The 288,358-nt window shown below is 38.9% G+C and overlaps 1 protein-coding gene, 1 long non-coding RNA gene, 1 other non-coding gene and 2 pseudogenes across 5 annotated transcripts; 3 read left to right on the top strand and 2 right to left on the bottom strand.

Moving 5' to 3' along the window:
• Positions 1-21: 21 nt before the first annotated feature.
• LOC128627265 (heterogeneous nuclear ribonucleoprotein A1-like) lies at positions 22-13,258 on the bottom strand (annotated as a pseudogene).
• A 6,644-nt stretch (positions 13,259-19,902) lies between these two features.
• On the top strand, positions 19,903-93,000 carry LOC119061117 (40S ribosomal protein S6-like; annotated as a pseudogene).
• Positions 93,001-158,079: 65,079 nt separating this feature from the next.
• On the bottom strand, positions 158,080-286,687 carry MIB1 (MIB E3 ubiquitin protein ligase 1). The gene is made up of 21 exons (XM_037161549.2): positions 285,674-286,687; positions 264,659-264,830; positions 262,519-262,648; positions 252,772-252,876; positions 250,351-250,417; positions 248,817-249,021; positions 243,682-243,865; positions 239,408-239,552; positions 237,040-237,173; positions 225,635-225,742; positions 215,538-215,735; positions 213,026-213,177; positions 187,598-187,730; positions 184,873-184,959; positions 182,728-182,889; positions 180,627-180,808; positions 178,667-178,859; positions 174,054-174,132; positions 172,430-172,543; positions 171,132-171,232; positions 158,080-164,328 (listed from the first exon to the last, which is right to left on the bottom strand). The coding sequence occupies exons 1-21, from the start codon at positions 285,900-285,902 to the stop codon at positions 164,188-164,190; spliced, it is 3,021 nt and encodes a 1,006-aa protein (XP_037017444.1). The 5' UTR covers positions 285,903-286,687; the 3' UTR covers positions 158,080-164,187.
• LOC119061112 (uncharacterized) lies at positions 200,135-215,598 on the top strand. 3 transcript variants are annotated; one of them, XR_008391401.1, is made up of 4 exons: positions 200,135-200,249; positions 200,735-200,862; positions 202,057-202,285; positions 215,531-215,598. It is a non-coding gene; the product is annotated as an uncharacterized LOC119061112 (long non-coding RNA). The 3 variants fall into 3 exon arrangements; XR_008391403.1 differs by lacking the exon at positions 202,057-202,285; XR_008391402.1 differs by lacking the exon at positions 200,135-200,249 and having other exon boundaries at positions 200,849-200,912.
• Positions 243,551-243,613, top strand: LOC119061119 (U7 small nuclear RNA). The gene has a single exon (XR_005084727.1). It is a non-coding gene; the product is annotated as a U7 small nuclear RNA (small nuclear RNA).
• Positions 286,688-288,358: the final 1,671 nt, after the last annotated feature.

Below are 288,358 nucleotides of genomic sequence, written 5' to 3'. Positions count from 1 at the left end.
GGCTTTGTCTCCTGGCAGTAATTAAATCCTTCTGCCACTGCCGCAGCCACCACTGCTGCTGGAGCCACCACAGCCATCTTTGTTTCGTGGTTTGGCAGAGTATTGGCCTCCACCACCATAGGGGCCAGAGCTTCTGCCTCCAAAGTTCCCTCCTCTCATAGGTCCAAAATGTGAAGATTGATTGTCGTAACTGCTAGAATCATTACAGCTTTTGTCACCTCCAATATTGCTTCTACCATTACCAAATCCATAGAGCCATCCCCACTGCCACCATATCCACCACCACCACAGCTGCCACTAAAACCACCTTCACCACTGAAGTTTTCTCCATGGCCAAAGTTGTCCTTCTCATCAAAACCACCTCCATGACCACCTCTGGAGTTCCCAGAAAGACTTCACCCTCTTTGGCTGGATGAAGCACTAGTCACCTCTTGCTTGGATAGGGCTTTCCTTACATCACAGATGTGACCACTCACAGTAGGGTATTTCTGAATGACAATCTTGTCTACAGAGTCAGGGTCATCAAAGGTTACCAAAGCAAAGCCTCTCTTTTTGCCACTGCCTCAGTCAGTCATGATTTCAACCACCTCAGGTTTCCCATACAAGGTAATCTCTTAGATGATGTTCTCCAGTGTCTTCCTTAATACCACCAACAAAAATTTTTTCACAGTGAAGTGGACACCAGATCTTTGAGAATCTTCTCTTGAGATAGGCCTCTTTGGTCACCCAAGAATCCTTTCCACACCATGTGGCCCTGCACTCGTGGCCACAACCACCTCCTTCACAGTGGCTGACACAACAAACCCAAAGCCTCTGGCACTTGGAGTTGGTATCTCTCAGCACCGCAGAGTCTGTGCACGCTCCTCATTGCTCAGAAAGGCTCCTCAGACTCTCATTGGTTGTTTCAAAACTCAAACCTCCAATAAAGAGCTTCCTCAGCTGTTCAGGCTCTTGGGGAGACTCTGAATTAGACAGGACGACTGCAGGAAGGGAGACTTCAGTGATGCTTACTCAGCAGTGTCCACCAGCAGAAAGGTTGTCCCATTGGTTCTTAATACTGAGAAACTGACCTGAGTGAGCTAAAATGTTTGTCAAGGTCAATGTTGAAAGAGGTGTCCTTTGGTGTTTCCTTTTGCTTGTTTCTTCTGGATGTGAACAGACATTTGAATTACAAAAAGCAGGGGGGAATGTGGACTAAGGACAGTTAGGGTGCGTAGAAAAATCTCAGCATTATTGAGAAGGTTGGGTTGAAAGTATTTGGGGTTTTTTTTTAGAACAATTACAACATAGTTTATTGTATGGTCAAACAGGACAACTTTTTTGTTATTCCCTGTAATCTCCAAATTTCCCAGTTGGTTTCTGGTAACTTCTAAAGATTTGACTAATTTATTTTTCCACCTTTGGAAAGTGGCATCACAGTGTAAACCAGCTTTACTCACAATTCATTGAGTGAGAAACATTTTTTTAAAGATTTCATTTATTGATTTTTAGAGAGAGGGTGAGGGAGGGAGAGAAAAGGTGGGAAAGAAGCACCAGTCGCCTCTCACCCAGCCCTCAATTGGGCACCTGGCCACAACTCACACTTGTGCCATGACAAGGAACCAAACCGATGACCTTTTGGTATACAGGACAAACGCCCATCCCACTCAACCACACCAGTCAGGACTGGCTGAGCAACTCCGTAAGTATCAGAACAGCCCTGAAATGTTGAAGGAACATTTGAATACATTTTATTCACATTCTAATTTGAACAGAGAGGCAGTGGGGTTCAGGAATGGATGGTTTTCTTCCTAACTAAGCCACAGACTCGGCAGTATGTCAGGCACAGTAATTCTTACCCACTCCCCACTTTATTCCCAGGATGCTGGAAATGACTAAGCCATCAGACAATAAACTATTATACCCAGGAAGTTAAACAGTGACTTATGTGTGAAGACTCTTACGAAAAATGAACAGGAGAACATGAGAGAATTTACTACAGCAAGGCCTCACCTTTTTATGGGTTTTTCATTGAGAAAGGTGTGGAATGAGGAGAGACATGGGGGTTTGGCTTTAAGCTGATGCCTGAATACTTTGAGCCTAGGCAATCAATGGGGACTTGAACAAGAAGGTGGGGAGAAAGAAGCTCAGATAACGGTGCACAATTTAATGAATATGAGGAGGAATAATACTCTGTGTGATACGAAGAATTGTGAAGGAAAAGATGAGCTTTGAATAGTATGTTCAAGACTATGATTGAGGTGTATTGTTTACAAAAATGGCTGAGATAATTCCTCCATCCTATTCATATACCCCTTTGTTAGTGGGACCTCGTCACCCCTCCCATTGACAGCGGAAGTGTATTTCCCTACCCCTGGAACCCAAGCCAGCCTTGTGACTTACTTTGAGCAACAGAACGCAGCAGAAGTGACACGGTGTGACTTCCAGGCCCAAGCCTTGAGATGCCTTTCAGCTTCTTCTCTTGCCCCCTTGTGAGGCTGCCTCTCTGGAAAAACCCAGGCTAGCCTCTCTGAGAATGAGGGACCACGTGGAGAGAGAGGTCCAGCTGCTAGCCAACACCAATCCCAGACATGTGAATGAGACTATAAGATGGCCAGTCCCAGCCCACCTGCCAACTGACTGCACTCATATGAGTAATCCAAGGTGAGACCAACAGAGGCACTGCCCGCTGAGCCCAGCCCATATTGCTGACTCACAGGATTGCAAACAGATAGATGATTATTTAAAGCCACCACATTTTGGGAAGGTTTGTGAGGCAGCAATAAACAACTGGTATAGAAGTTGGTGCTAGAAGTGGAGTGTTGCCATAAATAACCTAGAACAAGTGTCATTAGCCTTAGGACAAGGTAGAGGCAGAAGCTGGACAAGGGATAAGGAAGCTGTTAGTGGACTAACTGCACTAGAAATGCAGTGAGGAACTGCTCTGTGAGACTGGCAAGAAGGCAGTCTACTGGATGTAGTGACAGAACAGTTGGCAGAATGTTGCCTGCAGTAACTTGGGAGATAGAAATGCACCTGATGAACATTGGATCTGAGGATGGAGATTCTGTCTGAGGCAGAGAGCAGGAGCAAGAGAGTGAACAAGAGCCAGAGAGAGAAAGAGAGGAAGAAGATGAAAAAGAAACTACTCAGTTTGCAAGCAGAATTTAAAGGGAATATAGAATTTGGGATTTGGAGCATAGAATATAGAACTTAGAGGGAATTTAGAGGCCTGGTATTTGCTTGATTGAAACATAAAATCATATTTTATCTCCAAATCTTTTCAGTTGGCAAAAGATGCCTGGAGTAAGAAATAGCTTCAGGAAAAGATGAAACCAAAGGTGTGGCTTAAGAACCCTTTACCAACACCTCGAAAAACCTAGTAGACCCTCTCAGCAGGATAAGAGCTTTACACATTTTAAAGACATTTTTCTTACATCTGCTTAATTTGCTGCCCAAAGTAAAGAGAAGCCCCCCTGTTGGAGTGGCCTACAACCTGATACACCAGAAGTTCACATAGTTTTAAAGAAGCTGCACTGCCTTAGACTAGAAGGGACAGTGTCCATGCAAAATGAAAAGAGGCTTCTGGTTGTCCAACTTTCTATGGACAGGGAGCAAGATGAAAAAGGGGTTCAGTGGAAACCTAGGCAATTCTTAAAGAAAAGGAAATAACCATATCAGAGGATGGAGCCAAGAGACCAGAGGGCAGAACCACAAGTCGAGGAGAATGATGGACTAGGGAACTACCTTCAGGGAGCAAAACTGCATCTTAATCAAGAAATTTTCTGTCTTTGGAGGGGAGGGACCTGAAAATATAGTACAGTTAAGATTCAGAAATGTCATAAACCGGTGACTGCTGCATGTCTCCAATTCCTTCCCTTTTTGAATTTGAATGTCTGCATGGTTGTCTGGTTCCTTTCTTATCACAGTGTGTTTAGGGGCAGAATGGTGTAGAATTCTGTAAACTAAAAATGCAAGGTCTCTGCACCATTCTACCCTAAACATATACTATGATGCTTTCTGTGATGTAGCAGAGAAACCTCATCAGATCTGGACTGAATTTCAATGATGTGTTCCAAACTTCAAGCCTAATGCCCCCAAATGGGATGCACCTTTAGGAGATGAGCATTTGTTTATTTGTTCGTTTTTGTTTTATAGAGAAAGGATGTGACTGCTGATGGCAGAGGTAGACTTTGCAGATTATTTGCAAACATGGGCGCAATAATTTCTCCCATCAGGATATGCACATCCCTTTGCAGTCGCACTCAGCTGTTTTTCCCCCAACAGGAGGTAGAGCCTATCTAGCCCCATTCTGAATCTGAAGAGGACTTCAGCAGATGGTGGCAGAAGTGCAACATTCAAGTCTAGGCTTTTAAGAGGCCTTGAAGCTTCTGCTCTTGCCCTCTTGGAGCGCTGCCACCTTGGGAAGAGGCCAGGCTAGTGTCTCTGAGGGTGAGAAGGCACATGGAGAGAGAGACCCAGCCAACAGCATGCACCAACTGCCATACATGTGAATGAAGCCACCTGAGACCCTTGTCCCAGCTGACCCACCAGTGGACCAAGGCAAGATCAGCTGAAAGGTTCAACTGAGCCTAACACAAATTGCTGGTCTATGGAGTTGTGAGTAAATAAAAAATGCGTATTGCTTTTGGCCATTTGGGGTTGATTTGTGGCCCAGTAGTAGAAACTGATATAAGGAGAAAATGTCTATCACAATAGTAAAAGACCTTTTTTTGGCTTATTTTTTAAAAATATATTTTATTAATTATGCCATTACAGTTGTTCTATTCCCCCCTTCATTCCCCTCCATCCTGCACACCCCCTCCCCCACCATTCCCCTCTTCAGTTTATGACCACGTGTCTCAAGTTCTTTAGATTCTATATTTCCCATACTATTCTTGCCCTCCCCCCATCTATTTTCTACCTACCATCTATGCTATTTATTTTCTGTACCTTCTCCCCCCTTCTCCTTCTCCCACTCCTCTGTTGCTAACCCTTCATGTGATCTTCATTTCAATGGTTCTGCTCCTGATCTAGCTGTCCTCTTAGTTTGCTTTCATTTTAGGTGTGGTTCTTAATAACCGTGAGTTTGCTGTCCTTTCACTGTTCATCTTTTTTATCTTCTTTTTCTTAGGTAAGTCCCTTTAACATTTCATATAATAAGGGCTTGGTGATGATGAACTCCTTGAATTTGATCTTATCTGAGAAGCACTTTATCTGTCCTTCCATTCTAAATGAAAACTTTGCTGGGTAGAGTAATCTTGGTTGTAGGTCTTTGGATTTCATGGCTTGGAATACCTCTTTCCAGCCCCTTTTTGCCTGTAAGGTCTCTTTTGAGAAATCCACTAACAGTTTGATGGGAACTCCTTTGTAAGTGACTGTCCCCTTAGCTCTTGCTGCTTCTAGGATTCTCTCCTTCATTTTAATCTTGGGTAATGTAATGATGATGTGCCTTGGTGTGTTCCTTCTTGGGTCTAACTTCTTTGGTACTCTCTGAGCTTCCTGGATTTCCTGGAAGTCTATTTCCTTTGCCAGCTTGGGGAAATTCTCCTTTATTATTTGTTCAAATAAGTTTTTCACTGGTGGCTGTTCCTTTCCCCCTTCCGGTACCCCTATAATTCAAATGTTGGAGTGTTTAAAGATGTCCTGGAGGTTCCTAAGTCTCTTCTCATTTTTTTGAATTCTTGTTTCTTCATATTTTCCTGTTTGGCCATTATTTTCTTCCTTCTGGTTCACTCCCTTGATTTGAGTCCCAGTTTCCTCTTTATCACTGTTGGTTTCCTGTGCATTTCCCTTCATTTCAATTAGTTTAGCTTTCATATGTTCCTCTAATTTGTGACTAAAATCAACCAGTACTGTGAGCATCCTGATCACCAGTGTTTTGAACTGTGCATCTGAAAGTTTTGCTATTTCTTCATCGCTTAGATTTATGGGCTTTGGGGCTTTGAGATCTTCTTGAGCCATTTTTGGTCTGTTCGTGCCGTTAATTATGAGGAGCGGAGACTTAGGTGTTTACCAGGGCAGGGCCACCCAGGTCACTGGGTTGTGACGCTGTATGTGGGGGTGGGGTCAGAGTGGGGAAATGGCGGCCCCCTCTGCTGCCTCTCGCTGCTGGGGCCTGCTCCGACCCATGGTCTCATCACCCACTCCTTCGTTGGTCTATCTGCACACAAATGCGGGACCACAGTCAACCCGCCGCCCTGCACCCTCTCTGGGTCCGCCAGTCACTCACTGGGTCGCTCACTGAGTCGCTCACTGGGTCCGCCCGTTGCAATCCCATGCCTGGAATCCGTGCGCCTGAGTCCGTCTGACCGAGTTTTCCTGTGCAACCCTGCTCCGCCAGCTGCTGGCTTCACCCCTCTTACCAGTCAAGCTGAAGAATTTGTTCCAAAAAGCTCAATTTTCTGTGTTCTGGCTGTGTTTTCTGTTGCTAATATTTTGTTGTCTCTCAACTTTGTTGTGGGAGAAAGCACGGCATCTCCACCTATGCCTTTATCTTGGCGGAAGTCTCCGTAAAAGACTTTTCAAACCTTCCTTCAAAATAGTTCCGGGTTCACTATGAAGTGAGCAAAGTAGGGAGGGGCTCCAGCCTGGGTAGCAGGGAAATCACTGTGTGATGTGCATGTTGAGGTTCTCCAACTCAATAGTGAGTAGTGATAATAACAATGTGAGCACTTACTGGTGTCAGACACGGCACCAAGCATTTTCCTTGGATCATCTACTTCAACAACAGGCCCTATTGTACCTATTTTTGGTAGAAGTAGCTGATCCTTTGAAAGGTTATTTTGCTGGAATTCAAACCTGGTCTCCCTGCACTCTTAACCACCGTGCTGAAGCTTTGCTGGGACACTGACCCCCATGTACAGGCAGATAGGAAATGGTGATTGGAGTGGGGTGCAGAGCTGATGAAAGCTTAACATGGAAAAATGTGCAGACCGTTCTTAACTTAGGTCTCCCCTCTTCTCCAGTCCCCCATCCCCACAATCTGGCTGTTTTGCCAATTTTCTGTAGGAATGGCATCTTTTGCAAATTAGTTCTAAAATTTCCCTTCTCATTTAGAAACACTGAGGATCCCTATGGTGACCACGAAATAAAGAGAATTAAAGTCCACCTGAATTGTGTAAGAAAGACAACCACTCATTTATTTCTCTAACACAACCTGTACAACCTGAGCAATCGGTTCTTTTGCTCCTTGTCAACTTACCAACAAGTAGGACAGCCACCTCTCTTTGATTAGCAATCATTAAAATCACAGTGCGAATTCAGAACTCAGAACCCAGAACAAAAGCAGAGACTTGGGCACACATACTATGGTGAACGCTACAAGTCTCGTGCTGGCAGGCTTTGTTTTAAAAGAACGTGATGTGGAGTATGGCTGATGCTTCTGGCTGTGCTCTGGGTCAAGTTCAAATTCTCTGACTTACAGCTCCAGGAGAGAGTAGCAAGAGAAAAGTCAATCAGAGGGAGGAAGTTTAATACTAGAATTAGGAGAAATGGGAAAAAAATAAAAATCAGAAAACAAAGAAAAAGGAGATGATGGGAGAAATCAAATAAATGGGAGCAGAAAGTATTTATTTTAAAGTAAAAAAGTGAAGTAAAGAAATGAGCAAAAATGTGGAATACTAAAAGGTCAGGGAAATAATAATTGGGCTTTAGTAATGTAACAATATATTTTAAAAAACAAATCATGAGGATGTCCTGTAAACATGGTGATGATAATTAATGGTACTGTATTGTATATTTGAAAGTTGCTAAGAAAGTATATCTTAAAACTTCTTGTCACAAGAAAAAAGTTGTAATTACATGTGGTGATAGACATTAGTAGATTTATTGTGGTGATTATTTCACTAAATATAACTATCAAATCATTATGCTCTACACTAGAAACTAATACAATAAGTTAATTATATCTCAATTTTTAAAATATTTAAAAAAACTATCTCCACACTTCTTCCTCCCACAAGGCACAAGGCTAAGTGAAAATATACATCTCTGCAGAATATTCCACTACCAACACACACACACATCACGCCGTACCACATGCACCATACCACACTGTTCCACACAACACACACTACACAAACACACCACACCCACATCAACACACCACAAGTTGCACACGCCACAATGGCATACAACACAAATTGCCCATACCACATGATACCACACATGCATGCCTAACATATAACACACAACACACCACATGCATACCACACCACACACACTACACAGACCAAACACACACCATAAACACCAGACCACGCCACACACACATCACATACATATCACACACGCATGAATCATACACCCCTGCATATACCACACATACCATATCATACACACCACACACACCACGCCACAAAAAACACCATCTGACACTGCATATATACACCAAATACACACAACATACCCACACACCATACACACTATGCCACACACCACACAAACTGAACACAGACACTGTACACACCACCAGACCACACCATACCACACATACCATATATACTCCCAATACACACCACACACTCATAAATCATATACCTGCTACACATACCACACATCATACCATACACACCACACACAATATACACACATACCACACACATCACACACCATATATACCATATAACAGCACATATATACAGTAAACACACACCACACACACCACACTCACCACATGCCATGCCCACCACATACACACAAGACACACAGCACATGCATGCTATACTTGTCACATACCACACACATATCAACCACATGCAAGACACATGCCACATATCACACCATACGCACATGCCACACATACCCCATACACACCACACCACACACCATACAAGCATCACACATACCACACAAACCACACTCCACATACACAGCACACAAAACACACAAACAGTGATAACGAGCCAGAGAGCCTGGATTCTTAGCAAGCACATTTTGTGGTCTATAATTCCCTGGGGTTCCCTTCCCCTCCGAGAGCCCCGCAGCCTTTCAGGGCTCCTCAGCAAAGGGCAGGCATGCTCCTCTCTGCCGAGCCATCTGATGTTGTCATCTTCCAAACATTTTCATAAGATAGCGAGTTAGGGACCAGCGTGTTCAAAGGGAGGATTTAGTCTATTTACAGATTCGTATCAGTGGGTGGCCAACTTATTTTGAATCTCGACAGAGGACAGGAAAACAAGAAGGCTGGCTTGCTTAATCAAAGGAGTTTTGAGGAAAATCCCAAACATCTTCAGAGGAGTATGAGCCTCTATTCTAAGGTCCGTACGATCAACAATTAACATGGTGTGTACCTCAGATCTTTCATGAGGCTTCGAACAAATGAGAAAAGATTCTACAGTAGCTACAAAGAACCTTTTAGCAATTATTTTTTGGTAGTTTTAAAAAGCTATTTTTGTCTTCTCCTTAAAGAAAAATGATCTTCGCCAAAATAAATTAAAAAGAAATAACAGAGTTTATAAACTAAATCAGAGAGCTAAATACCAGTGACTTCATCTTCTGATTTTTTCATCAACTGTTTTTTTAAATATGGATTTTATTTATTTATTTTTAGAGAGATGGGAAGGGAGGGAGAAAGAGAGGGAGAGAAACATCAATGTGCCTCTCTTGTACCCGTCACTGGGGACCTGGCCCGCAACCCAGGCTTGTGCCTTGACTGGGACTCGAACCAGCAACCCTTTGGTTTGCAGGTCAGAGCTCAATCTGCTGAACCACACCAGCCAGGGCTCATCATCTAATTTTTAATGTTGACAAAGTTGATGTATTTTTTATCGAAGGAGGTTTTGAGATACCAAAGTTACATAAATTTGTAAACTAAAAAATTTTAAATATCTAGGGTACACAGAAAACAAAATAAGAAACACCTACACAAAGCAAGAAACAGTTTTGGCATCTCTGTTGCACCACCATCATCCCCCCAACTCCATCTCCAATCCTGGTTTCACTAAAGTAGACAAAGCCAGGGGTCTGAGGCTGAGGGAGCCTCTGCCTTTATAATCAGAGCAAATAAAGAAACACCAGCACCATCTGGGTTCTACCCGGAGTCATATAACCTGAGGTGCTTATGTAATGTCTAGGTTCCCATTGGCCTTCAACAAACACCGCCTTATTCATTACCGTGCTCCTGTGAACAAAGGGAAAAGAAAATTTAAGGTCCTACTTTGCACAGGTAGAAAAAGAAAATGGAGCCCTGGCTGGTGTGGCTCAGTAGACTGAGTGCTGGCCTTCAAACCAAAGGGCTACCAGTTCAATTCCCAGTCAGGGCCCTTGCCTGTGTTGTGCGCCAAGTCCCTAGTGGGGGGCACGTGAGAGGCAACCACACGTAGGTGTTTCTCTCCTTCTCTTTCTCCCTCCCTTCCCCTTTCTCTAAAAATAAACAAATAAAATCTTTAAAGGAAAAGAAAAAGGAGTGGTAAGGAGCTGTGTCAAAGGTCACACACATTACTGCGAGCCCAAACTAGTGGCATTGGTGGAGAGCACTATGGGTCCAGAACCACAGGGCACCTGGCACTGAAATGAACAGTTGCTAGAAGCATCAACGTTTCCTGTTACCTTACAAGTCTACACCTTGGGTCTCATCGACTGTTGCCTCTCCTCAATGATAAGGCAGTATGACTTCAGACTGTCCAATAACACAAAAGTACAAAAAAAAAAGCGGGGGGTGGGTGGGAAAAAGGAAGGGAGGAAAAGAGAGAGAAAGGGAGGGGGAGGAAAGACACTGGCCTTTTTCTGCAAGGCTTTTAAATTTTCCCATGCCATATGAAGCAAACGTTTTGTGTAATTTTCCAGTGGCCTTGATTAAAGAGGTTATGTAATTCAACATAACTATAGCTTGAGGAAATTAAAGGCCATACCAGGCGTATCCAATGTTCAGGTCCAGCTAGAGATACAAAAACATTAAGCACTCAAGACACAACCAGTTTATTTATGTGGCGTCTGTCTGTTCCTTCAAGGTCTCCCCTCCTTTCCCTGTTTTACAAGGCCTTTTATAATCTGCCCCCCAATCCCTCTTTCTCACTGTCCCAGCCACATTTGCTCCAGCCAGCCTGCTGGTTGCTAGCCCACCACGAAGTTTTGTGCAGCCTTCCCACCTCATTTCCAGCTCTCTCTCACATTCCCGGCTTATCTGAATCTGGTTGCTTCTTCAGAATCCAGGGGACATACTCCTTCTTGGGGAAGGCTCCCTCCAGGACCGCAGTCCTCTGCACTCTACACATTTGTCCGGGTCCAGGTCAGTCCCTTGATACAGGAACAGATTCGGGCAGTGCCTCACCCTCTAGTAAACTGGGTGTGTCCCTGACCTCCCTGAACCCTTCTTCAATAACCTTAAAGCTCGATGCCCTCCTCAGTGAAGCTTTGTGAAGATGAAATGAAGTGGTCCACATACTGTGCTAGCACAGCATCTGGCACAGTGGTGCCTTCCCGCCACACACACACTTTCTGACCCCTGTACCAGGCGGCAGGAGGGATGAGCTCCCAGTATGTGCCTGGCATTGTATGTGGGCAATGAGCGGACTCACGTGACTTTCAGCAAGATTTTCTCATTCTCCATCTTGAAACTGGGGAGTATCACTTGAAATATTCAGCGCATCTTATCTATAATGCAGATGTGGTGACCAAGACAGATGTGGTTTCTGTCTTCATGGTGTGAGCAGAAGTTAAGACATAAATGCATTTGTTCCACAATACAACTCACTTGGCATTTGACATGCTATCTTGGGTTGCTAGTTATCTATTCACAAGTATGCCTCGTCCTCTATCAAGATGGTAAATTTATTGAGGGAGGAGAACCTGGATTCAGGTCAGTCGCATCCCCTGCACTGCACAGAGTATTGTGTATAGGGCGGAACTTCAATACCATTTATTGGTAATTACCTAGAAGATTGATCTTTCTCCTGCAATAAAATTTTTTTGTGTAGATCCCATTCACCTATGAGGATCTGTGGCTCTTCTCGGTGGGTTCAAAGCAATGTGTGAATTAACACCTAACCTCAGTGCTTCAGAGCCCTCCTACCAAATGTGAGTTCATTGTCATTTGGTTCATACGCACTCTCTCAGACACCATCCACCTACAGCTAAAGTTGTCTTCCTGAATCACACTTTCCCGTCAAGCAACGATAACGATACATTATCGGATTTAACCCTGAAATGACTATTTATTTCATGTATATGAAATAACTATGTTACCACCCACATTTTATGGATGGGGAAATGAGGACGGAGAGAATCACAGTTACTTGCCCAAAGTCACGAGCGAGTGGTGGAGCTGAGATTTGAACCCAGAAAGTCTGGCACACAGCAGGGGGCACACACCCCTGTGCCAGACTGCCTGGCCTGGGGACAAAAAGACAGCTTGGCCTCTCTAACAAGAAAGTAGTGGCAAATCAGACCAGTAGCAGTGTCAATACATGTGTGCCTGTGTGTGTATAAGTTACATACAGTACAATTTTATGTATATAAATATGTTATGAAATGTATTCAATATATGCATATATTTATGAAGGCTGAAAATAAAAAAATCTAAATCTACAAACATGCATGCCAAAAATAAAGAAGGAACCAGTGACCGTGCACAGGCCCCCTGCAAGCCCCCAGGGGACGATCTCCACGGCGGGGACTTCTTGCCTCACATCTGTGATGAGAAAGACAGGCTGTGCCCACAGGTGGCCGTTTTCTCGTGCACTCACTGCAGCTGGGCTGCTTGTGCTTGTCTGGGGAACATTGGCTCAGCCTCCCGCCCTGCGTCCTCCCCAAGGGCTCCCAAACTAAGGTCTCTTATCCAGTGTCCTCCATCCAGGGCCCCCACCCAAGGCCTCTATCCAAGGCCCTTCACCCAGGGCCTTCACCCAGGGCCTCCACCCATGACCTTCACCGAGGGTCCCTACCCAGCGCCCCCCACCCAGGGCCTCTACCCAGGACCCTCACCCAGGGCCCTCTGGAGCAAAGACCCTGACCTACTTCTTCCCTCCTTCCCCTCGTTCTGTATCTTGTTGGCCTTTTTTTTTTTTTAATTTATGATTTTCAGCCCAGCCGGTTGTTAGCCTGCTGTGTTTGGAAATGGTAGATGATTAAACCTCCTGGCCAGGTGTAAATGCAACCTTTGTCATCTGGAAGCTGAGAGAATTACCTTGTTGGGCTGCAACTCCCTCTGCCTTCGAACTCTCTGCTCCAGCAGCCCCTCTGACAGGCCTGCAAGCTTTAGGCCTCTCAGCTGACCTCCCAGCTCTGAGCCCAGCCAGAAGCCAGAAGCCAGAGCCAGAAATTTCAGATGTATCCACATAGTCACAAAAACACTGAATGGACTCTAAAATTCAGAGGAAACATCTCTCTCTCCCTCCCTCTGTCTCTCCCTCCCTCCTTCCCTCTCTCTTTCTCTCTCCAAAAGGAATTTTTACCAGGTAAATAATAAAAATAGATAATCATTGACTAGGCTCTAAAACTGAACCAAAAATACATTTGAATTTCTGTTGCCAATAAATACCCCCCTAGTTTCTTACTTTGCCTCCTCCGTAGTCACCTCGTGGCCCTCCAAGTCCCCTGTCCACTCACCCACTCACACCTGGCTTGTGGTTTCCACCCCAGGGAGCCACAGTCAGGTCAAGGGGTGAGAATCAGCCCCAGAGCAGCAACTACAGGAGGCCACTTCTAGAAGTGGGCTTACAAGCTCCTTTCCCCAAGGAAGACCCTGCTGTTAGTACCAAGCCCTGACCAGATCACAGGCCTGTGAGAGGGAGAGGCAGTCACGGATTCCTGTGCTAGGAAATTGCCAAACCAGGGACAAGAAGCTCTGGACCAGCATTCAGGGCACCAGCAGTGCTCCTGGAGAAGCAGCCAGAAGCCCTCTGTTGACTTTTTCAGGCCGAGTTCTCACCAACAGGCATGTGCTTCAGGAAGGTTATTGCTGAACAAACAGCACAGCAAGTGTGTTTCCCGTGTATATTCCCAGCGTGCTGAGCTTGGCTACTGCTCAAGGTGAGCCAAAGGCAGCGAAACCTGTTCTCGGGCTGCTTGAGTTTGCCCAAGTCATCTCTCAGTGTTGGATGCCTTTCACTGAATTTCAGTGTTGTTTGGGCAGAGAAAGAGAAGCCTACTTGGGAGTTCTCTGTAGGCAGTAAATAAATGTTTGTCAAAGACAGAATGAATAAATCAATAAATCAATAAATGTATGTTTAGCGAGGGTCACCCTGAGCGCCCACCCCCACCCCCCACCAACAGCAACACTCTGTGGGAGACTGATGACCCGTCAGCAGCAACAGACAAATTAGAGAACAAAACCAACATCTGTGGGATCATTTGAAACCACCCCACCATCCCTGCACTTCGAAGTTTGCTTTAACTTTGTTCCATTTTGTTCTTCGCAATTCATGTTACAGGTCACATTCCTCTGTGAATTCGACCCAGCAGCAGGATGGTGATGTCCCACAGCAGTGACAGGCACGTTTGATATGCAAGCAAAGAAGGAGATAGGAGGATGGGTTGGATGGGGCTCATTAATGGATGGTAGGGTGCACATACCAGAAAGGAGAAAAAATGAGCCCAGGCAGGGAGGCAAGAGGGAAGCTACCTGAGCCTGGAGACGGCTTCATAAGCTGCAGCGAAGGGTTTCTTTCAGGGCGGAGTAAGATACAAGCATGTGAAGCAGGGAGGAAGTGCACTTGCAGGACTGTGAGGGTGCTAACATTTCTTTAACTAGGGGGGCACGCATCATTAAGATGTGAGTTTGGGGGACTGGACCTTGGCCATAGGCGGAACAAACTGTAGAGGAGATAGATCAGGGGCTTGTAAAGCGATGGAGTGGTTAAGAAAGGACCGACCTTAGAGGTATTTTGAAGACACGAAAGACAGAATGGTGATACAATGGGTGATAGGAAGACTGGCAAGGGGACAGGAGATGGCACAGTGATCTGTCCTGAGAGACAGGGTGGGGGTGAACAGAATCAGGAGAGATGGAAGGGGTGGAAGGGGGGTGACACTGAGCAGGGGTGGGGCCGTCACTCGGGATCTGTTGAGTCCTCGGTCCCTGGCGTCCCCTGAGCAGGCAGTAGGACTCCCCAGTCTCACTTTCCCCTATTTTGGGCCTCAGGGTCTCCTTTTCTCCTGGTTCTCAAAGGAGCTTCATTTTACCCCAGATTTCAGTTCTACTCAGTTTCTCCTCCTCTTCCAATACCTGTTTGTTTATTTTTAAGGGAGAAATGATATTGCTGGAAAAAAGAGACGGCCAGTGGGATCCGTTCTCAACAAGGAAACCATGGACACCACAGGCGGGTTCATCTCTAAGTGGTGCCGCGGTCCGTCTCCCACAGGCCACTCCTCAGAGCACACCAGATCTTTATACAGGAAAAGCCAAATGAAAGGTTAAACAAGAAGGAAAGAAGAAGGAGAAAACAACCCAAGGAGGTGTTCGAGAAGGGATGCGGAGGCATTGGTGGCAAGCAGGAGATGGGCTGAGACGGTACACTTGAAGTACCCTTGGGACAGCCCCCAGAAATGCTTCTTATAAAGTTCCTGTACTGGGGTGATGTAGATCAGGAAAAACAGATACCAGCCTGGTAGTGGCCGATCAAACGGATGGATGGATGGATGGATGGATGGATGGATGGATGGACACAATAAGGGAGGAAGTGGTTTTAACACTAACACTGACATGTTCATTCACTTACATTTGTGCCAAGCACTGTGCTAGGGTTGGGAGCACCTCTCAAGAAAAAGAAAAGACAGTTCTTGTCTTTTGCAGACTCCCAGATAATGCGAAGAAACACAAAGACAGGCAATCCCAACAATGTGAAATGTCCTGTAGAAGAGGTACAGTAAATAAGGGAGAGCTAATTCCTGAAGGAGATGAGAAAAATGCCGTAATTGAGGAAACATTTAAGCAGGGTCAAGGAGGATATATACATGCACGTGTTCACATGTACACACACACTGATACACACAAACACATGCACACACATAAACTGGCAAACACACAACAAAGATGCACACACATAGCACATGTGCACACAAAAACACAACAAAAAGGCAAAATGTGCCAATTATAGACATGCATTGCAGGCCATAGGCGTGGCACTACAAAAGAAGAAAAGCATGAGTGTCTGTGGCATTCTCAGAGGACTCAGAGAAGTCCTGAGAGGCCGGGACATTGGGTGTGATAAGAGGAAGGCAGGTGGGGGACTGGTGGTCCCCTGTTACATTAACTGATAATGGGTACACAGAAGAAGCAGCCTGGACGGGGCAGGGAGACGGGGGCACAATAATGAGTTCTGTTTGAAGCAGGCCTTCCCATCACCAAAACAGCCTGAAAGACGCCCCACCCCCAAAGCTTATAACTCAAAACTACCACATTTGTTTTAAATTATACTTTATTGATTATGCTATTACAGTTGTCCTGACTTTTCCCCCTGTGCCCGCCTCCACCCAGCACCACCTGCTCGCTCAGGCAAACCCTCCACCATTGTTCATGTCTGTGGGTCATGCCTACAAGTCCTTTGGCTACTCCATTTCCTACACTGTACATCCCCATGGTTATTCCGTAACTACCTATTTTTACTTCTTAATCCCTCCACCTCTCACTCATTCTCCCACACCCCCCTCCCATCTGGCCACCATCAAAACATTCTCCATGTCCATGATTCTGTCTCTGTTATTCTTGTTTGCTTTTAGTTTGTTTTTTAGATTCAATTGTTGAAAGATACGTACTTTTTGCAATTTTATTGTTCATAATTTTGATCTTCTACTTTTTCTTAAATAAGTCTCTTTAACATTTCATCTAATAATGATTTGGCGATGATGAAATTCTTCAGTTTTTTTCTTGTCTGGGAAGCTCTTTATCTGCCCTGTCTTTCTAAATGGTAGCTTTGCTGGGTAGAACAATCTTGGCTATAGGTCCCTGCTTTGCATGACTTTGAATATTTCTTGCCAATCCCTCTTAGCCTGCAAAATTTCTTTTGAGAAATCAGCTGACAACCTTATAGGAACTCCCCTGTAAGAAACTAGTTGCTTTTGCTCTTGCTGAGTTTAAGATCCTCTCTTTATCTTTAACCTTTGGCATTTTAATTATGATGTGTCTTGCAGTGGACCTCTTTGCATCATTCTTGATTGAGACTCTATGCTTCCTGGACTTGCATGTCTATTTCTTTTGCAAAATTAGAGAATTTTTCTTTCATTATTTTTTCAAATATTTTTCAAAAAATTTCCAATTTTTGCTCCTTCTCTTCTCCTTCTGGCACCCCTATGATGTAAATTTTGGACCTCTTGAAATTGTCCCAGAGGCTGCTTATATTATCCTCATGTTTTTGGATTCTTTTTTCTTCTTGTTGTTCTGATTAGTTGCTTTTTGCTTCCTTGTGTTCCAAGTTATTGATTTGATTCTCGGCTTCAATCATCCCACTGTTGTTCCCCTGTAAATTGTTCTTCATTTCAATTAGTGTGTCCTTTATTTCTGACTGGATCATTTTTATGCTGCTGTGGTCCTCACTAAGTTCCTTGAGCATCCTTATAACTAGTGTTTTGAACTCCACATCTGATTGTTTGCTTATCTGCACTTCAATTAGCTCTTTCTCTGGAGTTTTGTTTTGTTTTTTCTTTTGGGCTGTGTTTGTTTGTTTCCTCATTTTGGCAGCCTCCCTGTGTTTGTTTCTATGTATTATGTAGAGCTGCTTTGATTCTGTGTCTCAGAGTATGGCCTAATGTAGTAAGTGTCCTATAGGGTCCAGTGGCACAGCCTCCCCTATCACCCAAGCTGGGTGCTTGAGTTGCACACTTCATGTGAGATGAGTACCATCTCCTCTTATAGTGAACCTTGTTTGGCAGATGACTGGGAGGGATTTGCCCAGGCCAGTCAGCTGGAAGGATTGGCAGTGACCACTTACTACCAATCTCTGCCCTCCATGGAGGATCAGCTGTGCTGAATCAGGGTGGTGGTGCTCTGACACAGTCTGTAGCTGCCCCATGGGTGTGCTGGCCCTCGGGTTTCCTGGGTGATGCAGGCCGAGGTCAAACCCCACCTGTGTTTTTCCCAGAGACGCATTGTCTGGGCTATAAAGCAATCTGAGATGGCTACTACTTGTGCTGGGCTTGGAGATTCCCACGTGAAGTCAAACTGTGAATCTAGGCTGGCTGCTGCTATTGCTACCTCTGGGGCCCACTGAGGCCAGCTTGTTTGTTATGATTCAGGAAGTCGTGAAGTATGAGCCAAGATCAGCCATTCAAATGAAAAAGCAGCTTGGGTGGGCCTGTAAGTTGGATGGGGCAGAGTCCCTGTGGATCTCCAAGACAGGTCAAACATTAGTAGTAGAATCTCAGATATGCCACTAGACTGCTGGCTCCATGGCTCTGTGGAAGGAGGGCTCAGAAAATAGACAACGGTCTCTGCTTGTCCTGATGCCAGACATTTCAGCCTCTCCCACCAATGCCACTCTCAGTATGCCACTGGTGCCCTTCAGTGGCCACCCCAGTGCTGGAGCTCAGAGGAAGTGAGTCTGAGTATGTGAGACTGTGTATGGGTCCTTTAAAAGGAGCTACTTGGAGCGCCAGCAGGTTCTTCCACTGACTCATTCCCCACTGGGTCTTGCAGCCAGAAATTTTGGGAACTTATCTTCCTGACACTGGTACTCTGGGGGTGCTGATATGGGGCTGGGAATCCTTGTTCCCAAGATATCCCTCCCAAATTTTTATGCACCACATGTGGGTATGGGATCAGCCCATTCCGTGTCAGTGCCCCTCCTACCAGTCTGGATGCATGTGGTCTCTTTAGTTCCGTAGTTGTCAGACTTCCATTCAACTCAATTTCTGATAGTTCTGAGTGACAGTGCTTCTGTATTTTAGTTGTAACTTTGATGTGGTTGTGCTAAGAGGTGAGCCATGTCTGCCTGTGCCACCATCTTGACCAGAAATTGACCACATTTTGCAGTGAGCAAAATGGACAATTGAGCATGAAACAGCATTATTCTCACAGGAGAGTTTCAGTTGCCAGCATTTTAATTTACAACCATCCTTTACTTTTAGAAAATGACTCCAAACTGGTCAGCATTCCATACTGTCCTAATATGGCACTCCCAGTCTTCAGTTAAAATTATTACTAGACTCTGGCAAAGGGACAACATGACATTCTAATGTATGCTATAAATTCAACAAGTGATGGTATACATTAAACAAATGTTTGTCAAATGAATGACTGCAATTACTTCATGCCAGGCCCTGTGAGAGAGGCCACAACAAGCAAAATGCAGGCCCTGCCCTCCAACTTGTCGCAGTCTAGTGAGGAAGACAGGTGTGTAAACAAATTGTTACAGTGAGATTGCTGTCATAGAGAAAAGCAGACATATAATAAGACCTTTTTATTGCTAAAGTACAAGGAGCAAGGGGGCATGAGGCCCAGTCCACACAGAGACCAGGGTGTCAAGCTGAAGAGTTTGATCTTTATCAGGAAGGCAACACAGAGCCATGACAGAGTTTTAGGCTGAGGAGTCACATTATAAAGACTGCATTCTGGGAGGATCAGTTTGGCTGTGCAAGCAATAGCTTGGTTAAGGAAGATTGGGAGAATGTAGGCCAGCTGGGAGAACAATTCATGTTCAGATGATAGATGGTGACTTTCTGAACCAAGGGAGTAGCAGGAAGGGACAACAAGGAAGGTACATATGTAAGAGGTGTTTGGAAGGTACATGTGTGTGAGCTTAGTGACTGATCTGGTACAGGAGGTGAAGGGTAGGTATATGTCTAGGGGCTCCCCTGCTTTCTTGTTTCAGTAACAGGGTGCTTGGTGTCCTCTAACAAGAGAGGACACCCAAGTCGAAAAGTAGTTTGAAATGAGGAAAGAGAAGTAGGAATTGTGATTTGGACACGGTGAAGTCGAGGAGCTGAGAGGTAGCTGGATGTTCAAGGCAGCAGGAAACAAAATCAGGGGCAACAGGACTTGTCTGCTACATGACCTTGCGCAAGAGCCTCAGCCTCTGTCAGCCTCAAAGTCTTCATCTGAACAACGAAGGAGCAGATCTGTATGGGAGACTAGAGAGCGTGGAAGGTACCCCCTGGGATGCCAGTGGACCCTACAAACGAGGTTTCCTTCACACGAGAGGGAGGGAGAGTCCCAGACCCACCAAAACAATTCTTATGCTGTGCCACACAAAAGAGTGTTTGGGGCCACTCTTTCATCAGAAAGGGGCCCAAATGCCTGTTCCCAGGCCATTGAATCCAGACTGAAGATACACATCATTCAGGATGCCAAAGTATTTCTCACTTATACCTAACACTGTCACTGGCTCCCACCTGGCCCTCAGAACCCCAGACATTGCTTGCTCTTAGGTGCCATCTTTAAGGAGCCCCTGAAAGGTACTCTGGGAGCCCTCCCTCTCAGCAGCCGCAGGTAACACTGCTGGCAAGAGGAGCAGTGGTGGGCTCTGGATGACCTCTGTGAAGCTGGGTCTCAGCAGCCACCTGTAGCCCTCAGCACCTCCAGAACACAGCAGAAGTCATTCACATTCTTCACTGATTTATTATCAGAAGTCAGAAGACACTTTTATGTTTTAACAAATAGAGCTGAAACAATTGTATATCCATGAGCAAAAATAAAAGAACCAACCCGTACCTTGTATCATATATAACAATTAACTCCCAAAGGGTTATAAACCTAAGCATTAAACCTAACACTGCAAAATTCTGAAAGAAAACATAACAGAAAATATTTGCAACCTTGGGTTGGCAAAAAACAAACAAACAAACAAACAAACACTAAGGCAGATCAAAAAAAGCACAAACCATTTTTAAAATTTTCATAAGTTGGAATTTATCAAAGTGTAAAACATCTTACCTTCCAAAGGTATGGTTAAGGATATAAAAGATAAGCCATAGACTAGGAGAAAATATTGCAAAACACATAGGTAACAAAGGATTGGTGTCCAAAGGGTATAAAGAACTCTCTGAACTCAATAAGAAAACGAACAACATGATTTAAAAATGGGCAAAATACGGTGAAAACATATCTCACAAAAGTTGATATATTGACAGCAAATAAGAACATTAAAAGATGCTCAACACCAGCAGTCATTAGAGAAATGCAAATTAAAATCACAATATGATACCTCTACATACCTACTTTAATGGCTAATCTAAAGAGAAACAGGAGAGGAAAGGAAAGGGAAGGGAGGGGAGGGGAGGGAAGAAAATAGAAAAAGAAAACTGCCGATGTTAAGTGCTGGTGAGAACACAAAGCAACTGGGGCTCTCACTCACTGAAGATCTCACTCACTGGGATCCTCTCCTACTGAAGGTGAGAACTCAAAAAATGGCACAGCCGCTTTGAAAAACAGTCTGTAAGTCACATGGTAGGCGTACACTTAACATGTGATCTAGCAATTCTTCTAGGTGTACACTCAAAATTAATAAAAACACATGTTTACACAAAAACACATACAGGAATGTTTATAGTGACTTTTGTTCACAGTAGTAAAAAGCTGGAAAGAATCTATTCAACAAGTGAATGAACTTAAAACTTGTGACCATTTCTGCTTACTCCCATACCATTTATACCCATACTACTGAGCAATAAAGGGAGCAACCTCTGGATGCCTGCAGCAAGATGACCAACCTCAGATGCGTTGTGCTGAGTGAAGGAAACTGGACTCAAAGGGCCTGTTTCTAAGATTGTATTTATGAAGCCTCCTGGAAAATACAAAGCAATAGGACAGAACACAGATCAATAGTTGCCAGTAGGGGCTGGGGGTAGGAGCTTGATGGCTCAAGGGCACAAAGGAACTTCAAGACTGATAGAAATGGCCTACATCCTGATTGTGGTGGTGGTTACACACTATATGTATCTAAGTTCATAATACTACAAAACAGGTGAATTTCACTGTGTATACTGTATATCTCAAAAAACCTGACTTTAGGGGAAAACTACACCAAAAAGCACTTTTATGGGACTGTCCTTTTTGCTTCTAAGATAATGTGTTTATGTACATTGGTCACCAAACTGACCGTGTCATTTGAAAGTCAATTTTATACACTTCTTTGTACCAGAGGATGAACAGAGAATGGAGGTCTAAGAGACAAACTCCACATGGCTCATTTTCCTTAGTTTGTGCTTCCATTCTATGAAACCTTAGGTATGTGTGTGACTGTGCACGCATGCACACATGTACACACACAAGAATTTGGACCCAACAACCAGGAGCTGTCTTTACACCCCTCTCGTGCACTGCTATTGGAAATATACAGGCATTGTAGAGGGCAATTTGTATTAACAGCACTAAGCTGGCTCAAACACATTGACCATGAAATTTTATTCTAAAGAATCAGGCAAGTAAATATACAAAAATAGTAGTAAACATGGTAACCTACAAGGGTGATACTTTATAAGGGTATCAAAATGCCTGAAAGCACAGACTCAAGATAAAGCAGCTGGTCTGAATCAACTCTACCACTTCCTTACTAGCTGTGTGACCTTGAGGGGAGTTACTGAACCTCTCTGTTGCCACAGTTTCATTATCCGTGAAATGGGTATAATAATAGTACCTATGTGTTAGAGTGATTAGAGGATTAAGTCAGATGACATGGTAAAGCAATCAGCCCAGGTCCTGACCCATGATAAGCCTTCTAAAAATATTAGCTATCACTATGAGCTGAACTGTATACCTCAAAATTCAAATATTGAAGTCCTCACCCCCATTACCTCGGAATGTGACTATCTGGAGACAGGATCTTTAAAGAAGTAGGTAAATTAAAATGAGGTCATTAGGGTGGGCTCTAATCCAAGATGACCAGGGTCCTCATAAAGGAAATCCGGACACAGGCCCAAAGGAAAGCCACATGGACCCAGGGAGAAGGCAGCCATGTACAAGCCAAAGAGAGGCATCAGACAAAACCAACCCTGCAGACATCTTCACCTCAGACTTCTAGCCTTCGGAAATGTGAGGAAATAAATTCCTGTTGTTTAAGCCATCTGGTCTGTTGTGCTTTATTACAGCAGCCTAGCAAACAAATGCAGCTATTAAATCTCCAAACAGGGAAACTGGTCAAATACATTTTGTACAGTCATACCATGATGGCAGCCGTTAGAAACAACACTGTTGCCCTAGCCGGTGTAACTCGGTTGGTTGGCACATCCTCCCGTAAACTGAAAGTTGTCAGGTTCGACTCCTGGTCAGGGTACACGCCTGGGTTGCGTGTTCAGTCCCTGGTCTGGGCACATGGAAGACGCAACTGGATGGTGTTTCTCTCTCAGGTCATTGTTTCTCCCTCTCCTTCCCTTTCCCTCTCTCTGAAATCAAGGAGCATGTCTTCAGATGAGATTTATAGAAACATTCTTAGTATGTTTTGCTGATCTACCATAAAATATTATTAGAGTGAGAACAGGCCATAAAATCATACGTATAAAGTAACATTTTTATACATATGTACGCATAAGTAAATAAAATGTGGACAGAGTGTTTAACTTTGAGAGGGAAAGTCATGTAGCATTCCTTTCCTTTTTGCTTATTTGCATCTCTCAATTTTCTATCATGAAAAGAGATTACTTGCCCATTTAAAAAAAAAAAAAAGGAGAGAAAGAAAGAAAAAGAAATGTAGGTGCTTATGGAGCCAGTCACCGAGGTGGGTCAAAGGTGACTCTCTCAACAGGGACCCCCAGACGGGGGCTGGAGGAAGACAGAGTCGGTGTGTCCTCGCCTGACCTCTGTGCGGAAGGGTGTGGGGGGCAGTCTGTCCCCACTGGAAAAATACCAAATCAATCAGTTTGGGGGAATTCATTCTGACCAGAGATTCAAGTACATATTCAAAACAGAGCTATTTCTTATTTTCTCTTTCACTGCCACCAGCCTCTCCCTCCTCACGGTCCTGTCTTTCTGGAAAGCCCACAGGTTATAAACACAATGTGCCAGGCTCCAGGGGCCAGGAACTGCCTTCAAGACATTTAGATTTGCCCCTAGGATTAATGACTTCAAGAAGCCTTTGCCAGGAACTCTTCAAAGCTGGAAACAGAAGCCCTGAAGCATTAAATATAAATAAATACTTAGTCGATTGGTTTCTTCCTTGCTTTTCAAAGGGCAATTTACTTCCTGGATTATCATTACAGTAGTCTGCTCTCCGGAAACCAGGATTATTCAAGTGCCACGGCACAAGGTTGGGGCAAAAGGAAAAAAAAAAAAAAATCTAAAGATGCCTTGTTACACAGATTCACTTCCTGGTACTTAGCCTGCATCTGGAAGGGCAGAAGCAAAAGCCCGTATTGTTGTGTGTGCCCCTACGTGAGGCATGTTGTTTTCGAGTGCAGACCTGTATTTTTCTCCCTTTAAGGTATATTAATTCCATTTGAGAAAAAAGAAGCCTAGTTTCTCTGAAGTCAGAAAAACTAGTTAACAAGAAATCAACTGTCTCTATGGTGGGGTTTCAATTCAAATATTTAAGGAGCTTCTAGAATGTGCTAGAAACTGTGTGGAGGCTGTGGTGGGGGAAGGGCAGTGATACCAAGATAACTGGTGCTCACTGTCAAAAACTTTTCAGTCCCTTGCGGAAACATGAACAATATGAGGCAGAGGAAATAGTTGTCAAAACAGCACAGAGCCCCTGGGCTGTGACCTGTAGACTTTGCTGGCAAAGTTTGTGTGTGTAAGCCTGGAGATCTGCTTGGAAGAGAGGGCCCACATGGTCCTCAGTTCTCAAAGGGCGGTGGGACCCACGAGGTAAGTGACTATATGAATCATGGGTAGAAGACGCATTCTGAAACATCCCTTGCCTCTTACAGCATCTCGGTGGTAAAGTGAAGAATCACAAGGCAGGAGCATGGGGTGTGGAGTGTGGCTCTTCTATTCCATTCAATAGGAAGAGTTCTTCCACATTCTGGTATTTGTCTCTCACATTATCACCTCTCCACAGGTTGTCTCAGAGCTGGTAACATTAGGTTTTGCCCTCCAGTGTTAGTGTTGAAAGGCTCTGGGGAAGTTTTTAAAAGGTATTCCAGCTCTGGCTGGCATAGCTCAGTGGATTGAGTGTGGGCTGCAAACCAAAGGGTTGCCAGTTCGATTCCCAGTCAGGGCATATGCCTAGATTGCAGGCCAGGTTGCCAGTATGGTGTGCAGGAGAGGCAACCAAGGCAATCGCACATTGATATTTCTCTCCTTCTCTTCCCCTCTCTCTAAAAATGAATAAATAAAATCTTTTAAAAAAAAAGGTATTCCAGACCCCCATGGTAACCTCACTGGTAAGAGGCTAAGACCTTGAGACGCTGAGACCCTGCAGACCCAGGTAGAGAACTCTCCATTTGTTTGAATTCTGTTCAGTACAGTTGGAGTGTGTCTTTGCCATTATGTGCCATGCTTTAAAGCACAAAAGTGTGTTATGAAACTTAGAGAACTATGGGGTCATTCCCAGACCCAGAATTCTACATTCCCTCTTACCCTGCTCTACCTTTTTCCACATTTCCCACAGTACTTAACTCTATCTGGCATACTATGTAATTTTCTTATTTATTATATAGTTACTGTCTGTGTTCCCCTGCTAGCTTATCACCTCCATGAAGGAAAGAACCTTGGTTGGTTTATTCACTCATGGACGCCAAGTGTCTGCAATAATATCTGGCACATAGTAGGTACTCAATATATAAATGATAGCTATAACAAATGTATGTTATATATGGTAATCTAGGGAACACAGACATGGGATTCTGCCCACCAATAGTACTAGTTCTCCCTTTTAGCAAAATTGAAAATGTGCCTTCTATATGTCCACTCAAATTGCTAATTAAGGTGTTGGAGACAGTAGGGCTACAGGTGTACTGACGCATGTGCTCCAAGGAGAATGCACGAGGATGTGCGTGGTCACAAGGTTGGCCACAGCAGAAGATTACACACACCTGTCAATCAATAGTGGCCTGATACACTCATGTGATAGACTACTTTGCAGTCATTCTTTAAAAGAATTGAGGCAGATCTATAGGTAATTATACAACCTGATCACCAAGATGTGTCATTGCATTAAAGAATGGATTTCCCATGAAAAAGAACAAAATCTTAGATTTATAACAGCATGGATGGGCCTAGAGGATATTGTGCTAAGTGAAATAAGCCAGTAAGAGAAAGACAAGTACCATATGATTTCGCTCATATGTGGAATCTAAGTAATATAAATGAGCACACAAAACAGAAACAGAGTCATAAATACAGAGAACAGACTCATGGTAGGGGAGGAGGTGTTGGGGCTGGGAGGAAACGGCGAAGGGATTGAGAAGTAGACGGGTAGTTAGAAAATGGTCCTGGGAAACCGAGTCAAGAATATTGTGATGACTGTGTATGGTGGCAGGTGGGTACTGCAAATATCAGAGGAAACACTTCATGAAGTATACGATTGTCTAACCACTATGCTCTACACCTGAAGCCAGTGCAAAATAATATTGAAAAAATAATCATATATATTTTATATGATATATCTTATGTTACCTACACACACACACACATATCATTAAATTCTGCCCTTTGCAACAACATGGGTGGACCTTGAGAGCATTATGCTAAGTAAAATAAGGCAGACTAAAACAAATACAGGATGATCTCTCTTATCTGTGGAATCTAAGAGCAGGACTCACAGAAACACAGTAAAGAGATGGTCACCACCAGCTGGCGGCAGGAGAGCGGAGGAAGCAGGAAGGGGCCTATCAAAGGGTACAAACATCCAGTCACAAGACAAGTTCTCAGACCTAATGTACGGCAAGATGACTGCAGTTAACAATAGTGTATCATATGCTTTAAAGTTGTTAAGAGAGCAGACTTTAAATGTTCTCAAAACAAAATAAAGAAGCAGAGGTAATTATGGCAACTGAAGGAGGTGTTAACTAGCCTTACTGTGGCGACCATTTCACGACACACACGTATCAAATCATTATGTCGTACACCTTAAACCTACAGTAAACTACAGAAGGTTACATGTCAGTTAAATCTTAATAGAGCAGGAATGAGAATGGTAAGTGCATAACAACATTTATCATGCTTCCATCTTCTTTTTAATTCTGAAGGAATTTCTGTATCAGCCTTCCCCCTGCTTTTACTTTTGCTTTGGTTTTTTGTGGTGGAAACAATATTTATATAATGGGTTTATTTAGGGATAATTGAACAAATAAACATTAACTAAACACCACAATAAACCAAAGAGGTGCTAGAACCTTTCAATACACTATTTCCCTTAATCCTCGGACATAGTCATCACTATTCCTATTTCACGGCTGAAGAAGTTGAGACTTGGAGACTTGCCCAGCATCACACAGCTCCTGGATTCTACCAGAACTTACCCTCCATCCCAGCCCCTCTTGTGAAGAGCAGAGTTTGCCCCCGCACTTCTCCATGTCTCTGCTGGTACACAGACCATGCCAAGGGCACCGTGAACTGAAGCACCATGGACTTCAAGGTGTTCTGGCTTCCTGGCTTTGAGGCACCTGGTCAGCTCATCCTTTGTCCCCTGCAGAGGTGTGGAATGACAAGATATTGTCACAGACTTGTCAGAGAGCTGGAGTCTGTCTGTCACCTGCCCAGGAAATAGAGCCTCACAGACATGAACATCTATCTGCTCAGGTGACAAAACTGCCACCAGCCTTGAGATGGCACGCAGGAGACCTGGTGCCGGCTGTCCCACTGACCTCCCACCAGCAGTTGGATTTCCTCTCATACTGCAGGCTTGTAGAGAGGAGATATGCCCTGTCCCATCAGGGCAGCCCCAACATCAAGGGCGAGCTCTGTTATGTCTAAGACAGAAGGCTGGAATGAAGTTAATTTTATCATTTTAAGTGATTCAACTGTTTTAATAGAAAGAGGTGACCTTGGGTTGGTGGCGTCACAGATAGGGAATGCGGACAGCGACAGCAGATGGGTGACCTTGTTCTGCTTATTAACTCCTTTCCTTCCTCTCTGCCCCTCAACACCCCCTCCCTTGATTTCATTTTCAAGTCCAAGGTTTTAACACCGGCAGGGGAAGGAATAATTAGCACGGCCAAACCTTTGGAAAATGCTGCTTCAGGGCAATCCACATGTGCTCAGCTGATCACTGGCCTTCAAGCAGGGCCCGGCCAAACACCTCCCAATGCCAGGCTGGGCGGTGACCCCTCCAGGGGTGGAGGAGCAGGCCATCTCTGGGTGCAGGCTTGCTGTCTCGCTAAGGCTAAGGCGCTCCAGGCCATATGAACCCAGGTGGCTCAGGAAGTGAGGAAGTGCTAAGTCTCAGCCTACACTAATCCAATCCCATTCGACAAACATTTACTGAGTGTCTGTTAAGTACCAAATTCTATGCTAGGAGCTGGTGATGGGAATTTGAGTGAGACCCGTCCCTACCTCCCACCAAAGAAACAACCTGTGAATGCTTGAGTTGACAGAGCCCAATGGGTGATCTGCTAAGGGACCAGAAGGAAATTATTGGGACAAATTAAGAACAAGAAACGAACTCAAGCAGCCAAATTGAAGGGACCACTTGGCCCTGGGAAACCCAGGGTCTGTTTGCTCAGATAATAGGGAAAGAACTGTACAGGTGAGAACTTGGGAGTCTTGGAGGGTTTAAGTTCTATATTGTAAGTATTCTATTCCCTATCCCCTTAGGGACGTCTATATTTCTCATCTGGTAGGTACTAATTTGTGGTTTGGAAACACATTTTCCTGAGATAAATGTCCTGTGACTGGGCATATGTATGTGTGTGTGCATGAACACGTATGTTGTTCATATGCTCGAAAACATACTATCTCTAGCCAGTTTCATCTCTGACTTACACCACAAGAAGATTATTCACTTCATACTCCCATTAATTCTAGCCATTGTGTAAAGTTTTGAGGGTTTTGTACCTGACATTTTAAAAACACGAGATGACTTCAGTGGCTTATATGTGAGGAGATTATGATGTACTCTAAATGTATTTTTCTAGAAATGATCATGTCCCACGGGTAAATGTAATAATTTTTTAAGTTGTCATTGGGGTAAACCCCTGCAACCTTGCAAAGAATGGAATTTTATTTATTTGGCATTATTAGTTTACAACCCATTGCACACAGTACCTGCACAAAAACGTTTAAAACTTTGTTTTAGTTACACTGTGCCTTCTAAAACAGAGAATGGAAAACAGAGTGTGCTGAACATCCCCCGATGACTCAGGGCAGTATGAAGTGCATGATGATTGCACCTGAAGCTGTGCAACATGGTGTCTCCACGTGCTATTCAAGTGCATCAAACAGCTTTTCTTCACACTGACACTGGATTTATTATTTTTAAGTGTATGCTTACATTCTTTATCATTTTTTCCCTCCTTCCCTCAATGCTAGGCTATAACTTTTAAAAATGGCTTTTAGAATTCTAATTTATAGCATCTATTTTGCTGCTGATATTATAATAACAACATTTCTAATATTAACTGCTATTTAACTGGCAGTTACCACACACCCGGCACTGTGCTAAGCATTTCAGAAATATTTCTTTGATTAGTCCTTGGAAGTCCCCTGTGAAGCAGGTACTGTTGTTATCCTCCATGTACAGACGAGGGCTTGGAGTTTCAGAGAGAGAACCAACCGGCCCTTCTTCACACAGTGGGAGGCAAGAGGAGAAGCCACGTGTCCACAGTCAGAGCTCATGCTGCTGACGACTCTGCTGTGCTGGTTTCTGCTCCGGCCTGGTCCACTAGACAATCAAACTCAGTTTCAAAGGTCTGTAAAAGGAGAGTTCCTAGGCTCCAAGTGAGAATCTATGAAGCTCTCCAATTTATAAAGTCCCTGAGCTTTAGCTGATTTTTTTTTCTTCTCTGACTTCTTTGTCTTCATGCATAGTTCAAATAGCTAAGATTGCTGGGAAAGGGAAGCTGGTTAATAAAGTCATTTTTTTTCTGTAATAATACCTTGCTTTTATATAGCACCTATTCTAGAATTTGTTCAGAAATCCACATATTAAGGGCCTTATTTATCTTTACAACATGTCTGTGATAAGCGCTTGTTAGTAGGCATTATTATCAAAGTTGAATAACTTTTTAAATGAAGTTAGAGAGACCCAGATGCCAGTGAGAATGCACATGGTGCTCAGGCTGACCCCAGTATCTGCTGACCCCAGCATCTCCCGACTCATTGTCTTGTCCCACACTTGGCCCGCACAAGCCTGAGATCTGCTCGGATACCATTAGACAAATATTTGCTCTCCTTTTCTGTTCATTTTCACTTTTTTCCCATTGCTTCCACATGGCCTGTTGACAACGTGTGAGGCCCCCTGCCAGGTACCAAAGGCAGGGTTCCTGCCTTCCACTCCATGAGCGCAGCTGCAGTAAAGCCAGAAGGCGGTGCATGCAAACTTGGTGCATGTGCTGATCATACATACGTATGATCGTTGCCTTTTCAGCAAAAGACTATTCCATCCTTCCAGTTTCTCAGACCAAGTCCTTTGAAGTCCTGTCTTACTCTCATAAGCCACATCTATTCCATCAGAAAATTCTGTCAATCCTATCCTTCAAAATATATCCAGAATCTAAGGCCTTCTTATGATGTCCATGGTCACCACCTGGTCCAAGCTATCATCACCCCCCTGTGTTATGGCAACAGGCTCCCCTGCGCCACTCACACCCACCTCCAGAGTGTTCTTCAATAGCCAGAGCAGTTCTCTTAAGAGTTAAGTCAGACCATGTTACTCCTCCATGCCAAACCTTCCCATGGCCCCAGTTTATGTGGAACAAAAGACAAAGGCCTTCTGAAGACCTGCCCCCCCCCACATTTTTGTGGGTTTTTTTTCTTTCTTTCTTTCTTTCTTTCTTTTTTTAATACCAAACTTCTGACCTGAAAATGAACACTGGAAACTGTGAAGAGCTGCCCAGAGGCCCTCAGAGGCCTCGGCAGTGCTGGGCTCTTCTCTGACACCCAGCAAGGTGGCCAGACTGGCCCCCACCCTGGCCATTGGAGGGCTCCCTTCCCTTGAGCTGGTGTGCTTTCCCAGCCGGTACCCCCCTGCCTCCTGTCCCCTGCGGGCCACAGCAAACACTGATGGCTATAGTAAGGACACACTTTTCTATTTGCTATAGGTGGCAGAATGCCCAGGGTCAGCCCAGCACTGGCATTTTGGGGAGAAATTTTGAACTGGAGAGACACCTAGAGAAAAGGGGGACATGGAAATCCCTGTGAGCTTTACCACTTATCCTTTGAAGCAGGCTGGAAATAGGCATCGTTAACAGGAGGGCCGAGGGCTGGCTCAGGCAGAAACAAAGCCAAATCAGAGAAACAGAGCCAGTCATCTCGCTGGGGGCTCCTTCATAGGACAGCCCCCACCAGGGGTCAACATCTGGGTGCCCGGGCAGCTTTCTGCCTGCCAAGGCCAAGTTCCTTCTCCTGCCTCAACAGTCTCAGTGTCCAGGGTTAGGAAGGGGTTGGTCAGCCAGCAGACCAGGTGTTCTCCAGTTTTATTAACTGGCCATGTCCACAGTGCCTGGCATACTGTGGGAGCTCTGTGCATGCCTGCTTGTGGAAGGAGTGACGTAAAGCTGGCTCCACTTCCTGCCTCCCTGATTTGACCCCCTTTCCTTTTGATTAGGGGCCCAGGGGCCCCACACCCTCTGTGTTCTCCAGGCCCATTCCTCTGGCTGTGCAAACGACCATTTCCCTTTCTTGCCTTCCTGTCCTTTTGGAGGGACAAAGAGGCTTGCTCCCAGAAACACTGTCTCCTGGAGTCAGGAGAATTCCTGGAATGGGCAGGGCCTCTGGCTGAAAGAGAAAGGAGGACTCTAGGTAAAGGCAGAGGGGAGCAGGAGCAGATCAAAGAGAGCCTGGACAGGGTCAGGAGTAGGGAGTGCTGGCAGGGAGACAAATGAGGCTCCCAGAGGGGTCAGCCCAGGGACAGGCGTGCCTACACTCAGATGCATGGTGACAGGCAGGAGCACCACTGATCATTGCGAAGAGACAATAGATGGAAAAGATAAGGGAAGGTGTAAATTAATGGAGAAAAGGAGCACCAGAGATAAGCATGTCTCCCTGTAATTAAAAACGTATAGCCTTGCCATCTCCAAGGTTGATGGTGTCCCAGACTGTCCGGTGTCTGAGCTGGGGTGGGAGCTTAGGCCCAGTAGGCGCAGAAATTGAGCTAGTTAATGATTAGCTCCCAGCTGAAGGTTTAAAAGCTGACTCATCTTCGCCCCAGCCCCTGGCAGGAGGCGCGCAGAGCCAAAGTTCCGAGAGACTAGAGGAGTGACTTGCCCAACTCAGGAAGAGCCAGTGGAAACCGCGGGCTTCTGAAAAGGTTCCTCACTTCTGAGGCGAGGCAGCCAGGGTAGGGCCCTCTCACTCTTCAGGTTCTTGTTTGGTCATTGATGGTGTTAGCAGTGGTGCTTGTCTTTCATTTTGGTTCTGAAATTCTAAGCTCTATCTCAAATACTGATTGCTTTTGAACTTGCTCTTACCAATCACACAACCAAAAAGGGTGCTTGATGGAACTTCTGGCACAATTTATCTGCCGACAGTCAGAGCTAATTAAATAGCAGAATGGGAGAAACAATACATTCTAGAGTCGGGCTGGCTGGGGTCATGTCCTGCCTTGTCCACTTGCTACCCGTGTGACTTGGGACATGACACTTGACCTTTCATAGGGTGTTGGGTGTACCTGGCCATAGTAAGTAGTGGACAAATGTTAGCTATTATCATCATCATTATTGTCATCGCTGTCGTCATTTTAATTATTATTATCTCTTCCCCACAACCTGGGAGCAACGCTCTGAAATAAATGTGGACCTCTTTTCAAAAGTCCCATTTCACATCTGAGCACTTTGGAGCACTCCCACCCCTCAGCACAGATGCCTGGTCTCCTAGGACGGCCACGTCAGAGGACAATACAAAGAAACCAATAACTTGGAAGTAAGATGTGAGGGCTGGGGGAGGTGATTCCAGGCTCCCCCGCATCCCGTCTATGAATTCCTGTACCCTCCTACTCACTCCTCACATTCAGTCCTTCTCACACCCTGTCTAGTCCACCTCCGAACAAACCCTGACTCCTCTTACTTCTCACCATCCCCCCGCTGCCCCCGCACCAGTCAAAGCCACCACCACCCCCAACCTGACTATTGCAACAGCCCCCCAGCTATCTCCCATACTTTCACTCCTACCAGCACCCCCAATCTCTTTTACACACAGTATATACACAGTGATGTTTAAAAGTTATTACTATAGAAACTATGAAATTCTTCTACATAAAATTCCTCCCTTCCCTCCTGCCACCAATGGCTTTCCATTGCACTTCAGATGAAATGCCAAGTTCTCGGCTGGCTTAAAAAACCCTGTATGACTGGCCCAGGCCCATCTCTACAGGCTCCTCAGGAGCCACGCTCCTCCTTGTCTGCAGTACTTCAGCTTCGCTGGCCCCTTTCGGTTCTTCAAACCCTTTGGCATCTTCAAAGGACTGACTCCTTTTCAAGTCTTAGTGTCAATGGCATTTCTTTAGGAAAGCCTTTCTGGCCACCCACAACTACCCCTTTTTACAGCATTGTAAATGCTCTCTTTCAAAGCATTGTATTAATTTTCTCCATTGTGTTTATTTCAATAATTAGATATTTACTTGTTTGTTAACCTTTTTTTTGTCTCTGTTACCATGCTGCACCCAATGGGAAGACAGAAGCCTTGCACAGATGACAAAGTGCTAAAGAATATGAATAATTTGATCTCCAGTACTTTGGGATCCTGGGCCCAGGTGAGGGGCCAGGCAGGGGAGGAAGGGAGGAAATGAAGAGAAGGAGGAGAGTGAGAAATACAATTTCAAAAATTTGATTCCAAGATGACAGAAGAAAGACATTTCTGTTCTCTTCTTCTCTCAAAATATTTCTTTAAAAATTCTGAAACAATAAAAACCAAAAACTAACACAAAATTCAAATTCAGTGAAACTAAAAGATTGTTAACCTCAAACAGGAATATAGAAAGAGCAAAAGTTGATGAGAAAATGGCAAGTGACTTGGCATGAAGGAGGAAGGTCAAACCCAAATACGCTGCAGGGTATGGTGTATGAGATATGCAGTGATCCCATTAATTTTGTAAAACCCTGCAAATGCTCAAGCACTAATACAGTTAAGGCAGCAGTTAACGCAGAAGACAGGGCTAACAGAGTGGTGCTGAGCACAGAGGGATTTCTTGGAAGTCTGTGTAAGAAGCAGGCAGTACCCTACCTTGACACTGCACAGCCAGGCAAATACTCCTCACCATCACCATTCCTCTACCCGATACTTCCCCGTGATCAAACGAAAAAGGTGTTCTTTGGAGAGGTCAAACTAGAGAGGCCCCATCTAGGAAGTTCTACTTACACATACAAGGTCTAAGGAATTCCAGAAATATATTAAAAAATACAGTGGAAGTGTTATGAACAGAATTGTATCTCCTCAATATTCATATGTTGCAGTCCCAACCACAGTATTTCAGAATGTAATTATGTTCAGAGATGAGATCTTTAAAGAGGTGATTAAATGAGGTAACTATGTTAGAGATCCTAATATAATCCAATACGATTGGTGTACTTATAAGAGGAAGAGACACCAGGGATGCGCATGCACTGAGGGAGGGAGGGAGCGGGAAAAGGAGGAAGGAAGGAAAAGAGAGAGAGAAAGTAAGAAAGAAAGAAAATTGGTGAATCAAGTGGACCCACATTATTTAGAACTATAAAAATAGAAGACAAGCTTCCAGTTTGATCACAATTGAATAATACATTTTATACTTTATAACCTTAAGCAACTATAAAACTAAACTAAATATACGAAGCAACTCTTTTAGGCATTGAAAAATAGCATAAAGATGTGGCCCTTGAAGAAGGAAAATCCACAAAGTGAGCCCCACACTCGTCCCAGCTTTCTACTTGGAGTACCTTCCAAGGAAAGGGAAGCAGAGCCAAATAGAAAACAACAATCTCTTCTGGGTGAAGAAAACAAACTGGAATATGGGGCTGCTGAAGCAACTAGAATTTGAATGGATGTGTTATGGAGATAACTGCAGAGAGGAATTGCCATAAATCTGCAAAGGGATCTCTTTGAGTCTTCAGCTAAATACTAAGTAGTACATGCACAGAGTGAGATTGTGCAACATATAGCAGTTTTATTTGGGGGGAGAGGTATGTCAAGTGATCAAAGAGATTCTAGAGATTAGACTGTGCTGAGAAAACTGGAGTTCTTTCTTTTTTGTTGAGTTTATTGGGGTGACATTGGTTAACAAAATTATATAGGTTTCCGTTGGGAAAACTGGAGCTCTAACCAGCCAGAGAGATGTTATTGAATATCCTAAGAATTCAGCTGAGACTCCAGAAAGAGCACACAGTTGGAAAAATGGCTACTCTCTCCTAAGAGTAGAGGCTTGGCTTAGACCTACCCTAACAAAAATTTAAACTAAGACTTAATATGATCCAACTAATCCACAAAGAAACTAATCGCTTTCCAGAACAAAATTCAATAGATTTAAAAATAAAATAAATATAGACTATCGTAAATAGAGTCCATAGGGTTCAGTAAACCATCAAAAATGAGTTCCTATGTAAAAAGGCATGAAAGTGTGGCAGATTCCCTGGGGGCGGGGAGGGATGTCTATATAAACAGATTAAGAGATGACACATGTCGGAACTGGCAGACAAACACTTTAAAACAGCTATGGCACATATAAGTGATTTTCAGCTGGTGTGCCGCAAGAGTTTAAAACGCACAATACCTGACTATTCAGTCAAAGCACTGACCTCTTTTCCCCTAGAGTGCCAAATTTTAAAGAATGACAATAGGCAACACAACAATGCCTGACCAGTGTAAATTAATCAAAACTATAGGTATTTTACATCAGCTAGGCAAAATCTATATTTTGGGGTGTGCTGCAGAATTTTAGTAATCAGCTTATGTGTGCCATGAGTTAAAAAGGATGAAAATCACCTATATATATTAAACATTATAAAAAAAAAGATGGACATGATGAATGAACAGATAAGTGGTAGAAATCACAGCATAAAAATTAAAACTAGCCCTGGCTGTTGTGTCTCAGTGGGTTGGTGTCTGTGAAATGAAAGGTCATGGATTTGATTCTCAGTCAGGGCATATGCCTAGGTTGCTACTATGGTCCTGGGTTGGGACAAATACAAGAGACAATAGATAGATATTTTTTCCCCACATTGATGTTTCTCCCTCTCTCTTTCTTCCTCCCTTCCCTTCTCTCTAAAAATAAAGAAAATCTTTTTTGTTCAGCCAAAAATGCTATACTCTAAAAAAATTAGTATCAGTTATGAAATGGAAAGTTCAATGAATGAGCTAATAGCATATTGGAAACTATGAAATAAAACATTAGTGAATTTGAAGACAGCCCAATATAAACTTTCATTTCAAAACAGAGAAAAAAACACCTAACAAGCATAAAAAAAAAAAACTTCAATGACTTGTGGAACAATCTCAAATGATCCAACCTATAGGTAATTGGAGACTCAGCTATAACAGATATATCAGGAGAGAAAAGAAATTTAAATCTAGAATGGCCAAAAATTTTCTAAATTTGATGAAAAAGTCAGCCTACATATTCAAGAATCTCTAAAACCCCAACCAGGATACAAACAAAGAAAATTATACTTAGGTACATTGTGAACTTGCTGCAAACTCAAGATAAAGAGAAAAATCTTCAAAGCAGCTAAACAGAGGGAGAATATACACAAAGGAATGAAAATTCTTGTAAGCAAGTGAGCCCAGAGACAATGCAATGGCATAAAGTGCTGAATAGCAAAACCTGACAATGCATAATTTTATATCCAGTGAAATGTATTTAAAAATATATGCAAATAAAGACATTTTCAAACAATTGCTGAGACAATTTATGATCAGCAGAGTTATACTACAAGAAATATAAAAAGTTCTTGAGGTGAAGAGAAATGATACAGATGGAAACAGGTCTAGACTGAGGAATGAAAAGCTCTGAAACTGGTGACTCTGAAAAACTTATGTGTGGATAAATATAAAATACCTACCCTTAATTTTTTGAGATACCACATCCAACTAATTTTTATTAGTTTATTGTTATAATTGTCCTATTTTGTAATTAATTATTATTATTAATAATATCTTACTGTGCCAAATTTATAAATTAAATTTCATCATAGGCATATACATATAAGAAAAGGAACATAGTGTATGCAGGGTTGCACACCATCCATGGTTTCAGGCACCCACTGATGGTTTTGCAACATATTCCATGTGGATACATGGGGACTACCGTATTTTCCTATTATTGCTCCTGCCGCATTTCAGCTAGGTTATAGAATAGTCATTTGTGCACTCATTGGAATCCTTGTGGTCTTTTGTGTCTGGCTTCCTTCACTTAACATAATGCTTTCGAGGTTCATCTACGTTGTACTTCATGGAGCAATATTTCATTCCTTTATATGGCTGAATAATATTCCAATGTATGGATATACCTCATTTAATTTATCCATTCCTCATTTGATGGGTAATTGGGTTGCTTCTAATTTTGGACTACTATACTTACATGAACATTTGTGTACAAGTGTAGTATGAATGTGTACAAATTTATTTTTCAGTTTTCTTGGACAAATACCTAGCAGCGAAATTGCTGGGTTATATTGTTACTCTATATTTTGATTTGTAAGGGACAGCAAATTTTCCAATTGAACTATTTTATATTTTTACCAGCAACATATGAAGACTCCAGTTTCTCCATATCCTTATCAACATTTGTTATTGTCCTTCTGTTTTTGCTATAACCATTCCAGTAGGTATGAGATTGTATGCTACTGAGGTTTTCATTTGCATTTCCCTGATGGTAAGTGATGTCGAGCATTTTTTCATGGCATTCACTTTTAAATGTGTAGTAACAGTTGAGCATCATAGAGCAAATGGGAACCTATTTGGTTCAAGGATAGAGTTCTGTGTCCATACTTTGGATAAAACTGTTGATCACTTGCTTTTCATTTCCGCTGATATATCTAGAACGTGGAGTTTCTGTCATATAATTACTGTGTGGCTCCATTCCCACTTGAATTAGTGTTTTCTGGAATGGAGAGGGTATAACCCTCCGGAGGTGATAGTTCTGCTAGGACCTCGGTGAGCCACGGCGCTAATACCAGAGGCATAACTGGTGCCTGAACACTGTGGTCGTGGTAAGGCTTTACACATACTTCATTATTTAAAGCATATTAGCAATTTTCATTTGCTTTAAGTTCATGATGACTATGAAGATCAAGCCAGCACCATAATCAGCAATCTACAATGTGTGGCGGTCCTTTTCTATGAAATACCTGAAGACGACCGCCAAGAGATCTGGTTTACAGAGAAGCTGTCAAGGCCTATTGTGTCCCACTGCTCTGTCATATTTAGTGTACTCAGTCCCCAGATTTCAGAGCAAGTGTTGGTATGGTGGCACATTAAATATTACAATTTTAAGTGGTGATGGCTTTCTTGAACTCATCTAATCGTCCTGTTTTCTTTAGCTTCTTCACCAAACTTTTCATTGCTTTCTCATACCACTCTTCATCCTGTCCACTCTCCTCTCCTTCACCTGCTCCTCCAGATTCACCAGCTGATCTCTTCCATCCCAGCAGTCTCTTCCCAACTGGTGGAGTGAATGGCAAGATGAAGGACATGGTCTTACGAAAGGCAGCAATCCACACTAAGACAGCATCCTCCTTTATCTAACCTGGACTGAGGCTCCAGGTCCCACTCTTTCAGAACTGGGGGTCTGGGACCTTCCAAATGGGTTGAGGGACTGGGAGGGAAGTGGGGAATGGGCAACTGGAGGCAGCACTGAAAATATTCTTGGAGACTTTTCCTCACTTTTATATTTATGTAAAAGACAATTAGCATTTAATATAAAAATAGTGACAATGTGTTGTGAGTTTATAGCATATGTAGAAGTCAAATATATGCCATTATGTGCAGTAAATGTCATATATTTAGAAGGAGGGTAATAAAGGGAAGTTTACTACTATTGTAAAATTCTTACATTTTACATAAAGTAGTATAATGTTAACTTAAGACAGACATAAATTAATGTTGCCTAACAACCACCAAAAATAAAACAAAGACTTTGAAGTAAAACTCTTATAGAGGAGACAAAGTGGAATTTTAAAAAATATACTGGATTACTCCGGAAGAAGTCAGAAAAGAAGGATAAGAATAACAAAGAATAAATGGGGCAATTGAAAACAAACAGTGGATATTGGTCTTAATCTAAACAAATCAAATAATTACATCAAATATAAATAAACTAAACATTTTAATTAAAATGCAGAGATTAACAAACTAAATTGAAAACATAAGACTAATTGTTTGTTAGGGAATATTACTCAGCCATAAATGAAAGAAATCTTATTACTTGCGACAACATGGATGAAGCTAGGAAGGGATTAGGATAAGTGAAATAAGTCAGACAGAGAAAGACAAATACCATAGGATTTCACTTATCTGTGGAATCTAAACAGCACAATAAATGAACAGACAAAATAGGAACAGACTGATAGATACAAAGATAAACTGATGGTTTTCAGAGGGGAGGAGGGTTGGGATACTGGGTGAAAAAGGTAAGGGAATTAAGAATTACAAATTAAGCCCTGGCTGGTGTAGCTCAGTGGATTGAGCATGGGCCTGTGAACCAGAGGATCGCGGTTCGATTCCCAGTCAGGGCACAAGCCTGGGTTGCAGGTGGATTCCCTGCAGGCCAGTTCCCTGCAGGGGATGCACTAGAGGCAACCATACATTGATGTTTCTCTCCCTCTCTCCTTCCCATCTAAAGATAAATAAATAAATTAAAAAAAAAAAGAATTACAAATTAGCAGTCAGAGAATAGTCATGTAAAATACAGTAAAGTACAGTTTAGGGACATAGTCAATTGATACTGTAACAACTATGTACAGTGCCAGGTGGGTACTCGAAATATTGGGAGACCACTTTGTAAAGTATACGATTGTCTAACCTCTATGCTGCACACCTGAAACTAACACAAAATAATGTTGAATGTAAAACATAATTTAAGAATTTTATAAAGACTCATTATATGCTGTTTACAAAATAGATATAAAATACAGAAATAAGATATAATCACCAGAATAAAGAGCAGAAAGAACAGAAAGTGATATGAGGAAGAAAAAGAAACTTTTGGTTCTTAATATAAACCTTTTTTTAAATATTATTTGTGCTCTTAAACCACTTTCTTTTTTTTTAATTTTTATTTACTTATTTTTCAAGTACAGTTTTCTGTCTATTTGTCCCATCCCAGCCCACCCCACCCCATGCTCCCCACCTCCCTCCCATTTCCACCCCCCTTAGTTCTTGTCCTTGTGTCCTTCATACTTGTTCCTCCAAATCCCTCCCCTTTTTTCCTCTTAAATTCCATTCCCTCTCCCCTCTGGTCACTGTCCCCTTGTTCTCTATTTCAGTGTCTTTGTTTTTATCCTGCTTGCTTGTTTGTTTTGTTGTTTAGCTTCCTGTTAAAGGTGAGATCATATGGTATTTGTCTTTCAACACCTGGCCTATTTCACTCAGCATAATGCTTTCCAGTTCCATCCATGCTGTTGCAAAGGGTAGTAGTTCCTTCTTTCTCTCTGCTGCATAGAATTTCATTGTGTATATGTACCACAGTTTTTTGATCAATTCATTTACTGATGGGCACCTAGGTTGCTTCCAACTCTTGGCTATTGTAAATTGTGCTGCTATGAACATTGTGGTCCATAGGTTCTTTGAAATTGATGTTTTAGGATTCTTAGGATATAATCCCAGCAGTGGAATTGCTGGGTCAAAATGCAGGTCAATTTTTATTTTTCTGAGAAAATTCCATACTGTTTTCCATAATGGTTGCACCAGTCTGCAATCCCACCAACAGTGAACTAGGGTCCCCTTTTCCCCACACCCTCTCCAACATTTGTTGTTTGTTGCTTTATGATAGCCATCCTGACTGGTGTAAAGTGGTATCTCATTGTGGTTTTAATTTGCATCTCTCTGATGGCTAGCGATATTGAGCATCTTTTCATGTGTCCTTTTCATGTGTCTCTGGATCCTCCGTATGTCCTCCTTGGTGAAGTGTCTGTTCAAGTCCTTTGCCCATTTTTAATTGGGTTGGTCGTCTTCTTAAAGTGTGTCGTGTAAGTTCTTTGTATATTTTGGAGATTAAACCTTTGTCTGTGGTATCATTGGCAAATATATTCTCCCATACAGTTGGTTGTCTTGCTAATTTAATACTGTTTTCTTTAGCCATGCAGAAGCTTTTTATTTTGATGAGATCCCATTTGTTTATTCTTTCCTTTATATTCCTTGCTCTAGGGGACATATCAGTAAATATGCTGCTGCTTGAAATATCTGAGATTTTCCTGCCAATGTTCTCCTCTAGGACTTTAATGGTGTCATGGCTTACATTTAAGTCTTTTATCCACCTTGAATTTATTTTGGTGTATGGTGTAAGTCGGTGCTCAAGTTTCATTTTTTTGCATGTAGCTGTCCAGTTCTCCCAACACCATTTGTTAAAGAGGCTATCTTTACTCCATTTTATGTTACTGCCCCCTTTGTCGAATGTTAATTGACTGTAGAGGGTTGGGTTGATTTCTGGGCTCTCTGTTCTATTCCATGGGTCTATGTGCCTGTTTTTATGCCAGTACCAGGCTGTTTTGATTACAGTGGCCTTGTAATACAATTTGATATCAGGTATTGTGATCCCTCCTACTTTTAAAACCACTTTCTTATAATGCTGTAAAAATACTTTTAGCAACTGAAGATTTTTTTTCTGGGAACACTTTAAAAGTTGAATCTCACTCATAATAATTTTTTGAGGTGTTTAAAAATTGTAATGGGATACAAAAGCAAAGGAATAAAATTATTCTACCCAGAAAGGTAGGTGGATTATAATCATATTATTTGCTCACAATTTTTAGGTAGAAAAGTTGAAATACAAGCTAATAGAATGACCTCACCAGAAGTACATAAACCCCAAAACAGAAATCAAGAATGTTTCTTCTCCAGGTCCTCAAGCCAGCCAGAATCCAGTGGGGTTCAGGCTATAGTCAAAGGTGTTCTTAACTAAGCCCCCAGCTCCTCTAGTGATGGTGATGTCTTACAGACTTTAGAGCATCAAACAGTTTTTGAATACCCATTGTATACACAAGACTCTAAGCTAGGCATTCCCTGGGGACACAAAGTACAAGACACACATTAGAGAGGGTTTTTATCAGTGTCATTCATCTATCTTTTACCTCAGTGACACAAACTATGGTAAATTCTTTTGATATAGTAAATTGCTCCATTAACGTCCCCTAAACAATCCTGCACCCCTGTGTCTGAATCCTCATATGAGCTCCTTCTACATTGACTCTATGCTTGGACAAGGGCTCTGCTATGGCCAAGGGTACATTGACAAACAAAATGTAAGCAGAGGCTTGAAATGTGCTTGAGCACTGAGACTTGCACCCTCTCTTTTGGAACACAGTAGCATATGAATAATCCCAGAATAACTTGCTGGAGATACAGGACTCAATCCCCAACCAGCCCTAACCCTGTGATATGTGAGTGCGGCTATCTCAGACAATATAGCTCCAGCCAAGCTGGTGAGTCAGCCTAGGGGAGATCAGCAGAAGAACTTCCCTACTGATCCGGCAAAAATCATTGATGCCCAGAATTGTGAGTAAATAAAATGATGGCTGTGACCTGGCCAGTGTGGCTCACTTGGTTGGAGTGTCATCCTATAAACTGAAAGGTCACGGGCTCAATTCCCAGTCAGGGCACCTGCCTAGATTGCAGGTTTGGTCTCCAGTTGGGGTGCATATAAGAGTCAACTGATCAGTATTTCTCTCTCCCATTGATGTCTCTCTCCCTCTCTCTCTCTCCCTCTTTTTCCCCTTCTCTAAAAATCACTAAGCATTGTCCTTGGGTGAGGAAAAAAAAATGAAGGCATTTTAGGCCAATAAATTTGGCTGGTTGGCTCTGCCACGAGAGTTAACTGATACAAGTAGGGTGTCCTGCCCGTCACTGCAATCTAACAGCATTCTTCAGAGTCTCATCTTTTCTCTTAGAAGATTCTTCATAAAACAAAGACACATGTGACTCCCACAGCAGTTTTGTAGCACCTTCAAACCTTCCTAACTTGGATGCAAACTGTCCTCCTACAGTGCCTAATGGGGTCTGAATAGTAGGACCCAGTTTCTGATTTTTAAATCTTTTTAAAGTTTCATTTAATTTTTGAATGGGTAATGTATGAACATGTTGAAAAACATGTTCAAAGGCAGAACCATTGAGCAATACATAAGCACACACATACAGGAATTTGTTATGTGCAATTGTGGGAGCTAGTCATGTAGTCTCTGTAGGACTGTCTGTAGGTCTACTCCAACCTGAACAGACAGGAAAGGGAATTCTGGGAAATTTAGTTCAGCCTACGCAAATTGATACATGACAAAGCTGCCACCCAATCATAAAGATTTTCCCTGGAAAATGTCTCCCTACTTTCCTATTCTCTCAATTTTCCTCCCCCAAACAACCAGTTATCAGTATCAGTTTCTTGTGTTTTCTCTCTGAAATATTCTATGCACACATAGTTTATACAACATCTAGTACTCAGTGTATTTTACACAAAAGGTCACATACTACACTCATTGATCAACACCTTGCTTTTCTGTGTAACTAAACAATACATCTTAGAAATTTTTTCATATCAATATAGCAAAGTTTGCTTTTTTTGGTTTCACAACTGCATAATATTTTACTGTGTGAATGTACCATGATTTGTTTAACTAGACCCTTATCAATGAACATCTAGATTTTTTCTAAATACTCTGACAAAGAATAGCCTTGTACATTCATAAATGTTCTTATGATTAGTGCTTGTTGTCAATCTGGTGTGGTATCAACCACAACAACCCAGAATGAGAGACCAATGATGCCCATCAGGACACGTGGGCTGCAGTTGCAATGAAGTTTCTTTCAGAAACTCAATTCACTTTCGTGTCCACCATTTGTAAACTCATTTTATACCATCTGTACATTCATCTCTGTCCTTGATCATCGGCTGCATCTGAGACTTTGTTGTGTCAGGTCCCAGCAATTTAACCAACAATTTAATCCTTATGGGCTCACCATCTAAAATGTTCATCAATAAAAATGTAGTTAATGATATAGATGTAATTATCAGAAACAAGGTAATGTAGAAGTCTATTGACAGATAAAATAAGTGATTGACAAAGCTGAAAAACCATTTATTATCCTGCCATCTTTATGTTACATTTTCCTATGCGGACCTTGCAACTATCAGATGGAAGACCAGCTATTCAAGCAAAGAAATGTGACATCCACAAAGAAAGACAGGTTGGCCAGTTTCTTTTCCTAAGAATATTTTCACTGATTTTTTCATTACTGAGTGTTGGCTTAAAGGCCCCTGCACCCTTCATCCCCAAGGGTTTTATAATATCACATTTGCTTCATTCATACTTGAACGATCTGGCCTTCTCTGGAAAGGAAATATTTTTCTTGAAGAGTCATGGTTTTAACATAGAAGCACAGACTGTGTTGACTCATAGGACAATGGTGGGGAAAACAGGCATGTACACACAAAAAGAAAACACAGAGTTACTCATAATAGTACATTCCAAAGCAGTTTGTTGCATTGGCCTAAGAAAATCCCTCCCAGAGCAGTGAGAGGTCTGCCGAGGGCAACCTCGCTGTCCTGGCGTGTTCACCTCACCCCTGTGAGCCTTTGCTGATCCTTTAGGTTCCTCCTGTTTCCAACAGCCTGTGGCTCTACAAGACATTTACCAGACAGTATGTCAGAGGGTCCACATCCAGAGAGTCAAGAATTTGAGCCAAAAAGGAGAGAAGTCTCAAGAAATAGTGAGAAGTCCCTTTTGGCCAGAACAAAATATAGAAGCATGAACATAGAACTTGGCTGCGGTTGGATTGGAGAGACCCTGAAATGCCAGATTTGTGAGATGAGCGTAAAGTTACTCCACACACGCATAGATCCCAAAGGAATGGCTCAATAGGAAAATCCTCATTAGGGACCTTGGGAAGGAACTAATATTAATAACCATTTTATAAATGGTACACTCAAATCTGGATGAGGAATATTAGAATTAGTACTTGAGAGTGGCTTGATTCCAGGTTTGCGCTTAAGTGATCTAGTGAGCTGGGCTACTTACAGAGTTCAAAAGATTTACAAACACATTAGAAAGGCTCAGTAGAGCCAAAAGCCAGTGATGCTGCCCAGTCCCAGGCTCAAGCTCCTTCATGGAAAGGCTGCAGCAAAACTAAACCATTGGCCCCTGGCCACATTGTGAATCAACTAGAGTGAAAATGCTTCATGAGCAGAGCTCCCATCGGGGCCTACGTACCAGCTCCTAATTAATAGGCTCTTGGCCCACAAGTAAGAGTAAAACTGTTTGCAAAAGGAAGACAGTGATCACAATGGGGGAGAGGGATAACAAAGAAAGCAGAAGGGAAAATTATGATGGAAAGGTGGGACCAGGTCTGAAGTTAGCTAGCTGAGCAGTAACCCATGCCTTTATTTATTTGCTCAAGTCAGATGCAGACCACTACATAAATTTGATTCTGTTTCAAAATTCAGTCTACACAACAGAATATGAGGAAACAATGGTACTGATATGATTGAAAAATACCGACAAATCTCTGTGAGCTAGTATTCTGTGAAAGCCAGCTTGCCACACTACTAGTGCAGAGACTGGGAGAGTTCACCCAGAGACAAGGGACCACCCGTAGATCAAGAAGTGAGAAGTCGTGTCCCAACAAGATGGTTTCTGAACTCCTGGAACACTAAGATTTCTAAAGCACAGGACTTGCCAAAAGTCTCTCCCTCCTCTCCCCACTTCTAGAGGATGCGTGACCACAGAGCAGAGAGCAGAGGGGGCTTGGGGCTGGAGTGGAAGGTGCTGGCAGATTAGAAGGGAGTATACTGAGAACACAGACGGCGGGAAGCTAATTCAGACTAATAAGGAACAAGACTCCAGAAAGTTTAGAATCTTGCATTTGTTTTTACAATTGATGTATTTTCCTATTGCCTATCTTTTAATATAAATTTTAACTCCCTCCAGCCTGATAATGCCTTTGTGTACCAGAGAAATTTGTAATAAGAAACTGTAGTCTTCAGAGAAAGCAGGACAAGCAGTTCAGACATCAGTACAACCTTGTGTCCGTAATTGGTTGGTGTTCTTAAAATGTGTAACTTGGCTTTTTGGACCTATAACACCCCTTTAAAATTTTTTATTTAATTGATTTTAGAGAGATAGAGACATCAGCTTGTTGTTCCATCCTTTTATGCGCCCATTGTTTTTTGTGTGTGCCCTGACCAGGGAACAAAACCCACAGCCTTGGCGTATTGGGAGAATGCTCCGACCAACCGCACTGCCTGGCCAGGACCAAACACCTCTTGTAACAGAAACTGTTACAAGTGGAAATTAGGTCCCTGCACTAGCTCATAAATTCTACTTAATAATGTTCCTAAATATTATGTGTGCATTCGTGATGAAAAATATATAATATTGGAAATGACTTTTTGGCAAACAATGGGTTACACTTGAAGTGAAATTACAAAGGCTACCCTGGGAAATTAACTTGTGAAAGTGTTTTCAAGGCAGAAGGTGTTCTGAATTCCATCTTAGAACACAAAACTCAGGAGAAAGTTACACACAGAGACCATGTGCTGCAGCTGAACACACCCACTCAGGGAATACTGGGTTTTTTTGGTTTTTGAAGAGGAAAGGTTTGGAGACAAAAATTTTTAAATTGAATTTATTGAGCTGACTGACATTGGTTAACAAAATTATACAGGTTTCAGGTACACAAGTCTACAATACATCCTCTGTATATAATAATGTTGTAATTAAAATGATTTTTATTGAATTTATTGACATTACATTGGTTAATAAAATTATATAGGTTTAAGATGTACAATTCTGTGATATAGCCCCTGTACATTGTATTGTGTGTTCACCACCTGAAGTCAAGTCTCCTGCTATCACCATTTATCCCCCTTCACCTTCTGCCACCTCCGCCCCCCAGGGAATACTCTCTGTTCTGGGCAACCCCAGTGGGAGAATAAAGCTGATAGTTCTCACATGTAGAATTCTTCCACATCAGGGAATTTTAATTTGGAAAAAACAAACACCTATTTAATTTTAATGAAAGGGCAATGAAAAAATTTCATTCAAATGTATATCTTTCTTGCATTTCCTCCTAAATTTCATATGATTGCCACGCCATTCCAGCTGACTTGTTGGGAAGGATGTGGGGAACCGTGCCCCTCAGAGCGCCGGGGCCTACTCTCAGTTAGGTTGTGTGTCGGGCCCCCTCACTTCCCTGCGCCTTAATTTACTCCCATTAAAAATGAGGACAGCAGCATCTGTTATGTTATCCTCACAGGGGTGTGCTGAGCACAAATACAATGTTAATACTGCCTTCTTCTGGTGCAGTGCTTCGACTTTTTTATGTGCTCACACATTTTACTTTCTTGCCAACTCTGGAGGAAAACTAACTCAGACTTCAACATCCAGGATGAGGCCAAAACAGAAGAAAATACGTGGGTTTGAAGGTGCTTGGCACCTCACCCAGCCTACCACCACACCTCTGCCGGCTCCCACCGCTTGTTGCCCTAATACCAGCTGGTACCAGGAAAAGCGCTATTTTTTTACTTCTGCTTCATTCCTAGTGAAAGTTCATAAAGAAGCCCGAAGTTTTGGTTGTTGAGAGAGTTAAGCAGAGTATTATCCTCACTCAAACACTTTTATAGATAAGTTTCCCTACATCTCCAGCAATGCCCACAGGATCTAACCCAGTTATACCTATTCAAATATCTTGGGTGTTTAACTGGTCCCTGTCAAATCAAAGAGCCCCTCTCGCTTCACGCAGGGGCAATAGGCAGGGCTGCCGTAATGGCCATGCTTCGTTAACTGCTTGCTTGACATTGTCTGTGGTCCCTCTGCACCTCGATGGAGTCACACCAATGGCACAAAGGAACCGTGACTCAAACATGGGTCACTGAGACCAAATTCAACAGCGTAGCCACTTAGTTAATCATAAATCGTCTTTATTCTCCCCTACTCTTTAAGACCAAGAAAGAGTTCGCCCTTCCCAGAGTAAGTCCACGTCCTGCCTTTGAATAATGGGTTTGAAAACCCCAACTCAAACATGAGCCTGCCCCGGGCGCAGACTTATCAGGCTGCGTGGAAAGGACGGTGGAAGGAGCAGAGCAAGAGAACAATGGCACCCTGACGGCGGGGCGGGCGTTATCGGCTGCATCGGAACAGGGCTGGCGCTTGTTTTCCTTTCTGTTGAATGTGAAAGCCGGTTCCAGTGTACAGTACCAGGCGGTGTAAAAGGCTGCTGCTAGGCCCCTGTGTTTGTGAGGACTGTTGACACAAGGTGGAGTTCAGGTGATGTAGACTGACTCCCGCCCTATTTTTCTGATATCTACAAATGAGAGCAACTCTAAGGCAGGGTCGCTTGGCCCAGAACTTGGAAGTTCCATCTTCTGAGAGATGGAGGCTTTGTGCATCCTGGAAGAGCTGTAATTTCCCTTATAAAGTCACTGCAGAGAGCACCTTATGAAGAAAAGGTGTTTTAGTGGAGCAGCACATAAAACTGGTACCAAAGATAAAAGCAAGTAAGAGCTTAAGAATTACTACAGAACTTGAGGCCTATGGCTGGCTCTTGAACCAAACTCTCTTCTGTCATGAGACCCACCAGACAGACTAGGGTAGGGCCTGACCCACACCCTAGACTTTACCTTTCAGGCCAAAATATGTCTTGAAATAGACATAGTTCCTAGTTTCCTATAGTAATTCACATGACTCAAGGATTTGTGAGTAATCCCAGGAGAAGCTACTTGGATTTTCCTGCTGATAGTCCCTGTGGAAATAATAAAAACCCAGTTAAAGATGCTCTGTAGCCCACCCCACCAGAATCAGGGCCTTGTGGCATATATTTTAGCGACAATCCTTATTCCTAGCCTAAACTTCTTTTTCTGCTTCAATTTCTCACGTTCTGTTCAGTCCTGTATTTGTAATATGTCTGACATTCTTATTGGAAGGGGGTGAACCATAGTCAGAACTAAAATACCTTGAGAAAGAGAAAGGAGATGCATGTGCCCTTCCAGAGCTAAAGTAATGGTCAAGAGAATAATTTATGGAGCCAGCTGGTCTAGATTCAAATTCTAGTTCCATTACAGGTTCTGGGCTTTGAGCCAATTATTAATCTCTCTATACCTTAGTTTTTTAATCTATAAATTGGGGGTAGTACTATCAATATCATATTTTTTTTGAAGAATCAAATGAGATAATCTGAGTGAAGTGCTTTACTTAGTGTTTGACATATAATAAGCCAATTCGCATTTGTTATGGCTGATATTATATTATAATTATTATGGTTACTGTTGATATTGGTGGTATCAACAAGAAACTTATTCAACTCCTTGAATCTCAGACTTACTGCCTTAATAATTATTAATAGACTGGATAATGATTCTCCTCTCTCTACCTTCTGTGGGTCATTTGCTGTGATAAAAGTATGTTATTATTTAATTGGGACCAGGCTTGTGCTAGCTACTTCCATGCATTACCTCACTGAGTCCTCATAACTACCTATGAATGCAGGTACTTTGCTCTTGTCATTTCACTTTTGAGATAAAAAGGTTTAGTGAGAGGCGATTTAACTAGATCACACTGTAGGTGGCAGATATGAGAAGTCCTAAAACCAGCTGGGCTTCAGGAACCAAAAAAATTAGAACAATGACAATCCTAAAATTTTATTCCAGCTTCAGCATTAATTATTCTAAAACAATCACCATTTTGCTTACTACCATCTGCTGTGCATGAAACTATATTGGATCAAGTCTAATGTGTAGAGCTATTGCAGCTTTTATAAAAAAGAATTTACCAGATTCTATGTCAATAGACTCTTTTTCGTCTATGTCTCTCCTCTGTTTGCTCCCAGCCTTCAAAGAACTCTTCCTCCATCCCAGGTACCCCACCTGTTCTCATACCCTTCCCGCCTTTCCAACTTCTCCCTCCTGCCAGCAATCCACAGTTTCCCTTCCTCCCTCCACCATTCCCACTCCCAGACCCGTCTCACATTCCATCTGACTGCAAGTCCTAAAGACTATTGCTCTGAACATTATCAAGACCAAATTCCAACCAGTAACACCTCTCTGAGTGCAAAGTCACTTCTAAAAGGCTGAAAAGAACTCTACAAATACAAGCTGCTGCTCTTATCCTTTCCACCTAGATCCACGCACTGATTACAGTAGTTCCTCCCTTATCTGAAGAGGGAGTGACATCCCAAGACCCCCAGTGGATGCCTGAAACTGGGTAGTATCAAACCCTCCATTTCCATATATACACATACACACACACCTACAAAGTCTGATTAATAAATCAAGCAAAGTAAGGGATTATCAACAGTAACTAATAATAAAAATAGAACAATTAAACCAATTTACTGCAATAAAAGCTACTCTCTCTCTCTCTCTCTCTCTCTCACACACACACACACACACACACACACAATATCTCATTGTACTGTATGTACAGCGTGCCCACTCTGGGCAAAGGGATGATTCATGTCCCAGCTGGGAGAGAGGGGGACAGCATGAGATTTCATCACACTACTCAGAAGGGTATGCAATTTAAACATTATGAATTGTTATTTCTGGAATTTACCATTTAATATTTTCAGATCACCCTTGGCTATGGATAATTGAAACCAAGGAAATTGAAACTGCAGATAAGGGAGGACTATTGTATTCCTTCTTTGAGGACAGAGATTCTGAAATGTTAACACGCATGCAAATTATCTGGGAATCTTATTAAGTGCAGATCCTATTAAATGCAGATTCTGATTCCTAGCTCTAGGGCAGGATCTGAGATTCTGCATTTCTATAATCTCCTGGGGATGCTGCTGGTCCCTGCTGGTCCCTGCTGGTCCCTACCACACACCTTATTGTTCACATTTTATAGATGAGAAATAAGCTAAGAGAGGTTAAGAGACAGAGCCAAAGTCCCAGGTCAAGTGAGTAACAGGAGGAATCTGAAACTAGCTAGATCTTTCTGACTTCATACAACAAAAAAAAGAAAAAGAAAAAAAAATGTGTGTGTGCATATCTATGATATTAAAGATATTTAATTGTCGATCTTATTTCAATAACATAAGTGCTCACAAATGACAGGAGAAAACGTTCAGCCCTGCACGCTGTCAGCACTTAATAAACATTAAATCTGTAGGTGTGAGTAGGAATGTACAAGGACCTATTCCATGGGAGGCCTGTTCCTTTCATTATGAGCAGGCCGCATGGAGGCCTTTCCAGAAGTTTTTGCTTGGACCACCACACTTTTACTTATGTTACTGATTAAACTTATTGACTCTAACACCTTTCTTTTTTTCTCTAGCAACCCAGTCCCATGGGGAACCTCACAAAGACAGGCATTTCATAATTAGTTTGAATTATGAAAGTTAGAGTGTGAATAATAGGAATTATTAATGGTGAGTCGCTCCCATCTCACAACATAGAATAGGATGTCGTTAGGTGAGCGAGAAAGGGGACAGAGCCTTTGCTCCTCCAAGGGCAAAGACCTCTGCAGCAGCCATACGCCTGTCTGGTGACGCTAGATGCCTCTCAGGGACCTTATAATCTATTGGAATATGTGTGAAGAGTGGGAGGGAGGAACAAGAAGATACAAATTAAACAGAAAATGCAGAGAATAAAACAGCAAATACACAAATGATTATCAATGGGCAGCACTCCTGTGAGTGGAAACTAGAGGGTCATGAGAGCCCAAAGGAGCAGGTTCTGGGAGCGTAAGCGGATGGGAAAGTGTGGTGGGCAGGCAGGATCTGGCTGCACTGGAAGGAAGAATGAGATTTGCAGGAAACAGCATTCCAGACAAAGGTCCGGTGAACAGGGGAATGACCCAGGGTGTTCTAAGTAAGGCAGGAGAGGAGAGGAAGGAGGCATCCCTGCCAGGAGACAGAGCAGAGAAATGAGGGAGGGGGTGCCTGCAAGGTGGAAGGCTGATTAGCCTGGGGTCTTTGCAAGCCAGGCCAAAGAGTGTGGTCATCACAGAGTAGCAGTGACTTAGGAGAGTCAGCAGGCAGATGAATCAGTGGTAGACAGGCCATCTGCATTCAGAAAAGGTGGCTTGAAACTCTGGCTTTACCATTTTACCTGTGGCATTTACCAGAGGTAAAAAATGGAAGAAACACACCTGTTTGAGCATTAAATACCATCACTTGTAACTTGGGCATAATTATTTCTCATAGTATTCTTTCTGAAGGCCCTAGTTTAAAATAGTAATAAGTGAAACAACTAGGCGAAGTGGATGTGGATGGCACAGAAGACGGGTGGAGTGACAGGAGGCTGGGCACCTACTCGGCTCTGACACAGGTCATTTTCAATTTGGTGACTCACTTCCTGGTCTAAGAGCTGGTCAAAGGGACACTCAGTCAGCTGCCCCAGGGCCAATATTTCCCTAAGGGGTAGGGGCAGAGAGACGGGGTAGAATAGTCTAGCACTTTTCTAGGGGGTGGCAAGCTCCCTGGTGACAAGGTTGTCCCAGCACCTTCCTAGGGCCCTGCCTCGCTGTAGAGGGGAAGGAACCAAGGCCAAACAAGCCTGCAGAGGCAGACACACCAGGCCCTCTCCCCAGGCACCTGCCACCACTCCCTGCCCAGGGCCTTCCAGAGGACCTGAGAGGAACAAGGACAGGACAGGCAATCAGCCACTATAGGCAGGATACTTTTCTTTGTGGGTCAGGAGGCCAGGGTCCAAGTGAAGGGTATTCAGTTTGTCCTTTTGCTAATAGATTAGGTGAACAAATAGCACAAGGCCTCTCAGAACAATGGGCCTAAGAAGGGGCCAGAAAGCACATGAGTCTGGGGTTCCTGCTCCTAAAGCACAAGGACCAAAGGCCACCTGGGTGAAAGGTCTGTGGCCTGGCTGGGAGTGACCCGCCCCAGCTGAGGCCTGCTCCTTTGGAGTGGATTTCCAAAGCTGCTTCTGGCCTCCAGGTTCAGAGGACTGTATGCCTTCAATGACTCATTATTCAGCAAGAAGTCAGATTCTATTTAGAAAACAAACATTTCCTGCATAACCATCCAAGTAGGACATGTTTGCATAATTACACTGCTTATCACCACAACAACCCTGTCACTTAGGTATTTTTAATCCCTGTTTTACAAATGAAGACTTTTATGGATCAGAGAATTTACTCATAATTCCAGGATTCAACCCACAGTCTATCTCCTGCCCAGCCTGCCATTTCCCCCAAGGTACCACAATCAGAGCTCTTGCTTCTCCTTTTTCATAGCCATGAGCATAGTTTGGGAACTTATTCTAACGTGTGCCTCCAACTGTGTTTGCGCATCATGACATCCCTACCTACCATTACTTCTTAGACCATCTCCTCTGCTAGTCCCAAGGAGAAATAGTACAACCATTACTATTATCACCAATAAAAATGCCTTCCATTCAATGAGTATACTCAGCACATGAGTTTATATATACAGTTGACCCTTGAACAATGAATATAACTTTTGACTCCTCAAAACTTAACTGCTAGAGGTGTGGAGTTCCGGCCAAGATGGAGGCGTAGGTAGAAACCCTTACCTTCCTCACACAACCAAAAGGAGGCTACGACTAATCTAAAATCAATAAACAACCAAAAGTGCCAGAAAATAAACCTGCATGGAACTCTGACAACCAAGGAATTAAAAAAAGTCAACCAGAACAACCAGACTGGTCAGGTGGACCGTGCAGGCCGACTCAGAAAAACCGAGGCGAGGTGGCTGAGGGGCAGGGCTGACTGCAGAGCTCAGCAGTTTCTCAGGAGGGGCTGACTTAAGGGGAAAACTGAGACTCAGAGCTGACTCTGGGCTAAGGCTGGGGTTGCCCTGGTGGGAGATACTTCCAGTCTGACATGAGAGTCTGTTGGAAAGTGTGCTAGAGACAAGCAAGCAGCTGCATTGTTCCCTCTCTGTACCCTCTCCCCAGGCAGCACAGCAAAGAAGGTTGCTGGCCAGGTGAATACCTAAGGCTCCACTCTTACAATTTATCAGGTGCACCAAGACAAAGAAATATGGTCCAAATGAAAGAACACAGCAAAACCTCAGAAAGAGAGCTAAGCGATGAGGAGATCACCAACCCATCTGATGGGGAATTTAAAGCCCTGGTAATCAAAATGCTCACAGAACTGATTGAGCTTGGTTGAAAAAAATGAAAGATATCCAAAATGAAATAAAGCAAAATATTCAGGGAACCAACAGTGACAAGAATGAAACCAGTATTCAAAGCAACGATTTGAAATAAAAGGAAGAAATAAACATCCAATTCAATCAGAACAAAGAAACAAGAACCCAAAAATATGAAGAGAGGCTGAGGATTCTCTGGGACAACCTGAAATGTTCCAATATCCAAATTTTAGGGGTGCCAGAAGGAGAAGAACAACAGCAAGAAATTGAAAACTTATTTGAACACATAATGAAGAAAAACTTCCCCCTATCTGGCAAAGGAAATAGACTTCTAGGAAGTCCAGGAAGCCCAGAGAGTTCCAAAGAAGTTGGACCCAAAGAGGAACACACCAAGACACATCATCATTAAGTTATCCAAGATTAAAGATAAAGAGAAAATCCTAAAAGTAGCAAGAGATAAGAAGACAGTTACCTACAAAGGAGTTCCCATTAGGCTATCACCTAATTTCTCAAAAGAGACCTTACAGGCAAGAAGGGGTTGGAAAGAAGTATTCCAAGTCATGAAAAGCAAGGGCCTACATCCAAGATTGCTCTATCCAGCAAAGCTTTCATTTAGAATGGAAGGGCAGATAAAGTTCTTCTCAGATAAGGTCAAGTTAAAGGAGTTCATCATCACCAAGCCCTTATTACATGAAAGTTAGAGTGACTTATCTAAGAAAAAGAATATAAAAAAATATGAACAATAAAATGACAACAAACTCACAACTATCAACAAATGAACCTAAAAGAAGATCAAAACAATGAAAACAAAAATTAAGCAAACAACCAAAACAGGAACAGAATCAGAGAAATGGACATCACACAAACGGAGTTTGGTGGGGGAGGTAAGGGAGGAATAGAGGAGAAGAGGTACAGGGAAGAAGAAGCATAATTAGGCATAAAATACATGGGGAGAGATAAAAATGGTATAGGAAACAGAGGACTCATAGAACTTATATGTACAACCCATGGACATGAACTAAGGGGCGGGGGATGTTGGGAGGTTGGGAGGCAGGGTGGAGGGGGGATAAAGGAGGCAAAACTGGGAAAACTGTAATAGCATAATCAATAAAAAATACTTTAAAAAACTTAACTACTAATAGACTACAGTTGACCACAAGGCTTCCCAATAATTTGTATAGTCAATTGAAACATATTTTGTATATTAAAAGTATTACATGCTGTATTCTTACAATTCAGTAAGCTAGAGAAAATAAAACATTATTAAGAGAATCATAAGAAAGAGACTTCCGCCAAGATGGAGACGTAGGTGGAGGAGACACCTTGCCTCTGTGCACAACCAAATTTAAGAACAACTATTTTTAACAGCAGTCACAACCAAGCCATACGGAAAATCGACAATACGGAGTCCAAAGGACAACTAGATACTCAGCTGGACCGGTATGAGGAGCGAAGCCAGCAGCGGAACAGGTCAGCAAGAAAAAATTCCCAGGTGGTGCGCGGTGAGCGCGAGCAGCCGAAAGCGCTGATCGAGAGCGAGCGAGCTACGGGAGCGCACAAGGAAGAGGCGCAGCGGGCTGTCTGCGGTCAGTCGCGCACCTGCGTGCGGAAAAACCAGTGAGAAGGGAAGCCTGCTCGGGGCAGCAGGCTCCCACAATTCCGATCGGATAAACAAGCCCGAGGCGTATGGTGTGACTGGATGGGCTGGGCCGCCATTGCTCCCTCTCTGACCCCGCCCCCACACACAGCGTCACAAACCAGCGACCTGGGTCGCCCCATCCTGGTAAACAACTAAGGCTTCGCTCTGCTTACTTAACAGCATGAATAGACCAAAAATGGCTCTAGGACAACTCAGAGCCCCAGAACCGATAGATCTAAGCGATGAAGAAATAGCCAGTCTTTCAGATGCACAGTTCAAAACACTGGTTATCAGGATCCTTACAGAACTGGTTGATTTTAGTCACAAATTAGAGAAACATATGGAAGCTAAACTAATTGAATTGAAGGGAAATACACAGGAAACCAATAGTAATGGAAAGAAAATTGGGACTCAAACCAAGGGAGTGGACCAGAAGGAAGAAAAAAATGATCAAACAGAAAAGAATGAAGAAATAAGAATTCAGAAAAATGAAGAGAAGCTTAGGAACCTCCAGGACATCTTTAAACGTTCCAACATCCGAATTATAGGGGTACCAGAAGGGGGAAAGGCACAGCCACCAGTGGAAAACTTATTTGAACAAATAATAAAGGAGAATTTCCCCAAGCTGGCAAAGGAAATAGACTTCCAAGAAATCAAGGAAGCTCAGAGAGTCCCAAAAAAAGTTGGACCCAAGAAGGGACACACCAAGGCACATCATCATTACATTAGCCAAGATTAAAATGAAGGAGAGAATCCTAGAAGCAGCAAGAGCTAAGGGGACAGTCACCTACAAAGGAGTTCCCATCAGACTGTCAGCTGATTTCTCAAAAGAGACCTTACGGGCAAGAAGGGGCTGGAAAGAGGTATTCCAAGTCATGAAAACCAAAGATCTACAACCAAGATTGCTCTACCCAGCAAAGTTTTCATTTAGAATGGAAGGACAGATAAAGTGCTTCTCAGAGAAGGCCAAATTCAAGGAGTTCATCATCACCAAGCCCTTATTATATGAAATGTTAAAGGGACTTACCTAAGAAAAAGAAGATAAAAAAGATGAACAGTGAAAGGACAGCAAACTCACAGTTATTAAGAACCACACCTAAAACAAAAGCAAACTAAGAGGACAGCTAGATCAGGACCAGAACCATAGAAATGAAGATCTCATGGAGGGTTAGCAACAGGGGAGTGGGAGGAGGGGAAGGGGGGGAGAAGGTACAGAAAATAAGTAGCATAGACAGTAGATAGAAAATAGATAGGGGGAGGGTAAGAATAGCAGGGGAAATACAGAATCTAAAGAATTTGAGACACGTGTTCATGAACTAAAGGGGGAAATGGTGGGGGAGGGGTATGCAGGGTGGAGGGGAATGGAGGGGGGAATAGAGCAAATGTAATGGCATAATCAATAAAAAAAAGTTAAAAAAAAAAGAGAATCATAAGGAAGAGAAAATACATTTATAGCACTATACATATTATTGAAAAAAATCCACATGTAAGTGGACCCGTGCAGTCCAAACTCATGTTCAAGGATCAGCTGTATGTGATCTTACTTCATTTTATAATTACATGTATTTTATGTATGAGGGTATTGAAACACAGAAAGACAAACCCACTTGCACAAGTTTACACAGGTAGTAAGTGGTAAAGCTGGGATTTAAGCCCATGAACATTGAATACAGAAAATGCAGTTTTAGCCCTGGCTGGTGTAGCTCAGTGGATTGAGCATGGGCCTGCAAACAACACGATTGTGGTTCGATTCCCAGTCAGGGCACATGCCTGGGTTGCAGGTCGGTTCCCTGCAGGCCAGTTGCCAGCAGGGGACTCACGAAAGGCAACCATACATTGATGTTTCTCTCCCTCTCTCCTTCCCTTACCCTCTAAAGATAAATAAATAAAATGTTTTTAAAAATGTTTAGAAGAAAATGCAGTTTTAAGCGTGAGACTTACACACATAACACCCCAACATGTTTTCCCTCTTTTCAAAATGCTCAGAAATGACAGGAGAATGACATTTTGGAAATGATCAAAGCAGGGAAAAAACATGACAAATGAACTTGGTTCAGAGCCTTTCTGTGGAAAATGGCATCACCAACCAGCCAGTTGTCACAGCCGACACCTGAGTCATCTCCATTCGGTACATTTCCACATACTGGTAATTATGGGACAGGTAGAGTCTTATTTAAACTAAACCATGATTATTTTATGCAACAGAATTTGAACCCAGTAAAATGCTCATTATTCTTCCTGAGCTGTAGACATTAGTCTCTATTCAGTCTTTAGCCACAGAACACATCACACACCTTAATTAATCTAAATCTAATTCTCTGCCCATGTGCATTATCCCTCCTCCGAACAATGAGTGAGCTATCCAGCCTAAAATAAACATAAACTTTTATGACTAGCCATATTGTTTTCACTTCTAAACAAACCTGCAGGAAAGAACACCCATTACCAACATATTTGTCAATTGTAAATTGCCATCATTACAACAAACACAAGTTAAAAGTTTCAAGTGCTTGAGGTTTAGAATTTGGGGAGTTGGGATGAGGGTCGGAGGAGGAGGGAGCATCTTTAAAAAGAGTAGGGAAGAACATGTACGTAATCTAACCAAAATAGCCTAACTGTTAAGGATCCACGTATACCCCAGAGAGGAAACAGCAGGATGCAAAATATGTATATCTAGTACCCTAAAATTGATCAGTTTGACATTTTCACTGAGGGGTAGGGACGGGGGAGAGATGGAAACCCTGGTTCACCCATCCTGGGCTCAGATGCCCAGCGTGGCCAGTGGGAAGTATACCCCCCATGTCCATGTGACCCCGTGGCAGGGACAGAGGCTGTAGCGCCCACCCAACAGCAGCTCATTGCAGCTCCTCTTATGTCCGCTGTGAACTGCACAGATTGCTAAAAAGATACTGTGACTCTCCAGTACACTACCGCCAGCCTTGCAATGTTTACTTTTATCCATATTGTAAATATTCCCTTACTTAGCAGAAACCTTTCATTTTTAAATGTTTGGAGCCAGGCAGCCTTCTAGTGTCAAAGACCTTAAGTGCTAGAAGAAGCTACCAGCTCCCACGGAAACAGGCGTGGTCATGGTCTGGTTTTGAAAAGGTCCTTGGCACATAGCTTCAGAAGCCCTCAGAGACTGTGTGAATGGAGTTGCCAAATGGAATATAAAAACAGTGACCATTTTGTGCTGTCCTTGATACCACCGTGTGCTTGCTCTGTGGTGCACTGTGTCCATGAAATGATACCTGCCACCCTGACCATCAAAATAGTCAGCCTTCAAGTCTGCATAAAAACCAACTACTCGGGAAGTACATGAAGCTCTTTTTCTGACAGCAATGTGTTAAAGTAGTTATCAAAATACTCTTAGGAAGTTTTTAAACTGTGCAAAGCTATTTTCACATTACAAAGAAGTTCACATTAACAGCAAAAGAGCATTGTACCCTGTAAGCTGTTGCTTCATTAAATCTCTTACAAAATAGTTGACTAGAACTTTATTTTAAGGAAGTGTAAAGGGCAATCTCAAAGACCAATAGCCATCTTAAAATAAAGATGGCATGCACTCTATCCACTATCAGAAGATCAGTAGGTTTTACAGATAGTAACATTTCTATTCTTTCCTTAATGCTTGTTTACTTAGCCAAAGGCATATATGTGTGATGTTTCCTTAGCATATCAAAAGGGGATTGTTTGTTTTCTAAGTTGTGGATGATGAGTCCCGCCTTTGCATTTTGCATTATTTTGGGTGGGGATCCTTAGAGTGCGGTACAGTGGAAAGAGGAAGGGTGTTGGAAGCAGAAGGATCTCCATTCAAATTCAGATTTGACAATTTCACTTTGTGGTCTAAGCAACTTCCTTTCACCCCTTTGAGCCACAGTCTACTTTTCTACAAATAGCAGGTTTGCAGTGGCGATAAAGTTTGTTAGGACCTGGCACACAATGAGAGCCCCATACTTTTTCTAATTTTTTCTTGGGGTAAGCAGCCCTAACCAGCAGTCACCCCTGGTGTTGGAGCCTCCCCATCACCCAAAGGCCTCGGACCTGCAGTCTGGGTCATGTGAGGCCTAATCATTCCGGGCGGCACTGGCCAGGCCCAGCATTGCAGAGATTCCTCCTATTATTCCCAAATTCTTCCCATTTTTAAACACTCTCTGTCCTTTTCCCCAGGTCAAAGGAAAGGGAGTGATTTCTGCAATAAAAAACGCTTATTTTTGCCATCAGCCTGTTGAGTGTTTCCCAGCTGCCCCTCTGTGTCCTAAGAAATGATACGAACGCTTCCAAGGAATTTCTGGCTCAGCATTCTTACCTTCCCTTCCTGAAACCTGGGTTGCTCATTTCAACTATTTTTGTGGGATTTTAAATAATGAGAAACAAATATATGTGTTTTTGCTGTCTTTGGATTGTTATGGTTAAAAAGAGATCATTGGTTTTGAGTTGCATCCTACCCACTCTTTAAGTCTAGCTTTGATATTTTATAGGCCCCATGGTCTGACCTACTGACCAGGTCCTGATGTGCCCATGGTCAAGCCTGAAGGGCCACCCATCCCACTGGTTTGCTATCAGGAAGCTGACAACCACCTAGCCAGCCACCCATCAAAGTCCCTGCTGGTGACTCACTCCCCTACCAAGCTGTCTCCCTTCCCCCACTTTCCCAAACATCTTGGGCATCTCGAATAATCCCAATTACACTCAGGTTGTTTAAACAAACAGCAGCACAATTCCCCAGCCCTGAGCCCCAGCTGGGACATTCCCTTGGGCCCATTCTCACCAACTACGTCCCCCCACCTCCGCCCCCTGCACCACACACACACCTCAAGTCTTCTGGGCAAGAAGCGCAGCCCCAGCAGAGACAATGGTTCTGCATGCACAGTGGGCAGTTTTCTGTGTCTAAATGTTTGCAGACACTTGGTAAAGTCTCCCAGGCCAAGTTTCCAAAGGACAATACCTCCACGCTGCATTTGTTTAAGCAGGCAATCCCAGATAAGAGGGAGGTTGCCTCCCTTCTTCTAGAGCCAGGAATGCAAGGCAGAGGCTGGAGGCACTGCTGTGGGAGGATGGGGCAAATTCCACTGGAAAGGGAATACCTGAGTCCCTCTCTCCACACCCACCCTCCCTTCAAAGACTGAACTTACCTGAAGGAGAATGTGAAATCAGGAGTTGGCCAGGTTTCAGAAATATTTCCCAAATAAGGTAATAAGGACAGGAAAAGGTTCAGTGTTCAATTCCACAGCTGGACTGGACATAGGGGCTAAGACCCACAGCACCCTGCAGAAAGACTGACTACACCTTCCCCACTGGGCAGCCCATATCACCTGCAAAGAGCCTGTTATTTCGACATCCAGGTCCCTCCAGGCCATTTCTGCAAGGGCTGCCCCCAAATCTGTAAGGACCAACTGACAGTTTGATGGGTACTTTCTATAATTCACTTATTCACCCAACAAATATTTATAGATTATCTACTTAGACCAAATCCATAATAGTACAGAAATTAGGAACCATGGTGAAGTCAAGACTCTCACATATGATAGAAAGTGATAATTACCTTAAAAGAGGAGCAGAGCAAATATGCTAGGAGTTCAGAGAAGACATGATTCCTGGTGAGTGGAGGAAAGTTGATTGGAGAAAGTGTCTCAGAGGAGGAGCCATTTGAGTCAGTCCGTGACGGGCACAGCGACCACCAGTGTGGGAACAGGCTCTGCAGGCTATGGATGAGCTCTTCCCCACATATTTCTGGTTCTTGACACTTTTGTTTGATTCTTCATCCATTAAAACAGAAGATCTTTTATTTTCTGAGTCACAGACTTAGAGAATCTTTTGACGTTCTCTTTCCCCAGAAAATTGACCAAAATATGGTACACAACTTCAGAGGATGCCAAGATTTATTCAAGAACCTCAGTGAAGAATCCCTAGGTTGCCCTGACCTCGTGGCTCAGTTGATTGGACAACCATCCATACACTAAAAGTTTACAGGTTCAATCCCCAGTCAGGACACATACCTAGGTTGCATGTTCAATCCCCTGTCAGGGCATGTACGAGAGGAAGTGATCTATGTCTGTCTCTCTCTTTCTTTCTCTCTCTTTCTCTGAAATCAATAAACATATCCTCAGATGAGGATTTAGAAAAAAAGAATTCCCTAGGTTTAAAAAAAAAAAGAAGCCTTAGGTCTGAATATTGGTATTAGCAGACCCATTTTATTTTTTTAATCCCCACTCAAGGACATTTTTTTCATTGCTTTTACAGAGAGAAGAAGGGAGGGAGGAGGAGAGGGGGAGAGAGGGAGGGGAGAGAGAGAAAGAGAGAAACATCAATGTGAATCGCTTGCCTTCTTGTACATGTCCCAACCAGGGACTGATTTGAACCTGCAACCTAAGTATGTGCCCTCACCTGAAAAAATCTGTAACCTTTTGGTCTGTGGGATGACAGTCCAACCAACTGAGCCACACCAGCCAGGGCTGGCAGACCCATTTTTGATAGGATTGAGAGAAAAACAAAATCTCCATTTATCTATCCTTTACATTTTCATCCTTATTTTTTAGTAAATACTATAATATATGTGGTCTACAAAACCCTAAAGGAGAAAAGAAAGAGCTTCTTCAGTTTTCATGTAATCCGAAAAGCCCATTGACCTAAAGAGTGATACCTTGTAAATTGTGCTGCTATGAACATTGGGGTGCATGGGTTCTTTTGGATTGGTGTTTCAGGGTTCTTGGGATAAAGCCCAGCAGTGGAATAGCCAAGTGCTGGAAGCAACCTAAGTGCCCATCAGTGAATGAACGGATCAAAAACCTATGGTACAATTACACAATGGAATACTATGCAGCAGAAAGAAAGAAGGAGCTCCTATCCTTTGCCACAGCATGGATGGAACTGGAGAGCATTATATTAAGTGAAATAAGCCAGGTGGTGAGGGACAAATACCATATGATCTCACCTTTAAGTGGAACCTAATTAACAAAACAAACGAGCAAGGAAAATATAACCAGAGACATTGAAATTAAGAACAATCTGACGGTAACCAAAGGGAAGGTGGAAGGGGATAATGGGGATTAGAGGGTAAGGGTTTTCAGGAACAGCTATAAAGAACACATGGACAAAACTAAGGAGGGGCGGGTGGAAGCAGGGGAGGGAGGTGGGGGTGGCTGGGGCGTGTATGTGGAGGAGAGGTGGGGAGTAAATGTAGACAACTGTACTTGAACAACAATAAAATAATTTTTAAAAAAAGCAAATGAGGACAGAAACCACCATTGGGTCGGTGATGTTTCTTATGGTGTATTCTTATGTTTTCTAGATAGTGTGGTAACATTGATCCTTGTAGAGCTGTGAGAAGCTCAGAAATAAAGTTCTCTTCTGAAGTAAAAAAAATTAAAAATAAAGAGTGATACCTTGGATGAAACTAGAGAGCCACTTGGGTACAAGGCTGTCACATTTCACCAAAGCCTGTCTGACTCCTTGTACTGTGTTTGGGTTGTAATTTCTGAAACTGGTTTTCGAAAGCCCCGAAAGATATGCTCTGCTCATGTCTTTCACAAAGGAATCTAAACCAGACTTCAGCGTTTCTCTTTCACAACACCTGAGCTATGTGAACCCAGGTGGAGGGGTTCTGACTTAAGGGCATTCCACCAAGACGGAACTATGTGTGGTCCCAAGCTTTGCTCACATCTGCACACCATACATGTTGTGTAAATGAAAAAAAAAATGAATGATTGAGGGAATAAGTAAGAGGTTTTTTAATAGAACTAATGGGGCAGATTTCCATGGGTTTTGGTGAGAGCAAAAATTTAGGTCACTTTATACTGTAGTTCATTGCAGAACACTGTGTATAAATATAATAGATGTTTTCAAATTAATTTGATCAGCTACTAAAAAATATACATATAATGAGTTTTTCTGATATATACACATATACACATGTATATTTCCTGCTATATACATATTTCCTGGTGTCTCTGTGTGTGTATGTATATACTATATATACAAATCCTGATTACACAGAAAAATATTTCAATTAAACATTTAAGATCATTGTAAATTTACCAGCAGTTGTAAGAAAGAATACAAAGAGATCCTGTGTATCCTCTACCTAATTTCCCTGAATGATTACATCTTGCAAAACAACAGCACAGTATTTTGGGCTGGCCAAAAAGTTCATTTAGTTTTTTCATACGATGGCTCTACTATTGCTTAGTTATCTTTAATTTCATTTGAAATAATTTTGTTAGATTGTATTGTGACAGCTGTCATATCAGCATGCATTAAAAAATACAAAATTGGTGAATTTTTGTGCAGCCATTTTAATATTGAAGATGGAAGAAAATACACATTGTTGGCATATTATTCTTTATTATTTCAAAAAAGGTGAATAGCAACTGAAATGCAAAAAAAGATTTGTGCAGTTTATGGAGAAGGTGCTGTGACTGATTGAACATGTCAAAAGTGGTTTTTGAAGTTTCTTGGTACTATTTCAGCCAAATAATTCTTTGCTGTGGGGCTGTCTTATGCATTGGAAGATGTTTAGCAGCACCCCTAGCCTCTACCCACTAGAAGCCAATAGCAGGAGACAGCCGACATACTCAAAATAACCAAATCAACAAAGGTATTGGTAAAATCAAAAAATATGTCTTTTATTTTATGGAAAAAACTAAACAGACTTTTTGACCAACCCAATACAACCAGAATATTAACAGCATTACAGTGAAGATACGGAACAGATCTGTCACCACAAGGAGCAGTCCTTTTGCCTGTTTATTTACAGCCACGACCACTTGCCTTGTACCCCACCACCTCCTTCATGCCCAGTAAATACTACTCATCATTTCTATAAGCTTGTCATTTCAAGAATGTTATATAAATGGAATCATACAGTATATAACCTTTTGGACTTTTGGCTTTCTCGCCCCCACTAGCATAATGCCTTTGAGATCCATCCAAGTTATTGTGTGTATCAATCAACTGTTTTTGTTTTTTTTTTTGCTAGTAAGTAGTATTCCATGACATGGACATACCCCAGTTGTTTAACCACTTGCCTGTTAAAGGACATTTGAGGTGTGTCCATTTGGGACTATGAAGAGTAAAGCTGCTATAAACATCCATGTGCAGGCTTTTGTGTGAGCCTAAGTCTCCATTTCTCTAAGATAAAGGCCTGGGAATGTAATTGCTGGGTCACGTCACAGTTGTATGTGTAGTTCTTTTAAGAAACTGACAAGCTGTTTTTCATATTACATTCCTGCCAGCAATATATGCTGATCCAGCAGAGGTAGTGTTGCCAATACTTTGTTTATTTAGCCATTGTGACAGGTAGCTAATGAGATCTCATTGGGGTTTTAATTCACACATCCTTAATAGATAGTGATATTGAGCACTTTTTCATGTGCATGTGTGCCATATGTGCATCCTTTTTCAGTGAAATGTCTTTTCTTTTGCCCATTTTCTGATTGGATTGTTGGTCATTGTTACTGTGGGGTTTTGAGGGTTCTTTATATAGTCTAGACACCAGTCCTTTGTCAGACACATAGTTTGCAAATATTTGTTCCCATCTCTGACTTGTTTTTTATCTTCACATGGTCTTCTGTGTAATAAAAGTTTTTCATTTTAATGGAGTATAATTTATCTTTTTTTTTTAAATAGATTGTGGTTTTGGCATCAAGTCTAGGCACTCTTTGCCTAGTCCTAGATCTTGAAGAGTTTCTTTTTTTTCTTAAAATTTTTATATTTTGAAGTCAATGGTGAATTTTGACTTAATTTTTTAATAAAGTGAGGTTCATTTTTCTGCCTATGGATGTCCAATTGCTCCAGCATCACTTATATGTAAAGGTCATCTTTCCTTTATTGAACTGCTTTTTCATTACTATTAAAAATCAGTCGCGTGCATTTATGTCAGTCTATTTTTGGCTCTGTGTTCTATTTTATTCATCTATGTTCCTATCTTTGCCAAACCATGCAATTTTGATGACTATAGCTAGATAAGTATCAAAATCAGGTAGAACTTTTCTTCCCACTTTCTTCTTTTTTCAAAATTATTTTAGCTATTCTAGTTACTTTGTCTTTCCATTCAAATTTTAGAGTGATTAAATCTTACTCAATTTTTTCTTCAGTTTGGAGAGAATTGACATCTTTACTATATTGAGTCTTCTGATATGCGAGCATGGTACATCCCTCCATTTCTTTAGATATTGTCCGACCTTTTTCACCAGCACTCTGTAGCTATCACTATGTAAGTCCTATACTTGTAAGATCTGCACCTATGCTTTTTATTTTTTTAATGACTATAAGTGGTATTATATTTTTGTTTCCATGTATTAATTGCTAATATATGAAAATATAATTACTTGTATATGTTAATCTTGTATTCTTTGACCTTGCTGAATTCACTTACTAGATCTTGGAGAGTTTTTTCCCCAGATTCCTTGGGATTTTCTATGTAGGCAATTATACTATCTGGTAATAGGAACAGTTTTATTTCTATCTTTTTCATCTGTGTGCCTTTTATTTTATTTTCTTGCCTTATTACACTGGGTAGAACTCCCAGCACTATGTTGAATGAGAGGGGTCACCACAGACATCTTTATCTCGTTCTCAATCCTAGGGGGGGAAACATTGTCTTTCACTGGCCAGTCGGATGTCAACTGTAGGTACTTTATACATTTTCTTTATTAAGTTGAGGAAGTTTTGTATTCCTACTTTTCTGAGAGGTTTTTTTTTAAAAATCAAGAATGGATATAGAATTTTGTCAAATGTGTCTTGATATCATTGATTAAAATAATCACGTAATTTTTTCTTTTTTTTAGCCTATGAATATAGTAGATTACACTGATTGATTTTTGAAAAATTGAACCAGTCTCGCATCCCTCTAATACATACCTCTTGGTCATGGTGTATAATTATTTTTTATATATTGCTAAAGTCTATTTGTTGACACCTTACTAATTTTTTTTTAATTTGTCTTCTTTTTTGTACTGTCTCTGTTTGCTTTTGGTATCAGGGTAATATTGGCTTCATAAGATGAACTGGGAAGTGTTTCCTCTTCTATTTTCTGGAAAAAATTATGTAGAATTGGTGAGAATTCTTGTTTAGAATTTGATAGAATTCTCCAGTGGAACCCTATAAGCCTAAAGATTTCATTTTGTAGAAAGATTAATTATGAATTCAGTTCCCTTAATAAACATAGAGCTATTTAAATGATTTATTCCCTATTGGATGGGTTGTGATAATTTGTGTTTTTCAAAGAATTAGTCATTTCATCTTAGTTGTTGTAAATCTAAATTTATGGGTATATAGTTGATTATAGTATTCCTTTATTGTCCTTTTGATGTCTGTAGAGTATGTAGTGATAGGCCCTATTTACTCCTGATATTGAAAAATTGTGTCTTCTCTCTTCTTTGTCTCTCTTGTTATATGTTTGTCAATTTTATTGATTTTTTTAAACTTTTATTTATTTATTTTTAGGAAGATAGGAAGGGAGGGAGAAAGAGAGGGAGGGAAACATCCATGTGTGATTGTCTCTGGAGTGCCCCCTACTGGGGACCTTGGCCCAAAACCTAGGAGTGTGCCCTGACTGGGAATCAAACTAGTGACCCTTTGGTTCTCAGGCCAGTACTCAATTTATTGAACCATGCCAGCAGGGGCTTATCGATTATTTTAAAGAACAAGCTCCTTGTTTCATTGATTTCCTCTTTTTTTTTTTTTTCAGTTTAATTGTTTTCTGCTCTTTATTATTTCCTTCCTTCTGCTTATCATGGATTTATTTTCTCTTCCTGTTCTAGTTTCTTCTTCTTCTTTTTTTAATCCTCGCCCAAGGAAATTTTCTTTTTCTTTTTTTTTTATTTATCCTTTTTTTTTCTTTTTAGAGAAAGAGGAAGGGAGAGAGACAAAAATACCAGTGTGAGAGAGAAGCATCAATTGGCTAACTGGTTGCCCCCTATATGTGCCCAGTCAGGGGATCATAAATGCCCAGACCAGGAACTGAACCTACAACCTTTCTGTTACAGGAAGATGACCTGAGTAACTGAGCTACACCAGCAGGGCTTCTCCTAGTTTCTTGAGGTGGAGCTTAGATTATTCACTTGAGATTTTTCTTTCCTAATGTAAGCATTTAATGCTGCAATTTCCTTCTCAACACTGCTTAAGCTGTATCCCACAATTTTGATATATTTTCATTTTCATTTAGCTCAACATATATATATTATTTTTCTTGAGACTTCAGGAAAAAAAGAAAAGCATTTCTTTTTCTGTTTAGTTTTCAAATGTTTGGTTTGATTCCATTGTTGTCATAGACACTAGGTAGGATTTCAATTTTTTTTTTATCCTCACCCTAGGACATTACTTCCATTGCTTTCAGAGAGAGAGAGAAAGAAAGAGAGCAAAAAACATCCATGTGAGAAAGAAACATTGATTGGTTATCTTTCATACGTGTCTGGACCAGGAATCATATGCACTCAGACCAGGGATTGAACCTACTACAACCTAGGTATGTCCCGTGACTATGAATCAAACCCTCAACCTTTTGGCTACAGGCTGACACTCCAACCAACTGAGCCACACTGGCCAAGGCAAATTTCAGTTCCTTTAATCATATCTTATATTTCTTTTTATGTATCTATAAATGCATTTTTACATAAATCTTTGATCACATCTGTAATGTACTATATATTCTTGTAAATCGAGTTAGCTTAAAAGGGGTCTACTGATATCCCCAAGAGCTTATTTGTGAGTACTTCTAGCTTCCTGTTTACCTGAAGACACTAGTCCCTTTAGACTTTCTATTACATAAGACTATTTTTCAGAGCAAGTAACTGAATCTTGGATAAAAAGTCTTTTTTCATCAGCAATCTTGAAACAAAAACACCCTCAACTCTAAATGTCTGTTGTTTGGAATCATGTCTTCCTGAACCACACTGTCCTAATGAAAGAGATTTGGAAGGTGGCTAAACAGAAAGACACTTAGACAGGTGAAGGTCTTTATTTCTCTAAATACCAGCTAAAGAGGTCCATAACACATACCCCTACTTTTACCACTCTATCGGTCTTAAAGAGCCAAGTGTAAAATAAAAGAAAGTTTAAGATCATTCTCCCCAAGAAAGGCCCGTAGCTGATAAGAAATATAAAACTGAGGTAATCATTGGTAAGATCAAAAAAAGAGATAGGATAGGAAAAGTGTCCCATTCCTTCAATTGCCTTTTCTAATTTTGACTGCCACAATTTCATAATAATAATCTATTAAATCACTCTGGCCTCTGAAAACCCTTTGAATGATTCTATAGCCCAGGGGAACCAGTCCCTCACACCCTATAACCTGTATTTCCAAAAGAATTTGTTTATTATGCCAATAAAAAACATAAGCCTGCGCCCATACCCCTTACTGGATTACCCAGGATGGGATGAGTGCTGACTCACTTCCAAAGGCTCTGATGAGCAGGCCAGGAAGGTTTTCCCAGTAGAGACCCACCCCTCCGCGCCCAGCCCCTCCTTCCCAGGATAAACACAAAGCAGAGACTAAGCTCCCAGCAGGATGACCTATAAGTGACCTTTGGACTGACCTAACACTCTGGTCACTCTCACCGACAGATTTGTTTATCTTGGAACCTTGGAGCCTCTGCACCCAAAAGCTTTGGCTCTAGACTCCAAGTCCTCCCAAGTGAGCTGTCAGTCACAGCTTAAGTGCCTGTGGGACAGTTGCATGATAGCCTGCGTTTATTTACCGAAACTTGATGTTTATGCTGTCCAGCAACAATTAGGGGCCACGGGCTGCTGAATTTAGCAATAGGGGAGCCAACTAACTGTCTCTATCAGGCATTAGTCTTCACACTACAGAAATTATCAGTGGGCCCTTCCAGTGCATCTCTCCCTTAGAAATTAAACATCTTGGGTGATCTGAATTTGAAATCCCCAAAGGAGGGGTCTGTGGTTGGGCCATTTCTCTAGAGCATATTTTAATGAAATATAAGGGGCACAACCACAATTTAAGGCGAAGGGGAAGCCTGGCCTTCTAATCCAAGCCCGTCACATTGTGGCTTGTCCGACAGGACTACAGGCAGAGTTTACATGTGATGGTGATACCTTGATATTCACCAAAAGAAAAACATAGATGTTGCCAGTTTGGGCACTGGATAGAGTGATGCTCAAGAAATCCAAAAACAATGATGAATGTAAACAATTTACTGAAGTATTTTTTTAGTAGATTTTATTTTCTCAGACACAGTTACTCAAGGGACCTCAACTGCCATGTGGAATTCTGTACTTCTGCTCATATTTCAGTCATAATCCCAAGAGGATTAAACCAGTTCAAATGATTGAATTCATTCTTACTCAGCCACATCCCTACAGTTTCTTTAAGGATGCTGTTTTCCAATGGCTAAGTAAGGCAAACATGGACATGCAGATAAATGAGTCCAAACCAAGAAAGATGACAATGTTGATTACAGAAATGGGCTTTTCCCCTTCCTTGCAGAAGATTTCAAATAGATCTGAATCTTCAAGGAATGCTTTTATTTGGTAGCCCAGATGAGGAGAGTGAGAACTGTCCCTTCATAGGGCAGTGTAGAAAGAAGGCTGTTCTCCCCTTTCATCCGATTAAAGTCCTGCTGGTCAGTGACTGAGAAGGCCCCTCTATTATCAGCCACGGCTTAAATAAACCTTCTGCCTCCGCACCCGGCTGCCCCTCCAAGCTGCAAACTAATCCATCACTGTCACCTTTGCAGAGTGGCTGCCATGACAGTTCATGATCATTAACCAGCCCTGGTGTGCTTTGTGTTAAAGTTAAGACACATCAAACACAGAAACTGCGCAGTTCCTTAAAGTTACTGAAGACAGGGATGCGCTAAGAACAACGTTGGCCAAACTTGACACAGCTTTGACAAACAGTGAAAAATGAGCCCAGGGAAAGATGCCTCAGTACTCCTTCTATCCCATCATCCAACTCCACTCTCAGGGGTTAGAAACCAAGTGGAAAAGGAGCAGTGTCAGAACCGGGCCCCAGAGCCCTGACAAAGGGAATGTGAGCCCAGGACACAGCAACCCTGCTCCTTCAACCACGCTCCCCAGGGGCTGCCTGGTGAAATGTGGCGCTCCCTACCCACCCCAGCCAACCTGTAACTCTCCCAGCAAAAAAGGCCTGCTCCCCGAGAGAATGCTCACAGTAAAATATCTCCCTGCTCTCTTTGGCACTCTCATCTCCTGAGTCATTTCACAAACCTTCTTACTCATGGGCTCAAACCCCTAAAAGAAATGCAGGTTGAACAATATCTCTTTCACTTTCACAAAGGCTTATAATATAAGTAACAAAGTTCATGAAAGGCATTTGTGTATTGGGGTGATCCTGCTTACATCTCATGATTTCTTTCAGGGCCCACTGTTTAATTAAGACATTTACTTTTCTTATCACGCATGACTTTTCTGCAACAAGGCCCAGCTTAGGGAAATGACCTTGAGATGCAGTTTGAAAAAGAAAAGGGAGCTGGGTCTGCCAACTAGTATTTAAAAATTAAATAACAAAAGGAAAAAGAACAAGCAGGCCATAACCACCCTACTGTCAAGGAGGAGGAGTAAACATACAATTCCTCTATCTCTTTATTATTCAAAGAACATTTATTCACCCCCTCTCCTGCGCTTAGCATTGAGTTATGCCCCAGGGTTATAAAGAAAAACAAGTGTATTATTTCACTTGTAAACAAAAAAAAAAAAAAAAGAAAAGATTTCTATGAAAAGTAACCTCATAGGAATGATCCGATCATAAATTCTTAGCCGGGCAGGTCCTGGTGGGTAGTCACTTCCCAGGCATAGAACTTATCTTTGAAATACCCCCTTTCAGGCCCCTCCTTCTAAAGCATGACCACCCTCAAAAGAGCACATAATCTTAACTATCCTATGATTCAATCACCTCCTGGTCTTCTCCCACCTTCGAGTAATCTTTCCATTCCCTCCTTAATTTCTAATGTATGAAAGAAACTACAAAACTGGTAGCCTCCTAAACATTTGAGATCTCGCACCATGGCATATGTCATTAGTTCTGGCTCAGATAAACTCTCATAAACGTTCTCTACAGGCCTGATGTTTCCTATGTCAATACTGTTAAGAAGCTTAGAGGCTATGAATATAGACAAAAAAAATATCCACGATGGAGATGGGCTCTGGGGGAGCAAAAAGGGCGGGGGATTAGGACAGGACGTGCAAAAAAGAACTTCCAGGGATGGGGCCATTGGCTGGATCTGAAGTTACCAGCAACAGTTCAACAATGAAGTGAGAAGTGTAACAAATGTGCAAAGGTACAAAACTCATGATAGCTAGCACTTATGAAGCACGTCATAAAACCCAGGCAGTACGCCGTAGACCTGTGTGGCTGCCGTCAGCCCCAGGGGGCCATTGAGCCTTTAGCATGAGGCCCGTCTGAACTGAGTGAGATGAGCCACAAGAGTAAAATGCACAGAGGATTCCAGCAATCTAGCATGAAGAAAAGAGTAACATATCTTGGTCATCAGTTTTATTTTGATTATAATGTTGAAATGATAATATGTTGGACACAGTGGGTTAAATGAGGCATTATTAAAATTAATTTCACCCATTTCTCTTGTTTTTTAAAGTGGCCACTGAGAAAAAATGAAATTACATGTATGGCTCCCCTTATACTTCTATTGTTGTAGTCAGAATCTCTTTAACCTTCCCAACAGCCATATGAGTTTTGCATCTTTATTTTTCGGATGAGATGCAGTAAGGTTACTGCACCTACAGCGCACAGCCTGTAAGTGGCAGGAAAGAGGAAGCTTTTGAGGGTTCGGTGCACGCTGGCCACTCCCAGGCCTGGAGTGTGACATGGAGCTAGACGGGTAGGGAAGGGAGCAAGAAAGAAGAGAGCAAAGCAGCTTCACTTGGTATATTTATGTATGTTTTTTGTCTGAAAATTCAAACAAAATAAAGGAATAGAGTGACAGGATTTCTCCATCCAGACCATTCTGTCACCATTTTCTTGGTTTCCCTGAGAGGTACTCAAGGCATAACAAGTATATGTATAATATGTATGTATTAAACACATAACAACTACATGTAATAATATAATTTTATATAGTTTTATTATAATAAAATTATATTTTATAAATGCAATTTAGAAATTTTTATTTTATAATTATTTTATATTTTATATCTACAAAGTTTCCCATTGTGTACAAATGGCATGGCTCCTTTTTAAACTATTTTATATATGGGACTATTAAGATTTTGCTGAAAATAGGGATCCTCTGCTTTAAAAACACTTTTAAAGCTACAGATAGCCCTGGCTGGTATGGCTCAGTGGATTACACACCCTCCTGTGAACTGAAGGTCACCAGTTCAATTCCCGAGGCAACCGATCAATGTATCTCTTACACACCGATGTTTCTCTGTCTTTCTCCCTCCCTTTCCCCTCTCTCTAAAAGTAAATAAATGAAATCTTTAAAAAAAAAACCTCTTTGTACTCCCTGAGTCCCCTTTGAACTTAAAAATCCTTTGACTTTGGAATATAATTTTACTGTTTGGTCTCTTCTTCCACCATATTATTATTGGTCATCGGTTCAACTTATCTGCTGTGAAATTCTCAGCTAAGAACAAGGCCTTTCACTACGACATTGTTCCTGTGGGAAAATATCATTTGCCCCACAATAAGTCACATGAAGATGCACAGTAGCTCCTTTAAGCATAAAGTGTTCGGCTGCATAGTGTTTTTGCCTTATGTATTTAGGAATAAATTGAAATCAAAACAAAGTTACTTCTTTTTACTTAAAAAGAATTAGACTTTCTGCTCTTTAACTGCGAAGTTTTTTTGCTTTATTCTCTATGTTAATATGTTTCAAATCCCATCCCCAGGATTTCAAAGTGGCCTTAGGTATGTTATTTAACTTCTCTCCCAGTTTTCTCATCTAGAGCAGAGATAATAGTACCTGCCTCATAGGATTAGGAGGAATAAGTGAAATAATATGTGTAAAGGTGCTTAGTTAAGCTCCCTAAGTGTAATAAATACTAAATAAATGTAATTTACTTTAATCATTACTACTGTTATGACTGTACTTATATTTATGAAACTTTATTCTGTGCATTCCATGTCCAATGGGTAAATTTTATTAATGGGTTATTTTGTGGATTAAATGAAATTACATATATGAAACCCTTCCAGTACCAGGAGCATAGTAAGCGTTTTAGTCTTTAGTGTAAGTCCTTACAACTTACATATGGTAACCTAGAACCTTTAAACTCTAATGCATAATGATATGATGTTATTATATGCTTACAGTATTAAATGTAAAAATTAATTATATTATAAAGCTCCTATCCTAAATGTTATTCTAAATTATTGTTGCGCTATGGAATTATTCCAGCATCATCTTGGGCTTTGATGTTCATAAGGGTAATCTTTAATATCCAAAGAACAGCCCTGGCTGGTGTGTCTCAGTGGATTGAGCACCAACCTGCAAACCAAAGGGTCACTGGTTCAATTCCCAGTCAGGGCACATGCCTGGGTTGCAGGCCAGGTCCCCAAGTGTGGGGTGAGTGAGAGGCAACCACACATTGTTTCTCTCCCTCTTTCTCTCCTCTCCTCTCTCTCTAAAATATATATATATCCAAAGAATACATTGCTTTTCTATGCTCCTCAAAGTCCTCATGCAATAGCACCTTCTAAATTAAAACCCTCATTATACCTGAGACCAGATCAATTCTAGACACTGTTTTACAGCTAGAAAAATTGAGGGTATAGGTCACCAGTGGACACAATTTAAATCTCTTTCAGCAAGCCTCTTATCCCACACCTCCTCCATCTCTAGCCTCTAGGCTTAGAAAAGCAGTTTTCAAACCCTGGCTCTGGTTTGTAACTGGCCTCTCAAACAGCCTGTATGTGGCTCCTGGTGCGACAGGGCAGGAATTGGAGTCATCAGGAAGAGAGTGGTGGGCTGCAGCAAGCCCGAGTGGCCCTGAGAAGCCACCGCACAGCTCAGTTACCCTGTGTGTCAACCTTGCCAAGGGTGCTGTGGTGCAAAGTGGTTTACATAACTACTTGCTGACTTTGAGTATTATTATTTCATTTACCAATAGGAAGAAAATGCTGTACTATTTTCTATTTACTCTGTCTTGAAAGAACAAAATTAGAGCAAAGAATCAACTGCCCCAACTGTTGCCTCCAGAAGCAAAGGGGCAATGCTTTCAAACCCACAGGCCCTATGTTAGAAAATGGGGTCCAAGAAGAGTTAGGACTTCCCCAAAGTCCAGGTGGAGTCAGTCAGGTGAGGCCACTGGACAGGGATTAGACAACATTGAGGATATTTGCCCCCAAATCTTAATAAAATATAATGCTAAGAGAAACATAACTCCATGGTAAATATAATATATGAACCTCGATAAAACTGGCAAAATGTGGAACAAAAAGAAATATCCCTTTCTTCTTCTTTTTCTTTTTTTCTTTTTTTGGTTATACTGTAAATAAACACAGCCAAACAAATGAATGTGAGCTTCAGGTGGAAAGACTTTAAAAACCAAACCCTGGAAAGTCTGAATCCGAAAGGAGAGCTGTCAAGTTCCTGAGTGAGCAACAAAGCTTTTATTGACATTGTGACATTCTATTTTGTGTGCCATTATTGATGGAGTTGTACTTTTAAGTGTAGACCTGTGTATGTTTGCACCTTTTATTCCACACGGGGATTTTCACAAATCCTAAGAGCATCCCCCTGAGGCAGTGAGGAGAAGTGCTAACACCCTTTCCCAGCATTAAGGCACTCAGGGCTCTCAGAGGCAGCAGGAAGCCACAGGGGAGACAGTGCCCCTAGTGGTGCCAAAGGGAAGCACGGAGCCTCTGCTTCTTAACAACCAGGACACAGAGGTGAGAGGTTAACCTTGAGAAGGTGAGCATTTTACCCCAGCCCCTGGTCATAGAACCATTCCTCCTACCAGGCTAGCTCAGGGCAAATGAAGGAAGCCATGAAAACGTGGCTTCCTAATGTAGTTAATCACACCCACTAGGACACACTTTTTGTGCCTCTGAAAACAGGTATAACCATTTTGGAAGCAATTTGGCAGTGACTACCAAAATGCACATACAGATGCTCCTCAGCTTAAGATGGGGTTATGTCCTGATAAGCCCATCATCAGCTGAAGATGTCACAAGTTAAAAATGCATTTAAGACACCTAAACTACAGAACATCATAGCTTAAATGTGCTCAGAACACTTACGTGAGCCCTCAGTTGGGAAAAATTATTTAATACAAAGCCTGTTTTATAATCAAGTGTTGAATATCTAATATAATTTATTGAATACAGTATCCAAAAAACACTGGCAACACAGTGTACTGGCTAGCATCAGTGCTGGGTGATTGTTTGCCCTGGTGATCACGTGGCTGGCTGGGAGCTGTGGCTCACTGCCGCTGCCCGGCATCACGCGAGGGTATCTTAACACTTATCACTAGCTGGAAAAAGATTAAAATGCAAAGTACAGTTTCTACTAAATGCACCACTGTGAAGTTGAAAAATCATAAGTTGAACCATCGTTTAAGTTGGAGACCATCTGTATGTATTTTTGACTCAGCATTTTTTCTAGAAATTCTCTCTTCCAGTATACTCACCCAAGTGTTTAAGACTATTGCCTTCAGCATTTTTATTTACTGAGCATCTTTCTCTGAAAGCAAAAACTAGACACAATCTAAATGTCTATCAATAAAAGAATAAAGTTAAATAAATATGGTGCAGATAAATCTACAGCTGTGTGACAAGGAATAAGATAAATCTACACAGAAAGACATGGAAAGATAATGGAGATTTTTCTAAAATCACATTCCAGACTCATAAATCATATTCTGCTACTCCTGAGTTACATTATTTGGATGTTAATAGGGGTAAGGATTCATGAAGCAAAATTAAACTGACCTGTTTTTTAAAAAAAAATAGATTTTACTTATTTATTTTTAGAGAGAAGGGAAGGGAGGAAGAACGTAAAGGAGAAAAACATCAATAAGTTGCTTCCGAGGCCGCAGCCCAGGCCTGCGCCCCGGGCAGGTAATCAAACCAGCGACCTTTCAGTGTGCAGGACAATACCCAAACCATTGAGCCACATCAGTCAGGGATAAGAAAAGCTGCTCTCGATGCTTGAAATTTGCAGATATCCTCAGGCAACAGGAGAGGCTTTAGTATAAGTAAGACACTCCCATGGGAGGCAGAAACCACCTAGTGGAGGGAGCCCCCGTACTGCTGACCCCGAAATTAGGCTTCCAGGTTTCCTTAGAAGTGGGGGTCAGGGGACCTCAGGGGCATAGCATCAGATTATGTATGAAGTATAATAACGCTGGTTCATAACACCCTCTCTTCATCAGCTCATGCCCCTGCTGTTATCTGGTTATTTTTAACAATGTAATAAACACCCTCCACCCCACCACCCAAAACAAAAACCAACGGACAATACCCCTCATTTAACCACCTGAGCCCATCCTGGCCCTGTTCTCACCCACCTGGAGGCCTGTTCACCATGCTCTCACTCTCCTTTACAAATAGTTGTATTGACCCTGTATGTATATTAAAGGATACATTTATTTTAGTTATTTTTTATTGTAAAAAGGATATTACGCAGACTGTAATCTTTTAGAACTTATTTCTACTCCATATACATTAAGAATCATTCACATTGCTACAGTTTAGTTTTGTTGGTTTAGTTTATAGTTTATAGTTATATATTATCAGTATAGTTTAGTTTATAGTTCATATTATAGCTCATATATTTGACTGCTGTATTTATTTGTTTAATAATCCCTATTCATTCACTCTCCTGGGGTTTCCAGGTTCTTGCTATTGTGAACAGTACTATTTGATTATACTTGGGCATGCCTTTATTGTATCATCATCATGATCATCATGATCATCATCATTATGCAAGGATTGCTCTTTGGAATATACCATGCAGTGGAACTGCTCGGTCATAAAGTTTGTAAATGTTCTACATGAGGAATTAATGTCAGTCAACTTTCCAAAGTGGTTGTCCCAACTGATACTCCCAATAGCCACATATTAGAGATACTTTCTTTAGCTCTGTATTGCTTTCAACATTTGGTATTGCCAGACTGTTTTATTTTTGCCAATTGAAAAGGATGTAAAGTGTGGGTTTCTTTTGCATTTCACTGACCACTGAGATCACTGGATACCTCTTTATTTGGAAAATGGCCACAGGGATTTTCTTTTCTGTGAAATGCCTGCTTGTGTCTTGTGTATACTCTTCTCTCCTATTGTTTGTGGTCTAAGTAAGTCTTGTTGGTGCCTGAAATGAAGATTCCAAGGAGACATTTTTAAATGCAAGTCAGCTTCACCTGCCAGGAGATGGGGCTGGAGGGATACAAAATCTTAAGAGATTGGCTTTGATAGAGTCCAACAAAAGTGGATGAAAAGAGCATGAAATCCTTCCTAAGCAGCCAGAGATACCGGGAGGTTGGGAGGCTGGAAGGTTAGACCAGCTATGTCAAATTCTTCCCCTCTCCTGCCTGGCCACCTATAGTGGCAGCAGCAAATTCCCAGTGCCCTGTGCCAGGTGCTTCCCTGCACTTTCCACAGCACCCTGCCAGGAGCCCTCAGCACCTAAATGTTTGATGCTGCTTCCGCTGAAAACAGAACAGCAAGTTTAGATTTCTACCCTTCATTTGGCAATCAAACAATAACTTTAGCTCTGTTCTCAAGCCATTAGGAAACAAATTTCCAGAGGTTTCTGAGCAGTGAAGGAAGAGGAGCATACACAGACACAAATTTTCCAGTTCATACATAGGAAACCGCAGGCTCAGTAAATTGAAATTTAAAAGGAGATAAATAAAATGCGAAGCATGGAGCACACTGCTCCCAGGAATGGCCACTTCCAGCTCTGCTCTAGACCAAACCATTTAAGCACCACAAATCACCCCTTGCCCCATTCTGAGGTTGCAACTCATCTGTGCTTCCCAGAGGCCTACAAAACCAGCCCAGGGCAGCCCTCATTCACCTCCTGTCCTTCCCAGGACTTCCTGCACAGTCATGTCTACCAGCTGTCATCTTTCTTTAACTGTCAATTAATTTCTTTTTTATGACCATATAGGTTTTTCTCCCCATCCAAGTCCCACACATTCTCACCCTCATTCCTCCCCATTTTGCCAACACCTGACATCAGCTTGCTTTCTCTGGCCACAGGCAAGGTGAGGTCAGGATGACCTGCCCTTGGTTTCTGTGCTCTGGGTCAAAGACAGCCCAGGAGAGACAGGAGCCCCTGAGAAGCAAAGGGAAGGTGACGCTAGAATTGACAATGAAGTCTTTGGTTTTCCTAACTTTAAATGGGAATCATAAAAGAAAATGCTTTGAGTAGTGGTGTGTGTGCATACACATTTTTGTTATGGTAAAATATGCAAACATATAGTTTAACATTTTAACCATTTTTAAGTTTACAGTTCAGTGGTATAAAGTATATTGTCACAATTATCACCATGATCCATCTCCAGAAATTTTCATTATCCCAAAGTGAAATTCTGTTTCCACCTTTTGGTTACTGCGCATCATGCTGTTATGGATGTGGTTGTACAAGTGTCTGTCTGGTGAGTAGTTTGTGTTTTTTCCAATTGCGATCACACTCTTTATCATTGCCGTTTTTTCCCCACATTTTTTATTGTTGTTCAGGTATACTTGTCTCCATTTTCCCCGCATCACTCCCCCACCCCAAGTTTTTTAACCACTTAAAATTATGTTTTCTTCCAATGCACAAACTACCTTGTGCCTATCTGAAAAGCTAGTGAAAACTGATCAGCAGGCTAGGTCACCCCACTATGATGAGATCAGTTTTAAGATAGGAGCCAGGGACTGCATTTTCTGGGTTTTGCACAGTACTCATTGTGCTCAGCATCTGGGTCATGTTTAAAAAATATGGACTGTTGGCGACACAGGCAGCATCTCTCACATGGGTGCCTGTCAAGGCTTGACCTCCCACAGGGCCAGTGGGGCCCAGGTTATCAGTTCTTGCCATGGCCCAGCCTTATCAAAGGGTTATTTAGCTCTCATTTTGATTAGCCAAGTACTTTATAATCATTAACTAATAGATCTTTTCCATCATCAGCAGCCATCACCCCATATGTGGAAATGGAGTATTTGGGTAGGGAGGGAGCCAATATCATGTGGGGTGTATATGCAAATATGGATGCAGTCCTGCAGACCAAACTTGCTGTGCTCTTTGGAAATAATGTTTCAATTCAGCTGAGCAAAAATGCTACATTTGATGTTCTCTCAGTATAACCACAGCCCTGAGGGTGGCATGGGGCCCACCGTAACTGACTATGTTAACAAGAACCCATTGTCCAAAAGGACGGCTTTAAGAGCCATGCTCTGCACTGACTTCTCCCCACGCCCTCCCCAGGCCTCCTGATTGCTTAGTGGTAAGAGGACAGTGCAGTGAGGATAGGACCACAGCGGCCGATCTCCAACAAGCTGACAGGTGATATAACTGTTGAGCAACTTGCCACAATCACCTCATAATTTTACCATTATTCAATAATGCCAACGTATGGGGCTTTCAAATCCCATTCCAAACGGCAATTTTTACAGCTTCTTAGTGATCCTTGGCATGTGGGATTCTGCAGACTTTTAAATTCCATTTTGGAAACTGAGGTTATATTATGTTTGGAACGAAACAAATGCAATACATTTTCTTTTAATCATTTTTAACATATCAAAACCCTTTTCATTGGTAGTCATATTAATTTTTTTTGCCACACATATTACATTATGTATTTTATTTTATTTTTTAAAGATTTTATTTATTTACCTTTAGAGAGAGGGAAAAGGAGGGAGAGAAACAGCAATGTGCCAGAGATACATCAATCACTTGTCCCCAGCTGGGGACCTGGCCCACAAGCCAGGTATGTGCCATGACTGAGAATTGAACTGACAACTCCTCAGCTTGCAGGCTGGCACTCAATCCACTGAGCCACATCAGCCAGGGCTACATTATGTACTTATAGCGTAAAATATTTCACAAACTTAAGAATTAGTTTCATGCATTAGCTGTACTTGTACTATTATTTTGCCATTTTTTTGGCCACAATATTTCCATTGCATATTACCATGTCATACACTAAACTAGTGAATTATCTTAGGAATTCTATACTTTCACATCACTGGCCTAAGAAAGAGGACACCAGAAGATAGCAAGCCAGAAAGTTCACTTATATAAAAATTATGACACATTCCTGTTTGACGACCTGGAACAGAAACTCAAAAAACAATGAAACAGTACCCTGACCAGTGTGGCTCAGTCATTTGGGCATCATCCCACAAAGTGAAAAGTCACTGGTTTGATTCCTAGTCAGGGTACATGCCTGCGTTGCTAGTTCAGTCCCTGGTTGGAGCTTGTGCAAAAGGCAACCAATCCATGTTTATCTCTCACACTGATGTTTTTTCTCCCTCTCTTTTTTCCTCTGCCACCTCTAAAAAATTAATAATTTAAAAAAAAACAATAAAAGATAGTTTTCTGGTAACAGGATATCTGCATTTTTCAGAGTATACGAAGCCAAATCTCATTCAATACATTCATTTTTTTTTATTAAGCATCTAATCAATGGCTTTTATGCACAAAGTCCTGAGGCTGCCAGAAAGAATGAGAATCCTACCCCCCAAGGACCTTCACTGTCGTGATTCTACATACTAGCAGTTGGCAAACTTTGGCCCATGGGCCAAATCCAGCACACATCTTGTTTTTGTAAATAAAGTTTTATTGGAACATAGTCATGCTCATTACTTATTTATTTTCTGTGGTTGCTTTCATGCTACAATGACAGGGCAGAGTAGCTGCAACCAAGATGATATGGCCTATAAGCCTAAAATAGTTGCTATCTAGCCTTTTGCAGAAAATGTTTCCCCTTTGCTCTTGAGGAAGAAACTAACTATGGACTCCTTAAATTTTAGAAAGTTCTGAGAAGATTTGATACCACTCCTAAATGTGCTGAGAATTCAAAGAAGTTGCTCTTGCTACTCAAAGTGTCCTCCACAGACCCCCAGCATTGGCACCATTGGGAAACTTAGAAATGTGTGCAGATAAACCAGGAGGAAAAACTGGGGAGCAGGCAGACTGGGCAACCCAGGGTTCCAGCATGGAGAAATAAAGCCTCAAAATCTCTAACTGAAAACACCTGTGGGGGTTTCAGCAGCAGGAGAAACTCCCAGCCTCACAGGAGAGTTCCTTGGAGAGACCCACAAGGTCCTAGAATGAACACAAACCCACCCACCCAGGAATCAGCACCAGAAGGGCCTGATTTGCTTGTGGGTAGTGGGGGAAGTGACTGAAAGCCTGCCGAGAGCTGAGCAGGTGGCATTGTTCCCTCTCTGACTCTTCCCACATAGACAATGCTACAAGGCGGCAAACTTGGGTTGCCCTCCCCTGGTGAATACCTCAGGCTCTGACCCTTACTATGTAACAGGTATGCGCAGACCAAAATAAAAATGTGGCCCAAATGAAAGAACAGATCGAAGCTCCAAAAAATAGAACTAAGAAATGAAGAGATAGCTAACCTATGAGATGTAGAGTTCAAAATGCTGGTAATCAAGATGCTTACAAAAATGGTTGAGTATGGCTGCAAAATAGAGGAAGAAGTGAAGGCTATACAAAGTGAAATAAAGAAAAATATACAGGGAACCAACAGTGACGGGAAGGAAACTGGGACTCAAATAAAAGATTTAAAACAAAAGGAAGAAATAAACATTGAACCAAAACAGAATGAAGAAACAAGAATTCAAAAAAATGAGGAGAGGCTTAGGAACCTCTGAGACAACTTTAAACATTCCAATGTCCAAATCATAGGAGTGCCAGAAGGAGAAGAGGAAGAGCAAGAAGTTGAAAACTTATTTGAAAAAATAATGAAAAAGAACTTCCCTAATCTAGCAAAAGAAATAGACTTCCAGGAAGTCCAGGAAGCTCAGAGAGTCCCAAAGAAGTTAGACCCAAGGAAGCACACACAAAGCGCATCATAATTATATTACCCAGGATTAAAGATAAGGAGAGAATCTTAAAAGCAACAAGAGAAAAGGAGACAGTTACCTACAAAGGAGTACCCATAAGACTGTCAGCTGATTTTTCAAAAGAAACTTCTCTGGAAAGAAGTATTCAAAGTCATGAGATGCAGGTCCCTATACCCAAGATTACTCTATCCTGCAAAGCTAGTATTCAGAATGGAAGGACAGATAAAGTGCTTCCCAGATAAGGTCAAGTTAAAGGAGTTCATCATTACCAAGCCCTTACTATATGAAATGTTAAAGGAACTTATCTAAGAAAAAGAAGATGGTCAAAAATATGAACAGTAAACTGACAACAAACTCACAATTGTCAACAACTGAACCTAAAACAAAAGCAAAAATGAACTAAGCAAACAACTAGAACGGGAACAGAATCAGACAAATGGAGATCATATGCAGGATTATCAGAGAATAATGGGGGAGGGCAAGGGGTGAGAATGGGGGAAAATATACAGAGAATTAAGTAGCATAGATGGTAGGTACAAAATAGTCAGGGAGAGGTTAAGAATTGTATAGGAAATGGAGAAGCCAAAGAACTTATACATATGACTCATGGGCATGAACTAAGGTGGAGGAATGGTGTTGGGGGGTGAGGGGTGGTGCAGTGCAGAGGGGAATAAAGGGGAGAGAAAAAGAGTACGACTGTAATTGCATAATCAATAAAATATATTTTTAAAAAATCTGTGTTCATGTGGAGTCACACAGTCCAAACCTATGTTGTTTAAGGATCAATTGTATATATACGGAGAGATTTATTTTAAGGAATTGGCTCATGTGATGTTGGGGGTTGGCAAGTCTGAAATCTGCAGGGTCAGCAGGCAAGCTGAAAATTGCAGCAAGAGTGATGTTGCAGTCTTGAGTTTAGGCAGTCTGTAGATAGGATTCTCTGTTTTTCTGGGATCTCAATCTTTTCTCTTCAAGTCTTCAATTAATTGGATGAGGTGCACCCACATTATGAAGGATAATCTGCTTTACTCAAAGTCTACTGATTCGAATATCAGTCATATCTAAAGAATAGTTTCACAGCAACATCTAGGCTGGTGTTTAACCAAACAATTGGGCATCATAACCTAAACAAATTGACACACAAATTTAATTACTACACTTTTCAGGTGGAAAAGTTCAGAAAATTTGAACCATTTTCTAAGTGGAAAACTTAGAAGTCAGGGAGAAATAGGGATAGACCCATGACCAATATGTGAAGTTGGTGAAAGTGAGTCTTTTGTAATTGCCCCCTTTTAAAAGGGGGTCAAATACATGGTGACAGAAGGAGAATTGACTTTGGGTGGTGAACACACAATGTAATATACATATGAGGTATTAGAAAATTTCATCCTTGAAACTTATATAATTTTATTAATTAATGCCACCCCAATACATTTAATAAAATTAAAAATATATATATTCTTTCTTAGAATCTACCTGAGGCATATATGCCTCCTCCTAGGGCCCATTGCAGGTACCTCATGAGGTAGAAAGAGATTAACTCTAGAAGTACACTGTCCAATGCCATAGCCACCAACCACATGTGGCTATCATGTGCTGAATATGTGACTAGTCCTAACAGAGGTGAAATACACACTGGATTTAAAAGATTTAGTATTTACTTATTTACTTATTTATTTAAATGTGGCAATTTTTGAAAAGATTATATCTATTTATTTTTTAGGGAGAGGGCAAGAGAGGAAGAGAAATACCAATGGGTGAGAAAGACATAGATAGGTCAGTTGCCCCTTGCACACCCCCAGCAGGGGACCTGGCCTGCAGCAGAGGCATGTGCCCTGACTGGGAATCAACCCAACAGCTTTTCGGATTGCAGGCTAGCATTTAATCCACTGAGCCACTCCAGCCAGGGCCAAAGATTTAGTCTTTAAAACTCAATAATCATCTACCTTGGCTGGTATGGCTCAGTAGATTGAGTCCCAGCCTGAGAACCAAAGGATCACTGGCTTGATTCCCATGCCTGGGTTGTGGTCCAGGTCCCCAGTTGGGGGAGCTTGAAAGGCAACCTCCCACTAATGTTTCTCTCTCTTTCTCCCTCCTTCCTCTCTCGAAAAATAAATAAATAAAATCTTTTAAAAATATGTAAAAAAACTCAATAATTTTTATATAGATTATATGATGAAGTGATAATATCTTAAGTATATTGGGTTAAATAGATTATTGAAATTAATTTTACCTATTTATTTTTTATATTTTAAAATGTGGTTACTTGGGAATTCTTAAAGTATATATGTGACTTTCACGATATTGCTATGGCCAGAGATGCTCTAGACCTTTGCTATTTGTTTTAGATTCAGTTGTGTTCTCCCCAAAATGTATATGTTGAAGCCCTAAGCCCCTAGTGACTGTATTTGGAGATGGGGCCTTAAAGAAGTAATTACAGTTAAATGAGATTATGTAGCTGGTTCCCTGACTTGACACTGGGGATGCGGCACACAGAGAAAAGGCCATGTGAGGACACAGTGAGAAGACAGCCATCTAGAAGCCAAGGGAAGTGTTCTCACCAGAACCCAAACCCTGCTGAGAACTAGATCTTTCCATGCCCAGAACTGTGAGAAAACAAATTCCTGTTGTCTAAGCCAGCATTTTGCTATGGCAGCCCTGGGACTTATTAACACATTACCCAGAGTGCGGTCCACAGACCAGCACCCATCACCACCTGTGGGCTTGTTAGAAATGTAGAACCTCAGGCCCCACCCCACACCAATGGAACCAGAATCTGCATTCTTCACAAGATCCCTGGGTGACTTAAGAGGCCCTGTGCTGGAGCACAGGCCAGCTTTGGTCAGGGACTTCTAAGTAGAGTGGCCGAGGGGATGTGGAGAGTGTACTGTGGGGTGGAGAAGTCAGAGGCTTTGCCTGGTGGCCTCTGGCTCCTCAGGGAGATCAGTATCATTAGCTAACATTGAGGAAGAGCCCTGGAACTCAAATACCCAACCCAGGGAGATTTTTCTGCTCCTGATGATTAGAGTGACTGCTTTTCGGAGCTGGTGGTGATCCTTCAGGAAATATCTAGTTCACATCCTTGAGGAGGGATGCTACAGCGGACCCAAGACCACTCAGTGGGGATGAGAATCTGGCCTCCTTACTCCCAGTCTAAAGTAGGCATGTTGCTACCTTTTATTTAATTCAACATAAAAATTTTAACAAATAGGTACAGTCGAGGTTTTTTGTTGTTGTTGTTATTTTAAATGTGGAGAAGCCTATCTTAGCTGTTGTTGGGAAAGGAGAGAAAACGGGCCCAAGTCTCATGGACCTGATGGGTGAGTGAACACTCTAATATCAACCACATGTTCTCTGCACGTTTGATAGGGATCCCACACTTCTCACTGCAACTTTTCTACTAAAAGTTACCAAATGCCATAGGAATGTTTCACCACATGAACTGGCCATATAAGCTGAGAGGTTTAAATTACCAGGAAGAGTGAGTTAATCTATGCCTTGAATATCCATGTGTCTGATTATCTAAAGACGTTCCTGGCATGGAGTTGTAACTCATGACTGACTTGCTAATTGGAAATATAGATAAGTACCTCCCTTTCTTTCCCCTCCTTGTGCACACACTTAGATGCTGATTACAGTGGAGTCTGCAACTGGGTTGAATGTATTCTCGAGTCTGTCTTGCATTAATTCCTATGGACATATTGCTTTCTGGGAGTTGGAGAATCACCATGCAGTTGAAAGTCTAGTTGAAAGTCATAGAGTGGGAGCTTGTACATGGGGAAAGGGGGAGGAGAACATGTTGCTGAGGAGTTAATGAGAAGTAGGTGAAGATTAAGCAGCCACTGCTTCAGTTGGAACCTACTGCTCCCTGGGAGCTGGACTGAAAGTGGGTTTTCAATTAAGATGCAAATCTCAGCTTTGTCTCTTGATGGGTGAGTGAACCTGGACAAGTTGTTTAATCTGAGCCTCAGTTTACTCACCTATAAGAATGAGAATAACAAAACTTCTTCTGGAATTTTCTTGAAATATAAATGGGAAGATATAGAAAACGCACACAATAGGGTCTCAGTCCATGTTGATTTTCTGTCTTTCCTTCCATTCTTCTTCCTCCTCCTGTTGAAACTGAGATGTTTTCTACACTTGATGCTGGCAAAATGAGGTTCATTTTCACCTGCCCAGTAAGAGAAGAGATTAGGGACAGATATAATGAGATCATCTTTGGGGACATTGATGGTTTTGCTTTATTTTATTGAGATATTCAGTATTTTTCAGTTATCAGAGAACAAAATTACTACATATGGCAAACAGTGGAGATCTATTAATAAAAACATAGTAGAAAGAACAACATTAATAATTTCATCATTGTTGTATACTAAACAGGTAAGCAAGTGATCTTGGTAGTTGACTGTTTGATATACTTTCAACAGGCCAACTCAAGGTCTGGCTATTTCTGTTAACATAAATCTATTTATTTATTTTTGTTTTGTTTGTATGTGGTAGGGAAGGAAGAGGAGGTCCCCAAAATACAGCTTAAATTCTTGATATCCTTAAGGTTCTACACAAGAGTAACCCATAACCAAATAAAAGGCCTTCAAATGCATTGTGCCTCCTGCTGTGTACACAGCAGCTACTGAAGAACACAGGAACTTTTCCAAATAAAAACACTGTGACAGAGCAGTAAATCTCAGGAAGCAACCAACAAGATACTTTCTCTATGTATTTAGCACCCCATAGAACTATGACACACCAGGTGCTTTCTCAGAACACCATTCATTTCAAGAATAGAGAGAATCCCATCCTACATGTGGGCTCTCTTTCTCATTCTTATATTGGAAGTTTATGAGTCTAGTGTATTCAAAAAGAAAGCCACAGAACTAGTGGCAAAATTAAAATGCAGAAATAATATTTTCTGTGTCCAACAACACTAAAAAAATCTTTCTTTTTTTCCTTTTTATTGGATTTATTGGAGTGACACTGGTTAACAAAATTACACAGGTTCCAGGTGCCTTTCTACAATTCTACAACACATCATCTGTACATTGTATCATGTGTTCACCAACCCAAATCAAGTCTCTGTTCTTCTCCATTTATCCTCGCATACCATCTTCCACCTCTATGACCTTCACTGTTGACACAAATTTAAATGGCAAGACTTGCAGAGACCTTTAAAATCAGCAGATCTTTGTTATATCCCAATGGTATATTTTTAGAAGGTCCTTGGCAAAAGGGCTCATCCAGGTATAGCATGTTAAAATATTGCTCTATTATTTCGATTGTCAAGGACACTTAGATGAGAAATAAAGTTCCTCCCTGCATAAAGGGATAGTGCTGGTTTGGGGTCATTTTTTGGCTCTCCATGTGGAGTCAGCCAACTAGACAGGGAGCCATGGCCCAAGCCAGAGGAGAAACACCAATCCGTCAGCCCGCCCTCGGCTTTCAGGACTTGGGAATCCAGAGGCTCTCTCTCTAGGGAGCTGGAGACAGTAAAGAGCCAAATGAAATACACACATGCCTCTTTCCATCTACTTCTGTGGACTCACACCCTGAGTCACCAGAAAAACAAAAATAATACTTACTATTTATTGAGTGGTTAACTACCTGCCAGAAAAGGTTAGCTCATTCCGTCCTCAAAACAATCCTCTGAGGTAAGAAATATTGTGTCCATTATACAGAAAATCGAGACCCAGAGAGGTTAATTAGCTAGCCCAAGTTCACCCAGCAAACGGTGAGCTGGTCATTGAATTCAAGTTTTCGAGATGATGCTGCCTCTTAGATCAGAGGCATTACCACAGCAGCCTATAGTTTTAGTTTATCTCTGTTTTGCAACATATATTTATAATGTAATATTATACACTTATTACATTACCCTGGTATCTCCTTTTCCTTCAGTTAAGAAAACATCTAGCATGGTTTTCAAAATAGAATCAACGTCTTCACCTGAATCAGAAATGACTACTCTCTTTTAGTTAAAAAATTTGGTGATCTCATTTCATTTTGTAAGCATTCTTGCATTTTGTAAATACCTACATTGTATCCTCTTTCACATCTTTAGCCTCACAAAACTGCCAATTTGGCCACCAGCTGCAATATATGCATTCATTTGGAAGTCCAGAGCCAGTCTGCTCTGAGTCAGGCTCTGTGATCTTCCATGCAACACAACTATTAACATGATCCCACTTTCAAGGTGCTCCCAGTCTAGTGGGGACAACAGTCATGCAAACAGACAATTTCAGTGGAGTTTGTGACCACTTTTATACACTTACACACTTACAGGCAAAGCTGGAGAAACAGAGGATCAGCAATGACATCAGCTTAGAAGCACTGACCAGTAGTTGACATTCAGTGGGTTGTAGAGGCTGGACAGTGGAGGTTAGGCATCAGGGTAGGGAGCGTATACCAGTAGGAGCAACAGGGAGAAGGCATGACTGGGCCTGGAATACTTCAGGACTCATCTGTGTGCCTTTGCGAGGTGAGGAGCAGAGAAGCACAGGAGATGGGAGAGAAGTCAGGAGAAGCCCGGGCCAGGAAAGGCAGGCCTCATGCCTCTTGCTCAGGAGTTTAGATTCTATCCTGTGGGCAAGGGGGTCCCATGGAGGTTTTACAAGGGAAGTAACACAATGAGATTCTTCTTTTAAGAAAAGCCTCTGGCAGATGTGAGAACTATTGCCAAAAAGAGAGAGACCAATGACATGGCCATGCAGTAATCCAGATGCAAGACAGGCTTGTTGAAAGGGAATGGAGATGGGGCCACATAGAAAGACATTTCTGAGTTAGCATTAACAGGGTGGAGAGTAGCCTGCATGTGAAGGACCTGGGAGCTGAGTTCAAGCCAACTTTCACATGTCTGACTTGGTGACAGTATTAAGTAAAATAAGGCATCAGAAGAACATGTTCGGAATGTTGGGGAATGAAGTTAGAGTGTGAAATATAAAAAAAAAAAAATAGGTGCTTTTGCTTGGGTCCTACTCCCATAGATTCCTGTTTAATTTGTCTGGGTTTATAGCCTAGACACTGGGATATTTTATTTAATACTTCCAGGTGATTATAATGAAAAGCCAAATTGAGAAGATATAAAAGATAAGAGAAGACTGATCATAGAATTCTCAGAATCAGAATTTACAGGCAAGAAGAATAGCCCAAGTGTTTATTAATAGGCTATTGATCAAATTTACTATGTGATTCAAAACTCAGCCCCAGTTCCCAAGTAAAGCATACCCCACCCTGTCCCTCCCACTGAATGCAGCTATAAACCTGGGCAGAATGCATGGAGCAGCAATTTGAGAACTCTGTAAAGTAAATAGTAGCAGATGGATTGGGAAGAAAGACCAGAGTTCAAAGTACCTCCGAACCAATGGTGCGTTTACCATATTGTTAACTTCAGTGGTGCACAGTCTAGACATAAGGTAGCCTGAAACTGCAAGTGGGCTCCAAGGAAAACCCTCTGGTTCTGGCTCAAGAAACAGAAAACAGATCTCCTAATGCTCAGAGAGAATGAGAGAAACCCCATTTTTTTTTTAGTAATTCTTTTGGCTAGAGGATGGAAAAGGGAACCCCAGGAACAAGAAAGTACTAGGGACATTATAAAGAGGGAAGAATTTGGGCAAGTGGCCTGGTAATGTTGTTTAAAAATCCCTGGGCTCACCCTAAGCCGTGCACACGTGAATTCAGCCCTGAACAGTACACCGAAAGCTTTGAGATGGAACTATAAACGGAGGTAGAGCACCACCCACACCCCACTCTGGCCACCAGGTAGCACACAGCATGACAGATCAGGAGAACACTGCAAAGACTTTGAAGTGAAACTGACAGCACCCCACTGCCCACAAAAAGTTGGTTGAAACTTGTAGCGTGCACCCAACTGGGTCAGTTGCTTGCTAAAGTGGAAAAAAATCAACATTTTCCATAGGATTTAAAATATACCCAGAGACTCACGTTATTAAAAATAATGTACAATATGCAATATTCAAATAATGTTCAGCATGCAATACAAATTTATTCATCATGGGAAAACCAGAAAAATCTCAACTTACATGCTGAGAGAATACAGATGTGGGAATCACCTGACAAAGACTTCAAAGCAGCCATTATAAAAATGATCCAACAAGTAAGGACAAACCTTCTTTAAATGAAGGGAATATAGACAGTTCCAGCATAAATAAATGAAAGAAAGAAAAAAAGAAAGAAAGAAAGAAAGAAAGAAAGAAAGAAAGAAAGAAAGAAAGAAAGAAAGAAAATAAAAAACAACTGGAAGTATTAGACCTAAAAAATACAATAACTATAATTTTAAAACTCATTGATAGGCTTAATGGCAGAAAGGAGGCAACAGGAGGAAGAGTCAGTGACTGTAAAGAGGGATGGACAGAAATTCTCCAATCCTGATGACAGAAAGAACAAAGATTGGGGGCAAAAATGGACAAGTCTTGAGAACCTGTGAAACAATACCAAAAGCCTAACATTTATGTTATCAGAGTCCCAGAAGTAGAGGAAAAAGTGCAGTGTGAAGAAAGATCAAAGAAAGAAAGAAAGAAAGAAAGAAAGAAAGAAAGAAAGAAAGAAAGAAAGAAAGAAAGAAAGACTGAAAAATTCCAAAATTTGCAAAACACACAAAACCTACAGATTTGAAAAGCTCATCAAATTATAAACAGGACAAACAAAAAATTAAAATTCATGCCCCAAAATATTATAATCAAGCTACTGAGAATTAAACTAACAATGAAATCTCACGAGCAACCAGAGAAAAGTGGCATGTTAATTATAGAGGACAATGACCCAAATAACTGCAGACATCTCATCAGAAGTCAAAAAGCCAGATGGAAGCAGAACAACATTTAAAAAATACTGAAAGAAAAGAACTGTCATCCCAGAATTCTATACCCAGCAAAAATATACCTCAGGAATGCAGCTGAAATAAAAATCTTCTCAGAACAAAGAGTAAAATTTGTTGCCAGCAGACCGGCTCTAATAGTAGATTTTTCAAACAGAGAGCAATTGTACCAGACGAAACATGGAACACCAGGAATGAAGGAAGAGTAACAGGAATGGTGACTGTATGGGTCAATGTAATAGACTTCATTCTCTCAAATTCTTTAAACTCTGCTTTACAGTTGGAAACAATACGTGTAACACTGTTTGATACAATGTTTGTAAATGTAATACCTAAGGTAGCTACAAAATGAAGCAGGGAATGTAAAGTCCCTGTATGGTGATAAGGTTTCTACATTCCTCTCAAAGTCGTAAAATATCGTCAAAAGGTAAACATGTATTCTGTAATTTCTAAAGCAAAAGTATTGTGCAAAACGATGTAATAAAACATGCACACAATACACATACAATAAATAGAATAGAACACTAAAAAGATTCAGATAACTGCCAAAATAGCATGAAGTGGGAAACAAAGAAAAAAACAGAGGGAACAAACAAAAACATTAGGCTTAAATTCAAACATAAACAATTACATTAAATGCAAATAGTCTAAACAAATCAATTGAAAGAGACTGGCAGGCCTCTTCTCGTGCCTGGCCTCATGGAGGTAGTCAGCTGTTTCAGGATGAAGCTGAGCATCTTTCCCAGCCACCGACTGCCAAGACCTCATTGTAGTGAACCATGAATGCAAACTTTGTACCTTTTATGAGAAGCGTATGGCCCCAGAAGTTGCTTCTCACATTCTGGGTGAAGAATGAAAGGGTTATGTGGTTCGAATCAATGGTGGGAATGACAAACAAGGTTTCCCCATGGAGTGGCATGTCTTGATCCATGGCGTGCCCTCCTGCCACTGAGTAAGAGGCACTCCTGTTACAGACCAAGGAGGACCGCAGAAAGCACAAATCTGTTCAGGGTTGCCTTGTGGATGCTAATCTCAGTGTTCTCAATTTTGTCATTGTTAAAAACAGGGAGGAAGATATTCCTGGACTCACTAATACTACTGCACCTTGTCACCTGGGGCCTGAAAGAGTTAGCAGAATCCATGACCTTTTCAATCTCTGTAAAGAAGATAATGTCTGCCAATACACTGTGAGAAAGCACCTAAACAAAGGCAAGAAACCTAGGATCGAAGCACCCAAGATTCAGCATCTTGTTACTCCATGTGTCCTGCAACACAAATGTTGGTGCATTGCTCTGAACTAGCAATGTACCAGGAAAAATGAAGAAGAGGTCACAGAATATGCTAAATTTTTGGCTAAGAGAATGATGGAGGCCAAAGAAAAATACCAGGAACAGGCTGCCCAGAGACACAGGCTGCCCTCCCTAAGAGCTTCTACCTCTAGGTCTGAGTTCAGTCAAACATGAGATTTTCTAAGAGTAACAAATAAAAAGTAGACATAAAAAAAAAAGACTTCTGCCGAGATGGAGGCGTAGATGGAAGCACTGTGCCTTCTCACACAACCAAGTTTAAAAACAACAAAGTTTTAGTAACAAAAACGCAGCCAAACCACAGAAAATTGAACTATACAGAAGTCTGACAGACAACAGACCCTTCAGCCAGACCAGTAAGAGGGGCGGAGCCAGCAGCAGAGCGTGGGGTCGGGCAGGAAAGATCCACTGGACAGACTGGGGTGTGCAACTCAGGCATGCCGGCAGCCGTGGGGGGATCCCAGGTGTGGAGTAGCAGGCGGACCCACTAAGGCACAAGGCAGTGGACTCACTGAGAGCTGACCACAGTCACACATTCTCGAGCAGATAAACCAGGGAAGGAGCGAGCGGTGAGTCAGACCATGCAGGCCCCAGTGGCAGGAAGCGGCAGAGGGGACAGTCATTGTCCCTCTCTGACCCCGCCCCCACATACAGTGTCATAAATCAGCAACCTGGGTGGCCTCTCTCTGACCCGCCCCCACATACAGCATCATAAAACAGTGACCTAGGTGGCCCCACCCTGGTAAACAACGAAGGCTCCACTCCTCATACATAACAGGCATGAACAGATCAAAACATGGCTCAAGAACAACTCAGAGCCCCAGAGCCGATAAATCTAAGCAGTGAAGAAATAGCCAAACTTTCAGATGCACAGTTCAAAACACTGGTGATCAGGATCCTCACAGAACTGGTTGATTTTAGTCACAAACTAGAGGAACATATGAAGGCTAAACTAATTGAAATGAAGGGAAATGCACAGGAAACCAATAGTAATGGAAAGGAAACTGGGACTCAAATCAAAGGAGTGGACCAGAAAGAGGGAAAAAATGACCAAACAGAAAAGGATGAAGAAACAAGAATTCAAAAAAATGAGGAGAGCCTTAGGAAACTCCGGGACATCTTTAAACATTCCAACATCCAAATTATAGGGGTACCAGAAGGAGAAGAGGGATAGCCACAAGTGAAAAACTTATTTGAACAAATAATAAAGGAGAACTTCCTCAATCTGGCAAAGGCAATAGACTTCCAGGAAATCCAGGAAGCTCAGAGAGTCCCAAAGAAGGTGGACTCAAGAAGGAACACACCAAGGCACATCATCATTACATTACCCAAGATTAAAATGAAGGAGAGAATCCTAGAAGCAGCAAGAGATAAGGGGACAGTCACCTACAAAGGACTTCCCATCAGACTGTCAGTGGATTTCTCAAAAGAGACCTTATAGGCAAGAAGGGGCTGGAAAGAAGTATTCCAAGTCATGAAAGCCAAAGACCTACATCCAAGATTGATGTATCCAGCAAAGCTTTCATTTAGAATGGAAGGACAGATAAAGTGCTTCTCAGATAAGATCAAATTCAAGGAGTTCATCATCACCAAGCCCTTATTATATGAAATATTAAAGGGACTTACCCAAGAAAAAGAAGATAAAAAAGATGAACAGTGAAAGGACAGCAAACTCACAGTTATTAACAACCATACCTAACACAAAAACAAACTAAGAGGACAGCTAGATTAGGAGCAGAACCATAGAAATGAAGATCACATGAAGGGTTAGCAACAGGGGAGTGGGAGAAGGAGAAGGGGGGAGAAAGTACAGAAAATAAGTAGCATAGACAGTAGGTAGAAAATAGATAGGGGGGAGGGCAAGAATAGCATGGGAAATATAGAACTAAAGAACTTGAGACACGTGGTCATAAACTAAAGGGGGGAATGGTGGGGGAGGGGGTGTGCAGGGTGGAAGGGAATGAAGGGGGGAATAGAACAACTGTAATGGCATAATCAATGAAATATATTTTTAAAAAAAAAGAGAAAAGAAAGGAAGAGATTGGCAGAATGGATTTTTAAAATGCCTAGATTATGTGGTGTTTTATAAAAACTCAGGCCCTGGCCAGTGTGGCTCAGCTGGTTGGAGAATCATCCCATAGACCAAAGGGTTGCAGATTTGAATCCCAGTCAGAGCATATTCCCAGGTTGTGGGTTCCATCCCCCGTCTGGATGGTTACAGGAAGGCAACTAATCAATGTTTCTCTCTCTCTCTCTCTCTCTCTCTCTCTCTCTCTGCTCCCCTCCTGCACTTCTCTTCTCTGTGAAAACGATAAAAAAAAATGTCCTCAGGTGAGGATAAAAATTTTTTAATTCACTTAAAACAAAAGGTATAAGAAAATTGAAACTAAAAGTATGTATCATATACCCCAGAAAAAATGTGGAAACTTATGTCCACAAAAAAAAACCCCTGTATATAACATGTTATAAAAGCATTATTCATGATAGCTCAAAACCGAAAACAAACCAAATGTCCTTCAATTAATGAATTGCTTAACTATAGTACATCTACACCTTGAAATACTGCTCAGCAAATAAAACAAATTAACTGCTGATATACACAATTTAGATAGGTTTCAATGGAATTATGCCATGTGAAAAAGGCCATTTATATATTGAGATTGAAATGATGAAATTATGGAGATGGGGACAGATCAGTAGTAGCCAAAAATCAGGGAGAGGGAGGGGGTGGAGGTGGCTGTGGCTATAAAAGAACAGCACAAGGTTTTTGTGATAGAGCAGTTTTGTGTCCTGATTGTTGCAGTGGTCACATGAATCTACATATGATAAAATTTCACAGCACTTAATATGAACACATGCACACAAACTCGAGTGCATGTAAAACTAATAGAATCTGAATAAGGTATATGGGTTACATCAATGTCAACTTTTCTGTTGTGATTGCACTATTGTTATGCAAGGTTTCAAGATGTTACCATTAAGTGGAACTGAGTTAAGTTAGTAGTTTGCTAGGCTGCCATAACAAGAACCACAGATGGGTGGCCTAAATAATGAAAATTAATTTTATCCTAATTCTGGAGGCTAGAAGTCAAAAATCAAGTTGTTGACAGGGTTGGTTCCTTCTGAGAACTGGGAGGGAGAATCTGTTCCAGGTCTCTCTCTTTGGCTTGTTGATGGTTATCTTCTCTGTGTCTTCACATCATTTTCCCTCTCTGTGTGTCTCTGTGTGTCCAAATTTCCCTGGTCTTCTTTTAAGATTTCATATATTTAATTTTAGAGAGAGGGGAAGGAAGGGCGAAAGAAGGAAACATCATTGTGTGGTTGCCCCTTGTGTGCCCTCTACTGGGACCTGGCCCACAACCCCCAGCATGTGCTCTAACTGGGAATTGAACAGGTGACCCTTTGGTTCTCAGGCTGGCACTCAATCCATTGAGCCACACCAGCCAGGGCAAAATATCCCTGTTTTATAAGGACACCAGTCGGACTGGATTCAGAGCCACTTTAATGGTCTTAGTGTAACTTGATTACTTCTACAAAGACCCTATCTCCAAATCTCCCATTCCGAGGTATTGGGGGTTAGGACTTCCACATATGAATTTGAAAGGGATACAATTCAATCCACAATAGGTATATGGATCTTTCTGTAGTATTTCTTACAACTGCATGACAGTCTATAATTATTTCAAAATGAAAATATTTTAAAGAAGTAAAAAGGAAAAATATGGAAAGAATTCAAGTGATACAAAGTTTTCTCTGATTATAATGAAATAAAGACTAGAAATCAGTAACAGAATAAAAACTTTAAATACTTGGAAATTAAGCAATATACTTTCCTATAACCCTCGATCAAAAAGAGAATCTTAGGAAAAGTAAAAAATACATATTGAACTACATCATAATAAAGATACAGCAGATCAAAATTCATGGAATGCAACTAAAGCAGTGCTTAGATGGAAACGTATAGCATTAAATGCTGATAGTAAATAAACTGTTATATCTAAACTGTGGAGTATCATCCAGTGTGAACATATTGAAGTTATAGAAAGAACTCTAAGATGTATATGTAAAACAGTAAAAAATATTATATATGGTAAGCTGCTTTTGGTGAAAAAGAAGGAGATAGTCAGAAAAACTTACATCTGCTTGTTTGTCCATGAAGAAACACAGGTAGGATGCACAGTGAACTAATTTAAGTGGTTATCTATGTGGGTGGCGGATAGTAGGGCAGATAAGGAAGAAGTAGGAGTAAGATTTTTCAATGTATACTTTGTATATTACTTACTTTTTTTAATTGAGGAGAACTTGGCATAACATAAAATTAATCATTTTTAAGTGTACAACTCAGTGGCATTTTGTAAATTTACAATATTGTGAAACCACCTACTTTTATCAAATTCCAAAACATTTTATCAATCCAAAGAAAACCCCGTCCCCATGAAGCAGTCACTCCCCATTCCCCTTGGCCCCAGACCCTGGTAACCACCAATCTGCTTCTGTTTCTATGGATTTACCTGTTCTGGATATTTCATATAAATGAAAGCATACAATGTTTGTTTTTTTGTGTCTAGCTTCTTTCACTTAGCATAGTATTTCCAAGGCTCATCCACACTGAAGCATGTATCAGCACTTTGTTCTTTTTTTTTAATACATTTTATTGATTATGCCATTACAGTTGTTCTGTTTCCCCCTTCATTCCCCTCCACCCTGAACACCCCCTCCCCCACCATTCTCCCCTTTAGTTTATGACCACGTGTCTCAAGTTCTTTAGTTCTATATTTTCCATACTATTCTTGCCCTCCCCCCAGCTATTTTCTACCTACTGTTTATGCTACTTATTTTCTGTACTTTCTCCCCCCTTCTTCTTCTCCCACTCCCCTGTTGCTAACCCTTCATGTGATCTTCATTTCTATGGTTCTGCTCCTGATCTAGCTGTCCTCTTAGTTTGTTTTTGTTTTAGGTGTGATTGTTAATAACTGTGAGTTTGCTGTCCTTTCACTGTTCATCTTTTTTATCTTCTTTTTCTTAGGTAAGTACCTTTAACATTTCATATAATAAGGGCTTGGTAATGATGAACTCCTTGAACTTGATGTTATCTGAGAAGCACTTTATCTGTCCTTCCATTCTAAATGAAAGCTTTGCTGGATACATCAATCTTGGATGTAGGTCTTTGGATTTCATGACTTGGAATACTTCTTTCCAGCCCCTTCTTGCCTATAAGGTCTCTTTTGAGAAATCTGCTGACAGTCTGATGGGAAGTCCTTTGTAGGTGACTGTCCCCTTATCTCTTGCTGCTTCTAGGATTCTCTCCTTCATTTTAATCTTGGGTAATGTAATGATGATGTGCCTTGGTGTGTTCCTTCTTGAGTCCACCTTCTTTGGGACTCTCTGAGCTTCCTGGATTTCCTGGAAGTCTATTGTCTTTGCCAGATTGAGGAAGTTCTCCTTTATTATTTGTTCAAATAAGTTTTTCACTTGTGGCTGTCCCTCTTCCCCTTCTGGTACCCCTACAATTCGGATGTTGGAACATTTAAAGATGTCCTAGAGGTTCCTAAGGCTCTCCTCATTTTTTTGAATTCTTGTTTCTTCATCCTTTTCTGTTTGGTCACTTTTTCCCTCTTTCTGGTCCACTCCTTTGATTTGAGTCCCAGTTTCCTTTCCATTACTATTGGTTTCCTGTGCATTTCCCTTCATTTCAATTAGTTTAGCCTTCATATGTTCCTCTAGTTTGTGACTAAAATCAACCAGTTCTGTGAGGATCCTGATCACCAGTGTTTTGAACTGTGCATCTGAAAGTTTGGCTATTTCTTCATTGCTTAGATTTATCAGCTCTGGGGCTCTGAGTTGTTCTTGAGCCATGTTTTGATCTGTTCATGCCTGTTATGTATGAGGAGCGGAGCCTTAGTTGTTGCTGTTCTTTTTTTTAACTGAATTGATATTAAATTTTATGAATAAACCACACTTTGCTCATCCATTCATCTGCTGATTGACCATCTGGCTATTATGAATAATGCTGCTATGAACATTCTTCTACATCAAACATTTGTTTCAGTACCTGGTCTCAATTCTTTTGGGTGTATGAAGTCTGTCCAGAAAGTATCCAGCCATGTGCTATGTGAAACAGAGATATTTATTGCAGAAGATACAAGATACAAAGAAACATTGTACATGGGACAATGATGCCTCAGTCCCCTTCAAAGTGGGTACCTTGGGACCTCACACAGTTCTCCCAACTGCAGCATAATGTTCCTTCTGATCTGGTAGCAGAAGCCATAGCCACGACACATTTCATGCCAAGGTCCCGTGTCAAAATCTTGGACACAGTAGTTTTTGGAGTCCCAAGAGAGCCTCTAGCTCTTGCACTGTCCTGTCTGTCACTGATCTTTGTTGATTGCAACCTGTACATGGTCAACATTCTCAGGTGTTCTGCTTGTTGCAGGCCTTCCAGAACATGGGTCACTTTCAACAGATTCTCATTCCTCTTTGAAGCATTTGTGCCACACTTTTATTTGTGCTGAACTCATTGAATTGTTCCCAAAAGGCTCCTAAATCATCCAAATAATTTCCACAGAGGAATGTTCAAGCTTAATGCAAAATTTGATGCAGATTTATTGCTCTACTTGCTCAGTCATTTCGACTGTGCTGGCCACACAGTACACATGCTCACTCAACGGTGTCTACTGCCCCATTGACTAGTACAGGGAAGTCATCATTGTTCACACATGCACAGTCCAGTCTCCTTGGCTGCCAGGTTACATCAATGTCACACAGACTGTTCTCATTATATTTACAAGGGCTGGACTTTTTCCAGACAGACCTTGTATATCTGGGAGTGGCATTGTGGGGTCAGATGGCAGTTCTATGTTAAACTTCTTCAGGAGTCACCACACTGCTGTTTTCCACAGGGGCTGTACCATCTTCATTTCCACACCTATGTACCAGGATTCTGATTTCTTCACATCCCCACTAATGCTTGTTGCTTTCCATATATTTTTCATTATAGCCATTCTAGTGGGTATAAAGTGGTATCTTGTGTTTTAAATTCGCATTTCCCTAATGACTAATAATGTTGAGCATCTTTTCATGTGCTTCTTGGTCATCTGCATAACTTTTTTTTGGTATTGTTTTTTGCGTGTGTGTGAAACCTGGAATATATTATTACCTATCTGAAACAAAAAATAAAACAACTTTAAAAAGAAAAAAGTAAAGATCAGACAAGAGAAGAAGAAACTAGACCACTGTGGCAAATGGAATAACAGCCCCCAAGGATGTCCATATGCTAATGCCTGGAAACTGTGATATGTTACCTCACCTGGAAAAAAGGGGCTTTACTGATGTGATTTGGTTAAGGGTCCTAAAATGGGGATATTATTTTGTATTATCAAGGTGGGCCTGATGGAATCATATGAGAATGAGGTAGGAGGTTAGAGTAAGAAAAGGAGATTTGGTGATGGGAGCAGAGATCAGAGAAGGACAGACACAGAGAGACTTGAAGGTGCTGCACTGTGGGCCTTGAAGATGGAAGGAGGAGGCCATGAGCCAAGGAATGCAAGCAGTTTCTAGAAGTGGAAAAGGTAAGGAAACACATTCTCTCCTAGAGCCTCCAGAAGAAATGGAGCCTCACCCACAGATCAGTTTTAAGACTTTTAACTTCCAGAATGATAAGATTAAAAATTTATAAGATTATAAACTTATGTTTTAAGCCACTAAGTTTGTGGTAATTTGTTATAGCACCAGTAGGAAACTAATATGACTATGAATATCCTGCTCTCTCCAGAACAAAGTACTACCTAGTAACCCTCTCATCAATACCCCATTCTCAGGAAACACAAGTAAGTCTCACAATCCCTGGTGGGAAAACAATGAAACACAGAAGGCAAAGTTGCCTTGTCTTGTGAGGTGTGAAAGATGTCAGCCAAGCAACCCAAGAGCCATCTCCTATACACGTCTCCAGAGGGAATACTGAGCTAAGTCTTGGGTAAATGTTCATGACAGGAAGGACTTGAAAGTATTGTAAAAAAAAAAAAAAAAATGTAAGAGCTCATTACCCTTCACAGAGATTGAGCGAGAAGCCAATGGGCTTCTTTTTCATCCTCACTGGCAGTGTTACTACCTCCAGGTGGCAGCTGTGAGGCCAAGAAGTTTAAAAGCTGCCCTCCCTACCCCTTTCCCAGAACTCAGCTGGAACTGGAAGCACCTCTCCATCCACAGGCCATTCATCAGCTGAAATGTCTGCATATGGTTTGCTTCATGCCCATCCCCTTCTGTAGCCCCAAATATGCTTCCCATCTAATGAGTGTAACGTTTTCATTTCACAGAATTAGCTTACAGAGGATAACTCCATGTGACAGAAAGCTCACTTGCAGGTTAGGTGGCAGGTCCAGATAATGGCCTATAAACTGTTTCTAGCTCTTTCTACTCAGATGGATAAGGATACCACAATCACTATCAGCACCTTCATAGAAATGACAGCTGCGGAAGTACGACCCAGCTATGACCTAAAAATCTACTTAAAACTTACTGCAGAAGCACTTAAAGAATATAGATCTATGACTAGAGGATCCTGAATAAAACAGTGTAATATTTTTCTTATATCTCAAAAGATAATGGTTAGTATTTAAAGGGGGAACTACTCAATATCAGCTGTAAGGAAATGTAATCTCTAGAATGTGGAAATTCACTATTGTTAAGAACAATAACAGTATTATTTGGTACCTGCTGCAGTAATCCTGTGGTTATTTTGTTAACATGAATTTCACCCCCTTTCAGGCACAATGTGGGTATAGGTTTACCCACCACCAGCTCAAGATGTGAACCTTCATTGGTCAAAGCCAATCCTTCCTGCCACAGTAATTGGTTTGAAGATAAGCACCCAATGTAGACCTAAGCCAATCAGCACTTTGTATGTCACAGCCAACTCATCCAGAGTGTGACAGCACATGACTAAATATAGCTTCACTAGAAGGAAGCCCAGGATTTTGGGACCATGGTGGAGAGAGAGGCATTCTCCCCTTTTGACTATGAGGAGGAAGCATGCAGTCCTGTACAGTGGGGGTATCCATCTTGCGAGAGGGAAGGAGGCAGTCTGGGATGAAGGCAGCATCCTGAAGGAGCTAAGTGACATGATTGGGCAACTGGATGGAAACACCCCTGAAGCCTGCCCTCTGGGTATTCAGTGACATGAAGCAATAAACTCCTTGTTAGTTAGCCCAGGATGTGTTTGGTTTTTTCCTGCTTACAACAGACTGAATCTTAACTGATGCACCCCCTGTACTTCAGGCAGTATGTGAGGGCTTTCACACACTCTGTCTCAATCTTCACCACAGCCCAGGAATGGATATCTTATTAGCCCTTTTTCACAAAGGTCAGCTGTTCCATCTAACTTCAAAATGCTGCTAGTGGTAGAGCCAGAATGCAGTCTCAGGTACATCCATCCCTCAGACCTCTGCTTGCTACCATGTTCTGTTGGGGGAGACTCCCCACACCACCCTCTGTGAAAATTCAACAGAGAAGCCCCAGGAGAGAGTGTCCTTCTAGTCACACGAACTGCTGTATTTCACATCTGGAATCCTGTTCCAGCAGTTTGCTATTTCTTACAAGTTCAATGAATCACTATAAAAAATAGCAATTAATAAATTCCTCATTACAAAGACACTGCAGAAAGATCTTAAAGACATCTCATTGATATTTTAGGCAGAATTAACTCCAAGATCCCAACAGTAACCTAAGTCAGAATGTATGTAACCTTAAATATAAACCTATATAAGAAGTCACTAAAAATTGTTTTACCATTTTAAAATTGGGAGTTATTGATATGAATCTACTTCAAACTCAGAAGGGTTTGTGAGTAGGAGCAAATTTTGAGAAAAATCACTAGAATAGAAGCTAAGGACTCTGTTCCTTGCAAAACCAGACTCTGAAATAATATCACTTTCATGATGAGATAGATCAGTGCTTCTCCCAATGGGGCTGATCCTGTCCCTGGATTGTTTAGCCAGAGTTCCCAATGGCAGAACAAATTAAAAAACAAAACTAAACCTCCCACTGTAAGATGCACACCTGTATGTATGATTCCTTGAACAATATCCATGGGGTTTTTCACCCTGTGTGGAAAGGAAAGGGCTTCAGAGGACGTCAGTCAAACCTAAGGCCCACTGCTGAAGAACTGTACCACAGCCCCGCTCCCACTTTCTGCTTATCCACCGCCACAGGTAGGAGATGCTCCACGTTTCGTGATGTCCAACCTGATTTCAGACATTTTTATCTGGCCCAAAGTGCCCCGTATGTTGAACTTAAACCTGTTTCTCCACAACAAATAGGCTTTGAAGTGAGACAGACCCTGAGTTCAAATGACTGTTCTACTGATTCCTCCTGGGTGACCCTGGGCAGTTGCTCAACCCTGCAAGCCCCAGGCTTCCACAGCTGTAAATATGGAAGTGCTGATTCCTACCTCTGACCATGATTATAAAGTAGATATATTGTGTATAAAGTGAATGGCAGCTCCTCCTGGCACCATGTAAGCCTCAAAAAGTGATAACTGCTTTTAAACATCAGGAAGACCACTCCTGAGGCTGAGTAGGGTTGCCAGATGTAGCAAATAAAAACACGGGAAACCCTATGAAATTTGAATTTGAGATAAATAACCAATAATGTGTTACTATAAGTGTGTTCCATGTAATATTTGGGACATACACGAAAAGATTATTCATTGTGTATCTGAAATTCAAATGTCACAGGGTGTCTGGTAATTTATCTGGCAACCCTACTGTGGAGCCAGTGGGATCATCAAGGTTGAAGTAGGGATGGGACAACGGGGGAACAAATCATAAGGTCAGAGCAGGGAAGATGTGGCAGAAAACCCACAGCCACGTGCAAAGACACCTGGGGGTGCCTGTTGCCTCATATGGGACTAGCCCCATTTGCTTGAATAGACACCTAGTCACATGGATAAGTTCCATAATTTACAATGGTTCATTTCCTCTGCCTTTGAAGATTTTTATTCTTGTAAAACATGAACCTGAATAGCCACTACTTACGTTGTATTGCTGCATAATTTACTATTTACAACTCATATTAAGGAAACTCCAGCACAAAAACCTATCAACTATCTACTTTTTCTTTTTTATATGTATTTTATTGATTATACTATTACAGTTGCCCCAGTTTTTACCCCTTTGCCCCACTCTGCCCAGTACCCCCTTCCTTCCAGCAATCTCCCTTTGGGTTCATGTCCGTGGGTTGTGCACATAAATTCTTTGGTTTCTCCATTTCTTCTACTGTTCTTAACACACCTGTGTCTATATTGTGCCTACCAATTATGCTTCTTAATCCCCACACCTTTCCCCCCATTCTCTCCCTTCCCCCTCCCAGCTGATAACCCTCCAAATGATCTCTATATCTATGATTCTGTTTCTGTTCTGCTTGTTTGCTTGGTTTGTGTTTTTTTTTAGATTCAGTTGTTAATAGTTGTGTATTTTTTGTCTTTTTAATGTTCATAGCTTTGATCTTCTTTTTCTTAAATAAGCCCCTTTATTTAAAGGGACTTATGAAATTACATTTCATTTCATGTAATGGTGGCTTGGTGATGATAAAGTCCTTTACCTTTACCTTGTCTGGGAAGCGCTTTATCTGGCTTTCCATTCTAAATGACAGCTTTGCTGGATAGAGTAATTTTGGCTATAGGTCCTTGCTTTGCATCTCTTTGAATACTTCTTGCCAGTCCCTTCTTGCCTGCAAAGTTTCCTTTGAGAAATCAGCTGATAGTCTTATGGTCCTTTGCAGGTAACTCTCTTTTTTTCTCTTGCTGCTTTTAAGATTCTCTCTTTATCTTTAACTCTTTGCATTTTAATTATGATGTGTCTTGGTGTGGTCCTCTTGGGTCCAACTTGTTTGGGACTCCCTGTTCTTCCTGGACTTATATGACTATTTTCTTTGCCAAATTAGGGACATTTTCTTTCATTGTTTTTTCAAATAAGTTTTCAATTTCTTACTCTTTCTCTTCTTCTTTTGGTATCCCTATGATGCAGATGTTGGTACTTTTGGAGATATCCCAGTGGCTTGTTATACTATCCTCAATTTTTTTTTGAATTCTTATTTCTTCTTTCTGTTCTGGTTGAATACTATTTCTTCCTTGTGTTCCAAATCATTGATTTGAATCCATGCTTTCTCCCCTTCATTGTTGGTTCCTGTAGACTTTTCTTTATTTCACTTAGTGTAGCCTTCATTTCTTCCTTTATGTTGTTGCCATACTTAATGAGTTTTTTGAACATCCTGATCACCAGTGTTTTGAACTCTGCATCTGATAGGTTGGTTATTTCCATTTCATTTCATTCTTTTTCTGGGGATTTATTCTGTTCTTTCATTTGGACCATATTTCTTTGACTCCTCAATTTGGCAGCCTCCCTGTGTTTGTTTCTGTGTATTAGGTAGAGCTGCTTTGACTCCTTGTCTTAGTAGTGTGGCCTGTTATAGAAAAAGCACAATTTTGTAAATTGTGTGGGGCAGAGCCTTAGGTAATCACCAGGGTAGGGCAACCCACTTCACCAGTTTGTGGCTCTGTTGGTGGGGAAGGCTCAGAGAGGGGACAATGCTGCTGTCTGGCTCCTGGAGGTTTGCCTGCCATTTGCCCCATTTCCAGTCACTTTACCCACTCCCTGTATGCAACTGGCATCCTCCCAGTTGTTTCCCTGGGGCTGAATCCCAGAGTGGGTGGGTTTGAGTATGTTTTGAGACTGGAGGGCCTTTTAAGCAGAGTCTCCTGAAAATTTGGCAGTTTCTTCTGCTGCTCCAATTCCCACTGGTTTTTATAAGCAGAAGTTATGGGGATTTATCTTTCCAGCACTGGAACCCTGGGCTGTGCAGTCTGTCCGGGGGGCTGGGATCATTTACTCCCAAGGTGTCCCGCCAATTTTTATCCACCAAACATGAATGTGGGTTCACGCGTTCCATGGCTGCTGCAGTCTCTCCATGCCACACCGCATCTCCTCACCCCTCCGTGCATCCCTGCATCTCTGCCCCTCCTACCCGTCTGGATGAATGTGGCTTCTTTAAATCCTTAATTGTCAGACTTTCATGCAGTTTGTTTTTTTTATAGTTCTGGGTGTTATTTGTTTTAAGGTTCACTTATAATTCTCTCTGTGGTGCGAGGAGGTAAAGTATGTCTACCTATGCCTCAACTAACTACTTCTTCTAAACCCTTTTATTCAGCCTTTCAAATATTTATCATGCACATATCTTGTCTCAGTGATAGCGATAGTGGTGGAGAATGTAACTTGAGGCTAAAACAAAGCCCTATTGTCAAGGACTCCACTCATTGGTGAAATTGCAACATTTAAAAAAATCATTTGCCCCATTAGTTTTAAAAAACTGAGTAGACACCCTGAGGTTCTATAAATTTATTTTTTAGTCACAGTCACATCCTATCTTGTATGACAGTGATCTGTTATGTATGTGTGGACATGTGTAAATATACATGCATATATAATAAAACATATTTAAATACTTAAATAATATATACTTATATAAATAAAACATGGCAATAAACAATATAAGTAGAAATTATAACATTTTTTGCCTCTCCCCACTATGAATCCTCTTACTGACCCTCTGGATGCTTAAAATTCAATGTGGAAGCCATTGGGCTAGTGGATAAGAAGTCTTGTTAGGAAACAATTTGGATCCAATGTGATAAGTACCATAACTGGGATGTTAAAAGATTACAGAAGAGGAATGGGGAGCATTGTGGGGAGAAGAACGTGGGAGCTATATGAAGGTCGGACCTCTGGGTGAGACTTAAAGGGTGAGCAGGACGTTGCCAGTAGACTTGAAGATGAAGGATGCTTTTCAGGCAAAGAAAACAGCTTTTTTAAAAGCACATTAGAAAATAAATAAACAAACAGCACATTAGCGTGGGAAAGGATGACCTATCCAAAGAACCAAGAACACCTGGGTATGGTTTAAGCATACAGCATAGTTGTTAAAAGAGAGTTAAAGGAAGTGAGAAGGGTCATTTCACAGCACTCAGCTTCAATGAAGTCCAGGAAAAAAATGCAGAAGTAAACTCTGAAACAACTTGCTCACATTTACTTATTAGAAAGATCACTCTAATAGAGATGAGAAAATTCTAAATGAAATTAGACAGATGAATTAAGGCAATGTATTACATAATAGATTATTATACCCAAAGAGCATTCACTTTAGGATAACCCATATGGTTTAATATTAGAAAACATATTAACATGGACTTAGATTATATTTTAGTAAAAAAAAATACTTATCCCCATAGATATAAAGAATCTATTCAATAGATTTCCCACTTGGAAAACTAGGACACTCTTCAATCATAAAGAATATCCATCTTACATAGCCAACATCATATTAAAAATATTTTAATTAGACTTCCGCCAAGATGGAGGCATAGGTGGGGATGCCTTGCTTTCTCACACAACCAAATTTAGAGTCAACTAAATATTAGCAACAGAAAACACAGCCAGAACACAGAAAATTGAACTTTTTGGAAGTCTGATAACGATAAATTCTTCAGCCTGACCTGTAAGAGGGGTGAAACCAGCAGCTGGCAGAGTGGGGTTGCACAGGAAAACTTGGTCAGACAGACTCAGGTGCGTGGAACCCAGGCGCAGGGTTGCAACGGGTGGACCTAGAGAGTGACCCAGCAAGCAACCACGGGGAACCAGCGAGGGAGCAGGGCCGAGATTTGACTGTGGTCTCGCATTCCTGCGCAGATAGACCAGCAAGGGAGTGGGCGGTTAGACGGAACCCAGCAGGCCCCAGCGGCTAGCAGCAGCAGAGGGCGCCGCCATTTCCCCTCTCTGACCCTGCCTCCACCTACAGCGTCATAACCCAGCGACCTGAGTGGCCCTGCCCTGGGGAACCACCTAAGGCTCTGCTCCTCACCCAGTGGTGCGAAACAGCAGAGGGGGTCGCCATTTCCCCGCTCTGACCCTGTCCCCACATACAGCATCACAAAACAGTGACCTGGGAGTCCAGGGCTCCACTCCTCATACTTAATGGGCTCAAACAGACCAAAAATGGCTCAAGAAGATCTCAAAACCCCAGAGCCTATAAATCGTGATGAAGAAATAGCAAAACTCTCAGACGTACAGTTTAAAACACTGGTGATCAGAATGCTCACAGAACTGGTTGATTTTAGTCACAAATTAGAGGAACATATGAAGGTGTAACTAATTGAAATGAAGGGAAATACACAGGAAACCAATAGTGATGGAAAGAAAACTGGGACTCAAATCAAAGGAGTGGACCAGAAAGAGGAAAAAAAGGACCAAACAGGAAAGGATGAAGAAACAAGAATTCAAAAAAATGAGGAGAGCCTTAGGAACCTCCAGGACATCTTTAAACACTCCAAAATCCAAATTATAGGGGTACCAGAAGGGGGAAAGGAATAGCCACCAGTGGAAAACTTATTTGAACAAATAATAAAAGAGAATTTCCCCAATCTGGCAAAGGAAATAGACTTCCAGGAAATCCAGGAAGCTCAGAGAGTCCCAAAGAAGGTGGACCCAAGAAGGAACACACCAAGGCACATCATCATTACATTAGCCAAGATTAAAATGAAGGAGAGAATCCTAGAAGCAGCAAGAGCTAAGGGGACAGTCACCTACAAAGGAGTCCCCATCAGACTGTCAGCAGATTTCTCAAAAGAGACCTTACAGGTAAAAAGGGGCTGGAAAGAGGTATTCCAAGCCATGAAATCCAAAGACCTACAACCAAGATTACTCTATCCAGCAAAACTTTCATTTAGAATGGAAGGGCAGATAAAGTGCTTCTCAGATAAAATCAAATTCAAGGAGTTCATCATCACCAAGCCCTTATTACATGAAATGTTAAAGGGACTTACCTAAGAAAAAGAAGATAAAAAAACATGAACAGTGAAAGGACAGCAAACTCACAGTTATTAAGAACCACACTAAAACAAAAGCAAACTAAGAGGACAGCTAGATCAGGAGTGGAACCATAGAAATGAAGATCTCAAGGAGGGTTAGCAACAGGGGAGTGGGAGAAGGAGAAGGAGGGAGAAGGTACAGAAAATAAGTAGCATAGATGGTAGATAGAAAATAGATGGGGGGACAAGAATAGTATGGGAAATATAGAATCTAAACAACTTGAAACACATGGTCATAAACTAAAGGGGGGGTAATGGTGGGGACGGGGGGTAGGGTGGAGGGGAATGAAGGGGGGAATAGAACAACTGTAATGGCATAATCAATTAAAAAATAAAATTAAAAAAATATTTTAATTAAAGTCAGATATAAAACAAAAATACCAAATATTAACATTATCATGTCATATTGTGCTAAACACTCTAGTCAATGCAAAAGACATTAAACAAAAACAAGATTACACAGATAGTAAGCAGAAAGCTGGGCTGTAAACTCAGAGCCTTCTCTCCTAACCACCACGACAGGCTGCCTCATAAGCAGACCTGTGCGAGAAGTTCTGAGCATGTTGAGAAGCTTAAGGCCATAGCCTCAAAATTTTAGAATACGAACACACAAACGGGTAAAAAAAAAAAAAGCATAGTTCAGTAAATGCCACTGGGTGCTTAGCATCATACCTAGTACCTTGTAAGCATGTATTGATTCATCCATTCACTCTTTCAGCAAATACTTATTGAGCACCTACTGTGTGCCAAGTAGAGCACACACAAACATGGTCTCCACCATGGAGTTGAATCTGGAAAGGGGAATCAGACAGTAAACCTCTATGAAGAGAAGCTAATTACAAACTGAAGTGATACAGAGGGAGATAACAGGGTGTGATGAGAGAATGAGAGAGGGAACAAATTGTGGGTCCGAGGCAGACACAGAGGTGCCAGGAGGCTATTCTCTGATGCTCCATTTGAGAAGTGGGCCCCGAAGGTTATGTGGCAGCCAGCTCCAGGGAGAAGCAGGAGACAGCAGAGGGGCCTAAGAGGGGGGAGAACCAGAAGAGTGCCAGGTCCAGAAAGCAAGGGAGGCAGGGTCAAAGGGTGAGCCATCAGCCTGCCAAATTCTGCCACTCAGATGGAGACCAGAAAGTGCCCCTGGATTTGGCCCCTCAATGTCCAAGAGACCTGTATTAGAGCAGTTTCAGGGCATGGCACATAGAACCAGGATTCCCATCCATCTGAAAAGGTAGTAGAGGGCTTAGTTGGAGGAAGTGGACACTCCAAAACATATAGCAGAATCAAGAGGGACAACCCTCGCAGAGGGGAGAGGTCTTTGTGAGCTACGCCTCAGTCCAACCCAAGTAAGATGACATCATCTCAGCCCCAGTCAGTAAGGCCTCACCCTCCACCCTGGGAGACTGTCCCCTGTAACCAAGTCTCAGGCTATAGCCTTTGAGTTGGGGCCTTCAAATAGGCATCTGAGTCTCCAGAGACAGAAAATTCTTCACACATCCTAACACATCAGTCAGAGGGTTCAGAACAAAGCCTATGCCCTGTCGATGAGGATGTGGCATTGGGATTGCACTCCCTCCCTTTTTAAAACCAGTTCCAGCATCTGGCACAGTGTGTGTGTGGGCAGGGGCTCTGAACCCACCTCAGCCCCTTAAAAGGCCCCATCTGGGCTACGTACGCCCCAGTCATTCATTCCTGGTTAATTCTGAGCCTGACCCTAAATGTGTATTTGAAATTACCTCTTTGCTGTGGGTGTGGCTTGAGGCTTTGGCAGCACTCTTTGGAAATGATCTGTGTTCTCTCCTGGTCCTCAGTTGGGGGGTGTGAAGACCTGTGGGGTTCTAATAGATACAGCCTGTGTACCCTTGAGCAAGATTTCTGCATGTTAACAGCAGCAGGATGTGTCTTAAGAGAGGCACTTACCCCAGAAAAATAGCCATCTCTTCCTCTTGGGACCTGCGCTTCAGACCACCAGAAGAACATCTTGACATTTGAGGTGGAGGGAGTGGGATGACAGGAGGCAGAGTGACAAGCTGGTAAAAGAGGCCTGAGGGTGCCGGAGACTGGGATTTATCTGTGATTCTCTCCAGGAGATTAGGTTTGGGCCAGCTGTGTCTGTGGGGGTGTCAGGATCTCAGCGCCAGACTCTCCTCTGAAGGTCAGTTGGAATAATGAATGAGCTGACACCTTGAGCCTGGGTGACAGGCCCGCAGGGGAGATTGGGGGAAGCAGGCTGACTCCCGTAGGAAACAGCCTGGGTGACAGACACCTTTTCAGAGAATTACCATCAACAAGTGTTGACAACCACCTTTCCCAGAGAAGGCTTCGAACCCTAGGATTAGGAGGCTGGAGAGAGGCAGGGAAACCCAAGGCCTCTCATGAATTATGAGCTGAAAAGGCTTGCCACTCCCCAGCCCTTTCCCCTTCAGACACTGGCTCCATTGTTGACAAGCAATTTGGCAGTTACACGAAAGTGGCTAAAATTTGGCACATCCTCCAAGGCCTTTCCTAGTCATATCAGGTGACCAGTTCCCTGAGACTGTAGAGAAAGAAAGGATTACCTGCCACCTCCCCTCCCCTCAGAGGCAGGTGAGAGTAAATTCACTAACTGACCAGCGCTGTCAGTTTACAAATAAAACATAAACTATAAAAGCCGCCTTTGTTCCACTGGGACAACCATCCTGGCAGGGAAGTTAGATTAGCAATTTGTCCTTTGTTGGAGGATTAGCAGAGCCTCATTGTTTTGATGTTGATTTATCAATTTGCATCTTCCAACAGTTTAAGCCAATTTGAGGCCCCAACTCATTTTACTTCCCCTGTCAAGGAGCTAACAAAGCTGGATTAGAGAAAACCTATCATGAAACTCATGGAAACCCCTCTCCCTTTTCTTCCACTCAGGTTCAAAGTCCCTGGCCTTTGCTGGCCACCGAGCGGAAATTACAGCCCTGGCAGAGGAGAGAAAAAATGGTTTATCCAGACAAAGGGACCCTTCTCTGCACCTGAACAGGTGCCGTCTCTAACAGAGAACTTCATACTCCATCAATATTGTAGAATAACTAGAACCCTAAATTTGATATTAGTCCATCTTCAGGTGGGGGGCCGGTCTCACTGCACTTGGGGGTTTCCTTTCAATTTTGCCATGGTTATGAAGAATCTGAATGGGGTGGAGGTGACCTGCTCAAACTGGGAAATAGGCTGGACAATGTTGTCTAGAGGAGCTGACCAATTTTTTATCACATTCTTCCCAAAAGAAGACAACGTATTAAGCGCCTAATTTTACACTATTTCCTATAAGGAGAACTATACCATCCCAGTACCTTCGCACTGAGGATATTTTGACCTAAGGCTTTAGCTTACTCCTTTGCTTTAAAAAATAAAATAAAATAATTTTTAAAAGCTCTACTATTTTTCAAAGCTGCAAAATTATGTTTCCAAATGAAAGCTTTTGCAGGGCTAAATTGCATGAAATAAAATAAGCACCCTGTTCTCTCACAGTGCCCCCCTATCCCATATTACCACCCCCACCCCCTGCACTATCCCCCCATCCCCACCCCCACCTCAGGCATCTCAGAGGGGTGCTCTGGCTCTGCAGGATACCATCTGAAACTTCTAGATTCCATAATAGTGCTCTACATACTTTCCTCCAGCTCTCAGGAGTCAGGCTATTTCTTCCCCTGTCCATTATTTTCAGATTGGCCATGTGGCCCACCAGACACCAAGCCTGGTCTTCCATTCAAACTCCTTCTTTGCGTTTTCTAAGCATCACCAGACATTCTGGAAAGACCTTGTTCGAAATCTTCATCATGTCACTTCTCTATCTTTGATAAGACATTCAAAGTCCTTCACAATTTGGCCTTCATTTAATAATTCAGTTTTGTCCTTCACTGACCCCTAAATAAAAATTTCACTTCCTGCTAGTCTTAACCATTCACCATCCCTATGCACAACTTGGCAAGACCTACCTCCTTGTCTTTGTGAAGGGTGGTCTTCATGCTGAGGACGTTGTCCACTTATAACCAGTCCCGCATCACTTCAGTTGGAAGGCACCTACCTACCAACAAATTATATCTATGCTCCAAAAATAGGGGAAACAGCTCCAAGCTTCAGAGGCCAGCAGAGCAGTCCTCAATTATTTGTTAACAAATATATGTATTGGGTATTATGTTAAGCATTATGTGAGGTTTCCAAAGATATTTAACAGGAGTTTAAACCATTAGAGGGGAAACATGTCATCACCATGATAAGTCGATGCTTAGAGTTCTGACTGGTGTGGCTCAGTTGGTTGGGCAACTTTCTGCAAAGCAAAAGGTCGCCGATTTGATTCTGGGGCCAGGGCATGTGCTGGGTTGGGGGTTTGGTGCCCTGTTTGGACGTGTACCAGAGGAAACCAATCGATGTTTCTCTCCTCCCTTTCTCCCTCCCTTACTCTCTCTCTAAAAATAAACAAATAGAGAGATGCTGGTATACCTCTTCCTGTTGGGGTCAGTAGGATGCACCGAGTGACATCTCTAGGTTACCCACAAGTTTGCTTCATTGCTCCACTTCAGGTGCACCACTCATGCTGCACTCCATGTGGCTGGAGCCTCCTGGAGTTGTTCTGTGCTCAACCTTGTGACCTTACATAGCAGTCCCATGAGCCCAAGGTGGAGGCATAGGTAGAAATGCTTCACTTCCATGCACAACCAAAAGAAAGATAACTGCCAGTTTAAAAAGCAATCAATATACAGAAATGCCATAAAATCAAACAACATGAAACTCCGATGACCCAGGAGTTAAAGAAACATTCATCCAGGCTGGTAGGAGGGGCAGAGATGAACAGCCAAGCAGAGGATGCATGGCAAGGTGGCAGACCAATGGAGCAAGGTGGGGCTAACTGAAGGGAAATGAAAGACTCAAAAACTCCAGCTGTAAAATACTGTGGGGGTTGTGATAGTGGAAGAAACTCCCAGTCTCACAGGAGAGTTCATTGGAAAGTGGGCCTACAGCAGAGCAAGTGAATGGCATTGTTCCCCCTCTGACTTCTCTTCCACAGACACCACCACAACACATCAAAGAGGGTTGCTGAGTCCTGGTGAATACCTAAGGCTCCAGCCCTTTACAGCACAACAGATGCACCAAGACAAAGAAATATGGCCCAAATGAAAGAACAGATCAAAGCTCCAGAAAACAAGCTAAGCAATGAGGAGATAGACAAGTTATCTGATGTAGAGATCAAAATACTGGTAATCAGGATGCTCACAGAATTGATTGTGCTTGATTGTAAAATGAAAGAAAAAATGAAAGCTATACAAACTGAAATAAAGCAAAATATAGAGGGAATTAACAGTGAAGAAAATGAAACCAGTACTCAAATCAAAGATCTGGAACAAAAAGAAGAAACAAACATCCAACCAGAACAGAGAATTACCTTTGACCTCTGCTGGGTCAGAAAAGTCACCTGGTATGAAACAAACCAAGTTTCTAACTTCCTTAAGAACATCACTTATGGGGAAAGTTTGATTTGGAAATAGCTAGTGCATCAGGGTCAGTTGTGGAATTGTGAAAGAATGCTGACCTTCATTGTAGGAAGGGAAAGCACTCAAAGGTGGCCTCAGTGAGGGCTTGGGGCTCCAGGAAACTCTGCATCTCATCCTTGCCACACCCCCTTCCAGTGTGTCATTAAACCAGGAGCAGGTGGTAAGGAGGCCCATCTGCTTTCTTCTTCAGTACTTCCCTGGACAGTGAATACTCTTGCTTACTCTTCCAGAGAAATCTTGGTCACATTTTAGTGCAGAAAGAATTAAGATTAGAAATATTTTGTTTGAGAACTGAGTCAAGATGCATATTGGGAAATCTTAAAATTCAGCTTGGAGAAAATAGATTAGAATTAGATTTAATTAAAGTAAGAAAATTAAGAGGGACTTCAAGCCAAGATGGAGGCATAGGTGGAAATATCGTGCCTCCTTGCTCAACCAAATTAAGGACAACAAAGATTTAGAAAGAAAAAACACAACCAGAACAGACAGAAAATTGAATTGTACAGAAGTGCGACAACCATTCAACCAAACCAGTAAGGGAGGGGGAGTCAGTGGCCAGTGGAGAGGGGTTACAGTGGGAAAAGGCAGTGGCTGCCAGATCCAGGAGTGCAGGGAGGAAACGATCAGACCCAGTGAGGCATGCAAAGCAGTTAGCTGACTGTGGTCACACATTCACGCACAGATAAACTACCCCAAAACAGACAGCCAGACAGACTGCGCAACCCAGAGCCCCAGCAACAGGAAATAAAGCCTAAAAGCATCAATTGAAAAGGTGCCAGGAGAGACTTCCAGCCTCACAGGAGAGTTCATTGCAGAGATCCACAGGGTCCTACAATGTACACAAGCCTACCCACCAGGGAACCAGCACCAGAAGGGCCCAATTTGCCTGTGGGAAGTGGCAGAGGGTACTGAAATCTGAGAGAGCAGAACAAGCGCCATTGTTCCCTCTCTGATCATGCACCCACATACAGTGCCACAACCCAGCCACTGGGTTGTCCCACCCTGGTGAACACCTAAGGCTCTGCCCCACATACATAACAGGTGTGACCTGGCCAAAAATGGCTCAATTAGAAGAACAAGTCAAAGCCCCAGAGCCAGTACTTTTAAGTGACCAACAGATAGCCAACCTATCAGATGCACAGTTCAAAACACTGGTGATCAGGATGCTCACAGAACTGGTTGATTTTGCTTGCAAATTACATGTAAAAATGAATGTTACACTAAGTGAAATGAAGGAAAATGCACAGGGAACCAATAGTGATGGAAACAAAACTGGGATTCAAATCAATGGAGTGGTCCAGAAGAAAGAAAGAAACAATCAAACAGAAAAGAATGAAGAAACAAGAATTCGAAAAAACGAGGAGAGGCTTAGGAACCTCCAGGACATCTTTAAATCTTCCAACATCCAAATTATAGGGATACCAGAACAGGGAGAGAGGAAGAGCAACAAGTGGAAAACTTATTTGAACAAATAATAAAGGAGAACTTCCCCAATCTAGCAAAGGAAATAGACTCCCAGGAAGTTCAGACAGTTCCAAAGAAGGTGGACCCAAGAAGGAACACACCAAGGCACATCATCATTACATTACCCAAGATTAAAATGAAGGAGAGAATCCTAGAAGCAGCAAGAGATAAGGGGACAGTCACCTACAAAGGAGTTCCCATCAGACTGTCAGTGGATCTCTCAAAAGAGACCTTACAGGCAAGAAGGGGCTGGAAAGAAGTATTCTAAGTCATTAAAACCAAAGACCTACATCCAAGATTGATCTATCTAGCAAAGCTTTCATTTAGAATGGAAGGACAGATGAAGTGCTTCTCAGATAAGATCAAGTTCAAGGAGTTCATCATCACCAAGCCCTTATTATATGAAATGTTAAAGAGACTTACCTAAGAAAAAGAAGATAAAAAAGATGAACAGTGAAAGGACAGCAAACTCACAGTTGTTTACAACCACACCTAAAACAAAAACAAACTAAGAGGACAGCTAGAAGAGGAGTGGAGCCACAGAAATGGAGATCACATGGAAGGTTAGCAACAGGGGAAGGAGGAGAAGTGGGGGAGAAGGCACAGAGAATAAGTAGCATAGACAGTGGGGAGAAAATAGACAAGGGCAGGGGTTCCCAGTAGTGTGGTAAATGTAGAAGCTAAATAACTTATGACACGTGTACATGAACTAAAGGGGGGGGGGAATGTGGGTGGGAGGGGGTACACAGGGTGGAGGGTAATGAAGGGGGGGAAATGGGACAACTATTATAGCATAATCAATAAAATATAAAAAAATAAAAATAAAGTAAAAAATTAAAACAAAAAAATGATAACTTAGCTTCCATGAACTAGCTCCCTTCACTTTTGATCTTGAGAAAGAACCTAGACAATGTTTATGTTTAACCAGTGTATTTCTCTACATTAGAATAATATTTTCATTCATTTAGTACTGGGTTCCCAACACTTCGTATATTCAAACCCTGCACCAAAAACCAGGAAACATATTCAAAGAAAAGCAAATCAGCAGCTTGTTCTGGAACCAAGACGTCTCCAGAACCATTTACTAAGCACTACAGCCAAAGCAGCTGTGGGCAGGGTGGGCATGCTCTCATAGCAAAACTCAGGACCAGAGTTTGACAGTGGGACCCGAGAGTGAAATAGTAAATAATTCTCCTCCCGCTTATAGACAGCTGCATATTTCTCTGGAATCTTTAGTAGAGACCTGTTGGGAACTTCTCTGCCTGGTTTCAGAAGCTGTAACCCCCCATGGCTAAGGCTGAGTGAGAGACCTTGGGACTGTAAGCCACTAAGGAGACAAACCTCATCTTCCTGGCAGGAATGCCACCAGTGTCCACTTTACTTCACCCTGCCTGGCCCCCAGTGCATGACCAGTTAGCCAATGACGGGTAAGAGTCCTCAAGGAAGGAATGACCTAAAACATGCACTGTCACGAGGGGGCCCTCAGGGGAGGACTTGAGGGGCTATAGAAAAAGGGGGTGATGGACCTTCACCCCTTGGCTTTGACATAGCCTGAGTCCTCATTCTGTCTGCAAGAAATCTCCTAATCCCTTTGCTGCCTTACTTCCCCTGCTCAACCTAAGCCTGAAACAATACTGGAGGTGGGTGCAGCCCTGTGCTGGAAAGGGTGGGTTCCCCAGGGAGATCAGGCCTAAAAAAGAATGCATAAAACCCTGTGAACCCTGCTTTGCTAATACCCTCAATTTAAATGATAAGGGCCCACGCCTGAAATGAATTTGTTTCCCCAGAGTTTTATGGCCCTTTAGCTATTTGGCCCTGACTCAAAACTGGCCCTCAGAGTTCTTTGAATGTTATACATTTGATCATTACTGCCTAACAATGATTGATGAGCTTCCCATATATGCCCTGTATTCCTATGCAAATTAAGGCCAATAAAAACCTGTCAAGGCAAGGGTCAGTGTGCTCTCCTCTTGAGAGAGTGGTTGTGCCGTCCCTTTTCCTCCACAGGACTCAGCAGTCCATGTGAATTTGTCTCATCTCAGTTATAACACCACAGACACTGTGAACTGGAGTCCATGTCAGAGACCAGAAACCCCAAGAAAAGAAAAGAAACCCCCAAAAGAACAATGAAGGATGTTCTAAACTAAGAGCTTGGGAGAAGCTCATTCATTTCCTTTGGAAAAGTCAGTATGGGAAAGAAGGTGCAATCCCTAAAATGCATCTGAATTACTAATTTAAGGGGGCTAAAGGGAAAAATGACCTATTAATTTGTCATTCAAATTTAATGACGACTCATCATATTACTCAGCAGGTTCCCGGACCTGGAAAAGGAAAGGTTGAGTAAATACAAAGTTGAATGGGAATATGTGGGCTCCCCTTGAAAGGTTCTCTCAGATGACTAAATGTGCTCCTGCCCCAGGAAAGAAGAGGACTGGAAGCTGCAGCAGCCCCTCAACCCAACATTGTCCCCATGACTTTACAACAGCTCAGTGGGAGTGACAGATGAAGAAGGGACTGACAAGAAGCTGAAACAGCACAGACACATCTCATTGGTTCTTATGTCTAAACAGGATATTTCTTCACTGACATAAAATTTACATGCATTAAGATTTGCCCTTCTCAGTGTACAGTTCCGTGACTTTTGCCAAATGTATAGTCATGTAGCCACTCTCACAATCAAAATATAGAACAGCTCCATCAACCCAAAATACTTCCCCAGACCACTTAGTAGTCAACCATTCTTTCTTCCCCCAGCCCCTGGCAACCACTCATCTGTTTTCTGTCCATGAAGTTTTACCTTTTCCAGAAAGTGACAAAAATGGAATTATACAGTACCTAGATTTTAAAGCTTGGCTTTTCTCATTTAGCATAATGCACTTGAGATTCATTGTGTTGTGTATATCAGGAGTTCATTTCTTTTTCTTACTGAATAGAATTCCACAGAATGGATCTACCAAATTCTGTATAACAATTCACCAGTTAGAGAGCTTTTGGGTGTTTTTTCCCCCATTTTAGGGCAATCACAAATCAAGCTGTTATAAACTTACATACAGGTTTTTGTGTGAGCATAAGTTTTCACTTTACATGGGTAATACTTAGAAGTGTGACTGCTGGGTTTTATGGTAAATATGTTTTACTTTATGAGAAATTATAAGACTGTTTTTTAGTGTCTACATTATTTTGCAATTCCCCACCAATGTATGAAATTTCCAGGGTTTTTTTTTTATTTTAACCATTCTAATAGGTGTGATATCTCATTGTTGTTCTAATTTCCATTTTCTTAATGACTAATGATGATAAAAATATTTTCATGAGTTATTCGGCAGCATTTATCTTCTTTGGTAAAGTGGCTATTCAAAGCTTTTGCCCATTTTTCAATGGTTTGTTTGTTTTCTTATCATGGAGCTTTGATACTCTGTCAAAAATTCCAGATACGAGTTCTTTGTCTGACATGTGGTTTATAAATATTTTTTTCCTAGTCTGTAACTTGCCTTTTCATTCTCTTAACTGTGTTAAACATGGATCCTTTTACTTCAAATTGCACTATGTTATGATTTGGGGTGAACAATTAGTCATATGAGGATATGTGGTTGGGGTTTGCTCTACTATGTTTGTGATAGAGACTAGCAGAGTCAGCCAACATGACAGATTATGGCAAGTTGTGCTCCTCTGTTAGGGCACTTTCTCACACCCATCACATCCTAGAATCCAGCACAGCCCCTGGTACATAGTGGACACAATAAAAAGTTATTGAATGAATGATTAATGAATTATAGGGCCAATAGAATGAGTATAATGACAGATACAGGTGGAGAGGGAGGCAGGAGCCCAAGGTACCAGGCTGAGAATTTTAACCTTGATCCTGTAGGTAGTTGGAGGCCCTGAAGTGTTTGAATCAAAGAAGCAATAGAACAGAATTTGCATTTTTAAAATTATACTTGAAGTAGCATAGAAAATAAGAAGAGGAATGACACTAGTCATAAGACTAATGAGAAGACCATGGAAATTTTCCAAGCACGAAATGATGGATTGCTACAATACAGGTATAACAGCAGGAACAGAAAGCCAGGGGCATTAACGAATTAACAGAATATTGTTTTGGCCCAATATCATGTGATTTTGAAAACCTCTGACCAATATATATCATTATAAGAAATAATAGAGTGATTTATTGGAGATCCAATATCTTAATATAATTCTTTCTTCCATACCCTTTGCAAACTTACACACACCTTTTTCTAATTATCCCCCTCACTAGTCTTCGCAGTTAAGTATTTTCTCTAAAAAAAAGTCCACTTGCGTTTTTACTTCCTCATTTTCATTTTTATGCCTCTTGACATGATTGATGTGTGACTTACAATTTACCTTAAATCAGAAGCCCAAGTACATTCTATTAGGAAAACAATATTACTGAAATCAAGTAGGTAATATAATGATCTATGAGCTAGATTCAACACAAATATATAAAACAAGCAATCTCCTCTTTTTATGCTGCCTAATCGAATCCTCTAAACCACTTCTCCCTGCCCTTCTCTTCTCACTCATCAATTTTCTAACTACACACAAACATTGACATTTGAAGTGTCAGGATTCATGGCATATATAATCAGAATGTCGTCTTGTAGACATCCACTTTCAATGGACTCTCCAAGAAAGCAACAGGAAGTGTCAGGAAGCAGTTATTGTCCATAAAATACCATATGCCAGGACAGGAGGAAATCTTAAAGGAGATAATTATCATATTCCCAATTCAAGTGCCTTTGAGATAATGCCTTTGGCACTAATCTTTTTCTGCTAGCTGTTATTGGCAGCCTGGTTCACTATCAAGATAACAACAACTAAGAGATTCTAGCTAGGGCTCTGCTATTCATAACTGTAAGAAGTTACTTAATCCCTCTGGGCCCAGGATCCTCATCCACAAATGAGATTGGTCTAGAACTAGATCATCTTTAAGGTTCCTGATTAAATGAGATCCTGGTTATAAACCTAACTTTAAAGCAAACATCCTAATTTAAAAACATTGATCTTAGTGAATTAGGGCAATAAACCTCTTTCTGAAGATTTAAAAAGAGTGAATGCTTCTTTGTTTTGCCAGTGGGGCAAATCAATAATTGTGCTGATACACTGACAACTAATCTTCCAGAAGAAAGAAAAAATTCTAGTGTCTGTCAATGGAGTCACCTTCTAAAAGAAACATCCAAATGTATGTTTGCATGTCAGCCACAGCTAAATATTTTGCTATCTAAAAGCAAACAGAAAAAAATCTAACTACCCTAAAATTCTCATTCAGCCATCATACCACCTCTGCCACTTACTGAATTAAATGTCCAAAACCTCCTCTAAAAGAAACTCCAATACAAATACACATGTATATAAATGTTTTAGAACTCGGAGTAGAATAAACTATGTAAATTTTTCTCCTCACAATAATCTCAATAAAAAACTATATTATAGGGTCTGTTCAATTTCCAGATTGTAGTGATGCTATTTCAAGAGACGTAATTATGAGCACGAAATCCTATTACAACTACATCAGATATAGTTATGTAGATATATATAGTTAGGTATAGTTATATATGGATATAGTTAGGCAGACTTCATATTAATAAGATTTCATCATTCCTCATCAGATAAAATCCAGGACCTAAACATTTATTTGACCTTAAGATGACACACAGAGAAAAATTTAGTTATTTGTGTCATATGGAGACATAAAACATTTAAAATTTTTATAGATTCAAATCTGTCCATGATTTCCCCCTTATTATTTCCAGGTTTCCAAAATTTCCTTAAAAAATTTTCCCAACTCTGAAATTATATAATTATTCTTCTAAATTTTTTTTACATCATTGTATCTGGAGCTCATTTCTGTATAAGACATAAGAAAGGAATAGAGCTTTTTGTCCCATATGGAAATTGTTAGTTATGCCAGCATTATTTAATAAATAAATCACCTTTTCCCCACTGAATTGAAATATTACTTTTGTGATATATCAAATTGCTATATGTCCTTTGGACTATTTCTGGATTCCATTCATTGTAACTGATCCAAGGATACTTATTGCAGTATTGTTTATATTTATAAAAAATGGGAAAAAACTAACATGTCTATTATTAGGGGAATTGATAAGTAAATTATGGAACATCTGTATCACAGAATATTATTTACCCAGGAAAGAGAATGAGTTAATTTATAAACATTGGTCTGGATAAATAGCTATGAATATTGTATTTTATTTTTTAAAAGTTTAGAATAATGAGTTGAGAGATAGAACCTTTTATAAGTGAATATTTGAAGGAGAAAAGTGTTTATATCAATTTTTTTCAGAGCATGATGATGGGGAAGGGGAAGAATATTAACTTTATAGGTGTCTGAATTACTTAATTTGTTGAAATAAGCAAGTGTGAACTTTTCACATATACATATACACCATAAATTAAAATGTTGCATATTTTAATTATATGTTAGAATAAAAATTTATATTTCAACCATCTCCAAAGAAGTGGACAACCATAGCCCCATGTAGAACAGTAATATAGAGACAGCACAAGTGTCCTGCTAGAGTGAGGTACTGATAAGAAGAGGTCTGGACTGACCCCCATGGCTGGGATACTGCCAGTTAAGGAAATTGGCTTCTACCAGGGCTGCTTATTTCTAAGAATTAAAAGAAGAATCCTTAAAGCAGAGTTGTCTGGTGCAGATTATTCCTGAAAAAGGAATGATCAACAGTGGCTCTGTGGTGCCTGGATCTCTCTGCCCCAGAGCTTAGTGTTTCCCTCTCCTATATACTAGCATAGAGGGACTTGGTCTAAGGTCTGTCCTTCATTCTTTTCCCCCAAACACATTACCAGAAAGACCATCTATTATTCTCAGGTGAACATGAACTCACTGAGTTCATGTTCATTATTTATCTCAGAGATAAATACTACCTCTGAGAAGAACTTCCTTAATTGATGAACAGTAAGCTAAACAATATATACTATGTAAAGCAGAACTGAAACAAATGGATTAAGAACTTAAAATATGCATTATACCTATAACTAAGGAAATAGTAGGTTATATAGGGCCAAAAAGTAAGAATTAAATATCATTAAAAAGTGGGAAAAAATGATATGAAATATATAGAAACTGAAATAAGGAAAACAATAGATAGAAAAAATAACAGAAGAAAGAATTAGCCAATTAGATAAAGAAACTTTCCCAATAGGAAAGGATGTGTGTTATGTGCCATTGAGTCAGCTCCTACTGCTGGTGACACTCTGAATGAGTGATTCCTGTCCTCAACAGCCTTGCTCTGTTCCTGTAAATTAATGCCTATGGCTTTTTTAATGTGTCAGCTCACCTCACATTTGGTCTTTCTCTTTCCCTGCTGTTTCCTATTTTTCTCAGGATTATTGTTATTTCTGAAGAGCGCTGCATTCTCACGATGTAGCCAAAAAGAACAACTTCAGTTTTGTCATTTTTGCTTCCAGCAATGTTTCAGGCTTAATTTTATCTAGGACCCCTTATTCATTTTTCTGGTGATCTAAGGCTTCCTTGGAGCCCCACTTCAGCACTATATTTCAAATGAATACATTTTTTTTCTTTTGAGCCTTCTTTACTGTCCTACTTTTGCATCTGTGCATAGTAATTGGGATACAGGGGTGTGGATGATCTTAGCCTTGATCTCTAATAACACATCTTTGCTCTTCATTTTTTTCCAATTCTTCCATTTCTGTATTTCTAAGACTCTTGCTTTTTTTGGCTACTGTCTTCATTTGAATTAATTACTGAACCAAGGTGAGCAAAACAATTTCAGTCTTCATTATCTTTGTTAAAGTTGCATATTTTTTCTGTAGTAATAATTTTTGTCTTCTTTATGTTAAAATGAAGCTCTGTTTGGCACTTTTTTCTTTCACTTTCATCAGAAGTTGTTTCAAATCATTGCCACTTTCTACCAATCAAATGGTGTCATCAGCATAAAAATTGATTAAAAGAAAAGTTTAATAGATTTGAAGGATAAAAAACATAACTGTGTCTAGTGAGAATCCCAGGAGAAACACTGTTTTAAAAAGTAGGATGTGAAGAAATGATAAAAGTGAATATACTAGAATCTGTTTAAAAATAAACGAACAAATTAAAAGATGGTGACTCTAAGATTAGATTTTAAAAATAAGATAAAAAGACATGTTGGCTACAATAGAGACTTAAAACAGACAGAAATATTTAAGAAAATTAAAATGGAGCCTTGACTGGTGTCGCTCAGTGGACTGAGTGCAGGCCTATGAACCAAATAGCTGCCAGTTCCAGTCCCAGTCTAGGGCACATGCCTGGGTTGTGGGCCTGGGCCTCAGTAGGGGGCATATGAGAGGCAACCACACATGGATATTTCTCACCCTCTCTTTCTCCTTCCATTCCTCTCTCTAAAAAATATAAATAGATAAAATCTTTAAAAAAATTAAAATGGATAAACACATACTAAATAAATGTGAACTAAGATAAAATTTATGCAGCCATGTTAACACAGAAAAAATACAATTTAAGAGGAAAAGTATCAAAAGAGAAAAAGAAGGGCCGTATAAACTGAAAAGGGGAAAATAAGGATATAATTATGAAAAACATATGTGCATTTACCAATACAATCTCAAACTGCACAAAGCAATAACTGACAGAAGTATAAAGAAAAATACATAAAATAACCATCATTGCTGGAAATTTTAACTACTAACAGAAACTAATAGATGAAGCAAAAAGAAAATAAGAAGAGATATTGGAGAGCAGAATAATACAGTTAATAACCTCAAACTATTTGATATATACTTACATATAAGACCCCACATTCAACAAAGAGAAAAACACATTCTTTTCATGTAGATGTGAAACATATACAAAAAAGACCATTTATTAGACCATTAATGTAGCCTTAATAAATTCTATGTCTCCAATCATAATATGATAGAATTATAAATTGAAAATAATATATTTTCTTAAAAATACTATATGTATTGAAACTAAGAGCATTTTATAAACTACTACTATTTTTGCAACTAAATAAAATTTTAATCAACACTTGATTTAAAAGAAAATTAATAGTATTTAGAATTAAATAGTAATGAAGCAACATACGTTAAATTTTGCAGGACAGAGCTAGAACAGTTCTAGAAGGAAATTTATATTTTTAAATACATTTATCACACTTGGAGAAAGTGTAACAGAACAAATTTAAACTTATTTGAAGACATGTTGACTGAAAAATTTCCTAACCTGGTGAAGGAAAAAGCCACACAGTCCAGGAAGTGTAGAGAGTCCCAAACCACATGAATCCAAATAGGACCACACCAAGACACATCATAATCAAAACGGGAAATGTTAAAGACAAAGAGAAAATCTTTAAAGCATCAAGAAAAAGACAGTTATCTTTAAGGAAGCTCCCATAAGACTGTCAGCTGATTTCTCAACAGAAACATATCAGGTCAGAAAGGATTGGCATGAAATAGTCAAAGTGATGAAAAGCAAGGATCTACAACAAGGACTACTTTAACCAGCAAGGCTATCGTTTAAATTTGAAGGAGAAATGAAGAGCTTCCTGCACAAGAAAAAGTCATGGTAGTTCATTATCAGCAAACCAGTATTCCAGGAAATGTTAAAAGGCCTGCTTGAAGGAGAAGGAGGAGGAGAGGGAGGAGGAGGAGGAGGAAGAAGAAGGAGGAGGAGGAGGAGAGAGGAGGGGAAGGAGGAGGGGAAGAATACAGAGGAACATAGTTAAGTGGAAAGTTAGATTATTTATTTGAGAGCTTTCTTATTACTTGAAGTAGGCCAGTAATGCTATGAATTTCACTCTCAGGACTATTTTCTCTGTGTCCCATAGACTTTGGGTTGTTCTATTCTCATTTACATTTACTTCAAGGTACCTTTTAATTTCTTTCTTGATCTTATTGTTTACCCAGGCATTGTTTAGTAATGTTTTATTTAGCCTCTGTATCTTTGTGTATTTTACAGTTTTTTTCTTGGGATTGATTTCTAGTTTTATATCATGGTGGTCAGAGAACATGCCTGATATGATTTCAATCTTTTTAAATTTATTCAGACTTGTTTTGTGTCCTAACATATGATCTAATTTAGACAGTGTTCCATGTGCATTTGAAAAGAATGTATATACTGCTGCTTTGGGGTGAAATGCTCTGTAGATATCAATTAAATCCATTTGATCTACTGTATCATTGAAAGAAATTTGAAAAAGAACAACAAAGTCCAAAGTGAATAGAATAAAGGAAATAATATAGATCACAACAGAAATAAATGAAATAGAGCCTAAAAAAACAATACAAAGATCAGTGTGTAACAAGGAGCTGCTCTTTGAAAAGATAGACAAGATTGTCAAACCTTTAAACCAGACTCATCAAGGAAAAAAGAGAGAAAATACAAATAAATAAAATCAGAAATGAAAGAAAAGAAGTAACTGACTCCACAGAAACACAAAGGATTGTAAGAAAATATTATAAGCAACTGTATGCCACAAAATTGGACAATCTGGATGAAATGGATAAATTCCTGGAAACTTAAATCTGAATAGACAGATTACAACTCATAAAATTAAAGGAGTAATAAAAAAACTCCCAACAAATGAAAGTCTTGGACCAGATGGCTTCACAGGAGAATTTTACCAAACATTCAAAGAAGAACTAACAACAACCCTTCTCAAATTATTCCAAAAAATTCTAGAGGAACAAGCAGTTTCAAGCTCATTTTACAAGGCTGGTTTTATCCTAATTTCAAAACCCGATAAAAATAATACAAAGAAAGAAATTTATAGGCCAAAATCCCTGATGAGCATAGATACTAAAATCTTCAACAAAATATTAGCAGGCCAAGTATAACAATACATTAAAAAAGGTCATACACCATGATCAAGTGGGATTTATTCCAGGGATACAAGGTTGGCACAATTTTTACAAATTAATAAATGGGATGCATCACATAAACAAAATGAATAATAAAAATCACATGATCATATCAATAGATGCAGAAAAAGCAATTGAAAAAATCCAATACCTATTTGTAATAAAAACTTTCAGCAATGTATAAATAGAGAGAAAATGCCTCAATAAAGGCCATATATGACAAACCCACAGCCAACATCATACTCAATGAGCAAAAACTAGAAGCATTTCCATTAAGATTGGAACAAAACAGAAATGTCTGCTTTTACCACTCTTATTCAGTGTTGTACTAGAAGTTCTAGCCCCAGCAATCAGACAGGAAGATATAAAAGCCATTCAAATTGGCAAGGAAGAAGTAAAACTGTTATAATTTGCAGATAACATGATACTATATAGAAAGAACCCACGGATTCCACAAAAAACTACTATAACTGACTAATGAATTCAGTAAAGTAGCAGGATACAAAATAAATATCCAGAAATGAGTTGCATTCTTATACCCCAATAATAAACTATCAGAAAGAGAAACTAAGAAAACAATCCCATCAATAATTGCAACAAAAATATAGGAGAATACATTTAACAAAGGATGTAAAATACCTGTACTCAGAAAATTATAAGACATTGAAGAAAGAAATTAAATAAGATACTAATAAATGAAAGCATATACCATGTTCATAAATAGGAAAAATTAATATCATTAAAATGTCCACAGTACCCAAAGCAATTTAGAGTTTCAATGCAATTCCAATCAAGATACCAATGGCATATTTCACAGAACAAAAACAAATATTTCAAAAAATTTATATGGAACCACAAAAGATCCTGAATAGCCATAGCAATCTTGAGAAAGAAGAACAAAATAAGAAGAATCACACTACCTGATATCAAACTATACTACACAACCATAGTAATCAATAAAGCATGGTAATGGCATAAAAACAAACATGTAGATCAATGGAACAAAATAGAGAACCAAGAAATAAACTCATTTTGTTATGGTCAATTAGTATTTGACAAATGAGGTAAGAACATACAATGGAGTAAAGAAAGTCTATTCAATAAGTAGTTCTGGGAACACTGGATAGATACATGCAAAAAAATAAAACTAGACCACTTTCTTATACACAGGGATAATAAAATCAAAATGGATTAAAGACTTAAATGTTAGACTCAAAACCATTAAAGTCCTAGAAGAAAACATGGGCAGTAAAATCTTGACTTTTTTTGTAGCAATATTTTTTCTAATATATCACCTCAGGCAAGGGAAGCAAAAGAAAAAAATAATCAAATTGGACTAATCAAACTAAGTTTTGCACAGCAAAGGGAACAATCACAAAATGAAAAAAGCAACCCACTGAATGGGAGAACATATTCACCAAAGATTCTTCTGATAAAGGGTTAATATCCAGAATGTACAAAGAACTTATGAAACAACACCCAAAAAACAAACAACCCAATTTAAACATGGGTAAAGAACCTGAATAGACACTTCTCCAAAGAGTACATAAAGATGGCCAATAGACTTATGAAAAGACACTCAATGTCACTGATCACCAGAGAAATGTAGATTAAAACCACAATGAGATATTACTTTATACCTGTCAGAAAGGCTATATCATCAATTATTCAACAAACAACAAAGGGCAAGCAAGGATATAGGAAAAATGGAACCCTTGTGCACAGTTGGTGGGACTGCAGCCTGGCACAGCTACTGTGGAAGACAGTATGGAGTTACCTCAAAAAATTAAAAATGGAACTGCCTTATGACCCATCAATTCCGTTTTTGGGGATATATCCACAAAAACTGGAAACACTAATTTGTAAGAATATATACTCCCCTGTGCTCTTTGCAGTATTATTTACAATCAGGATTTAGAAGCAGCCTGAATGTCCATCAGTAGATGACTAGATAAATTATTTATGATACATTGACACAATGGAATACTACGCAGCAGGAAAAAAGGAGGGAATAGTATCCTTTGCAACAGCATGGATGGAACTGGAGAACATTATGCTAAATGAAATAAAGCAATCAGAGAAAGATAAATACCATATGATTTCACCTATCTGTGGGATTTGAATAACAAAATAAACTGACAAACAAAATAGAAACAGACACACAGATATAGGAACAGATTGAGAGCTGTCAGAGGGGAGGTGATATGGGAGCTAAGTGAAAAGGGGGAAAGGACTAAGCAACAAAACAAAACAAAACAAAACAAAACAAAACACCTCATAGACAACAGAATGATGATTACCAGAGGAAAAGGTGGGTGGGGAAGGTAGGAGAGGGTGACAGGGTGATAAATAATGATGGAAGGAAATGATGTGGGGCTTGGGGTGATGAACACACAAGACAATATATAGAGGATATGTTACAAATTGTTGCTCTGAAACTTACATAACTTATTACCAATGTCACCCCAATAAACTCAGTAAAAAAGAACAAACTAAAAAAATCAAGAAGGCAGTGTAATCTAAATTATAATATCAGATAAGGACATGATAAGGGAAGACAATTATAGGCCTCTTTCACTTATGAATGTAGCTATAAAATTTTAAATAGAACAATAACTAATTAAATTCTGATCAAGTAAGGTTTATTCCAAAAATGCAAGGATAGTCCAATATATGGAAATATATTAGATTAATTCACCTCACTAGTAGGACACAGGGTGTAATTTGTATTATTTCAAATGATGAAGAAATACAGCTTCTGATAAAATTTACCACTTATGATATTTTTAAATATCTTAGCAAACTAGGAACAGAAGGAAACTGTCTTAGCTTTGTAAAGGTTATATACCAAAGCCTTCAGTAAACATATACATAAAGAGAAACTTGAGATACATTCCCTTTGAGACACAAACAAGTCAACAACACCCATTATCACTAGATCTGTTGAATATCACAGTGGGAGTCCTGTCTAACCCTATAAGAAAAAAAAATTGTAAGAGGGGTAAGAATGAATACCATAAAAATGGTATTATGTGCAGATCATATGATCATTTATGTTTTAAAAAACCTAACAAAATAATCAGGAAAACTATTAGAACTAATAAGAAGTCTCAGCTAAGTTATAGATTAAAAGAGCAACTTCTATCAAGAAATAACCTTGTTTTACACCAAAAATTGGAAAACTAAGACCCTGTGGGCCAAATTCCCTCTACAGCTATATTTATAATACTCTACCAGCTAAGAATAATTTTTACATTTTAAAAGTAATAAAATAAAAACCAAGAAGCATATTCAACAGATACCTTATATGGCTACGAAGCCTAAAATATTTACTGTTCAGCCCTTTACAAAACAAGGGTGCCTATCTCTGGTCTAAAGCAAGGATAATCAACTAGAAAATGTAACATTTAAAAATAGAGTATAATTCAAAACAGCAACAAAAAATTATAAAATATCTAAAGAGTAACTAAATCAAGAATTTAGAAATCCTCTGTGGAAAAAAATTTAACTTTAATAAAAGATGTACTAAGTGATCTGAATTAATGGGGAGATATCCTATGCTCTTAATGGATTGCCTAAATTTTCCTTCAAATTAATCTACAAACTAGTGGAATTCCAATAGAAATTTTTCAAGAATTAAATTAATGTATTCAGTGTCTGCTTCTAAAGAGATATAACTTAAGACAATGAACATATCTTACCAAAGAACTTTGTAGCATTTGGTCATCATCTGATACAAAAAGTTCATGAATGTCCTTCCTCGATCCCTATGTATAATAGATCTCTTTTTCCTGGGGCTTGAACCTAAAAGTCACCTTTTTCTCCCTTTCCTTGCAGCCCATGCCAGCATTTACTTGACTTCTCAGCTTCTCCCTCCCTTTACACCTCTTCCACCCTCACATCCCTCCTCTGTAACAACTTGAATTTGCTTCTTTACCCTTCTGTGCCTCCAAGTAGTACTGCATTGTAAGTTGTGATAAGCAGAAAAGTCTGTATATAGAGCCTGACCCCCTATGGTGGAGAAGAGGTGTATTCACAAGTTTTTTAAGCATTAATTTTAACTAAGTATTAAATTAACAATTAATTTTATCACTAAGACACTCATGTGGGCGATCTGGTACTTCCAGACAAAATGGAGGCATAGGTGGAAACATTGTGCCTCCTCGCACAACCAAATTTAAGGATGACAAAGATTCAGAAACAAAAACACAACCAGAACAGACAAAAAATTGAACTGTACTGAAGTCTGACAACAACAAACCATTCATCCAGACCGATAAGAGGGGCGAATTTGGCAGCCAGCGGAGAGGGGTCACAGCAGGAAAAAGCGGCAGTTGGCAGACCCAGGCCCTGGGAAGAAACAAAAAGACCCAGTGAGGGGCACGCAAGGTGGTTGGCTGACTGTGGACACACATTCACATGCAGATAAACCAGGCAAAAAAACGAGCAGTGAGACAAACCGCGCAACCAAGGGCCCCAGTGATGGGAAATAAAGCCTAAAAGCACCGATTGAAAAAACATGCAGGGGTTGAGATGATGGGAAAGGCTCCCAGCCTCACAGGAGAGTTCATTGGAGAGCCCACAGGGTCCTAGAACATACACAAGCTCACCCACCTGGGAACCAGCACCAGAAGGGCCCAATTTGCTTGTGGGAAGCAGCAGAGGGGACTGAAATCCAAGAGAGAGCAGAACAAGCACCATTGTTCCCTCTCTGACCCCGCCCCCACATACAGCATCACAACCCAGTGACTGGGTTGCCCCACCTTGGTGAACACTTAAGGCTCCGCCCCTCATACATAACAGGCGTGACCTGTCAAAAAAATTATGACTCAAACAGAAGAACAAATCAAATCCCCAAAGCCAATACTTTTAAGTGACCAAGAAATAGCCAACCTATAAGATGCACAGTTCAAAACACTGGTGATCAGGATGCTCATAGAACTGGTTGATTTTGGTCACAAATTAGATGAAAAAATGAAGGCTAAACTAATCGAAATGAAGGGAAATGCACAGGAAACCAACAGTGATGGAAAGAAAACTGGGACTCAAATCAGTGAAGGCAAATCAATCAGAAGGAAGAAAGAAACATCCAGTCAGAAAAGAATGAAGAAAAAAGAATTCAAAAAAATGAAAAGAGGCTTAGGAACTTCCGGGGCATCTTTAAATGTTCCAACATCCGAATTATAGGGGTACCAGAACAGAGAGAGGAAGAGTGACAAGTGGAAAACTTATTTGAACAAATAATGAAAGAGAACTTCCCCAATATGGCAAAGGAAATAGACTTCCAGGGAGTCCAGGAAGCTCAGAGAGTCCCAAAGAAGGTGGACTCAAGAAGGAACACACCAAGGCACATTATAATTACATTACCCAAGATTAAAATGAAGAAGAGAATTCTAGAAGCAGCAAGAGATAAGGGGACAGTCACCTACAAAGGAGTTCCCATCAGACTGTCAGTGGATTTCTCAAAAGAGACCTTATAGGCAAGAAGGGGCTGGAAAGAAGTATTCCAAGTCATGAAAGGCAAGGATCTGCATCCAAGATTACTCTATCCAGCAAAGCTTTCATTTAGAATAAAAAGGCAGATAAAGCACTTCTCAGATAAGGTCAAGTTCAAGGAGTTCATCTACACCAAGCCCTTATTATATGAAATGTTAAAGGGACTTATCTAAGGAAAAGAAGATAAAAAATATGAACAGTGAAAGGAAAGCAAACTCACAATTATTAACAACCACACCTAAAACAAAAGCAAACTAGGCAGGCAGCTAGATCAGGAGCAGAGCCACAGAAATGGAGATCACATGGAGGGTTAGCAACAGGGGAATGGAAGGAGGAGAAGGGAGAGAAGGTATAGAGAATAAGTAGCATAGATGGTGGGGAGAAAGTAGACAGGGGGAGGGCAAGAATAGTGTGGGAAATGTAGAAGCTAAAGAACTTATGACACATGGACATGAACTAAAGTGGGAGAATATGGGGGAGGGGCTGTGGGGGGGCTGTGCAGGGTGGAGGGGAATAAAGGGGAGAAATGGGACAACTGTAATGGCATAATCAATAAAATATATTTAATAAAAAAGAAAAGGTAGCCCTGGCTGGTGTAGCTCAGTGGATTGAGCTCAGGCCTGGGAACCAAAGGATTACAGTTCAATTTCCAGTCAGGGCACATGCCTGGGTTGCAGGCCAGTTCTCAGCAGGGGACACATGAGAAGCAATCATACATGGATGTTTCTCTCCCTCTCTCCTTCCTTTCTCTTCTAAAGATAAATAAATAAAAAATAAATAAATAAATAAATAAAATTATTTTTTAAAAAGACACTCATGTGTAATGGTCAACATACACCAGAGATGTTCAGAATGTCTCAGAACTCAGGAAAAGTCTGCATGTAGCTTGCTAGAAAATAACTCTCCTTAGGTGGTCAAGTAGAGTTATCAGGGATGGAGATATGAAGATGTCAAAACTCAATGATGAGCTATGCAAATGGTCAACAAGCATATGAAAAGATGTTCAACCTCATTAGCCCTTAAGGAAATGCAAATTAAAACCACAGTGAGGTCTTATCTTAGTCATCTTATACCAGCAAAACAAATTACCACAGACTGGGTGGCTTATCAACAGCAAATATTTCATATAGTTCTGGAGACTGGAAGTCCAGGATCGGGTTCTGGTTCTGGTAAGGGTCCCTTTCTGAGTTGCAGATGGCTGCCTTCTCACCACATGGTGGAAGGACAGACAGTGAGCTGGCTCTCTGGCCTCTTCTTGTAAGAGCACTAAACCATTTTGTGAGGTCTCCACCCTTATGACCTGATTACCTCTCAAAGGCCCCACCTCCAAATATCACCACACTGGGGTTAGGATTTCAATATATGAATTTGGTGGGGGTGGGGTGGGGAGACATGCTCAGTCCATAATAGGCATCACCTCATGTTATTAGGATGATTACCATAAAAAAAACAGAAAATAATAAATGTTGATGAGGGAGTGGAGAAATTGGAGCCCTTGTGCACTGTTGGTAAACATGTGGAGTGGTACAGTCACTACATAAAACAATATGATAGTTCCTTTAAGAAGTAAAAATAGAACTAAAATATGACACAGCAATCCCACATCTGGGTACCCAAAAGGATTGAAAACAGGGTTTAGACCTGATCTTTGTATACCCATGTTCATAGCAGCATTATTCGCAACAGCTAAAACATGGAATCAACGCAAATGTCCATTGATGGATGATTAGATAACGAAATGTGGTATATACACAGAATGGAATATCATTCGGTCTTAAGAATGGAAATCTTCTCACATGCTACAACATAGATGAACCTTGAAGACATTTTTTAAGTGAAATAAGCCAGTTACCAGGGAACAAATATCTGCACAGTTCCACTTATATGAGGTAGCTAAAATAGTCAAACACATAGAAACAGAATAGAAGAGGGGTCAGCATGGGCTGGGTAGGGCGGATAGAGTTGTTTAGTGGGTATAGAGTTTCAGGTTTGCAAAATGAACACATTCTGGAGATTGATCACACAACAGATCACACATACTTGACACTACTGAACTGTACACTTAAAAATGGTTAAGACTGTCAACTTTATGTTATCATAATTTAAAACAAAAATAAAACAGCAATGGTACTTTTTGGACTAGAAGGCTGGGGGAAGGTTTCTTAACCTCTATTCTGTAATTCTACCTTAACATTAACAAACAAAAAATATTGTAAGTGAGGCAGTGAGATACCCTATGTGCAAGCTCTGGGCTACATCAGGCCTCAGCATAAAGCAGCTAGAAAGCTCACAGAGCACAAACGCTCTTTTGAGCTGGGGCTATTTTCTATGCTTATTTTATGCTCCCTGCAGCTCTGATTATTTATACACAATTATGGGTGAATAAAAATAACATGGATTATTTTGCTTGTTCCTCTTTCAATAGGAGAGAAAAAACTCATAGAAAGAGGGACTGTGTCAAACACATTTGGTTAGAAATCTGTTATTAAAATAAAAGACTAAAGCAAATACCGTTTTTGTTATAATGTTCCCACAATATTAAAAGGACACAAAATTAAAAACATACAATGGCTTATTGCTGCACCTAAAGCAAGGGTAGTGCTGTTCACTGAATAATTAAATAAGCAATTATGATAACCTACAATATTAAAGGTGGCGGTGTGGCGGTGAGGCCTGATGTATTATTCTTAGGGGACCTGCCTGAGAGGACCGCCCTCAACCTGTTTCTGCCAGCCTACATGGATTGAACTACACAGATGAGCTTGTCCACAAATGCCATATTTAACAAAAGAACAACATGTATTTATTCCCAAAGTTTTGTTAAAAAAAATAAAGTAAAACAAATACCTTTGCTTTTCCATCCCACCAGGGAATAGAGTTTTAACGAACACACAGAGCAACTAGGTGACATCTTTATCAGCCCTCATAAACCTTGATTGAACACACGGCGATAAGGCCTGTTTAAACTGTCCTCCTCCTGATAACAGGCCTGGAGTCGGCCCAGCCCTAGCAACCGTCCTGGAAAAGAGGCCTCCCCAAAACCTAGAGAGCAGGCCCCCTAGGTGGGCAGCTGGTTTATTTGGGTGTGGGTGTGGGCCTTTCCCTCTGGTTTTCTTGGAAGGAGACTATTTTCAGAAGCAGCTTTGGCACCTGGGGGTGAGGAAGAAGCTGGAGCTAAAACGTGATTTCGACCCATGACCTTTTAGCATTTACATCTACGAACACAGAGAACTCCAGAGGGGCGGTTTTAAAGGATTTGGGAATGGCCTGCTCTGGTTTTCTTTCCACCAGCATCATAAATGAGTGAAAGGTACAGACATCTACAAAGAAGAGGGAGCCATGGATTTTTCTAGTAAACCTGAAGTCTGATTCTTAGAGCCCTTTCCTTTGATCCTCTGGTACTTGCAGTCACTACTTGCTTCTTCAAATCCCTTTCTCTTGCCTTTCAATCTTCCCAGTCCAGAGCCCACAGCAACCCCCGCAGGCTGCAGCATTTGTGGGGGAGGCTCTCATTCTGAGAAACAGAGGAGGGCTGGTCCCAGCAGCCACAAACAGAGAAGGAAGACTATCACCCGTGGAGGCATGCTGAAGATCCTGCTCGCATGCAATCCTGGAAAACACTCTGAGCTGAGATTCATGGCCTCTAGTTGTGGTCCCAGCCTTCTCTGACAAACTGGTGGTCCTTGGGCACAGTTTGTAACTCTTCTATGTCTCACTGTTTTCTATCACGAGAGAGGCAGTTGGACTGAAAGACCTTACAAATGTCTTTCAGGTCTAAAATTAAATGATTCTCCTTAAAAAGCATTTTTCCATATTCCCCTTTCTCCCTTTCCCCCAATTTTTTGACAGCATTTAATTACCACAACAGGTTATCTTTTAGGTCAGGACGAAGTATCCCACAGGTTATTTCCTTCATCACTGAGAGATCAGTTTTCACAATAACCTCCAACACATGGATGACAATAAAATGTCCCCTCACTTCCCCCCACCCCACCCATAATTGGACATGCCTTCAATGTAGCCAAAGTCAGACCTCTGCATTGCCTTCCTGAAGGTCAGCAACCTAAATCTTTGCCAAAACAGTAGTGAAAGGAAGTTTTACAGCTGGGAAATTCCACTGATTTTTGGAAAACACCTGGCCTCTGTCAAGTTCAGGGACTTGTATCTTCAGATGAGTTTGCAAAAGAACTCAAGCTTTTTCCACCCAGGAGGTAAATAGAAAACAAGGTCATCTCTAGGGAGACTGGGCTTTAGAATAATAAGCTGCCTTTTGAGCTATAACCAGCACATGCTCCAACCAGCAATTTCCCTTGAACATTTACATGGACTCTTATATTTGGAAAGTGGTTTCCCATCACGTGGCCATAAGTCTGCATCCCCACAACAACATGAGTGTTAATATTATTTGTGACTTTCTATAAAGAAAAGATTTTAAGCACAACAAGAGAGGAAAAGTGAAGTGACAAAACTAACAAATGCTGAGGCAAGGATTCTGGTTTTATTGGTGCTAGTCTTACCATATCAGTTCAATATGAATATTTTCCAAACTGAAAACTAGTACAAAATTTCGATGGGATAAATAGATGGATGTGGCAGAATAGCTGGAACCCCAAGTACCCGAGGTCACCAAACTTACAGGAGTTCCCGCAAAGCTCCATCCTGGGATTCATTTTGCACAGCAGAGACACGGGGCAATCAGCACACTCAAGTAATGAACCATCATAATATTCATGCATTAAAAATGGTTAAATTGGTGATGTAGATAAATGCAGTATTCACATGTTCACACAACCACATCAAAATTACAACTAACTACAAAAGAACCATCACTCAGAACTGCCCGAAATCTAGCTGAACAGAAGTCCTACAACTAAAGATAGAAAGAAGAAGCCACATCGAGACTGGTAGGAGGGGTGGAGACTACCAGTCTCCGGCCCTGGAGGGGCTGGAGGGTCTTAGACTCTACTGAGTTAGTAGGGTCTAAGACCACATACACATGTGTCAGATAAAAATTGGGTATGGAGGTCCCTCAGGTATGGAAGTCCTTCCTGAAGAGCAAGGGGTCCCAGCCCCACACCGGACCCTCCAACCCAGGGTTCTAATGCCAGGAAGAGAAGTCCCCATAACTTCTGGCTGTAAGAAGCAGCAGGAATTTTGGCTGGGTGAGACAGAGTCTTCTTAGTCCCAGGCATTCCTCTTTAAGGGCCCATATATGAGCTTACGCAGACTCAGTTACTCTGATTTCCAGCACTGGGGAAGCAGCTCAAATGGCACAGGGACATACAGGAAGGAAGGAACTGAATTGTCTGGCATCAGGGTGAGAACTGGGGAGACATCTTTCTCCCAGAAAGAAGTTCTACCAGAGGCCATTGGTTCTTTGCTGAGCACCTGCCCGCACTGCCCCACCACAGAGCTGGCAGGCAGGCACCATATCTGAGTCTCCATCAACTTGGCTATCATTATTTGCCCTGTCCTGGTATTCTCTGAGGCCCTACCCCACTCAACTTGTAGGCCCACCCAAGCTGCTTCTAGTGGCTTTTCCATATGAATGGCCTATCTTGGCTCATGCTTCACATGCCTAAAATTTCTCAAACAAGCAGCATCTGGTCTCAGTGTGCCCCATACCTCTTGCTAAGTGGCTCCAAGCCCAGCACTAGTGGCAGCCAGCCTTGATTCAAAGCCTGGCTTGTTTTGAAACCCTCCAAGCCCAGAATAAGCAGCCATCTGCATACTGCTTTGTAGTTCATGCCAGGTGGCAGTGACTGAACTTGGCTTGTACCTTCCAGAAGATGCACGGCCAGTGGACCCCATGGACAACTAAGACCACATAGAAGCACCATACAACAACCTCCACAACTGACACACTAAGGGGCGGCTCAGTAGGCATCAGAGTTCTGCTGAAGTAAGTCCTGCTCTTTGGGGTAGGGCCCTGCACAGCTGATTCACCACAATGGTCACAGCCAGCCCTTGCATTCAATCAAACTAGGTGTAAATCCCTTCCATTGACGGGACAACAGCAATCAAGGTTCAACCCAAACAGGAGGATGTACATGGGCCACACAGTACAGGGTATTGGGGGGAATGGACCTGAAGTCTTCAGCTTGGGTGAAAGGGAAGGCTGTGCCACTGAACCTTACACCTACTACATAAGTCCAGTCTACAGAACCCAGAAGGGACAGCACCTCTACCTAATACACAGAAAAAAACACAGTGAGGCTGATAAAACAAGGAACAAAGAAACATGTCCCGAATGAAAAAAAAAACCGCAACAAAATTCCAGAAAAATAACTAAATAAAATTAAGATAAGCAATCTACTAGATGCTGGATTCAAAACACTAGTTATAAGAATGCTCAATAGACTTAGATGAAAAGTAAATGAACTTAGTGAGAACTTCAACCAAGAGATAGAAAACATAAAAACAACTAGAAAATAAAAATATAACCAGTCAGAAATGAAGACTACATTAACTGAAATTAAGGACACGTGACAGGGAATTAACAATGGAGTAAATGAAACAGGGAATCAAATCAGGGATTTGGAAGATAAGAAAGAAAAAACACCGATCAGAACAGAAAAAAGAATCCATAAAAATAAGGATAATATACCGAGCCTCTGGGACAACTCAAGCATACCAATAGTCACATCATGGGTGTGCCAGAAGGAGAAGAGAGAGAGCAAGGAATTAAAAACTTGTGTGAAAAAGTAATGACAGAAAACTTTCCTAACTTGGGGAATGAAATAGACCTGCAAGTCCAGGAAGTGCAGAGAACCTCCAAAAGATGAACACATAGAAGCCCACACCAAGACACATTATAATTAAAACGCCAAAGCTTAAAGACAAATAGAGACCCTTAAAAGCTGCAGGAGAAATGCAGTTAGTTACATACAAGGGAGTTCTCATAAGACTGTCAGCTGATTTCTCAACAGAAACTTTGCAGTCCAGCAGGGATTGGCCAAAAATACTCAAAGTGATGAGTCCTGGCTGGTGTGGCTCAGTGGATTAAGAACCAGCCTGCAAAACCAAAAAGTTACCAGTTTGATTCCCAGTCAGGGCACATGCCTGGGTTGCAGGCATGTATGGATTGCAGGCTGTGTCCCCAGTTAGGGGCAACTGATCAATGTTTCTCTTCCTCACTTTCTTCCTCCCTTTCCTACTCTCTAAAAATAAATAAGTAAAATCTTTTTTAAAAAAGAAAAGAAGTGTTCAAAGTGATGAAAAGCAAGGACCTAGAACCAAGATTACTCTACTCAGCAAAGCTATCATTTAGAATGGAAGGACAGAGAGTTTCTGGGACAAGAAAAACAAGAGTTCATCATCACTGAACCAGTATTATGTGAAATGTTAAAGAGCCTGCTTTAAGAAAAAGAAGAAAATAAAAAGATCAAAAGTACAAATAATAAAGTAGCAATAAATACATATCTATCGACAATTGAATATTAAAAAAAAATAAATGAACAAGCAGAAGAATTTACAGTTGCCGGATGGGTGGGCGCTAGGGTGGAAAAGGTAAAGGGATTAAAAATTACAAATATGTTGTTACAGAATAGTCATGGAGATATAAATTACAGCACAGGAAATATAGTCAGTAGTATTCTAATAACTATATATGATGTCAAATGTGTACAAGATTTAGCAGGATGATCACTTGGTAAGTTATATAATGTCCAATCACTGAGTTATACACTTGAAACTACCATAATATTGTATGTCAACTGTAATTGAAAAATAAAAAATTATTTAAAGTCAAAAATAGGGAAAAGTAGACTCAGGTAAGTACTAGTTCATCTAATGCTATTTCCTTACCTCCACTTTGAACTCAGAGAGCCTGACACCATTTCTAGACTTAGGATACTGACACAATTTTGATATAATTTTTATCCAAATAGGGAATTTGAAAAGAGGATCCTGTTAATAATTATAATACTATTTGTCAACTGTCACTGCCCTTCCCCAAGCAAATGGGACATCTGGTCACCCTATCTACACACCTTGAAGACCTCAGGACACTCACTCCTATCCCTTAAAAGCCATACTTCACGTAACTCAATCTAGATTATTTTCCATATTTTCCTCTTCTCTGTGAAAATTCAGTAGGTCCAGCTCTGGAGTATTATAATTTTCATTCATTCCTTCCTTCAGCTAATATTTATTGGTTCCCTAGTATGTGGCAGGTAGTGTGGTCTCTGCTAGACCCTCCAAGACACTTATAGTGTAATGATGTATCAATTGGGATTAAAATTCTGACTTTGCCTTAAGCACAGACTCTAGCTTATCTGAGCCTCAAGTTTCCTAATCTATCAGGTGGGGACAATCAAGTAACTACCACTGAAAATCACTGTGCAAATTACATGCATAATGCATGTAAAATGTCTGGCACAGAGGAAGTACTCTGTAAGTGTTACTGTAATCAATGAGAGTTGCCTGTTTCTGACTTAACCATTTCATTCATAGTGATTTTTCTCCCAAGAGACAAGCTCACTCATTCTTTCAGCTTGCTGAGTGACCACTGGATGCAGAACACTGGGGATGACATAGAGAGCATAAACAATGTCAAGATCTGCCTCTTAGAAATTTTCCAGTGAATAGAGGAGGGAAGACAAAATTGGAAATAAAACAACCACAGGAGACTTCTGGCCAAGATGGAGGCATAGGTAGATAACACTGTGCCTCCTTGCACAACCAAAAGGACAATAACAAATTTAAAAACAAAAAACAACCAGAACTGACAGAAAATTGAACCATATGGAAGTCTGAAAACCAAGAAGTTAAAGAAGAAACATTCATCCAGACCAGTTGAAAGGGTGGAGACTGGCAACAGGGGGAGAAGACTCACAGTAAGGTGGCAGCTCCAGGAGGACTAGGATGGGCGAGGTGGCAGCTGGTGGAGCAGGTGGTCTCACAGTCCCATGCAGATAAACCAGGAAAACAACTGGGGAGCAGGATGGACCATGCAACCTGGGGTTCCAGGGCGGTAAAATAAAGCCTCAAAACCTCTGACTGAAAAAACCTGTGGGGGTTGAGGCAGCAAGAGAAACTCCCAGCCTCACAGGAGAGTTTGTTGGAAAGACCCACAGGGTCCTAGAATGTACACAAACCCACTCACCTGGGAGTCAGCACCAGAAGGGCCCAATTTGCTTCTAGGTAGTTGAGGAAGTAACTGAAAGTGGGCAGACAGCGGAGCAAGTGGCATTGTTCCCTCTCAGACTCCACCCCTACAGGAAGCACCACAATGCAGCAACTTGGGTTGTCCTACCCTGACTAACATCTAAGACTCTGCCCCTGACTACATAAGGGGCATTTCCAGACCAAAAAACAACAACAAAAAGGGCCCAAATAAAAGAACAGATCAAAGCTCCAGAAAAAATACAACTAAGCAATGAGCAGATAGCCAACCTATCAGATGCACAGTTCAAAACCCTGGTAATCAGGATGCTCACAGAAATGGTTGAGAATGGTCGCAAAATGAAGGATAAAGTGAAATAAAGAAAAATGTAAAGGGAACCAACAGTGATGGGGAAGAAACCAGGACTCAAATCAATGATTTGGATCAGAAAAAAGAAATAAACATTCGACCAAAACAGAATGAAGAAACAAGAATTCAGAAAAATGAGGAGAGGCTCCAGGACAACTTTAAACATTGAAACATCTGAATCATAGGAGTGCCAGAGGGAAAAGAGGAAGAGCAAAAAATTGAAAACTTAATTAAAAAAATAATGAAGGAAAACTTCCCCAATCTGGCAAAGGAAATAAACTTCCAGGAAGTTGAGGAATTTCAAAGAGTCCCAAAGAAGTTGGATCCAAGGAAGCACACACCAAGGCACATCAAAATTACATTAGCCAAGGTTAAAGAGGAGAGAATCTTAAAAGCAACAAGGGAAAAGAGGACAGTCACCTACAAAGGAGCTCCCATAAGACTGTCAGCTGATTTCTCAAAAGAGACCTTATAGACAAGAAGGAGCCAGAAAGAAATATTCAGTCATGAAAAGCAAGGACCTATATCCAAGATTACTCTATCAGCAAAGCTATCATTTAGAATGGAAGGGCAGATAAAGTACTTCCCAGATGAGGTCAAGTTAAAGGAGTTCATCATCATCAAGCCCTTACTATATGAAATGTTAAAGAAACTTATCTAAGAAAAAGAAGAGAAAAAATATAAACAATAAAATGACAACGAACTCACAATTATCAACAACCGAACCTAAAAATAAAAGCAAAACAAGCAAACAACTAGAACAGGAACAGAATCACAGAAATGGAGATCATATGGAGGGTTATCAGTGGGGAGGGGGGAATGGGGGAAAAGGTACAGGGAATAAGAAGCATAAGTAGTAGGTACAAAATAGACAGGGGGAGGTTAAGAATAGTATAGGAAATGGAGAAGCCAAAGAACTTATACATACAACCCACAGACATGAACTAAGGGGGGTGGGTGGGAATGCAGGTGGAAGAGGGTATGGAGGGTGGAGGGTAATAAAGGGAAGGAATGGGACAACTGTACTAGCACAATCAATAAAATATATTTTAAAAGAACAACCACATGAGTATTTAAAAAAATCAGTGCTTAGTAATTCTATGTATTAAAATTATATGAAGAGTTTTTTTTAAGGCAGTGACTTACCATTCACCAACCAAAAGAGACTTCTAAAGACAAAACAAATAACATGGAATATTAATAAATGAAGTGTTTCACCTTTCAGTAACAGGACACAAATAAGCTATGAATCCTTTGCAATACTCACTAATAGAGTAGCAGACTGATTTTTTTCTATTTTATTTTTATTGTATTTTTTATTATCATTTATTCCCCCATACCCTCTTCCACCTCCACCTACTCCCTTCCCTCCCCCCAAAACCAACAATCACAACACTGTTGTTCATGCCCATGAGTTTTCTCTCTCTCTCTCTTTTTTTGACTTGCTCTCTGCACCCCCAAACTCCCCACAGAGCTTCAGCCTACTCTATCTATGAGTCTGTCTCATAGATATTTGTTTGTCAGTTTGTTCATTAAATTACACATGTGATTTGTCTTTCTCTGGTTTATTTCCCTTAGCATAATGCTCTCTAGGTCCATCCATGTTGTCACAAAGGGTAAAAGTTTTTCTTTTACATGGCCAGGTAGTATGCTGTTGTGTACCATAGTTGTTTTATCCACTCATCTATTGATGGACACTTGGGCTACTTCCAAATCTCAGCTATAGCAAATAATGCTGCAAAAAATATAGGAGTGCATAGATTGGATTTTTTAAGTGCTTATTATGTCCCAGGCATTGTATCAAGAACTCCATGAGTTAGTTTGGTCCACAATGGCTTCAAGGGGGAGAAGTTGAACCAGGACTGTGAAGGATGCTAGGATTCAGATCAAGAGAAAGGTGGTGGGGCTTTCCCCGAAGCAAAGGCAAGCCTTTCAGTACTGGAGGTGGGATGTGCATTTTTATATTGGGGATAAATAAAAGAATGAACAAATTTAATTTTAATACATGTGCCGCTGAAGCAATCACTGAACAAATTTAAAAGTAAAGCAAGTATTTTTTATTTCATGTGTAGTTCATATGTCCTTTGTAGCCTGTATGTATTACTGAAACAGAACATTCATCCCCCCCCAAAAGGAAAAATTTTATCTTAAACTGAAAAATGTGTGGCTTCCTAGGCATGAACGAGCGGGCTGACCTATGTTCTCATATCATGGGGCTTCGTATAACTGACTATGTTCGTGACACAAGCTACAGTGAAACTTCACGGAAAATAAAACAAGAGTAGATCTGAGTAAATTCCTTCCACTTTGCCCTTCCTATCTCCTGACCTCTAATGTGTTCCCTACAAAACCAACAGCAAGTTCTCAGGGGTCTGCCTGGAGGCAGCACTTTGGAATCTTCAATTTAGACTTTTGGGTAAACAAGACTAAAAGAACAACAATCAGAGAGAGACATTATTAGATTTTAGTTACAAAAATAAAATTAAAACATGGCCTCATGCAATCTGGACTCTCCCTAAGAGAAAATGGAACTGGGGTGTTAGTTAGAAATGGAACAACCCAGAGAAAGCCAAGATTAAACAGGCAGGAAATAAACCCATCATGTCACACCGTGGGATTTTTAAGATAAAAATTCTTCATTTAGCCTTACTCCAGGGAAACCCAAATCTCCCTCCTCACCCCTCACACAAGGCTGGGCTAGACAGGTAGGCATTTCTTGATTTATTAGACAACTATTTTCCAGGCTTCTACAGTGTGTAAGACGCTATTCAAGGCAAGAGCTGAACAGGGGGAGACCAACATATAACCCCTGTGAGACATTCTTTCTATCAGGGATTTGAATGTCTTCCACCATCTTCTGTTGCAGTCTGCATTTTTTTATCACCTCACTTTGATTTAAGTAGTCAGGGTAACCCACTGGTACAATCCTCATTTATGGCATAAAGTCAGTGCTAATTCATAGGTTACCCCTATTAAAAACTAATACTGGAATTTCACATAACAGGCTACAGTGTCTCTACATGATTTTCCAGCAACTTTACAAATGAACCATCATCATCCCCATTTTACCTACTGGAAAACTGAGGGTCCAAGAGGTTAAAATAGGTGACTGAAGGCCACCGGTCAATTTGGCACCACGTTCCAGTGCTAAATCCCATTTCTTCTAACTATTTTTTCTGCCTCTTTGGGTAATTATCTCACTCACGTTGAGGTAAGCAGGATAGAGAAAGATGTCACGTTTCAGAAAGTTCATTTTGTTGCCATTTGTTGGCTTCAACCGACATCTCTGACATCAGTACTGACAACTTAAGGCGCCTGAAAACTTTATCTCTTCCATGCATCCAGTCTCTCACTTGCTCACGTGGAGGATTGTGTGGGCTCTCCTTGCTAATCTCCAGTACTCCAGCTCCCTGGGGTGGACCCTGCAGAGGTGATCCCTTGCCTCTCCCTACACAATGATGAATTGTCCCAGAAGTGTGATGGACCAATTACAGGAGCCGAAAGAACAAAACTCCAGAGGACTTAGTAATTCTGCAACAACAACAAAAAACCAAAGTCCAAGTATTGTCAGGGGTCAGGCCAAAGCGTGGAGACACTCCAGACTCTTGCGTGTGTTGGAATTCCCATTGGGACCTTCCGCCGTCCTCGCTGGGTTTTCAGTCTGTAATGTCTTACAGATTTCGGGGCTGGCGTCTGAGAGCCCTGACGTGTCTGAACTAAGGCTAACCTCGGCTAGTTTCTTGAAAGCCTGATAAGTTATACTGTACCTGTCAAAGCCTCTCTCCACGGAGGTTCTCTTTCCTTCTCCAAAGGGGCGGGAACAAAAACAACAAAAAGAAGAAGAAAAAGAAGGGGAAAAAGAGGAAGAGGAAGAGAAAGAGGAAGGAGGAGGAGAAGGAGAAGAAGAAAGAGAAGGGGAAGAAGAAGAAGAATCTTCATCCGACTGGCATAACCTCCTCTGCAGTTTGTAATTACTGTTATATTATTTCAAATCCTAAATCATAACCAAAAGAAAATATAGACTGCTTAGTTGAGGGGAAAACAAATCAACTCAATTTTCTGCAACTTTATGAGTTGTTGGCCTCTCCTGAAATACAAATTCTGGGCCTGAGCTGAGCAGAAGAGAGAAGAAGCCATGTCTACACTGTTAAGAAATTAGACACACCAACTTGTCCCTTCAAAAACTCAACAGGTTCTCTCTAATATTCCCCACGGTGGAAGCCATTTCTGCATATTGTCACCCTGTGTCACCCATGAGAGGTAACCGCAACGAGTCACGCTGTCCCACACCCCGTCCTCATGGTGGTGCACCTTGCTAGTCCGTGAGTCAGCATCCAGTAAGGAACCCAGAAAAGATCAGAGGGAACTTTCGGGAAGGTCCTGGAAGAGAGGAAGACCACTTCTGCACTGATCTGTCCCACGTCCTGACTGGTGGAGATTTTACTTTAGATTATGGAACATTTAGGAAATACAGACGTACTCAGATCCAGTCTGGCTTTGTAACATTCATTAGTCAGATCAGTAAAGACTTCAGGAAAAGGAATGCATCCTGAAAAAACTGTAATCATAAATAATTTCTATTTTTTACTATTTGCTGTTATAAGAAGACTTTGATATGATATTTTTCATCTTTTTGCCACAATTCTTTACCTATAAAAAAGAGGGAAGGCTACACCTTTCTTTCGAGAGTACAGAAACAGGAAGTAATTTTCAAGTGTTATCATAATATAAGAATTGCGTAAATGTCAACTCACAAATGATACTGCAAATGATTTATTCCTTGGCAAATAAAATTATCCCAGCTAGACAAATACAATTACAAAAGAAACTTGTAAAGAGTGCTTTCGGGTTAGGTCAGCACAAATGTATCGATGTGCTTGGGATGTAGGCCCGCAGAAAACCGCTGGACACAGCTGACCCTGAACAAAACGGGTCTGAACTGTGAGGGCCGCGTACACTCGGATATTTTTTTCAGTAAACACTGTCAATGTACTTTTCTCTTGTGACTTTCTCAATAACATTTTCTTGTCTCTAGCTGACTTCATGTGAGAATCCAGTACATATAATATGTATAACATTACAAAACCCGTGTTAATAGACTACGTTACCGGTAAGGCTTCTGGCCAACGGCAGGCTCTCAGTAGTTAACTCTGGGGGGGAGTCACAATTATGTGCCAGTTTTCAGCTGCACTGGGAAGTCAACACCCCAACCTCTGTGTTGTTCAAGGGTCATCTGCTCTTTCCTTTCATAAGGATTCTTTTTATGTTTCTTACATGAATATGTTTTCATTTTAAAATTTAAACCAGAGTTTTTTCAAAGCACCCCCTGTTGCTGCTCCTTCTCCTCTTCCCTGTCAACCCAACCTGTGCCCCCAAAGTAACTTCCGTTAGCTACTTGCTGCAAGTCCTGCTGGGCCATGTTTGGGCCATTTATTTGCATGTGTATACATAGTATCTAACTTTTAGGTGCAAATTTTCTTACTCAAAGATTAAGGCATTTGACCTGAGGTACTTCAATATTAATGCGAAGCCCTGGATAGAAGTTAATCTCTGCAGCTGGCTTGTGCCTTTTATACTGTAGAAGCTAAATCCAGGGTAATCACAAAAGACATCAGTGCCCCGTGATCCCTCACCTGTGGGGCGGGGCGCGAGGTTCGTCCGCCAGTCTGAGGAGCTGAGCCTCTGCCTCCCCAGCCCTCCGCCGCCGGTCCTGGCTTTGCCCGGTTCACCTCTCATCAGCATTTCACCCAGAAAGTAAACTAGTTTCCAATATAACTAGGCTTCCAATGTAATTGGTACTCGTTACTTTTTTCATTGGTGCAAGAGAATTTGGATTTTGGGTCTAAAATAAGAGGCGCTTATCCGCAAATTCTACTTACACCCTAGGGCACCTCCCTCCACTGCCCACAAACACCCGGACAATCAAGATTTGGCTTCAGCTGAGATTTATAGGGGAACATAGCTGGATTTCCCTCTCTACCCTGCTCCGCTAATGTCCAGTTGGCTGGCGTTCAGGGCAAAGTGCCAGGCCTCTATTTTGGGGAAGAATCATCCAGAGAGATAGGGGCCGATGCGGTTTGGCATCTGTGTGAAATCTGCCATGTGATTTTACGTGCTGTGGTGTTATGTTTCTTAAATGAGTACACATACTTAGGAGGCTGTTCATCATCGTCACAGAACCTCCAGGCAGCACCTACTTGGCACCAGCGGCATTCTGGAGCTCTTGTTAAAATAATATTTTAGTGAGAGGCCCGGGAAATGCATGAGAGTGGCACTGCGTGGTACTAACACGCTATGCTGATACCGGCCTTTCATGGGAAATTCATTTTCCTGTTTCTGACACTCAGACAGAATTCTGGAAAGACCAAAGATACACTGTATAATTGCTTTTCATTTACTCAGTGAGAACAATGGCAAGCACATATTTTGAAATAAAACATTATTTCTTGGGCTAATAAAAATAAAGGTACAAATAGAAATATTAAAACGTTGTCTTCCTTCTGCCTTCCTTGCTTTCTTATATAATTCACAGATGAGGAAGAAAAACACTTTTTACTGCTCTTCTGAACAAAGCTGTCTTGCGTGCTGCCTTCGCATTTTTCAGGACTACTTTCCACCCCAGGTGGAGATTTCGGATTTGTGATGATAGGTCCTGGCAGCAGGGTTATGGGAGAGGCGTCTCTAGACGGCACAGCGAAACCTCAGCGCTTCGCTTAGCCAAGTACGCTATTATTTTCCTGTCATCAGAACAGATGCCCATGTATCACTCAAGAATAATGGTGTCCCAAATATTTTATAAAGGATCCAAGTAAAATACCTGGGGTCAGTTTTTCAGGAAGAGTCAGCAAAAACAGAGCAAACGTGATCCCCTCTCCCATCAAGTAGCTTACAAAGTTCAAGGTTGGTTGACGAAGTGTATGGGTCAGCTTCCGGTTTTGGAGGAGGAGTTTTGGTTAAGTGATTGCCTTCCTAAGGGCTGACTTTCCTCCTGTGTCAAAAGAAGAGGGAAGGCCGATGACTTCAGAGGCCCCTTCCGCTCAAGAGTTCTCAGGCTGCCAGTGGGGTTTTCCCTACGTGGCCTTTTCCCCAGTAATAAAGTTATTAGAAGATTAGGAGCGGAGAAGGGCGAGTGAACCAAGAGTCAGCATACTTTCAAGGGGATCGTTCACTTTTCTAATGTCCTGTCCTCATGCAAAGCCAGCCTAGATCACAGAAGCTGGTTTGGGGAAACAGACACAAGGCTGACACACCACAATGTCAGGCTTACTAAGAAATGGCGTCAGTCCAGGTATGTGGGTTTGTAGTGTTTTAACCAACAGTAACTCTTCCTCTGTCTTCTTCATCAACGCCTAAGTTACTAACACAGTGATTTTTTGAACAACATTAATAAATACTAATAAGTTTCTCCTACATTGTTGTTGTGGAGATTAAATGAGATAATAATGTATGGTGAACTCTAGTGATTGGCCATAGTAAACAATCAATAAATGTTAGTTGGCTATTGTTGCATTGGTGACAACTCACTTTTAAACATTCCCTTTAATTTCTGAAACAATTTCACATGGAATTTCACTGAACCCAGTATTTCATGTAGCGAATCTCTACCACGTGCCAGGCACGGTTCCGAGCACTGAAAACACAACGGCGAATAGAGAGCAAGGCCCTGCCCTCACAGAACATCCACTCTGCTCTGGGGAGAGAAACAGTAAACAAGAAAATAGGATAGGAGAGGGGATCGGGGAGGGATTTCTGCTGTATGTGGAGCTGTTAGGGAAGGTCTCTCCAGCAAGGATGGCATCTGAGCAGGTCTCTGAAAGAAGTGAGGGAGTGAGCCCCTGGCTATCCACACGGAGGGGCTCCAGGTGGGGGCCGCAGCACATGCAAAGGCCTGGTAGGAAGCCGCCTGGTCCGTGTGCTGCAGCTGGGGTTGGGGGAGGGGAATCGTGAGAGACTGGGGAGGAAAGACGTGGGGCTAGAGATTGGAAGGACTCTGTTTGTTTGTTTGTTTGTTTTCCCTGAGATGCAAAGTCTTGGAATCCTCCTAAGCATAGGAGACAATCTGATTTACACACTAAGTAGATCGCTCAAGTAGTAATGTGAGGGACAGACTGACATGGGGCCTGGGCAGAGGCCAGACAACTACAGAGGCCATTGTCCTGGTCCAGGCAAATGAAGGTGTTGTGGTCCTGGTTAGCAGGGAAAAGCAGTCAGGTTCTAGATCAATCTTCAAGGTAGAGCTGACAGGGATTGCTGATGGGTGGGAGCTGAGGAAGGAAAAGAGAGAAATCAACGGCGATTGACAGCAAGCTCTTGGGTCTAGTAATGGGAATGTAGAGTTGCTTTTTACTGAGATGGAGAGACTTTTACTGGACACTCCCTGTAAGCAGGTATCGCGAATATGCACATTTTACAGATGAGGAAGCTGAGATGCAGAGAGGTTATCTGACTAGCCCCAGATAAAAGGATCCTTACTGACTTAAGACATAGAGAAGGACCCAGCAAATGGCAGAACTTCATAAGCTCAAATCTTAAATTAGCAGAGTAAAAGATTTTAAAATTTTTTATAAAAATTGGCTAATGCCACTTATTTCCGAAGGCTACTCATTGGTGTTAGTCACCCACACTTGTGCCAGAAAGGGCGAGAACTTCCCGGAAGTGGTGACACTCCACTTCTCCCACGGGGCCCCTCTTCCATCATGGAACATCTCACTGAACACAGCAGACCTGCCACCGGACTCCCATGCAAACCCTGTCACTGGGATAAGAACTTTGAACAGCTCTAGACCTTGAGGTAGAGGAGATGCTGGGGTTTGTCTGGGTAAGGAAATCTACAGGGACATTTTGGGGAGACAGAGATGAGCAATAGCACCAACAGAGAACAAGCCCATCAGCTGAATCCCACAGACACCCAGAGTCCTCACTCGTGTAAATTTCACAGAGAAAAAACCCTGCCCCCTCTGCCCACTTCCCCAAAGCCATGAGTTCTGTTATTGTTCCCATTATCCCAGGGAAGAAAGTAGGCCTGGGGGAGGGGAGGGGACTCGGCCAAAGGCTCCCACAGCCTATGCAGGCAGAGCCAGCACTGCAGCCAGCGGGAGGGGCGGGCGCTGGAGTCTACTTTCTACTTTGCCTCCCAGGACAGAAACAAGACAAGTGAAGGTCAGATGGCCCGTTACATGGCATGATGGCTTGCATTAGGGGACACTGAGTTTGCTCTTGCTCCAGGTACCCTCAAACCTCACTACCTCACAAAGTAAAAAATTTGAGGTAGGGTCAGGACATCTGTACCTAGATTTGGACTACCACCTTGTTAAAAATCAAAGCTTCGGACCAGTTTTGCTTCAAAGTTGCTTCAAATATGAGCTGCAACAAAGTATCCAAGAGCCCATAGCAAGGTTAGGGGGACTCCATTAGGATTACTTCAAGATGTAACTCTACCTTTTCCACCCAGTTAGAACGTCTCCAGTCTACTTCGGAGGAAGCTGCCAAGAGGTTTGGCCCTCAGAGAGGAGACAGAACTGCATCCATCAAATGAGTATTTATTCAGTGCTGACATGCCCAGGACTGTGTGATAGGCCAGCAAGAAATGCTGGTCCTTGTCACCAATTTGTTTATAATCTGGCTAAACAGAGTTGGAGGCACATAAAATGCTTTGTAAGCAATCCACTCAGATTTCACCAAAGGCTAGCCCAGAATGGGTACTTAACAAATATTTGTTACAGGAATTGTTTGTTAAAACTTGTAGTTCAGATAGAGGGGAGGTCCAAGGCCTTGGTGTTGCTGGGAAGGGTCTGTGGCCCAGGGTCAGAATGTGGGTGGAGAAGGTTTCAGGCTAAGGCAAAAGTATGAGCAAAGCTTTTATCACCCCTGAGTCCCGAGAAAAGTAGATAATTGACTCAAGACGGCTGTGTGTTCTTAAGTCTCAGGAAGGCTCGCTGTTGTGCTATAGATCCCTGATCTTTCTTACTGATGACTCATGGCCCCAAAATAAATAAATACAAGCGGTTTGCCCAAAGCAGAAACTGCATTCAGGGGTATCAACAAACCCTGTGATTTGCCTGTCCACCTCAGGAGATGTCCCGTCTCTGGATGGAGAGTAGGACCTTTCTGGCAGCGGGCTACCACGTTCCTCTGCTGTGTGCTTTGAGATGTCGGTAAGGCAGTGGTGTGAGTTAATTCTCTAGGGATCTACCAGGGGTAAACTGGGGCATTCACCTTAAAGCTAAAGAAGCTTAAGAGGAGCCACCACCACCATTCCCTTCACTAGACAAGCCAGTCCTTGCGACACTCTTTTGTAAAACAGGCAAAACTATATAGCTTTTCGTCAATCAGTTGAGACCGCTTCCTGTTTGCACTCCATTTTTTGCTTCTCTGTGTCAGGTGGCAATGGGCGGGGGGGGGGCAGTGCTGCATTTGTGAGATGATGCAGATGAGGATATATTAAGATGCATTTATTTGGGATTTGGTTGCATAGATTGATGTGGCTTTGAGTTCCTTCCGTGCATGGTTGAGGTATTGCTAAGCCATCCTGGTACAGAAATGGCTTCTAGGAACACTCCCATGTCTCTCTGCCTGCTGTTGTAAGGGGAAGGGGAGAAGCCAGAGGGGAAATTGCAATGTGCTCGTGTCGAAGGGCGCCTGGTACCTGAAGTAGAAAAAAAGATTTGAAATCAATGAAGTCAGAAGCTGGCTTGTGAAAAATTCTCCCTGTCACCAGACATGTAGATGTAAGCCAAAGACTAGGTTCTCATTAACGTGTAGTTAAAACAGACCTTCCCTCCTGTCAAGATGGGGGGTAGACATTAGTTATGCAGGGAGTTTCTTAATAAAAATGTTTTTTTCCCTGGACTTGGAGATGTTTGTCCTCTTTTCTCTAATTGTGATTTGTTGTGATTTATTTTCTCATTCTAAATAAAAATTTACTTTGTGTCTACATTTGTATTTATCATTTTCTATTGTTTGTCTAAATTACATAAGCTCCAAGCCCCACAAATCTTGATCCATTTCTTGATGGATCTTGGCCAGAGTACCTGATATAATATACCTGAAAAATCAATCTTGCCAGAACCATGGGAGACACTGATTTCTGTTTTTCTGGTAGAGGGGAAGCATGTTGCAAGTCAGAAGCAGGGACCTTGGGGCCAGACTGCCAGGGTTCAAAGCATGAACCATGCATGGCGCCTTAGAAGGAACTTCATTAAGTGTTAAAAATATTATTGCTCTAGACGTGTCATCCTTGTTCTAAATACTTATTCAGATACAATAATTGCTACATGTAGAATTTTAACAGTTAATTTGTAATCATGCTTCATGTATAGCAACATATAACTAAAATCTCACTTTAAAAGGAGAGAATGGGGACTTAGTGCTCATTTGTTCTGCTCCACATGGTAATGTGAGGATGGAATACAAATGCCAGATGAATTTAGCTTGAATAAACCAGCGTGAGATAGAAAGAACACCTGAAGGTCGGAGGTCTGTGCAAGAATAGAATTACCCTCCCTGCCCCAGTGCAAAGGCAGGAGTGGTGGTGGTGGTAGTTAAGTCTTTAGTTCACTAAGAGGGTTTTACTGACCCCTTGTGGAAGACAGAGGTTGGTGCACCCAGTGAAGATCCCAGTTTGGGGAACTTACTTTTTCCCACAGGGAACTAACTCTTCAGGGAAAAATTCAAGGTGTGAAAAGGTGAGGTAGGTAACTACCACCTACCCAGGCTTTTTTCCCATTCAACTCGAAACTCATATACAGTTACTTCTCACACCAACTTTCTTCCTGACACACATCAGAGCTCTCGTCAAAGGCAGGTGTGTGATGTCGGGATTATGGACTTTCCTTGTCTTTAAAAAGGGAGGGAGGGAAGATGAAACTAAAGAAAACCAATTTTGGATCCTAGCACAGCTACCGACTACATGAAAGACTATGAGCAACTTGTCTAAGCTCTGCAAGCCTCCCCATCCTCATAGGTAAAACAAAACTCACAGTGTTAGTGACAGAATTGGATGAGGTCTATAAATTGCCTGTGCATGGCACACGGTGAGGGCTAAATAAGCGTTTATGTTGCTATAATTAAACATAATGATGTCATATTTAGTCATTGCCCTGATGCTCATTAGACAGTCGCGTCACACTCCTACATCAAACGTCTTCTAGAGAGAGAGAGGGAGAAATTTCTGTTCACTGAGCAATTTCCTCATTTGAGACTGGGTTGGACAGTCCCCGACTATGCACACAGGGAGAAAGAAAACAGTTCTTGGTAAAGAAGCTGGTTTTCCTGGTGTGCGCAGAGTTCTGGGGAGGGAGGGACGCAATGCGAACACCACCTCCGCTCCCCAGCGGAGCCAGCAGGATGGTTGTGGGCCCTGGTGGTCCACATAACAAAGGCCTGAGGTTCCACTAAGAAGTAAATGTTCTTTGCTGCGACTGAAAGGAGACAATTGTTTGCCCAACCTGCAGCTGGAGGTTCCTAATGTTGTGGAATAAGAATCCCTCAGCACCCCGAGAGGACGGGCTGTAGGGCAGCAGGGTAGTAAGGTGGGGAGAAGGGGCATTTCAGACAGCATTCGACGTCCTGTGGTTTGGTCTGAATCTTTCAGTGAATCTGTCCCTAAGCTGACACCTTCACAAGTGCTTCTCAAGTATTTGTCCCCTTAGATGACACAGGAAGGCTAGGGGGGGGGGCTGTAGTTAGGTACTGGCCTTCCCCAAGTAGAAGCGTGGGCTGGAGTCGGGTATTTTGTCAGGCACCAGCAGAAAAGTTTCCCTGAAGGGCAGGCCTTGTTGAGGTGAACAGAATGGTCTGGGTTCGTCAAACGGCTGCGTTTCCACTCTTCACACCAGAAGCACAGGGGACTTTTCTCCGACCTTCACTGTGAGAAGCTGACAGGCCTCCGACAGTAAGATTCACAGTGCGGCGGCCCTGTGGAGGTGTTCTCAGGTTTGTCCACACCGAGCCTCCAGCAACTGGTCAATTAGTTTAGGGTTTCTGCCCTAGTGCTGGTTCCAGCATGAGTTTCAGCTCCTGGGTTTCTGCCCCGATCGGCTGTGACGCGCGCTGCCTGTGTCCGCAATTTCCGAAGCAGTGGCTGGCCCAGTGACCTCGATTCTCTGCTTGTTGTTGATTTTCAGTTTGTTCAGCTTTCTTTCTTGTGGTGAGGATAAAGGGTGTCAACTTCCAATTTCCTCACATAACACACCGGAAACCTTAAAATCAAACTTGTTTTTGAAAGACAGTAACTACTGAGTTTCATACAGAGGCAAGATTGAAGCAGGAAGGGGGGCGGTCATAGCAAGACCAGGTAGAGCTGGAGGGGAGTGGAGGTGGAGACTAAATTTAAGAGGTATTTCCAAAGAAGCAATGACAGGGTCCAGCAAATAATTAGCTATGATAAAAAGTAGTCAAATATGTCAAGAACATGTACGAAGGACACATGGACATAATTAAAGGGGGGCAGGATCGAGGATGAGAAGTGGGGATGGCTGGGGTGGGGGGAAAGTGGAGACAACTGTACTTGAACAGCAATTTAAACAATTTTTAAAATAAAATGAAATTAAAAAGTAGTCAAATATGACTTAAGTTTCTATTCCAAGAAACTGGATAACTATAGGAGTAACACAAGTATAGTGGGAACAGCCTTTTTAAAACTGGGACATATTAGGTTTGAGATGCCTGCATCTGTTCAACTGTGCCCAAAAGAAGGTGGAAATAAGAACCTCAAGATATAGAATCAGGAATCTCCCAAACACCTAGATAACTGAGCCACAGTAATTGTGAGATCATCAACATAAAAAATGAAGATGAGTAAGGAACAGCATGTGACATCCCAGTACATTTATAAACCAGGATACCATTAACACTTTCCTCTAGATCACTCAAAATTTTAAGCGAATTATTTGCTTTGAAATTCATCTCACATTCATCAATGAGAAACTGCCTACATGTTACTTCTGCTAATCATGGTGGATTTAATTAACCTCTCAATGAAATCATATCAGTTCTCGACATCTACTGTCGAGAAAGAACATCTACTGTCCCTATAGAATATTTAGTAATACAGGCCACAATTCCCACTTATACCTGTGGTGGGCAGAACAATGCCTCTTCCCTCCAAAACACGGCCATGACTTAGTCCCTGGAAATGTTATGTTATATTATGTTGTGTTATGTTATTAATATGTTATGGCAAGAGAGAATAAAGCTTGTAGGAATTAAGGTTACTTATCAACTAAAATTGAAATGAAGAGATTACCCTGGGTTATCCAGTGGACCCAAGGCTATAACAAGGGACCTGAAAAATGGAGGCGGCAGAAGAAACGACGTCAGTGATGCAGTGTGAGATTCGACCTCCTGATGCTGGCATCGAAGACGGAAGGAACGTGGGCCACCTCCAGAAACTAGAAAGAGCACAGAAGTGGGTTCTCCCCCAGAGCATCCAGAAACACAGCCCTGACAACACCTTGATTTTAGCTCAAGTGACGTCAGACTTCTGACCTCCAGAACAGTAAGATCATAAATTTCTATCATTTTAGGCCACTATGTTCACAGCAGTTTGTTAGAGCAGCAATACAAAATATTGGGTTGGCCAAAAAGGTCTGGTATTTTTCATAAGGTGGCTCTAGTAGCATTTACCTTCATTCGAAACAATTTTGTTAGGTTGTATTGTGACAGCTGTCATATCAGCGTGCATTAAAAAAACATCAAAGTTTGTGATTTTTTGTGTAGCCATTTTAATATTAAAGGTACAAGAAAATGCACAACATTCTTAGCATATTGTTTTATTATATCAAGAAAGGTAAAAATGCAACTGAAACACAAAGCACAAAGATTTGTGCAGCATTTGGAGAAGGTACTGTGACTGATTCAATGTGTCAAAAGTGGTTTGCGAAATTTCATGCTGGCGATTTCTCACTGGATGATGCTCCATGGTTGGGTAGACCAGTTGAAATTGATAGCGATCAAATCAAGACATTAATTGAGAACAATCAATGTCATTCTACATGGGAGATGGCCGACATACTCAAAATAGCCAAATCAATTAAGTTACTGGTGAAAATGGAAAATGTGTCTTTTATGGAAAAAACTAAACAGACTTTATGGCTAACCCAATAGGCACTGTTGGGTGTACAATACTCTTGTACTAAAACATGTATTAAGAGCATATAATCTTGAACACCGCTTTCTTCAGTATGGCTTTGGCTTGGTCTCAGTAATCGAAGGCTCTCTGGTTTGATTGTTTTTCTTATTAAATCAAAGTTAGCTTCACCTACAGAAGTTTTTCCCAATCTTTGGGAAAAGATGTTCCACTCAAGACATTACGTGGTTTTGTGAAAATAAGAAGAGAGGGTAATATTCTTAAACATATTAGAAATAATAAACATTTATATTGAGTTGAAAATCTGCCTCTCAGAAAGCTGCCACATCTGAGACTGCAAAACCCTGGTATAAAAAGGATGCCATTTTTAAAAGTCCTCACCCAAGAATATGTTCACTGATTTTAGAGAGGGGATGGGAGGGAGAGAGAGAGAAACATCGATGTGAGAGAGAAACATCAATCAGTTGTCTCTCCCATGAGCCCTGACCAGAGATTGAACCCACAACCCGGAATGGGTCCTGACTGAGGATCAAACCTGCAAACTTTTTTGTGTGCAGGACAACACTCCAACCAATGGAGCCACCACCCAGCCAGGGCTGAAGCATGACATTGGATCAGAGCAGAGACTTCTAACCTCTTTCATCTCACAGCACAAATAAACTAATTACCAAAACTCTGTAGCACACCAAAAAATACATTTTTGCCCCTGACAAAAAAAAAGTTGTAATTTTGATTCACTCACTTCAGAGAGCTATTGTGTTGGTTGTTGTCATTTTTTTAATTTGACAAACTAAGGGAAAGAGGTCAGTGCCCTGACCACATAGCCATGTTCTAAAAATCCCTTGCGGCACAGCAGCTGAAAAGCACTGGACCAGAGCGTTAGTACAGGGCAGCGGCACGGACTCATCGCCTGGTCGACAGATCCTCATCGTCTCGCTGGTCTCTGCTCCTGGCCTAGTCTTACACTTGCCAGTTTATCATCTCTTTTATCCTTGCCAAAATAAAAATGAATTTATCAACTAGCTTTGTTATAAAGGGGAAAACTAGTATCAGAACTGTACACCTGAAATCTATGTGATTTTATTAACCAATGTCACCCCAATAAATTCAATAAAAAATAAAATAAAGGGGGAAACTATTAGCCAAATGATCATCCTTCAGCAACAGATTTATCTAAGATCATTTCTGGTGCTTTCTTTAACCCATGCATTCTCACACTATCTTACAAATGCCTATCACGGCTCTGCAATACACCATTTAAAAGTTTTCTTTGTAAGTTTGGGACCTTCTACACTACAGGACTACTTTAACTTCTGTGAAGTATGAATACTTGTTAATGGTAAAAAATATATAAATCAGATTTTCTAAAATGGTTTTATTTTTAAAACCTATACAGTTTCAATTTAATAAAATATTGCCACAAATCTAATTATACAGCAACAGAAAAAGAAAAATACAGTTAGAGGTTATCCAAAAAGAAATTCACAATTTTGAAGTTGAAGTACATGTTTTCTCAATTAAACAATTTAAGAAAATTGCTTCAGATGGTTTTCCTCTTAAACATCCGAGATACATAGTCTTTTGAGCTCAACTAGACAAGCTCTTATCAATTTCACAAATTAAGTGCTCCTATTAACTTGAAAATAAAGTAGCCCTAAAAGCATTCAATTACTAATTTAGTCACAAAATTTACTTGGCTAACAAAACCAAATAAATCATTACTTTAAAATGTACTTGTGAAAATGAAGTCTACACCTGAGTTGTGAAGAGGAACAATCTTTTTATTTAAAAAGTTGACTCTTCCTAACTAACTGATTTATTCCCTTTCAAATTTATCCTATTTAGACTGCTTTCACAATATATCTTAATCCTGAAAGAGTGTGAGATGTTAAAATAAGAAAAGCTTCTTTGGCCCATTAGATAAGAGGTACCTTAAAAATGTAAACAATTGTTCATTTTGGCCTTCAACATGTGGACACCTGTATCTTACTGAACTAGATATGTATGTCCTTCTTTCTCAAAGACATGAAAATTTCTTTTCAAATGCCTTAAGAATCAACATTTATGTGTATGTCTGTAAAGAATAATTTCAAAAGATGAGAAGAAAGCATTACACAATGATATTACATCACAGGTTTTATTAATGGTAAATGTTTGCATTTATTTTTTAAAAGCTGAGCTCTTGCTAAGCACCTTTTAAGAAGAAGCTAATAAGCAAGAATCATTTGCCATACAAAAACTACATTCACAAACAAGACTTTAATCAACTGAAAGCTAAAAGCCACCAGAAAGAAGTACAAAGCAAAACACTGCTGAGCAACCAAATTGCTTTCTATCACTGAATATACTGTATTTAGAATGACACAAATACACGGAACTTAAAAGCAATTTTGTAGATTCAATCTAAGACTGGCAGTAGTACTAGCAAAAGAATAACATGCAATTTGTAATTTCCATCCCCACCCCTCAAATTTCTTTCACACCGAATCACTTGAACAAAAGGTCTCTTTTTCATCTGAGAGGAAGACCATCTGGGTTAACCAAACAGATCCTCATTTCATATTAAAATGGCAAACTGACCCTTATCTCCTTTTCTGAGATGCTACTTATACATGATTTTGCATAATGACTTAACATAGAATTACTTTTCTGGTAAGTGTCACGTCCACAAATAATCAGTTAAAAAAACTATCAAGTGCAACTCCAGAAAACTTCCTTTAAAGAATCACCCAAACCCAGCACATGCAGTATCACTATTACACAAGCTTAAGCAATACAACTTAAAAACACGAGCACACCTGCACATTATGCCTTCTATAAAGTTTTAGTGTTGCCAAGTTAATAATTCTTTCAAGGCACTGAAGAATTATGTATATGAACCTTCTGAAATGTAACTACCAATTGCTTAAACTGTTAAAAAGCCCTGAGTCAGAACTTTCAAACTTCCTGAAATTATAGACTTCAGCCAAAATGGCATATTTGTTTATTTTATAGAAAATTAAAAGATAATTTCGCTTTTTGGAGAAAAGAAGTCATGTCTATGAAACAATCAAAGAGACTGTACAGAAAAAGTAAAATATTCAGCAATACTATCTTTCTTACACATTTTATATATGTTGATTACAGATTGTAGTTATGGATTTAGGCACCAAATTGATATACCAAGTCACCTTTCCTGAACCTACTGCTTAAATCCTCAACAAAATAAAAATTTCAATTTTAACCTTGGGTTTCCATCTTCTCCTTAGTCACAAACATGAATAAATGCTGGAAAAAAATAACACTCTAATAGAAAAGGAGGTAGAAATGCTAATGTAGCAACTTACAATTTTAACTCATCAGCTCCACTATCTACTTTATATTTTAATACTCCAGTTTCAGCCACTACTAACCATTTAGCAGTAAACTGAGGCTCACTCTAAAGGGTTTCCCCCTCACTGTAGCAAAGCAACATACACATGAGACAGCAATGAATAATTTTTCCTCAAATTTAATGTTTTAAAGAAATACAGCTGTAATTATTAATATGATTATAGTTTTATATATATATGTGAAAGCTCCAAGGCTATATATGATTATCAAGTAATATCAGTAAGCGTTCCTATCATAATAGTCAAGCAAATAAAATTAGGTTGCTTTTTGAGAGAAAAAAAAATTTGAAACAGTTACATGTAAACTTAAAGAAAACTGACATTTTCAACATGGCACACATAATTTGTGATAATCTTTTACCTTCCCAATTTAGTACAAATTCAAAACTAAATTAATTCTAACATTTAAAATGTGCTTCTTCCCTCTGGTTCAAAATGAACTCACAAACCCTTCCAATTAACAGACATTTAAAACCTAGTCAATTATGAATTATAATAATTGTAAGGGGAAAGGGGAGAAATTCTGTCACACCCCCCAAACTTTAGGAACTTGATGTTTACTATGACTTTGGATTTTACAGACGATAACTGTTAAGATAATTCAGGTGTTCCTTTTTATATTTAATTAAAATTTGATCCCACTGAGCGAAGGGGGAGGGACTTGTTTAATGGGTATCAAGTTTCAACTTTTCAAGATCTGATGTTTCACAACAATGTGAATTTACTTAACACTACTGAACTGTACACTAAAATTGGTTAAGATGGTAAATTTCAGGTTATGTGTTCTTACCACAATAAAAAAATGCAAAAAATTCTATCCCAAAATTCAATTTTTATAGAAATTATTATTATAAAATATTTTAGACACTTTGAGAAGTGCTTTTCCTTATGGATTTTTTAAAAGCAGGTGGTATTAAAATCTATAGTTCACAAACCAATTGTCAATTAAACTACATCGAAAACTGATTGAAAGACCCTTTCTACTATTCGATTAAATATTCTTCCTCTACTTACTGCTTTGATGAAATCTACACAATCCCCCCCTTGTCCCCCACTAATTTCAACATTAATATTTCTTTCTTACTTGCTGCAACCCTCTACTCTCTTCTCTATTCTACCCTATCACTAATTCTCTTAGTTCATAAATTTAATTCCTAATCCAAAAGGATCCACAATTCATAATAAACAAAAAACAGCAACTGGGAAACGTAACGGTGTATCTCGACCATGTAAAAGTGAAGCAAGCTTTGAAATTAGAATTGGACAAATCTTAAGCAACATGCATTTCAATATGCTAAAATGGTCCTAGAGGCTAAAACCATCAGATATAAATTTAAGAAAGTTATTTTCAACACTATCAATTAATTTTGTGCCTCTGTAGCCAGCAATGTTTGAAATTACAAAAAGCATGATTCAGCCAGCTAAACACTTGCCTAATATAATATTCCTGTACTAATACAAAATGATTTTTTCTTGAATAACTTTCTTGCTCCCAGCAAAATTAAATACATATAAAGAAACACAATTAGAATAGCACCACCATTTGTTAAGTTGTATGTTTTGAGTAACAACATTGACAATCTTAGACGAATAAAGAATGTGGTAGGAGTGAGAAGGAGAAAGAGGGAGTCCAAATGCTACTTAATGACTACTCTTATAAAACTGTAAGAAGAAATGCCAACAGGACCTTCGGATCCCTTCTTTTTGTCTGCAGGTTATTTCAAATACACAACTGCATGATAAATTCTCTATGGTTAAGATACTGATCTTTCTTTTTTTCAATGTCATGTATCTATCCCCTGAAGCCCAATATGTTTTTTAATGAATGCACATCAGTTTTGTTTTTTTTAACTGATTCTAGGAAAAGTAAAAGTTCTTCAAGGCATAAAGAGATGATGATGAGAAGGAAACACCCCTATCTGGGAAAGCACTGCTTAGAGACATGTATAATAAGAGGTAGCAGTTTCACAGAGTTAGAGGAAAGTCACTTAAGCAATTAAGTTCTTAATCTTATTCTCCCTCACAATCCCAAAATAAATTTTAAAAATTTCAGGTGCTTGAAAAGGTGAGTAGAGAAACATTTTCTATTCAGTAAGTAAATTTCAAAGTGGTACAAATACAGAAAATCCACCAGTGCATAACACTATAATTATAGTGACTTTGTAACTTTTGTTAAGTTTTTAAGTTGTTGTTTCCTTAATATGGTGGAAATAAGCAAGTCTGGAAAATGAAATAGCCTTTTAGGAATATAAGTTTTAGCACTGTAGCTCAGAAGACAAATAAAAAGGTTTTAAGTAGAGATCCAGACCATAAAATTCTCTGGTTGGCCAAACTATGCAGAGTCCGCCGGGTGCTCCCTGCTTCCCAGCAGATCTAGGGACCAGAGATGAGTGACCTAGGGCATGGAAGAAAAGGAAAATCTGGACGTACACTGTTTTCAAACCTTAAAAAAATGGTTTGTCTCTTTATGTAAATATCATCAGTCAGAGGTTCTTTTCATAACTTCAAAATATGGCTTAAAAATAGCCTCCGTGGCCCTTTATTAGATAACTGAGTGGAGTCTATATAAATTTTCAAATGTAAATTTATAAAAATTGTATCATTCTAAACGATGTGGCTCCACTGAACACAGATATGGAATTGCCAGGACTACAAAATCCACTGGCAAAGCTCACCATTGTTTTCACCAGGACCTGTAATGGCAGCAGCCATTCAATAGTCAGAAATACGTTATGAGGCCTAGAGACCTTGTACTTTCAGAGTTAAGTTGATGTAACAGAAAAACTGACTCAAGAATCAGATTCAAAGGGGGAAAAAAGCTATAATATAACTCCTCTTAGGAGTACATTTATATACAGTACATACTAGACACTATTGTAAATAGCTGATAATCTTAATAATCTAGCAGCAATAAACCCCAAAACACTTATGTGTATATTCATCCTAGATAAGATTATTCATTCAAAGGAAAGAAAATGATTAGATGCTTTAAAGTCAAAGTTTAAGCTAAAAAATTTACAGGTAATTGGACATATCTCTCTAAATGTCCTAGTCACTCTTTCTAAAGTAAGTAAGTATTCATTTTAGGCTATTATCATATCCTTGCCTATATATAGAGAGAGACTGTTTTCTTTATAGTAAGCCTGACTATCTTAAAGAGAATGGAAGCAGGCCTAGAACCAGAATCACTGTCAGAATTAATTGCTATGAAGAAGAAAGGACTGCAGACGGTGGGCAGTGCATCCTCCTCCTCAGATCACTGGGGTACCACTACTCAGTGTATCAGAAAAGCTGAATCAAACCTCAGAGGCCAATTAGGGGATTACCATTTCACTGGGCAGAGCAAGGCTAGATAAGTAAACACAGGGAAAACTGAGGTACACTTTTCACAGGCTTTTTTTTTTAAAGGCTGGTTGCACAAAACAGTGTATAAATTAATATAAGAAAGGCAACTATTAATAGTCATTTAATAGGTACTCTGTGACTGAATAATTTTCCTTCCTTCAGTTCCTCATTATATTTTATTTTTCCTTTTCATGTCTACTAGTCATTTTGAAACTGGCAACTGGATTCAAGTTTCCTTTGCCCTTTAAATCTAGAAAAATAAGATTAATGCAAAGTCCTTATTCTCTCATGCTATACTTCCATTTACTCCAGGAATTCAGAAACAATCATTCGGATTGTTGAAATAGCTTTATGTTTATCTCAAAAAGAAGTCTCTCTTCAATACTTCCTTGGTATATGTGAGAATGGTTTGACCTGCCCCTTTCATTTAGTGCCTCAGTGGCCCTAAGTTTTCTGAGTACCTGTGTTAACTCACTGTATCAAAAGTCTAATAAATTTGTAACAGATTTTTAAAGAATTTTCCCCCTTAAGAAATATTCCCCTTAGCCAATAGTAAATTACCTATGGCATATATGGATTTCATATTTCAAATTAAAACGAAACAAAAAAAAAACATGACTTCAACCACTGTTTGTATTAGAGTTTTTTGTTCTGGTACATTTACAGTCTCATAATACTCTAGTAAAGAAACTATAATATTAAAAATTAATTCATTACAACTTCCAACTAGCTTAAAAGCTTACTAAGATCTCATGACCAAACACCTTAGCTAACAAAACACACTGAGTTTCTTGTTAATACAAAAGAATCCTTCGTTCGATAGCCTTGCGACAAATAGGACATTCACTCATTCGGTCTCCGCAGAGCTGGCATGTTCCATGGCCACAGAGGAAAATCATATTCTTTAGACGATCCAAGCACACAGGGCACATTGTCTGCAATGGGAGATAAAAAATAAAGTAATAAATGCTGAGACATTTTATATTTTGAAAGCATAACATGAGACAATTATGTAACAGTATTTTCTTGTAGTCAAATAATCTTTTATTGCTTAAAATTTAAAAAGTTTTTAGTTAAAATATCACCTCTATAAAATATAAATATTGGTTGTACTGTCAGGACAGTATAAAAGGCACTAGAGAAAACAAATAATGTATAAAAATACCATATAAAACAAACACACAAGTGCCAAAATCTAATAGGGAACGAATGTAAACAGCTCCACTCAGTCTGACTCAGATTCTGCAACTCCAGGTACTATGCTGTTCTTGTATGACAATAACACAATGTGTCAGGCCTTTTGGGAAAGGACAAAGTATATAAATGTCTCTAAAAACACATGTCAAGCACTATGATATTATACAATATCAGCTCTACTATCACTCCCACTTTAAAAAAGAGGAAACTAAGGTTTAATGGGGTTAAAACTTTCCCAGAGTAAGCCATAATAGGAACTCAAGTCCCATGGGCCCAGAGCTCCTGATTTTAAACATTATACTGTACTGCACTACTATCAATGTATATCCCCTTAGCAAAAAACCATTAGTCTTAGCTACATATCAATAAATCTGACTTCACGAACTTAGAAGAATTTAGAAGTATAACAGATATACTTCTGTGAAACACTCTTGGAAATTACATATTCATTTACAAAACACATTTTACATTTTATATTTCTAAAAACATATTTTACCTAAACATACAGGGTGGGGCAAAAGTAGGTTTACAGTCGTATGTGAAACATAAGAGTTTATTCTTGTATTATTATTAATTTATTATTGTATTATTTTCCATACAAAGAACTGTACCTACTTTTGCCCACCCCAGTATTATATTTATTCTGAATTACACTTTTCCCAAATAATATATAAGTGAAATACTTAAATGAGACCATCTAGATTCATAAATAAGACCTGAAGCCTACACAAAAATGTAGCTGACAACTTTGACAATACCAGAAATCACTGTAGAAAAACAAAGCACATAAAAAATGGGGTCATGATTTCAGGATGGTGCTGGAACAGGTGGATGCTACACTCACCTCCTCCCAGGACCAAACTGGAATTACAACTAAATTTAAGAACAATCATCCAGAATAATCAACTGAGGATAGCTAAAGAGGAATCTTAAAACCACAATTTTCAGAAGACACAGCAAGACTGATAGGAAGGGCAGAGATGTGAAAAGGGCTGGGCCCATTCCTATGGGATATCTCAGCTACAGGGTAGTTCCCTGAAAAGCGCGGGGCCTAAACCCCAAACTGGGCTCCCTGACCCAGAGCACCAGAGCCAGGAGGAGGCGTCCACATGACATCTGGCTGTGAAACACAGAGGGGTTTCTGTCCACCAAGAAGAGATGGCAGTCCACTGGGGACATATGCACTATCTTAAAGGACTGATACATAAAATTTCCTTCATAGCCACTCACTCTGGTCTCTGATGGAGGGAGGGCAGAGTGGACTAGAGTCACATGACTCATATATATCTTTTGGACCAACAAAGTGAAATGACAACCCACTAAACTGGAGAACATATTCACCAATACACCTGATAAGGGCTTGATATCCAAAATTTATAAAGAATTTATGGAACTTATAAAACTCATCACCAGAAAAACAATCCAACTAAGAAATGGACAAAGGACCTGAATAGACACTTCTCCAAAGAAGATATACAGAGGGCCAATAGACATATGAAAAGATACTCAATGTTACTAATCACCAGAGAAATGCAAATTAAAACCACAATGAGGTATCACTTCACTCCTGTCAGAATGGCTATCATTGATAAATCAACAAACAGAACTTCCGCCAAGATGGAGGCATAGGTGGATGTGCCGTGCCTTCTCACACAACCAAGTTTAGAGACAACTAAATATTAGCAACAGAAAACACAGCCAGAACACAGAAAATTGAACTTTTCGGAAGTCTGTTAACAACAAATTCTTCAGCCTGACCGGTAAGGGGCGAAACCAGCAGCAGGTAGAGTGGGGTTGCACAGGAAAACTCGGTCAGACGGACTCAGGCACGTGGAATTCAGGTGCAGGGTTGGACCTAGTGAGCGACCAAGCGAGTGACCAAGCGAGCAACCACAGGGGAAACAGCAAGGGAGCAGGGCTGCAGGTTGACTGTGGTCGCACATTTGTGCGCAGATAAATCAACAAACAACTGTTAGCAATGATGTGAAGAAAGGTGAACCCTTATACACTGTTGACGGGAATGTAGACTGGTGCAGACACTGTGGAAAGCAGTATAGAATTACCTCAAAAATTAAAAATGGATCTGCCATATGATCCAGCAATTCCACTTCTGGGAATAAATACAAGGACACAGAAATACTTAATTCAAAAAACTATATGCACTCTTATGTTCATTGTGTATTATTTACAGTAGCAAATTATTCCATATTCGGAAGCAGCCCAAGTGCCAACCAGTAGATGAGTGGATAAAAAAAGCTGTGGTACATTTACACAATGGAATAACACTTGACTGTAAAAGAGGAAGATTTACTTTTTGTGACACCATGGATAAGCCTGGGGAGTATTATGCAAAGGAAAATAAGTCAGAAAAAGACAAGTACCATATGATTTCAATTATAGGTGGAGTCTAATGAATAAAATAACTTAAAAAACAAAACAGAAACAGACTTAGAGAGAACAAACTATTGTCAGAGAAGAAACGGGTGAGTCTAGGTGAAAAAGTTGAAGGGATTAAGCAAAGAAAAATAAAAAAACTCATAGACACACACAACAGCATGGTGCTCGCCAAAGGGAGAGGGAGGTAGAACACAGTAAAAGAAGAATAAATAGTGATGGAAGGAGACCTGACTGGGGCTGGTGAACACATAACACAATACACAAATGATGTATTATAAAACTGTATGCACGAAATCTATAATTTACTAACCAATGTCACCCAATACATCCACAAGATCACATGCAATTATGGTCTATTAAAGAGACATTAGAATAATAGAAAGATTAGAGATTAAAAAAGAGATAAAAAAGATTAGAGATTTTAAAAAAAGAGAGTTTTTCTAATGCTTTCTCTTTGTAACTTTAAGGGGTCCCTACGAGAAATCCTATCATTGCAGAGAAAATGAATTTTGTCTTAAGTGTTTAAATACTTTATTGATGAAATGTGTTAATAAAGATAATTTAAGAAAGAATAAACTTCTCTGAACAGTAAACTTTAGATAAAGGTAGAGCTGAACTATTCTTTTAGGATCCACATAAGGTGTCATTATTTATTATAAAAACAATTTGAATTTACAATTAAAGACATACAATGCTTTTCACAAAGTGTGTTCAAAAGTCAGTTTTAGCTTTCTGTAAGTGTCTATGGAAAAGGAACTGAGGTTCTAAAGAGTTTCAAAAAATTTTAAACATTTTATTTTATACTAGAATGAACTATGTATGTTTCTACTTTAATATTCCTACATTAATAACTTGTAAATCCATATTTATCTTTACTTATTTACTATATAAAAAGTATTAATACATGCTGGATTTCGGAGGAAAAACTGGCCCAATCATAGAGTTTCCATCTTTTCAAAGGGGTGTTTATATTTCTAATAAATATATACATTTAGGTCTTCCAGCCAAAATGGAAGCGTAGGTGGAAACACTGCTTCCTCGTACAACCAAGCTTAAAGACAACAAAGTTTTAGTAACAAAAATGCAACCAAAACACAGAAAATTGAACTGTACAGGAGTCTGACAACAACGAACCATTCAGCCTGAGCTATAAGAGGGGTGGAGTCAGCGGCTGGGGAGCAGGGTCGCGCAGGAAAAAGCAGCCAGACCAACAGTCATGCAGGCAGCAGATGGCAGATCCCAGATGTGGGGTGGCAACGGACAGACCCAGTGCAAGCGAAAGGCAGCTGGCTGACCATGGTCACACATTTGTGCGCAGATAAGCCAGGCAAAAAAACGAGCAGTGAGCCAGACCGCACAAACCAGGGCCCCAATGCCGGGAATTAAAGCCTAAAAGCACCAACTGAAAAAACTTTTGGGGGTAGAGGTGCCGGGAGAGAGTTTGTTGGGTCCTGGAGCGTGCAAAAGCCCACACATCTGGGAACCAGCACCAGAAGGGCCCAATTTGCTTGCAGGAAGCAGCAGAGAGAACCAAAATCCAAGAGAGAGTGTGGAACAAGCGCCATTGCCCCTCTCTGACCCCACCCTCACATATAGCATCACAACCCAGCCACTGGGTTGCCCCGCCCTAGGGAACAACTAAGGCTCTGCCCCTCATACGAAACAGGCGCAAACAGACCAAAACATTATGACTCAAGAAGAAGAAAAGCTCAAAGCCCCAGAGCCAGTACTTCTAAGCAACCAAGAGATAGCCAACCTATCAGATGCACAGTTCAAAGCACTGGTGTTCAGGATGCTCACAGAACTGGTTGATTTTAGTCACAAATTAGAGGAACACAGGAAGGCTAAACTAAGTGAAATGAAGGGAAATGCACAGGAAACCAATAGTGATGGGAAGGAAACTGAGACTCAAATCAATGGAGTAGACCAGAAGCAAGAAAAAAATGACCAAACAGAAAAGAATGAAGAAACAAGAATTCAGAAAAATGAGGAGAGGCTTAGGAACCTCCAGGACATCTTTAAACATTTCAACATTCGAATTATAGGGGTACCAGAAGGGGAAGAGGAATAGCAACAAGTGGAAAATTTATTTGAACAAATAATAAAGGAGAACTTCCCCAATATGGCAAAGGAAATAGACTTCTAGGAAATCCAGGAAGCTCAGAGAGTCCCAAAGAAGTTGGACCCAAGAAGGAACACACCAAGGCACATTATCATTATATTAGCCAAAATTAAAATGAAGAAGAGAATCCTAGAAGCAACAAGAGATAAGGAGATAGTCACTTACAAAGGAGTTCCCATCAGACTGTCAGTGGATTTCTCAAAAGAGACCTTACAGGCAAGCAGGGGCTGGAAAGAAGTATTCCAAGTCATGAAAGCCAAAGACCTACATCCAAGATTGCTCTATCCAGCAAAGCTTTCATTCAGAATGGAAGGGCAGATAAAATACTTCTCAGATAAGGTCAAATTCAAAGAGTGCATCATCACCAAGCCCTTATTATATGAAATGTTAAAAGGACTTATCTAAGAAAAAGAAGATAAAAAAGATGAACAGTGAAAGGACAGCAAACTCACAGTTATTAACAACTATACCTAAAACAAAAGCAAACTAAGAGGACAGCTATATCAGGAGCAGAACCATAGAAATGGAGATCACATGGAGGGTTAGCAACAGGGGAGTGGGAGAAGGAGAAGGGGGGAGAAGGTACAGAGAATAAGTAGCATAAACAGTAGGTAGAAAATAGACAGGGGGAAGGGGAAGAATAGTATGGGAAATATAGAATCTAAAGAACTTGTGACACATGGAAATGAACTAAAGGGGGGTAATGGTGGGGGAGGGGGTGTGCAGGGTGGAGGGGAATGAAGGGGGAAATGGGACAACTGTAATGGCATAATCAATAAAATATATTAAAAATACATACATATATACATACATACATACATACATACAATTCTAAATTAGTTATCACAAGGGTCATTTAGTTGTCCTATGACACTATCTATTAACTATGTTCCATTCTTACCAATTCTCACAGAAAGACAAGTGTTGACTCTAACACTGTATGGCAACACTGATGTAACTGCCTACTGAAGAAATAAAACCATTTGCAGCTCAATCCTTTGAATTAAATCAGATGATATTATTGGGTCAAATAGTGAGGTTGCAGGGAAAAAGCCCTTCTTACCTACCATATGCCTATTTTTAGATAATTTTCTCTATTTTACTGTTTTTATTAAATATTGGGTAGATAGAAGAGCATTTCTGGTGGTATGTATAAAATATAAAAAACAATATGACAACACCCAGCTTAAAATTGGAACACATCCTTTTAAAGCCTTTCCACACATCCTCCCCAATCCTTTCCATCCACTCCTCAATGATAACTACTATGCTGAATTTTGCATTTATCTTTCCTTTATGGTGTGTTTGTATGTGCATGATTTATAAAGTATCACTATACAGAAATATGTACAAATCATAAGTGTACAGCCTAATAAAAGTTTACAAACTGATAACATGAATGTAATTGATAGTTAAATCAAGAAATGGAGTATCAGTACTACAGAAACTTCTCTTAATGCCTCCTACCCAGACGTCTCAGCCAAGAAAACCACTACTCTTGATTTAAAATGCTACCTGTATCATTTTTCCTCAAGTTTGCATTCCCAAACAATATCCTGTGTAGTTTTATTAAATAATGACAAAGTTTTCCAATGTGTTTTTTTACTAACTTACATTCCTGCCAGCATTGTGAGTTATGGCAGCTACATTTTCCACATAAATACTTATTAACAGTAACAGTTTTTAACACTGAGTTTTCACATAGGCTGGTAGGTAGCAAAAGGTACTTCACAGTGGTTTTAATTTTGATTTCTTGATTACTAATGTGGTTGAGCATTTTTTCATGTTTACTATTTTGGAAAGTAGTTTACTATTTTTCAAGTTTACTATTTTGGAGTGTTTTCTATTTTGGAAAGTGCCAGAGTAAATCTTTTAATGAGATTTTACCTAATTGCAAATATTCAAATACTACAAGTGATACATTAATATGAACAATGTCTATTATAGAAGACACCAGTAGTTTTATAAAATTATATGAAATATCACTCTTAGAATCATTTTTACCATGAGGAAATCTTTTACCTGCTCTTTAATGTCTTGTAACTGTTGCTGCAACTTCTGCACATCTGCGTTGACATTGGTATTATCCTTGTCCTTTTGTAACACTGGGATATTTCCGCTTGCTATAATATAGGTACAACAATGATCTTTCTTATTTCTAAAATTACTACTGTTTTATTTTTAAAAAGGCTATTATTAGAATCTTCTTTAAATACTGTCTTTACATGTGGACAACAGTACTGACACTGATGTTATACTCCTTCATTTATAATCTTCAAAAAAAATAGGTTCACGTATTAATTATATTTAACACAGCTAGACAACACTTTACACCCATACTTTCAAGTTTTCCAAGGCTCTACTTGCTTCCTTTGGCAAATACATTTTATGCTTATTGTCCCTGTGCCTGCACTGTACAAATCCAAGAAGATAAGCCACACAGCATTTTAACTAATTGTGGCAGCAAACCTCCTTTCTTTATCCCACTCCCCTTGTTGTTAGTGATCTGAGAAGAGCAACTCCACGGACGAAAGGCCATGATCAGTGGTCTACTACTGAATGAAGGGGAATTTTTATTTCATGTTTCCTACTCTCTAGATTCTATCCCTAGAACATTTTTCTGCTCTGGTGATAAAGATAAAAAGCCCTGGGAAGAAGTAGATATACTCAGGTTTTCCTCATCTGTACACAGACTAAAGGAATCAAAGATACCATCCAGCTTAGACCTAGTGCAAAGATGAAAAATATTTTTACACGGTGTACTACTAAAAAAGTTAAAGGTAAATAATTTACTTTTCATCTTTCCACTTCTTCACTATCTTATACTTCAGTTTACCTACAGTTAGTTACTCTGTCCCAAATTATATTATTCCATAAAATACTCAAAGCTCTAGGTAAATCTGCTAGATATAGGAAGTAGGTTAAATTCATACTTGTATAAACTGAAAAAATAATTTGTGATATGATGTTACGATATTCACCCAAGACCCACTGAATTTTTTTCTTAAAAGTAGACAGGAAATTCTTTAAGCAAGAATACAATAACATTTTTTGTATCACAAATGGAGGTATCTTAAAAATCTAACATAATATAATATGTAATCATATCTATAATCATACCATGATTACTTCTATAATCATACCATGAACTAGAAAAATATTTCAGGTTTCTTGTAATGTAACAAGGACAAAACTCTACCTGTTCCTCTGTAAATTTGAGTCATATTCCTTATGTTTTACAAGAGCACAGTATACTCTACATGAGAAGGGATGTTCCGAAAAGTTCCCCCCAAAAGGAAATGCTTAAAAAACCCACTTACAGATATCATCGGTGGCATCTTCTGAACTTTTCCCTCCACAACACATAATGAAAGGCACTCTTCGTTCAACGACTGCCCGACACTGCACACACTTTTTCATCAGGTTAGCACAGTCTAAAGAATAACAACAGGACACGTCTCACGAAAGAGAACATGAATAAGAGGAGGGCTGCCTTTCTCTGCTCAGTTTTACAACTTAAATTCAACACTGAGATAAACTACATTCTGCAGGCCAGACTCCAACCAGTAGCCTATTTTTTGTAAAGAAAGCTCTAATGGAAAATAGTCCAGCCCATTCATTTACATAGTCTACGGTTCTTTTGGTACTAAAATTGCAGAGCTGAGCAGTTGGAAAGAGTTGAGGAGTTCCTACAGAAACCACAGGGCTCAAAAAACTGTAAATAATTATCAGTCAACCCTTTACAGAAAAAATGTGTTAACCCTCACACTATGAAAATTTAAATAACCTGTGCTCTTCTAACTTGAAACAGAATTCTCCCTCTACATGCACCCACAGCCAGCTGATTACAGGCATCGCACTGGTCCTTGGTAAACAGAAACAGTGACTTGTAGCAGGATGCTGACGTAGAAAACCTCGACCCTTTCTTTAGTTGACAAGATGGCTATAAGAATGGAAAAAAGCTAAAGCAAACTTAGGCTGATAAGATTTGTCTATCATACAACTTGTATGTTAGATATATTAAAAATGAATACTTATTGATTTTATAATAGGAGACACCATCCTTTTACCTTGGGCCCATTTAAATAGGTATAACTTATTAAACTTGTTTAAATCCTTCACTGACAAATGTAAAAAGTAAAGGGAAGAGCAGAGTATTAATACTGAACAACATATACACTTGCAAAGAACAAAGGGGATATATAAATTTTTTTAAGTATGTTTATTGATTTTAGAGAGAAAGGGAAGGAGAGAAAAAGAGAAAAACAGATGTGAAAGAAAAACATCTATTGGCTGCCTCCCATATTGCCCTGACCAGGGACAGGAAACACAACCCGGGTATGTGCCCTGACCAGGAATCAAACCCTCAACCTCTTGTTGTATGGGACAATGCTCCATCCAGCTGGGCCACCCAGCCAGGGCTAAAAGCAAATTTTAAAACATCTCTTGAACTTTAATTATCCTCATAAAGGAAAGATTTCTATACACTTTCTTGATAAGAGATTAAATTGAGAACAGTTAAGAAAACTAAAAATTTTAACCCCAAATTATTGCTGTGGGTGGTTCAGTAGTGGGGAAATTATGCAAGAGAAGCAGCAATATTAAGGTAAAGACAAATGAAGATGAGCTAATTTTATGTGAAAAAGGGCTAGACAAAACCTTTTAATGTTCATTTTTAGAAATAAATTTCTATTGTATGTGCGAAGAGATCATTTTGTGCTAAAACAAATGAAATCAAAATTCCACCTGGTGGAACACAGCACATTCAGTCTTCTCTAGGGCTCAGGAGCCAGGATAAAAATAGGTGACAATTCTGGCAGAAACAAAGAAACAGAAAGTCCTAGAGGCCCACCAACATTTTTGTTCACAAGTTATCAAAAAATTATTTTGTTTCACTTTCTATTTTTATAATAATACTGAGGAAGTTTTTTATAGGCTACTTACTTTCACAAGCACACATGTGTCCACATGGTTGAAAAAGAACAGCTGCTTTCTTGTCTGAGCATACCACACATTCTTCAATCTACAAAAAAAGAAGTTACACAGCACAAGCATGAACATCAACAGATAAAACCCTGTTTCCTTTCTATCCAAATGTACTCATCTCCTCTATAAGGAAACACTCTGGGCACAACAAATTTAATACATACATCTCTGTCCTCTACTCTCTTCGTTACTCATTTTCCCTGCTTAATAGGTTCTATCTCCACTTTAGTTTCCCTCCCCATCCTAAAAAAAAATATAGAAAAACTCCGTTTCCTCTGAGGTCAGGAAGACCAGAGTAGACTTCAATTTTTCTTTTTTTCAAAAATTACTTTTAAGAGAAAAATTAAAAGAACAAATTATTAATATTAAGATAGATTTTAATATTAATAAAAATCTAGCCAGATTAGCCAGACTGCTAAAACCCACAAGGGATTTTTCTGTTCATCCATATCTAAGAAACTCTACCTAACATTACACTTTTCCAAGAGTTGATCAATTCTCCAACATGGGTGGGAACCCAATGTTCTGGCCTATCACTTCTCCCTGATCTCTAAAGTATTCCACAAGATACTCATAATCTCCCTCCATTTTACCTCCTCTTCATCAGCTAATCTGACTTTTGAGTGTGTAACTATTTCTTAACCTTGGCTCTGGCTTCTTACTCTCACCCACCCCACTGCCTTTAACTTCACATCCATCTTTCACCTATTCTCTCTTCTGAAACAAATTCATATTTATCCACATTTTGTCTTTTAATATTACTGTCCAAAATGATGACTACCTATAACTTCACCTAAACAACCACATACTGCATGCATGCTCTCTCTATGGACTTTCCACCTTACACCGTTATGTGCAGAGAATTTACCTAGTAGTACTAGTGGAAAGCTATTAAGACCCGGTTAATGAGGGTATTTATATTCCTGGATTCAAATTCTAGCTCCAGTACTAACAAACTACCTAACATTTGTTGAGCCACAGCTTTCTTTTTTAATACCTGAATGCTAATGAACAATCCTTCTTCAAAGAGTACTAAAGAGTAAATTAGAATATAGAGAGAGGAGTTAGGTGTCCCTTTTTCAAGTGTACCCTGAACAATTCTAAATATGAGGCAGTGAGGGCATAACTGAACTAAGACATAGCAGTAGGGAAGAGCAGAAAGAGTTTTGAGAACTATTTAAGATTTAGTAATTAATAAAGTGTGGGGAATGGTGAAGAAAAAGTCTAGCATATCTGCTAAGTTTCTGACTTGACTAATTGATTCCAAAAGGTTCAAAGAAACAAATTTCAGTCTCCTACACTACCATTCACAGGACTAAGACCAGGGAGTTCTTTCCAACTCTAGGATTACATATCTAGGCTTTAGTCCTATTCAAGGTCTGATTACAATGAAAGGAATAGTTACCCTCAGTGTAGCAATCTAGCCCCCAAAATGCAAACACTAAGCATTATACCAGTAGAATTGCAGGGTGAAGAGCAGAATATACGAAAACCCTAGATTTGGCTGGCTAAGGAATCCATAGCTTGAGCTAAGTACATCAATTTTTCACAACTCCCCACAAAGGTTTTCCTCTCTCAGTGAAAGAAGAAATGAAAATCCCAGGTGTTAGCCACTGGAGATACAGATGAAAGTTCCAAGAGCAAGGGTGGAAGGAGGGTGATACTTTGACTGATCCAGCCATTTGTATGTAAGGAGCACTTTCTGTAAATATTTTAAGAACTGCAATGCTAAGTGCTGATAAAAGATTAAAATGTGACAATGGAAAAAAATTAAATGTCATGTGTAATGTGTTTAGTTCATGTCTAGTATAAATTCTGTGTCCAACATGTGAGAATTATCTTCTCCTTCTATATAATGGTGTGCTTTTTTAAATGGTTCCTAATGCAATTGTCTATGTATCTGAATTCTTTATAAACAGTTTAAAATAAGCTAACAATTTGATCTAATAATTTTGTTACCCCATCCCCTATTAGGAAAAAAATTTATAAACATAACTTTTCCTCTCTTCTGCAATTTTTCCCCAGACTGTAGTCCCGGGAATGGAATTACTATATTAAAACATGCTTATTATAAAAGTTTGTGTATATACAAGGTCCAGCACAAATACCACCCTGCTTTTATTACAAAATCATAAGGATGTAATTCTGTGATATAACAATATCACACTGAAGCACACCATATAACATTTTAGGTGAAATATTCAAATTAAAACTGTAAATAATTATACCCATATTATTACCCTACCGACCACCCTCAAGCAGGCATTAGTTCCGCTGGACCCTGTATATTGTCAGGATGGTGTCTCAAAAACATAAAGCCATTTATTCAGTCCCCAGCAGTATTAAGAAATGTCAATTTCCCACTTTCCTAGATAGAAGTTTTTAAAATTTATTTTTACTAATTTGACAAGAATGCTTAATAATAACTCATCATTTTTAATTCTGTATTTCTTTAATACTAAATTTGTTTATTCTCCCTTCTTCCAAACACTAGTTTTATAATTTCTCTTCACTGAAGATGTGTATTATCCTTTAACCACTTGGGGTCACTCTTTCTTTATCTTTAAAAGTTCTGAAACCAATCTAGCAAATTTACTTGGTGGGGTATGTTAGTTCTTGTAATTTTTCTACAGGTTTGAAAATTCCATAGTTTAAAAACCACTGAAAGCTTATTAACTCTTGGAATTCAGAACTCCTCTAAAAAAGAAATGAGAGCATATTCCTTCTAATCCACCTCCCTGTTTTATCAATCCTCCTTTGTAGACACTGTTTTTCATTCTGTGTATCATAACACAAAAGAACAGAGACTTAAGAGTCGAAAGAACTGCACTAAGATCCAACTGTTCATACTTTTGGAACTTCAGTTTTTCCAAATGCAAATACCAGAGTTGAACTAGAAGACAAACCATACCTGAGACTCTGCTTTTGATACCCTGGGGCTCTGAACTCACTTTACATCTGTCATAAAGCACCTACAACATCCTACACAGCAAAGTAACTTTTAACCTAAGTCATAGTGTGCTAAGAGATTATAAGTTTTTAGCAAGAAATTACCATATACATATATGCCTTGCCTACCAAACAAGTGTTCTATAAAGATTTGTTGAAACAGGGCTTAATGTAACAAAAAGTTTCCAGCACAATAGCAGAATACATAGACCAATCTAAAAACGAGAGAATGGCTTAGGTTTTTATTCTTTCAGATTCTTTCCCAAACTATTACTTTGTAAGCAGGAAATTTAATCGAATAATAAATGCCAAGTAGAATAATCCACATTTATTTACTAAGCAAGGTTCATAGGTAATGCATATAAAATGCCAACATAGTGCCCAGCATACAATCAGCACTGTTAGTCCACCCTCCTCACCTTTACTAATAGATTAAGCAGCTATACACATACTCCAGTATTTTCTACCCAAAATAACTTCCTTGTACTTTTTTCTATGCCAAAAATTTTACCAAAGATATATTCATTTAGATCATAAAATACACTCAGTCTTAGAAGATTCCATATATGAAAATGTGAGAAGCACTGGTAAGATAACACCTTTTAAGTCACTGCTGGCTAATTCATTAGGAGAATTAGTGCCAGCTCCTCTCTAATTAATAAAGGTTAATGAATAGCTTAGGAAGCATCAAGAGAAAAATTTAAAGAATAAAAAGTACAATGGGAAAAAAAGAGTATAACCTTCATAAATGAAATCAAAGAAAACCAATACACCTTTTGGTTTAAGCTACTCACCATGAGAGAAATCACTTATAAGAAATTTAAATCTCACTTTACATGTGCACACACACACACATACACACAGAAAAACTAAAATAACAAAATTATTTCAGTAAGCCAAAATGAGTAAGATGGTATAGTTTTCATAATGCACTAAGTTACATGGGAAAAGAATGAAACCAGTAACCCAGGAAAGAATAGTACTTTTCAAAAAGCAAAAGAGTCAGACAAGATGGAAAGTTCAGAGTGAATAAGAATTTGGCCATCTAATTGCAGGATAATCAAATCTGACTTGCCTCCTGGGAAACTAAACAAAATGAGTAGCATCATGTGTGAAGTTTTCTTGCCAAAAAATGTTTAAGCTAACCCTAATCAAGCCATTAGATCACCTTCCAGTTTATAGGAAATACAGTGGATGGAGAAACAAATTAGTGCCATGATAAAGCAGTCATATAAATCCAGAATGTGTAACCTTCTACAAAAAGAAAAAAAACTGACCGATCTTTTACAAAGATAAATGCAATACAAAATGGTCCATGCACTCAAAAAAGGGGCAGTTTACCAGTAATTAGAAAACAAAGTGGAATTAAATACAACTTTAGGTTATAAGGGGCTTTGAAAGCAAAACAGTAGATTACTTTTATTTTTAACTACTATAGTTTACATATAAAGAAGGTAACTTATAAATGGTCTGAATAAATATATAAATTATATATTCCTATATTTAGAACAGAAAGAGCAAAACTAAATAGACATATAGCATCATATAATCTTTTATTTCATTAATTGTAGTCTCAAAGATCTTCCTAAAATGATAAAATAACTGTATTAAAAATATATTACCTTTGTCCTGGATTGAACTTGTTCTTTACAGATAAGGCATTTCTTGACTCGTGGAGAACATAAAGAACAGGTAGCAATATGTCCACATGGGCCAAAAAGAGTATCTCTCTTCATATCTGAGCACACCATACACTCTTCCAACGTTTCAGAATCATTACTAATCATAGAAGGACTTCGAGAACCCACTTGACCACTAGTAAAAGCAAATAAGGCTATCAGAATATTTATATTCCAAATACAATAATTAAGATGTTTTTAAAAAGATCTAGAGCATCACTAGTATATATAAAACAGCTTTAGTTATGTTAAAAAATTAAGTGTAACACCTGTATATGAAATAATGCATATTATATTTTTCTATTTATGTACAGCTCTGCATCTTTATGTACTTATAGCACCATTCGAATTACAAATTGAACAAGTCTTCATCCAATGGGAAAGGGTGAATCTTCTAGCAAAAAATGAGAAACGCTGGTTAAAAATTTTAACAAAAACTTTCACACAGAACTTTTTTACCTATATAGAACCAGTTGAGAAAGTCATAGGAATAAAAAATCCTAACTAGAGTCCATGCTAGTTACCCTAACTACAGACAGGATACAATGAAGCATCATCCCAGTCCACAACTGACAGGGCCCTTTGGAAAATATGCCATTGCAGCTGCTGTTCTGACATTTATTTAAGGGTATCCTTCAGGAGCTAAAATTCTATTATAGGGAGATAGAATGCATCCATAAAGACACAAGACACAGAAATACATATATATGACCAACTATAGCTATAGGAAAGGGATACACTGTTTCTACTACAATCTTCAGAAAACTCCAGGACATGTGTGTGGACATTCACGTGTGTGCATGCACACACACACAAAGTAGTTTCATCTTAGACCCCAGTATTAAAGTTATTGCTGTAGTAAACTAACTTTATATATCTCACATTTCCATATATTTTAGATGCATTGTCATTTTGTAATAGAATTTCATGCTCCTTAAGGATACACTTAAAGAAATGTAATTTATATATCCCTGTAACACAGCTTTATGCATGGATTCCAAAGAGATGTCTTTTCACCACTATACAAATTATATGAGAGGCAAGAGAGCATAAAGGTCAAGGTACAACTACTGAAATGTTCGATGACAAGAACCAGGTACAAAGGGCAATTATAGTTGTACAGCATCATTTGGGTGAAATACTAAGAAGATGTACCTTTTATGTGTCTATAATTTCATAATAAGAAATTTAGCTATATCATAAATAATTTAAACCACTGTCACATTTTACTTTTAGAAAAGAAGGCATGAATGAAATGATTACTTTTAGAAAAAAAACTCCCAATCAGGAACTGGCTCATACATGTGTTCACTTTTTCAATTCCTCACTGATACTCACTGAGTGCCTATCAGGCACTGTGCAGGCTGCTTGACTGTTAAGAGTTTATGTGAGTTATACCCTGTTGGAGAGCAAGTTAATTGCCTTTTTTTGGAAGAGCCTATTAAAGTTCTAGATATACAGAACATTAATCACAGCCTCTTCACTACTGAGACCTTTACTTATAGATAAATCCCTCTAACATATAGGAGTATTAGAGGATCATACTGACTTAGAAAAGTTTCTTAGAACTTATTGTAGATAAAGCATTATTATATATATAAATAATATAGAGAATACAACATGAAGTGAGATATGCTCTCTATAGAAAAATTTTTAAGAAAAAAAGGGTCAACAAAAACAGAGGAAAAGCATGATGTATTATAGAATTTACACTTGAAACCTATATAATTTTATTAACCAGTGTCACCCCAATAAAATTTATTAATTTAAATTTAAAAAATAAAAAGGGAAAAAGGATAGAGGAAGAGCAAAGCCATTTTCAAGTATTCAAGTACTCCATTTTGAAACCACATGATATTTTATGTATAGAATATTAAGTTTTATGATGATAAATAATACAAACCTGACTTTTTCTTTGTGACACTTTGCCAGTGCTTTGCAGAGACTTGGATCAGGACAGAGATCAAGCGGTGACTGACCCTTTTTATTTCGAATGCTAAGGTCAGCACCATTAGCAGCCAAGAAACAGGCAATAGATGCTGCACTCTTCTTCTCTGCCCCTTGGGTACCAAGTCCCATTATTAACTGAAATCAAATGAAAAAGAGTCATTATTTTCCCTTTAGGAATCTTATCGATTCCACCAAATACACAGTGGGGCAAAAATAGGTTTAGAGTTGTGAGCATGTGAAACACAGAGTTTACTCTTGTATTATTCTGCATTAATTACTGTATTATTCCCCACATGAACTGTAAACCTACTCTGCCACACCTTGTATATACATATATAATATATATGTATGTGTATGTATGTATGTATGTATGAATGATATATAAACATGCATGTCTGGTAAGAACTTACAAACTACATAGTTATGGTGGACTTTCATAAATTGCAGTCCACATATCCATTCCCCCTTCCTCTGTTTGAGGACTGGCATACTTCACTTTTAGAGGTGAATCGATGATGGCTCAAAGCAGCCAGATATCAGCCTGTGTGATTAGTTCAGGGATGACACATAACCTAAATCAGGCCAATTAAGGTCAATAAAACTCAAAAACAGGGCTTCAGATTGAGGTATTAATGAAACAGTACTTTCCCTTCATTCAATTTGGTTCCCAAGCTGCGAGCAACCAACTCAAAACATTGAGGGGAGAGATAAGTGAGAAAGAGCCAATACCTAGGAGTTGAACCAAGAAATGGAGAATGAGATAAATCAGGTTCTGATATGATGTGAACTAGCTATTCAAACATCTTATCTGAAAATGGTCATAATAATTGTTAACATTCATGGAGTGTCTACTATAAACCAAGAACTATTTCAAGCACTTTCTCCATGAATAAATTAATGCAATCTTCACAACCTTACAAAGGCAGTTACTCCATTTCCCTCATTTTAAATTAAGAAAACATAATGCAAACAGGAGTTAGAGAATTTGCCCATGGTCATATAAAAAGGCAGCAATTCTCATATACTTTGGTCTCAAAATCCCTTTAACATTCTTAAAAACAATTCTAAAATCCATATGGAAAGGTAAAGGACTTAGAACAAACAACTCTGGAGAAGAATAAAGTTAGAGGATTTGTACTACCTGACTTCAACATTTATTATAAAGCGACAGTAATCAAGACAGAGGGCTGGCATCACATAGCTAAAGACATAGAACAATAGCTACAGACAGATCAACAGAACAGAGTATCAAATCCACAAAGGCTTCACAAATATTGATAAATGATTTTGGATAAGCATACAATAGGTGATTGAGTACAAAAAGACCATTATTCCACAAACTGTTATATATATATATCTCAAAATGAATCACAGACCTAAAAATAACAGCTAAAGCTTTATAGACTTTTAGTACAAAACAGAAGAAAACTTTACCAACTTTGACTTTGACAAAGATTTCTCAGATTGAACACAAGAAGCCAAGAAACAATGAAAAAATAGTTACTCAAATGTAAGAGCTTCTGCTCTTAAAACACTGTTTAAAGAATGAAAAGACAAGCCATAGGCTGTAAGAAAACATGTACATCATATCACAAATCTAATAAAGAACTTGCATTCAAATTTTATAACAACTCTCAAAACTCAATACTAAGAAACCACTCAACAAAATAATGAATAATGGTATGAACAAACATTTACCAAACAGATTTAGGTGGCAAAAAGCCCATGAAAATGAAAAGATGTTCAGTATCACTGGTCACTAGAGAAATGCAAATTAAACCACAACAAATACCACAATACATCTATTTGAAGAGCTAAAGTCAAAATCAAAGAACCAAGCAACTTCTAGGAAGAATGTGAAGCAATATAGTTAGCTCTGACTAGTATTTGGTGCATAAATTAAATTTCTACATATGTAGCTCTGATAAAATATTTTTATCAGATACAGGTTAAATCAGCCATACACATAAGATCTTGCATTAAATGATGCTTGATATCAGTAGTCAATAGGAAAATGACTTCCAGCGATAGTGAATTAAAGATCCTTTACTCACTGTGTTTTTGGATGGCTCCCAGGCAGCATCAACCTTTCCCACATCTTGCATGTCTTGCAGCTGACGTAGCTGAGACAAGGTATGATGCCTCAGAGCTTCATGCAGAGGAGTATCCCCATCCTTATCCTGAATATCTAGTTTAGCACCTGCTCGGACCAAAAGCTAAAAGAGAAAGACATCTCATTTTGCTAAAGTATCCTCACCCACAAGAAATTACAACATATGTAAAATAACTCAGCCTACCTACCTGAAGGGGCTGCCACTAAAGCTAATAATTCCTAAATATTTGCTTGCTACTACTCTAGAGCCTCGTGGCTCCTTACAAATAGTGACGACTTCTAGTTATTCAAATATACTGAATTAAAGAAAACAGAAGGAAATGAGAACCATATATTGTTTAATTCATCAACTCTAAGATCGAGGTAACTGAAGGAAATTTAAGATGTTTTTTTCCTATTAATTTTAAATATGTGAGGGGGAATATTTTAAGTACTTCCAAAAGGACCAACTCATAATGGTCAAAATTCTTCTATTATTTAAACAAACAAGGAGAAGTTATTTTTTATTCCATTCTCTTTGCTCAATTTTGTCCAAGTATAGGTACATAAGAGAAGTCCAAATATCATAAATAAATCAAGAAGTTTTATTAACAAGGATTTTTTTAATGTGAAGTTTGCTAAACTACAACATAAAATGCAGAATTGATGTATTTCAATAGGTATTTTTAAGCAGTAAATGTAACTTTATTTAAGACCTTGCTTACGGTGCTTTTTTTCTTTTTAATCCTCACCCAAGGACATTTTCCCATTGCTTTTTAGAGAGAGGGAGAGAAAGAAACATTGATGTGAGAAGCATTGACTGTTTACCTCCTATACATCCCCAACCAGGGATGAAACCTGCAACCTGGTATGTGCCCTCACTGGGAATCAAACCTGCAACATTTCGGTGTATGGGACAATGCTCCAACCAAGCGAGCCACACTGGCCAGGGCAACACTTTGTTTATGGTGCTCTAATAGTTTTCTTAATCCTTTCTACAAATGCTACCAAAGCATACAGAACCAATCTCAGACATATAGCCTTAACTGGTTTGGCAAATTGTTATTTGTTTACCTGGTTTTACTTTGTTACAAAAAGGTGACACAGAATATCACTCCAGGGCACTCCAGTTTTTCAAATTTGAATGTGTATCAAAATTACCTGGAAAACTTGTTAAACCAGATTGCTACTAGTTCCCACCCCTGGAAGTTCAGATTTGGTTGGTCTGAGGTGAGGGCCAAGAATTTACTTTTCTACTAAGGTCACAAGGGATGCTGATGTTATGGGTTCAGTGGCCAAATTTTAAGAATCACTGCTCTGTCAAAAAATTTAAACAGATAATCTTTCAAATATTTTGTCTGGAACCACCAGATTAGTAAAATACATACATTTCAGCTTCTTTGGAATCTGTCAGCCAATGTCCAGCCAAAGCTTTTAATTATAGTTCAGTCTCAATTATATAAATTAAGAGGTAATGTACTTTTAAAAAAATCCTCACCCAAGGACATGCTTACTGATTTTAGAGAGAGAGGAAAGAAGGCAGAGAAAGAGAAAAACATTGATGTGAGAGAGGAACACTGATCAGGTTGCTTTCCAGACATGTCCCAACCAGGGACCAAACCCACAACCTACGCATGTGCCCTGACTAGGAACTGAACCCATGACCTTTCAGTTTCCGGGACAATGCTCCAACTAACTGAGCCACAGCGGCCAGGACAAGAGGGAGTGCCCTTTAAAAAAACTAATTTATATGTTATTTTGAAATCCTCTGATTTAATATTCTGGGAATTCACAAATCTGGCAACAAAAGCATTAAAATTTTGAGTATCAGAGTTTTAAGATTTTCCATACTATAAATGAAACTGATATAAGAGTCTAAAATCATAATGTTTACATATAACTATGCCTCTTGTGAAATCTAACAATACGTTTCTTTAATTTTCAAAACATTCTAGAAATATGGTTAAAATACAATACCGTGCAGGGTGGAGGGGAATGAAAGGGGGAAATAGAACAAGTGTAATGGCATAATTAATAAAATATATTTAAAAAATAAAATAAAATACAATACCACTGTAAACTAAGATTCATGTGAGTAAACACTTACCCTAACAATCTGTGTGTGTTGTCGCTCGACGGCAAGATGTAGGGCCGACTGTTGGTTCACATTCTGGATATCCAGGTTTGCATTACCCTTAAAAAAATTTTACAAAATTAAAATCTGACAACAGTGAAAAACACTAAAACTGTAACTCTTTCCGGAGCAGTAAATAACACTGGTTTCTGTTGACCACTTCCCACTCCTCTAGCTGGGGCATATGTTCTCATATGGTAACAGTTGCAGGTAATACAGGAAGAATTAAAAGGGCAGCAAACTTTCTGAAGTAAAACAGCAAGTTTGAAATAAACCCAGATCCTTTTCAATCTCCATTACAAAGCAATGGAGATAATCAGCACCTTTTAACTATAAATATTTCCTGAAAAGTTTTATGAATAAGTCTTCACATAGGATTTAGACATACTTTAATGACCTAACAAGGTCACTTCCTGTTGCTGCATAATTGAGCTTTTCCACTTTCAGTGAAAAGGAACTTTGCTTGAAGGTGAGAAGACAACACTGAATTAGTATACAAAAATACCTACAAAGGAAGAGCAGAATGTCCCACCTGAGTCCTGGGATAGCTAAAGGACTAAGGACTGTATGAGAACAGCTGAAGCGGAGATAGAGGAGAGGGACTGAGAAGCAAAAGCAATAAACTTGACATCAGGAAACCTACGTTCAAGTGTCACTTACAAGCTTTGTGAAATGAAATTAAGCAAGCATTATACCACTTTATACTTATTTTCTCAGCTCCAAAGTGGTAATAAGTGCAACCTATTTCGCAGGGTTAATGTGAAGATTTAAAAAAGTGACATGTACAAAACTGCCTAACAATGTTCAGCATAATAAATTTAAAAAAAAAGGAAATTAAGAAAAAGGCTACGGGTTCAGAAGATAAACTTTATCATTCTGTTTATGTCTTAGAACCATTCATGCTCTCTGATTACAACTCTGATATCCAACTGTGCCCTTTCTTAGAACGTCAGATACAGCTGAAACTCCAGTAATGCTATGACATTTTCTGGAAAATGGAATTTTATTGTTTGTGTTTCTTTGAGTGAATGATGAAGTACCTAATCTCAACTTGTTTTCTTATCATATCTGTTCTCATATAAATGCAGAAAGTAAGGAACTTCCTTTCCAAGTTTCCTGAACTTTTCCATCATTTAGATTTCCCAAAGTAATATGCATTGTATAGATGTACCACAATTTGTTTATCCAGGCATTAGCTGATGAACATTTGGCTTGCTTCCCATTTGGGACTATTATAGATAAAGCTGCTACAACTATTTAGTATAATGAGTATCTGCGTGGTTATATATCCCTTGGGTACATACCCAGAGTGGGATTGCTGGGTTGTATAGTGAATATATGTTTAACTTTATAAGAAACTGCCAAATTGTTTTTCACAATGGCTGCTTTGAAAAAACACTAGCAATGTTTGTATATTCTAACTGTGCCACATCCTAATCAACACTTGATTTTTCTGGCCTTTTAAATTTAATCATTATAATTGATGATTAGTAATATCTCAATGTGATTGATTATATAATGTTTCCCTAATGACCAATTGTAATTTAAGCAATATCACAGGATATATGGCCAATACACTAAAAATAATTATATTTTACATACTAATAATACACAATTGTACACTGAAAATGTAAAACAATACAATTTACAATAGCATCAAAACTTAAAGATAGATCTAATATGTGCAAGAACAATCAAACTCCCAAAAGACTTTTTAATAGAAACTAACAATCTGATTCTAAAATATAAATGGACAATGAAAAGAAGTTGGAAGACTTATTCTCACTGATTTCAAGTCTTACTATAAAGCAACAACAACCAAGGCACTGCAGTATTGGCTTAAGGGCTATCATTTAGATAAGAATGAAAAAGAATGTATCATAAACTTACACTACTTCTAAGAGAATTAGTTATAATAATAAAGGCTTAAAATGTCAGAGGAAACGTAGTTTAACTTTTGAAATATTTCTTTATCCCAACTTCTGTAGTTTATGGAGGGTATATCTTATGAACTGGTACTTAATTACACATGAAGTACCATCTCCTAAATTTTTCTGCTGTTTCATCTTCCTAATTGTAAATTCCTTGAAGTCAGGGATGAAAGATAATTCTTTGATAATTTCCATGCTTCCATATGGCATACTTGATTAAAGCATTTTTAAAAATTGCTAAATACACTAAAACATCATAAAACTGCAATAAATAGGTTCTGAAAAAATTCAGCCATAAAAACTTCTAAGATGAATAAGATGACTAAAGTGAGTGTGTGCTACTATCCAGCCACAGGTTCCGGGGGTCCAGCAGTAATCATTAACTGAATCCCCAGATCCTGGCTTCAACCTAGTGTTACTTGATGGGGACTGGCCATACCAGCTTAGATATCAATATGATGGTTCCTGGGCCTGTTGCTTATTAATACTTCCACAACAGTGGCTGCAATTCTGGGAAATCCCTTTTGGCTGATGTTCATTTCATTGGACCAATCCAGGAAGACAGTGCAGAAGGAATACCAGGGACTGAGAGGTACAAACACACCCACACATACCCTTCCCTCCATTTAACAATGAGAGTTATGTAAAGAATGAATATTTACTCTTCTGAATTTGCATCATCATGGGATTTTACTGTAATATACTAAAGGTGGTTGATGAATGAATAAATAAATGGATGGCAATGATCTTTTCATTGGTTTTCCTACCTGATGTACCAACAATTCGGCCACTTCCACATGATTATTAAGAGCAGCCAGATGCAAGGCAGTGTAACCATCATCTTTCTTCTCATCCACAATCCATGGTCTTGGTAATTTAGAGAGTAAAACACGCATTGCACTGAAAATCAAATTTGTGTTATTTTGATATTTACATAATTTGATATTTAATTATTTGTTTTTGGAGAAAAATATTTTTAGCAACTTTTGAAGTCAAATGAAAATAATCCTTTTTAAAAAGAATTATACATATAGGCAAACAAAAACTCAACTTTTCTAAATCTCAAGTATACACTTTTTGATAATTTAAGAGATAAACAAACTGTCACTGATTGGAGAACAAAATCAAGATAGAATGGAAAGAATCATACTACCTAAAATGAAACTATACTATAAGGCCATAGTAATCAAAACAGTATGGTATTGGCATAAAAATAGACATGTAGATCAATGGCACAGAATAGAGAGACCAGAAATAAACTCACACCTTTATGGTAAATTAGTATTTGACAAAGAAAGTAAGCATATATAATGGGCTACAGATAGTTCATTCAATAAATGGTGCTGACATAGACCAATGGAACAGAACGGAGAGCCCAGAAATCAACCCAACCCTCTACAGTCAATTAATATTCGACAAAGGGGGCAGTAACATAAAATGGAGTAAAGATAGCCTCTTCAACAAATGGTGTTGGGAGAACTGGACACCTACGTGCAAAAAAATGAAATTTGAGCACCGACTTACACCATACACCAAAATAAATTCAAGGTGGATAAAAGACTTAAATGTAAGTCGTGACACCATTAAAGTCCTAGAGGAGAACATGGGCAAGAAAATCTCAGATATTTCACGCAGCAACATTTTTACTGATATGTCCCCTAGAGCAAGGAATACAAAGGAAAGAATAAACAAATGAGACCTCATCAAAATAAAAAGCTTCTGCGTAGCTAAAGAAAACAGTATTAAATTAGCAAGACAACCAACTGTATGGGGAAACATATTTACCAATGATACCTCAGACAAAGGTTTAATCTCCAAAATATTCAAAGAACTTATATGACTCTACTCTAAGAAGACATCTAACACAATTAAAAAATGGGAAAAGGACTTGAACAGACACTTCTCCAAGGAGGACATACAGAACCTCCAGAGACAAATGAAGAGATGCCCAATATCGTTAGCTATCAGAGAGATGCTAATTAAAATCACAATGAGATACCACTTTACACCAGTCAGGATGGCTATCATAAACAAAGCAACAAACAACAAATGTTGGAGAGGGTGTGGGGAAAAGGGGTCCTTAGTTCACTGTTGGTGGGATTGCAGGCTGGTGCAACCATTGTGGAAAACAGTATGGAATTTTCTCAGAAAAATAAAAATCGACCTGCCTTTTGACCCAGCAATTCCACTGCTAGGATTACATCCTAAGAATCCTAAAACACCAATTTCAAAGAACCTATGCACCACAATGTTCATAGCAGCACAATTTACAATAGCCAAGAGTTGGAAGCAACCTAGGTGCCCATCAATAAATGAATGGATCAAAAACTTGTGGTACATATACACAATGGAATTCTATGCTGCAGAGAGAAAGAAGGAGCTACTACCCTTTGCAACAACATGGATGGAACTGGAAAGCATTATGCTGAGTGAAACAGGCCAGGTGTTGAAAGACAAATACCATATGATCTCTCTTGGAAGCTAAACAACAAAACAAACAAGCAAGCAGAATAAAAACAAAGATACTGAAATAGAGAACAAGGGGACAGTGACCAGAGGGGAGAGGGAAGGGAATTTAAGGGGAAAAAGGGGAGGGATTTGGAGGAACAAATAGGAAGGACACAGGGACAGGAACTAAGGGGGGTGGAAGTGGGAGGGAGGTGGGGAACACGGGGTGGGGGGGGGTTGGGATGGGAGAAACAGACAAAAAACTGTACTTGAAAAATAATCAAATAACATTTTTTTAAAATAAAAAAATAAATAAATAAATAATTTTTTTAAAAAGCTACCAAAAATGGTGCTGAGAAATTTGAACAGAAGTGTGCAGAAAAACAAAACTAGACCACCTTCTTACACCACACACAAGAATAAATTCAAAATGGACTAAAGACAGGTGTTAGACCCCAAACCATAAAAATTGTAGAAGAAAACACAGAAAGCAAAATCTCAGACATTGCTCATAGCAGTACGTTTTCAGATATGTCTCCCTATGCAAGGGTAACAAAATAAAAATGAACAAATGGGACTTCCGGTCAAGCTGGAGGGGTAGGCAGAAACACTGTACCTCCTCGCACAACCAAGTTTATGAACAACAAATATTTAAAAACCAGAACACAACCAAAACAGAGAAAATTGAACTGTATGGAAGTCTGACAACAACAAACTATTCATCCAGACCAATAAACCAGGCAAAGGAGCAAGCAGTGAGACAGACCGCGCAAACCAGGGCCCCAGCGCCGGGAATTAAAGCCTAAAAGCACCAAACTTTTGGGGGGTAGAGGTGCCGGGAGAGGCTCCCAGGCTCACAGAGAGTTTGTTGGAGAGACCCACAGTGTCCTAGAGGGTGCACAAGTCCACATACCCGGGGAACCAGCACCAGAAGGGCCCACTTTGCTTGCGGGAAGTGGAAGAAAGGACTGAAATCTGAGAGAGAGCAGAAAAAACACCACTGCCCCTCTCTGACCCCGCCCCCACATACAGCATCACAACCTAGCAACGTGAATTGCCCCACCCTGGTGACCACCTAAGGCTCCGCCCCTCATATGTAACAGGCGAGAACTGACCAAAACATTATGGCTCAAGAAGAACAGCTCAAAGCCCCAGAACCAGTATTTCTAAGCAACCAAGAGATAGCCAAAATATCAGATGCACAGTTTAAAACACTGGTGATCAGGATGCTCACAGAACTGGCTGACTTTAGTCACAAATTAGATGAAAAACTGAAGGCTACACTAAGTGAAATGAAGCAAAATGCATAGGGAAACAATAGTGATGGGAAGGAAACTGGGACTAAATCGAGTGGACCAGAAGGAAGAAAAAAACGACCAAACAGAAAAGAATGAAGAAATAAGAATTCAAAAAAATGAGGAGAGGCTTAGGAACCTCCAGGAACCTCCAGAACATCTTTAAACGCTCCAACATCCGGATTATAGGGGTACCAGAAGGGGAAGAGGAACAGCAACAAGTGGAAAACTTATTTGAACAAATAATAAAGGAGAACTTCCCCAATCTGGCCAAGGAAATAGACTTCCAAGAAGTCCAGGAAGCTCAGAGAGTCCCAAAGAAGTTGGACCCAAGAAGGAACACACCAAGGCACATCATAATTACATTAGCCAAGATTAAAATGAAAGAGAGAATTCTAGAAGCAGCAAGAGATAAAGGGACAGTCACCTACAAAGGAGTCCCCATCAGACTGTCAGCGGATTTCTCAAAAGAGACCTTACAGGCAAGAAGGGGCTGGAAAGAAGTATTCCAAGTCATGAAAGCCAAAGACCTACATCCAAGATTGATCTATCTAGCAAAGCTTTCATTTAGAATGGAAGGACAGATAAAGTGCTTCTCAGATAAGATCAAATTCAAGGAGTGCATTACCACCTTATTATATGAAATGTTAAAGGGACTTATCTAAGAAAAAGATAAAAAAGATGAAAAGTGAAAGGACAGCAAACTCACACTTCTTAACAACCACACCTAAAACAAAAGCAAACTTAGAAGACAGCTAGATCAGGAGTGGAACCATAGAAATGGAGATCACATGGAGGGTTAGCAACAGGGGAGTGGGAGGAGAAGGGGAGAGAAGGTACAGAGAATAATAGCATCAGCTATTATAGCATCAGCAACTTTTCTTAATAGAAATGTTTTATTAAGATATATATATATATATATAATATCTCCTCACCCAAGGACATGCTTATTGATTTTAGAGAGAGGGGAAGGGAGGGAGAGCAAAATCAATGCCTCTCACTCGTGCACCCACAGGAGACCAAACTCATAACCTAGGCATGTGCACTGACCAAAACCCACCCTGTGACCCTTCACTTTACTGTAACCAATGGAGCCACACCAGCTAGAAGAAAAGAAATGTTTTATGTGGAAAAATTATAATACAATTGGGGAAAAGAATCTCCCTTAACATATTTGTCCACTAATTTTTAAAAAAGTACACTAAGATAACTGCCCCACACATAAAAAAGGCAGTAAATACAGGAAACAAAAGCTTTTAAAACTGTTCCAATAAAATATAAAAGGTAAAGAAATATTAGTAAGATACATGTTACCTAATGTGATATATCTGAGATAAAAACTTGAAATACAGAAATGCTACGAACACAGAGAGAAACAGCCTGAAGACACAGAGTAAGAACATGTGTAAATGAAACTGCACGTCTCTAACGATGAGACGAAGGCCTAACAGGACCCAGAACGTGTCTCCTCAATGGCGGTGGACCATGAATCCCACTTAAAAAGTCCACGAAGTCTGAGAACAGGCTTTAAAGGACCCAAACACCTTGAAAATTGTACTCAAATTTGGAAGTTTATAATTTTGTCAGATTTTTAAACAGGTTTATGATCGAAAGTATACTGAGAATCACAGCTTAAAGACACCCTTTAGTGGTTGTTACTAAAGTTACGGTCATTGTTTAGGTGTGACAGACATCTTTGAAAATCTATGGAAAGCTATGGACTACTCCCCCCAGAGAAATACTCATAAAAATCTTAATCTATAATTTTAAGTCTACAAACCCCTAAATCACATTCATAGACCTTACAAAAGCTAAAGTTTCCTGCTTTAGTTCATTTTTCAGTAATTATAAAGGATTCTAATCTTCTTCATTCAGTGGATTAAAATACTAGATATTCTATAGACTTTGATCCAGATTTTTATTTAAATCGCCACCTGAGGATATGTTTATTGATTTGAGAGAAAGAGAGAGAGAAACAGTGATCAGTTATCTCCTGTATGTACCCAGACAGGGCATCGAACCTGAAACCTAGGTAATGTGCCCTGATCCAGAACTGAATCCACAACCCTTGCAGTATACAGGACAACACTCCAACCAACTGAGCCATTCAGCCAGGGCTGACCCAGATTTTTAATGGGGAAAAGTGCTCATACACCATTTTACTTCTAAACATTTGGACTTGACATAATCATGATGCTAACGCCATACATTATCTATTACACATTTGGCCATGCAATACACAGAATTTATAGGAGTTTTATAATTCTTTGACAGTTTTAAAAATGCAATATTAAATCACATGAAAAGTTTTATTAAAAATGTACTTTTTAAAAATAATGTAAATACATTATTAATTTAAAGAAAAATTATGATATAAATTAAGAAATTTCAGGATAAGTTGTAAGCTATTTGGTAGAGGGACAAAGAGATAAGAAGGAATAAGGCAGAAGACAATTCTCCTTCAATATAACCTTTGTGGTAGTACTTGACTTAAATACATACATATTAATTCTCAAAAAATTTAAGTTAAAACACTAATATTTAAACTTACTGTACTAAAAACCTCTTAATTTGCCACATTACCCTTGTAGGCAAGATATATGTTACAAGTTTTAAATTATAAAGTGTGGTTCATGTTAATTCCATTGAGTTTTTTATTAGTCACATTATTAAACATTCTCTATTATTTCTGAAAAGCTGATCCTTATGGAACCACATTTCCTACCATCTCTCATTCCAGTTTCAGAAGTATATTCCCATATTACACGACCGGTAACTCAGGAGTGACTCCTCCTTTGAATATAAGGTGCCTGCTGGGCTGGGGTGAGCCATCACTTACTTGTTCCAGTCTCACATTTCCCAAGTGAAGGGAAAGCTGCAGTCCCTCAGAAGGAAAAGCCAATGGACCAGAAAGTTATTAAGGCATTTAAACAAAAAATATATTTGTATTCTTAAAAGCCTATTGCCTCTCTGCTCTCTCATTTACTGCATTGTCTTTTTACTTTTAACTCTCTTTGTACAATATGTGTAATTAAACTGTCAGAACAGGGGACAGTAGCAATTCCAGGCTACTGTTGGAAGTGACAAAAATAATCCTAGCCCCTTCTAGATCACATTCTACAAGTAAATTAAATTCTAGTGTTAAAATGCAAAATTCACATTTTTTAGAGAGCAAGATTTTGTTGCAGAAGAAATCTGTTAGTCCCATTTACACACATGTTGTAAATTATACTACAGAATAACCATATGAAAATAACCGTGTTCCTCTCAAGCAATCCTGAGATTAAGAAATATATCATAAAAGTAAAAATTGAAAGAATTTGACATTAGTTAATCTAAATGCCTCATTTTAAACTTATTAAAAAAATTTTATACTACTAGGAAGGTATTTTAAGAAGAAATCATAATTTTGGATTTCCCATAGAATCAGTGTTATATTGGCAAATGAGTGAATACATCAGGTCAGAAAATAGTTAATTAAGTACAACATACAGATAACAAACAAGTACAGAAAAAGAGATTTGTAGGAGAGAGCCAGATGTCCAACTGGAATAAAAATATATTTTTTTACAATAGAAAAGATTAAAATATGCCTTTTTCTTTAAAAAGTAATGATTGGTTTAGAAAAGTGAAGAAATGGTTTCTATGAAGCCTGGAGAAAAAAGTGAGAAAAAAAATTTGCCATGTACAGGCAGCATTATCCAACAGAGCAAGTTCCTGGACAAGCAACCTCAGTATTCCAAGTTGCCCTCCAGTAGAATCAGAAAAATGCTGTGTTTAGTACATTATCATATGGAAGTTATCACAGGTTGATGATAGCATTCATTAAGATCATCCAACCAATTATCTTGCTCACCAATTTCCAACTTTAATTTAGCTTTTCATAGAATACTACCATCCACTTAACAAGAATATTTCTTCGTAAGTAGCATTGGCATGTTGACTTACACATCACTGTCTTAGAAGTTAATTAGTATATTCTAATTACGCTGAAGCCTAACTAGTCTGGATCTTTAAAGCTGAGGTCCACACCCTAACCCTGTGAAGCCCCAACCACACACTCTCACCCATAATCCATTTCATATCTCCAACTGCAACAAATGGCCATGATTCATAACTAATACCAAAACTTCTGTAGATAGCTCCATAAAATACTGTAAGGTTGTGAGAATTAAAGAAAATAATATAGGTAAAATGTTTAGTACTTTTTAATGTAATAGTTATGACAACTCTGAGAGTATAAATCTGTACCTTACAGAGTAAAAACACTAACTCCCCCCTTTTTTCCTCTTCCCAATGTTCCTCCTATATTCTTGATTTTGGTTAATCTTATTATCATTTAACCAGCTACCCAAGCCACAAACCAGGAATCATTCTAGACCTCTTCCTCCTTTATTACTACTACATTCAATTTGTCCTATGGATTTTCCCTTTTAAAACTAAAACAATTCTTCCTCATGGGACCAAATATACAGACAGGCTTTCACTGCTTTTCCTCTAAACATTTATAACAGCCCCCTTCCAAAACCTACTCTCTATAACATCCCCATACAAATCTGGACTTTCACAACTGTCACAAATTCAAAATTATCAGCATTCAAATTTTAAAGGCTTCCTTTTAAATAACTAAATCTTTTTAAGACTGGTCCTCATAAAAATGATCTAAAATACAGTTTCTCACCTTAAAATGCTTTTAAAAGTACATGAGACTAAACTTAATATTTTGTTGATAACTCGGCAAAATCAACTCCTGATTAACTGGTGGTATAAGATGAGGAGAAACATTGCAGACAGCCCCCGATCAAAGTGAATGCAAAAGTCAAATGTCCACTAGCCAGGAATGGGCAGATTAATTTTTGTGGTTGCTGTTTTTACATAAACTTTTTATTTTAGAACCATTTTACATTTACAGAAAATTGTAGAGATAATACAGAAAGTTCCTCACCCCTACTATTAACATTTTACATTAGCATGCTACGTTTGTTATAAATAATAAACCGACCACGAGTATTATTAACTAAAGTCCATTGAATGTACATTTTCTGCTCCAGGACACATTATTGTCATGTCTCCTTAGGCTCCCCTTGGCTGTGACAGTTTCTTAGATCTTCCTTGTTTTTGATTACTTTGACAGTTAAAGAGTACTAATCAGATATTTGCAGAATGTTCCTCAGTTGCAATTCATTGGATGTTTTTCACATTATTACTCTGGGGTTCTAAGTTTTGGGAAGGAAGGCCACAAAGGTAAAGCGCCATTTCATCACATCACATCAAGGATGTATATTATCAACATGATTTATTGCTATTGACATTCACTTTGACAACCCGGCTGAGGCAGTGTTTGTCAGGTTTCTCCACTGTATAGTAATCCTTTTTCCCTCTTTCTGTACTACAGAATACTATACTATATACTCATGGGAAAGAAGTAACTATGTACAGCCTACACTTAAAAAGTGGAAAGTTATGTGCTCCATCTCCTTCAGGATGGAGTCTCAACACAAATTAAGTTGCAATTATCCTACAATAGAGATTTGGGGTGTATTAATTGTAATAGAAAACTATAACCCTCTAATCTTAATTAGAAAGGTGCTAATTAATATTAATTCCTGACCTTCCTAACACCCACCCTGCAAAAACCAGACAAACAAAAACAAATAATACAAAGCTTCAAGAGAAGAGCTGATCTTACGAAGCTGCAAGGTGAGCTAAGGGAAAGTGATACCCACACCCTCACATTAAGATCAGCTATGAGTAGCTTGTCTCCTTTTTGTCCATGGGGTAAACAATCATGAGAATCCACAATATAACCATGAAGATCCAGTTGCAGGCTGTTCCCTGCAGCTCCTGAAGTTAAGAAGAGACTGGTATTATGCTGCAAGCACTGAGGTCCATAGAATTTCCAGGATGAGAGTGGTACCAGCTCGATAAATCAGTCATTTTATCAAGCCAACAGACTCTCACCTTTGGAACAGAGTACATAAAATATTGAGATATTCAGATATTTTTCCCTAATGCTCAAACACTCTTTTTTAATTTCAATCTGGTTGTTTCACAAGAGGTTAAGGACATGGATGGTTTTAAGATAAGATCTTACTACCAGTTAAGCAGGCATTTGTGAACAGTGCCAAAGAAGCATTAAGTTCCAGAACAACTAATAGTGGAGCCTAGCATAATCCCTGGCACATGGTAATACTCAAACGTCTGCTGAATGATGAACAAATGAGTTCTAAGAAGCAGAGGGGACAAGCAGCTGTCTGCAGTGGTATGTGATAGTCAACTGGTTCTGGGTCCATTTTTAGGGCCTGCCATTCTTTGCAATCTATCTTCAGAAGAAATAGGCAACATTTTCCTAAATAAACAATAGGAGTTAAACTATAAAGGCCTTACACATTAGTATTACTTAATATAAAAGACACTAGAATAGCACTATAGCACATACAAGGTGTTCAATAAATGCTTGCTAAATTAATGAACAATCTGCAAAACAACAGTTAAAGCATGTTAGTACAGAATCCATAAAGGAACTTATTAACAAAGTTGATTAATTCCAAGCAGAAGTTCTGTTGGGCATGTTAAAAGCAGGCTAGCATGTAACAATCTCAACACATTTTTGTTCAATGCATACCCTTATCTGAATGAATGCAGACAAGTCTAGGAGAATATAAACCAAAATGCTATACATAGTAATCACTTTAATAAATGATTATAGGTGGTTTTTGTTAGAGAAATATATGAAAGAACTACAGGGTATAGGCATTACTTAAATGTGTTTTTTTCCTTTTATTGATTGTAGAGAGAGGGAAAAGAAGGGAGAAAGAGAAGGAGAGAAATATCGATGTGAGAGGGAAACATTGATAAGCTGCCTCTCGTACATACCCTGACCAGGGACCTGGCCTGCAACCCAGGCATGTGCCCTGACTGGGAAACAAACTGGTGACCTTTGGTTTGCAGGATGATACCCAACCAACTAAGCCACACCAGCCAGGGTTACTTAAATGTATTTTTTTTTAATTCTGTTTTTGCTGTGCTTTTTTTGTTCTCACAAATTCTTTTTTGACAGATACTATAATTAAAAAGTTCATTAACTTAGCTTAAATTTATTAACTAGGAAGTTGATAGTATAGTAGAATTTAGTTCAAAATAAGAAAGACATATACAATGACAATACAGACTGCAGAAGAGTTGTACAGGTGAGTAACTTGATCATTATTAAACTAAAGAAAACTAAAATTATCTCTTAAATGACCAGTGAATCCTATTTCTCCTTCTTTGCTATAAAGCATGGAAACTCATTTTATCTTTATATCCCCTTTGTATACCTAATATAAGGAGCTCAAAGTTTTGTTGAATGGAACGAATAAACAGTCAAACAAACAATCACCTTTCTGAATATACTGAAGGAGAGGTTTTAACAACACTGTATTTTTGGTGTATATTCTTGTCCCAAAGAGTGGTGATCACTGATTACCACTGATTTCATTATTAGAAACCAGAGCAGCGGCAAGGCAAAATGGTGAAGAGCTGGGAAATCGGCAGCCAAACCACCTGGGTCCAAATTCTGGCACTAGCAAACTAAATGGCTGGTGACCTGAGTGGATAATACTTAACTTCTATACCTCAGTTTCCTCATCTATAAAATGTTAGAAGAGTCACAAATACTATGTCATAGGGTTGTTACAAAAATTAAAAAGGGCTTAGAAAAGTAGCTTTTAATACATTAAAAGAGTACCACTTAATACATTATATAAGTATTAGCTGGAATAAAAAGAGGGCCCATGTCAGTCAGGGCCCATGCCTGGGTTGTTGGCCAGGTCCCACGTTTGAGGCATGCAAGAGGTAAGCACAGATGTCTCTCTCGCATATCAATGTTTCTCTCCCTCATATGGGGTAATTTAGAAACCTGAAAATTAACCTATTTTATACTCTGAGACATGTGTCATCATCTCACAATAAGTACAAAATTATTGCAATATCTAGGAAAAGCTGAGTCTTTAAAATTACCAAATACTTACAGAAGCGTTATGGCACTGTTTTAAAAGAGCCAGCCAAAATAATTAAACTGCTATGGTATTAAATGTTAAAGACAAAAACAGTGTGAAAGACATACTACCCTTGTAAGAAAATGAGCTCAGGCCCTGGTTAGTGTGGCTCAGTGGACTGAGTGCCAGCCTCTGAACCAAAGAGTTGCTGGTTCAATTCCTGGTTTGGGTTGTGGATCAGGTTCCTGGTGGCCGGCACATGAGAGACAATCACGCACTGATGTTTCTCTCCCTCTCTCTCTAAAAATAAATAAAATCTTTAAAAAAAAAAGAAAATGAGCTTAGAGTATTGATAATAGTTTTTCTTGATTCTTAATACTTAAGAGAATACATTTGAATTAAGAACAAGGTATAGTTGGTTCCTCTTGGACATTTTCAGGTTCATAAGATCTTAAATATTATCTCCACAGGTTTGTTGGACTTGATGTCATAATATTTTTGCTCCTTGGTTAAAATAAATAAATTTTAATGTTAAATTGTTGTGAATATGCTATTAAAATTTAGAGCAAAAGCATTTTTCCTTTGAGACATACACTATGTGCCAAAGTTATAGATAGGTTAATATGTATTTTAGTCTGTGATAAAATGTGAAACGATCATGCCTAAATGATATTTCAAAAAATTAAAAAGAAATGGCAATATAGAAGGCAGAAAAATAGCACTTCACATTTGAAAATGAAATAGAATTTAATTAATAATAAAATGCATGTTAATAGTGACATGTATATGTAGTTTCAATAGAAGTGCACAATTACTCAAAGCATTCCTGGCCCTGTTTTTCACTTAAACACTACAAAAAAACTTAACTAAGACTGATGCTGAATTAAATCTTAAGCAGCATTTCAAAGATTTCATTTACACACTACTCCCTTCTTCCTTAATGATCTATCTCTACCTTCAATATACAGGTTCTACTTACCATTTCTACATATTTTCCTTTTAAATATTATTCATTAAATTTAAAAAGCATGTATAGAAACAACTAGCTAGCTCTAAAGATAACACTATAAAATCCCCTCAGACCTCAAGCTATATAAAATGTCATTATCCCTAATATTTTAATGAACAAAAAAATCAGGTTATGAAATATAATTTAATAGCAGAGATAGTCTACCTATATATCTGTCTAAAGACTGTCTTGCTATTAGCCAGGGTAACAGTTTTCCTCTTTCCTATTTTCTCTGCAGTGCTGCTAAGTATAGTGACAGCCGCATCAGGCTTTCCTGGTCTCAGCGCAGGCTCAGTGAAAATCTGAGAAATGTAAGTGGAAAAATGAGAGATCGCTTTATTTGGCAGTGCTTTAAAAAAAAAAAGGCAGGACAAATGGCAAAGCAGTGTTTGAACCACAGGATGAACAATCAATAGGCAGAAAGCAAGATAGAGGCTTCCTCAGCTTTTGGATCGACAATCGACAGCTGAGAGACTATTTTTTGCTATGGTTGACTAAATATGGTCAGGGAAGAGAGAGGCACAAGAGAGCCTGTTTGCCTGGGAGTGCATGTTTCAAATGCTTAGCCTCCTATAAAGCTGTAACAGTTTAGCCTGTGTTCACTGAGGGAAGAATTTAAGTTAACCTCTGTAGTGACCATGTGGAAATCCTGACCTTGCTTGCAGAATTGACCTCTGGATATGACAAGGTAGCGTCAATATAAATTTACCATTTAATCCTGGAAACTAAAAACAAACAAAAAAATTTCACAGCAAGAAAGATGCAGAATTATTTCCTGAGAAGCAGAAGAATCCAATGTATTCTGGTGGGCAAAGGAAAATAGTGTGAATGTTTTATGTTACTTGGGAGGAATAAGGTGTGTGTGTTTTTTTTGGTTTTTCATCTTTTTTAGGTTATAAATTAACCTACTCTGCAACTTTTCCCCCTCTTCTAAAGCATTTCATCTGAGAAATAAGGGACAGAGCAATCTTCTTTGTTTGCTTAACTTTCTGTACAGCAGATACAAGGTACTCGTATCTGTATAATACTGGTAATATAACATTCCAAATCAAATAGCCAGTGTTGATTCAATTTTACTGTTTTTTTTTTTTCTTTGTAAGGGTTAAGGGTAGAGAGAGGTAAAAGCTGGCTGATTTATTTTTGTTCATTTGTTTTTCAAATTTATCTTAAAAGGAGAGATTCCGTGTTCACTGACTTCCCTCTTACTTCACCTCACCGGCTCAGGAAAAGAAGTGCTGAATCAGCGGATAGAGTGAAGGAACAATCAAGATGAGATGGCTGCTGCTGATGTGACTCTCTAGGTCATTATCTCTCTTCCTGCTGCAAACGCTACATGACACTAAGTTTTCAGGTAACAGAGCAACTGTAAGGCCTGTACTTTTATGGATGCTTATGAATGCTTACCTATTATTGACTCAACATATATGCTTTTTTTTTTACTGTTAGGTTAAATTCTATTTGGTCCCAGTCTACTTTCACAGTTCAAGTATAGAGCTTATGTAGTGTAAAAGGGGAATGTTGTTCAAATGCCATGACAGATAAACTCTTGATCTCAAAAAAGTACAAATCCATTAATGTCATTCATGTCATTAAAGATTTAGTCTTTACTGTTTGAGATTACATGATTTTGCATTCCAAGTTAAATTACACCTTGCTTACAAACAAAGTATGCTATCTTTTAAAAAACACTAACTTTTAGAGGGTTTAATCAACTAAGAAACAGCAGAACACAAAATACTTTTTAATACATACTCTGAGTTGGCCACAGAAATAACCCAGAACGTGCCAGGTGAAGTTCTGCCACTGCGGCGCTGACACTGCTGTAGTACTGGGCTCTCCCCTGCCACATTCTAATTTGCTTTCTGTGAGCTACACTAGCTATTTATCACAGGCTGCAGAAATTCTTTCCCTGACTTTTTTTCTCCTCTCCCGCATCTGAACTTTTTACAGTTTTCTTTTAAATTAACTGTTTACTACCATAATAATTAACGGCAACTTACCAACTATTATTTCTTTTAATGAGGAATGATCAAGCTAAAACCCAGTGCTAACACCTTTCAGATCTTTTAAGTAAGACTTTGGAAAAGTTAACTACTTTGGTAGTTATCTTTTATATTAAAAAAAAAAAGATCAAATGAGCTCAACTCACCAAAATTCAGTATTTATATACATCTGTTTGAATTTGTGTTTAACCCAAAAAGAAGCACCAAAATGTAAAATTCAGGTTAGTAACTAACGAAGACAAAGGAATGATAAAGAGGTTTTCAAATAATCATGAGTTCTTATCTGTAACCTTAAAAAAAAACTACAAAAAATTTATCATCTTTAAAAATTCAGTTTACTCCTACTCTAAAAAGATCTGTTTTTTCTCCTTGTCATTTCAACTTTAGGGACATTATCAAAAGAAGTCCTAACTGGTTAATACTTTAAGTTTTTAATAAGATTTCTAGTCTGTAAAAACAATCTGTACCAAATTAACTACTATCTACTTGTAGGATCTAGAACCAGACCACAAAATAAGAAGAAATTCATCCTGAAAACTCCGAAGAAACACTAGGTTGATCTTACCAATTTCTGAATACACTCCCTAAAACTTCACCGACTCTGAATCTCTTGCCAAAAGGACCAAACCAGGACAAAGTTCAACAGATAACTGGTCAGTGTTTAGAAGTGTATGTCCACCAACAAGGAACCATCATAAATAGCATTAATGCAATACTTCAGGTAAATTTTTTACGAAGTTCAGTCTTTCATAGTCTCTGCAAATGATCTACCATTGCTCTACATCAGTAAGTTGAATGTCTTACTAACAAATGGGAAAATAAAACATTTCATGTTTTTACAGCTAATAACTTAGTAATACCTACTCAGAGTACATACTTCTTTATGTACCCATATGAACATACAATGCTATGGAATGTAAAGAAGTATGTATTTTTGGTAGGCAATAAACCACCAAGAGAGAAATAAGCTGCACCTAAAAGAAGCCCTTGCTTCTTTTTATGTGAATGACCTTCATATGGTATGTTAACCTGGAATCAAACAGATGACCTTTGGAAATAATATCAAAAAATGCACCTACTTCTTATACATGCAAACTAAATGTCACTAAGATTTATATTCTGTGAAAGAAAAAAGCTCTACTTAGATTTTAAATTATCATAAAACTCCTTTTAAATCTTACATTTAAAAGATAAGACATTGTACATTTTTAAATCTAGTATTCACATGATTAAAATCTGAATCCCAAAAAACCCCCAGTATTACTAGCACCAAAGAATGACAGATATACATGACCTAGTTTCTGTTTCAACAATTTGATCTTAATTTAAGTATATCACAGTACAGTTGTCTGATTTATTAAGATAAACAAGATACAACAAAAGCTGATTTCATTTACACTTTAATAGCTATTCTTCATATTTTGATAAATTTATAATTTAATTAATATTAAAGGAATTCCTGAAGCAAGTTTTGTTGTTTTAGGTTTTCTCTTATGAAAGCTATAGACATACTCATAATTTTAAAAGACTTTAAGTAAAATTCTACCCTCAAAACAAAACCCTCAAAAACAAAAAAAACAAACAAAAAAAGTGATCCTTGTCTTTCTCAAGTTTATCAGGTCCTTACGCTAAGTTAGTACTCAGAATAAATTAAAATGTAAGATTTATGCAAGAAAATCACAAAATTCTGGACCACAGTTTGAAGTCAAAACAGGGCATGTTTAGTAACAGACTGCCAAATACCTAAAAGAAATTAATTTATTATCTATGTTAAACTTTGAATTTGTTTCATCCAAAGGGGGCACACAAAATGAAAACACTATAGTTAAGAAAACAATTTACACAGAAAGAACAACCTTCTTTTAATGGTACTATGCAATTACAACTCCATTTTTAGAATCATGATGGACTCATTTTATTTACTGTATATTAGAGATATCAAAATATATCTATTTTATACAAAATGCATTTTGTATTATGTTTATATATTAATAAAAATTACACTCAACAAAGTATAACAACATCCATTTGAGCTATTATGATAGGCTTACATTAAAATAAATACTAATATTCTCATCATTTCTTAGTAAAAGTATTTTTTCAACTGGAATATTTAGACATGTACAAAAAGCATTAATATTTTAAAATTTCTGTGTCTCACAAGCGAAACAGAAATGGCTATAAAGTTAACAATAGTTAATTTTCTGTTTAATAAGATAACTAGATAGTTAATTGTTAATAAGTGATTTTCATTTTATCAGACTATAAAAACGAGAGATGACCATTAGATATGATAGCATATAAGTTATTGCATGCTTACTAGAAATTATAAAATGCTCGTAATTTTATAATTCTATATTTCAAAGAAAAAAAAAACAGTTCAAAGCTTAATACTTAAGCAAAGCCCTTCTTTCTGATCATCCACAAAAGAATGGCAATGTGTATTTAAGTTTAACTACATGTGCCCTAAATACCAAAAACTGAAAATACATACCTCAAAAGCAGAGGTTCCTCTATAAAACTATTCAAAGGGTACTACTATACCCATGTTTCATAATGAAAAATTATATTCATTACTCTACAGGCATAAAAGTTTTTAATTTAAAACATCCCAGCAACTAAGAATCTTGTGGTTATAATATTAAGAGTATATGTAATCCTTAGGGGAAAAAATGGCAGCATCTGTTATTCATTTTAAAAAGTAAAATTACATACTGATTCTAGTGCTTACAAGTTTAACTTAGCATATCTAAGAGTATTTTCAATCACTCTAAAATGTCACATTCATCAGTTAGGTCAGCTGTTCATTTTTAACTTAGTACATACTAAACTCTGGGCATCTGCTGACACTGGTGTAACTCAAACATTTCAACTGTCTCTCTGACAGGGATAACAGATGCTGACATTATCAAATGCTGTACTATTTTTTTTCCATGGCCTCTCCTTGCCCCGATATGGCCAGTATATGAAACTGAACTGCCATCCAAAAGCACACTTGAGCAACTGGATCTGCTAAACAGCTCCCATATAACTAGTAAAAATAGAAGCCAGTTTTGCTGCTATCTTCAGCACTTAAGTCCAGGCAATTTAACACCTGTTTCACTTCCATTCTAATAAAAGATGGAGAAATTATAGTTATATTAATTTCACCAGCAGCATGATACTGACTAACCAACAGATGCAGAATAAACTTAATATGAGAATTATTTGAATACTGCCTGAATTAGTGTTGACCTTTTCCCAGTTTAGTTCAAAACAGTAACTATTTCTTAACTCTTTTTATTTCACTGAGAGCACTTACTTTCACAGGCAAACTATAATTTCTTAAACTTTTATTTTAACCAAATATATTTCAGGAGATTTTTCTTTCTGATATTGAAATGCAACACTGATATTATAACAAAAATTTGCTATACATAGTTTTAATTGTATACTTTAATACTCAAACTCACAGACTATAGCTAACCCACCATAACTCAATGTATTATTAAACTGATAATGAGGCATAACTAGGCAATCTGTACAGAGAATTCATTTAAGGAAATAGACTTTTAAAAGGGTTAAATTACTAACCTATGATTTTACTACATAAGTAAAAACAAAGAAAAATAAGCTGGCATGCATGGTAGTTCCTTTCAACTCAAGTCCAAGTAATACACTGAATACATGTGCAGTCTATTTATAAACCAAAGGGTACAGCTACTTTCTTAAAGCCACTCCTATTCCTCCACCCCCTGTCAACAACTTCCTATTAGTCCTCAAGTATAATACTACAAAAAGCAGGACAGGAGAAAAGTATGACTAGCAATATTCTTTTCCTAACCTGTTAGGTTACTTACTTGGTTTACAGCCTAGAGATAAGTATAAAAAATTACTCTGAAATGTGTTAATATCTATTTGTTCTTTTAAATGTTGTTGGTTTTAAAATAGGTTATTGTCTACATTTAAGAATTAAGTAAAGGTGTTAAAAACAAAGATGACATTGATGATTCTTTAATGTATTAACAACATGTTAAAGGGTAAAGACTTCTGTACTTTTATAGCAGGAAACAGTAGGAAAAGTGCTTTCAAAATAGAAAATTCTACATTCAATGACTGAAGTACTGATATGAGAATCTAATATTTATGGAAGGTCCATAACTATAATTTTACAAATAAAAAGCATTTTAACTGTTTTGGAACCCAAACTAGCACCACCACAATGCTTTGCTAGAGCTGGTAAAATGGAACCAAATCGCCTCTTCAATGGATTTGGTCCCCTTCAACCAGCTGTAGCTATGCATTGATTACTACAAGACAGCCAGTGTTTTCATCTATGAGTGCCAGACATGTCAACTAACTTCAACTCATTTAAATTATCCAGATTTTGCTCTAAATTAAAAAACTATTGTTACCGTTAATTCTTGTAAGAGTTACAGTGGTTAACAATGTTTATAAAAAGCTTTATGAAAAATGTGTGGATGACAAGGATTATAAATAAAACAATTTTACTTATTTATGGTCTCCTGGTATTAAATTTCTTAACCTTTAAAAAAGAAATAGTAATGAAATATAGGCTATGATTAATAATAATAATAATAATAAAAGAACAACTTCCACCCTGGGTGGTATGTGGATTGAATGCTGGCCTGCAAACCAAAGGGTCACTGATTTGATTCCTAGTCAGGGCACATGCCTGGGTTGCAAGCCAGGCTCCTGATGGGGGGCACACAGGAGCAACCACACATTGATGTTTCGCTCTTTCTCCCCCTCTTCCCCTCTCTCTAAAAATAAATAAATAAAATCTTTAAAACAATAATAATAATAATAATAAAAAACTTCCTTCAGAGGGAGAAAATATCTGGGAAGGTGACCTAAAACCTTCCTGAAACAATAACAAGAATGCCATACTGTGGTTTACATGCACACATTTTAAATTAAAGAAAAATATAACGTTACATGAAATAACACCAAAAATGTTGGGGTCACTATCTTCCACAGAATTAACACTTATTTTTACTGTTACTTACCTGAATATTGATAGATAAGGTAAAAAAGATGGTGATATTGCAAAATATCTTGTGAAGAAACAAACAGTATCTAATTCTTCCAATCCTGAACCCAAAGTCCTTAATTCTCAAAAAAGTAAGAAAATGCTAAGGACTGCTTCTGTTCACTCGTGTGGATATTCAGCCCTCTGTACTTGTTTCCTCAGTTATAAAATAAACTCTTCTAGTAATAACATTCTATGACTCTCCTCACTCTTTCTGTCTTTGTCCTTCACAAAAAAAATCTACACAAGCCTCTCTCAATGGAAAGAAAATGACAAGTGATCCAATATCACTCTAATTTTCTTATTGACAGCAATAAAAGTGTAGATGATGTAATGTGCTTTAATAAATAATGATAAAGATATGAGCAATTAATGAAGGATTACTAATGGCAAGCAGTGGTTTAAAAACTAAATGCTCACACAATCCTCAACTCCTGATCACTCCTCCATTTCAAAGTAAGTATCATCCCCTAAAAGAATATGGGCAAAGAAAGGTATATGTATCAAAAAATAAATTTTATCACTTCACTCAAGTTAATAATAGACCTTCTTGCTTGCATTAAATATACCTGTCAGCCACATTATGCATTACCAGGAACATGGTGTTTGAGAGTAGATGCATGGACACATACAAGAGAAAACAGACATTCTATAATTTGATTGTCTCTCAGCTACTTTTTATATACAGCATGTTTAGAGTTTGTAAGAAAAGAAAACCATTACACACCCAAGATATGGTCCAGATCATCGAATCTCTCTACATTCAACAGTTTGATTTACAGTCTCAGAATTTTAAAAGTTAAATAAGGTATCATAATATTCTACATGGAAAACATGATCTGTTCACATATTCAGTAAGATTTAGTACATGTATTTGTGCGAATGAGTAGGTAAGTAAATAAGAAATGCCTGTGTAGTTACCTTAGCGCTAATCTGAAAATATATCATATCATGTAGTTCACTCATATTTTGCTGTTGCTTTTCACATTCAATAAATATTAAAAAATTTATAAATAACACTATCTAAAGTAAATTGATAATATTGTTATCAGAGCCTCTAAGATACCTACCAATTGGTTTTTGAAAGCTCTGCAGAGAATACTACTAATTTGTTTTCATATCTGAGAGCCCTAAAAACTTAAAAGCAGAGAAAAATGCAACATCCTTACAGAAAGTACCTAAGTAATATGCTGATCAATGTTACTAACCCAAAGAAATTTCATTTTCACTTTTAACAACAAGAATGCTTTCTATTCTTCATTTAAATCTGAAATTTTACCTGTACATAAAAAGGAAAGGTAATAAGGCTAACTCTAGGGAAAACAATTCTATAACATCGAATATTAGAATATATAAACAGCACTGTCTGTAGTTAAGATTGCTTAAAATAAAAAAAAAACATACTGTAACTGCATTCTAAAATGCTCCAAACTTTACAAAGCATGACCAAAGTACTCAGTGTTTCACAGCAAAAACATGTTCTTTTCCACAATTCTGAAGAAAAGAATGCTTTATAACGCTTTCTCTTAACGTCTTTCAGTTACTGTCACATTATGAAGAAACACCAAAATCTGCTTTGAAATCTGGCATCTCTACTGACCCGCACCTTTAAAATCGAGATTTCAAAGTACATTCTTCAACAACATCAGACATTTAGACATATTTTTGATGACCAGGAAAATATATTTTCTTTTAGAAAAGCATATCTATTAGATAAGTCTACTGTGTTACTGTGTTATTATTGTGATTTACTGTTATGTTATTGACTTATTGCTGAAAAATTATTAACTAAAAGCAAAATTAGGAAATAGAATGTTACTTAAATTCCAGATATGTACACATGCACATGCAAATCTTGGAAACTTTTCCACATTATTAACCAAAATAAATTAAAACAGTTATAAGTAAATATCTGTGCTGGTATTAAATTATAGTTAAAATGATGTAAATAATTTACTCTGGAGAAAATACAAACATTCTAACAAAGGGAAAAACTTAAATAGCTAAAAATTATACTAACTAAAGTGCCACAATTATAACTAAAACTGTCTACACATGAAGTCTAATAGGTAAGCCAAGTATACTACAGAAGTATAACTGTAATAAAAAATGACAAATAAAGGACTTCCAGCCATCTTAGATGGTGGCGTAGGTAGACACACTGTGACTTCTTGCACAAGCAAAATAAGAACAACAAAAATTCAGAAACAAAAAAACAACCAGAACTAACAGAAAATTGAACTGTATGGAAGTCGGACAGCCAAGGAGCTGAAATAGACACAGTCATCCAGATCAGTAGGCAGGGCTGAGTCCGGCCGCCAAATGGAGAGGAGTCACAGCGCAAGAAACAGCGACACTGGGCTCACAAGGCACGCTGGGTGCACAAGAGAGCAGAGAGCAGACCCTGGGCCGCAGGCAGCAATTGTGAAGGAAGGCACTGCGTGCAAGGTGGCTGGCTGACCAGGTGGCAGGAAAATAACTGGGGACCAAGACAGACCGCACAACCCAGGGTCCCAGAGCCAGAGAAATAAAGCCTCAAAACACCGATTGAAAACACCTGTGAGGGTTGAGGTGCCAGGAGAGACTCCCAGCTTCACAGGAGATTTCATCAGAGAGACCCACAGGGTCCTAGAATGCACACAAGCCCACTCACATGGGAATCAGCACCAGAAAGGCCCAATTTGCTTGGGGGAAGTGGCAGAAGGGACTGAGGTCTGACAGAGAGCAGAGAAAGCGCCATATCCCCTCTCTAACCCTGCCCCCCACATATAGTGTCACAACCCAGTGAACACCTAAGGCTCCACCCTCTAGTACATAACAGGCAAAACAAGACAGAAAAAAAAAAAAAACGGCCCAAACAGAAGAACAGATCAGAGTTCCAGAACAAATACAACTATGTGACCAAGAGATAGCCAACCTATCAGATACACAGTTTAAAGCACTGGTGATCAGGATGCTCATAGAACTGGCTGATTTTAGTCACAAATTAGATGATAAAATGAAGGTTACACTAAGTGAAATGAAGAAAAACGCACAGGGAACCAAGAGTGATGGGAAGGAGACTGGGACTCAAATCAATGGAGAGGACCAGAAGGAAGAAAGAAACAACCAAACAGAAAAAAAAAAGAAAAAACAAGAATTCAGAAAAATGAGGAGAGGCTTAGGAACCTCCAGGACATCTTTAAACATTCCAACATCTGAATCATAGGGGTACCAGAAGGAGAAGAGGAAGAACAACATGTGGAAACTTATTCGAACAAATAATAAAGGAGAACTTCCCTAATCTGGGAAAGGAAATAGATTTCCAGGGAGTCCAGGAAGCTCAGAGTCCCAAAGAATGTGGACCCAAAAAGGAACACACCAAGGCACATCATATTGCATTAGCCAAGATTAAAATGAAGGAGACAATCCTAGAAGCAGCAAGAGATAAGGGGACAGTCACCTACAAAGGAGTTCCCATCAGACTGTTAGCTGATTTCTCAAAAGAGACCTTACAGGCAAGAAGGGGCTGGAAAGAAGTTTTCCAAGTCATGAAATCCAAAGACCTACATCCAAGACTGCTCTATCCAGCAAAGCTTTTATTTAGAATAGAAGGGCAGATAAAGTGCTTCTCAGATAAGTTCAAATTCAAGGAGTTCATCATCACCAAGCCCTTATTTTATGAAATGTTAAATAGGGACTTATCTAAGAAAAAGAAGATAAAAAACATGTATAGTGAAATGACAGCAAACTCATAATTATTAACAAACACATCTAAAACAAAAGTGAACAACTAGAACAGGAACAGAACCACAGAAATGGAGATCACATGGAGGAACAGCAACAGGGGAGTGGGAAGGGAAGAAGGGGGGAGAAGGTACAGAGAATAAGTAGCACAGATGGTAGGTAGAAAATGAACAGGGGGAGGGCAAGAACAGTATGGGAAATATAAAAGCTCAAGACCCTGGACATGAACTAAAGGGGGGAATGTGGGTGGGAGAGGGTATGCAGGGTGGAGGGGAATGAAGGGGGGGAAATGGGACAACTGTAATGGCATAATCAATAAAATATATTAAAAATTTTTTTAAATGACAATACATTAAAATGTTTTAATTCAAGGTAATAGATTCATTAGGTTATATAAAGTGCTTATAAGGAGAAAATGTTAGTATATTTGTTAATCATATTTAATATTTTATTCAAAAAATGCTAAGTCATGAGGTTCTAGAAATAATAACATACCATAATAAGTTTTCCCAAATAAGTAATAGGGCCAAACACTTTTTAAAAAAATTCTGAGTATACCAAAAATAATTCCTTCTGTTTTATGTCATCATTGGCCAATACAAGAAAAGAAAAATGAATTTTAAGAATAAGAAATTTGATATGAAAAAACAATTCAAAACAACCCAACTCTCAATTACAACTGATATATGTTATATCATTTTCTGATACTTTTCAGTGGCTAATTAAAATCACACTCTTTATCTTGTAACCTATAGTCACAACCACATAAAATGCCTTAAGAAAACAAGAATAAAGAAGACACAGCACTTTAATTGAAGCACCGCTTTGTTATAAAATGAAAGTGGTTTTTTTCCCTTGTTAAAAAAAATGTCACCTCACACCAATTGTCTGTCTGGAGGTGACAGATAAATGTTTAGGGGAATTCTCAAGAATTGAAGAAATAGTAGTATATTTTCTTCTCTGTATACAGGCTTAGCATTATTAAACATACTATGCTTACTTTCAATAAAGTGAAAACAATTCAAAATATTTAAGAGTTACGCATTTCCTAAACTCTTAAATTTTCAGCTTATCTTAAACTTTACAATTTAATATTTAATCTAAATCCCCTCAATAAAACCTTTTTGCCCATTCTAATCTGAAGTAATCGCTCTGCTTAAACTCCTAACAGCTTCACTATAGAATTTATTTCATATTTAACCATATGCATTTTAATGATATCTAACAGTGTCCAGATAGTAAAATTGAGAATAACATTTACAGAGTCCCTACTACAGCCAAGGCATTGTGGGAAACAGACAGATGAATATGTGTGCCACAACTTGAACAGAGAGGAACATAAAAACACACACACTAAGGTATAGCACAAAGAAGACTAATTATAAGTGCAGTAAAATAAGAACACAGAGCAAGGAAGAATAGGGCAAACAGAAAGTAATTTCAATGGTGAGATCAAGTAGTACTGGAAGATGGTTAAGATGAAAAAGAGGGATGAGAACATCCTCATGAAAAAATGCTTAAGTGTAAAGGAAGAAAGCAGACAATCTTAGGAAAGGATGTAGTGTAATGTAGCTGAAGGTCAAGGTGGGCACTGGACTTTTATTTAGTGAAAGAGGGTTAGAAAGACTTCAGGACACATCGGAAATGGGTGAATGCCAGGTCAAAGTGTAGAGATTTTATTCTATGTACAATAGAGAGCAAATAAAGATTTGGGAACAGAATAGGGAAGCCATTAGATTTACATTTTTAAAATGGTAATTTAGTAGTTACATGAAAGTTAAGTCAGAGATAAAACTGAAATCAAGTTCAAACTAATTAGAAAGATACTGTAAGAGTCTAGGTAAAAAGTGTCAAAACTTAACTAGGTCAGCAACAATGAAAATAGAAGGAATGGAATGGATCAGAAAGACCTGTAGAATAGATACAATTTTAGAACTAATTGGAAGTTCAGAATCAGTGAGAGAGTAGTCAAAGTAACCCTAATCAAAGAGGCAGCAATGAGATTCAACATTAATAATAAATTCTCAGTTAAACAATCCCCCCATCTCTCTGAAAATAAATAAATAACATCTTCTGAGGGGTTAAAATGAGATAATGCATGTAACCACTTAGTAAGGGCCTGGCATTTTGTGATATCTTGTCTTCTATCTGAAAGGCAGGGAACATACAGTACTATTTTGTCTCCTTCAGAATGCCAAAAGATTGTAATTTGAAAAAAATAAATGAAGACATAATCTAAAATACAGTCATTTATTTCAACCAACATTATATACCCCTTTGTTATGAGTATCAACAAGCAATACCAATAAAATCCTTTTGTTCTCAGCCCTGACTGGCGTAGCTCAGTGGATTGAGCGCGGGCCTGCGAACCAGACAATCACAGTTCCATTCCCAGTCAGGGCACATGCCTGGGTTGCAGGCCAGTTCCCAGAAGGGGACGCACGAAAGGCAACCACACATTGATGTTTCTCCTCCTCTCTCCTTCCCTTCCCCTCTAAAGATAAATAAATAAAAATCTTAAAAAAAAATCCTTTTGTTCTCTGTGCTCACTCTCTGGAGTTGATCCTTAAAAAGCTAAAATAACGATATGATTTAAAATACTAAAATAAGCCAAAATTATTTTGTCAGTATCAGAAAAAGAGAACCAGTAACAAAAAAATAGTTTAAAATTGCATATAAAATGGTGACAGGCGGCATCTTTACCTGGGATTTCCTCTTAGTGCAGCATGGTGTAGAGCATTAAATCCATTATTGTTTGTAATGGTAACATCTGCTCCAGCTTCCAGAAGAACTGCCAGGATATCATCACGCTTCTTACTTATTGCATCATGAAGTGGGGTATCACCTTCAGAATCCTTTTTTTTTTAAGTTTAGAAAGATTTTCATTAGTTCTTTTTCAATCAGTCATCACACGTAGGTATTATTTTTAAAGATTTTATTTACTTATTTTTAGACAGAAGGAAAGAGAGGGAGAAAGAGAGGGAGCATCAATGTGTGGATGCCTCTCATGCACTCCCTAGTGGGGGCCTGGCCTGCAACCTAGGCATGTGCCCTGATTGGGAATTGAACTGGTGACCCTGTGATTCATAGGCTGGTGCTCAATCCACTGAACCACACCAGCCAGGGCATCACATGTAATTATTAATACTTATAATGAACTACTAAACAAAGAAACTAAAACAGGCTATATCTAACAACCATCAATAAAACATATCTGTGTGTTAAACTTAAATGCAGGCAGTATTATAGTAAACAGCATTATAGTAAATAAACTTATACCCAATCTAGATGTTAGACATAATAAACATGCTGTAGTTTTCCAAAGAAGAGGGCAAATAAAAGAAATTAAATACCCTCAAAATAATTAAGTAAATAACAAAAATAAATGAAGGGGAAAAGTGGCCAAAAAGATTTATTAGTTTAAAATGGCTATTCCATATTCCCACGATTACTTGTTGTACCCTGGAACTCCATACGAAACCTACAGCAGTCTCAGGGCTCCGCAGCAATGAATTTTTAAGTCAGTGGTTCTCCACTCTGGCTGAACTTTAGAATCTGCTAGGAAATACTGATACCCAAGCTGTTCTTCAGACCAACTAACCCAGAATCTCTGGGGCTGGGACCCAGGCATCAGTAGGTTTTCAGAGCTCTCCAGCTAAATACACTGTGCAGTCACAGTTGAGAATCATTACTCTAAACATTTTCAAAGGGCAGGAAAGAGACTAGTTAACTCAACGTGAAAACAAATGTAAAAGGAAATTTGGCAGTCTCAGTCTACCTTTTTTTCAAGCTGATTACTTTCTTCATTAATCAACTGCTTTAGCAATAAGTTGTTACTCATTATCAGTCATCTCCATAAATGGGTAATTTAGACTGCATTCATTTCGCAGTTTCATAAACACTATTTTCAGTAAGGCTGCATGCAGCCTAAACTATGGCATATATTATGCTTGCCAAATCCAGCCTGCCCCTATTTTTTATAAACAGTTTATTTACACAGCCACACACATTCACTTACATATCATCTATGGCTACCTTCATACTACTATGGCAGCATGGGATAACTATAGCAGAAATCATATGAAAGCTAAAAATATTACCTGGCCTTTCACAGACAGTTTGCCAATCCCAGGCATATATTCATCCACCCACATAAGAAATTCCTAAAACAAATTCAGTCCAACAAATCCACCTTCTATCCTCCTATGGCTCTAAAAAGTCATGGTCTCCAACTTGAGATGGGCTCTTAACCTGGTTGGAATAAACTTCTGCAGGCTCTCATCTGTTAGGCCTCTTGGTCCCTGCAGTAGCTATCCCAAACCTTCATCCAAAATCTTCTCAACTACTCTTTCTATACTGACCACTACCCACTCACTCTCAACAAATAATTTTGCCTTCCATTTCAGACAAAAAAAGTCAACAGGTGTAAATCTGCATTCCTTCAACAGATTATTACCTCCCAAGGCCTCCCCTGTCTTCTAATCCTGCCATCCACTCAGAAACTGTCAGTTCTAAAATGGCTGTATCTTGGAAATATTAGTCTATAAAAACCATCTAGCTAAACACAACCTCTGATTCTTTCAGTTCTTTTCAAACACATGGCTCCATTACTCCTGTTCTTCAATGCTTCTGTAAGACCAATCCAATTTGGTCTTAGAATTTTAATTCATCTGGTTGCTAAAATTGCGGATGGGAATAATCATTTCTTAGGTGACCCTTGCTTCAACAATTAGGTCCTAATATAATAAACAAACCCTAAAATGCTACAGATTTTCCAAAACAGAAAATCATCTAAAACTAGACTAATGACTACTAATGACCAAAATACTTAAATAAGGCTATAATTAAAATAATTTAGATAGCTATATAGTGACTATCAAGAAATGCAGCCTATTGCACTTCTTTCAGCTGCTGAAGTCCATGTCATAATCAAAAAGTTAAATCCAATCAACTCAATTCAAAAACTATTATTTTTACAAGGAAATCCCTATTCTCACCCCTTAATATAAAACCACTCTACTTGACACTTTCTTAAAAAGGTGTTTTTCTAAGAACGAACAACTGCCAATTTTATTACATTCTACATCTTTGGTATCACTATGACTGATCATATAAAAAAGCACTGTTAACAAAGGAATGCTTACCACTGAAGCTAGTACTTCCCTCTAATTAGATCCTAGTAATAACTACAGATATATTTCTTTAAAGGTGTTACCTGAAGACTGGGATGACAGCCAAAATCCAATAAAGTCTTCACAACCTGAAGATGACCTTTATTGACAGCAATATGGAGTGGTGTCTGTCTGCGTTTGTTGCGAGCATTCAAATCAGCACTGCCTCGATGTAGTACTTCTATAACAGCACCTTCATCTCCAAAAGCTGCATGGTGAACAGCTCTATCGCCATCTTTGTCCTAAACATCAGCATTAAAATCTGAATTAGTGAGTATTTTAGAAAAAAAATAAAACCTGAAACAATAATAATTCAAGAACCAAAATAATGGAAGAAAACACAGAATGGAGCCAATAAAATACCTACAAATTCACTTGATTAGTGATTAACTCCAAAAATAAATGATGAATCCTGGATCAACACAAGGGTGAATAAAAGTAGGTTTACAGTTATATGTGAAACTGTATTATTATTTATTTTTGTATTATTTACATTATAACTGTAAACCTACTTTTGCCTACCCATGGATATTATATCAGACATATCTTGAACCAATAGTATATCAGAAGTAGTTTGATTCTTCATTACTCTTAATTTATAAGGCATGATAGTAAGCCAATATTAGGAAAATGCTGATTTATAATACAACTATATAAACTTTTTTCCATTTAAAAATTTTACAAAAATTTTAAGGACATAAAAATTACACTAAAATTAGTTGAGTGATTTTAAAAAGAAGAAAGAATACCAAAAACTGTTACCTCAATTAGCTTTAAGGGGAGAAATATATCAACTTGTTAACATTGGTTATCTGTAGCTGGTGAGTATATACTTTTCTGTATACTCAAGAAGAGAAAAAAATTAAGTACCACTTTAAAAGATAAAAATGAAACACAAACTGGCATAACTTCATACATCAAAAATTCCAAAACTGTATCAGAAGAATCCAGTAGGTATGGCTCACCTTCTGTAGCAGGCACATGTCTTTTTTCTTTTTTTTAAGATTTTATTTTTATAGAGGAGGAAAGGGAAGGGAGAAAGAGAGGGAAAGAAACATCAATGTGTAGTTGTCTCTCCTGCACCCCACACCAGGGACCTGGCCCGCAACCCAGGTATGTGTCCTGACTAGGAATCAAACTGGTGACCCTTTGGTTCACAGGCCAGCACTCAATCCACTGAGCCACATCAGCCAGGGCAATAACAAGCATATTTCTGAGGAGATGAGAGGCAGACAAAGACCCAATTGCTTAATTTCTTTTTTCAAATGTAACAACTTTTTAAAGAGGAAAAAAATGCCTGTCCTGCCCATGAAGATTACACACACACACAGTCCATACCGAAAAGAAGTCTCATTACACTACCAGATGCAGATGGAGAAGGGTATTAAAAGGGTACTTACTGTCTTTATTCCATACTCAAATTTTAACACCAAGTAAGTAGCTCTAAGTCTTTCTCTAGTTGTTCCTAACCCATGATTCTGGCCTCTGGTGGACTAATTTTTGCAAGTAATTTGAAAATCTATTATTTGGACTATTTTCCAAAGTTAACGCAGATAAGTACTGTAGTGGTAAATACATTTAAAACAAATAGTTCACTCAACACAGTTGCTAAATTCAAAACAGTTTTTGGTTTTTGCATATTTTCTCAAGCAGGTATTTATTAAAAGTAAAACTACTCATGTAGAAGTACACAAAGATTTGAAAACCATTCTTGAAAAGGCAGCAAACCACGACTCAGGAGTACTTCCACTTTACACATTCCAGCTAAACCAGGTTAGGAGTTTTTGTGACCCGTCTACTTTGACCATAAAGAAACTTGCAAACACCACATGAAAGATTTAAGATGCAACAAGCGCCTCTCAGCATCATTATATTTAAACATCTCAGAAAAAAATAAAGATGTTTCTTACAAAAAAATTTGTAACTAACTTCTAGTAATATATTTCAGTATTTCAGAATCTTAGACTTAAGATCTTACTAACCTCCAATCTGAATTTATTTTGTTACAATTTTTAGGTCTATCTATTGGTACTCCTTCCGTTAAAAAGAAAATCAATCGCTAACATCCACTGAATAAAAACAAACTATAAACTGTACCATGTATTTATGGTTTTGGAAAACTACTGAAACTTTTATGCAGGTGCCATCAACAATTTATATATAAAAACTAAAGAATTTAAAGCCCTAAATATAAATAAATAAATATATATATATATATATATATATATATATATATCAAAAGGAAATACAAATAAAAATTTAAAGAATTTGGAAAATACATATACATTAGCAGAAAACAACAATTAAATTTATTTCCAGGTTTTCCTTCTAGTTTATGAAGAATACTTCAGGTTGTACAAAGACCTTAACTTACAGATTTTTTTGGCTTTCTGTTGAATTCATCTTAAGTATTCCAAATATACCTAAAACATATAGCTCATTATTCTGTCTCTGATACTGGCACCAAATAAGATCTTGAAAGACAATGTTATAACTGACCTCCTAGGTTACCTAAAAGGATTAGTAAAGGGGCTGCAAATTAAATCTAAAACTGATCTTGGTTCTTTCTACCTCTTGCCCCTTCTTTTTTCTCTCAGCCCTCCAAAACCTGCTCTTTTTCCGGTCTTCCCTATCTTAGCTGATGGAGCCACAGACTGAAAATTTAACAATATTACTATCTGTAGGTCTGCTTACCCTGAACCCCTGTATGCAAGCACCAAATTCTATGGTTTTTACTCAAGTTATGCTCATTATCTACTGTCTCTTTTACAATCCCATCACTCGTTCATTCAAGCCTCCATTCTCACTCACCTGACCTATTGCCATAGCTCACCCTGCCTTCATTTTATTCTTACCCCAATCTACTCTTCACACAACAAACAATTCTCTCCCCTCTCCATAAAACATAAAAATTTATGTTTAAAACTCTCTAATGTAACTTTACTATGTAAAGAACAAAACTCTTACTTTCTAAAAAAAATTTCATTTACTTTTTTTTAGAGGGAGGGGAAGGGAAAGAGAGGGAGAGAAATATCAATGTGTGGTTGCATCTTGTGTGCCCCCTACTGGGGACCTGACCCACAACCCAGGCATGTGTCCTGACTGGAAATCGAACTGGTGACCCTGTGGTCAGCAAGCTGGCACTCAGTCCACTGGGCCAGACCAGCCAGGGCAAAACTTTTTTTAAAAGTTTTATTTTCAATAACAGTACAATTAACATTATTTTGTGTTAGTTTCAGATGTACAGCATACTCATTAGACAATCATATACTTTACAAAGTGTTCCCCAGATATTTCCAGTACTGAATCAGCACCATAGTTACAATATTATTGACTAAATTCCCTATGATGTACTTTACATTCCATGACTATTTTGAAACTATCAAGCTGTACTGCTCAACCCGCTCACCTTTTTCCCTCAGTCTTCCAGAACCTCCTTGCCTCTTGCAACCATCAGTCTGTTTTTTTACTAATGAGTCTGTTATCTATTTTATTTATTTTGTTCTTTAGATTCTATACATATGAGAAATCATATGCTATTTGTCTTTCTTTGGCCTATTTCACATAGCATAATACACACTAGGTCTATCCATACTATCACAAAAAATAAAGTCTCAATCATTTTAGGGCCCAGTAATATTCCATTATATATACATACTGCCACTTTTTTACTGACTTGCCTGTTGACAGGCACTTGGGTTGCTTCCATAGCTTGGCTATTGCAAATAATGCTGCAATGAACATATGGGTGTACATCTTTTCAAATTAATGTTCTGGGTTTCTCTAGATATATGCCCAGAGGTGGAAGCACTGGGTCATAAGGCAGATCCATTTTTAATTTTTTGAGTACCCTCAATACTGTTTTCCATAGCAGCTGTACCAATCTACATTCCCACAAACAGTGCATGAGGGTTACCTTTTCTCCACATCCTTGCTTACACTTGTTTGTTGATTTGTTGGTAATAGCCATTCTAACAGGTGTGAGGTGATAGCTCATTGGGGTTTTAATTTGCATTTCTCTGATGATTGGTGAAGATGAGCATCTTTTTATATGTCTATTGGTCATCCATATATTCTCTTTGGACAAGTGTCTATTTGGGCTCTCCACCATTTTTTAATTGGATTGTTTAGGTTTCTTCTGGTGCTGGGCTGTATGAGTTCTTTATAAATTTTGGGTATTAACCCTTTATCAAATGTATCATTGGTGAATGATACATTCATGACTGATACATTCGTGAATGTCCATACATTGGTGAATTTTCCCATTTAGTGCATTGTCTGTTTTGTTGATGGTTTCCTTTGCTATGCAAAAAAAGTTTTAGTTTGATGTAGTCCCATTTGTTTATTTTTTTTCCTTTATTTCCCTTGCCCAAAGAAATATACATAAAAAAATACTGTTTAGAGAAATGACAGAGATTTTACTGCCTAAGTTTTCTTTAGGAATGTTATGGTCTGACGTACATTTACATCTTTACTACATTTTATATGCAATGTTAGGTAAAAGCCCAACTGATTTGACCTGCTTTGACTCCCTGTTTTAGTACATGGTCTATTTCAGAAAAGTACCCCTGTAAGTTGTATTGGGCGAAGCCTCAGGTAATCACCATTCTGTTGCTCTCAGGTGGGGTGGGGCTCAGAGAGGGGACAAGGCCACTGGCCTCTGGGATTTTGCCTGGGAGGAAGCTGTCTCCTGGCACTCACCTTATTGCCAGTCACTTCACTTTCTCCCATGTCACTGGTGCCCTTCCAGCTGTTGCCCTGGTGCTGAATCCCAGAGGGGGTGGGTCTGTGTGTTTTAAGTCCATTGAGAGCCCTTTAAGAAGAATCTCTTGAGAATCCCACAGCTTCTTCTGCCACTCCACCCACCTCTGGTTTTTATAGCCAGAAGTTATGGGGACTTATTCTCCTGGCACTAGAACCCTGGGCTATTTCTCTCCCAAGTTGGGGAGAGGGGCTGGGCTCTCTCACTCCCAAGTTGTCCCTCCTGGTTTTTGTCACCACACAGGGAAGTGTGACTGCCCAGCCATGTTTCTGCCACTCTGTGCCTCTCCACCTCTCCATTCCTCCCCACCTCTCCACACCTCCTCATGCTACTCCGCATCTCTGCTGCTCCTACCCATCTGGATAAATGTGGCTTCTGTAAATCCATGGCTGTCGGACTTCCATTCAGCTCGATTTCTGACAATTCTGGGTAACATTTGTTTCGTTTGTTTTGTAGCCTAGTTGTATTTTTTTTCTATGGTTGTGCAAAGAGACAAGGTGTGTTTACCTACACGTCCATCTTGACTGGAAGTCGCCATCTACATATCTTCTTTGGAAAAATGTCTATTCAAAACCTTTGATATTTGAATCGGGTTATTTTTTTATTGTTGAGTTTTAAATTCTCTATATAGTCTAGATATCAATCCCTTATCAGATATATGACTTGCCAATATTTTTCCCTATTCTGTAGGTTGCCTCTTTACTATTATTATACTTTGGTGCACCAAAGTTTTTAATTTTCATTAAATGCAATTAGTACATTTCTTCTTTTGTTTACTGTGCTTTCAGTGTCACACCCAACGAATCATTGCCAAATCTAATGTGTGAGCTTTACCTTATGTTTTCTTCTAAAAATTTTATACTTTTCACTCTTAAATTTAGGCCTTTGATCTATTTTGGGTTAATTTTATATGCAATGTTAGGTAAAAGTCCAACTTCATTCTTTTGTACATGGTTTTTCCAACACTATTTGTTGAGAAGACTGTCCATTCCCCATTGGGTGGTCTTTGCATTCTGGTCAAAAATTATTTAACCAAATATGCAAAGGTTTATTTCTGGGCTTGTTATATTATTCCATTGGTTTATATGCCTGTCTTTATGTCAGGACCACAGTGTTTTAATTACTGTAGCTTTTTAATAAGTTTTGAAACAGAAGAGTTTTCTGAATTTTTTTTTCAAGATAGTTTTGGCTATGGGGTACCTTGAGATGACATACTGAATTTCAGGATCAATTTTTCTATTTATGCAAAAACAAAAATCATCACTGGGATCTTGACAGGCATTGCACTGAATATCCATATCACTCTGGCAGTACAGACATCTTAACAATATTAATTCTTCCAACTCATGAACACGAGATATGTTTCTATTTCCTTAACTCTCCTTTGATCTCTTTCAGCAATAATTTAGAGTTTTCACTGTACAAGTCTTTCACCTCCTTGGTTAAATTAATTCCTAAGTATTTTATTCTTTTTCATGCTATGGTAAATGGAGTTATGTTCCTATGTCTTCTACAGATTGTTCATTGTTCGTGTACAGAACAACTGACTTTTGTGAGTTGACTTTGTATCCTGCTACTTAGCTGAATTTCTTAATTAGTTCTTAAGGGTTTTCTACATGTAAAATTATATCATCTGCAGAGATAATTTTACTTCTCCTTTCAAATGTGGATGACTTTTATTACCTTACTTTTTGCCTTATTGCTCTGGCTAGGACCTGAATTAACATACATCCCCAGGAACTATGTACACCAAGTCTTAGAGCCATTTTGGAAGTTATTATTCTGAGTCCTGAATTGTTTTTAGAAAATAATTTCCTTAAACTGACTAATTTGAAGTCCATCTGCCCATTCCTTCACAGCTTTTCAGCTAAATAAAATTTTTCTACAGTTTTCTTGTCATTAACTAGATAAGCAGAATCAGACAGAATTAGCATCTGTTTCTAGAGAAACTACTAACTTCCATCAGTTGGAAAGAAATAAATGGGTAGTAGGAATGCTCAAATACAGGTAATAACAACACCTTAAATTCCCATGGTGTTATAAACTATAAACATTATCTTAATTATTTCCCTAACTCCACGCCCCAATCCTTTAAGTTATCATAAATGAGAAAATTGAAGCTTATATAAATTAAACCTTTTGTCCAATACCAAATGGGTTTTTTGACAAAGTCTAGTATTGTTCCATACTATTAATCCTCTCCATTCAAAAACAGTTTTCATTAACTTTAAATGATAAAACCAACCCAAATTTCCTGATTACTTCAGTATATATTTGAAAACTTATTTTAAAGGACATACTTTTTCAAACTGGTCCTCCATTCACACCTCCATACCTTTAACTATTATACTTCATCAATAGGAAAAAAAAGACCAAGTTCCTCAAGAATCCAAAATTAGCTCACCCAGATCAATCTCACAGACGTTGGTGCCTTTACCTATATATTAAGAAGGAATCAATGTAATCCTACTCTCTCAGTAGGTCACACATGGAGATAACCAAAGTAGCTCTTGGAAACAAAGTAGCTCTTTGAGTTTTCACTAAGAAAAGAAACAGGAAAACTATCTTATCACATATTCAAAATGTGTGATACAGAAAAATAATTTTATTTGATAACACCTTAAAGCAATTGAAAAATCTGCAATAATTATCAATACTAGGGTCCAGAAAACTTCCTGTGAAGGGCCAGAAAGTAAGCATTTTAGGTTTTACAAGCCATGTGGTTTCTTGTCACAATTATGCAACTACTCAACTCTGCAGTTTTATCATGAAAGCAGCCACAGACAACACATAAATGAGTGTATTGTATTCTAATAAACTACAGAATACAAATGGAGTCTGGATTTGGCCTGTAGGCTAGTTTGTGACTCCTGATGTGCACTATCTTGAGTCCGCTTCCTCATGCAATTTTTTAAAAACTGCAGAATGAGACAACTAGAAAAGAAACATATTATTCTCATTTTTTAGCTAACCTCAAAACTTTTAATAAAATTACATTTTCAAAGACCCTAACAATTGTTTTTAGGTATATTAAAGGTATGACATAGGTTTTTTTTAAAGAATACTTATCTTTTAGGATACATACTAAAATATTTACAGATGAAATGTATAACTGCTTCAATATAAGTCAGTGGAGGAGTGAGAGTAAAGGGTACAGTAAGACAAAACTGGCCACTGGGGCACTGGGTATACAGGATTCATTATACTATTCTATCTCTATAAATGTGGAAAATTTCCAATAATTTCAAATTACTTTATAAACAAGATGGAAAATGATGAACCACAAATTTAAATGCATTTACAAAATTAACTATTTTCTCCATCTTTTAAAGCAGGGTTTCTTAACTTTAGAACTACTGGCATTTCGGGCTAGATAATGCTTTATTGTGGAAGCTGTCCTGTGCGCTGCAGGATGTTTAGTGGCATCCTTACTCTCTACCCATTAGGCTCCAGAAGTACTCCTCCACCCCCGCAAGGAGTTGTGTCCATCAAGATTGTCCCCAACTGAAAACCAATGTTTTTAACAAATTACATTGCTGTTTATAATAGATAATGTCACTTCTTATATTCTAGAAAAATGAGACTGATGAATTTTTGTTTTAGTCTTAGGTGATAAAATGTGTTTATATTTTAACCTGTTTTTAAATGTAGTTTTTCTTTTATAAATTGGGAAGTTATGTTATTAATTTAACCTGTATAAATATTCCTTTTTCACATTATTTCTAGCAGTTACATATGCCTACAATGGTTTTTAAAATAGAAAATTCATGGAATGGAAATACAAATGAGGAGAATCTAATACATGTGGTAGAAGTCCACATGTATTTCCTTGTTCTCATAACATAGTTTTCAAATTGAAAGATAAATTATTTACAAACACTGAGCCTACTATGCCTCATTCCAACTCCAACACTACCATGTTTATAGTATTAGCTAACCGTTTGTTTTGTATTTGAGTTTAATTAAGGCAAAAAGAAGCCTATTCCTGAAAAACAGTGCCAACTTTGTTCCCAACCCCACAGCCACAGCACCCTATTCTGAACAGCTAGCCTCTCACGTGAACAAGAAATATTTAGAAACACAAATTTATGGATAGTATCTATGTTTCCAGGTTTAATATTTAAATTCTGAATTTAATTAATTTAATTAAATTTCTGAATCAGAAACCATACTTTTTCAAAGGTAGACCAAAAAAATTGGTTTTTCAGCTTCTTGCCTTATTAGCTATAATCAAAAGGGCTTTTATATTTTAGTAGCTGTCACTACTGTACATTCTAAATTCATTAAATTAAAAAATGGATAGTCCATAGGCCAAACTAAAACAAAATAACAAAATAAAATAACTGCCTGTCACTTACAAAATGCTAAATTTAAATTAAGTATTTCTTGCATTTCCAAAAAACATTGTAACACATACTGGGTTCCTAAATTCACAACCAAGAATGATGTGACTTAAAAATTACTACTGTAAAAACAAAATCAAATTATATAATCTCATTCATAAAGACATCATATAGTTTATAGACATCTAATATGCTAATATGAGAATTTCATTTGAACAAAACTGCAACATTCTGCCTAGTGTAACTTTGAAAGAATTTTACTTATTCCTAAATAATACTGCACTACATGGACAAAAACTAGGGGGGGGGGTGGAAATAGGAGGGAGGGGAAAGGACTGGGTGGGTGGGCTGGGATGGGAGTAAAAGACAGAAAACTGTACCTGAACAACAATTAAAATTTAAAAAAAGAGTAATATTGCACTAGACTGAAAGAAATGTAATTCTAATATCTTTTTAGAAATGAGGTTATAGTTAATTATAACAAAGGAAGCCATCTTTCACATGACCCATATAGATTCTCAACTGAAATTCCACCAATGATAGTACAAAATTTTTATTTTTCATTAATGAGAATATACTCTAAATTAAATTAAGCATAAATAAACATATAGAATGATAACCATGCACTGCAAAATCTTCAAGGATATACATTAAGATCAAGAAACAATAAGACTAAACAAAGTCTAATACAGGTTCACTTATGAGGAAAAAGAACATAATAAAGGTCTCTTGAGTGTCAGTCATGAAAAATCTTGATACACATGATTTACAGTCTCCTGCCCTCAACTTTGCAGTATAATTCTTGAATGGAACATTACTGGGCTTCCAACAGCAGTTGGGACTATTGTCAAGAGTACTGATGGGGTCACAGAAAAACAAGAAATGCTTCAAGTTGTTTTTTGTCCATTTTTTTTCAATGAGAAAAGCCTTAGGTCATTATTAAATTTCAAGTATCAAAACAATACATCTTCTCCTACAGAAGTACCATTTCTAGGACAGTTTTACTTAAAATATTTTTTAAGCTTAGTTTAATTACCTCTGCTTCTACATCCACATTCTGTTTCAAAAGTAATTTCAAAATGTCGACATGTCCATTCTGACTAGCAGCTTGCATAGCTGTATGGCCAGCACATTGTCCATTTACCTAAATTTTAAAAAAAGAATGAAGAAATATCACAAATCAGAAAGAGCTAATATGTACATGTAGTGAGGTTTTAAATTTGGCACACTATACGACTCTATAAAAATAATTTGTGTTCCATATAGCCTAGAACCAATTACCAGAAACTGTTTTCCCTTATTAAAAGAAGGAATGCAGGCAGGCACTTTTTAAAATGAAAGTTCCGGTTTTTCGAAGAGCTATGAAAGAACTATTTAGCAACCTACAAACTTGAAAAAGAAAGGGGGGATGAAGAAAAGTTAGTTACATTAGTTTTGTGTATATACTTCTATCTGAATTAATAAAACTCAGAGCATATTTCAATGAAAAAAAGCAATGAGGTGAAATGAAAATTTTTAGAAAAAAACAGTCTACTACAGTGTAAATATTTTTAATTCAACAACTGAATACCAATTATAAGCAAACTACCATGAGGATATACATAAATGAATTACCAGGGTAGCTATATACTGCTATCCTACAGCAGTAATTTCCAACCTTGTCTATACTTCAGATGTTGTGTAAATGTATACCTTACCCATGAACATACCCAAAAGTAATTACAATGCCTTAATCCTACCTCATATATTCCCATCCACAAAACCATAAAAAGCAATTAAAATTTATATCCTGACCAGATATATTTATATCCTGTCCCTCCTGAGACCATACTAAAAAGATCCATAAAGTAATTTACAACATAAAAAGCCATAAAGACAGGGGGAAAGGGAGAGGTAACATCAAAAAACAAGAAAAAGCAACACGTTTTTGAAAAAGAGATAGCAGATAGAAATTTTTTAATTGACTTTACATAGAAGAGGAAGACAAAGCTTGAGAACCCCCAACAAACTCAAAGTCTACAAATGCAAGCACATGGGAGAGCTAACAACAGGGATTCCAAATATACATCTGATGTGCAATGGCCACACTCCGGGCAGGCCCATTCCTTGCACCCAAGGACAGAGCATTAGCAGCCATGCACCTAGGCTACAGACAGGAAAAAGGAGGTTTCTTTCCTCAAACAACTTAACGCCCATAGGAAACAGACCCCTACAGGGTGGCATTTGGAGTTCCAAAAAATTCTATATACACACAATCACCATAATGCAAAGTCAGTCAGCAAGTTCTATAAGTAAAAACAGCTACCAATCAGCTTTTCAACATTAGATATGAATGGAAACTAAGGATCAGAGATTTGACAAAGACCTCGAATACCAAAAAAAGGACAAAATGAAATTCAAAAAAATAAAAGAAAAAGGAAAAGAAGTGATGGGAAGACTGAATTGGTGATCCAGACACACAATTTGTTGCAAGGACAGTGTACCAAGCAAAGAACATTTCAGATAAAGTAAACTGGCATTCAAGAGAAAATGTCTTGGCTTTCAGGTTCCAGATGACAGAGTAGGAAGACCCTGAGTTCACCACCTCTCACTGACACCAAAACTACGACTACATATATAACAACCATCTCTGAGAATGTCATGAAAGACTTTTCCGCAGCTACAGATATAAAGAAAAAGCTACACTGAGATGGGCAGGAGGAGTAGAGACTAAGTTGAGTTGGCACCCACGAAACAACCACTTCTTGTGCTGGCCCACAAGTGGGAGAGATATCACAACCAAAGAGGTCCCCCACAAAGAGCAAGGGGTCTGAGCCCAGCCCACAGAATGTGCACCAGGAAGAGGAGCCCCTATATACATCTGGCTTTGAAAACCAGCGGCACTTACTTTTGGAGAGACAAAGGACTGTAGGAAATCAAAACTGTGCTCCTTCTGAGTCCCAGCACAGAAGCAGCAGTTTAAAAAACACCTGGGCCATTCATAAAGGTGATACATTGACTAAATTTAGGGAATGTGCTGGAGGGTCATGGAACTGTTGGAACTTTATCCAGGATGAAAAGTGGTGGTAGGCATCATTTATTTCCCTTTCTTTACTCTCCTTCCACCTAGCTGATCTGATATTGGCGGGCCCATTTCTGACACTCTCCACTAAGACTTTTTAACACTGCTAAACCCACCCTAATGTTTACCTGAGGACTCACCCAGGCTGGCACCCCTCCAAAGCAGCTCCTGCTCAGCCATACCCAGTGGGCAGACTCAACTGGCACCAGCAAACAACAGTGTGTCTGCAATTCAAGGCTGAGACTTGCGGTGAGTCACACCAAAGGCCTGCCTGTACACCAGCACACTGCAACAGTCACAGCCAGGCCTCAGCCACCCAGGCCCGGGCCAAGCCTCATCTATCAGTATGACAACAGCACAACAAGAGGCCACACTAGTCCACATAGGAAGAGCTCTGGAGCACCTGGCTCTCATGAAAAAGAAGGATTTCAACCCAGGGCCTCCCAGGGCACCTTCTAAATAACCCACTTTTTGAAGGCCAGGAGACATAGCTGATCTCCTTAATACATAAAAACATACAGACGAAATGAGGAGACAAAAGAATAGGTTGCAAACAAAAAAACACAAGACAAAAATCCCTGAAAAAAGTACTAAATGAAGAGATAAGCTGTCTACTAGATACATAGTTCAAATAGTCAAAAAGGTACTTAAAAAACTCTGCAGGAAAGTGGATAAAATCAGTGAGAATCCCAACAAACATAAGAATTGTGGAAAAGAACCTATCAGAACTAAAGAATAACACAACTGAAATGAAAAAATATATACTTGAGGGAAACAAAAGCAGGTAAGATGATACAGAAGAATAGATCAGCAATCAGAAAGACAGGATAGTGGAAATCACCCAACTAGAAGATAAAAAAGAAAAAAGAATTCCAAAAATTGAGAGTAACATAAGGGACTTCTGGAACAACATCAAGAGTACTAACATCAATTATGGGGTCCCAGAAAGAAAAGAGAGGGAGAGGGACAGAAACTCTATTTGAAGAAATAAGGGCCAAAAACTTCCCTAACCTCACAAAGAAAACAGATATCGAAATCCAGGAAAGCCAGAGAGTCCCGAACAAGATGAACAAAGAGACCCACGCCCAAGACACATTATAATTAAATTGTTAAAAATTAAAGAAAGAATCTTAAAAACAGCAAGAGAAAAACAATTAGGTATATACAAGGGAATGTATATAAATCAGTCACTATAAACTGATTTTTTGACAGAAACTTTCCAGGACATAAAGGTGTGGCACATATATTCAACACGATGAAGAGGAAAAACCAACAACCAACAATACTCTGCCTGGAAAGGTTATCTCATTTGGAATTGAAGGAGATGGTTTCCCAGATAAGTAAAAGCTAAAGCAGTTCATCACCAATAAACAGGCATTATAAGAAATGATAAAGTGAGTATTTTAGTGAAGAAAAAAAAAGGCCAAAACTAGAAATAAGAAAATATATGAAAGTATATAAATCTCACTGGCAAAGGCAAACATACAGTAAAGGTAGTAGACCAATCACTTATAAAGTTAGTATGAAAACTAATAAATTGGCAATATACATTTCTATCAATAATTACTTCAAGTGTAAATGGACTAAGTGTTCCATTCAAAAGACACAGAGTGGCAGAACAAAAATTTTTTAAAACACCCTTATATATGCTGCCTACATGAGACTCATTTCAGATCAAAAGACACAATTACTAAAACTAAAGGATTAGAAAAATATGTATCATGGAAAAGAAAAAGAAAAAAAGCTGGGGTAGCAATACTTATACTAGACAAAGTAGACTATAAAACCAGGGTTACCAGACTTTTCTAAAATCTCTCAAGGGTTCACAAACCCCAAACAAGCAGTGTCTTGCTTCGGTGTTCCCCGTACCTCTGCTAAGTGGTCCCAGGCCCAGCACTAGTGGCAGCCTGCTTCAGTTTGCACTTTGGCCTCTCACAGGCACCTCCAAGCTCAGCACAAGAGGCAGATGATTTCAGCCTACACATCTGGGAAGGCCCTAGAGCCAACACACCCAGTGGACAGCTTCAGACCACATCAGAGCATCACTCAATCACTTCTAGGAGAAACATACTCAAAGGGCAGACTCAATGGGCACCAAAGCCCTGCTGAAGCAAGTCTGCGCCATGCATGGGGTCAGCCCTGGCACAGAAGCTACTCCTCTGTAGTTGTGGTCAGTCCTCGCAGCTGATTAGCTTGAGTATAAATTCGTCCCACTGAGGTGCCAACAGCATTCAAGGGGCCACAAGGCCTTACAAGACACCTATGACATTAGACTACTCTACCAAGATTTCGAGACATCCCAACAGCAGCTCCACCTAATACATAGAAACAAAGAGGGAGGCAGCCAAAATGAGGAGACAAAGAACCATGTCCCAAATGACAGAACAGAACAAATCTCCAGATAAAGAACTAAATAAAATGGAGACAAGCAATCTACTAGATGCAGAGTTTAAAACCCTGGGTATAAAGATGCTCAGTAAAGTTAGCATTTCAGTGATGAACTCAGTAAGAACTTCAACAAAGAGACAGAAAACATAAATATATAGATAGAAACCATAAAAAAAGAACCAGTCATGAATGAAGATTAGAACTGAAATGAGTATATTATAGGAAATCAACAGTAGAGTAGATGAAGCAGGGATCAAATCAAATATTTGGAAGATAAGGAAGCAGAAAATACCCAATCAGAACAGGAAGAAAAAAAAAGAGAAATAAGAATAGTTTAAGGAACCTCTGGGACAACTTCAGGCATACCAACATCCACATCAGGAAGGTGCTGGAAGAAGAAGAAAAAGACAAATAAATTGAAAACCTATTAAAAAGATGACAAAAAACTTCCTTAATCCAATAAAGGGAATTAATATACAAGTTCAGGAAGCGCAGAAGGTCCTAAACAAGATGAACCCAAAGAGACCCACACCAAGGCACGTCATAATTCATGCAAAAGGTTAAACGACAGAATCTTAAAAGCAGCAAGAGAAAAGCAGTTAGTTACCTACAAGGGAGCTCCCAAAGACCGTCAGCTGATTCTTCAATACAAAGTTTTCACACCAGACAAGACTGGCAAGAAATATTCAAAGTGATGAAAAGTAAGTACCTACAACCAAGATCACTCTACCCAGCAAACTTATCATTTAGAATCAAAGGACAGAGAAATATCTTCCCAGACAAGAAAATGCTAAAGGAGTTCATCACCACCAAATCAATATTACAAGAAATGTTAAAGATCCTCTTTAAGAAAGAAAAAGAGATTTTAAAAAATGAATAAAATGGCAATTAATACTACCCATCACCAAATACTTTAAATGCAAATGGATTAAATGTTCCAACCAAAAGACACATGATGGCTGACTAGGTAGCAAACAAGACCCTTACTATGCCGTCTACAAGACTCTCACTTCAGATTAAAAGATACACGCAGACTGAAAATAAAGAGATGGGAAAAGACAGTTCATGAAAATGAAATCAAACTAACAAAAAAATCTAGGGCAGCAATACTTACACCAGACAAAATGGAGTCTAACACAAAGCCTATAATAAGAGATAACGAATGATCCAGCAATTTTACTTGAGTCGTTACCTGAAGAAACCCCAAACACTAAATCAAAAACACATATGCATCCATATGTTCAATACAGCATTACTTACAAAAGCCATGATATGGAAGCAACTTAAGTGTCCATCAACAGATGAATGGGTAAGGAAGTAGTGAACATATACAATAAAATTATGACTCAGCCATAAAAAAATGAAATCTTGCCATCTGCAACAGTACAGATGAATCTAGAAGGTACTGTGCTCAGTAAGTCAGAGAGAGAGAAACAAATGCTATAATTTCACTTACATGTGGAATCTAAAAAACTAAACAAACAGCACTTCCAGCCAAGATGGAGGTGTAGGTGGAAACACTGTGCCTCCTCACACAGCCAAGTTTAAAGACAACAAAGTTTTAGTAACAAAAATGCAACCAAAACATAGAAAATTGAACTGTATAGAAGTCCAACAACAATGAAACATTCAGCCAGAATGGTAAGAGGGAGCAGGGCAGTGCAGGAAAAAGCAGCCAGACCAACAGGCACGCAAGCAGCAGTTGGCAGATTTCAGGTATGGGGTGGCAACAGACAGACCCAGTGAGGGCGAAAGGCGGCTGGCTGACCGTGGTCACACATTTGTGTGCAGATAAGCCAGGCAAAAAAAACGAGCAGTGAGCCAGACCACACAAACCAGGGCCTCAGCGCCGGGAATTAAAGCCTAAAAGCACCAATTGAAAAAACTTCTGGGGGTAGAGGTGCTGGTAAAGGCTCCCAGGCCCACAGAGAGTTTGTTGGAGAGACCCACAGGGTTCTGGAGGGTGCACAGGCCCACACACCTGGAATCTGCACCAGAGGGGCCCAATTTGCTTACAAGAAGCAGCAGAGGGGACCAAAATCCAAGAGAGAGCGTGGAACAAGTGTCATTGCCCCTTTCTGACCCCGCCCCCACATACAGCATCACGACCCAGCCACTGGGTTGCCCCGCCCTGGTGAACACCTAGGGCTCTGCCCCTCATACGAAACAGGCGCAAACAGACCAAAACATTATGACTCAAGAGAAGAAAAGCTCAAAGCCCCAGAGCCAGTACTTCTAAGCAACCAAGAGATAGCCAACCTATCAGATGCACAGTTTAAAACACTGGTGATCAGCATGCTCACAGAACTGGTTGACTATAGTCACAAATTAGAAGAACAAATGAAGGCTAAACTAAGTGAAATGAAGGGAAAGGCACAGGAAACCAATAGTGATGGGAAGGAAACTGGGACTCAAATCAATGGAGTGGACCAGAAGGAAGAAAAAAATGAACAAACAGAAAACAATGAAGAAACAAGAATTCAGAAAAATGAGGAGAGGCTTAGGAACCTCCAGGACATCTTTAAACATTCTAACATCCGAATTATAGGGGTACCAGAAGGAGAAAAGGAACAGCAACAAGTGGAGAACTTATTTGAACAAATAATAAATGAAAACTTCCCCAATCTGGCAAAGGAAATAGACTTCCAGGAAATCCAGGAAGCTCAGAGAGTCCCAAAGAAGGTGGACCCAAGAAGGAACACACCAAGGCACATTATCATTATATTAGCCAAAATTAAAATGAAGAAGAGAATCCTAGAAGCAGCAAGGGACAGTCACCTACAAAGGAGTTCCCATCAGACTGTCAGCTGATTTCTCAAAAGAGACCTTACAGGCAAGAAGGGGCTGGAAAGAGGTATTCCAAGTCATGAAATCCAAAGACCTACATCCAAGATTGCTCTATCCAGCAAAGCTTTCATTTAGAATGGAAGGGCAGATAAAGTGCTTCTCAGATAAGGTCAAATTCAAGGAGTGCATCACCACCAAGCCCTTATTGTATGAAATGTTGGAGGGACTTATCTAAGAAAGGAGTTAAAAAATATGAACAATGAAAGGACAGCAAACTCACAGTTATTAACAACCATACCTAAAACAAAAGAAAACTAACAGGAAAGCTAGATCAGGAGCAGAACCATAGAAATGGAGATCACATGGAGGGTTAGCAACAGGGGAGTGGGAGGAGGAGAAGGTGGGAGAAAGTACAGAGAATAAGTACCATAGACAGTAGGTAGAAAATGGGGGGGGCAAGAATAGTATGGGAAATATAGAATTTAAAGAACTTGTGACACATGGACATAAACTAAAGGGGGGAATGGTGGGGAGGGAGTGTGCAGGGTGGAGGGGAATGAAGGGGGGAATGGGGCAACTGTAATGGCATAATCAATAAAATATATTTAAAATAATAAAAATAGAAAACTAAACAAATAGACCAGAAACAGACTCGCAGACACAGAGAACATGTTTGATGGCTGCCAGATAGGAAAGGGGGTTGGGAAAATGGGCGGAAAAGGTGAAGGGATTCAGAAGTACAAATTAGTAGTTAAAGAACAGTCACAGTGATGTAAAAAGTACAGCATAGGGAATACAGTCAATGATATTGTAATAACTATGTATGGTGTTGCTGGGTACAAGATATATCAGGGTGATCCCCATGTAAGTTTTACCAAGTGTCTAATCACTGGGTTGCACACCTGAAACAAATATAGTGTTATATGTCAACTGTAACTAAAAAATAAAAAATATTTTTAAGTAGACTTACTTTTAATAACAACGTATTTGAGGAAAAGGCAGAGATTTCACATATAACTACTGCCCCCATCCATGTTATAAAAAAATAAATAAATAAATACATACAGGCTGTAATGAGATAAAGAAGGACCCAGTAATTCCTTTTCTGGGTGCTCATCCATAGTAAGAAAACACTTATGTATGGTTCCAGTTGGGTACTGGAAACTTTGTAAAGTACACAATTGTCTCACCACTATGCTATACACCTAAAGCTCATACAAAATAATATCAAATGTAACCTGTAAGTTTAAAAAAAATTTAAGGTAAAAAATAGAAAATATAATAAAAATTTTAAAAAGAAAACAAAACACTAATTTGAAAAGATCTACGCACCCCCATGTTCCCTGCAGCATTATCTGCAATGGCCATGATATGGAAGCAACCTACTAGGTGTCCATTGATAGATGAACAGATAAGCAATACACACATACACAATGGAATGTTACTCAGTCATAAAAAAATCTTGCCATCTGAGACAACATGGATGGACCCAGAGGATATTACATTAAGTAAAATAAGTATGAGAAGGACAAATACTGTGTATTATTTCACTCTGCAGAATCTGAAAAACTACACAAATGAACAAACAAAACAAACAGACTCATAGATACAGAGAATAAAATGATAGTTGCTAGAGGGTTGGGCAGTGAGGGGATGGGCAAAAATGTGAAGAGCATAAAGAGATACAAACTTATGGTTATAACATAAATCACAGGGATGTTAAGTACAGCATAGGAAATATAATCAGTAATATCACAATAACTGTACAGTGACAGAGGGTTACTAGACTTTTCATGGTGATCGCTTCATAAGACATATTAATGGCAAATCACTATGTTATATACCTAAAACTAATATAATATTGTACATCAACTATACTTTAATAAAAAAGAACTTTACAACCCAGAATGGTAAGAGAAAAAGAAAACTTTGGGGATAAAAAACTTCAATTAGAGATGCTCAAGAATTCTTGACATTAAAAAATCAAGAGGATACAGATACATAACCAAGAAAACTAAAGGGGGGAAAAATCACATTAGAAGAGCTGGAAATTTTCTTTAGTATTATGAGACTTTAAAAGCATATCATTGTATTTGTATTCGTGGTACAAAACAACCATACCTCAATAAACCTTTTAAAAAAGAAAGTATATCCTTCTAAGAGTGTTCTTTCAATTAAAGGATGGGTTGTATTTACTGTCATTATTTATGGCATCATACTAAAACAAGAGTAAAGTTTTATTTTCTTTTAAGCTTCAATCCACAAAGATAACTAGAACTAGCAACACTGAAACCATACACATACACATACATACAGAAACATGCACAAGAAGTTGGACAGCAGACCTAAACCTGCGGTGAGAAACATTAGAAAACAACCCAAAAGGCTCAGAATTGATGACCTCTGAATACAGGAGTAATGTGATGGGTGCTAAACACAAAAGCATTGGTTGACAGTCTGATTAAAAAGCATTTAGAACCCTGGATTCTCCCACGCAGCACAGCTGAGCTACTCCTCACACTAACAGAAACCTGAAAGTTTATTCTCAGAAAATGGATGAGAGTCATTAGCCACTGTTAAGGGTGGGACAAAGTACTACACAGAACTCCTCTGTAAGTATTACATACCAAATGCTAAAAAACCTAGGCCATCTTCCCTTAATCAAAATTCATAAGGTTGGCAGCCAGGTTTATATCCAGCAGGAGAATTGAGAGGTCTTTCTACAGACAGACCAGACCAAGGCAAAAAACCTAATGATCAATATTGAGGAATAACCCAAGAAACATCCAACTAGACCACCGTATAGTGAATTCCAGAGTTAACAAACCCAGAAACACAAAAAAACCTTCCAAACAAGCCTTTTACTGACCACTACTGTAGATAAATGGACAACCAAGGATCACCAGACATCTGAAGACTGGCACTCTGACATGAAAAGCTTGTTTGGAAGGGTTATAAAGGTGAAAATAGTTGCCTCTGAAGAATGGGACAATAAGGCTGAGAAGGAGATGACATTTTTCCTAATAAATTTTGTAGAACTGTTTGTTTTTAAAAATTTTTAGAATGTATGGTATTGTTAAAAAGTAATGCAGATAAATAAATAGTTCAAAAATTAAATATAATATGCCCCAGCTGGTGTGGTTCAGTGGATTGATTGAGCATGGTCCTGTGAACCAAAGGGTCGCTGGTTCGATTCCCAGTCACGGCACATGCCTGGGTTGTGGACCGGGTCTCCAGTGGGGAGATTGTGAGAGGCAACCACACACTGATGTTTCTTTCCGTCTTTCTTTCCCTCTCTCTAAAAATGAATAAAATCTTTAAAAAAATAAATATAATAAAATGTAAATCTGCCTGAGCAAATATAATAGAAGTCTGACTATTGTTTCAAACACAAAAACACTGGCACTTTAATATTGGAAACAAGTTGTGACATATCTTATGGCCAATCAATAAACTACTTTGTTGTGCTGCTGTAATTGATATCTCTCAAAAAAACCTAAAATGCTATGTGAGCTCATAGGAGTAAGATGTTTATACCTTACAATTATAGATCTTTAAACTGTCTAGCATATTTACATACAAAGCCCTCATAACACAGGGGCTGCCACTCTACTTACAATCTTGGCAGGCACTGAACATCATATTGGTGCATGACAAAGCCAATGTACGACTGAGAACCAAAATGGCTCATTTAAACTATGGCTTATGTGAACAGTAAGATTACAACATAAACTATTAAGACTTACAAAGTACATGACCTCCAATTTATCTGCCTCACAAACTATGAAATAGTTAACTTTCACAGGGAGTGGAGGGTAAAAAGTTTAGATTAAATGTTTTTAAAAGAAAAGAAAATTGCTTATAATATTTACTAAAATCTACTTAAAGCACATAATAACATTTACATGGAAAAAACTCACTGAATTTCCCAAAAGGACACTAAGCACTTAAAATCCTAAGTGTAAATTCTGTCAATCATAAAATAAAAAAGATCACAGTGCTAAAATAAGAAAATTTCTGTATCTTTTTGAAATGCACACTGAAAAATGCTGACTGCTGTCTTCTTTAAAACATCTTAGAAAAACAAAGAACTAAAAAGTACATGTAGCAAAGTCTTAATAATTATTTAAGTAATCTGGCAAAATATAAAGTTCATTATACTATTCTATTTTAGTATGTTTCAAAATAATTTTTAAAATGCTCACATCCACATCTGGTCTTTTTAGCAAATCTTCCACTTTAGCAACATCTCCATTGGCAGCAGCCTTAACTAATTCTTCATTGAGGTCACCAGATTCTTGGGTTTCAAATAACTTCTTCAAGAGCTGGGAGAGTCTTTCTGTAAAGCATCAAATAAAGCTGCTAATATAGGAAGGTTTCAAACTTTAACTACTAACAGATAAGCATTAACCATATGCCTATAATATATACTCTTCCTTTTTTATTATTTCTATCATTAACATTATTTTTCTACTATGCAAGTTATAATTACTACTACATATATAAGTATATATACCATATTTTTCCATGTACAATGCACTCCCATGTATAATGTATAACCATGTTTTTGGCCCCAACTTTCAGGAAAAAAAATCTTTCATTTAAATTTTTTTTAAAAGATTATTTATTTATCTTTAGAGGGGAAGGGAAGGAGAGAGGGAGAGAAACATCAATGTATGGTTGCCTTTTGTGCATCCCCTGCTGGGAAGTGGCCTGCAAGGAACTGGTCTGCAACCCAGGAATATGCCCTGACTAGGAATCGAACCACGATCCTCTGGTTCGCAGGCCTGTGCTCAATCCACTTAGCTACACTAGCCAGGGCTCTCATTTAAATTTTTTAATTCAATTTTTTATTTACTTATATTTAGATGCTTGGTTTTTATATTATAAAAGAATTTTAGCGCCCTGGCTGGAATAGCTCAGTGGATTGAGTGCCAGCCATTGAACCAAAGGGCTGCCAGTTCGATTCCCAGTCAGGGCACATACCTGAGTTGCAGGCCAGGTCCCCAGTAGGGGGCACATGAGATGCAACCACACACTGATGTTTCTCTCCCTCCCTTCCCCTCTCTCTAAAGAATTTTAGCATTTATTTTTTAACATATTATGGTATAAGAAATTTTACATAACAAATCATTACAAAACACAAGAACAGATACAAAGCATTTCAGGTGCTACCCCTGTATAATGTGCATCCTTATTTTTCCCTCAAAAATTTGGGCAAAAAAGTGCACATTATACCCAGCAAAATATGGTACATAAAGATGCATTATATTTGATCTCATAAGTATTCCCAGTTTTCTCCAATGCATGTATCTCAAGTTAAAATTTCAGAAAAAGTATGAAGTTACAATAATAATTCAAGAGGTAGAAATCATACCAAAGATAGTAGAAATGAACACATCACAATAGGTCTACTGTAATGATACAAACTTCCTTTCAGGTTTTAAGCATACCACCACACTGATTCTGAGCTCAATGCTACAGACCTTAGAATAAATCAACATCAACGATTTTGATTCAAAAGAAATGTAATCTCTATAATGTCAGGGGAAATATTTTAGTGACAAACCAATTTTCAGTTGAAAATGGACATCTATATAAGTGTTGACAACATTACTTCAAAGGTGCCAGTTGATCAGTTTAGACTAAAACAAGAAAGAACTAGAGATTTACAGACCCTTTCCTGAATATTTTTTTCTAAATAGCATTAATAAGTAGAGAACCGGCCCTGTTCTATTACTTAATTCTTGGATCTCCTTAGTGGAAAGCAAAGAAATCACAGAGTGATTTCACAGACCAGTGATGCCATCTAACTTCACAATAAAAATAAACACCACCTGACTTAAACTTTAAGCACACCAGCAAATTACAGCAGGTAAGAAGAGAGAGAAGCGGAGGAAGGAGAATGCAGTACAAAATAAAACTGAAGGTCACTGTATGTTTCCTTTACTTTCTTACCATTTAGTGTTATGGTCCTGCCTTCCTTTCTGGATGACAACAATATACATCGGGAACTTATAATTTGTTGTAGAATGGACTAAGTTTGTATACATAAAGCTGGAGCATAAGAAGGAAAGACTGGGCTTGGGTGTACTCAGTATCCAGCATATTCACATCTCAACATGATTTTCTATTCATTGTGACATGTATAGTAACTCTCGGTAAATAGCAAAAGAAAAAATATGGCTGAGATGTAAAAATATTCAGAAAGAAAGGCATCTGCCAGCAATAATGTTGAAAATGAAAACAGTCTCCAGAAAGTGATGGTTCTTTGAGAGGAGAATGTTGACTTTTAGATATCTTAGATTTGAGGTGGAGAAGCTCTCAATACATCCAAGAAAAAGCACATACTTATGGAATTTTTCCAGTGCATACCTCAACCAGAACAAAGGTTGTTCATTGTATGAAAAAGAAAAAAAAGTTTTGTAAAAGCTGAAAAGGTAGTTAACATTCAAGCAAAGTTATGTGATCTGGGAGAAAACATACAACATTACCAGTATATCAGAAATGAGGAATTAGCAAAAGTTCTAATGTAAATCACATTATTTTTAAAGGAAAATGAAACAAACATACCACCAGATGCATTGCTAATGGCTGATCCTGCAGATGCCACTTTGGAAACTGCTGCTGGATTATATGTCCAAGACGTACCACAAACTTCCACCTTTAAGTCACTGTCTGAATAAATCTGTTGTACTCGGCCAACTTTACCTAAAGTCTTTTTAAAAATTAGATTAATGTTTCCAAGTCCAAAGTAAATGCCATAAAAATCAATCACCGGTTTTTACATGTTTAAAAAATTTATTTTTCTTTGTTCTTAAAGAAAAAATTTTAAAGGATAATCATATTCAATGAGTTATTCATTCATTACAAACATTAAAAATTATCTTTAAAATATTTTAATAAAGTAAAACTATTATACTTCCACAAAAATATAATAAATCACGAATCTATCTTATTAATACAGTTCACAAAATTTTGCTTTTGAATATTCAACCTATTTTTTTAACCCAAAAGATACATCTTGAGAACTTACAGCTCAAGCAGTACAAAATCCATCATCAATCTAGCCTAAAAATATAAAGTCTGATTTCTAATTTAAAAATGAAATAAAAAAAAGGGCTCAAAGTTTACAACCATGTTTAAATCCTTTTAGAATCATGCCTGATTCAAAAACTTAAGTGTGTAGAAATAACATGCCTATTAAATGTAATATAAAAAGGGCAATTAGGTATAGACACAATCAGCAACAGCAGTTTTTACCATGTGGCAAGTGCTGTTCTAATGTTTTTTTTTTAAGACTGTTTTTTTACTCACCAGAGGACATGCTTATCGGTTTTAGAGAGAGAGGTAGGGAGGGAGAAAAAGAGGTAGAGAAACATCGTGTGAGAGAAAAGCACTGACTGGTTGCCTCTCATATTCGCCCTGACTGACCAAGACCAAACCTGCAACCCAGGCATGTGCCTTGACCAGGAATCAAACCAGCAACCTCAGTTTATGGGACAATGTCCAACTGACAGCCACACCAGGCAGGGCTGTTCTAATGTTTTAAAACAGTGACTTTCAACCTTTTTCATTTCATGGCACATATTAACTAATTATTAAAATTTGGCAACACACCAAAAACTATGTTATATTTTTCACCAAACTGATAAAAAAGGTATAATTGTGATTGACTTAGGAAAAAAATAATTACCTACCCTTTTTGTTCCAAAGTGATATTTTTTAAAAAATCAGGTGCCTATACTTGTAAATAAGAATTTCTGGTACCAAGTACTAAGCAATCAGACGCAACCTCATTGTGCGAAAAGATGCAACTCATGACCAATAAGATGCAATTCTATTATATGATCTATATATTTATGGTTCAAGACAAGGCATTCACACTGATCAGTTTTGTGGGGTTGGCTGTTGTCTTTTTTTTTGGCAATCTAAGGGAAAAATGGTCAGTCCCCCTGACTAAATAGTCAGAAACTGAATGTTTAAAAAATTCTTCTGTCATACTGGTATGCTGTTTGTAGCACAATGGTTCTAAGAACTTTGTACTGACCCACCCAACACCATAACCCTGAAAGTTAACTGCTAGTATTTGCCCCATTTCAAACTCAGTTTCAAAATTCATTCTCTTAAACACAACACAACAGCAAATAAAAATACCAGAAAATTGAAGAATAGTAATATTATCTGACCACTTCCTAACACAGAGAAGAAACTGCTCTTGACTTTTTTTTTGACTTCTCTATAGCATCTGACCTTGACTTCTTCAAACTGTTCCCTGAATTTCTGGATGACAGTCTAATCTTTCTGTCTGTTCCTCCCCTTTCTACACTCACGGGCTCTTGTCCTTCCTCAGATCTCTCAACCTGTTCATTCTCCCAAAATTTATTCTTTTGGTTTTTTACTCTTCTTTTTTGAATCTTTAATCCCCAATGACAACTATCATCTTATTTCAAAAGACTTGAAAATATGCAGTACTTCTCTAGCCATGCTTTGTAGTTCGCCCCCCAGTACACACCAATTTTAAATTCTCATTAGACGTTTTCACTTCTCATTAGAAATTTTCCACCACCGTCTCAAACTCTGTGAAGCTCCATCCTTTTTTTTCCTCCTTAATTGATCATTATAGCAAATCTCAAACAGAAAAGTAGACAATAGTATATTGAATCTTTATGTACTCATCAATGTGATTTAACAATTATCAGCTCGTGGCCAATCTTGTTTTCCCATACCCATTATCCCCTCCTATATTATTTCATTATGTAAACTCTTGTTAAATACATAACCCAGTACCGTTATCAACCCACTCAAAATGATCAATAATACATAAAATACCAGTCAATGTTCAAATTCCCAATTGCTTCATAAATAATTATTTTTAGTTTGTTTAAATTAAGCTTCAAATAAAATGTATACAGTTTTTTTTCTCCTTTGGAAATTATCTGTTAAAGAAACAAGGTAATTTGTCCTATAGTTTCTTACAATGTGAATTTTTCTAGTTGATAGTTTAACAGTTTCATCTGTCTCTGTAAGACATCCTGCAAGTCGGCTGCCAGATTACTTTTAACATGACCTAGAAATTTCTGGTAACTTCCTTGCTATCTGGTATCTGTTCACTTCCTATAAAAGAGCTAGAATTAGCCATTTCTCCAAAGATCCCTAGTTCTTTACAGAAGGAGAAGATATTCCAGGACCATCAGCTGGGCAATAATGTTGGTTATTGTTACTGGAATGGTCACTATTTCTAGGCCGTGTCATATACAAAGCTAAGAAAGGCGGAGGGAGGGGAGGTTACTTTGTTTTAAAAGATAAAACAGCCCTAATCAGTGTGGCTCAGTTGGTTGGGCACTGCAAAGCAAAAAGGCTACCAGTTCGATTCCCAGTCAGGGTACGTGCTTGGGTTATGGGTTCAGTCCCTGGTCCAGTCAGGATGTGTACAAGAGGCATAGTTTAGTGTTTCTCTCCTTCTCTATCTCCCTCCCATCCCCTCTCTCTAAAAAAATTAATTAACAAATCTTTAAAAGATAAAAATAAATGCAAGTATAGGGTTTTTACATAATCTCTTTGTATATTACATCTGTATCTCCTCTTTCAACTCTGATCATTCTGGTTCTTAAGATCAGTGGAAATAAAAGAATTAGAATTATCTGTAACTACTCATTTTTTGTCATATTAAACAAACAATAATCTCAAAATCATAGCAACACTACCACAAACAACTAGATTTCTAAAAATTGTTAAATATTTTTTTCTATGTCGTTCTGTAGGCTATATTTCTCCTATAAGCATATAAAGACAAATTACTGTGTTTAAAAATCAGTTGGAACTTCCTTTCTGTATGGTTGTGTTAACAGGAAACGTATTTTGGTTTGTTTCATTTTTATACTTTTAGGAGTTTCATTTTTAATTTTGTTTTAAAATTGTATGAAAGACATGGTTTCGAATCAAATCTATAAAACAAGACATATACAAATGTCTCCCTTCTATCTGTGTTCCTGACATTGTGTTCCCTTTTTTATATACAAACACTTATTTTTTTAACTTTATGGTTAATCTACTGTTTTTCTCTTTTAAATATAAAGTTTATAGTAAAGCTTTATATTAAACTACAATATATTTTCCAAATAGATACATTTACACGAATACCCTTACATAAATACCCATATTCTCTCCTTTAAAAAAATACAAATAGCCCTAGCTGGTGTAGCTCAGTGGATTAAGCACTGGCCTATGAACTAAAGGATCACAGTTCAATTCCCAGTCAGGGCACATGCTTGGGTTGCAAGCCAGTTCCCAGCAGGGGACACATGAGAGGCAACCATACATTAGTATTTCTCTCCCTCTCTCTTTCTCTTCCCCTCTAAAGATAAATAAAATCTTTTTAAAAATAAACGAACAAATAAATAAATATATTGTCTATTGGTTCCCTACTATGTACAATATTGAAATTTGTCATTCTGTTGTTCTTCCTTTTGCCCTCTTTTCTTCACTAATATTTTGATTTTCAATAATAGTATTTATTCCCAATTAATGCCTTACCCCTACATTACATGGTCCACTAATAGCTCTATCAAAAAATATTAACTGTAGCCTTTTTTGGACCCTCCCTGGCTTATTTAATGAAATTAGAAAATAAAAGGCATAAGTATGCCTGTCTACCAATGAAGAGCACAATGAGTATGCTAATTTAATTTCTAAAATTAAAGTTTTTTTAAAAACTAGTCCTTACATCTCTTTTTGAATTTGTCTAGTAGGTCCTCCTGTCTTTACTGGAAGACCCTTCCAAAAAAAAAAAACTCCATATAAACATGGTATAACTGCTAGTCCGAAACTATTTTATGTATACTTACTGGGAGCATAGCTTCAGCCCATTCTCCATGTCCTCTTTGCAGAAGTTTAATTCTTTCCAGATCGTAACAGACTTGTACGAGATCACCCACTTGAAACTGTGAGGTGCCTCCTTCTGCACCCTGAGCAGCGTCTCCACTTCGGACAATGTTTGCTTTAGTGAGAACGGCAGGATTGAAAGTCCACCTAAGGATCAGAGCCACAACTCAAAATGGGTAAGTTTGATTTTAATATAACATATTTTGTTAAGCACTCCAGGGGAAAAAAGCTTTATAACCCATCAAAAAAGCAAAGCAATCATTTTCAATTACGTCCTGAATTGTTTATATTTCCTTTTATAATTTTAAAATACAAATTTAGAAAAAGAATCATCATAATCTCATCACCCTGATATACTTCTCTGTAGATTTATTATCCTCTGCTTGTTAAAAAACTGTTATAGCCCTAGCCAGGTGGTTCAGTTGGTTAGAGCGTCATCCCATACACCAAAAGGTTGCGGGTTCAATTCCTGGTCAGGCACATACCTAGGTTGCAGGTTTGATCCCCAGTCAGGGTGCATGCAGGAGGCAACCAATAGATGTTTCTCTCTCACACTGATGTGTGTGTGTCTTTCTCTCCCTCTCTCCCCACCTTTCTCTCTCTAAAATCAATAAACATACCCTCAGGTGAGGATTAAAAAATAAAAATAAAAAATAATATACAGTCACTGTTAAAAATTAAGACATTTCAGAAACGCAAAGTATGTGAACTTGAGAATCAAGATAATCTGCCAAGAAGGACTCCTGAGGGTTAACTGGGCCTAAGGCTAGCAACCATTGCTGACAGCAGCCTCTCACTCACTCTGCATTTGAAGGAAAATCTACAAAATAAGGGGCCAGCCTCCTGCAAAATGTTCCTGAACTCTGGGTCAGTTCTTAAAAGAGAGATCCTGGTTAGGTTCAAAGAGTGTTACAGTTTTAGCTCTTACATTTATATCTGTGACTCATATTTCTACATGGTATATAGCAGGGGTCCAACTTCATTCTTTTGTATGCTGATACCTGGTTAACTCAGCACTGTTAACTCTTTACTGTCACTTTATTTATATTTTTTAAATTGAGGTATAATTGACATTAAACATATTTGTTTCAAGTGTACAACATAATGACTTGCTATTTGTATATACTGTCAGCATTATTTGTTGAACAGACTACTCTTTCCTCACTGAATTGTGTTGGGCCCTTATCTAAAATCAACTGACCCTAAATGCAAGGGCTTATTTCTGAACTCTCAATTCTAGTCCATCAATCTCCACGTCTATCTTTATGTCAGTAATACACTGTTTGACTACTATAGTTTTGTGGTGAATTTTGGAATCAAAAAGTGTGAGTCCTCCAAATTTTATTCTTTTCTTTCAAATTGTTTTGGTGTTGTAGACCACTCTGCCTGATTTTAGGAATTGCATCTCTACCCCTTGTGGCTAAGGGCGAGAGACAACGTTTGGAATGCCAGTCGCAGGAGACAAAGCTTGTCTCTGGTAGCAAACGCTGCCTCAGTTCCTCTCCCTGCCCCCAAAGCTTGGTTGGAAGTCAGTGCCGGGTAAGACCCCTCACAGTGGGGGGGGGGGGGGGCAACCTAAGCCAGACTCCATCACTTGGGAGGCCTTCATGGAAGGACTGGGGGGAGGCTGCAGCAAAGAGCAATGGACTCCCCCTGCTTTGACAAAACCCGAGTCCCCAGGTCCTCTGGGAGAAGCGTTTCCTGGCTCTAATCCCCTCAAGCCTGAATACCTGTTGGGGAGAGGTGCAGCTCCTTGCCTTGCTAGAGTGTGTCCTGGGGAAAAATATGGCACCACAAAGACTTGCTGATTAACCTGTGAAATCTGCTAAGAGTGCTTTCATTCATATGATAAGGGTCTGAGAGGAAATGAGTACCTCTCCCAAAGTTTCTGCAACTCTCTTCTTGGCAGTCACTGACTCAGACTCTGAAGCCCTCAGATCTCTTTATAATGTTATCTACTGTTTGATCCTTGCCACCCTGTATTCCTGTGTATTACAACCCAATAAAAGGTTATGGATGAGGGCGCTCGGGGCCTTTGTCTCCCCTGAGAAACTGGCCACAGCCCAATCCTCCTCCCCAAACACATCTCATCATGTCTCGGCCATATATTTACTCATTCACACGTGTCCATGGCACGGGGTGGGGGGAACTCGGGAAGAAGTCACCCCCACATTTTGGCTATTCTAGAACCCTTGAATTTCCATATAAATTTTAGAATCAGCCTGCCAATTTCTGTAAAAAGGTCACTAGGACTTTGACAGGGATTGCACTGGCTCTGTTCATTAATTTGGGGAATACTGCCATCTGTTATATGTTGAATTATGCCCCACCCCCAAAGATATGTTAACATCCTAATAAACACTGATGTCTCCTGAAAGTGACCATATTTAGAAACAGGATATTACAGATGTAATCAAGTTAAAAATGAAGTCATACTAAATTAGGGTGGTCCCTACATCCAATGACTGCTATCCTTATAAGAAGTCATGTAAAAACAACTTTTGATTACTTTCTATGTAAAAAACTTTAGAATTTCTAGGAGCTTAATTAATTTCCTTCTATGTCTTCGCAGGGCTCCTTCCTCACGGATGCTTAAGCTACAAATGTTGGCTCAATGAAAATAAAATTGTGGACTGAAGGATTATTTATGTGGCTCTCAGTATCAAATGATTTCCCTGTTTTGAATGCATATGAAAATAAAATTTGTACCCAGAGGAAAAAGGTCAGGTGAAGACACTGTGACACATCAACTCACACGGGAGAAGGCCAGTGAAGACAGAGGCAGAGAAATAAGCGATGATTCTACAAAAGCCAAAGAAAACCAAGACTGCTAGCAACCACCAGAAGGTAAGAAAAGGTATGGAACAGATTCTCCCTCAGAGTCCCCTAAAAGAGCTCAATCTTGCCAACACCTTGACTTCAGACTTCTCATTTCCAAAACTGTGAAAAAATAAGTTTCTCTTGTTTTAAGCCACCCAGTTTGTGGAAATTTGTTATGGTAACCCTAGGAAACTAATACACCTTCTAAACAACATTAACTTCCAATCTATAAACATAAGATGTCTTTCCATTTATTTAGGTCTCCTTTGATTCCTTCAACAATGTTTTGTAGTTTTCAGTGTATAAGTCTTGTATTTTTTCAGGCTAAATTTATTAAATATTTTATTTTTTTGTGATGCCATTATAAATGGAATTGTTCCCTTAATTTGATTTTCAGACTTTTCATTGCTGATGTACAGAAACCCAAATTATTTTTCTCTATTAGTCTTATATCCTACAACTTTACTAAATTCATTTATTAGTTCTAATATTTTATGAATTCCTTAGGTTTTTCTATGAACAAGACCATATCATTTGTAAATAGAGATGGTTTCACTTCTTCCTTTCTCATCTTCCTTTGCTTCTTTTTCCTGCCTAACTGTCCCAGCTGAACTCTCTGGGACAATTCTGAGTAGAAGTGGAGAAAAGAGTCAATCTTGTTTTGTTCATGATCTCAAGGGAAAAGCATTTATTTTCTTTCACCGTTGAGTATGATGTTACCTGTGGGGTTTTCACAAATGCCCTTTATCAGGCTAAAGAAGTTTCCTTCTGTTCCTAGTTATTAGAGTTGTTATCATAAAAGGGTGTTAGATTTTTGTCAAATGCTTTTTCTGCATCTCTTGATATGATCATGTGTATAAGATTTAAACACAGAGCTAACTCTGTATTTTGGTAAACAACTAAATGTTAATTTTTCTTATTCTCTATATGACCACTTCCCCTAAAGAACCTCAGGATTAACTGGATGAAAACAGTTACTCCTGATCCAGTTACTCCTGGATGAAGGGATTAAGAAGTTCAGATTGGTAAATTACAAAACAGTCACAGGGATGTAAAGTACAGCATAGGAAATATAGTCAATAATATTGTAATGACTATGTAAGATGCCAGATGGGTACTGGAAATATTAGGGGGAACCCTTTGGAAAGTATGATTGTCTAACCACTATGCTATATATCTACAACTAATACAAAGTAACACTGAATGTGAACTGTAATTGAAAAAAATTTTAAAGGAATAAAATAGTTTATGTACATGTCAATATCATGTTATTATTCTATTTCACTACTGCTTTTTCTTTAAAATACCATAAACATACAAGTACTTTAGACATATTTTTGATCCTTAAGAGCAAACAGATAAAAGACACAGGAACCTGACCAATGTGGCTCAGTTAGTTGGGCATCATCCCGCAAAGTGGAAGGTCACCCATTCGATTCTTGGTCAGGGCATGTGCCTGGGTTGTGGGTTCAGTCCCAGTCGGGGCTCGTATGAGAGGCAACCAATTGATGTTTCTCTCTCATATCAATGTTTCTCTCCCTGTCTTTCTTCCTCTCCCCCCTTCTAAAAATGAATGAATGAACGAATGAATGAATGAATGAATGAAACAGGCCCAGTCTCCAAAATACTCACAACCTAGAAATCAAATCAATGAACATTTTAATAGATGAATAATGTGTGCACGCACCAGGAGGGCAGAAGAAGAAAGGTTCCCAAACTAGATGAGCTCAATATTTATAGGATGCAGATGAGTTAGCCCAGAAAGAAAGGGAATAAAAGATGAAAGGGTACTCCGCATGAAGAGAATGGTATGTGCAAAGGAACACAAGTGTGGAGATGCATACAATTCTGTGTTGCTGATAAGGATTAGTGTGTGTGTGTGTGTGTGTGTGTGTGTGTGGCAGGAAGAGCTGTTACCAGAATAACCCTGGCGATATGGGCCAGAAGAGTTTTAATTTTATCCTCCTCATTAAGGATAGACTGATAGTCAATTATGAACACAGTTTTTTGCTAAACTTGGACCTAATGATGATATGATATATTCTGCTCTCTGAAGGAAAAAAGCCACAGAACATTGTAACATAAAGATATTCAAGTAAATTCATGGCTACACACACTTCTTGCCATTTGTTCCTCTCCACCTTATCCACATATTCTTAATTTTTACCTTCTGAGAGCTATCTTTAACAGTCTTTTGGCTGTATAACATGATTTGCTTTTTTAAGGCTCTTTTCTCTAGTTTTATTTGCATTACTGAAAATTAAGAAGTATCACCCACCTATTGCCACTTGGATACTGTACTACAATATCATGATCTTCATCAATGCCACAAACAGTTCCAGTTGTAGTTAAAGTCTCAAACATGCCATCAGTCCATCCTCCATGACCGTGCTGCAAAGACTGTACAATTTCTAGGTCAAGATCTATATTCACCAGGTCACCAATCTGCAACCCACCAGGATTCCTATTGCCATTCTGCTCACCTGTAATGGCAGAGAGAGTTGACAATGGAAAAGGAATGTCATAGCAACAATATGCAACTACATTATTTTTAAACAAGAACAAGCTCTAGATTTTTAGTTTCAATTAATATCTAATCTAAAATGTTTTGAGAATATAATATATCAAATTCTAGAACTAAAAAGCTTTAAAAAAAATAAAAAACAAACACCAGGCTCAAAGACTAAAATAATGTGAGGATTTATAATAAAGATTAAACAGGAGTAAAATCTATAAAAGACTATGTAACGGTGTATCAGAACAGAAAGTTCTGGATGTTGAAAATATTCACTTTTCTGCCTGGATGACTTTCCGATTATCACTGCATCAGAGCCACGATAACTAACCAAAGCTTAGGAAAAAGAGCCTTGGAACTACTTTTTTCTCTGAAGTGCTTTGTAGTACTTTCTACCGATCATTTTTGTGATACTGGCCTTAAGAGCATTTTGAAAGATTTCAAAGCCCATTCCCTACATTATTTTCAAAAGTTGTTCTGGGATAAAGGATTCATGATCATGAAATACTACAATGAGGGATCCAAATGTATATGTTGATGCTGTTTTTCTTGTGAAGGCAAGGCACAAAACAAGAAAGTTTCTAATACTAAGAAAAATGGATGCTCTTAGCAAAAACATAGTACTTCTACATTCTCCTTTTTTAATAAAATTAAGGTATCATATGCAAGAAAAGAGCACTTTTTGACTGAAAAGAGTACATTTTAGCAAAAAGGCAAATCCAGTGATTTGGAAAAGAAGAACAGAGTTCGTATGAGAAAGAAAAGCATTCAGAAACTAAAGGCTTAATCAGAATAATGTGATAAATGTTAATAAAGGCAACAATAAAGAATCTATAAAATGAAGGTAGTTTTGGTTTTCTTGTTCTTTTTTTTTAACAGTATGTGAAATTTTATTCATTATATTACCTTAATCTTGGGGCTGTTCTTGTATTTGGAAGGCATCTTTACAGAAATTTTAAGAATTGCATAAACTTAAATTGTCATATCCTATTCTCAACAGCATAAGAGAGGTAACATTTAACACAGAATTTTTCAATCACGTAAGTTTACGCTTAACAGACAAAAGTTTCAAATATACTGTGACATAAATGGCATGTCAAATCAAAAGCTATGAAAAGTTGGTGTCTACACAAATCATTTAAAAAGAACAAATTGTTTAAAAGCAAAATAAAACCAAAGAAGAATCTCTTCAGATAGCTTTAATGGTAACTAATTTTTTTAAGTCCAATTTATACATTTTCTGATTCCTCAAACTCTGACCCATTACTCAGTAACTTTCTTGAGTCTGCTAACTCACCTAGCACAGGGCAGTGATCTCTGTAGAAAGAACCTCCTTTGGCATCCTGAACACATTTCAGATCAGACTAAGAAGGAAAAAAAAAATCACCCTTGAAAACATCAAGTATAGCTTAGTACCTAAAACAGGCAAAAGTGTTCATTCAGAACATACCCTCGAAAGAAATCGGGAGTGGGTCTGGGTTAACAGTCACACTTAACATGGCTTTCAACAGCACCCCTCAAAAACTACGACCCTCATCTTTATAATATTTTCAGAAACACATGCTAAAAAAAGGAACTGTAAAAAAAATCTAGTATTTAACGTGTGCATAACACCTTCCGTTTTAAAGATACTTTTACCAAAAAAAAGAACTCATTTGATCATTCTATAATTTTTTGATATACAACCAAAAATAGTCTTTTGATTCCTCTGTCCAGTTAATGTTCCTATTGACATCAACTTTAGACCTTACTTCGCCATGACTTAGATAACTTTGCTTGTACAAGAAAACAAATTATTATTTAAGCATCTGAATAGGAAGGCAGTGGTCATACTATGAAAAAGTAGAGAAAATGTGAACTTAGAAGAGCAACCTTGGAGGCTACTGTTAAAATTTACAAGTAGATTTCATTACAAGTGTCTAATAATACCTGATATAAATAGGTGATTAGTATATATTTACTCTATTAAGGAAAGGAGCTCCCTTACACACACACACATGCACACACACGAAAGAGAGAGTGGAAGACAACCCAACTCTTTTATAACTCCTCTGTCTTTAGAGCATCACATTCGGTAAATCCTAGCCAAAAATACACAGGGGTCAAACTGTTTTAGTGTAATACTCAAACCCAGCAAATTTACTTCTAGGAATATATCGTAAGGAAATGCACATGCAGACACATGTACAAGGATATTTGCTGAAACACTGCTTGCAAGGAAAAAAAAAGGACAACTATCAACAGAATCTCAATATATAAATAACTGCATAACCATGCAAAGGAGTACTACTCAGCCTTAAAAAAGAATATGAGTATATAAATAAAACTTATTAAGTACCTGAGTACATATAGCACATAAAGCTTCACTTGAAGCAAGTTAATAATAAGTAGGAATCCTACAAAATCCACGATTTAAAAATGGACAGGCATGAAGATAATGAAAAAGTGGTCTTCAATGGCCCTGGCTGGTGTAGCTCAGTGGATTGAGTGTGGGCCTGCGAACCACACGATCGTGGTTCAATTCCCAGTCAGGGTACATGCCTGGGTTGCAGGCCAGTTCCCAGCAAGGGACTCACGAGGGACAACCATACATTGATATTTCTCTCCTTATCTCCTTCCCCTTCCCTCTAAAGATAAATAAAATCTTAAAAAAAAAAAAGAAAAAGTGGTCTTCAATGCTATATACAATGATAAATATTGGCAAGTAAAAGTATGCATTTAGAGTCATCTGGCTGGCTTTTATACATAAATAAAATAAATCAAGACAAAGGAACAATGGAATATTTTCCTCTCCTAATGAGGGGTGTAAAACAGTTGGAAAAAAATGAAATTTAAAGATTTAAATGAGGAATATATTCAAGATGGAAAGGATAAAAAAGGTATATGTTGGCATTAATATAATATTTATATTCTATAAATTAAATAGCTGAGGTCAGTATTTGAACAATGACTCATGAATGCAGAAATATAGGGCAATCCATTGAATACACCACTATTATTCTCCTAAGCACTTTAGTAATTCAAAGTGTTTCTAAGTCAATCATTTTCAATTATCAACACTACAATTTCAAAATACAGTGAAAAAAATCTCCTTAAAAATAATTTAAATTGAGGGACAAGGTCAAAAAGGTGAAGGGATTGAGAAGTACAGGTTAGCAGTTACAAAATAGTCGTAGGGACTATAAAGCAAAGCATCAGAAATATGGTCAATAAAACTGTAATTTAAAAAAAGCAGAAGGGTCAGTTGTTCTGTATTTTAGAAACATGAAATGGCTACTTGAGTATATGTATTAATTATACAATTACTATTATACTTTATTATTAAAATAAACTTTAGAGTAACCTTCAAAAACAAAACAATTTTTCAAAAACAAAAAAAAATTTTAACCCCTACTGTAATTTATACCTTCATCAGCCACCAAAGCCTAGAATGCAAATATACCACAAAAATCTCATAATAATACTATTTTTTATGTCCATGCCAAGGAGCAGCCTTATAGATGGTTCTATATCTTAGATTCTTAGATTGACTATTAAACAGTTCAAACAAAGGTAGTTTGAAAGTTTATTAAATTTTCAATTTCCTAGTGCATATTCATGATGATTCAGATGGCTGTTTTTGACAAAGAGAGATGACAAGGGGAAAAAAATAGAAGAATACAATTATTTCCTTTCTTTCATCTATCCAGTATTTTCTTTTGTGGTTCTTACTACTTACCATGCCCTCAAAACCAACTCTGTAAAGGTTCTTAGCACCATTATCCCAGAGAACATACGCTGCGCTATGTGGGCTTGACGCACTCCAGTCCTGGATTTCCGTTACCTAAGGGAAGTTTTTGAGAAGAGAATTTTTTTAAAAGGAGAGGGAAGAAGTTAGTTATTTAAGCCAAATTTAAATCTTAAACATCATTTAAGTTATCTTATGTTAAAAGGTAAAGAAAAACACTTATTTGCCAAGTATATATCACTTCTAATAGATAACTGAATTATTTTAAATTGGAAAGATTAGTGATTACAATAATAATTTTCAGAAAATATGTAACTCAATACAAAATTTTTAAGTTTTACTCTTAAAGGGCTCCTTTCAAGAAAAGTATTTTCTTTTAAACCCACTATTTAATATACAATACAAAATATTTGACCCAGAATGATTCAAGATTAACCTGCTCTCTGGTCAGCTAAAATATGACAAGCACAAGGTTCAATGGCAATGTTCAAGAAGATCTGAGTGATTTTGTTCCCCCAGAAGTTTCCTCAGTTGCCCCCAAAAGCAGACCACCTGAGCCAAATCACCATGGAAACCCAGACACAATTTCAAGGCTCCACATGGCACCAGACTGATTCATAAACTTATTTAATATTTAAAAAGAAACTACTGGGGTTACTACTGCTTAAGGGCCAAGAGTCAACTATACAAAAATGATACAGAATGAGCACTAAACTTGAGTATTATCAAGTGAACCAGTCTACAGCTAAGACTGGGAAATTGCCCTTGTTCAATGTATTATTTTTCTCCATCTTGACACTTATAATCAGCTATTTTTCATAGTTAGAATGCCAGGATAAATATAATTTTTTTAGGAATGACCTTAAAACAGACTATTTTAAATAAGATATATAACAGCCCTTTCATTTTTGCCCTGTATTAGAGATATTGTTTTATAAGCTATGCATTTTATGACATTGTTGTACAGTCAAAATTATGTTTAAGATTTAATCAAACATTTGAGAAATACTTCGAACTGTTAGTAAATAAGTCCACTTATTCTTTTTAATTGTGAAATAAATTACATTATAAAAATATATGTAAACTTTAAAGAACAAAAAATTAAATTAACACCAGCTTAAGTAAAAGAATATTGCCAATGCTTTTCAAGTGTCTAGTGTGCCTCCCATCAATCCCATCCCCCTGCTTCCCAACACAGGTAACTACCACCCTGAATTTAGAGTCCATCACTGCCTTCCTGTGCTTTCTGGTTTTCACAACTAACCACTATAAAACCTTACAAAGCAACAGTTTCCAATACTCTAAAGTGAAATAGTCAACCTTTAGTAAAAAATTCCTTCTGGTTCTAATACAGTGGCAATCTGCTTCATTTGGTTTAAACAATGCAATGTGAAATTAAATGTTTTTATAAGGAGGACAAAAAAAGCATTTGGCTAAAACTCAAAGGCTACAAATTTTATTTAAATCAAATATACCTTAACTTTCAAATTACCTAGGCTAAACACAAGTTCATCAGTCAAGCTAATGAAGGAGTAAATGAATTCCTTCATTTGATAATAAGATTTGATTACTAAGGAGGAAATAAAGTGGAAGGCATAGGAAATAACTACCATCAACTTTATGCTTTGAATTTAGATTAAGAAATGTATGCAGAATTGCTGCTATAACCATTATGTAAAATGTTCCTGAGAAACTCTATAAAGAATCAAATTGACAATACCTGCATCCATTGATCATCGTAAATCTTAATATCATTAATAACAAGATAATCAGACTTTATGTGATTCCTGATATGATGCAATACAAACTACACAGCAACACTTATGATGTACTCTTGCCAATATAAAACTGAATCAGAATCTAATCAAGCCTCTACATCTAAAAACTAGTTGATAAGAATACAAGGATTAGAGGAACAAGTTTAAAAATAATATAAAGAATCAATTAGCCAATCCAAAGAACTTGGTTTCTTAACAAACAAATGGCATTTTTTAAGTGTTGGTAATTTTTAAATTTATTTTATTTTTAAATTTACATTATTCTAGTTTTTCCATTACCATCTGTCCCCTTACACGCCCTCCGCAGTCACCACACTGCTGTGCATGTCCATGAGTCTTCCTTTCTGCTCCATCAGGGGGTAGGGGCACGGGGATTCATTATACTGCTTTTTTCTACTCTGGTGTATGTTTGAAATTTTCCATAACAAAGTTTTTTTACAAGAAATATATCTACTGTACCTACATGAAACACCTGACACATATGCAAAAGCATTTGTAAGATGAATAAAACTCTTAAAATACTAACACAGATAGTGGCCTGAAGAAACCCTTTAAGAACACACTACACAATGTGTTCTTTACGTGTTATATGTCTTTATAACATGTTTGTCAAAGCCCACACTTAACATGTTCATTTTTGTGTGCGAACAGTTATCACCATTCAAATCATGGTACAAGCAAATAGTGAGCCATAGGTTGTGTGAGTACTGCAACAGCAGCTTGGGTTGATATATATTGAATTCTTCCGTGTATGATGTGCTCCCATGTATAATGTGCACCCACACTTTTCTATGCATTACACACCAGATTGTTATACCCATTATTATACCCATGGTATGTAATTGTTATACCTATGTATAATGCACATTCTTATTTTTCCCTTAAAAATTGAGGCAAAAAAGTTCACATTATACATGGCAAAATACAGTACCTCTTTTTTTAAAAATTTTATTTATTTATTTTTAGAGAGAGGAGAAGAGACAGAGAAAGAGACGGAGGGATACATCAATGTGTGGTTGCCTCTCATGCACCCCCCACCGGGGGCCTGGCTGCAACCCAGGCATGTGCCCTGACTGGGAATCGAACCAGAGACCCTCTGGTTGGCAAGCCAGCACTCAGTCCACTGGGCCACACCAGCCAGGGCAAAATACAGTACCTCTTAATACAGCTAATACTAGCTTTACTGCTGAGCACATGTAGGAATGAGGGTAAGATGGGAAACTTGAATCGCAAAAAAAGAAAAAAAAGAAAGAGAGAAAATACACTATTCACACTGGTAACACCAAGGGATTGGGAGAGAGGAGCCAGCATTGAAGAGAAAAGGGGACTTAAAAACTTTCTTCATTCACATACATACACAAAAAAGTCAGATAAAAAATTAAAACAATGCTTGATCTCATAATGTGCTTAAAAATACAAGGTCTACTCAGAAAAAGTCCAGCCCTTCTTTATGTAAAAAAAACAATTTACGTGACACTGATGTAACCTGGCAGCCAAGGAATGAACTGGAGGCACTCCAGTCCATTCCTGGCAGAGTGGACTAGAATGTGCATGCATGAACAATGATGACTTCACCATACTAGTCCATGGGGGCAGTAAATGCCATTTCATGAACCTGTCTACTATGTGGCTGTCACATTCAAAATTACTGAGTAGAGCAACAAATCTGCATCAAATATTGCATTAAGCTTGAACATTCCTCTGCAGAAACTATTTGGATGATTCAAAAGGCCACAGCAAAAAAAAAAGCCACAGCTACAGGCAACTGGTGACTGGCAGTTTCAGCACAACACACCCACTCATGCATCATGTCGCGTGCAGAGTTTTTTTTGCAAAACATCAGATCACCAAGGTGACTCAGCTCTCCCTGCGCCACCTCGCACAACCCAGATTTGGTACTCTGCAACTTCTGGCTTTTCCCAAAACTAAAATCACTTTTAAAAGGGAAGAGATTTCAGATAATCGATGAGATTCAGGAAAATAAGACACGGCAGTGGATGGTGATTGGGAAAACTATACGAGGCCCCAAGGTGCCTACTTTGAAGGGGACTGAGGAGTCATTGTCTTTTGTATAATGTTTCCCGTATCTTGTATCTTCTTCAATAACTGTCTCTATTTTTCATATTATATGGCTAGGTACCTTCTGGATAGACCTATATTACCCTGAAGATTTACTATTATATTGTATTAAATTCCCTCACCCACAGTCATGTGCGGAATATTATTTATTTTTATTCATTTTCTTCTTAAAATGCAATATGTACTAAATTGTAACAAACCAAAAATTTAATACTGATGACTCGAAGTTTCAAGAATGTCTACCTTTTATCTTCTAAAAGAAAGCAAATATAACAACAAACTCAAAAAGTTCCATGCATGTGGCCTCAGACTTTAAAAAGCTGTCTTCAAAGGCTGATGAAAATATAATTTCAACCCTCTGGCCATAATTTAAGTGTGGGAAAAATAGAAAGTTAAAAATTTTTAGAATGAGAACATTAAAAATGTACTTCTCATGCACTTCTTTAAAATAAGTTACTAGAATGTGTTCTCTACCAAAGGGAAGAGGTAATAAGCTAAGAAGATGTAATAGGATACAAAAACATGAGATCCAGCCAGGAAAGAGACAAAGGCATCCATCACAGGGAGTTTCCAGGATGACTCCTGGTTCACCAGACCAGACAGATCAAAAGTGATCTGTCCAAACTGCAGCCATGTATTTCACAGGCCAGACATGTTGAGGGCTCTTATCAGCAAGGTCCCGGACCACTGTCACTGTTCCATTTCAAAGACTTGAGGACACTGCTCAGTGAACCTGTCCCAAATTCTCAAGTATACTTGGCTTGTTGGACTACGTGATGGTGAAGTTCCTACTCTCCTTTCTATCCTCCCTCCTATTCTCTGCCACCTAAGATCAGCTGAGGTCACTCAACTCATGCCATAGAATATTCTGCTGCTAAAATTTTGATGTAGACCATGGTCAGCTTACAAGCAAAAAAATACATAGTGACCCATCCCCTCTGACCACATTCCTGCCCAATACCCAGCATTTGGCTCATATTTCTGCCCTGCCTGATGTCCTGTGGTGAGTCCTGCATTTCCCAGGACTCACTAATGACCTTGCCCACCGACTAGCCCAGAAGGACCCTTAATTTCCAAGAATGAAAGGAGAACAGAGGCCACTGTCCCTTTTCTAAGCCCTCCCCCAACAGTAACAGTTCCAATAGGCAGGTGCTGTATCTCAGACTCCATCAACCTGGCCAACATTGTTTGCCCCACTGTGGAGATCCCCTGAGACTCCCTCCCACACAATTTACAGGCCCACCCAAGCTGCTTTTCCATATTAATGGCTGGTCTTGGCTCATCCATCACAACTTCCTAAATCCTTTCAAATAAGCAACAGCTGGCCTCAGTGAGCCCTTAGCCCCTCCCTATACTTCGTGCTAAGTGGCCCCAAGCTCAGTACTAGTAGAAGCCAGCCTACATTCACAGGTAGGCTTTGTGTGGGAATCTCCAAGCACAGAATAAGTAGCAGCCATCTCAGATTGCTTTATAGCTCAAGTGGGGTGGGCCTGGAAAGACATGGGGAGGGGCTGATCTTGGCCTGCACCACCCAGGAAACCCCAGAGCCTGGGCACCCAGTGAAGAGCTACAGACCACGTCAGAGCACCACCACTCTGCTCCTATACAGCTGGCCCTCCAAGGAGGTTGGAGGTTGGTGGTCAGTAGCCAGAGCCCATCCTTGCAGCTGACTGGCTTGGGTAAATCCTTCCCACTGACTTGCCAAAAGCAATCAAGACTCAACTACAAGTGGAGAGTATACTCAGGCCACACAAGGGGCACACCTCAAGTACCCACTGTGTGATAGTGGAGGCTGTGCCACTGGACCCTACAAGGACACCTACTACATTAGGCCATGATACCAAGACAGGGAGTCATAGAAGCTCTATGTAAAACATAGAAACAAACAGGGAGGCTGCCAAAATGAAGAAACAAAGAAACATGACCCAAAAGAAAAAACAGAAACAGAGCTAAACAAAATGGAGATAAGCGATCTTTCAGACAGAGAGTTCAAAACACTGATTAGGATGCTCAAGGAACTTAGTGAGGACCTCATCAGAGTAAAAAAATCCAGTCAGAAATGAAGGACACACTAATTGAAATAAAGAACAATATAGAGGGAAACAACAGTAGAGTGGATGAAGCTAAAAAATCAAATCAATGATTTAAAACATAAGGAAACAAAAAACAATCAGAACAACAATAAAAAAGAATCCAAAACAAGATAGTGAAAGCAGCCTCTGGGAGAACGTTAAGAGGTCCAATATTCACCTCATAGGGCTGCCAGAAAGAGAAGAGAAGGAGCAAGAAATTGGAAACCCCCTTGAAAAAATAATGAAAGGAAAGTTCCCTAAAACAATCAAGGAAATAGACATACAAGTCCAGGAAGCACAGAGAGTCCCAAACAACGTGGATGCAAACAAGCCCACTCCAAGACACATCATACTTAAAATGCCAAAGGTTAAAGATAAAGAGAGAATCTAAAAAGCAGCAGGAGAAAAGAAGTTAGTTACCTACAGGGGAGTTCCCATAGGACTGTCAGATGATTTCTCAAAAGAAACTTTGCAGGCTAGAAGGGACTGGCATGAAATAGTCAAAGTTATGAAAAGTGGGGATCTACTTTCATAGAGCAATTCCCAAGACTGCTCTACCCAGCAAAGCTATCATTGAGAATGGAAGGGCAGATAAAGTGCTTCCCAGACAAGAAAAACCTAAAGGAGCTTATCATTACCAAACCATTGTTACATTGGTTATATGAAACGTTAAAGGGAGTTATTTGAGAAAAAGATAAAAAATATGAACAATAAAAATGGCAATAAATACATACCTATCAACAATTAAATCTAAAAAGTAAAACTGAAACAAACAAGAAGAACAGAGACAGAATCATAGATACAGAGAGTGTTCTGATGACTGCCAGATGGGATGGGAGTATAGGGTACTGAGCAAAGGGTTAAGGGGATAAAGAAGTACAAATAAGTAGTTACAGAATAGCCATGGGGTTGTAAGGTATAGTGTAAGAAATGGAGTAGCCAAAGAACTTATACACATAACCCATGGACCTGAACAATGGTGTGGGGATTACCTAAGAGAGTGGAGTGTTGTTGTTAGAGGGAGGCAAAGGGGGGAAAATTGGGACAATTCTAATAGAATAATCAATAAAATATAATTAAGAAATAAAAACTACGCTAACAATGAATTTAGAGTTCACAGCATCTCTCGATACACTTTACTATTGAAATATCATACACCCTTACAAAACACGTTATTACTAAACTGACAGCTTAAACATTATAGCTTAACATTAGTTTCATATAAACGTGCAGCGAGTCATGATCTAGAACCTATCCATCCAACATATGTAAAAATATTTAAGAAAAGAGTTTGTGTATCTCAGATCAGCCACAAACTCCGCAGTGTAGAGGGCCCACAGAATTCTGCATGCACACAGAACTACTCAGACTCACTCACTCTAAGTGCCAGTGCTGGGGAAGCAACTCAAATGGCACAGGGACATATGGCTAGAAAGTGAATTGTCTTGGCATCGGAGCAAGGGCTGGAGTGGCAGCTTTCTCCCCAAAAGAAGCTCTGACAGATGCCATTTCTCATTTGCTAAGCCTTCCCCACACAGAGCTGGCTGGCAGGTGCCATACCTGAGTCCCCATCAACCTAGCTAACACTGTTCATCCTGCCCTGGTGATTCCCTGGGTCCCTGCCCCATCGAACTGTGGGCCCACCGAAGCAGTTCTAGTGGCTTTTCCATACAAATGGTCTGTTTTTGCTCATGCTTTAGACTTGCCTAAAACCTCTCAAACAAACTGCATCACCCTCAGCTTGCCCTATACTGCTGACCAAGTGGCCCCAGGCCTGACACCAGTGGCAGTCACCCTTGTTTCACAGGTTGGCCTCTCCTGGGCACCTCCAAGCCCAGCATAAGAAGCAGCCATCTGCAGATCACTTGGCAGATTGTGCCGACTGGCCCCTCACTGAACACAGGTAGCAGTTGACCTTGGGCCGCACCTCCAGGAGGCCCATAGCCAGTGCTCCCGGTGGAGAGACCACATCAAAGCAACACCCAACCACCTCCACAAGCAACACACTCAAGGGACAGACTCGGTGGGTACCAGAGTCCCACTGAAGTAAGTCCTGTTCCATGGATCAACCCCTGCAGAGCTGATTCTCAATGGTGGCCACAGCCAGTCCCTGCAGCTGACTGGCCTGAGGGTAAATCCCTCCCACTGAGGTGCCAACAAGGCTCAAGTACAACAGAAGGATGTATACAACCCACATGGGGGTGGAGGGCACAACTGGAGTGCCCAGCTCAGGTGATCAGGGAAGCTGTGCCACTGGACCCTACAGAGACACCAATATGTAATATCACTCTACAAAGCCCTGGAGACGTAATGGCTCCACCTAATACATAGAAAGAAACACAGAGAGGCTGACAAAATGAGGGAACAAAGAAACATGTCCCAGATGAAAGAACAGAAAACTCTAGATAAAGAACTAAACAAAATGGAGACAATCAATCCACTAGCTACAGAGTTCAAAACATTGGTTGTTAAAGATGCTCACTGAATCAGTGAACTTCAGAGAAGAATAGTTGAAATTAGTGAGAACTTCTACATAGAGATATAAAACACAAAAATGAAACTAGAAAACATAAAAAAGAACCAGTCAAAAATGAAGAATACATTAAGTGGATTGAAAAATAATTTACAGGAAATCAACAATACAGTACACAATGCCAAGAAACAAAAGCAGCCTATCAGAACAGCAAAAAAAAAAAAAAAAAAACCAAAATAATGAGGATAGTGTCAGTAGCCTCTGGGACAATTTCAAGTATACCAACATTTGCATCATGGGGGTGCCAGAAAAAGATGAGAGCAAGCAAGAAATTGAAAACCTATTTTAAAAAATGACAGAAAACTTCCTTAACCTAGTGAAGGAAGTAGAGAGTCCCAAACAAGATGAACTGAAAGAGACCCACACCAAGGCCCACATCATAATTAAAATGCAAAAGGTTAAATACAAGAGAGAATCTTAAAAGAGAGAGAATTCTCTTTTAAGAGAGAATCTTAAAAGCAGCTAGAGAAAAGCAGTTAGTTTCCTACAAGGGAGCTTCCATTAGACTGTCAGCTGATTTCTCAATAGAAAGTTTGCAGGCCAGAAGGGACTGGCAAGAAATATTCAAAGTGATAAAAATCAAGGACTATGACCAAGATCACTCTATCTAGCAAACATCATTTAGAATCAAAAAACCAAAAAATAACTTCCCAAACAAGAAAATACTACAAGAGTTGATTACCACCAAACCAATATTACAAGAAATGTTAAAGGGTCTTTCTTTAAAAAAGGAAAAAATGGTCTAAAATATAGATAACAAAATGGCAATAAATATATCTCTATCAATGATTACTTTAGATGAAGATAGATTAAATGTTCCAATCGAAAGACACACAGTGGCTGAATGGATTATAAAACAGGACCCTTGCATACACTGTCTACAAGAGACTAACTTCAAATAGAAACACACTCAAAGAGACTAAAAACAAAGGGATGGAAAAAGATATTTTATAAAAATGAAAACGAATACATAAAAACTAAAGTAGCAAAACTTACACTAGACAAAATATACTTCAAACTAAAAGCTATGTAACAAGAGATAGCCCTGGCTGGTGTGGCTCAGTGGATTGAGGACCAGCCTGCAAACCAAAGGGTTGCCAGTTTGATGCCCAATCAGGGGACACTCCTGGGTTTTAGGCCAGATCCTCAGCTGGGGACAAGTGAAAGGCAACCAACTGCTGTATCTCTTGTACATCGACCTTTCTCGCCCTCTCCTGCTCCCCCCTCCCTTCCCCTCTAAAAATAAATAAATAAAATATTTTTAAAAATGCTTTACCTTTCCCCTACGTCCATTTCCTCCATCTTGATCTTCCCATTGCCAGTCTACTCCTCGTACCACTCTGGCACCGGCAAAGATCCCTCTCGCTGTGATCTTCTTAGATTTTCGACGAGACTCTAACAGAACCCTAAAAATAAAATTACTTGCTTTCAAATTTATAGAAAAATAGGTGATAGTAATTTACTTTTTAAAATATTATATGAAAGGTTATTTTGAAAATATGAAAAGTTTTTCTTTGTTCTGGTTTACACCATTATAATACGATACAGGAATACCTTCTACAATCCACAGGTGATGATGATGACAGTAGTAGTTGAAATAATAAAAACAGGTGCCCTGGCTAGCATGGCTCAGTGGATTGAGTGCTGGCCTGAGAACCAAAGGGTAGCCGGTTCAATTCCCAGTCAGAGCACATGCCTGGGTTGCAGGGCCAGGCTCCCCACTGTGGGGGACACACGGGAGGAAACTACAAATTGATGTTTCTCTCCCTCTCTTTCTCCCTCCCTTCCTCTCTCTCTAAAAAGAAATAAAATCTTAAAGAAATAATAAAAACAGCTAATATTTACTGAGCTTTTGCTATACATAAAAGTACTTACAGAAGTATAAAGTTTGTTGCACTCCTTAGGAGGAGAGTATATTTATATTTTCTATTTTACAAAGGAAAAAAACTGAGTCTCAAAGAGTTAAGTAACTTGCCCAAAGTCACAAATGTTAAATAGTAATGGAATCTGCATATGAATCCAACTAACTACTTCTGAGTATCACTAAACTCTTCACTACTTTCGAGATGGCAAACTCAAATCAATTACAACTGTTAGGCAAGTAATATAAATGAGGGCCTAAGAAAAACAGCATCATAGACATGACAAATGTCAAGTGGCAGTTGATCTCAGGCTTATTTAGGAAGACAACAGGGAGTGGTTGGGGATTTTGGTGAACTCAAACACATTATTTGTCTACAGGGTACAGGTTCTCCTGTGCTTCAGCCAACTTTGATATTAACAAATGGAGGCCCAGGGTTGAGTCTTCTGGGTACAGGTATGTGTATATTCAAAGAAGTCATACACTTAGTTTTTGTATAAAATCATCTGATTTCAAAAGGCTAACAATTGTTGAAAAATTTGGAGCATGGTATATACCGAGTAAAATACATCTGTGCACTGAATTTGGCCTACATTAAACTCTCCAATGTCTTCCATACCTACTAAAGACTGTGGACTTGAAAAAGATTCTAAACTCATTTTCTGGACCAGCTGGGTTCTTCAAGGTCATCTATCTCTTATTCTTCTACATTCTTCTCATTCTCATTCGTAAAATGAAAAAGATTTGTTGTTGTTTTTTTTGTTTTTCTACTTTCATCTTATTATTGTATTCATTTTCAGAATTTACTATACTCTAATTTTAAAATTATAAACAAAAGACAAAAATAAGTAACTTGTTTCAAATTACTTAGTTAATAAACGGCAGAACCATGATTTGAACTAGAACACCATGATACCAAAATCCATCTTTCTATTACTTTTGCTGCCTCCCTATGACTGGCTAGATTCTTGTTTCTATACATTTTCATATCGATATGAAAAGAATAAATTACCAGAAACTACACCCATTCACAATTAAGACTCGTCTCTTACTTCTAAGGCACTTAATAACTATCTCTACATAGAGTATAAAATATCACATGATAACCACTGTTGATCAAAGAATCCCTTAACTTGTAAACTCTTTAAGAATACTGTACTTTATTTATCTTCAAATTTACACAAGCATAGTAGCTGCCTCAAAGTCTTAATAAATGCTTTTTGATTCAATCAATGGGCCCTAGTGGTAGCAATTAATAGAATAGAAGGCATGGCAAGAAGAAAATAATCAGCCTCTCTTGTCCTGTCCTTGCATTTCCAAATATTGAGTAGTGTCAGGTCTCTATATGAGAGGAAAAAAAATTGCCTAGATTATCCTGGAAAAATACAGCTTCATCTTCACAGAGGCAAGCCTGGTCACATCTAGCCTGTTATTTGCTACCTCCTGACTAAACTAGCTGTCAGAAGTTTTTCTAAACCTGTTTAGAAAAGCTAAACAGTATAAAATTTTAATATAAATAAGAAATTGCAACTGAAGGAAAAATTGTTTCCCATACCGCTCACTTCCTGGTGTAGTAATTCTATAGAAGCGATGCCTTAAGTGATGTTTATCTCCATGGTAACAAACTGTGCACAAATCATAATTTGTACACTCTGCACACTTCCATCGAATGCCAATGATTGGTTGCTGGCGGCAGGTATCACACATGGTTCCATCATGCTTAATGCCTATTAAAACAAGGATACATGCTTATATTAATTACAGGTATTATTTACTTGATTATTCCTTAAGGGGAAAATAAGAACATAGCATTTTACAAAGTATTTTAATAAACTCTGAAATATTTCAAATGCACCACATACAGTTTCAAGATAACATACTACAAATATTTTTTTTAATCAGCACAAATTATAGACTAAATAGTTTCTATCCCTTCTTTTTTTCTTAGTAAAAATACTTCTCAGGACCACTTCCCTTGTTCTCATCCACAAAATGAACTCAGGTTTAGTCCAGAGAAAGAAAGAAGAATTCTTTCCCCACAAGGAAATGTTTCAGACTTCAAAACTCAGGAATCTTTTGAGGAATTTAAGTTTCTCATCCAGGTAAATAGTTATTCCAAAAGAAAAAACAATTTTATCTTCAAGATATCCTGGAAACAAACTATCAATTAAGAATTTTTCTCTAGGTATTAACTTTGTCCCCACAAACAATAAATTCAGAAAATGATTACCAAATAATCTTCCCAGTTAAAAGGGTAACAATATACTATAGTTGAGTCTGTTGTGTTTTTTTTCTTAAGGAATAAGTAATAATAAATTCTGGAAAAAGAAAATAAGGGCCGCCAAGATGGAGGCATAGGTGGAGACACCATGCTTTCTCACACAACCAAGTTTAGAGACAACAAAATATTAGCAACAGAAAACACAGCCAGAACACAGAAAATTGAACTTTTCGGAAGTCTGATAACAACGAATTCTTCAGCCTGACTGGTAAGAGGGGCAAAACCAGCAGCTGGCAGAGCAGGGTTGCACAGGAAAACTCGGTCAGACGGACTCAGGCCCGCAGATCCCAGGCGTGGGGTTGCAAAGGGCCGACCCAGTGAGCAACCTAGTGAGCGCGACCCAGTGAGCAACCGGGGGATCCAGTGAGAGTGAAGGGCAGCGGGTTGAATGTGCTGGCGCATTCCTGCGCAGATAGACCAGCGAGGGAGTGGGCAGTGAGATGGGACTGAGCGGGTCCCAGCGACAGGAGGCAGCAGAGACGGCTGCCATTTCTCAGCTCTGACTCTGCCCCCACATACAGCATCACACCCAGCGACTTAAGCGACCCTGCCCTGGTGAACACCTAAGGCTTAGCTCCTGACCCAGTGACGGGAAGCAGGAGAGGGGGACGCCATTTCCCCACTCTGACCCCGCCACCACATACAGTGTCTCAACCCAGCAACCCCACCCTGGAGGCCCTGCCCCGCCCCTAAGGCTCCGCTCCTCATACTCTATGGGCCCGAACAGACCAAAAATGGCTCAAGAAGATCTCAAAGCCCCAGAGCCCATAAATCTAAGTGACGAAGAAATAGCCAAACTTTCAGATGCACAGTTCAAAACACTGGTGATCAGGATGCTCACAGAACTGGTTGATTTTAGTCACAAATTAGAGGAACATATCAAGGCTAAACTAATTGAAATGAATGGAAATGCACAGGAAACCAATAGTAATAGAAAGGAAACTGGGACTCAAATCAAAGGAGTGGACCAGAAGGAGGATAAAAATGACCAACCAGAAAAGAATGAAGAAACAAGAATTCAAAAAAATGAGGAGAGGCTTAGGAACCTCCAGAACATCTTTAAACGCTCCAACATCCAAATTATATGGGTACCAGAAGGGGAAGAGGAACAGTAACAAGTGGAAAACTTATTTGAACAAATAATAAAGGAGAACTTCCCCAGTATGGCAAAGGAAATAGACTTCCAGGAAATCCAGGAAGCTCAGAGAGTCCCAAAGAAGGTGGACCCAAGAAGGAACACACCAAGGCACATCATCATTACATTACTCAAGATTAAAATGAAGGAGAGAATCCTAGAAGCAGCAAAAGGGGACAGTCACCTACAAAGGAGTTCCCATCAGACTTTCAGCTGATTTCTCAAAAGAGACCTTACAGGCAAGAAGGGGCTGGAAAGAGGTATTCCAAGTCATGAAATCCAAAGACCTACATCCAAGATTGCTCTATCCAGCAAATCTTTCATTTAGAATGGAAGGGCAGATAACGTGCTTCTCAGATAAGATCAAATTCAAGGAGTTCATCATCACCAAGCCCTTATTATATGAAAAGTTAAAGGGACTTATCTAAGAAAAAGAAGATAAAAAAGATGAACAGTGAAATGACAGCAAACTCACAGTTATTAACAAGCACATCTAAAACTAAAGCAAGCTAAAAGGACAGCTAGATCAGGAGCAGAACCATAGAAATGAAGATCTCATGGAGGGTTAGCAACAGGGGAGTGGGAGGAGAAGGGGGGAGAAGGTACAGAAAATAAGTAGCATAGACAGTAGGTAGAAAATAGATAGGGGGAGGGCAAGAATAGTATGGGAAATATAGAATCCAAAGAACTTGAGACACATGGTCATAAACTAAAGGGGGAGAATGATAGGGGTGGAGGGGTGCAGGGTGGAGGGGAATGAAGGGGAGAATAGAACAACTGTAATGGCATAATCAATAAAATAAAAAATAAAATAAAATAAACACAGACTGCTGGCTCCAAAAAAAAATAAGTTAAGTCCTTGGTAATATAACCTTCACTAATAAATGCTCACATGCATGGAGAAGACAGACATTAGAACTGTAAAAGATTTTATTACTATAAAGTAATAAAAATAACTGACATTTTAGAGTAATCGGACTGGGGATAATGTTCACTTATTATTTTATTATCACACTAAGATCACTTGTTTGATAAGTCAAAAATAGACATTTTTTTAAATAACGCGTAGTTAGTGAATGTCAGCATCACTATTCACAAACACATGCTTTAATGGATGCATGTGGTCCACTCTGATTCTGAACTATGAGGAAGAGCTGTGTTGTCTGTACAGCAGTGACACGCTCATGAATTCCAGCTCCATTTCTATCAATAGCTATCTTTGGACCCTTGAAAAAGTTATTTTACCTCAAGTATTTATATATAAAAAATAGTATTTCTTTCAAAATAACTGGGAGGGGATTACTCATGTTGAAGCTGGGTAACAGGTAACATGGAGGTTCATTATATTTTTTGTAAGTTTAGAAATTTTACATAAACAAAAGAAAGAAGTTGTTTTAGTTCCCCAAACCTGTTTCCTTTGGAAGAAGCAATACATTCTTTAAAGGTAAAAGATATTCTAGAAATCAAGTCATATGTTACATATGCAAGAACTAGAGTACAAAAGTACTAAACTCTACAAAAACTAATGCAATATTACTACTGCCTCATAAGAAAAACTCTATATAATTCATTTTCTATATCTAGATTTAGAATCCCAACAAGTAAGGTAACCAGATTCTACACAAAGAGCCAAACATAAGAATAAATCTGTGAGCGAGGTGGTTAAGAATCAAAGAGGGGACGGGGAGGAATGAACACCAGGAAAAAGTTGGGATGCCCAGTGAACTTCAAAAGAGCATGATAACGTAAATCAAAAAGTTTTGTGTGCAATCCTCTTGCAGCCTCCTTCCACACAAATGCTCGACTGTAGCTACAAAGAAGATGGAAGACATCAGTAACTTCTGATTCATTCAGTAATTCTTTCCTTACTGCTACAGTAGCTAGGCCCTGTGTTGCTTTCAGATATTACTTTTGCTGTAGTACAGAGAAGAGAAAGGAAAAAGTACAAGTGGCTGAAGAAAGGAAATCAAGTCATAAGTTTATACAGTGGTCTAGGCGAGATAATGGTAGTTTAAGTCAGGGTGATAACAGTATGAATACAAGGGGAAAAAATAGAGTCAAAAAAATTCAGGACTTAGTGGCTATGGGTTATAAAACAAGAGATATTGGAGATAACAAAAATAAGTATTAATTAAATAATTCAAGAGAACACAAATAGATTTGTTAGAGATATTTAGAAACAGACAGTTCTCTTTAAAACAGAAAGGGAGGCACAGAAAAAATAAAAACTAAATAAGCACATGCTAATTCAAAAATGCAAGTTCAGGCCTCTGACAGAAATGCATCTAAGACACTAAATGAAGAAAAGAACAAGAAAAGTTTTATAGAAATGGTAAATGAGTAGATCTTTCAAAGGAAGAAAGAAGAAATCTCAGAAAAGTGCAGAATTTATTCACTGAACCAGGAGAAGCTGTATTTCTATTCACTGAATCAGGAGAAGCTGTATTTGTTTGGCAGGAATACGAAATATAGTCAGAGATTTAAAGATAAATTTTAGAGTCATGCTGAGAAATAACGATAAATTTCTGACCTTTATATTTAAATTGTTGCATTAAATGATAAAAACAAGAGTATGTGATTAAGACTAGTTATACAGCTTACTAGCTAGCTAATGTTTAATATCAGCTTAAACTACTCTGGGACTGAATGCATTTTCCCAAAACTAGGAGGTAAATGAGGTAATGAGGATAAGCCTCATGATGAAATTAGTCTCCTTATAAGAAGAAAAAAAAAGAGACCAGGTTTCTCTCTATTTACCATATGAGGACAAACAAGAAGGCAGCTATCTGCAAGCCAGGAAACCAATGTGGCCAGCACCTTGGTCTTGAACTTCCAACTGTGAGAAATTCCTGTTGTTTAAACCACCCAGTCTATGGCAGTTTGTTATGGCAGCTCAAATACACTAAGACAATATGGAAAAGGACACTGTGAAGCTAATGTCATAATACAGGTAAATATACTTCGAAAGGCTTTAAAGCAAAATATAAGGACTATACTGAACTTAATGTATAAAAAATTATACTGCACTTGATTTCATCTTAACAAAGATTTATTAAATGTACTATTCATCTATTTAAATAGATGCAAAGTGATCAAAATCATCATATATTCCAGGAAAATTCAGCAATATTTATAATCAAAGAAATTAATTTCTCTACTTCCCAGAGATTATATAAAGAGAATATTCAATTATTCATGTGTGGATTATCCCCACTTTTAGCAAATTATCCACCTGATCTCTATGGCCCTTCTCTCATCATATCTTCAGTCTCAGGTTTTTACCCAAAACTTATAATAGCTTCCCTGAGGCTACAACTGTCTTCTCAGTTCCTTTAACTGGTTTCACTCCAGAATCGCAACAGTGGACATTACCTGCCATGTAGGATAATTCTGCATACCAGCAGGTCACCCACCATTCTCATTGTTGATAATGATGGATTCTATCCTGTGGTTAATTTAAGTCTGATTACATCAATCATGAAAATTATCATCAGCCATAGACCCAAAAGAAATATTCTAAACAGAATGCACACTTAAATTAAAAATCCCAGATTTATAGCTACACAACTCAACGCTACCAGCATTCACTAGTATTTGCATGCTTCAGTCTTTCAGAATATAAATCGAAAGACTCAGTGCAACTTTCATCTATTCTTCCTTATTAGATATATAAATTGAATACAAAGTGAATGCTTTTTTATCACATAAAAAATTTTTTTAAAGTAACATGATCCACAAACTGCCTAATCATCCCTTGGGTTGCTAAGAATTTGCTGTATCTTGTGTTAAATCAATATGAAAAAATCTGTAATTACTCCTACAATTATTATCTCCTAACACAAATAACAGAAGTTTACAAAGTTACAAAATTATTCTAACTCACAAGAAAAATATTTTTAACATAAATTCTAAAACATTATCAACAGATAAAGGTTTTTAAGAACTATATTTGTCTGATGTAGGGGTATTAAGCTGAATTATAAATTTTCATAAAACTGCAATTAATGAGAAATGGCAAGAATCACAATGGGTTTTTAAAATTGATTTTAGAGAGAGGAAGGGGAGACAGGGACAGGGGGAAAGAGGGACATAGAGAAAACATCAATTTGTTGTTCCACTTATCTATGAATTTATTGGTTGATTCTTTTATGTGCCCGACAGGGGATCAACCTACAACCTTGGCATATTAGGATGATACTCTAACCAGCTGAGTTTCCAGCAGAGGGCCACAGTATAAGTTTTTAAAAATGCAAATTTTAATACTGAAATACAGATACATTCCTACTTTACACATGCAATTTACCCCAGCTGCATTCCTGGAAAACTGACTATTTTTAAAATGGAGGAGCCACCAGCCTCGGCTGGTGTAGCTCAGTGGATTGAGTGCTGGCCTGTGAACCCAAGGTCACTGGTTTGATTCCCAGTCAGGGAACACGTCTGGGTTGCAGACCAGATCCCCAGCTGGGGATGTGGGAGAGGTAACCAACTGATGTTTCTCTCCCTATCTTTCTTCCCCTGTGCCCCATCCCTGAAAATAAATAAATAAATAAATAAATAAATAAATAAATAAATAAATAAATAAATAAATAAATAAAATACAGGAAAGGTGTGGCAGATCATACTTTCCAAAGAGGGCCACACCAATCTATACCCATCCCATGTTCTCTTCTGACAATGCGGCAATGACATGTGGCCATGGAGAGACAGGTCTATCACCCCTCCCACACCCACAACGGACCTGAGCAGACATTTGCAACTACCATGGTCAGCAGGTGGTGATGAAAGTGACACTATATGACTTTTGAGACTGGGTCATAAAAGACAACGCAAGTGCCACTTGTCCATCTTTCTCCTTACCTCAGGTTTTATGCCCTGCATGCCTTATGAATTCTGTCATAGAGAAGATACCACATGGAGTGGCCACAGAGATGCCCTAAAAAGCCTGGTTCTGCTAGCCCCTCTTCTCTTTGACACTTCAGCTGAGGTCCTAGACCTCATGGAGCAGAGAAGAAACAAGACATTTCCCACTAAGCCACATCCAAATCCCTGACCCGTGAAAGCCATGAGCATATAAATTGTTTCACAGCACTAAGTTTTGGGGTCATTTGCTATACAACCTCTGTGCCTGAAACAAAGCTTTTTAATTTGCAATCTTTGTTAAATTATAATTCCTTAAATACATACTAAAAATAAAGATGAATTAAAGAACATGAAAAAAGAAAAGCATAAGAGTGCTAGAAAAAAAAGATGAACAGTACATTTTATAATTTTGAGTAAAGTTTTTCTAAGAATGACATGAAACCTACGAGTCACACACATACATGTGTGTTAAGTAGAGAAAATATGAAAGCCCACTCCAGAACTGGTGGCAGTGATTGGGAGTGCACAGATGGGGAAAACCAGGGCAGTTTCATTTACTGTTCTATATACTTTTGAATTGTTTAATTTAATTATAAGCATATTACTAATTTCATAATTTTATTTTTTATTATTTTATTTATTTATTTATCTTTAGAGGGGAAGGAGAGAGGGAGAGAAACATCAATGTATGGTTGCCTTTCGTGCATCCCCTGCTGGGAACTGGCCTGCAGGGAACTGGTCTGCAACCCAGGAATATGCCCTGACTGGGAATCGAACCGCGATCCTCTGGTTTGCAGGCCTGTGCTCAATCCACTGAGCTATACCAGCCAGGGTAATTTCATAATTTTAGAAAACACAAAATGACAATACCAATTTTATCCTCTAAAATTGGCACAGATTAAAATTAACATGTCAGTACATGTGAAGATGGTGTCAAGAGCCACTCAGATACTGCTGAAAAATAAAAATAAAATGAATACAACCTCTATAGAGGGTATGTGCAAAAATATTTCAAATACCTTAAAAAACCTTGACCCTGCCTTCAAATTTTTTAAAAGGTACATCCAAAATAGTAAATTGTTTGCAGTAGATAGAAACAAAAATTTAACATAACTGATGTCAAAAATACGGGGTTATTTATATGTAATCTATGGTAATTCATAAAGGGAAATTCAATTATTAAACCATGTAGAACAAATGTTACTGAAATTATAAATGATATTATTATTTTATAAAGTACTCTGAAAAGAATTATAGTGCAACATTTTGGTAAGTAAGTTACATAATACATATTATCCATGCACGCAAAAAACCAGAAAAAATAATTCTCAAAATGTGCTGATGGTATTACCCTTGATAGTTTTCCAAGTTTCCTACACTGAGTGTGTATTAATTCTAGGAAGCAGCTGGGTGACTAGGGGAATTTAATATGTAATATAAGCATATAATTAAAATAAAAGCTAAAACAAGCAAAAACATGAAGGACTCCAAGCAAACATTTGTAGAAACCAACTTTCATATCGTTACTTTAGCAGTGGTATATATAACTGCTACTTAGAAGTTTTTGTTTCGTTTAACCCTTACACTACTGAATTAACCCCCCACGTGTATGAAAAAAAAATGTTCATACATGCCTTATTAAGCACACTTCTCACTGCCACATACCCGAAGTTAGAGTCTAATCTGTCTTACTACAGGAAAGCACCTTGACCAAAAACATAATATTAAATAGCATAAAGTAAATGTCTCCACAATGGTTACGTTTCTGAACAAGGTCTAAAATAGGTCTTCTATGTCATTACAAAAAGTAAAATGCACTAAACAACCGGTATCCCTATGCATTTACACTTTATTCTAAACTACCTGTGCAGCTCTTCAAATGAGTTAGTGGATAAGAAGCATAGGGAAAATGTATTCCAACCTCCCCAACTGACCAAAAAGAGAAAAAGTCTAATTTTCAGCCATTTACATATTTTTATCTCTGTTCATTTTCCATGAAGTACAATGATAACATTCATGAGCTCATAATCTAAGTACAGGCTTTCTTTAAAAGAAACCATTTAAACACACAATGATAGCTGGTTTTAAAAAGGGGGGCTCTTCTACAATTCATGGTTTTAAAGAATACTTCAGGAAAACCATTTATGCACACAAAGGCACATCCAAATCCCTTCTTGGTTCCCACAGTTCAGATGCCAACAAAGTTACTTAACAGCTGTGAAACAGACTAATGCTGAGAACTGGTAAAAGTAAACAAAGCAACCCCTTCCACTACCAAAATGAGCACTACAGAATTTTTAAGGAGAATATAATTAATTGGATTTAATTCAATTTAATTTATGTTTAAAGAAAACATTAAACAGGAGAGGGGCCTTGTATTTGCAAGGCTAAAATTTAACTGATCTCTCACATTGGTAGCTTTTTTGTTTCCCCTTACTACATCCATCCAATTTATTCTCATCTAAAAACACATCCTCCCAGTCTAAATCTCCTTTGCCCTGGCAAGAGTTATTTCTTAAAATTTTCACTTCATAAAGCTTAATTTTCTAACTAAACCTATTAATGCTTTTTCTCCTTCCTACAGAATACCATGTTACCCTCAACAGTTAATACCCTTTCCCTTTGCGAAGCTTTATGAACACATCTGCCACTGTTAAATGAACCACCTAATGGTAGCTTTTCATTCATTCTACTACTACTCAAATGACCATCTGCTCTGTTTTAATGGCCTCTCACCTAAATTCAGGAACTTGGAAAATTTACATAGCTCAAGTCTCTTTGTTGGAAAATTTTATGAGAACAGTAAAACATGCCAGTCAAGATCAATAACCACAAGTTAAAAGAGCCTATGAAAACAGCTTAAATGCGCAAAGCACTGATCTATGCAAGTAAAATGCTATATTTCTAGACAGACAGCAAAGATGGTTCAAAGAGAAAACTAATGTCCTCACTACAAGCAGTCCACTACATGAAGCACTTCAACATGGAACATGAATATCTCAATTATCACTTTGTATAATAATAGCAAAAGTAAAATATAATTGGTCATTGACAAGAGTGGAAACCTGTATTAGGTATACAATGGAATACCTAAAATGAACATTCGACCACAATTCAACATAGATGAATTCTTCAGTTGTAAGGTTGAATTTTTTTTTAAGCATACAATACAAAATGTTGCAAATAAAGCAGTATAATGTAAACAAATCTACAGGAATAACTAATTTCTAGATAGTGGTTACCTTAGGAAAGGAAAGAAAGGAATAAAATTGAGAAGAAGTAAACAGTGTCTCAAATGTATTAACAATGCTTTGCTTCTAGATGGGTTTGCCAGTATTTATTAATCATTTATATACTTAGATATTTAAATTTTATGTAATAAATATTTTAATTTTTTAATAAAAAGCAAACATCCCTAATAGACTAATACAATGTCTAGTTAATCCTCTACATTTCTGCCCTAATTAAAAGATTTCAGCTACTACTAAAAAAATAATTTATAAGTTATTAACCAGGATTTAGATGTATTTATCTATGGTGACATAACTGTTGATGTCATTCAACCAACCAAGAAATCCCATTTCTGATTTATGGATTCATTCAATTTTAACCCTATATCAATGTGACAAGATGTTAGAGATTAAAAGAGGATTAACCAACTTGAGTAGCATCTTATTTTCCCTGAAATTCCTGATAAGGGTAAGGCCTTGGTGACCTACCAGTTGGTACATTCTACATTCCATTTTCCTGAGAAATACTAAGTTAAAGAAAACACAATTGTTATTATTAATACTAACTACTATTTGTTAGTACCAAGCTTGCTGCTTCATATATTTATGAAGGTGCTTCATAAATATATGAAGCACCAAGGCATTAAAAGGTAGGCATTATTATTCCCATTTATAGATGAGGAAATTAGGCTCAGATAAGTAACCTACCTTTTGCCATATAACATAAGTAAGTGGCAGGCTCAAATTCAAACCCAATTGTGTCTGATTACAAAGCTTGGCCTCTTATGCTGTTCACTAGGCCAGGAATTTTTTCTACTTAGTTTTGACCCTACCTGAAAAATAATCACATATCTAAGGCTTATGTCCTCCATACAACATACTGGATTCAAAATATATGCTATTAAATCCTATTCTAGTCTTCAAATAAATCTTGAAGAGATACATTTTAAAAACTGAAAAGATCCTGTAGAATGAAAACACCATCTACTTTCAACCAACTCTTGTTATGCACTAAGAAAATGACTTTGAGAACAATCTGACAATAACCAGAGGGGAGGTGTGAGGGGATTATGGGGAAAAAGGAGGGAAGGGTTTTCAGAATACATGGACAAAACCAAGGGGGGGTGGAATCAGGGGAGGGAGGGTGGATGGCTGGGGAGTGGTGGGAGGAAAATGCAGACAACTGTACTTGAACAACAATAAAATATTCTTAAAAAAGAAAATGACTTTGAAGGCATCTCACCCAAAAATCTACAATCCCATCATATCTTTTCTGTTGGACAAGTTATTCTCTCATCTATTTTTGTAGCCTCTGCTACTCTATTATAAACTTGCAAGATATTATAAACATGACCCCATACAGAACAAACAAAACAAACAAGTTGTCAAACTGGGTATACGATTGGCAATTTTATTAATATATTTGTTATTTTTAGCACTTGTTATATAGCCGTAGAAAATGAGGTCAAAGAAAATTAAGAATTTTATCCACTTTAATTTTTTTCCTGTTACTCTAAAAACTCATTATTTCACTTCAGAAGCAAAATACCTATCTGTGTACCTTGACCTACTCCAACTTCATTCTACAGGTGAAGAATTAAGGCTCAAAGAGAATAATGTTATAAAGTGGACAAGAAGAAAAAAAAAGACTCACAAATCTGGATTTGCATCTCCATCATTAACTTATTACTTGTAAATCTTGAGGAAGTTAGTTCATTTAAGATGGCCTGTTTAACTATCAGTAAAATGAAAGCTATGAAGTAACATTTTTAGGGGATTAAATGAAGTAAGCATGTAAAACACTTAGCATAGTGCCTGACACGTGACTGGAGCTTAGGAAATGTTAGTCCTTTGTCCTAGTTGACAGACACACTTGATAAAATCTAGAATGAATAAATGCCTTGCTTCCTCTGTTAAACACCTGCATTATCCACTATTCCATGAAAAGAGACTAGGGGAAAAGGGTGAGCAAGACACCATATGTAAAATATTATCACCCCAAGCTTTTATGATTTATTATGATTAGCCCTTCAAAACTCCTAAAATTCAATAATGATTTTTTGAAATTTCCACCCCATTTCCTATTCTTTGTGTTTTTAAAATTTTTTGCCTGAGGATATGTTTATTGATTTTAGAGAGAGAGGGGGAGAGAGAGTATATGAGAAAGAAACATCAAGCGGTTGCCGCCATTAGGCCCCCTAATGGGGGTCAAACTGGCAACCTAGGTATATGCCCTGACCAGGAATCAAACCGCAACATTTTTTTGGTATACAGCATGACGTTCCAACCAAATGGACCACCCAGCCGGGGCCCCATTTCTTGCTTTTTTAGGAACAAAATTTTTGCCAAGAGGATAAACCCACCCCTGAAGGAAAATCAAATACTCACGGGTAGGCTTAGAGAACATACACACTAATTCTAACTAAAGTAGATGTGCTTTAAAAAGTATTCCAAAGCCAAAAATGAATGTCTATCTGTTGTGTTACATTACCTCCTCTGCTAATTTAAACCCCACCTTATCTTGGATGCATTCTACAAGTTTACTTATAAGCCAGTTGTTTAGAACTCAGAACACATTTTTCTCCAGAAACAAAGTTTTACAGATAACTTAGGTATCAGAGTATTGTACAAAAACCTATTTACTCTGCACAGAGCTACAAAGATAAAAATTGCTGTGTTCCTAGTTCCATATGAGATGCTTTAATCACTACAATCCAGATGTGATGGTAAAAGAGGCAAGCTAATGAGGTGAGGACATATGAAAGTATGTGAGTAAAGAAATCAGTTTAAGAGAATGAGGAGGAATATTCTTTTAAAAAACCCTTTTCCTACCGGTATTTAAAATGCAGAAGCTCTTGCCTGGTGATACAGAGCAACAATTTTCAAGCAATGTGCCGCAAGAATTTTTAAAACATGCAACACCTGACTACTTAGACAGGGCACTGACTTCTTTTCCCTTATCTTGTCAAATTAAAAAAAAAACAACAACAGCCCTAGCTGGTGTAGCTCAGTGGATTGAGCACAGGCTGAGAACCAAAGGGTCACCAGTTTGATTCCCAGTCAAGGGCACAGGCCTGGGTTGCAGGCCAGGCCCCCAGTAAGGGCCATGTGAGAGGCAATCACATATTATGTTTCTTTCCCTCTTTTCTTTCCCTTCCCCTCTCTCTAAAAATAAATAAAATCTTTAAAAAAAAAAAGATTATGCCCTGGCTGGTGTTGCTCAGTGGATTGAGCGCAGGCCTGGGAACCAAACAACCACGGTTCAATTCCCAGTCAGGGCACATGCCTGGGTTGCAGGCCAGTTCCCAGCAGGGGATGCATGAAAGGCAACCATACATTGATATTTCTCTCCCTCTCTCCCTCCCTTCCCCTCTGAAGATAAATAAATAAAATCTTTAAAAAAATATTGTTTTAAAAAAAATGACAACAGCCAACACAAACCATCTGGCATGAATGAATCAAAATTACATCTTTTGTTTATCAGATCTGCAAAAAATGTATGTTTTGGTGTGCCACAGGATTTTAGTGATTAATTTATATATACCGTGAGATGAAAAAGGCTGAAAATCACTGACTTAGAGTAATGGTTTCCAGGAGACACAGAAGATGATCCTTTGAAATGCAAGAGAAAATATAAATCCACAATCTCCTATCTGTAATTTCAAAATCCAAAACTCTTTAAGTTTTTTAAAATAAATCAGCAGCAAACTTACCTAGGTATAGACCGAACAACCTGCTATATACAGTATGTAGTCTTTACTGCCTTAGTATAATTATTCATATGCTTCATGGTAGAAATATTAATGTACAGTATATGATAGCAAAGTGCTGTGGTGTACCTCAAAGTGGGTGTTAAGTAATGTGTGGCAAACATACCATATTATGTTTCTAAAATCCAAAATTTATAAACTCAATCCTAAGCATTCCTAACTAAGGGTTGTGAACTTGCATTAAAACTTTTATTTTCATTAAAAAAATGACTTGTCACATATGAAGCACAAGGTGTCCTCATGGTGAGTGGGAGTTTGAGAGCATGAGGGCCTGATACTGCTGTTCACCTCTGACATGAAGACATGATGCAGTTTTTTGGTGTCCAGTTAACCAGATTTGTGTCGTATATCCTAATGATACAAAAAGAACACATTGTCCAGTCTCTTGAAACATAGTACCTAAGAGTCAAAATTATAAGTTCTATATGTTTTAAACAAATAATACGTTTTCTAAAACTGCATACCTTTTTTGAGATGAAAAGTAGTTGCTTAGTGGTATGCTTCTTAAAGTTTGGGTTTTTTAAAAATTATACCCTTTTAATTTCTCCCTGCCAGGTAAAGATGATGTCTGACAACAAATGGGAAAATAAATGCTGTCCAAAAGAAACCAGAGTAAACAATGTGAACTGATATTCAGAGATCATTATATGGTTTCTTTCATTATATGGTTTCTATCATTATATGGTCTTTAACACTGAAATGTCAAGTACCACTAATAAACTCATATCTGCAGTCTTAAAAAATGATTTTTACTTCATTTTAAATTCAGTGGATTTTGAATTCATTGATTCAAAACATTTCATTTTGTAGAAATGATTCACTTCTAAGAAACAATGAGCATCAAAAAAGATGAAAAATTACCAGCTGAATTTCAATAACAATTTTTACTTAACTGGTAAAGAGGATAGAAAAATAAGATCGAGGTTTGGTAAATACATTGTATGAGCGACCGTCAAGAAATAGATACCATACCAATCCAATGCCTCTAGAAAGGGAGAAAAGAAGTTTTTAAAAAGGAACTACTGAATGGTAAGGGGCTTAAAGAAGGGGTCCAATAGGGCAGGATCCCAGACCTTCAAAGAGGGGTTGTGACTGATTGGTGCTGGGGTCGTTGAGACATGGGCATATCAAGGCTGTTTCTGAAAATGTGCAATTTGGAATCAAATACTGATACTGAACTCCTGCTGGATGAGATGGCACCAACAGGAAGAGCAAGCAAAACCGGAAAGAGCAAGTCCCTTCTTCCCCGGCAGCCTTGCTGTCTCCTCTCGTGTCCCCTAAGGTTGGCAAAGCCGAGGATTTAGCTGGCAAAGGAGAAATATTGTGTGGCAAAGTCCCGGCCCAGCCTCACAGTGCATAGCTAGAGAAAAATTTATAATTAAATAGATCTAATCCATTCATTTGATAAAGAAAAAAGCCACATAAAGGAAAATTTTCTACCACAACAAATAAAATTATCTATGGTATCCCTCACAAACTACACATACAAACATAAATACTAACAGCCTAATTTTTCTCATAAAACAAAAGATCTATAAACAAGGTAATTTTTTAGTAACTTGAATACTGGATAAGATCCGATCACTTTGTACATATGACAGTGCCAAGGGCACAGTGTGGCTTCAAAGGTGTAGGATGACTGGCACTTTAGCTGCTGTTAGGAACAACAAAAGTGTGAAAGATTAAGAACTCCAAGTAAAGTAAAAATACAAGACCATAAAAGTAAAGGCTGGCCAGCTGGAGAATGACAGCCTCACGTGCAGTTCAATTACTCGTTTTGACAGCATAAGCTCTCTTTCACAGGAATGATGTTTTCTTACAGGAGGCTTAAGGCAATTATATGGAATAGAATACCTGCTACATCTCTCTCTCTCTCTCTCTCTCTCTCTCTCTCTCTCTCTCACACACACACACACACACACACACACACACAGAATAACAATGTCTAACAATAGTGTTACATCAATCAAATAACCACACCCCAGATAAGCATGTTATTTAAATTTCCTTATCAATTTTCCTTCAGGAAAAGTAGTACAAATGGTGATCATTTCTGTGCTATACTATAAATGGGCCCTGGCTGGTACGGCTAAATGAACTGAGCACTAGCCTGCGAACCAAAAGGTTGCCAGTTTGATTCCCAGTCAGGGCACACACCTGGGTTGAGGGCCAGGTCCCCACTGGAAGGCTCGTGAGAGGCAATCACAGATTGATGTTTCTCTATCTCCCTCCCTTCCCCTCTCTAAAAATAAAATAAATAAAATCTTTTAAAAATAAAAAGTATCAAAGAAGAAAAAATACTCAATAGTGCCATTTTTTTTTAAAGTCCCCAGCAAGCACCAAGTACTGACACATTTTTTTTATCCATTCATCAACTGGTGTACATTTGAGCTGCTTCCACTTTTTGGCTGTTACAAATAAAGCTGCTGTAAACATTCGTATACAGTTTTTTGTAGGAGCATATGTTTTCCTTTCTCTTGGGACTATACCTAGAGTGGAACTGTTGGGTCATGTGACACTAACACCAGAGGAGTTTGTTAGAAGCCCCAAAACAAGCACTCTTTGCTAGGTGTGGAAGAGAAGTACAAAGAACTACCCCCAAAACTGCCGGGACCAGCAATATCAGGCAGTTTTTGAATAAAGCTAATCATCTATACCCTTAACTTTTTGTTATGCATACCCACAAGGGTAGAAAGACCCTTAAGAGGAAACCCAAATTCATTTCCTCCACTCTTTTTCTGGTAACAATACCGTAGTCAAGTGACCACAAAACCACCATTACATAAAAACACATTTCTCCCTAAATTCTATAAAATCAGTGCCTAAATGATAAAAGGTCAACTATACCTTATTACTTATACTTTATTACAGACTTCCCACAGTTAACTCCAAACTAATTCAATAACATATATTTGCACCATCTTCTTGCTTACTACAAATTAGCCAAGATAGAAGATACACAAGATAGAAGTTATATCATTCAAACATACACTATATTCTTCTCAAAGTTTGACTATCCTACACCAGAAAGCTTATTTGCCAAAAATATTACAGATCCCACATACAACACAGTCTCCAATATGCAATAATATAAGAAAGATTCACAATGATTCAACCACTCTTGAATTCTGAACTCTCAGAAGTGTCACAATACTTTTTAAAGGTTAACCATTTCTTAATTTCCAAACATACTGTAATAAATTTTATGTTCATATGTGCATATAAATAGGGAACAAAGAATGAATAATCAAAGACAATCTCAGATGTCCATGTGGTAAACATTACAAGACTTTAAAAAATTAATTATGAAATACATCAAGCACAAAAAGGTATAAAAATATAACACATGTATGAGCCCACCACCGAGTTTAAGACATAAAACATTCCCGAAATAGTTACAGCCCCTGAAGTATTACCATTAACTGCACCCTGCTGCCATCAACATACAAATATCCACTCCCTGGAATTTAGCCCTTATTTTTACTTTTTTGGTATACTTTTACCACACACATACATATTCCTAAGCCAGTAAGTCTCAATCATATTCCTAAACCAATGAGGATCAAGGGCAATTTTGCTCCCCATGAGATATTTAGTAATATCTGAAAATATTTGGGATTATCATGACTACAACTAGTGGGTAGAGGCCAGGGAAACTGGCTTGCTGCACAGAATGGCATCCTACTACAAAGAATTATCTAATCAGGCCCTGGCTGGTGCAGCTCAGTGGATTGAGCGCGGGCCTGCGAACCAGACAATCGCGGTTCGATTCCCAGTCAGGGCACATGCCTGGGTTGCAAACCAGTTCCCTGCAGGCCAGTTCCCAGCAGGGGACGCACGAAAGGCAACCATACATTGATGTTTCTCTCCCTCTCTCCTTTCCTTCCCCTCTAAAGATAAATAAACAAAATATTTAAAAAAAATAAAATGAAAAAAAAAAAAGGAATTATCTAATCAGTCCAACACAGCAATAGTGCCAAAGCCGAGCAACCTTGCTCTATACAATAAACAACATCATTTTGCACTTCAATATACCACAGGTTCTCTTTCTCAAGAAACTTTATTTTCTTGCTTTATTTACTTAACATTAAGTTTCTCTCTGAACAGAACTTCGCTGTATAAATTCAGTTTGTCTATCCATTCTTCTATTGATGCTCCTTTAAGTTTTTTTTCCAATTTTTTGCTTTTACATAAAACATTACTGTCAACGTTCTCATACAAGCCTCTTTATGCTCAATGAGAGATTCTGTCTAGAGCAGTGATTTTCAAAGTGTGGTTCTTGAACTCCTAGCGTAGTACCCAAGTCCCTTTCAGGGGCTTCATGAGGTCAAAAATTATTTCAAAACAATATGAAGATTATATTTGTCTTTTTTCATGTTGGCACTGCAATAGTGAGAAAATGCTGGTGATTTAGTCAAGTTAAAACACTCAAATGAAACTTATGGGTAGCCCATACCTGCTGATATAATGCACTTCTTAGTGCAAAACATCAGTCAATGGTATTTATACCTAAAATACAAAATCTGAATTTAATCATGAGAAACCATTAGAAAACCCAATTTAAGAGACAGTCTATACAATTATTGGTTCAGGTCAAGGGCATGAAAGACAAAGAAAAGACTGAGTAACTAACTGGCCCAGATTGGAAGAGATTGAATGACAACTAAATGCAATGTGTGATCCTGAATTGGATCCTGTGGAATGATTTTTCATCTAAATTGTTTCATTTTATATGGTTATACCAATAGAGGGGAAAACAGTCTAAGCTGTTGAATCATTTCATGTTAAATATTTTTTCCAAATGGAAGATAAGTATAGGGAACACCTGATATATTTTTGTTAACATCTCATTTCACATGTAAGTTTTATCAGAGATTTATCCATTAACTCAGCAATGAGTCAGTGTCTTTGATTCATAAAATTTCAGGGATCTGTTTGTTATTGATTCTAGAATTTTTTATATAATATGATGAAGTGAAGGTTTGCTCTCACAAAAAGTTCTAATTTACTTTAATAAAATTCATAAAACTCATTTATCCTTAATACTATATTCAGTGTTGGTTGGGCATCATCCTGCAAAGCAAAAGGTTGCTATTTCGACTCTTGGTTAGGGCACTTGCTTGGGTTGCAGGTTGGGTCCCAGGTGGGGCACACAGCAGAGGTAAAATTTGATTACTTTTAGAATGTACAAATATGCTACTTCTGACAAAGCCTAACATCCTGAAACAGGTACATAATTATTGTTAGTAGCAATACAAAGGGATATGAATACAAGTCAACTGAGTTTTTGAGTGGATAATTCCTAAAATTGTGTTTCTTAGCTGGCTTTTTAATGAAAAAGATGTATGTGCAGGACCAAAAGAAAAGATTTCAACAGTACAAGAAGGGGCAGCTATTGTTAAAAGTTTCTTGTGTATTCTTACACAATACCTTATTCACTGCAAGTATATACATTAATATACTGTAAATGTGCTCCTCTTTCAAAGCACAAATGGCAATACACAATATTGTCTTCTACACTTTTGTTTTGTAACTTAGTAATATGTGTTGGTGATTGTTCCATGTTAGCACCTTATTCTTTCATAGCTGCAGAGTATTTCAGTGACTGGATGCAGTTTTTTATTTAACCAGTACTTTTTTGATGGGCATTATATTGCTTCAGGTCTTCTTATTTACAAAGATGGAGTGAAAAAAATCCTTGTATGTGTATCATTATGCATTTGTGCTGAGTATATCTGAAGCAGAATGGCATCTAAGGATACACATATTTAACACTTTAATAGATCCTAATTGCCCTCCAAAGACATTTTACCAATTTACACTCCTGGCAACGCTGTATGAGGCATACCTGTATAAGGCAAACACTGTATGAGGCATACCTGTAAAAGGCAAACACTGTATGAGGCATACCTGTATAAGGCAAACACTGTTTCTGTACATTCTTAAACTTTTAATTATGCTAGCTCAAGTTAAAGTTTGACCACAACTCAAAAAGTTGGAGGCATCTTGGGATCAGTAATTATAGGTTTATAGGAAAATTTAAATATCTTTCTAGGGTAAAGGTAATGTATAACAAATCCTGAACTACAGAGATTTGTTACAGGGATACTAGTGTCGTGTAGTATGGAGTATACCCACCCTATAGTTTCATTATCTTACATAAAGCACGTGTTTATCAGGGGTAATTGTTTTAAGATGTTAGTTTAATTTATAAGGTTATTCCACATATTATTTAATTTGGGAGTATAGCAATTCATCTTGTTCAACAGATTCTTTTACTAAATATAAAAGCATCCCTAGATGCAGAGCAGCTAGACTTCTTATGAAATGCTGGAACAAATCACAACTCTTGTTCTGGTTTTGCACCAGGACTATAATACTACTTTCTATGTTTTTTTTTCCTACAAAATATTTAATAAGAGATATCCATAGGCATTATATTATACCTTTTAGATTTAGTAATCTAAATTAGTAATTTAGATTTAGATTTAGTAGTGCTTGATATTTATTTACATAATAGTTTAAAAAATTAAACTTTTTCTGAAATAATTTCAGGCTTACAAAAAATTACAAAACTAATAAAAACAGTTCCCTTAGGCCCTGCAGCAATATTCTTCATGTATTAACGTCTTATAATAAAGTACGATTATTGAGACCAGAAAAATAACAGTACTACATTATTAACTAATCTGCAGACCTTATTGAGATTTCACTAGCTGTCCCATTAACGTCCTTTTTTTGGCCCAGGATCACAAATTGCAGTTGGTTGCCATTCAGTCTCTTCCAATCTGGGCCAGTTACCCCAGGTCTTGGGGGAAGAGGGCGAGACAGATATCTCAAAACAACCTAAGGGCCGTTCGGCAATTGTAACCGGTCAACTAAACACCAGATGGCAAGGAAAGCCTCTCTTCGGACAGTTACCACTTGGAGTCTTGATTAATTTCAATGGCTTATTGGACAGACCTCTCCAGATCCCTTCCCTAGAGAAGGAGGAGGGGAACCGTCTGTTGTCTTCCCAGTGCTTTGTGCCTTCTAGGCTTGAAAGCATCCTAGTGATGGTACTGAGCATTATTTCCCCTGGTGATGGACGGCAGGGAATAGGAGCTCTTTCCTGCAAGTTTATGTTTATCAGGTATTAAACCTAAAATTCCCTTTGGCTCTTTCCCTTCCCGCTCACTCTGGCCGGGCGCTGCCGGATAGGCGTTCTACCAAGGCCTTCTCCCAGGCCCGCCGCCCACCCAGCCTCGGCCCTCCCACAAGCTTGCAGGCCCCGGGCCAGGTGGCAGCGGCTTACCCGTGGGCGCGCTGTCCAGGATGCGCAGGTCGTAGGCCCCGGAGCAGCGGTAGTTGGCGGCGGTGCCGTTGTCCCACACCACCACCACCTCCTCGGGGCTTTCGAAGCTCCGGACTGTACCCACATGGCCCTCGCCGCCGTCTTGCTTCCCCCACTTCCAGTCCGGGCCACGGACTACCCGGGCCCCGACTCCTTCCACCATCACCCGGTTATTCCGGGAGTTACTCATCTGGGCTCGAGCAGTGGGCTCCGCTGCTGCAGCTGCCGCCGCCGCCGCCGGGGGGCCCGTGAGGCAGTTGGGCCCGGGCCGGACTCTTGGCGCCGGCGGGGGCGGCAGCGAGCCCCGGGGGACGTGGGAATAACTCACGGGGACGGCGGTGCGATCCACGCCGAGCCTACGGCCCTTCCCTAGCCGTGGCCGCCGCCGCCGCGCCCCCCTCTCACACTGAAGTCCTGACCACAGCGACACACAGGCCGCGGCGGCGGCGGCGGGCGGACCAAGGGGAGGGGGCCGTGGGCGGAGACTCCTTCGCTTCCTCCGCGCTCCCCTCCCCGGCTACGGCGTTTGCAGCCAGGAAACCACCCTCTACCCTGGCAGGGAGCTCGGGGAGTCGAGGGAGGCTACCGGGGGTGGGGGGAAGTCGAGAGCGGCCGGGCGCAAGTTTAACTGCCGGCCCTTTTCCTCCCCCGGCCTCTGGCTCTGGAATGTGCGCCCCGGGGCCGGGGCCGCCTCCACCCCCGTGGGCAGCGATGGTACCTCCCCAGTGTCCGGCGAGCGCCTGGGCACTGGAGCTCCCTTCTCTCTGCCCCCACGCACGCCGCCACCGCTCCGCCCAGCCACAGAGTCCCCTACGGGCGAGAGCGGCTCCACATCCGGATACTGACCCACCCAAGGCAGGAGCGGCACCTTCTCGAAGTGACTAGAAGGGATCCTGAAAAACAGTGGGCTAGGAAGGGTTTTGGAGAGTCATGCCAGCCGGGAGAGAAAAGAGAAAAATCAACCCCTAAACGTCAATCCAGAGCTTAGTATGAGTGCGCATGCGCGGGGCCCATTAAAAAAATAATAAATTTAAAATTAAAAAAAAAAAAAGTTGAGGGTAGACGCCTAGCTTCAGCCTGGCGAGATGGAGGGGCGGCTCCCGACCATTGCTAACCCTCAGTGCCGGGCACCTCATTATGTGTGAAGAAAGGTTGGGGCATGGAACTGTGGCTGGCGCGTCTGGAGGTGGGGTTAGAGGAAGAAAGGGTAGGGATGCTCCCGGCCTGCAGAAACTGGGCAACTACGATGATGTCAGTCTTTCATTAAGTTCTAGAGTTCTAGTGTACCTGGGTGTACTGAGTGTGAATTTGGGTTACATATTGTTTTAGCCTTTTTTAATGGGACTGGGAATAGGGCAGTTTATAGCACAGACTAAAGGCAGCCTGTACTTTGTATGTGTATATTTTTAAGTCTATTTTATTGATTATACTATTACAGTTGTCCTATTTATTCTCCCCTTTATCCCCCTGCACTCCCCCCCACCAGCATTCCCCCACTTAGTTCATGCCCATGGGTGGCACATATAAATTCTTTGGTTTCTCCATTTCCCATACTGTTCTTAACCTCCTCCTGTCTATTTTGTAACTACCAAGTATACTTCTTACTCCCTGTACCTTTTCCCCTATTCTCCACCATCCCCCTCCTCCCTAATAACCCTCCATGTGATCTCCATTTCTTTGGTTCTGTTCCTGTTCTAGTTGTTTGCTTAGTTTGTTTTTGCTTTTTTCCTTTAGTTATTGATAGTTGTGAGTTTGTAGTCATTCTACTATTCATAGTTTTTATCTTTTTCTTAGGTAATATCCCTTTAACATTTCATGTCAGGGCTTAGTGATGATGAACTACTTTAACTTGACCTTATCCAGGAAGCACTTTATCTGCCCTTCTATTCTAAATGATAGCTTTGCTGGATAGGGTAATCTTGGATTTAGGTTCTTGTCTTTCATGACTTGGAATACTACTTTCCATCCCCCTTTTGCTTGTAAGATTTCTTTTGAGAAATCAGCCAATAATCTTCTTTTTTCTTGCTTCTTTTAAGATTCTCTCCTCTTTCATCTTGGGTAATATAATTATGACATGCCTTGGTGTGTGCTTCCTTGGGTTCAACTTCTTTGGGACTCTGAGCTTCCTAGACTTCCTGGAAGTCTATTTCCTTTGACAGATTGGGGAAGTTCTCCATTATTTGTTGAAATAAGTTCTCAATTTCTTGTTCTTACTCTTCTCCTTCTGGCACCCCTATGATTTGGATGTTGGAACATTTCAAGTTGTCTCGGAGGTCCCTAAGCCTCCTAGTTTTTTGTGGGTTTTTTTTTGAATTATTGTTTCTTCATTCTGTTCCAATTGAATGTTTATTTCTTCCTTCTGGTCCAAATTGTTGACTTGAGTCCCAGTTTCCTTCCCTTCACTGTTGGTTCCCTGTATATTTTTCTTTATTTCACTTTTTATAGCCTGTACTTCTTCCTCTATTTTACAACCATACTCAATCATTTTTGTGAGCATCGTGATTACCAGTGTTTTTGAACTCTGCATCTCATATGTTGGCTATGCCCTCGTCACTTAGTTGCTTTTCTGGAGTTTTGATCTGTTCTCTCATTTGGGCCATATTTCTTTGTCTCGGTGTACCTATTACATACTAAGGGGCAGAGCCT

This window comes from Artibeus jamaicensis, unplaced genomic scaffold (genome assembly GCF_021234435.1).
Source record: "Artibeus jamaicensis isolate MK-2021 breed Jamaican fruit bat unplaced genomic scaffold, CSHL_Jam_final contig_354, whole genome shotgun sequence".
NCBI lineage: Eukaryota > Metazoa > Chordata > Mammalia > Chiroptera > Phyllostomidae > Artibeus > Artibeus jamaicensis.
This window is presented reverse-complemented; position numbering and strand designations above follow the sequence as displayed.

What these genes read in the sequence shown, in the direction of transcription:
- MIB1 (XM_037161549.2), bottom strand. Translation starts at nt 285,902, where the DNA reads ATGAGTAACTCCCGGAATAACCGGGTGATGGTGGAAGGAGTCGGGGCC. An exon ending in CCTGGACAGCGCGCCCACGG is followed by an intron (nt 264,831 to 285,673) that starts GTAAGCCGCTGC and finishes TTGTTTTAATAG; the next exon opens with GCATTAAGCATGATGGAACC. An exon ending in AACACACACAGATTGTTAGG is followed by an intron (nt 182,890 to 184,872) that starts GTAAGTGTTTAC and finishes TTTCTCTTTTAG; the next exon opens with CTTTTGGTCCGAGCAGGTGC.